Source organism: Aulonocara sp. 'chitande type north' Nkhata Bay, linkage group LG20 (genome assembly GCF_057382095.1).
Source record: "Aulonocara sp. 'chitande type north' Nkhata Bay isolate Kocher_YH1m ecotype deep benthic linkage group LG20, A_spYH_male_GT1.1, whole genome shotgun sequence".
Classification (NCBI taxonomy): Eukaryota; Metazoa; Chordata; class Actinopteri; order Cichliformes; family Cichlidae; genus Aulonocara; species Aulonocara sp. 'chitande type north' Nkhata Bay.
The window spans coordinates 34,260,667-34,515,026 of NC_141363.1; the positions used below are offsets into that span (position 1 = coordinate 34,260,667).

The window sequence follows — 254,360 nt, forward strand, 5'->3', positions numbered from 1 at the left end:
ACACCATCCATTAGTTGCTAGCACACTCCATATAATATTGCAGATTACAGTCATGGTGTGCTTTATTAGATGTCGAATATGCTGATTGTGAAATTTATACCTCAACCTTTTTTCTTCAGTGTAGTATAAGAGAATTTCTGTCTTGAAGGAAGCCATGTGCAGCCTTATTTTGTGCTTAGATTGTTTCACTTTTAATTTTAAGGTCACTTAGTTATGTGCATTCTCCCTCTGACAACATGTAGCAATAAATGTATTGTGAGGTGCAATTTAGGTATGCAGAAGTGCGATTTAGTTTTCAGGGGGAAGCCATAAGCTGTAAACATTAATGACATGTTTCGTCCAGCCCTATAAAAAGTGCAGGATCTACTGTGTGTCGACTTTAATCTGTGACAGTTAGTTAATCTTCTCTCTTGAGATGTGTACTTCTTCTTTTATTTTGTCTTCCGTATAAATAACAGCTTTGATATAGAATCATGGCACTGTGATCATGTAAAGCTGCTCACCTTTGAACTGCATAAAATTAATGCAGATTTTCTAAACACAGAGGTTACTTGTACAGCAGTATTGGATGTTATGTTGGTTTGTAATGCTTTAGATTTCGTCACGGGGAAAAACAAATCAGGGCCTTTGTAGTTCTACCTTTACTGTCCATATGGAACGACAAGATTGAAAAAGGGTCATTTAGGAAAGTACCTTTATTTACAGGAATATAGGCTTTGACCCAGGTAATCAAAGATATGATATGCAAAATTGTTTCCTTGAATGGAAGGAAATGGAATTGACGACACATTTGAATGTCTTAAAATGAACTTGTAGCTAATGTAGCTGCACACATTTTACCACAGTTACACTGTTTTTACACAGACTGTCATTTGTATTTAAGACTGACTTGGAAATAAAGTCTTTATTCCAGTAAAGAAATCTGTGCAATCTCAGTGGGAGTAACCTTCCTGTTTGCTAAACTCCAGAGACATGCATCAACAGAGTTGAATGAGGGAGCAATCTAAGGACAAATCTAAATCTGGGAATGAGATACATTTAGATTGAAATGTAACAGTTGGATGATACAAATCTGATATGTTGCTTTTGTGACACAGCTTTTCACTGCGTGGTCTGTTCTGCTTCTACTGTAATGATAATGTTTTCTAATATGTAAATCCAGCAGTTTTGTTTCAGAGTTCTAAAGAAAAAGGAGCTCTGTGCAGCACATTCAGCTCTGAATTGTGAATTGTTTTTGTTCTTATTTTAAATAAATAAATCCCAACTTATTTGATTCATGATTTAAGATACTGATTTGTATTTTTTGTGATTACTACCAGGAAATCAGGGAAATGCATGAAGAAAAAAGAAAGTAAAAGCAGCACTGCTGAGAAATGACCCTCACATTGCTTTGACGCCTAAATAAGGCCTTGAATGACTGGAATGAGATAAAAAAGCCCTGGAAAACTCAACAACTGATTACAGAACAAAATATTCCAACGGGTATTTGAAAACTAGGAATGTACACCAACTTTTGTTTTCTTGGTAAAAAGATTTTAAGTGGTTTTTGCATGGTGGGTCACTGTTGCATCTCTCTCATGACTTCAGTCGTACATGACGATGATTTGAACCCAGAATTCATCACTCCATCAGGCCCGTTGCCACAGATTTTCAGTGCAGTTCTTAGCTCTTGTAATTTGGCCTACCTCAACCTTTTCTCACCGCCTCTCTTCCATCCCTGACGAGGCTTCGACAAAGAAGACTGATCAACTGAAGGGCCAAAAGCATCTCTCAGGTCCTGTGTAAAATCATAGCTAGATTTTTCTCCTCATTTCTTAAGGACGTGGGTTTCAGTTACTGTTCTTATTTTCATTTTTAAGGTCTGTTATTTCTCATTTTGTCTTTCACTTGTCCTGTTTCCCTGATTTTTTTTTTATGACATACTGAGATATGCTAAGTATCTGGCTAATAGCTCTAATAGTCCTAATAGCTCTTCTGGGAATCACATTTTTGGTGTAAATTTAAAAAAAAACAAACCCCCAAAACATTACAAACATATATTATGCATGGTAACGTGGTTGCAAATCAGTGATAGCATTAGCATTAGCAAATACACTGTGGGACGCAACTTGTAGTGCACAATGACTCAGACCCAGGGCTGGACTGGGACAAAAAATCGGCCCGGGCATTTTGACTAGAGACCGGCCCACCAAAAATGTGACGTCATTCAGGGGTAAAACCGCAAAGGATTCTGGGAACTTGTGGCAAGAGGTACTAGCGCATGCAGGCTTTCAATTGAGTTACACAGCGATAAAAAGAAACACAAAAAATGGCAAGAAGCTGTTGTATTATTAACTGCAATAGCCGGTGTTGTGCCAAAAAGTCTGCCAAAAACTGATTGCTGGTATTTAAATTGCTATGAGTAACTTGTTGGGCTATAATATGTGAAACATATGTCAAATGCATCCCTCATGGATGACATGAAGTCATCTCTCCATCTCTCTCTGCTGCTCTTCTGTCTCCTCTGTCACAGACTTCTCCACTTTAGATGATAAATCAGCCTGGTGCAACATGTAAGGATTGGCACAATTTGTTAAGATTTTGAGGAGTTTGAGAAACTAACCTGAAGCATAAAATAAAATTTACTATCAGTAACTTCATAGCACCCGCCCAGCAGTATATAAACTCCATCATGCTAGCTAGTACGCAGTACCAGTTATTCTAAGCGCCTGTAAAAAGTCAGCACAACGAAAACAAACTACAACTAAACTTGGTTTATATCTGACACAGATAGACAGCAGGTCATAACTTCTTGCCTGAAGTTCAGTTCCTCTGCCACTATGACCAGCGGCCACCTCGGTCTCTCCTCCTCTTGCCTCCCCTTTCCCTTATCCACCTGCTGGCCTCCACCACTTGCTGATGTTGCTAAATCTGTGGAAGCTATGCCATAGCTACCGCCAAACAATTCAGTTATTTTTACACATTTGGCAGCGTCTGCCTGAAGGGCTCGTTTCTTTTTGGTCCTAATTTTTTCTGCACCTTCTTTCCTTTTTTTGTTCTCCATTTTCTTTAGTTCGTCTATAAGATTGCTAAACAAGGGGGAGGGTGCATCCGACCTCCTCGGCTGTAATTGGTCCAGCCCAGAGTCAATCATGACCAACTGGCCAATCCAACACCTTTCATTATTTATACCCTTCCAAAAAAAAAAAAAATCGATCGGCCCATAAAAACAAAAAATCGCCAGCGGCCCATGCCCGATGGCCAGTCCAGCTATGCTCAGACCTCTAACTCTACCACCACCAGCAGCATGTCCTGAGTTTCATAACCATTATTAGAGTTGCTGAAATTTTTAATTTTGGTTCCCTATGCAGGAGGGAATAATTAAAACATGTTCCAAACTAGCAGATTTTCAAATATAAATTTTACTCTCCTTCTATAAATTTAGCCATTGTATACAGTTCTCTGAGAAAACATTTTCCCCTTTTTTGTATATTGTCACACTTACATGTTTCAAATCATCGCACAAAGTCTTTTCATTTCAGATGAGACTAGATAAATTAAGTAAATAAAAATGCAGTTTTTAAATGGCAATTGATTTTATTAACTGTTATTATTAACAATTGCATTTATTAATTCATCAATGACTCATCCAGGAGCTAAAAAACAAACAAAACAAAAACAAAAAAACTAGGGAATGAAAATGTCACTTGTCTCAGTTAAGGTCAGAGTTCATAATGGGGTGCTAACAAAGAGACTGGGCAAAAATGGTAAGGTTCCAAGGTGAAAGCCACAGCTGACCACAAACAAACAAACAAACAAAAAACACAAGTGTTCATCTCACATTTTCCAAAAAAAGAAAAAAACATCAATCATCATGATGATCTCCAGGACATTTAGGAAAACTGTTGTTGACACATTATACGATCATTTTGTAAAGGTGGTGTTTTGGTTGGTGTTGAACTGCTTTGGATTATGAGGACAACCTCTGCTGCACCTGGAAAGGGAGAGGCTGCTTGTGGCTTTCAGAGGAATCTGTTGTTGCTGCTACAATAATGACTTTGCCGGATTTTCCTTCGCTCACCCACACTCTTCTTACACACGTTACGTCATGGCTCCCCTGTTATTATGGGTGTCTGTGCTTACATAAAAATACTTTGTTACGTCTTTTATCACGTCTGTGAACTGCCATTTGCTGGAAGTCTTAAATCACGACTGGATCACCTCGGCATTGAAATGGATTACACAGAATAAAAGAAGGTCAAGTCTGTAACACGACAAACAGCTGAAACACAATGTCAGCTTCATCTGCAGGATTAAAATGGTCATACAGTTAAATTCAATTCCAAAAAAATAGCGTCTGTATATTAATATTGTAAAGGCAGGATATGGTGCAGGTCATATTAGAGGACCAAATTAACTAAACCAGTTTAAATAGCATTCTTATACTGGAATAATCCTTTTTTGCTATGAAAGCCCATTATAAATGTATTCTGTTTCTAAAGCCTCGTAGAACCTTCATCTCTTTTTAATCTTACACGGTGAATAAGCAAATAACCACCTACTCACTGAAAATAAACCTGTGCTCCTGCTTAAAATGTATAGATATTACTGTTACGCGTGAGCTGTATTTGGGCTGTTCAGGGATTAAATCATAGATACTAAAATGAAGATTATAGGACTTTTTTTTTTTTATAGTACAGCTTTATGTTTTCATGCCCATTCCCTGATGGGCTGTCCCAGTCTTCCTCTATAAATTGCTTCACTTGATCCTCCTGTTGGCATCTGCCTCTAAGGACAGCCTACAAGCAAGACAACATGAGGACTGTCGGTTGGAGTATTTTGGTTTTCATGTTAGCCTCACCGGCTTCAGGTAAATAGTGATTTGTTCATTTATTATTTTCGTATATCATGTAAATGATGTATTTATTTATAAAACTGATGGTATGATTTCCCAAAAATACAGGTCAAGTATCACAGGATTGTTCAGCACCAGATAAATACCCGAACACCAAACTGGAGACGAAATATGCCAGGAGACAGAAATTCAGCCACAGCGAGAAAGTTTACTACAGCTGTGACGACGACTTCACTGCTTTCAGAGGCAGCAGGGTTGTGCAGTGTGTTGATGGACAATGGACCAAACTGACTTTAAAATGCGAAAGTAAGAATTTGACCATTTATTTGTTTTCAAGGGCGGAAAAAAAAAAAAGAGTCGCTTGCGTGTTGTTTCACTCAGCAGCCTGTTTACTGAGATATTCTTAGACCTGTAATTTACTTAGATGGATTTAAAGCAGCGCAGAAGCCCGCTAACACCCCCTACTGGGGAAGGTGTTTAATAGATATACAAGTAAAAAAAATTTATCAAGAAAAAAGTCGTTCATAAAAAGAAGTCAGAATACACACAGGTTCAGTTCAGTTCATTTTTATTTCAAACATTTCAAACATGTGCCTTCACAATCATTACAAAATATCATTCCATTATTTGTTTGAAAAGGAGTAGGCTGAAGTATTTACTTATTTGTCCCTACCCCCTCAAGTTTTACCTCTCATTCATTTAATTTTTTTTTTGTCTTAAATTAAACAAACAACATATGAAACATATGAAGTAAAACAAAACATAACATACATAAATCAAAAACAAGAAATTAGCAAGCCCCACCACAGTATAGTTTCTTGCATATGAAAAATACAGAATGTGTATATTTGCAGATACACAAGTTATGGAAAAACAACAAACCAAAACAAAACAAAAAAACAAAAAAGAACCGCAACACCATTACCAGCAACATTACCGTCCTGGGTTAACCCCGTTTTCTTCATTCTTATACTTATTTAAAATTAGGTTTTTATATTTTACTTTAAACTGTTTTATGTTTTGACTGTCTTTTATTTCTTCTGTTAGACTGTTCCATAATTTAACTCCTGCAATTGAGATTGACATAGTTCTTAAAGTTGTTCTAGCACTTTGTATTTTTAAATTCCATTTCCCTCTTAAGTTATACCCACCTTCTCTTTCTATGAACAATTTACAGATTTCTTTGGGAAGCAATTTATTTCTTACTTTATACATTATTTGCGCTGTTTTAAGCTTCACCAAGTCTTGGAATTTAATAGCTTGCATTTTGACAAAGAGTGCATTTGTATGGTCCCTGTACCCCACATTATTTATTAATCTAATGGCCCTTATCTGTATTATAGTTATTGTTTGTGTGTTACTTTTGTATGTGTTTCCCCAGACCTCTACACAGTAGCTCATATATGGCAGTAGTAAAGCACAGTATAAAATGTGCAGTGCTTTCTGATCCAACATATGCTTTGCTTTCCCCAGGACGGCAATGCCCCGTGCCAATTTCCCCCGAACATAAGTAATGTGTGGCTTCCAACAGAGCTTGTGGTCAATGATCACCCCAAGAAATTTTATTTCATTTACTCTTTCTAAATATACATTGTCCACACATATTTCTACTGCGATGTTTTTCTTTTGGTTTCCAAACAACATAAATTTGGTTTGGGAAATTTACTGACAACAACATTTCTTACAGCCTTAAAGGTCGATTCACATTTTTCAAGTCTAAATCAGTTGAATAGAGTCATTTAATTTACTTTGAATAACTTTTTTCCCTTACTAAATAATTAAGAAAAATAAATGTCTAGATGCATGCTAAGTTACCCAGTTAAGGAAACAAAAACTTTGTGAATTAGAAAAAATGTGGGGCATGATCTCTTTGGCTTTCTTTGGTTTGAGAGTCACGTGCCGGTCTAAATAACCATACTGCAAACTAATTTTTAACTAGATTATAAGAGATAGTGTACTAGTAATGTAATTGCCTCTGTTTTACAACCAAACTGATTAATGCAGTTCTGTCTTCATAATCAATGGCCTTTTTAAAAATGGAACTGATTTTAATCATTGCCAAACTACAAGATGCAAGATGGTGCTAACAGAGCAAAAGGAAACTAAAGAAATACGTTTTGTCAGATTATCAACTGAGGGTGAAAATTCTTTGAAGAAAAATGAATGTAACTTACATGATTCATCACTCTGCTCTTTTTGAGTCATTTTCCCCATAAATAGGCTTGTAGTTCACCACATATTTTGGCTTGAAGGATAAACTGTGTTTTACAGTTGATCTCTGCAGCCTCTTTAACCATAAATGATCATTTCATGATTTAAAATTCTTTTATATTGCTGGTATCAAGACCAGTTCTGGGCTTCTTAACCTCAGACAAGCATCAAATGACAAGTCCTCTACAGTATCAGTTTCTTCACATGTTCCAGTTTTTTTTCTAGACCTCCATAAAACATTCCAGCGAAATCAGCCTTGGTTGTGGGCTTTTATATTTCCATCTAGAAATTAAACTGTAATGTGTCATTTACACGCTTACTATCTTGCATTTAACAGAGATATCATGTGGCAATGCTGGTGATCTACCCAATGGAGAGTTCCAGTATGAAGGGAATTCATACATCGGGGAGAAGGTTTTTGCTGTGTGCAATGAGGGGTAAGTTTTACTTTGAAGAACTCCTAAAACATCAGAATAAGACTTTCAAGTGGTGTTTGACTGCATCTCTTATCTACAGATACACTCTGAAAGGGCTGAACTACATGATATGCAAAAGGTCTGGATGGGCTGGTGAATTCCCATCATGTGAAGGTACAGTGATGTGGTACATTGAAGTACTCGAACTAGCTTGTAAATGGAAACCCAATAGTTGTGAAACTGTAAGGGGTGGCTTTAAGTGGTAGTGTTAATGCGTAACTAATCCCTGAATGTTATGTAAGTTGGGAGTTTAATCTCTTAACTCAGTTGAAGCAAATTTCCCATGTTTGTTTTGGACAAATTGTTATTTGCACAGAAGTCCACTCAGGTTCAGATCAGGCAGGCTGTTCCTCCCAATCATGCTCCTCCAGGTCTCACTGTCATTCCGTGTGTGAGCATTAAAGACTCCCAGAAGGATAATTGAAGAGCACACTCCAGCCCTCCACCCAGTAAATTCAAGAAGGCTGGGTAGTCTGAACTGTCAATGGGAGCATAAGAACAAACAACAGTCAGAACCCGTTCCCCGACCCGAAGGTCCAAGAAAACAACCCTGTCATCCACCGGCAAAACCCCCAATGTACAGTCCCACTGCCTCAGGGCAAGTCCAGGCACAGTCCTGGAACAATCCAGCTCCTTTCCACGAAACTGTTTCCAGAGCCTGACGTATGTGACGTATGAACCCAAATATATCTAACCGATATCTCTCAACTTCATACAACGCACTTTCCCTGCCAGAGAGGTGACAATCTATGTCCCAATAGCCAGACTCGATAGCAAGGTTCCCCCTGTAGGTGGTGGGTGTACAGGAGCAGGCTAAGTGGAAAGCAGCTCAGGCAGTAGCTAAAGCAAAAATCTCAGGTGTGGGAGGAGTTCAGTGAAACAATTGCTGTTGGTGTCGAAGCAACTCTGGAAAACCTATCATGTGATTCAGCAGGGGAAAGCATTGGAGCTCCCCACTCCCTCTACTCACATGGTGTATAGAGTGAGTGGGGTGTTTTTGACTTCAACTGAGGGCATAGTCGGGCAGTAGAAGGAATACTTAAGATAAGATAATAAGATAAGATAGGACTTTATTAATCCCTCGGGTGGGTTCCTCTGGGAAATTCGACTTCCAAAAAAAGCACAGCAACGACCGAAGTTACAGTTACAGAATTGTTATATATATATATATACACACACACACACACACACACACACACACACACACACACACACACATATAAATACAGAGACATATATAAATAAAATATACAAAGGGGATAAATAGAATAAATAGGAATAAAAAATAAAAATACAAGTGAATTGCACATTTCAAGTATTGAGTCTATTGCACTATTGACTATTTACAAAAAGTATTGCACAAGGTATTGTACAGTGAGGTGAAGAGGCACTACAGCTTAGTTGTTCCCCCCTCCTTTGTCCTCCTGTTTCCCCTCCCTCTCCCCTCCAGAGAGGAGTTAAACAGTCTGATGGCGTGTGGGACAAAGGAGTTTTTAAGTCTGTTAGTTCTTGTCTTGGGGAGAAGCAACCTGTCACTGAACAGACTCTTCTGATTTACTTAGAGGACCTCCTCCCATTGGCATGTCTTCTGTAGAGGAAACAGATTCTGGGTATGATGGGGACAACTTGCCTATCACCAGAGGTGAGGTGACTGAGGCAGTTAAACAACTCCTTGGTGTCCAGGCCCCTGCATTAGATGAGGTTCACCGGAGTTTCTAAATAATCTGGATGTTGTAGGGCTGTCTTGTTTGACATGCCTCAGCATCAACATGTGGAAATCTTAGACGGTGGCCCTGGACTGACCTTGGAGTGGTGGTTCCAATCTTTATGAAACAGGACCGGAGACTGTGTTCCAACTACAGGGGGATCACACCGCTCAGCCTCCCCAGGAATATCAATGCCAGGGAGCTGGAGAGGAGAGTTCATCCATTAGTCAAACCTCAAATGCAGGAGGAAAGAATGTGGTTTTTGTCCTGGTTGTGGAACAGTGGATCTTTATCCTCTCAACAGTATTTAAGGGTGCATGGGAGTTTGTCTAACCAGTGTACTTTTGTGGACTTGGAGAAGCTATTTATTCGCATACCTCACAGTATCCTGTGGGGGATGCTTCAGGAGTATCGGGTGCTGGCCTGCTGCTGAGTTATTCAGTCTGTGTACAACTGTGTACAATTTCTAGGTGGAGCCAGTTGGTGGAAGGCTTTCACTTTGGTGGCCACAGGATCTCCTCTGCTTTTTGCAGATGATGAGGTTCCAGCTAATCTGGATCAGGGAAGAGTTGCTCCCCCAACTGGAGGAGTTTAAGTATCTTGGGTCCTTGTTCACAAGTGAGGGGGAAAAGGAGCAAGAGATTGACAGACTGATTAGGGCGGATAGCAGGGTCAGAATTTTGGTGTAAACTACATCAAAGCACGGATCCAACCTGCCTTGTGACAGCAGTTCAGACTGTAGTTAATGTAATGGTGTGGGAGATATGTTGTTGACACACTTTGGGCCTCTTAGTACTATTTGGGCATTGTTTAAACACCACAGCCTATTGTAGTATTGTTTCTGACCATGTCTATCCCTTTATGACGACAGTGGTCCATATTCTGTTGGCTTTGGCAATGAGTTCACTGTGATTAAATGGCCTTCATGGTCACCAGATCTCAAACAGAGCTCCTGTGGGATTTTATGGAACAAGAGATTCACATCATGGTTATGTAACTATGGGACACTTATCATGTCAGCATGGACCAAAATCTAAGAAAATTTTTTTTCATTTAACTTATTTAATCTATGAAAAAGAGAATTAGAGCAGTTCTGAAGGCTAATGGTTTCAGCGCAGTACTAGTAAGGTATATCTACTGAAGTGGCCAGTGAGTGTATAGCCAGTTTTTCTAAAATAAGTATTTAGATTTATTAAATTCTAACCTTTGTTCACTTGTACTTAAGACATGAAATAAATGTTTCTTATTTTTACTATCAGAGGGAGGCATCACCTGCCCAACCCCAGAAGTAGCCAACTCTGTGCAGAGAACTGGAGGTGTTTCTGCATACCAGGTGGGAGAGAACCTGACCTTCATCTGCAGTGAGGGTTTCCAGCTGAATGGAGCTCAGCAGACCACATGTGACTCCAGTGGCCAGTGGAAGCCTCAACCTCCTCAATGTGTTCCCATACCTGATGATAAAATTCAACCATCACCTGGTAAAGGGTTCATATTTTTACCTGATACGCCACTTACGCTGCATTAGCACTATGAAAAATGGCCTTCATCTGAGTTTGCTAAAACTAAAGTGATATCTTCCCCTGTGGAAAATGTTTTCAGCAGGTAGCTGTGGTGTGCCACCAGCTGTCAGCAACTCCAATGTCCACCTTGCTGACAGGTTCATTACAAAGACATCTTTCTTTTCTGGGCAAAAGGTCTATTACAACTGTGATGTTGGATACATTGCAGCAGGCGGCAGAAAGTCTCGCCTCTGTATTAATGGGAAATGGACACCACTGAAGCTTAAGTGTGAGCGTAAGTATATTTGATATTTCTTTTTGATCAAGTCTTTTTATAAAACCTAGTTTTTCCACATTTTATCCCATGACCAGGATAGGATTATTGTTGACATAAAAAAATATATTTTAGAATAGCATTTATTAATGTAACACTCTTCAATTAAATTGTAAGTTGCACCCTTGTCCATCAGAGGATTTTAGTGGCCCTTCAGAAATCAGAAATAATTCACTCCATATCTGTTTTCAAATATCCTCCCGGAAACACTAAACAGTGAGTCCTGGACAAACCTCTACCACCTGGAGTTGACTTTTCTTACAGTGGAATGATTTAGATCATATAATATGGATTTTTAAGCCTCTTTGCTTTACTTTTTTTTTCCACGCATTTACATTTTACCATGGTATCACCCCTGCGGGGAGTGCTTAAAACATTGCATTTCTATTGCATACTTAAAAAAAAAAAAACCCTGTAGTCTAGGCTGGGTTACCACTGAGAGTAACCTTGAATTGGACAGGATTACTGCATTATCTCATTTGACTAAGTCTTGAGGCTCAATTGAACTTATCCATGGTGAGATGAATGAATGTGTTATCCAAAACGACAGCACCACATGATGATGATAGTTTGTCTTGCCTCCTCATTACAATAAAAATTCTTGAAATGCAGTACTGTCATGTTAAATTATTTCTGTTCTTTGGCTGTAAAGGAAAGCTTTGTGGCTCAGCTGGAGATATTCAGAGTGGACAGTTTGTATATACTGGAGTAGAATTTGGAGATACCGCTACAGCCGTCTGTGATGAGGGGTAAGAATTTTTAAACCTCCTGCATTCTCAGTGAATGCAACTTTGAAACAAAAGGGGTTTCAGCCTTTTGGAGTTATCAGAACTTCTGCATTTATTACTCGCAAAATGTTTTCTGTACTCGAGTCACAATTGTTATTCTACAATTGTGTAACATAACATACAATCGAGTTACTCACTGTGTCCAATGTAGAAGTGGAATTTTAGAAATCATTTCGAAGATGTGGTCTTTAAATGAACTCTGCGACCCATTTCCTGACATTTAGGTTCATGCTTGTGGGACGTGCAACCAGACACTGCATGAATAACGGCTGGAGCGGACGCAACCCTGTTTGTGAAGGTTAGGTTGCCTATCGCACAAGCACACCACAGCTTTTAGATGTCAGTTGGTTTTCCTGAATCTCAGCATCCTAAAATTATTGTATTTCTTGCAGCTGCGGTGTGTGAGGACCCTCCTGAAGTGAGCAACGCAGAAATAACCGGCCTTCAACGTGAACCTTACACATACAAGAGTGTTATTCGCTATTCGTGTCGTGCAGGAACTCTTGTTGGAGAAAGGGAGATTTGGTGTACTAAACATGGGACATGGAGTGCACCTGCACCAGAATGCAAAGGTCATATTCTGACAGAGCAGATTGTAGTTTTTATTGTGTTTATGAATAATCATTAAAGTTGAATTCTTTTCTTTTTTTTCCCCCACAGAAATAACATGTCCTTCACCAAATGTGCCTAATGCTTACTGGACAGGAAACCACAATCAGAAGTTTCAGTACAGGGCCACTATATATATTGAGTGTAACATGGGTTATGTCATGAGTGGGCCAGGTACAGTGTACTGTGAACGTGATGGCCGATGGTTACCTGAGCTTCCCAAATGTCAACGCAGACGTAAGTAATCAGTACTTTTTCCTGGTATGAGTAACCTGAAGTACTGTTCCCACACTAAAACTATGATTGCCTTTTTTTTCCCTCCCCAGGTTTTGTCAACCAGTGGGGCTAATTCCCCAGCTCTCAAACCTCAGCGCTATCTGTCAAAACTATTTAACAGCATTCAATGGATGAAAACAGTTAAGCTAACATTGCATTCTTACCAAAATGCAACTTATTTAAAATCAACCTAAGCCATTTGGGATACCTAATAACCTAAAAATGTATTATACATTACTATACAGACATTAAAACATGTTTTAAATGAAGCTGAAGTACAGTTTGTTTATTTTGATACGCGTTTGGGCAAGAACAGGTACAAACTTTTCATTCACATCTGTACATAGGTTGGGTTTTTTTCTTTTTATTCCTTACAGTTGATAATGTTATGTGTATCATCTCTAGACTAAACGGTGAGTGAGCATTTCATGAACAAACAAGCTACAAGAAAACAAGAACACCAATTCCATTCATTTTAAAAAGACAATACAAAATCCAGACATTTCTTTACATGAGCAATAACAATTCAAGTGCAAATATCATTATCAACTCCGATACATCATAGCAAACTCTTATTTTAAAAGGCAACAATTAAAAGGGGGGGAGTAAATCAGGTTGCAAAAAGGGAAAAAAGAAACAAGCTGATTTAGGTGGGATGGGTCAGTTTTTGGCAACGTGGGCCAAGTGAGCGCATGGAGAAGTTGCATATTGGATTTTAAGCTATAAATCAATGACTGAAGCTGATAATAAAGTGAGGATTTTATAGCTGACGAGTTGTGTTACTTGGCCCAACATCGCATTTGAGTCCAATATGTTCAATTTCTTTGTCCTCCTAAAGTCTGAGTCTTAAAATACATGGGGTGACAGTGCCAACCACTTCACCAAGATGCCACCCCTTTGTTACATTTCACCACACATAATGCATTTTTCTAAAAGTAGTTACATTTTAGAAGTTAAATATCTTCACAATGACTTACATTTAATACAAGGAGTCGCAACAAGAAAACAACCCAAAACACATTTCACAAGTTTTTGTGTCACACTTGGCTTTAACCAAGAATTCATTTTCAATCATTGCACTCTGTATTAAAATAAAGGGAAATGACTGACTGCAAATCTAGAGCCCAAGACAACTACACATGCCTTCTCTTGGGAGGTCTTTGGAAGATCTGTCTTCTTTAGGACAGAATAAAATTTGAGCAGTCTTGGGTGTCTTTGGACTTTGGCGGGTCGGACATGAGGGGCAAAAATTTATTTTGGGGGCCCTGTGTAAGAAAATTGTAATTACAGAATTCAACCCTCGTCTAATTTATTTTCATTATTTACAAGACTAAAAAAAATAATAAAAATAATAAAAACAAATTATAAAACTGGTGGAATATCAATTTCCTGGGTGTAGAAACTATAGTGTATCAGATTCGGAGCTTCCCTTTGTTTTTAAACCTATAGATTATAAATGTGTAGCGTACATCAGAAAGACAATGAGACTGAAGAATTAAAGTGACCTTTTAAAAGAAGCAGCAAACATAATGTCCCTCAAAGACATTTCTTTCTCTCTGAGACATGTTCCACTAAGCATCACATTATCTCATTTCTGTGGCTCCCAACAACTTTTTTCATAATATCCACCACGTTCCTAAAATAGCTAACCACCCTTTTTTTTGTATTTGCTTTAAGTTGGCTTGGAAAAGAGCAACAGAAATAATCTGAAGGTTGGAAAATGCTGGTACAGTCTAAACAGACAGAGAATAACTGTTTTAACAGTAAAACCCTTGGAAACTGCTCTAAGAGCTCAAATATAGTCGGGCTTTGAATGAGCTGGACCGCAGCTGCGACATGAATTTTACAACTGCTCCTCCTCGAGGACAGCACACAGACACTGAAGATGGAACCAGAGTTACACAACACTTGCACAACACTTACAGTCATACTTATTGGTAGGAGTTGAGCTCATTTAAGCAAATACAATAACAAGCTCAGACAGCACGCACAAAACATCACTCCTACTGTCTGAAATAGGCGTTTCTATTGTTTGTTTTCTTTTTTTGTGTGTGTGTGTGGTTTCATTGCACAACACAATAGAAACCAAACCCACTCACAATACTCTATATCCCCACTAAATGTTTGAGCTCAGGAATGCAGACCTGTGCTGAATGGTAACTGACCAAAAAAGAAAAAACAAAACAAAAATGGTGTTGGAAAATTTCTCAGGTCTGCATAGTGTTTATTGTCAAAGCCTACAAAAAAATAAGAGGGTAAACGTAAGAGTATGTCTCGTGTTTTTAAGTCCTGTGAGAGTTGCGCGATGTGGCCTATAAGATGGAGGGGGATATCGGGGGGGAGGGTCGCGATCCGGCGTGTCGGCAGCTGTGTGGCTTTTACTTGTATGGTCGCAGAAAAGCAGAGACTTTGCTGCTTATGAGACGGATGAAGGAGCGGGGAAGCAACTCGTTGGACTCCCGAGTGGTGTACTTAAAGTAGTTGTGTGGGTGAGCCAGCACATCAAAGAGAGTCTTTATCAGTTTTTTATCCTGTGAGGAAAAATCAACAGGTATAAAGTCTTTAATGAAACACACTTTAGTTCTCAGTTACTGCCTTAATCACATTTGAAGGTGTTGCTAAATACTGGGAAAAAAATTGCAGCTGTAAGAGAACATTAATCTCGTCAATATTAACGCACCGCCTGACTCACAACAACAGCTTTGTTTATTCTTACGACACCTTTCCTCTTCAATGAATCACCTTCGCAACAATGAATGATGCCAATGATGCATACAGTTAGCAGGAAAAGGAAAAAGAAAAGGGGGCTGGGCTAACCTTGAGGATTTCTTGATGGTTTTCAGAGGCGTAGAGCCTTCCGTCTCGCACTATGTCCTCTACGAGCTGTTCGTAGTCCTCTGAATTCATAAAAACAACAACGCATAATATAATCACTGCTTGCTTTCTCATAGCATGCTGAAAACAGGTCATGCAAAACAAGTTAGGTGGTGAAAAAATAAACACAAACATGGCAAAAAAACTCATTCATATACTGGAAAACTCCCTTTGACTCAACTTAATGTCACCTTTTTGTAAAGGGAAACTACAGTGTAACATTAAAGGTGATTCATAGGCAGGTGTGTGTTTGGTACACACCTAAGCCATCAGGGTGGCAGAGAAACTGATTAATCTGTCAGACAGTCACGTTTTCCAGCCTCTCTGTAACATTCCTTTCCTTTGTACTTTGGACTGTTAGCCATAAAAAATTATATTTTCCTCTATTTTACAACTTTTGGTTTTTCTGAATAATCGATCATTTAAAAGCAGATGACAAATATATAATAGTAACAGTTAATTGCATGTCCACCACAGTTGCACTCTGTTTTTGGTGCAAAATATGTAACATTTTAGTCATGACGGCAGATATGTTTTTTGTGCTGCAAGCGTTATTCTCATTAAAATGACATTAACGCCATAACCGCGTTAAACCGGCAAATCTCCAGTTACGCCGCAAATCTCCGTTGTGCAGCCCCACGCACGGGGCGACCCGCGCTAAATAGCTAACGGAGATTTGCCGCATTAATGCGGTTATGGCGTTAATGTCATTTTAACGAGAATAACGCTGACAGCACTAGTTTCCATGTACAATAATTAGCCAATCATTCAAATTAAATGTTGTCCATCTTTTTGCAAAAAAAAAAAAAAAAAAGCTAATATGTGTTGTTTTTACACAGCTACACTGACAAAAATAAAAAGACTGTCACCTGCCACGTTTATTAAAAATAATACTATATAAGATTTATTTTATAAAACAACCCTTTAAGGTCAGAAAAATTTTAGACACATAACAGTTCACAATCTAAGCCATCTGGTGAGAAAAGTGATAATGTTTCATACCATCATAAGTAACATAGGGGATCTGAAAGCCTCTGGCGCTGTTAGCCTCATTAGACTTGAAGTTAATCCAGAGACGTCTGGACCGAGCTGTGAAGGCGATGGGCCGCTCATATGTCTGACATGTCTCGTAGGTGGTGATGGACGTAGCTGACCCTTGTATTAAAGAAGAAAAATGACCAGGTTTATAGTGTGATTAAATTACTACATTTCAATGAAAGCTAATGAAAGAGGGCCACTTACAGTTCTTCCTCATAACCAGCACATCTCCACATTCATCCTCTGAAGGCAAGAAAATCTCCGGCACAACAATTAGGATCTTGCGCTTGCTGGGTGGGTTGATGTTCCAAATGCACTCCACATTTGCAGGGTAATTACCAGGATAGTTAGGTGACTCAATATAACCCATAAACTCGCCCATCTCCCCGCCACATTGCCTGTCTAGACGCACACAAACATATCAAATTAAATTCAAGCCCATGTCTGAGAAAAATGAACAACACAAAACAATCATTTTCATACTCACTCTTGCACTGCGAGACACTTGTGGCACCATCAAAATCAGTGGTGGTATTTCCAGGACAGGAGATGCAGTAGTTTTGTTTAAACTCTGTCTGATAGGTCCCCACAGGGCAGCGGATACAGCGGTGTACTGTGGTGTTGTAGTAATGACCTGGAGAACAATCAACTGCAGGGAAAAAGTAAAAATATTAAGCGAAGAAGTTTGGATTTCTTCCCCCCAGCAAAGATAAAAAGTTGACCTTTGACTTCACAGTCGTGGAAGGAGCTGGCCCCTTCCCGCTTGGTGCTGAGACCTCCCCCACAGGGAAAGCACAGGGTCCGTCCCAAATCTGGTTGGTAATTGCCCTGAGGACATGGCAGGCAAGGTTTGAATCCACTGCTGGAGTAGTACCCTGTTGGACACTGGCCTGGATTTGATGTGAACAACACAGGGATCAGGCTTTTTAATGAGTCAGAAATGGATGTTTAACATAGTCCGTGAGACTTTAAACAAGGCTACCTGCACAGGAGGAGATGTTCCGTGCGCCCACAGGCCCATGGCCATCGCTTCCAGGACAGAGGTCACAGGCCAGCTGCCCCTCTTTCTCCTGGAAAGTGCCGGGTGGACACTGGACACAGCGTTCCTGCTCACCGTGGTAGTAAGAGCCTGGCAAACATCTGACTGAGAGAACATCCACAATGGCTTCAGTTAGAGATTAGGACACACTTAGCTATAACTCCTCATTAACTAAATGTGTAACGTGGATGGATAAAATATGCATTTGTTATTTGTATCTGGGATCATTTCTATTAATTCTGGTGGTTAATCTTTGTAACACATGAGGAGAGCAAACCAGAGCAGATGAACACAGTTGTTTTTTTTTTTGTTTTATTGTTATTGGCACCCCAGGTGATAGTGGGTTCCAAAGTAGCTTGCAGGGGCAGAAGCAATTGGCTAAAACAGCTTAACTTGCATGTCCTTTATTACATTTGCTAATTGGATGCAGAGCTGGATTATAGTAGAGCCATCACATGATACTGGATGACACTTAAATCAGCTGATCTCCTAGGGTTGTGGCTGGGTCTGATTGGGTGATGACTGATTAGTTTTATTGTGTAGAGACCTCACCTGAAGACTAGCTAAAGACACACCTTCTATGAAACAATGATGCACAATGTGACATTTCATAAGGTTATATTCTGACATTTAGGGTGTACTAACACTGGGCACAATTGCTCTGTAATATAACCAACAGTCCAACCAATCTCCGCCTGGGCCCACCTGTTCAAGCAGCCCAGGACAGAGTTAACCAGACTTGACGCTCAGGTATGACCCAGTGCTCCCGTTAGTCAAATTAACTGAACTTTGGAGCTCAGACGTGCTCATGTGTGGTATTTATTGGCTGCTGTGAGTACATCCTAAGTTTCTAAATACATCCTTGCAGCAAAATTAACTTATCCAAGACTACCATTTCTGCTCTCTGGTCTTACCACATCGGCCACTGTCCCTCTCCCAGCCTGGACCACAGTTTTCCTGAATAGGAGCAGCCTGGGGAAGTTTTTGGGCCACCTCATATTCCAAACCAGCAACTCTGATGAGGAAGCGCTCCTGGTTGATGGACTTCTTCAGAGCCTTGATATAGGTTTTAACCTGCTTCTCCATCCGTTGTCTCAGGCAGCTGAGATTACAACTCCCTGGATTGGAGTCCATAAAAAATGTAAATAAAATTTTAAATAATTATGTCTTAAGCACCAACTAAGTTGATCAAGGTTTTCCTTTGGGATGGAAAAAGAAAAGTCCAACCTGTAGCATCTGTAGGTTTGACCTCAGCTTCCAGCTCTAATGTAATGCGTGTTACTTCTTTGTTGGAGGGGTTGCGAGCACGTCGCCCTTTAGCTTTCTTGGAGGAGTCACATTTAAGGTTGACAAATGTTACAAGGCAGTTGCTGCAGGGCTGCCCTCCTCCTGTGGACACACAATATCATATAATATCTTTAAGGCAGCACCGGCATACATTGCTTGGATCTGTTATAGAGCAGTCAACCTTTAAATATTAAAATAAATAAATAAACAACACATCTGTAAAGGAACATATCCAGTTAAGGACTGACCTTGTCCCAGTGTCCGTCCTCTGTCCTCAGTTCGGCCAGGCAGCTTAGGATGCAGGTGACATTTGGCGTTTTTGATCTTGAAAGAAGCCGTCTGCTTTACTGGAGGGGCCAGAGCCTCTACAGACAAACACAGCCCAGTGGGTAGGAGGACACTGAAACATCACACTGCCATCCCTGCAAAGACAGCTGTCTGTGCTGTTGTGATTGACATGTTGGGTCCTCGAAAACTCTGCGACCATATGAATATTGAGAGTGACAAACCTATGCAGCTCTGACTGCTGTTGGAGTTCAGCCTAGTGGGGGACTTCCCTCTGAGGATGGGGATACCACAACTGACAGAGTAGCTGTTATCAGATTCTGTAAAGGTTCACACAAAAATAAGTCCATAAACTAATCTTTTGGATCTGAGATAATTTGTGACTCGACTCTGAATTGCGGTGACATACCTGCCAGATAGTGAGCCTTAGAAGCACATGTAAGAGAGCAGCTCTCTTTCTTGCCAGTCTTGCTGCAGGTCAGTGTAGCCTTTGGTGCTACAAGCCCAGGAGGACATTTCACAGGCTCTGAGAGAAAACACAATCTACAATGTATCACATAATGTTAACACCAATAAGCTGGCGTAGAGAGAAAGACTGCACAAGCAGTATGTGGAAAAGGCCCGCTTCGAGTGTATGTCAGTGAATCAACCACTTGGGGGCAGTGCTGCTACATACCAATACAGTCTTTCTTATTCCAGTGCAGCTTGTACCCCGGTGGACAGGTACACTCATAACTCCCCAGTGTGTTGACGCAACCGTATTTACAACCTCCACGATTTATACTGCACTCGTCGATATCTGTGAAGAGAGGTGTTAACATAAGTACAAATGTCCTGCGGACATCTGAACATGCCTGGAGAAGATCAAAAAATATCAAAGGGAAAAGGATTTTTATTGACAAATACGGCAACAGAAATATAAAAACAAAACAAAACAATGTGATTAGTCCAAAACAATCTGGAGTCAATTCTGCTGATTTACATGAAAGACAAGCAGGCCTCTTATAAAACAGCACAGCTATGAATGACGAGTTCCTGTAAGCTCAGTTCCATTCATCCTCACGCTCTGGAAAGATTAATGCGTTTGCGTGTAAACAGAAGTGATTTCTCGTTTTGATGTCACCCACATTCAATTTCATGGTCAAAATTTCTCTGCTCTTCAAGGAGAAAGACTTGTGGCAAGCAGTAAATTATAATCAACTTTTCAAACACATGCTGAGCTAAAACCACTAACAGCATCCGGGATCCAGATGCAGTCTGGCTGCCGTCGATGCCAGACAGAAAATTAGTTTAGTGAGTGGAGCTGAGGATTCGGCAGGCTACGGACAAGTGGCACTGGGAAAGAAACGGAGATAATGGCAGTGATTGATGATCTTGCTTGCTGATATGAAATGCTCTTTCTTGTCTCATTCAATTATTCACTCTGAATACAAACAGTCTGCGTGCCACTGCACTCCCCGAAGAAGATGATGACTTCATCAGTAGCGCTCTGCTGTTCTGAAGCCAGAACTGCTTGAAAATGTTGTGAGGGATGTGCTGCTTATCCTCTGCATCAAAGCACTTCATTTAAAGGACAAAGAGCTCTAATGAAAATCTGATGGAAGCAGAGCTCATCTGCCAGCAACTGTTGTTTTGACTTCTTTGTTCTTCCCAAATTTGAAATGTGACCAAATAGACTTATTCTAACATTTCTCCAGATCGCTTTAATCTTTTTTTTTTTGCTTTGCATGCTCTAACAGAGCCGATGTAGAGACGAGCCAAGAAAGGAAAGGGCAGAACAAAAAGACGATCTGACATTTAGACTCTGCAACTGCTTTGTATCATGTAGCAGAAATTTAGGGTTCATAAAAATGTCAAAATCTTTTAACTGTAATCAGTTTTGTGAGCTTAATTGCCAACTGGCCCATGTTGCTTTTAAGAAGAATTTTTCCCCAAGCGCAATCTGGGCAGTGTTTTCTGCATTGGACAAATATTTATAAATCACCAACCCCCTCCTTTTATTTTCTTTAAAACAAAAAAAGAAGAAGAAGAAAGTTCCACTTTAATTTGTCCTTTTTTTGTGGTTTGGCGAGCAGCCATGCAACGGATAAATCCAAATACTGGAGTCGAGGGGTGATCATATGTCAACTCAGAGCAATTTTTAGATTTACTTTTACATTAAAATTGATTTTAGTTTAGGTTACAGTTAGTTTTGGACATTAAGAGTTTTGTTTCATAGTATTTTTTTTTTTTCATCATTTGTAACAAAGGAAAAACAGCAAAACCCCCACATTTTTTAAGATTGTAAGCACTACAAATATTTCAGCTACATCCTATAAACATGACACCAAAGTGAAAATATGCAATTTCAAAAATAACAAAAAATAGGACTAATTGTTTAAAAAAAAAAAATGTAAATGTTAAAATTGAAGACATATTTATTGTGCAGTACATACCTCTCACTTTGCAGCTGCATGAATATAATATGAGTAATTTGCACGATTTTTTAATGACCATTTGGTGATTCCAGAGTTGTCCTTGGAATAAAAAGGCACTTACGGTGCATGATCCTACATTACATCAGCAACACTGTTTGTATTGTGTGATAAAATTTGTTCCTTTCTTTATAGCTTAAAAAAAAAAAACATTCTGTAGCTTAGATGAGTATCTTATTGTAAGCAACAGAAACTACGAGAGGCATTTTATTCTGCATTATGCAACAATCAACCCTCAAAGCTACAATAAAGGAATTTGTATTCATGTAGCACATTCAGGATGAGTAATGATTTATTTTTTAAAGAGCAAATTTCACCGCTTCGAAAGTGTGACTACCTTTTGAGCTTTAACCTGTTCAATCAATCATTTTTCCTGACACAGCAACATTCGGCCATAATCGAATGAATTTAAGTGGAATTTAACTGGAATCCAGCCTTCAACAGGCAGGTTATTGTAACCAACAAGATTACAGTTTGCAAGGAATTTGTGAATTGAATGATCGTTTTTTTCTGTTCGCATTATTTATATACTAGGATTGCATTCATTACATGTATTGATGTCAACCCTTTGTATTATGTGTCCCACATTTTCTTTCCAAGATTGAAAGCATTTGGAATTTTACATTTACTCCCTCAAATGTTTTTTCAGGTCAGATTAAACCACCCAAAGAGTACATGGAAGTTTATAAAACTTCAACAAAAACAAATATTTGCAGGGTATTTAGTGTCCAAGTAATATATTTCATATATTTCAAATACAATTCATAAGGTTAACATACGTACAGAGCACCATAAATGCTTAGTTTATGACTCTTTTGCCTAATATTGATCTGCATATGGTAAACAACCTGCTTTTTGGAGGTTTGCAAAAGAAAAACTGGTTTAGAGAGAAGCTGACTAGTAAAAGAGGGTAAACTGGCTTGGTTTAGAGGGGTGGATGAACTAAGGGGCTAACTTCTAATTATTGAAAGCTGCTCTATTACAGCCCAGGAATACAATTAAGGAGCTAGAAATAAGCCTAATAAGCCCCCTTTAAGTATTTAGGTATCAACTGGAACCCTTTTTGATGTTTAGAGATCTTTTTCATAGATCTATGTACAAACATGTTTTTCGTAGGATAAAAATGCCTTTCTGCCACGGTAAATGCTGACTGGATCAAATTAGGTAAATTCAAAAATACTTTAAAAGTATTTAGTCACGAGCAGTTTGAGTCTATTTTTTAAAGCAGATAAGCAAAATGAGCAGATTGTTTTGCTAGCCGAGAGGGAGAATGGCTGGATATACTCTCACTTGGGAGGAATGTTGACATGCCTCGGCACAATGCTTAACAGCAGGTCACTGACCTAATTGGGTTTGTTTAGGGTGAGTCTATTGTTTAACACCAGATTTCTGAATTGTTTGGCAGCCATAATGTCCGCTGATAAACCACAGAGGGGATAACATAACCTCATACTGTTGTGGCTGGGGACGAAGAAAGTACAGCAGCGATCACCATAAATCTCTGGGGTTATCTAACAGTTCCGACAGCGGTGGTGGTAAAAAGAGGGGGGGGGGGGAAGAAAGAGGGGAAATCATTCATCACTTGCGCTCTATACAATGGTATAGAGAGTCATTTACGCCTGACCATCTTCTTTCCTTTTAGCAGCTCAGTGCAGCCTGATCACAGTCCATCATGTGAGTAAAAGCCTTACAAATCCAATCCTGGCACATTTATTCCCTGAGCTGACAGCTAATACAGCTACCCATGTGTGGAATGGATCCCGTGAACCTATTAAACTCTTCTGAAATACAGCAGACTATGTAATTCCAGAATTACATACAGTGGGTGGATAAAAATAAAAGTAACCCCTTACAATGTATTGCAACCCAGCAGCACTGCCACCACATCTCTGACTCCATTGAAAGTAAGCATTAAAAAAAAACAAAGAAAGAGTAGGTGGTTCACAAAAAATGTAAAACTGTTACTCCTATGCAGTTTTTGACTAACTGCACCTCCTGATTACAAACATCTACAAGTTACCACTCTCTAGTCTCAGTATAGTCAATTCTGTTGCAACATTCCCGATCAGTCGACCTGTCAAACTACAGACAAAAACACATAACGAGTCACTTCAAAGCTATGTATTTCAAGTGCATATGCCGTCTCTCTATGTCTCTCCCAAAACTACTGTGAGGCCCCGAGGTGCAGGAGACAGCAGCAGATTCTAACTGGTGATACACGCTCCATCAAAGGATCGCGGCAACACCCTGATGTGCTCTGGCGGGCCTCTTGGCAGATCTGACGTGCCCTCACACACCTCCTTCTGACACCAAAGGCTGTTTCTCCTATCTGTTCTACACCAGAGTACAGTAACTACCTGCCCATTTTTGATGGACATACTCCACCTTGAAGGACCATAACCTCCATGATATTATTTCATGTTTTAGTACATTAAGTACAGCACAAATTGTCTGCACTTTATATGACTGCCAAGTGTAGCGTAAGTTCTTAGATTGAGTTCTTGCCTTCCAGGCAGCCACCTGTTTCAGCTCATTTCAGTCCATTTGAAAATCGACTTGTAGAGGTCTAAACCTGGCTTGTGAAAGGTAATCCATCAGAGTGAGCATTTAAATACACTTCAGTTTTACCCAAGAATGCAGCTGCATGTAGGGACGTTTTTTTGTTTTTCTATTTTTTAAGGATGTTGTCTCCAGATTAATGAGCTTAGCTTGTGTAAACACCAACAGTAACTATACATTGACACTTAAAAAAAAGTTTAGTTTGTGCCTTAAAAGAAAAGAAAAGAAAAGAAAAGAAAAGAAAAGATGTCCCACAGCAGTCTAAGCCTATAGCAGCATAGCTAAGGGATGGTTCAGGGTCACCTGATGTAGCCCAAACTACAAACTTTATCTAAAAGGAAAGTTATGAGTCTAAACTTAAAACTGGAGGGACTGTCTGTCGAATCCAAACTGGAGCTGTTTCTACAGTAGAGAGGCCTAATATCTGAAGGCTCTACCACCCATTCTACTTTCAAACACTCTAGAAACCACAAATAAGCCTTCAGTCTTTGAACAAAGACATCTGAGGTCTTCAAGATATGAGAGGGCATGATCATTCAAGACTTTGTATGCGAGGAGATGAATTTTAAATTCAATTCTGTTTTTACCAAGGAGATGATCTCTTTCCAGTCCTGATGATCTGACAACCTGATAATAATAAATCATAAGAGTCCAGCCTAGAAAGTGGTCAGAATACAATATGGTTTAAAGGCATTTGTTCAAGTAATGGACAAACGTAGCTGATGGTAGCATGAGAGGAAAAGCAAAATGAAATCCAAAGTCATTATAATTCATCCTAAGGGGGATATAAATATAATGCACAAAACGATTTTGAAACATTTCATTCAGACCCACAAACTGTGACATTACTTGGAAAGTCAGAGGATCACAAAGGTTGTTAGGATGCATCATTAGGAGACAATGGGTGTCTGTAAAAATGTCTTGCCAGCTCTTCTAAAAGCTGCGCAGACATTTCAGTCACTGTAATGCCTATGGCTAAACTTCCTGCAAGTCTTATAACAGTTACTGCAGAAATAAAACACTTTGTAAATTAGTCATGTAAAATCTATAAAATCTCTCAGCAGTGCTTTATTAAAGCTGTCAGTAGGCATGTTAAAATTAATAACATTTTTAGTATTTCTAGTGTTTTTTTTCCCTGCCAAACATAAGAGCAGTAAATGAAAGGTTAGCACAGAAGTGCTGGCTCTAGAGGAAGAGTGACAGACAGGAGATTTACACCCGGAGACAAGGCAAAGAAGAAACAGACATGCTGGCTCACCTCCACAGTGTGCCAGTCCGTAAAGGACGTAGCCCTTATGACAATGACATTGGAAACTTCCGGCAGAGTTGACACAAAAGTGGTCACAGGCACGGTCAAAAGAGCATTCGTCAATATCTGTGTAGATAGAAAGACATGCTGTTATAAACTTTTCAAACAGTTCAACAAATTACACACAAAAAGCCTCCAATAATAATGGGATCTGTCCTCGTTTCATCTTCTGTATTGTATTTCTTGGTTGTCAAGAATTGCAATGGGTCAGAAAATATGTCACAAAAAAAAAGTATTTTCCAAGAAAGGCGTCTTCTGTTTGGTGCATGGTATAGCGCTTGACCTCCTGCAGTCATGCAGTTTTCCATTTCGATGCACTGAAATGAAATTGTCCAAGTTGTTTTGAAATAACAAGTGGCCACAGCAGGAGACAAAAGAAAGCCCACTCTTTACCTGATAATAGGAGCCTTTGGGTTGGTTTTTCCACGCTAACGTTGGACCTTGGGAACACTTTCCTTCTCTTTCATCTTAAGCATGCTAAATGAGCCAGAGTCGGTACAAGTCCTAGAATTTGACTTGTCAGTCTGTTACTTGGACAACACGTAAATGTGCGTTTAAACATCCACATTTTTTGCTATAGCACGTAGATATACATGTCACAGTACGAGTGCAGATAAGAAGACGTGGATTTTCAGTTTCTCTGGTTTTCTCACCTTGTCAGCTTCACTTGCAAATCTACATCAAATCAGCTCCTTCCTGCCTGTCTCTGTCTCTCTTACACATGGATCCTGATAAGTTGCTTAAATGTCATGGGCTCAAAGACCATAAGGACAGACACATGAAGCTACAGGAGACTGATGACATTTGGTTTTATTGTGATCAAGGCTCCCCTTAATGTCAGTAATGATCTCTGTCAAGCCCAGACAGCAAATGCTGGTGGAAAATGGGGATGTGCTACAACTTTGCTGGATCAACTTGGCAAATAAAACAAAGGTTTCTCAGGACTTTCCCAGGAATATCATGCTTTCATCAGCTACATCTGAACCTCCTCTGGGTTATGAGGAAGCACACGCTGCCATTAAACGGAGGTCACAGGTATTTCACAGCAATTAAGTATGTTTGGTTAAATGATATGCTGGCTTAAAGAACGCAGGAAGACAGACTGATAAATATCTGCTCAAATCTTGCATGGTTTTTGAAAAAATAAAAATAAAACATTGACATTTGCGCACTGGGCATAATCCAAACTAGACAGATAAACCATATGAGGATCACTGAGGTTAATATTTGGCAGGCATGTTGTAAGAGCAACCAAAAGATAAAAATGTTCTGAGATTAATAGCTTATTAAGATATCAGTTTACAAAGCTGTACACAAGCTTTGAAGGAAACGTACAAGCTGATGTTTTAAAGCTGGAAAAAAACCAAAATGTATAATTGGTGCAGCTTATCTTTTACAAAATAAATCTTCTAGAACATAATTTTTTTTACCACAAACCAAGTATTAAAAAAAAAAAATGACAACAAGCTCATACAGTTCTTGCCATTTGTCTCCTGCGGAGGCCTCTGGAGATTCATAAAAGCAATGATAGATGAGTGAAGCGTGGGTTGGCACACGCTGGAAGAGGCATTGCAAAAGTGATTGTTTTTGGAGTGTTAAGGATAAACTCGACTCAAGCGCACTTTTAAATAAAAAGTCTAAAACCCTCTAGGAGTTAGGCGTGGTGACTGAGTTTATCCTTAAAATATGCTGCAACCAGTGACGCCAGAAGTCAATCTGCAACTTATCATTACACCGTTTTGTGTGATATCATGCTACAGAGCATAAGTGTTAAGACATCTGGGACTCCCACAACCCTTATTTACAAGACAGTTAAGGTGAAGTATGCAGTGGGAGTGCAAAGACGACATCATGAGGTGATGTACGTGCAGGGGGATAGCAGTCACACTGAATGCAGATGAGAATCGCAACTCAGAGCTCCTGTCACTAACTTCCTTTATGCAGTCTCACATCACTTTAACCTTGAACCTTACTCAAAATAAAACGGCAAATGAGATCGACTGCAATGAAAACACTGGCAACTATTGTTTATCCAGGACAGATAAGGCCTCCATCACTGATGTTCCCTCTGGAGAAAACACAAGGTCTGATGAACATCTGAGTGCCCTCATGTGGATCACGAGTGAGAAGAGGAGGAGGAGGAGGAGGAGATTCTGGAGGGTGTTGTGGGTGGTGGAATGCTGACAGGGGCTCAGCAGACATGCCCCATCCTGACTTAGGGACCATGGTCCACTGAAAGCAGGGAAACACCACGACTGTTTAAACCAAGATAAACCAAGAGTTCAGTTTACACATCTCAACACCTCACGGTGACTGCAAATGTGTAAGAGTAACTGATACCAGAGAACACAGTGACACGCAACGAAGCACCAGCAACTATTAGCAAAACCAGGAGAAGGATGGCTGTAAATTTACTGCAGGTGCACCTAATCTTCTTAGTCTTTCACTTCAGGATTTATACTCTATATGCACTTTAGTGAGCTCGATGATAGGATTACTCCTGGCTGTTTAGTCAAAGTAATACCTGTTAGACCCCAAGCTATGTCCAAAAAATTTAGAGACCTACTCCACATCTCGCACACAAAGGTGATGAAAACAGCACAACGTCTTCTACAGAGCTAGAGAAGTCATATTAACCTTTACAACTGACAATATGAACCTTATGACCCTTGTAAATGCATTACTGCATTATGGGAAATGTAGGATGGATTTTTTTTTGCTTTTGGAGCACACCCCACATGAAAGACTAAAATTACAGATCTGTGGACCTCAGCTGTTTTGATTTTAATCACTCTTTTTTTCCCAAATAGGTCTCTTGCGAGACAAACAAGAGTCTGGAAGTAATACTAAATAAGCAGTATGCCCCTTTAACCACACATCTACATTCCAACATGAAGGGTAAAAAAAAAAAAAAAACTAAGACAAGCACAAAGGAGCTACATGAACAAAAGGGCAAATAAAGAAGATCAACTTTAACCTTTACTAAGAGGCACTCAGCTTTTATTTTGCCCCGATCCCCTTCCAAAAATGAGAAAACACGATAGGAAGGACAAGACGAGTAGCAGGCAAGTGACTCAATAGTGTGGAGTATGCAAGCATGGCAATACCTCACTCAACAGCAGGCGAGCTTTATCACAGCCCTTCTCACCAGACAAAACACACAGCGCTAAACAAGAACAACCCTGTTCCAAAGTTGACTCCCTGGCCCAAAACAGCACACGGCTGAGTAGGTTAAGGCATGGTGCCACATAAAACAAGCTGTGATTTACATTCCGACATGCACAGACCGCATTTTCTCAGTTATCTGTGTTATTCTGGCAAAATAAACTTTGCATTGTTTGGCGACAAATAATGAAAGAAAGGCATCCACCGAAAATAGATTTAAAGAGAGAAGAGAGTGGCTGCAAAGAACGGCGACAGAGAGTACGTTTTCATCAAACGCACACGATGCTTGTGTACCGTGTTAGAGTGGTGTGATTCAGTGCAGCAATTCTGAACCAATTGCATGACGTTGATGTGTACCAGGCTGAATATTGATTGACCACATCAATAAATACAAAGAAAGGAAAAATAGCATGTCATCTGTTTTTCACTTGGAGAGAGGCTGGATTTGGCTCCATTGTTGCAAGCTGTCTGTCTTTTTTCAGCGTATTTTTCTGTGGTGGCTTTATTCATCCAAGAACCAGAGATTTAAGAGTTGGAGCCCCTAATTTCCTACACCTGTGTTCAGCCATTGCAAATTCTTATTTGTTCTGTACTAGTTCTCCCAGGTCCTGCTGAGCAGCAGCTACCACTAAATATAAGGGACAAACATGCCAGAGAGGCCTGGTTTGGCTTCTCTGAAGGACAGAAATCTCCGAGCGCATATTTTTGTGGCATCGGGAGGCAACTGCTCTTTTGTCGTAGTTGTCATTTAATGCAAAAAATCTCAGTCTATGAGACAAAGAGTGTTTAGCAGAAGCTTTGGAGTAGGAGTAAGTAGAGACAGTTTGTTTATTTAAGTGGCAAATGGCAACGAAACGGGCTACGTACCTTGGCAAGTTCTCTCATTGGTTAGCAGCTTGTAGCCTTTCTTGCAGCTGCACTCAAAGCTACCCACTGTGTTTCGACACACATGATCACACCCCCCATTGTTCAGACGGCACTCGTCAATGTCTGTGAACAGAAAACCATAACGAGGAGCGGATACATCAAATCACTCATCGCAGCTGCAAATGAGAGAGCGCTGAACTTAAACCTACAGCATGCAATTTTTTTGTCACTTGGAAGTAGGAAAAACCTGACGATGCGTTAGCACAGAGTGGCCTATTTACACACTCAGCAGACAAATAGAAACATCATCATTTATCAGTTTTCTGGGCTTATAAGAAAATACACACACACACGAACGGCTTTAAAAAAGTTCTTAAATCTGAATAGTATGTGGGAGATGTATGTAAATGAGGCAGCTTGGACTAACAGTGCAAAACAGGACAGTCATTTCTGTGGAAATAAGCTTCAGGGGTTTCCTTGCTGGTCCTCGGATAGGCTAAAAATCAGCTTGCGTGTGACTTTAATGGAGTGCAGCTCTCACACAGTAAAGCCCCGAAGCAGTAAGGCCTCTAAATCATCATTGTCCATCTCCTTCCGATTATTCTGCTCTTTATTTCTGTAGCCAATACTGAATCGATATGTCATGTGCTGATCCCTGCTTTTCATGTTGCTCTGCCTTGGCAAGTTTGGCACCAGCTCTGATTAATTCTGAATCATCATCACAAATGAGGCATCTGTCTCTTGAGGGAGTCTTCATCATCTGGTTAAAATAAATGCATGAGAGATGGAATTAAATAATCCCATCCTTGCTTCATCTTTGTCTCAACTCCTCAGAAGTGCCTGGCCCGAAGCGAGCGTCTGTCTTCTTGTGCCAGTGCTGCCTGTGTTCATTTTCCTCTTGTTTCCTCTCAAACTAAACGAATACAAGCCAATGTATTTTTATTAGAGTTGTTAGTCTAACACTGTAAGCACACTGACACACTGCTATCCTGCTTTTGTTCACCTACATCCAATGTTTGTTTTCCCCAAGTCTCGATAATTCCACATAACATTCGGAGAGGATTAGAGATTGCACGAAGAAAAAACCACACACACACACAAAAAAACAAAACAAAAAAAACCCAGCAAAATTATGCAGGTTGCTTGAGTTGAGGATGCTCTGCCAACACTCACAAAGATGGCAGTGCAGAAGAAAACTGTCGGGAAAGCTGGTGCCATGACAAAATATTTCTTAAAATATGTTGTTGAAAAGCAGAAGGTAGTGATAGATCTGTGACACCTGTATGGATACAGACAAAATAACTTGTAGTTGCAAAAAAAAATGTGGTTTCTGCAGAAAATCTAACTGGCAAGTTACAAGGGGTTCTAACTTGGGTAGGAGTGAATAACTATTTAATCATTCCTGTTGGCTGCATGTGGAGAGAGAAGCTGGAAAAATGACAAGCAGGAGAATAATTTAGTGAGAGCTGGACAGGTGCAGCTTGAATGCTGCCTGCATCCATGGGCGATGGGTGGGAATACCTTTGCAAGTCTTGCGGTCTGGCTGCAGAGTGAAGCCAACAGGACAGCTGCAGCGGACTCCTGTCACTGAATCATGACATGTGCTATCACAGCCGCCATTGTTCACTGCACAGGTCTCTGCAGGGAAACACGCATTCAGTTAGATAAACCCCACAGAAAATACAAAGTAGATTCAGTTGTGACCTACTTATTTCTTCCAATTGAAACAGCAGACATGCATACTGGTGCAACTGCAAAAACTACAAGAAACACCATTATATACACCATTACTTTTGTGAACAGGCCAAGAGCAGCATGCTGATCAAGTGTTGAGTGGTAGAGAGGAAAAAAAGAGAGTAAAGATAGAAACAGTAATGAATGCAGCCAATGAAAGAGATTACCAGTCAGAGAAACAAAGAGTTTGTCAATAATGAAAGGAGACAAGTCATTAGGAAATATAGCTAACACAGCCAAACATGGGAACTTCACTTGTTGTGTCTGTCTGTGCATGTGTGAGGTATGTGAGAAGGTTTGTTTCTCTTTGGTAAAAGCAAATTATGACCTCCAAAAATCCTTTTGTACTGTAGGAAATGTCTCCCCTCCATTATAAAGGGAGAATTTTCATTTGCAGACACATGTGGACGAAACCACCAGTTCCTTCCTGGCTTTGACAAAACCTTCCAGGCATTTTGGGGATAAAAAAGCAATTTCAGCTCCCCGGTCCCTATGTTGGCTAGGCTGATTTGAAAAAGGCAGGTAGTCAGTAAGGACAGGATAGCTGAGGTCTTTTCTCTAGACAGTGACAAATTTCACACAGACTTTAATTTTAAGTAACCGTACAAGACAGAGTCGCTCTAACATCCAAGATCAGTGGATGCCTACTACTTTTGGCATCCTTATAGATGGGCTCACACACTTCAGAACAACAGCAAAAAAATAATAAAACAACAGCTATCACTTTAACTTTCTGTAAAGAAACCAGTCATGTACACATCTCATCACTTCTTTTTAATGGGCAGTGGGATGTTGGCTGGCAGCCCAGCACAGCTGGAATAGTCTAGGACTTCACGCTGGTAAGACGATGGCAGCTAACACACGCCACTAAAAAGGGAATGTAGCTGTTATTTCTTATTTTGTTAAATGAAGAACAAGCAACCCTTTGGGAAACACTTACCCTTGTCAGTTCTAAAATTAAAAAACTCCCTCAATATAAACTGCAACAGCCATAATCAAACTTCTCTCAAATTAAAATCTCAGTTAGAGACTAGAATGATGCATCAAAGCAAAACAGGTGCTAAAAGTGATGTAATTTAGTGTTTTACAGCCGTTTCTTGGAAAAAACACACAACACACAAGTGAATGCCATCGCTCAAGGCTAGACACGCTGTATCAATATACTAGGACAAGCTTGGAATAAATGTCAGTTCAGATGAAGCCATAAAAACAAGGTTTAAAAAAAAATAAGAATTTTGACATTGAAATGACTAGGTCTAAATGCTAAACACCATTATAAAGGATGGTTGACATTTAGCTATACTTGTGACTCATTATATAAACCTGACTATATATAGTCTATTCTTCAGCCTGCTTGCTGGCTTCAACATCTGCCTGTTGCTGTACTGTATGCTGACATGAAGTCTGCTACAGGGTTTCTTGGATGACAAATAATTTTGCTATAATCCTTGTCAAGTAAGCCCTCTACCCAATACAAAACCCTACATGTGTTTTTGTCATAGTTTTTGGAGCGGAGTCGTGTAAAAGATGAAAATGTAACCAATAAAACTCACCACTGCTCACTTCAGTACATTCTGCAACATAATAACGTCTGCTAAAAATACCAAACTTTGATTAGTATTTGCTTTTCCTATGTAAATGACATTACTGAATCACATTTAAGATTTAATTTAATTCAATTTATAGAGCACCAAATCCTAACATTAGTCATCTCAGATCACTTTACAAGAAATCTTTCAATATTTTACACATTAACCATTCAGCAAGCACTTGGTGAGACCAGGAAAAAGAAGCCAACTGCCAAGGTAAATAAATGTTTATACAGTAGTACTGAGGTCTAATAGGGTTAGACTTTTATAAAAAATTAGCCCTTTGGCAGATTTTGACTTATTGACATACCATTTTGTCCATTATTACATCGTCCTATGGGTTTCCTTCTTTAGTCAGTTTTTCCAGTGGAATGCATTTCTTCTACTGTTTCCAGCCACTGATCTGTCCTCGGAGCATCACATTTTTGCCAGTTTCCTGTTACGGCCCTTTTACATGCAACAGTCAAAACTTTGAGGAGAGGTATACCCTTCCTTCGATCATAGCAAGTATCGGTCAGAAACAAAAACATTACTCTGGGATTATTAAGAATATACAAATACATGCTCAAAAATGAGAAGAATGTTATCCCAGAACAGCTGTAGTTTTATGCATGACCAAAAAATAAAAAATAAAAATCCCTTTGCCTGCATCGTCTCCAACATTGTGGTGTAATTGTTTACTTTCACGTGAGCGGTAATAAAAAAAACCGATTAGGCTTTTTCATCCAAATTCTCTCCATCATTTAGAAGGACTTGAAGATTGCTTTGCCAATCACTCTCTGGCAAGTCAGAGATTTTAAAGAAGACCAAGCATGTGCCTGGATCCCCTGTTCGCTTAGAAGCCATATAGAGGAATAGAAGATGCCACGGTAAACCTGTTGAACTTAACTGCTAAAACATTTAGAGGGAAAGGTACTTCTGTCGACAAGATTCAGCCTCATATTTTAATCAAAAGGCTTATAAAACAGTTTTCAGTCTCATGGGTTGGATTTTTGACTTCTTGACTATTCCACTTGTCTCAATAGTTTATCCTGGAAGAGCAGAGCCGAGCGTAGCCAATCAGGTCTGCTCCTCGACTGGCTCCCCGCTGGGATGTGCGCTTTCACCTTTATCATTTATCTTGTCTGAAAACAGAACCATTTTAAAGTATGCAGATGGCTCTGTTATCTTTAGTCCGCCCCAGGATAATGAGAGCAGCCATGATGAGTTTGTTAAAGGGTCAGACAAATCCTACCTTCAATTAGACGTATTTAAATCAAAAGAAATGATCACTGATTTAAGAAAATGTACGTACAAAAGAGATCAGGTCCATTTAGAAACAGACTGGAGAATGCATTCAGTCTTATAAAGACTGAACTTTGAAGCAAACTGTGGAGTTATGTGTTAAAACGGGCACCAGCATCCGTCATGTTTGAAGAAACTTCGATAAACTTTTGACAAAACAACAACCATTTCATGTTATCATGCTTTCACTGAGACCAAACCATCTTTTCTTGGTCTCGTGGTTTGGATATTTATCTTTAAAGAACAGAAACTCACTCAGTAAAACTGTTAAATGGTCTAACAGGCTTATTGGTGAGCCACAGCTGAACCCAGCAACCCTGGTATGGATAGATTACAGCAGCTGGCTGGTTTGATTTTACTTGATGACTTGCACCATTTATATAGAGTTTCAGTTTCTAATTAGCCATCATCCAGAGAAGAAGAAAAAAAAAAAAAAATGGTTTTGCCATCTACCTGATGCTGTGTAAATTCTCCATTATCATTTCTTCATCTCTCTCTCTTTATGTTGAGTTACGCTTATCTGTTGCCCATCATCTTAGTTTATTTATTTTTATATATATATATATATATATATATATATATATATATATATATATATATATATATATATATATATATATATATATTTTTTTTTTTTTTTTTTTTTTAAATTTATTCATTCGAGGATGGATGACTCACTTACTGCAGGCCAGATCTACTTAGGACTACAAGTGAGGCAACGTGAACCTGAACCTAAGAACGAAATGAAAGAATTCTTATAAATCTTTATAACAATTTATTTTTCTTAAATAAGACTGAGGTGGAATTTCTTTTTGAATGCGTTTCCATTACCATGTCTTCTCTTTGTAGTCAGTAAATCAGAGCGATGCTGCCTCTGATCCTCTGCAGGAGAATGATGGCTCACGATACGATACCCCAGTCACAACCCAGACTTGCGCGTGTAACACTGTGGGTTCGCATAATTGCAAAGTGCGAGCAGAGACGGTTGGCAGACGAGACGACAAGACGCTGTCAGGACATGCCTCCAAAACGCTTAGTCAGGCGGCCATTTCACCAAACTGTAATGATCATGTGTTAAGAGAGCAAAGAAATATTTTTGACATTATGGTTTTTGTGAAGAGAGGGGAGAGACGCGCACTCTGGTATGTTTGTCGGTTTGTGTGATTTGGATGCACACCAGCCACATCTACAGTGCGCTGGGCTGGGAGAGGCAATTACAGTAACAGTGGGCTGACTTTTCTAAATATCCTTCATTATAATCTGCAGGGTGTTTGCTCTGATGCTGGGCCTCTGTATTATATCTCATACAGAGAGCTTCAGCCAGTGTACACAAGCTTTTAACAGAAGCCACATGATTTTAGCTGTAGCACGTCTTCAGTTACAGCTTGTCATCAGACATTTATGACGACTGCAAACAAAAGACATCAAAGGATGAGGGGATAGAATTTAGCAAAACGCACAAGGCGAAGCCCGCTTTGGTGTTGATCGCTGATTATCAGGTGGACGAACAAGCAGAAAACCATGCAGCCAGAGGAAAGTTACTCACATGGTACAGGGTTTCTCACATTAGGGGAGCGCTCTCTCAGTAAAATAAAGCCCACAATAAGAAAATAAAACCAAGGCTGTAAAAGTTCTGGCGTCTCGAGAAAGTTCTGGATTTGCAACCACAAAGTGGTACAGTAACAGAGAAAATTAGGAGACAAACCTTTTAAGCAGCATGCAAAAATATGTTTCTGGCTGCGTATGTCTCCATTTCAAGAAAAGAAAGAACCCTGAAACTGGGACACAAATATCTTAATATAGGTCAGACTGTTATACTGGAGAGTGTGAGGAACTCTGTGTTCGTGTACATACAACAGCAACAACTAGTAACTTAAAACACTCCCGGTTTGCTTCTTACCTTGAACGGGCTCCTACTCCTCTGAGAACAAGCCTTCTCCCTCAGTTTCTTACATGGTGTAATTAAATCGTAAATCTCTTTGATGTATCAAGGTTTGATATGTCTTCACAGATTTATGAGTTTATTTTTCCTGGCATCCTTGCCTGCATTTGTATTAAAACACAGCTCGTCCCGGAAATTGGGATGAATTGCATTAGTGATATTATCAAGGTACAATACCGATTGCCTGCTTTCCCCTCGACACGTGTTCCATTGTTCATTTTACAGCAAATGTAGTGGAACAAATTACTTTTGGCCACAACGTAGAAAAAGAAACACTGCAATTGATCATTTTCAGCAATTTTAGACACAAGTTTACATGTGTATGAAAAATCAAGTTGGGGAGTGTTCTGTGTTTTATCTTTTGTATGAAGCAGTGCTGAATCACGGACACGTTATTGGCTCCCTAATAGGCCGTGGTCATGGAGTTCGGGAACACCAAAGCTGAGTGTTTGGAAAAATTGCAAGCTTAATTTCACTCACATTAAAATACAAATAAAGACAAAGTCTTTGGTCTGTGCTCTTGATGTTTTGGAGTTTTAAAAAAAGACTACTTGCATTTGTGCTGGTACAGTACTGTGAACGAATAAATAGTTCACTCTTTCTGAAGGCCTTTCAAAGTTTGCCTTTGGAGATTGACTGCTTTTGAACTCATACTCACTCCAGTTCTTGTACCTAACCATTTTCAGAGGAATTTTTACTTTTATTTTTGGCTGTTTGTTAGGCCACTTAAACACCGACCTATGAATTATTCAAGAATAAAAAGGCAAGCGATCAAAGGAATAAACCAGTGTTGTGTCTACACATCACAGAAAAATTAGCGAAGACACAATTTTACATTGTATTTTCATTTATTATTAGGCTGCTATTGCTTATTATTCCTAGCAGCCTGTCACAAAAACATACAATTTGCTATTTTTTTTTTAAAATGCCACAGATAACTTAGTTTGACAGGTGTAAAATAGTATTTTTGCACCAACGGGGGGATTATCAAACACCTATACCCAAGATGCAGTTGGCACTTCAGCTGATCCTTCTACTGTTCACTGACGCCTCATCAAAAATGGTTTCAGTGGAAGGCTAACTGTCAAGAAGCCATTCGTAAGGAAGGCAAAAAGGGAGAAAGGCTGACTGTATGTCCAATTAGGTACACAAATAGTATTTTTGCCACCCCCCCAGAAAGAGATACAACAGCGCGTTGCAGCCATCTTTAAAACAGGGTGGTTGCAGCTGTGTTACCTTGCAACATTGTCATCTGTCTTAATTTTTCAGCCTGTCATTGATCCCAAACACACTGCCAGTGCAGTAAAAGCATACTGGGAGAGGGGGGGGGGAACCCACAGGTGAATACAATCAGTTATGGATTGGCCTCTCTAGAGGCCGGACCTCAACATTATGGGATCATCTTCACAGAAAACTGAGCAAAAGGCAGCCAACATCCATAGAAACGCTTTGAACATCTTTAACGAAGCCTGGAAAATTATCCTTAAAGACTACTTAAAGAAATTAAAGATGGCTTGCTTCAGAGAATAAATGTGATCATACCAAATATTGCCTTTCAGGCTTGTTAGAATTCCCCAAACTCTGTACTCTAGACTTTAAGTTACTGATTATATGGAAAAAAATTGTCCCCATGTGTGATTTATCATCATCATATACTATATAATTAGGTTAGATATAATTAGATGGTTAACATTTCATCGAGAATGCTGCTTCATGGAGAATGTTTTGCTTCACCCAAAAGCAGCATTATATGGGTTTTCATTTTGGCATAAAAAGGAAATAGAAAATCTGCCGGTTATTAACTTCTTAATGAAACCATTTGAGAATTACCGAGGGGAAATTTCCCGATTGTAGCGCCTCATAATTTATAAGCATATCAGTTGTTGGAAGCATCAGATAAATATAGCAGAGCAAAAGCTACAATACTGGAAGGTGGCAAATATTAACCACCTTTCTGTATCTCTATAATTTTGTATCTTGCTCGTACTGCTGGTCAGTGGCTCCCTGTTTGCAGCTGTGTTTTGAAAAGGAGTGGTTTGACACAGGCAGTGGGTGTTATTGAGAGGGCATTCACAGAAAGGAGAGGAAGGTGATTAGGTCAAGGGTCAAAGGGACGATGTGGTAAGGGGAAGGGCCTGATCAGTGTCTTCTAGGTTAGCCTCCACTATTCACCACACCTACATACCCCCAGAGAGAGAGGAGTCAGAGGAGCACATATTTACCATTAGGGAACAGCTGTGGGGCTGCCTGGGACTGGACACTCCTCTCCCCTGCATGCACGTACACACACGCATGCACACACACACACAGTTAAAACACCACTTTAGTTCTATGTACATTTAAACCACAAAGGATTTGTGTCTTACACCAAGCAGTTCTCACTCCTGACTCGTCACATACTGACACTTTGTTAAGACCCATTAATGTCACATTTTAATGCACCGAGTGTCATTCTGTCATTTTTTAATACAGAGGGTAATCTGAAAGATTTCGATAGGTTCCTCACCTTCTTATGTCTGGTTTAGGCTACATCGTATCAACTGTATTATGGCCCAAACTGTACAGAAGATCATTTTATCCTGAAAAATGTGTCTTAAATCTCTATGACTGTTGAGTTATTTCTGTAATATGAGCACAAATCTACACCAGTCATTGAAAAACTAAATATAATGAAGCAAAAGAGGAATTAGGTTGGTGGTGTAGCAAAGTGGAACTGCCAAATGGTGTAACACCATAGACAAGCCAGTGTCATTAACGTCACTTTTTATTTTTTTACATTCCTTCCCCCAAAATAGCAAGCATATGCCCTGCTCCCTAATGACATCACAAATGTTGTGGAAAAACTGCAAGCATGACTGATCACGGAACAGTACCTAGTCTGTTGTGTCTCTCAGTCACACAAAAAAATATATATTTTATGACTATAATTGCAAAATCTGATGAGTGGCCAGACAAAAACACTGTCTTGTCTGAAACTGGTCTGAAGTAGACGCCATTAAACTGTAGGCAAATGTGCTCTGTTGGCATTGTTACTGTCGCAGAATGAAAAACTGATGTAACCAAGAAGCAGAGATGCTTTTTGCAGACAGGAAAAGTTTGCCTTTGAACTTTTGGCAATTTTGCAAAACACTGTATTTTAACCTTTAATCACCAACCATCATCTTTTCCTAACCTTGGTTAGTTAACCCTAACCCATAAGCCAAGTTTATTGCCCTATCATTGCCAAGAAGCTACAGGGGGAAAATAAATCAAATCAAATTATAACAAATTTATTTTAAAAAAAAACAAAATGGCCCATAGACTGTACATAAATGATGGATGTATCCAGACTGAAGTATCCGTTCTGCTTTGGAAGACTCCGCTTGGGCATTTCAGTCTCCATCACCATAAACTCATCAGGAAAAACTCTACTCAGGTCATAAATGAATTTTGACAAGGATGATGTTTATTTATTTGGACATTTCTGCAATCAAATGAGTCGCCCCCTGCTGGTGATTAGAAACAGTAGACTTATGGCACTTTGTCACTGGCTTCAATTTATGCCCTTTAAAATGTGACCAAAATGGGTCCTGAAAAATCATCATTATTTGACGAGTTGCCAGCAGCAGTGAGCTGGCTATGCAAAATGAGAACTAATTTGATGCTCTGCACCTTATTCCCAGCATCATGGTAACTCTGTTTCCCAATCCATTCTTACTGGAAAATAAATACTGTGTGAAGACAGCCTAACACCTTTAATGGGAAATGTGTTTGTTTCTTTCTTTATTTCTTCTTTTACAGAGGGATGGGGGAGGGGAACACCCTGAAGACATGGCCTTTACCACCATTCTCCTGCTGCACAGTTAATGGAGGGGATTGTTTTTACCTTGATAAAGATGGGCATATTTTATTAATGGCATGGAACACAATCTTGTGTATTTGAAAGCAGACACAGTGGAAAAGTCAACTGAGAGCTGGATGTTTTGGTATTTATTTTTTTATTTTTTTTATTTTTTATTTTTATTTTTTTTAAACGTAGGTCATGAAAACCGTTACTGAATAAATGCTTTTCATTTTTCAGGTTTGACACACTGTTGCCTCAGCACACATTGAGCTTAGCCTGATAGTTGGCACAGCCACAAACGGCACAACTTGTTTCTGATCTCCGCAGCATGTCAGAAAAATGCTACAAGGCCACTTTTTCAGGTCATCCAACTATCGCTGGGTAGTAGGAGGCTGAGGTATGTTCACATTATCCCATTTACCGAGTGACAGGTTGTGCTCACACGTTATATATTTCCAGAAGGCTTCAGAACACTCACCAACTCATACAGAAACCAGTTCAGTGAAATGAATAACGAGAATTAATGAAAAGCATCATGGAGTAGGGAATAAGGTGGATTGCATGGATGATAAGGGACTGCCTCTCTTGCATTAAACAAATCATTAATGTTCATTTATGCTGGAAGGTGATAATGACATTAGAGAATGACATTATGCTGTTGCAAAAGAAAACAGGCGCTCGCTGGTAACAAATGAACAAACAGATTAATCATTTCCAAATCCTGTCAACAAACTGATAATGAAAGTTCTTGCTCTAAATTAAAGGGTGACATTTCAAGGCAAAAGTGTTACCTTGCAACATGCACTCATGCAAATACATATTCCACATAGCGCAAAGAAAAGGCAGCAGGATCGTTTGTGTGTGAGATGAGGCTTTTGCTAGTTAGTATGAGCACTGTGAGCCTTGACAGACAGACAGCGAGTGGTGGTTAGTGCCGCAAGCTGAAAGTCAGGGACAGCCAGATTCATTTCTGCACTTTATAGGGTCTTTTATGGTCAGATCATTTCAGAATTAATGTTGTTAGGCTGTTAAGTCAAGTCTCTAAACACTGTCAGTGGCCTAGCCATTTAATTTATGTGGTGCCAATAAAAATAATTTCAGAAAGCATTACTGTCCTTTTGTTTTCATCTCCTCTGTAATTTATGTCAAATTATGACTTTTAATTGACTGGCTTTTACTTCAACAAACTGCTCCAGCAAAACTTGCTCAGCGAATGCCATTTCTACAGTCGTCTGAGTGTATATTTAGCTTCAACTTCACACTCAACTACAGGCACACATTTTAGTATGCAGTCCATGCACACTCACCCATGATATAGCTAGGGTGGAGGACTGGGTGCACATTGCCGAATAGAAAATGGCTGTCTGAGACTAAAATTGCAGGAAGATTTTTGACTCTTATCCCTGCATGAATTATTTTAAATCACTCATGCACACCCCTGTAATTAAAGCAGGTATTCTCTGAATTGGTCACTCTAGAGTCCACAGCCCTTTTAAGGTGCCAGATGAAGAAGTAGATGTTAGATGCACAAGTCAAACTGTAACACTGTAAAGCATGCAGACTTCACACCTAGAGCCATGGTTCCACCAATGTGTCCCAATCCCAACATGCAGCATCCAGAAACAGTAATTCTCAGCGCACAGAGGACAGGGCACAGCGAGACACGTCTGAATACACCGCAGACCACCCGAAATGAGAGCAATGTGTTTATGTTATGGGCATGTGCCTGAATACTGCATGTGTTTACATGCATGTGATGCATGCATGCAGGATATGTACTGTATGTTTGTGTGGTTGTTTGTATAGCTTTCACTTTGTATTATAAAATGCATCTCTCAACTCTCTTTGTGTGCGTGCGTGTGTCTTACGTAGTGTGGACAACTCTTCAGATGATTGAACTCCTGAGCATGTCTGCATCTGACTGCGATTTGTGGATGTTTATGATTTGCTGTGCTAACATCATGAATGCTTCCACATGATGGCCGCTCCTTTCCGATACCTGGACTTCACTTGATACAAAGACCGTGAAGAAAACGGGTTTTCTAGAACTGTTGTGAAAAATCTGACTTTAAGGAGCGTGTGTTAGTGTATGTGTGAGTGAGAGGGGATGTGTGCCACCCGTCAGCCTTCCTGATACAAACATTTTCAGCTAGAGCATCATCAGAGGTGAGAACAGAGGGATAAAGAACAAACACTTCCAAAATAGAAAGGCATATGGTGCATTATTACAAAATGCATCACTAAGCACAGGGAGGGAGATTCATCACAAAAATGAATGAAAATGTGCAGAACTCGTATGAAACACCTGGGAAAATAGACTAAAGAGTGAAGGTAAAGCATACTGAAAGAGCCCACCTGCCTAACAACAAAGCCACTGACAAGGCAAAAGCTGCTTTGCAATAATTTACTTTGCTGTTGCTTTTGGATGAAGTATGAGGAGACTAAATCAATCAATAGTGAGGCTAAACAGGCGTGTATTTTCACGTTGTGCTGTTTCTATGGATACCCTCTACTGTCTATAAATCATTTACTATTGCTGAATGCGTTGGCTGAAAGGGTATTATCGCTGCATGTCATGCAGACATGGAAAAACACAATAAACCCAGTGCGCCCTTTTTTCTGACTTTAAGAACAACGATGTTAAAAACAATGCAATATTGTAATATTAATTTAGAATTTAAATTGATCCACTGGCTCAAAGGCAGATTTTTTGCTTTTATACACTGAAAAATTTTTTTTTTTGAAAATTCTGTTTAAAAGCAGAGCTGTATTTATTGTGTTTTGTTTTCACTGGAGGGATAAAGTTATTGTATTATTCAATTTATTTATGAATCTTTCATTGTCTTAGAAACCCCCACAGAGTTACTTATAGTGCATAGCAGCAGTGCCTCATTGAATAGCTTCCAACCTTCTTGTCAATCACTCTCTCGCCTGTGGTTCACGATGCAGAGTGTTTGTTTTATTGAGGTTTTATTCTCTATTATGGAGTTTGTCAAAAGAAGCGCCCCTGTGCCCTCTCTCCACCACTGTAACTCCAGAGTCTGTGGGGGGAAATCAGAGATTTTAACTGGCTGACTGCTTCCTAATCTGGCAAACCAAATGTAAATTTCTTTCTGCCTTGAATAAGACTGGTAAAGACGTATAATTTTGTTGCGGACGACTTTGTGGCATCCTCTTGGCCTAGGACAGTACAGCAATAATGACAGGTTGGCTGACCAGACCTTGACACAGGTCTGGCTCTCATCAGGGCTGCGGTATTAAAGGAGATCCAGAAACACTGAAATGATCAGCCACTACCCAAACCAGGCTCTCAGACTTAGCAGCCACCGAAACCGAGCAATCGCCTCACCAGTCTGCTCTGCAGGCGAACCTAAACATGCTTTTCTTCATAGGAATACGCCTCATCCAAATTACTTAGGCTCCAATTACAAAAATTTGTCCTAAATGGGTTTGTAGTGTAAACAGAAACTATTAATGACACTCTGGTTAAATAGGTGGATAAAATAAAAGGTCTCTCTGCAGCAGCAGTCAGTCTCAGATTTACACCTGAACAAGTTTTTAATGTTCCATGGTTGCTGATGAAAAATCTGTGCATTTCTGCATGGCTAGGCTAGATACATGTTTACATAGACCTGCGCTTCGACTCTTCTGCAACTCACAGCTCCCATCTGATTTAAAACTGCCCTTCACAACAGCTCAATATGCCTGAGTAGCTGAATGATTTTTACTCAACATAAGTCAACTGAGGCAAACACTGATAAATGCCAGTGGAAGGTTAGGTCAGGCGTTTGAGTTAATCCCCAATGGGAAGCAGTGGAGGAAATGACCCAAGGGCTAATAGAAGGTGTGTGTCTGACATGGCTGAGAAAAACAGAGGAAAAGGCACAGTGTCCAGTAAAAAGGAAGAGGAGAAGCCAAGGCAGATGCAGGGGCTGAGAGGTTACTGGAGCAGCAGTAGGAGAGGGAAAAGCACAGTGGGTGGTAGCCTTTTGTCCTTGCATGTCACAGATCAAGAGAAAGGCTCAGGGATACAGTTATTTTAACGAGGCCTGTTTCTCAACTTGCATTTTATCACATAAAACTCATTTCAAACGTTAATTAAATTTGCTGTGGGAAATTGGGTGCCAAGCTAATCATTTGTAATTTCACATTTTCTCATTCAAAAACTATTATTTCTTCCCCTTGGTAGCTGCATTGGGGTGAGATGACTCACCTACACAAGTCTTTCCATCGCTGTGCAGGACAAACTTCATGTGGCAAGAACACTTGGGGCCCTGGTCAGTCTCCTCACAGATGTGCTGGCAACCCCCATTACCGTAGTTGCACGTCACTGGGAAAGGACACGTAGTTAACACAAATGGTACTTTGAGGATTACGCACAGTCTAAGTTATTCATTTGAAAGTCAGTGTGGAGAGGAGAGAGGAAACAGAGGGGGAGAGATGGCATGACACGAAAACAAAATATGCACATTTAGATGGGACAATCTAACACACACTCTTTCTCTGGGCCATATGCTCTGTGACGTAAACACTGCAGGCTCAGTTTAGCCCTCTTTAAAATGTGCACAGAGTAATGTTTCCGATGGAGTTTCTCGAGGTGAGCTGAAAACTGAAATGATTACAGAGGCAAGAATGGCGCTTGGAGCTACCATGATTATCGTTTAACCTCAGAAATTGTACAATAAGACGCTAACAGCGCAATAAGAGCTCTGAAAACTAATGCAACCTCTAGACATCCAACAGCATCGTCTTTGTTTATTCAGTGCTATTTACACCTGGACTTAGATTAAGGTCAAAATCTGTGCAGCATAATACTAGGTAGAGCGTGTATGGATTTCCATATTCCCCACCTCAGGTTCTGAATCCATGTTAATTAAATAAACTCCTCTTGGTTAATTAATTTATATCTCCCACTTAATCTTTTTATCCTCCTGACTACACTGAAGGTTGGAGTTGGAGAGGTCACGTTTTTAAACTCACCAACACTCAACGAGCAAGCAGCTGAGCTTTAATCCTTTTCATTCATTCTACAAAATATGCAAAAGCTTTAAAGTCATTAAAACACTATACACGTAATGACATTTCATAAGTACTAAGTAAAATTTCCGGTCGAAGTTTCTGCGTTCAGGCGAGGGGAGCGTTAAGTTTGGCACTTTTAACACACCTGTGATGACAGAGTGAAAAAGAGCACGAGCGAGCCTAGGCTTCTACCGCCATCCTGTCTGCACCCTACCATCCCTGCGCCTTTTGCCCTTTTCCTGGGCTGTCACAGAAAAACTATAGAATAACACTTCTCCAATCCTTATCCAAACACAGACAAATCCCCCATCAGCCCTGGCCCCAGCTCTGACAGGATGATCTCGGTTGCACAGCAACAGGAAGTGTGCACTGTCCGTCAGAGCAGTCCCCTTCGAGTAACCTCCACATGCTTGCCCCGGTTGTGTAAATGATTGCTACTCATCTGATAAACATGTTTTTCTTTACAAGGACTATTCCGAAGATTAGTCACGGCTTGGTAATGCAACATAAATGTCAGTTGCCAACTTCAAATGTGATGGAAGGCATTTGTGGAATGAGTGCAATTATCCATAATCGGCTAGTTTCCAACCCAATCACCTTTTCATGAGGAACCTATAAACCATCCTTCTGACGTGTTTCCCTGTGTGTGTGTGTGTGTGTGTGTGTGTGTGTGTGTGTGTGTGTGTGTGTGTGTGTGTGTTTAATAGAGGGAGTAACTAAAAATGCTTCAGGTTGAGACGACTTACGCTTGCAGTCCTTCATGTTACGTGTGAGCTGGAATCCCGGTCGACACTCGCAGGAGATGCCACCCTTCTGCGTTTCCCTGCAGATGTGTGCACACCCATGATTCTTGTCCATACAGGTGGGTCCCTCGTTTTTTGTGCCATCTGGTTGCACTACGAAGGAAGTTTTAGACAGAATTTTAATCGCAACTGCCCAACAGACAATTTTTCTAAAGCCAGAGATCACTGACTAAACTAAGAATTTGACTTTTAATTAGAAAACACAGAAGACATAAGTGGGGTGGAAAAGCCTTGCTCAGATGCCTTGCACACATTCTACCCTTCAGTGCCTCATGTGCCTACTGGTGGTTACTGATATGCCCAGTTACCCCTTTACAAAGACTCAGGCCCTTGTTGGAACATGCAGGCTATAAAAAGGAGGCTGCCTGCAGAAAGGATAAAACTCCCAGCAGGAGCTGATCCCGTAGACCTGTAATTTTAATTGAGGTAATCCCCCATAAAGAAAAGAACACAATGAAAAACCCTTCTTGGTTAAATTCTCCCTGTTGAGACTGAGATCAAAAGGGATTGCGCTAAAGGAGGGGTGTCAGTGCACATTTTCATGAGTCATCAAGGTTGAAGCACTTCAGTAAGAGCACGACAAAACCCCACATACAACACAAAATAAAAGACACTGAAAAAAGTGCCTTTCATCATTTAAAGCTTTACTTAACATGACACACAATGATGCGTCATTTCAGTGTGATGTATAAATGGTTGATGAACGGGCACAACAGACACCCAGCATACATTTCCATCCCTCGTGTCATAAATTATAACACAAATGGTGCAGTGCTCTCTGCATAAAGCTGACATCTTTGCAGAATACGACTGATATTCGACTTATTCGTTGTGAAACCTTTCCTCCACTACAGATGCAGTGACAAACCTCAGCTCTCAGGCTCATTAAAAACCAAACAGATCTCCATCCTTTCCTTTCCCTTTCCTTTCCTGGGGTACAGGGAGGCAGTGAGCAAAAGACATCTCCATTAATGTCTCATTAAATCTGCTGTCACGCTGAAGGGTGTTTGGAGGTCTAACTTTTTTAATTAGCCAACTTTTTGCTATATATTGATGCATTTGCATATGTGCATGTAAGTGTCAACAGCTAGTAAAGAACATATAACCTTGTGCACTCTTCCTGAACACTGGAAATGTAGAGGCTCAGTTTTGTAGAGTGTATGTAGAGTCTTGCCAGCTATATGCTGTCATATAGTAAACTCCTTGTTCCTGCCTCAGGGGTTATAAAGAGAAGGCAATCTCAGTTTGACAGAACAAGTTTTTACATTATTCTGTCCCTAACTACCCATTTGTCTGCCACAATAACCTCCCCTGATTATGCCCTTTTGTTTTCCAGATGTTTTGCCAAAAAGAAGTACCCTCTTATTTTATACATTTCCACTCATGGCTGTTGTCAGGAATCCATTCCGAGTCTCTCTTTGCTTCAAGGAGCTGACAACGTGAATGTGATAGACAATTCTGACCCCCTTGTTAAATACTGTCCATCACTTTAAGTCTGTCAACAAGTGTCACAAGGTCATGCAATCCTCTCAGACTTTCCTGTCTGAGCTGTTGATGTTCTGGCAGACAGGGTGAACTATTAGACACCAACTGCAACAACAGCTTTCCCGGGAGCACAAAGACTCGGCGCTAAACAAACACTGAGCCAAAAGGAAAAAGGGCACGGCTGAGCGAAGTGAACATGAATGAGCATCAATAGAGCAGCTGCTTTAAAGCACTGCAAATTTCCCCGTGAGTCATGTGGATATTTAAGTAGGATATGGAATTCAATGGTCCCCTTTCTTGACTGCGTCTATCTGAGGCCAGAGCAAGAAACATACCGCTCTGAACTTAACAAAGGATTGAATTTCCAGCTACTCCCAAATGGACCAAAGATTATTTACTAAGGTTGTATTATGAATCCCAAACCTCACTTCACTCTCCCTTCATTTTTATGCAGCCCCTCTACCCCAATGCTACAGACCCATCCATCAATAACATATCAGGTTGGGGCCAGAACCTAGGCCTTCGACTCTCTGAGGACCAATAAAAGGCAAAGTGTTGACACAATGGCCCTTTTCTCCAGGCTAGTCTCACCTATCATCCACCATGTGCACTTTCTTCTAACTTGCTGCCAAAAGCCTCCAGTTTTTATCATTACTAAATGATGGGAAGCAGAAAGAAAAACATGCTTTTATATGGAGTTGGACAGGAAAGCAAAGAAGAGAAATAATACGACTTAAAAAAAAAGAAACACACATGCCATCATCCACTAACACAATGTGCTGAGCCATAAAACATTACTCTATATGTAGAAAGTAATAAAAACTATCACAGGACACTTTATAGGCAGAAAACTGGACAGGAAATAGAGTCTAAAGTCTTGGAACAGAGCAGGAGACACTCAAGATGTGATGGTTTTTCACCCAAGCTCAAACAGGATAGGCATTTTCAAAAAGGAAATATTTCAGGATAGGTATTTTCTTCCCTTTGTGCAAGAAAAGAAAACACAGAAATTAAAGAAAATGAAATAACCCTAGTTTTTTCTATTACAACAATTTGTGACCTCAATACCAAACGTTTAGTTCAGCGGTCCCCAACCTTTTTTGCGCCACGGACCGGTTTATGCCCGACAATATTTTCATGGATCGGCCTTTAAGGTGTCGCGGATAAATACAACAAAATAAAACTAGTACCGGTACCGAAAAAAAGAAAATTTATTCATAACACACGTGAAAAGACCAAGGAAAACCGAGTAAACGATAAAAACGATAACTAAATAACGCTGAAAACCGATAAAAACCCTGAAAACTATACATTTCACACCTGAGCATCAACTCTCGCGGCCCAGTACCAAACGACTCACGGACCGGTACCAGTCCGAGGCCCGGGGGTTGGGGACCACTGGTTTAGTTCATTACTAGAAATAACGCATTAGGAGCAACAGCAGATGTTGAAGGGATAGCGAGGGATTTAGAGGAAATATACTCTCTATAAAAAGAAGGCATATCCAACATCTAATTATTAATTCATTTCTTTGGACGGTGGGAGGAAGCCGGAGTACCAGGAGGGAACCCACGCAAACACACGGAGAACATGCAAACTCCACACAGAAAGACCCCGGCCTGATGGTGGAATTGAACTCAGGACCTTCTTGCTGTGCGGCAACAGTGCTAACCACCGTGCCACCGTTGCCACAAGGTTGCTTGTGTACAAAGAGAGCCTTTTTTCCCCTGTGACATCCCCTTTTTTTCTGAACATGTGAACTTATTCTGATCTATGATTAGCAGAATATAATAATAATAATAATAATAATAATAATAATAATAATAATAATAATAATGGCATTATGTCGGATCATATTCAGGGGTGGGATAGCTCTAAAACAATCACTGAATGCACATTTGTAAATATAGCTTTAGAAGATATATATGGTATTATAATCTACCTGGAGTAGTCAGTTGTTCATGTCTGGTGAAAGCTGCCATGCTTAAAAATTGTTTAACTGGAATTCAATCAAACTTCTGAGGTTTATTTTATTCATATGAGTGAGCTACAATCAAAGTTAAGAAAATACATAAATATATATATAAATTAAGGCTCTAACCATGGCCATAAAAAAAGTATATATTGGGGGTAACTGTGACCGAGGACCTGTCCTGGGGCAACCATATCACCTCAGTTGCACGGAAAGCCCAACAGCGCCTCTACTACCTGAGGAGACTGCGGAGCGCACACATTCCCAGATCTCTGATGTTGAACTTCTACAACTGTGCCATCAGCAGCGTTCTGACGTATGGATTTCTAGTGTGGTTCCCCAGCTGCACCAAGGCCGATCAGCAAGCACTCCAGCGGGTGGTGAAAGAAGCTGGCAGAATTATTGGAATAAGTCTGCCAGAGATCAGTAATATCTTCCCCACTCGCTGTCTGAGGAGGGTGCACAGTATCCTGCGGGACCAACATCACCCTGCGCGCCACCTTTTCCACCTGCTTCCCTCAGGGAGAAGGTACAGGTCTATACAGGCCAGAACATCCAGACTGGCCAACAGCCTGTATCCACAGGCTGTGAGGCTCCTGAACTCTCTGCCCCCCTCTCACGGACAATAACCATATCCAACTTCTTAATAGCACTGAACTTACTTGTCAGGTTCTCATGTTTACTTGTCATGTTCTCATGTTGTTGCTAAGGATTGTCTTATTGCACTGGAGTCACACTGGGTTAAATATTTACACTTGGGTTTTAAGGGGTATTTATTATTTTCTTCATTATTTTATTTACGGGTTGTACGGAAGCCCCAAATGCAATTTCATTGTTCTCTGACAATGACAATAAATAAATAAATACTAAATACTAAATATTGACTATAACACAGTTTTATAGAACCATTACAGCTCTAATCCCAGTCCTAATCTCATCACTCATTCCAGGAAGCCGATAAAGAAAAAGTAAAAAAAATGTTTTTACATTCATCAGGTCCCATCGTTCCAAATATCAAAGAGAAATTAAAAATGAATCCCATGGAAGAGTTCAGGTCTTAGGAGGTTAATTGCCAGTATTCTTACACTAAAGTAAATGAACAGAAACCGCATGATCCTCCAGGATAAAGTCTCACTCGTTTTGTGTGTTTGTCAATAAGAGGAACTTCAGCTTAATATGTGAGATCAGCCACAGTGCCTGCAGGACACAGCTTTAGGTGCAGGTCACATCCAAAAGATACCTTTCTGAAAACCATCAGTTCAGGACAATGAGTAGTGAAGGTACCTAAGGATTTACTGATGATAGAAACTCCACTGGACAGGTCAGTCTAAATGGATAGCTGTGTGGAGAGACTGACTGGCACTCAAATCATTTTCTAAGCCTGGGGCTTGCTGGCTTAGACAGTGCAGTTAACTCCACATCTTGCGAGCTACAAATGAACAAGCTATTTCTGCTGCCCTCTTATAACCCAGACTGGCTCTTTAATAAATTGCAAAACTTGACTTATGTACCATTTTTTTAAAACATCTCTATCTTGCCAGAAACAATTTTACTGGACTGTATGTTACACAACGGAGCTAGGGACTCTGTAGGAGCCTGCAGCTCCTTTGAGATAAAACCAGCCTATGAAGAAAATAACCATAAACTATTGACAGCAGGATATGAGTTTTAACACAACATGAGAAACTAAGCCAAAAAAAGAAGAAGAAAAAAATAACACTTAACAAATCCAACTAAAGTGCCAACTTCTATGAACTTCAAACAAAAGATTGAAGGAGGCCGCAAGTTCTTCACCACAGCGCTGCAAACCCTCTTAAACCTGAGAACCATGTAGTGGGGAGACTGAAACAATGGAGATGAAGTAGTGGAAAGCATGCCAAGGGTTTATGGTCTGCTCTTAGTGCCCCAGGGCAGTGAAAATAGGGCTCGTGGTCCGTGCTGAGCTGCTGTCATACATATCAGAGGGGAGTCGGTCCCCCTCTTTTGGGGAGAACGTTAAGCAACAAGCTAGCGTTGGGTGGATACAAACTGAAAAGAAGGGGCCTAGCGATGGAGCCACCACACTATTAAAGCAACATTCCTTCCTCTTAGATAATGGGCCCTTAAAAGTTTTAATAGGAGGATAAAAATGTCAGCGCATGGAAAGGAGAATGGGAAAAGAGTCGGACTGGGTTGGGCTGAGCCGCAACGCAGAATGGTCAGACAGAGCAACAGGCTAGTGAGCCGGTCAAGGAAGTAACTCTTCCCCACTGACTCTAAGAGCAGCGAGTCCATCCAAGTGCTACTGTTTGGGTTTTCTGATTTTCTGCAGCTCTCAGAGGCCTTGTTGAGGCTTCTTATTTCACTCCCTTTTTTCCAGAGAGGAGCCACTAAAGTCATAAACAAGCAGAAAATGGAAAAAGATAGCAGACATCTGGACTGATATACCTCACTGCTTGAGCGCTTGTTGTACATCTTAATATATTGTGTTTCTAGAGTAAAACAAAGCGTGGAGAGCTACCATGATGAAAAACAAAAAAATAAGAGGAGAAACATAACCTAAAACAGTTACATTTATAGACTTTAGAAGACTAAAATAGACAAGAATGTGCTAGATATGATTAAAGCTCTTGAGAATCTCGATTTCTACTGTAGAAAAAACATATTGAGGAAACCGCGTGTGCGTGCGAGCCTGTAAGCGTACGTCTATTAAGGTATGTGGATGCATTGACACACAGGTGTATTTGCATAATGTATGCATGTGGCACACACATTTGAGAGTGTCGGCCCATCTGTGTCACACACAGTTGTGCAGCACCTGCTGTGGATGTGCCACTCTCCCCTTCACTCCTCCCCCATTCTATCAAGGTCACCTCACTGTGCAGTCCCAAAGGAGCCAGGCGCCCTCCCAGCAGAACAGACAACACAGCAGAGCACATCCAGGCTGCAGGTTTTCTTCGATACGGAGATACAAAAGGCATGAGATACAGTATGTTATTACAAAGCCCAATTCTCTCCAAAATCAAACCAAGAGGCAACTGCAGAAGGCATCTGTCTCTGCAGAGCCTAGTCTGGCCCTCTGGTTAAGCCCATGATAGCCAAATGTTAGTGGAAAAACCCCACTGGCACTCTGGCAGTCCGCACCAGCGAGCTGGGCTGGCCAGCTTAGAGATGGCCTTCAACAAACCCACGAGGAAAAAGGATGCCCGTCTCAAATGAGGTTCAAAGAATTCGGTGGCAAGGCAGCCAACATTTGCTGAAGCTCAAGCCACTGATGTATATTTGTTAAAGGGTGGGGATGGAAGGGAGGAAGGGCATGGGTCCTGTGAAAGTCTGGACAAATAGCTAAGATGTGGGAAGATAATATAGGAAAGAGGCAGAGGAAGAGAAAGGAACGAACAGGGAAGGAACAGAAAGAAAGACACACACACACACAAGTGTCCGTATGTCTTCATCTGTGCAGCTCGAAGTCTCTGCTCTACTTCCCTAGAATAGGAAAAGAGCCTGGTTATACGGTTGGGCTGCAGAGCAATGAAGCAGCGACTTTTGCACTTGTAAAAACAGTTCTGCGGCCAATGCACAGACAGGCGGGCAGACCCACTGAGATCCACGAGAGCAATGATGAAAGAACCGTGTCGGCTTCTGCACAATGGGACAACCACTGTTACATAAACATATATTAAAAGCATACAAACTTTCCTTTTACAAAAACAAATGGATGCATAAAGAATTTCTCTTTGCAATCTTAAATAAGAAGCATCGCATCACAGGAACAATGGAAACTGGCCCTTTATCAGCGCATTACTTCATGAAATTAAAATGTGAAACAGCCTGATAAATGGATATTACAGTCCAGGAACTTGGGTTATTTTATCCATTTATGTAAACACAAAAGCAATAAAACAGGGTTCAAGGACTCTGTGCCTCGTTTCAAACTGGAGGAACACTAACTGAGAATATAATATAAATATTACGAACGTGAGCTAATTTATCAGAAAACTCCTTATTGTGTTGCAGTTTTAGCCTGCACATAAGTGCTTCTAAAGTCAACATGCCACAATCTGCATCTAAATGTTAAAAAAGGACATGCCAGGATGTGCCTCTATCGGAATAAAACTGGAAATTATTAACCTGCCTTCCTGTGCATGCAAGTCTGTATGTGTGTGTGACGATTATTGTGTAACTATTTGAATCTGAGAAAGAAAACGTGAGAGAGAGAGAGATTAGCTGCGCAAAGGGAAAAAGCCAAACCGGGAAGCTAATGGAAGCTGTAAACATAGGAAGAGGTTTCCACTGGCAAAGTAAACATTTCATGGACAGAAAAGCTCTACTGTAGACAAAAAAACATCACCAATCAGGTGACTGTGAGATACATTTTTAGAAAAAATTGCTCAGTTATTCTTTCTAATAGGATATAGGAAAATGCCGATTTGATAATCATGTTGGAACATGAAATGGAATGTGTAAACGTGGCCCATATTTCTTTTTTCTTTTTTTTAAATGATCGCTTTTCCATTACAAGATAATTTTTGGATGATACATTTTCTTCTTGAGTGCAAACTCTGCTTGGAGGTAATGCATGTTCATCTGTTTCTGATTTAACACTTTGAAGACTTAAGTGCAACAGTCTATTACAGTCTCCTTCAGCAGTGAAAGGTGACAGTAAAGCCTCGGGGCTCATGTAATCAAATTTTTCGGCGCAATGAGCTTTAGACACTCTGGAACCTAATCATCAGACTACTGAGAACTTTCAAACTCCATGTTGCCGCTCTGCAGCTTTCATGGCATAGTCAACCACATTTATGTCATCACACTGATTGGCAGTGACAAGACGTTGGATTCAGAAGGCTCATTTTCTCTTTCAAAGTTACATCACCCTGCTAACTTGTGTCGGTTCAACTTGCTTCTTGAGCTGCACCGTTTCTAAATCATTTCCTACCAGTGGATGAGTCAACTTTCACATCCCGTGTATCCTGTTTTTTGTATTCAGAACTAAAGATAAATATACTGAATACTCAAAGCACTATACATGACTTGCATAACCAACCATCAGTGTGCACTTAAGGTAATTGCCATACCGGATATTCAGAAATGTATGAGGCTGAAATTATGGATGTGTGGGTTGACTGAGACTGAGATTCCTGAATTCCAATGTGCTGGATCCCATCTCACGCACATACGTCCCTGTCATCCTCCTATATAAAAGAGATAATAAATCAAACGCAGAGCAGTGGAGCCCTCTTGACCTAAATGGCATTCCTATCAACCACTAAGCACCTTGGCTGGCCTTTGAAAAGCTTTATTTCTTGACTGGAAGAAATGTTTGGAGAGAATAAATGAACTGTTACAGCTAGACGATGGAGCCTTCACTTGGTCATAGTTATTCCTGCTGAGGGGGCAGGGGCAGGTCTAATAAGAGACAGACCAGCAGCAGCCTTGTCATTAGCTGAGAGGCTGGCAGACCCCTGCTGCCTAATTGGCACAGGCTCACTGCTAACAAGGGCTCGCTACCAGCAGGGGAAACAGACCGGTAGCAAAAGGCACTGCAGTGTCCAGGTCTGTGCTGTCCTTGGAAAAACTGGTAGAAGTTACCCAGGGAACACCTGACCCATTAATGGAAGAAATGGAAAGCTGATGTCTTTTTAATGAGAACAATAAAGCTCATGAGCAAACTGCACCCCAGGCTTTGCTCTTTAAGAGAAGGGCTGGCTGAATGGATGGAGGGTTGCATTTAAACTGGCTTGGCTGGGTGATTAAATCAGCTTTCATTTTCTCAATCATTTTTTTCCCCCCTGAGCAACGTGTGTAATTTTTCTGTAAACGAGCACGGTGAAATTTGCTGAAATTCTGTGGGGTTCTTGTTCTGTAACAAGGCAAAGTCACTTCCTCACCAATTGCATTTTCATACAGACACATACTGTTGTAATAAGAGCAGTAATAATAAGCAGATGAGTAGCTGCTCTGTCTCTTTGTCTTCCAAAAGCAATGAAACAATGACTAGGCGTCTATCTGATCACTATCGGAAGTTTGTAGATTTATGGCAGCTTTAATCTCTAGATCCAAACGGGTCTCATCTGTAAGCAATAAAGACTATATTAATATTAACAGGGGAGATCGACAGAAACGAGGTGCATTTACAAAAGAAAGAAAGAATAAGCACAAAAGAAAAGAGAGCTGGGCAAGAACGGACTTGCTCACACGTCTGTTTCTGCATCTATATAGTAGTAGGCCTTTGAAACACATGATCCGGCTTTTCACCTCACTCAAAAAACACTACGTTTATGAAATGTAAACACTGACAGTTCACTAGGCCAGACTAAGCTCATAAACCAGACTTCCAAGATCCTCATTTCACCATCCGGGGAAATTAGGAACAGCACAATCTAATGACTCCCAGCAAAGGCAGGCGTCTCACAAGAGACAGAAGAGGGACGAGGAGGTCACCGACCCTGCTGGACGTGTTGTCTGCACCTTCTGGATAAAAGGTGCTGTTGCAAACCATAGGAAACGAGAGAAAAGATCCAACACAGACCCAGCCCAGTTTGGCAGAACTAAGGAATCTCTCAGACAGCTGGATAAATACCCCTGGAATACAGGTATGCGTTTTGTGTAACTACATGCAGCCGAATTGTGCGTCACCCTTTACAGGGGCAGGGTGCTCAACACAGATTATATTCAAGTTGAGTTAGTTCTCTACTTTGGTAGCAGACCCAAGCCGACAGTATCCAAACCAGCTGTTGGGCTGACAGCTAAATCAATGTGTGAGCACTCCCTGTGTTAATCTATCCAAAGATAAAGTCTGGAGGTCAAAAAAACACTCACTGCTGTGAGTTTTACTATAACTGCACGAAGTCTGTTAGCATTTGGATTATTTTGTTTGATACAGAGCTATGGTGTTATAAATGTATGTATGTCCGCAGTGCCCCTGAGTTTGGTAACTAAGCCTCAGAGCTGGTTGGCTCATCTTCTTCTGTCATGTCTCCATCCCACAGGAATGAACACTCTATAAACAAGAGGTGTGTCAGCCCCAGGCTATACCTTTAATTGTTTTCTGTGCTCACAGTCCCCCCCGTAAGCCACTCATGCCACAGATACCTTAAAAAGCTGCGAAGCACTAGATTGGCTCAATTTGAAAGGGTGTGTAAAAAGCAAAAAGTGATTTATCCCTTCTTCTTCTTCCCCCTTCAGACTTTGACTTACCCTTTTTCACTGAGACCTGTCAGGACTGATTCCTTTCTCATGATTAAAAATGCCTCAAATTCACCATCATCGCGTGTCACAAAGAGGCTTAACAACATCCAAAAATAACTTTAAATTTGCATTTAACATGAGGTGTCACCACATATGGTAATATACAACGTTTCACTATTGAACAACATGTTTGTGCATGCGCGCATGCGTGTGTGTGTAACCTTTTGGCCTTTGGATACAGGTATGCTGGTTGTCACTCAGGAGAAAGCCCTCTCTGCAGCGGCACTCATAGCTGCCCATCATGTTGACGCATATCTGCTGACATCCGCCGTTGCCTTCAGAGCACTCATCCACATCTGCCCGGAGACACAAAGCAAAATTAACAAGAGTGCTTTGAGACAGACCAAAAATTACAATGATTAACAACTGTCTCAAGTCATCTGGGAAAATCATTACCCATTTAATAAACAAACTCGAACATGGATGATATGTATGTGAACAACTATTATCTATTTAAGAGTGCAAATGAAAGGTTTCTAAACACATTTTACAGAAATTTCAGATTTTAACTGTATTTTTTTACTGATGAAGAGTCTACAGCCATGCGCCTCATCTGTCCCACATTTTCATTTATCTCCAGGGATTGAAGTAATACTGTCACCCTGTAACTAGCTCTGGCTTATCATAATAGTCATTCAGTGGAAAACGGTTCACAAATATAGCTTTAGTAATTATCCAACTAGTGTCTCTTGCCATACTTGAAGCTCTCTTTCTGTGGCTGTAACTGAACCACAGAAATGCTTTTAGTAAATTGTCAAGAGTAACAATGTAAGAATGGTGATAGTTAGCATTTTATATCTACCATGTTCCCTGCCTTTGTTTACTGTGTTAGAATAAAAGTTTGTAGGTACGTGGTAATCAAAGTATTAGACAAATCTCAATTTTCACCAGATGATAAGGGCGAGGAGGACAAAAACACAAGCACAACATTTAATTCGCCTCAAAAGTCATATGTAGAGAAAGAAAAAAGTTAAGCAATACATTGAGATATACTGGGATTGTGAAGATTGTACCAGTTTTAATGATCTCTACAGATGCAGCACTAGCAGGGCTTAAACAATATATCATATTTTATCTAAGAATTAATTTAAAAATATATAATTTTTAATTAAAACATCTTCATCCTCTCAAAAAACCTGAGGTTATCATTTAAGTGCAAATGTCATACAAGAGTTTGTCTTAAGCTGAGGAGTTTGAATCTGTCATAATGGTTATCTGACATTGGAACCACAGCAGACTTGCACTAAAAACCTCCAACTGTGCGGCACTAAGCCGTAAAAATGCACATGCAGCACAATCCCTTGGCAACTGGGAAACCTGATCCACCTGGGCCAGAGTACCTGCTGATGACGAGTGTCTGTCAGCCCCGTGACGGGAGGAATGCAGAGAAAGGGAGGAATGAGGTGGGGGGAGGATGGTGAGGAAAAGAAGAGATGGAAAGAGTAGAGAGCAGGGGGGTTTTTGCATTGGGGGAGGTGAGGAGGAGCTGCACCACAAGGGTATATGAAAGCAAAGCATTTACAAAGGTGTCAGTTTCCCTTTCTTTTCACAAAAAGAAAGGGAAACTGACCACAAGCAGGAGTTACTGACTTTATTTTCATTGGTAATAAATTGTGCTCTTCCAGCTGTTCTTTCTGAATATACAACTCCCATCCAGGCTCATTGTTCTTCTTGACAAAAGAAACAAATGAAAAGTAACACAAATGAAATGACGGTGCTTGTGTGTCATGTTTTGCTGCTTATTTTTGCCTGGAGTGCAGCAGAGCTTTGCTCCTGTCGCCCTCTGTGTGTCTGAGGTGTAGTTGTAGAGATGACACTCCATATTCTTCCTTTCCCTCAGATATGGGGTCCTGGTCCCTTTTTACTGACCACGCTGGAACCTTATCCAGTCCTCTGCTCAATCCATTAAAAATCTGCTGTATATACAAGCCTTTTTTTTAATAAACCGTCATGCGAAACTAATTTACTGTCTATTTGTCCAGTCTGAGAAGGCCTCTGGATTAAGTTTCCTTTCTGGGGAATTCTCAGTACGGGAAGAGCTAGAAATTAAACGTACTTTTCTTTTTTCCTTTATTTCCACTCACAGACTTGGATTCACTGGTGTACAAAAACACAAAGTGGCACCTGACTAGATGGAAACTTCTGGGGTTTATAAGTAGGTCAGTGGCAGGTAGCACTTATAAACCTTGTCAGCTTGCCAAGTGTGCTGTCCTGTCCTCACATTCCATGAGCAAACATGTCTCTTTTCGCTAAAACAAAAAAACAAAAAAACAAAAAAACCAAATGTGTCACATCAGTTAAGACTGATGGTAAAAACATTACTCTGCAACCAGGTGAAGCATCGTTATCTGAAAAACAAACTTTACAAGAAAGTTCACATTTAGGCTTAAACTCAAGAGTAAAAGACGGAGAATTTATGAAAAGCTTGGCGAGGCTTTCATTCAACTGTGTGGCTGCTTGGTGTTGACCTCGTGGTCTCATCTCTTCATCATGAAAGTGGCAGCGACAGAGGGAAGACCTTTGAGCTGACGAAAGCAGCCGGCAACCTACAGCTGCGCCTTTGCAGATAAACTGTTAGCACGTAGCAAAAAAAACTTTCACAACTCACAGAGAAATTTGTCCAAACATATGCAAAAGTCTCTTTTTCTGTTTCTTTCCCTTTCCTCTCTTCCTTCAACACACACACACACACACACACACCTACCAAAACTTCGGAAATATAAAGGCTACATAAACACAACAGTCCTGGATGCATGAGCAAAATGCCCATGAGATATGCAACCAGTCTCCGAGGACCTGTGGGAATTCTCCTTCCATACCATCAGCGCATCAATGAAGGTTTAATTTCCTGATTCCTTCATCCTTCCAAATGAGGCGTCGTCTGTAGGTAGATCTCTCCTGTTTAAATAGCTCCCATAATTGCCTGTGTTGTGTGCTGGGCAAGGCTGGCGTCCAAAGCAAATATTTCCAAGCGGAAAGGGGTTCTGGCATGGCCAGGCGAAGTGCTCATGTTATTTGGACTTAAAACATTTTTTAAAAATTCTCTAGAGAGGGCAGGAAAAAAAAAGTCTTAATCAAGTTAAAAGGGCTGCCTTCCTTCTGAAAAATGAGACATGTCTCCGCTCCATCCCTCCTTCACTTTAGGAGACGAAGGAGAAAGGAGGGCTCAAACTGAGAGAGATTAAGAGATTGGTTGTGTTTGCGGAGGCCATGTCCGTTGGTTTCTCAGATAGCTCTGCCTGTATATATAACATTTGGCCTTGCACAGAGCTTTAAAGTCGTGTAAACATGTTGGCTAGTGATGGGATTTCCGGCTCTTTTTAGAGATCCGGCTCTTTAGGTTCGGCTCACTAAAAAGAGCCGGCTCTTTCGGCTCCGAACCGGCTCTTCAGGTTGTTTTGTTGCTTTAATTAATTTATTATTAACAATAATATAAAATTATGCACAAAAGGAATTACTAACGTAAAAACAAGTGGTTTTATTTATATATGTTTATATATAAATATATGCGGTGGCCCCTAGAGACAAAACACGTACAAACTCCAAAACACATTTCTAGCATGAACTGAACTTCCAAAGCAGAGCTACTAGATCACTTAAATTACACAATTGAAAGCATGTGTGTATTGTTTGTGTATTTATACACAGGCACTCATATATATATTCAAATAATTTAAAAAAAAAGTTCATTTACCTGTTATTACCACACACCAAATCCGGTCGTTGGTACTTGCTGGCTTGTGTAGCCACAAGATAACAAAGGCTCAACACTGCGCCCAGCATCCTGGAGCACTTCTGTTGTCTTTTGTACGTGTTTTGAGTTTTTATGTGCTTCTGAGTTTTTAAATGCTTCTGAGTTTTTACGTGCTTCGGAGTTTGTACGTGTTTTTACGTGTTTTGGAGTTTTTACGTGTTTTGGAGTTTGTACGTGTTTTTACGTGTTTTGGAGTTTGTACATGCTTCAGAGTTCGTACGTGATTTGAAGTTTGTATGTGCTTTGTCTCTAGGGGCCACCGTAAATATACTTTTATTTATTCACTCCACATAAAATGTAATAAATAAATCATATAATACAAAAATCAACTATTCACATTTCAAGTTTTAACTATTTAAATTTTCAGCTTTTTCCTTTCACAAATTTAAAGTGAAAAGAACACAAAACACTGCAAACCACAACACAATTAAATATAAATTATAATATGAAAACTAAAAGAACATGCATATTCTCTGTCATATGGACCTGCATGAATAAACTTTCTCAATCCTTTATCATCTGCAACCGAAAATAGTTGTGGATGATTACTATACCTTTCTAATGTTGCTGTCCCTGCCTCTCTTTCTCTCTCTCTGGCTCTGTTCCTGTGCTACTGAGTGTAACTACCGCCCCTCCCCCCTCTGCCCAGCGTAAAGCACAAGGCTCGCGTGCAGAGTGAAGCGGAAAAAAAGTGCGAGAGAGAGAGAGAGAGAGGCTGAGAGAAAAAAAAAAAAAAAACCCCACGTGACGGCTCGCGATAAGGAGCCGGCTCGCGTCGTTCACGTCAAAGAGCCGGCTCTAAGAGCCATTTCGTTCGCGAACGACCCATCACTAATGTTGGCTGCTTTACAGAAACCCCTGAACCCCCTTTTTTGAAGAAATACGCTTTTCCTTCTCCGTTTTCTAAAGGTTCAGTGTCTTTTGGAACATTATTGCTGACAAAGACTTTTTTTTTTTTTATTCTAGCGAGGAGTGTGGAAAAAAAAATGCTATCTGTGAGGCTGTCCATGTATCCATCCCAGTCCTTGGCCTCTATCTGAATCAAACAGAGCTGGCTCTGTAGTCTAGGAAGACCAGAGACAAGGAGATGAATGGACAGACATTGGCCTCTTTGCACAATTCATTCACAGGAGTCGAGTTGGCTTGCGCTCTTTTAAAAAGGCAGCAAAACAGGGCCATGTGCAGCGATGGGCAGCAACAGCTGGTGGGCTACAGGAGCAGACTTTGCTGCTCTCATAGATGAGCAGAAATCAGCTTGGCTTGACTGAGCATCAGTGGGGAAGGAGTGGCACATCCACAGCCAGCTTCAATTAAAACAAGATCCCTTCTCATTTCAAACAGGATTACAGGATTTCCTATTTTTCTATGTTGCTTCTGGACTTCAGTGCCACAGCGCATTCATAAACCCACTTGACTTAGCAGTGACCATGACGCCAGTATTGAACATAGTCTGAGAGGACAAACTGAAGGCGCAGATGCTGAAGCTGCACACATTCAGCAGTACTCCAGCACCTGTCAGCTGAGTTTTTCTAAATTGATATAATGCAGGAAGTCCTGATCTTTCATCTGCAGAGCACACAATCTCTTAAATCACCAGAAATGTGTTTGACCATGACAGGGTGGAAGCCTTAAACGCTTATAGCGCAGAGCAATTTATTAGTTCCAGCTCTTCCTGTCCTCCCGACGCACTGTTTCAATACAGCTAACTGATTCACATCTGCTAAGCAAACATGAATTAATTCCGTTAACTATAGCATTTCATTCTTAAATCAGCAGCAAGGTTTGATTTTTTTATGCCATTACATAAACAACGCTAATAAAGCAATGATTAAATTCAGAAACGTTTTGACTTCACCCGTCTCCCAGGTAACCATTGTTGCAAACAAAGCACAGACTTAGATTTCAGATCCAATCACCCGCCGAGCTATTTCCTAAATGAAAATCTATGAGCTAAGCTCATGCTTAACAGTGTTCGTCTGCTCCTCCAAAACAAGTCTGGAAGTATTTTAAAAAGAAAACCTCAGGATAAATGTTTGGATGGACACTGCTATGTCAAGGAGACAAGAGGCCCTGCCATGATGGCTCCCAGTCTGCTGCATGCTTACATCCCTAAGACCAATCACAGGCTTGAGTTTCCCCCCAGAGCCCTGCCAGTGGGCTCAGCTGGAATTGTTCATTTCATGGTGGATGGGACTGAACAATCCTGAGAATGGAGAGAGAGAGAGAGAGAGAGAGAGAGTGGGCGATAGCTAATTCACCAATCTCACATCTATCCTTTAGCTCATCACTCCAGCTCCTCTGAGCTATGGAGAGACTCTCTCGTCCCAGCCCTTATCTGTCTGTTTCACAACAAAAGCAAAGTGACTTCTCGCTGGGGAGAAAGCTGGATATTTGCATCTGCAGCAAGAAGTCAAGAAGGGTTAGTGCTAAGCACAAGAAGTATCCGTATGGTCCTGAACGCCCCCTGGGTTTCATGACTGAGGGGTTAAACGGATAATCATTGCCCTGACTCATTTCTACACATTCAGGAGTTAAAAGTGGTAGTAAACCCAAGCTAGTGTCGAGTATTTTATGTCAGTGTCAGGGGTTTGGAGGTTATCCTCACTGCACTGGAAGAGTGGTCAATGCACTTAAGGAAAGCATTTAATAGGCTGCAATGCAAATCTGCGTGAAGGTCTTTGATGACCACCTTTTTCCATCAGAACCTGGTCAATAATACATCAGTCTGAAACCTCCCGTTTCATTAGCTTTCCTTGCAGCATGATCCCAAAGGATTACATAGATGGGGATGTGGTTCAGCCAGGAGACGACTCAGACACTTTTGTTTGATGGAAATGCTTCCTGTCATCTATGAAAGCAGGAGAAAACAACATCGCTACACAATTACAGCCTTTAGCAAAACACTAAACAGTGTTAAATGACATGACCTTTCCTCAGTTGCTACTTCAAAAGGGTCCTTCAAAAGCTCTTTTCAAGGCTGTAATGACATTGCTTTTGTGTTACAGTTCAAGCTACGTCTTTGGGGAAGGTTAAAGTAAAAGGGAATTCATTTCCCTACAGATTGCCCGAGGAATTGAGCTCTGCCAAATCAATACAAATCAAATCAGTGTTGGTCAATAAAAATCAAAGGAACATAGCATGCTAAGCTGTGTGTGGGGAGTATGTGGAGCTGGACAAAAAAAAAAAAAATCAATTCTACAGAAAGAAGGATGGACATGTTCTGGACTGACGGAACAGGATGATGAGTAAAAGCAAATAACACGATGACAAACACTTATCCTTTGCAGTTTGATGGTGCTCTGTCAAACATTTGTAATGTCTATTTCAAGCCTGCCTTTGTTTCTCCCAGTGAGTCACACTCGGGATGCATGTGACTGTGGCATGCCTACTCTTGGGAGCAATAGAAATATCATTATTTGGGTGTATTAGCTCCGGAGAGAAGTGAAACGTTATCATTTGTGGTTTTAAGGAAGGGGTATTTATGCTGATACACATGGCATTATGCTTCTCGAGAGAGTTTAATGAACTAGCAAAGATAAGAGTGCATTTTGGTTTCTGTAGGACCTTAACCAAAACACATAAGTCATAAATGTGGGGACGCTGGTGCTACAGTGGGGAACTAATAGCGGTCCTCCATCTGGTTTTCATTGTAAAGAGGATGTGTGTTTTGGATTAAATTGACACCGATTCCTCTGTTTTTCCTCAGACTCAAGAAATCCTTTACAGCCTTGCCATGAAAGAGGTGCAGTGATTAAAAAGCACCCCTCCCTCACCTCTGCGAGATAATAGCCGTGACAGTTATAAAAGATGTAATCGAGTTCTTATATGCTTCACTTACTCTCCCTGTGATTTTTGAGAAGGTACAATAGCTCCCTCTGAGGTAAATTATACAAGAGTGGCATCTCACTCAGGACGCTGTGATATCGCATCGCTTCCACCTTGCTGACTTTCTGACATCTTTGTGGGGTTAGGGCAGACGAGGGAGACCTCAGAAACCAGAGCGTCCCCAGTGAGGCACACAAGGCAGTGTTCTGCTTCATGCTCCGCTGCCTTCTGCCACCGCCCAATGTCATTATGCTGCCAACACATCCAATTACAAGGAGCTCTGTGGCATGTGCGCCAGAGAGCAAACAAAGAAGACGCTGACAGGGATGCATGTGCGCTTGCCTAACCGGTGTCCCTGAGGTGACACTCGCACAAACACTCACACACACACACACCATTGCCTACTGACTGCAGAAGAACCTTAGAGACCTGAAATCTCCTGTGGGAGTTTAAAGTGCACTGTAACCATGGGAAGAAAAACAAAAACATCAAATCAAATCGCTGGAGCTTTGTGGAGGAATAGCATGAGGTGAATCCAAAGGGAGCACCTTAAAGATCTCAGACTCTAAACTCACGGTGAACTTTTGAGGATCAGGTGAGTGTCTCCTCCACTGTGGCCTCGGGCACATCTGGTCTATAAGGGCTCTGAGGCTCTGACCTCGTCTGGGAACCAGCTGCTTAGGCTCTCCATTCCAGGGCCAAGGGGACTAATCTTTTCTCAGGGGCCAAAAAGGAGCTTAAACCTGGAAGAGGAAGCTGGGGGCCTTAAGATGAAACCTCCGCTATTCCTCTTCCTCTCCTCTCTCTGTTTGTGCTGAGGATTATTCCCTTAGCAGAGCAGAGCACGGGTATTAGAATGAATTAAATTCTCCAGAAAAAGCAGTCTCTAGAGCACTTTAAGGTCTCAAGACAAGAGCCGAGATTTGCAATTGACAGCTGCATATACACAATTCAGTCCGTCTTCAAACCCTCTTGGCTATGTTGAGATCAAAAAAATATATTTATTCATTTAATAATTGATAGATCGTTCAAAGAAATGCAAGAGAATTTCTGATACAAATCTCAAGCTTTTCAAAGAAGTCTTTGCCCACTTTCAAACGGGTCTCTTGCGAGAAAAAACAAAAATAAAACATGGCAGCAGAATAAAGCAACAGAATAATAAAAAAAAGGAAACTTGAAAGCTCTCTCTGTGTTTGATCGTGTGTGTTTCACTATGACAAATTATATCAAAGGGATCGATGGACGCAATTCCGTTTGATGCGCCAGCAGCAGCCACACAAACAATGTATCGCAATTACACACCTGCACGCAAGGCACACCAAATGATCCACGCACAACTGAATGCCATTACTAAATGGTTTGGAAAATAACCCGGCTTTACATGATAAATACAAGCGCACGGGTGATAAAGAGGCAGAGAGCGAGAGAGAAAGAGAGACGGTAAGACTGAAGGAAAGAGGAGGGCATCGTCAAGTCAGGACAGGTTAATTATCGATCTAAAGATGGGAGTATTTTCCATTCCATTGTAGCTTAATCCCAGCATTACATGCAGTTCATCAAGTAAATGCGGGGCTGATTCGAGCATGATGCCTTTCGTGCCCGCATGCAGAGTCTCTTTCACAGCAAATCGTTAGGTGCTGATAAGTTTTTCTGCCATCGCTTCATCTGAATGTGAATTCTGCTGTGATAGTCACATCTAACTTTACTCCACAACAAAATCACAGCAGCTCACAGGACTAGCTGGCTTTCAGCATCAAGTGAAATGCATCGTGCTGAGGCTGTAACCAAGATGGAGATGATTTCTTAGGAGCAGCGAGGTCTCACTTTGGGATTTCAAATCAAAACAAAAGGAGCGAAGGATGAGTGGATGGGGTAAAAGGAGCGAGAGGAAAGGAGGGAATGGAGGTGGATGTGTGATGTCTATGTTTAGCAGCTCCAGCTGCAGAAAGAAAACTATGTTTTGCTTTATTTCATAACCTTTTAAATGTAATACATTCTCAGTGAGGCCAACATGACTGGCACTTTGGTGAAATATGAAACCATGGGAAAACATGTCGGCTGACGGCTCACTCAGAGCTCGCAGCTCACGGTCGAACTCTTCATAAATTCTCTCCTTTTCATCAGAGATATTATAAATAAGGGCTGCATTTTCCTTTTGTGAAAGCACATGTGGAACTACCTGCTATGTGAACAAGGGAATGGCAAAAATATCTGAAGCAGCTGTCTAATAAGAGCCAAGTTTGGCCTTGAGACAGACATAATACCATCCATACTGGGACATTAAACATTCAGAGTGAAGGATCTTTGCAACTACACGGGTTAAATTATGGTTAGCTTGAAATTTGACACATGTAGCTAATTATATACAAGTTCTTCTGACAAAAGCCCGTTATGGAAACAGTGTTTGACCACATGATTGTGTGACACGTAGGAGAAAAAGCAACACACAAGATCACTTCAAATACTCACACATATACACTCACCGAGACAATTGTGCCCATCATGCGCCAAGCGAAAGCCGTCGTAGCACGTGCACCTGTAATTTCCCGGGATGTTGATGCACTCGTGGACGCAGCCGCCATTGTATTCAGTTGCACACTCGTCGACATCTGCAGAAAGATGACAACATGAATGTGCTTCAGAAATGTAGCTATAACAAACCAGTTGATTTTCAAAGTATGACCACGATTAAAGAAACGTTTCAACATTTCAGAAGTACGAAAATGTCTTCTTTTGCTGAGGGTTACTTTAGCAGAGTGACATGACTTTAATATTTGCGCATTCACTGTGAACATACAGCCAGGCAGTGGTGAGCTAAGCGTACAGCCTGGAAAATTGGAAACTTTTGGTCAAACTAGATCCAAATTAATAAAATCCACACCATTTTTCTAAACCTGTAACCTCCCTGTAATGGTTTACAGACAATAATATCCACACCTGCTGCTGGATCAAGGACTTCCTAGTAGCAACCTCACTCGTTACAATAAAGCTCTAATAAGCCTAATACATAAAGTCAAGCCAAAACCAATCATGTGTATAACCTTTATGTTTTTATCATTCTTGGCACAGATTAGACAAAGCTTGTTCAAAAATGATTAATTATTCCCTTAAAATAAACACATACACAATTAAGCAATCAGGTCAACTTTTAGAGGGCCCAAATCATCTGGTTTTGTTCCACCTCTGCTTTCACAAGTGCACTTTCAAGCTAAACATGGAAGAGACATCAGCTGTGGTAATTGGATGATTCACCTGCTACTGACATAACCTGGGAATCTGCCACAGACTGCTAATATTTTTCCTTTTATTAAAACCCAACAGCCTAAGCTTTTATGACAAAGTATCCTAAAATTTGCCAGTTTCCAGTTGCCAAGACATTGATTCTTACTCATGGAATGTTATTTCTGGCAACATGTTAAAGCATCAGAAACCATTTTTGTTCAGTCCAAGACACTAAAAACCTTTCTACCATGACCTAAAGTATAAAGTCAGCAGCAAAATATGTAGCTATTTATACAAAACACATACCTAACTATTAAGTTATCAGAGCAAGTTAAACTGCTTTGTCACCAGGAAGATATCTTCATGAAATCAGACAAGGCATTGATTTTAGTGACCCACTGCTAGTCGATACTGGGAAAGAAAAATGCTAATATTGATCTTATGACTAATAAAACCAACCTAACTTCAGCTCAAGTAGCTAAAAACTAAAGAAATGTGACACAGAAATGAGACGGAGGCAGAAAGATAAAGAGACTGCAGACTGCTATGACAGTTTAAGTGGAGTTGTCTTTTATGGTTATGATGATGGCTGAGGGGCCCATACTGAGGAGACCCAGACAAGGTGGATGAGAACACAGAGTACTTCCATTTCGCACTTACTGTCCCATTTAGGGCCAATGATTCTGGTTATTCAGCTCCTGCTTCAGACTGCCTCTCTCAGGGCTTAATTGGACTTGACAGCAGAGGGATGGAACTAAAACATAGAGACTCTCCTGCACTCTGCTTAGTCGCTTTCCACACGTCTGCGTCGTTCTCCGATCGTAGCACACGATCACCCATCACTTTTTCACTCTGTTCTAGAAACACCCACCACATGTTGATGAAACACTGACTCTCCTCGACTAACTAGCTTTTATTCAGAGCTGGGCACATCTGACCATGTCAGCGCCAAAGTTGTCTTCATTCATATCTAAAAGACCTGAAAGTTTACACAGTGCTGTGTAGGCCTTTATCATGCAAGAGTAATAGGTAAATATCAGATTATTGGCATGAGATATCGACACCCAAAAGAACCATGTTCAGTGACAAGAAGAACATGGAGTCCTGCGACAGATGGTATGATTCCCACATAGCCGTTATCTCAGCATCACGGAGTCAGTCTGGGATTACATCGAGAAGAGAGAGACTCAGACAGCTTAAATCCACAGAGGAACTGTGGCGGTTTCTCCACAAAGCTTAGGGAAAAAAGTCCCCGTAACAAGAACAACTTAACGATCTCTGACTCCAAACTACAGAAGCTCCCGGCTGTGCTAAATAAATAGATTTTTCCATTAAAAGGGAGGGCAGGAAATATTGTTAACTTCCACTGACATCTAAAGTCTAACTAAAAAGATAATAATAAAAACAAATCTATTTTTGTAAAGGAGCTAAAGTGAAATGTGAACAACTGCCCAACATATGAAAACTACACCTACAACACAGAGTGTGAAGCAACAAGCAACACTACAACCGCAGTAAAAATAAAGCGTGTTTAAGTCAAGCTGATGGTGATTTAAATTAGGTCTGCAAGTCAACACTGGAAAATAGTATTGGAATTTATGGAATTTAGCTGCAAAGTCATTTGTAAAGTCCAAAATGTTAGATCAGAAGGAAGCACATGTTTTCAGAGCTTTTGTTGAGTTCAGCTTCTTTAAGATAAAATGCTAGGAGTACTCGACCAATCAGCCAAACACCTAAAATTCGCCCAATATGAAGTTTTCTTTAGACTTTCTTTCTTTTTTAATTGAAAGGTAGCTGATAGCATTTTAAACCACCCGACAACCATTAGGGTATACTACAAGCCAAGTTCACCACAGTCAGGGTCTCTTTGTGTTAGAGGCCTTAAAAAACAAACAAAAAACATCTTCAGTCAGAGATAACAGGTATCATGTTGGTTATCAACTTTCTTCATTAACTCAGGCATTTTGCCTCAGGCATTCACATAAAAGGATTTGACTCTTTTATGCACAAACTGGATCAATTGAGCACCGCCTATTCCAATCAGAGACATTATTAGAGGAACTGATGTTGGAGCTCTGTAATTACATAACTTAGTTAAGCACCTTTCTACTGCAAGTCTCAGTCACACAATCACACACATACAGTCATGCAAAATTTTTAATGTATGCCTTTCTAAGATTTGCTCACACACTTACAGTCTGGTCAATGCAATGAGAGCAACTCAGAGGCTCAGTATCTTGCCCAAGGATACTTTGGCATGCACACTAGAGGAGTCAGTGTCATCAATGCACCAACCTTCCAATAAGGAGACAACTCGCTCTACCACCTGAGCCACAGTCGCCGAGGAAAAAGTAATTTGTTATACTGGTCGTTACTTTGCTTTCAGGTAACTCTGTAAAATAGCTGATTCTACAACCCCCCGCACACCAACACAAATCCCTAATTAGGACACACATTTCTAAAATCTTTTTCTTAGTAGAATACAAAGCTGACCACACAAAGTACAGATGAAAACCAGCACAAAAACGTGACTGCCACATTGATTCTGCTGTAGAAAGGTGAACTGGTAGCAAGGGAGGGTGCCTGATATGTTGTTACCTGTTGAAGTTAAGGGTCTGGCTGCTGGCGCCACCACTCACTCTGGGATCTTGGCTAGCTTAGCGTTAGCATGCTGTCTTGGCAGATGCTTGGAAAGAAGTGAAGTTGTTTCTGTCCTGGGTGCAGTTTTCCACTTTACCATTTATCTCGTCCTTTTGTGTGAGGCAGGCAGACTAACAATTCCAAGGAACTGTACTACTGACTGCTTAGGGAAACAATTGTGCATGTAATAAGTGTCCTTGTGGATTTGTATTGCAGTGTATTTATTGGTTGGGGAATTGCTAAAATAAAAAATTAAATTAAAAATAAAATACAGTGTAAGTGTCATGCTGGTGACAGCAAGTTATCAGGTGATTGTTACAGTGCTGGCAAGTTGCCAGGGTGGGGGGGGGGGGGGGGGGGGTTATAATTAGTGGCCTTTTATTGTGATAGACTAATTTAATTAATTTTCAATTTAAGGAAAAAAATAATAAACCTGTATACATTTTTGGCTGATATTATCCTCTTGTTCCGTTTATTCTGGACTCGTCCCTGCATGATCTTTTGACTGCAAGATTTTATATGAGTAGGATTGAGGCCTCTGCACTCACCATGTGCACGTGTGATCACCACATAAACATCAAAAATACTTCACTTTTCTTGTCTTTATGCTTTCTGGTGCCCTTTTTCAACACAAGTAGGTGTTAACTTGGTGCAGCACTCAAAAATTACTATGACATTCAACAGGCAGCAAAGAAGTATTGAAGAGGCGGCAATACAAGTCACTGTACTCCTGCTTTTGAATTTTGTTTTACAAGTATTATCAACCTTGAGTTCAATGGAAACCCAACCTTGCACATATTTTACAATAAATTCAATAAAAGCAAACTTTTATGACCTACAGACAGAAAGCCATGAAAAGCACTTGGTCAAGTAAATGAAAGAATAATAACAGTAAGAGAAAAAAAATGGCACTTTGAAATACGGTTTTGTAATAATAGTAATAAAAATTGTGGGATATAATGATCCGGAGGCTTTGGGCCCATTGAAAAGGGCTAGAAAAACAGACTTGTGTCTGACAGTCTACAAGGCCTGCCTCCGGCTGTGGAAATATCCCTTACGGCTTGGCAGAGCCTTCGACTGCCGTTTCAGCCGCTATCTTAATTTTCTCCTCTAACATGTGTAGGAAATTTACTGCTTCATTTCATCTTGTCACAAAGGAGCACTCTGCACCTGGCTTTCACCTTCCCTCCATTTGCAGCCCTCTCTCTTGTCTTGCCTCCATTTTCAGGAAGTCTTTAAACTAATGAGTTATATTAACTGAGACATACGCTCTCATCACACCCGTCACTGGCTCAGGGACTTGCATTCAGAGATGTAAAGCAAATTAACATTCGAAACATTGCATTTACTTCAGTGTATTGTACAAATCCTCCCCAAGCACCAAGTCACAGTTGAAAATAAGCATATTAATGCAATGACACTTTTACCTTCACAATGTTTGCCATCCCCTTTATAGCCTGACTTGCAGATACATTTGTATGACTTCAGGGTGTTCTGGCAGATGGCGTCAATGCTGCAGTTATCAAGTGCCTCTGCACATTCGTCCACATCTAGAAAAAAAAAAAAAAATAAGAGACACCAATTATATGGTGAATTTAAAACATTCTTGGTGATAGCATTGCATTTATACCACACAAAAACATCCCCAATTTCTGAATGTAATGGGCCGCGCTCAGACACAAACAATTAAAATGAATACAAACCAAGCTTTAGTAAAAAGGCGGGGACACTTTTGTGGTAGGGCAATAACCATTATTTGTGCTTCAAGCAACCTCTAAATGAACACTTCATCTCAGAGCCTGAAAACAACTGGGATGCACTGGCCACTGAACCACAAATATCCCCAGACAGCCAACAAAGCAGCTCTGTGAGGCTGCATGTAAGCACATCAGCATGCTAAGACAGTGCAAATATACAGATTAGGAGCAGGTATGCTAATGTATAAGCATGTAAACATTTGTGAATTAGTACTAAAGGGAAGTGGAACTGAGGCTTTTGAGCATCACATTGCTTTTAGAAAGATATAGTACAGTAGTGCTGCTGACTTACATCTCAAAATAACTCTTATTCATCTTATGCTGGGCATAAGTGCATGTTCATTCACTGTCTGAAGCAAGCCAAGCTAGCTCCTCTCCCTCTAAGCAAACTTTCTTCTGATTGGTTGCCACTTCCAAACACTTCTGCATTCACAGGCAGAGCTGACATGATTGTAGAATATCTGCTCTTGCTGGCATCATTCAGATCCAAGAGTAGAAAAAAACATTGTAAGAAACTGAGCATTCAGAGCAGACTGAAGATTATTCTGGTCTCCTTGGGATTATATACATATAATGCTGACCTCATTATTTATTTTGAGCATTTACTGTTTTGACAGTAGAAGAAAAACCACAATAGTTCCCATTAAAACATTTAATGTCATTGACAGAATTATGCTAAGAAGAAATCAGGGATCATTAAGCCAGTAGACAACACAAACACCTAGCTTTGACCCGCAGCCTTTACTAAGCTAAAAAGCAAGTTTTCAGATGTACTTAAACAAGTCTTTCAAAGCCCAGTTTAACCAAACCCAGTTACACTTATTTGTTGCTCAGGAATGAATAACTGATTTTTGGCATTGATAATAGTTTTGTACAGAGCAATTTTAACTGTTGTGCAACCAAACAGAGTTTGGATTACAAAGAAGAAAAAGCAAAAGATAAGAATGGAAATGGATTTAACCAGAAGGAAGATCAGTTTGGCCTTCACGGAGCCCCTAATCCAGCCAAATCCCAGTTAACTAGCCCAGGTGTTTAGGATTACCCCCCTTCACACAGGGGGAGGGCAGCTTAACAAGGTTTACATAGCTTCCAATATCCACTCTTATCACAAGCCCTCTGCAGGAGCTGGCTAATCCCACTGGGAAATGACCAGGAACCCAAACCCCTGAGCTTAGCATTTTAGCTATATCTGCCTATTACTAGAGGATGTGAAGTCTGCACTGGAAAGGAGGACAGTGACACTGCAGAATTCCCAGAAATGGAAGATGAATGGAAAATGTGGAGAAGAAAACAGAATGCAATATGGTCACCGTGCAAACATCACTAACAGCAATAATACCACCACTAACAAAAGTCTCATATGCACATACTATAAGCAAGCATATAGTTTCTGAAGTTTAGCTTTAATAAGACTGTACACACAAACTGCGCAGAGCATACACAAGGCAAAAAACTCACAAACACAAATTAACTAGAAATTTAGGGATGTTGTGGCTCAGGAGATAGGGCGGGTCATCTACCAATTGCAAGGCAAATGGTTTGATTCCTGGCTGCTCCACTTTGCATGTCAAAGTGTCCACGGGCAAGATACCGAACCCCAAATTGTCCTTGATGCATCCATCAACTGTGTGCATATAGCATTAAAAGGCTGTGCGATTGTGGTTTGTAGTCTGAGTGTTCACAGAGAGTAGAAAAGCACTGTTTAAATTACCAGTCCGTTTGCCAGTCTCCAGACAAGTACCTGCTCTCATGGGCTCATTCAGACTTTATAGATTCTGTGATGATGAACCGAATCAGACATGCCTTGAGCTAAATACCCACAATGACAGCATTCAGTAAACTTTAGAAAAAACACATAATAATTTAGTAGTTTAAACAAGGTTTGCTCAGTATTTTAGTCGTGGTCGTCATTACTTAAACATCGCAGAACAGCATGAAAAGTAATTTAATGAGCATCCTGAGGATACACAATTCAATAACTGTAGGACAGAGATGACTAAAACAAGAGGCAATTATGTGAATGTATTCACAGATTCAGAGATTCTGTTCTCACTTAAATTGAAAGAGTTGTGATTCAAAGGTTCAGGCTATGCTTTTGTTGCACATTTGCTTGCTGATCCCAAGAGAAAATGTTGTTTAGTCCACAGACTTGGATTATGCTGTCTGAGCGACATGTCGGATCATCATACATCATTAGCAACTCCTACCCTCAACAATCTGTTTCAACCATCTGTAGCTTCCCAAAACCAACTATCCAGTATTCCAATATTTTCCTCTAGTTACAGGTATAGTCTGTATATAAAAAGTTAATCTAGCCACCATGAAGTCACCCACTGGTTTGTGAAGATCTGTTTTTTGGTGTTTTTCCAGTTGATAAGTTTAAAAAGTCATTTGTTAGTCTCTAAATCATGAATCATTTTATCATCTTTCTGGAAACCATAATGTATAAGGTGAACATCATTCTGTATTCAACTAGATTTTGAGGCCATGATAAAAATTAATTAATTAATTAATTTAAAAAAAAAAAAAGGGCCATTTTCCCATAGACTTTCTACAATTGGACTTCTAAATGCATCCAGATCGATCGGCCTTCCCGGCCATCACAAAGTTTGTTTTGAGATACCATAATCCGACAAACTGCTTTGGTGTTCTGAAAAAACAATTAACAATCAATCGTTCAGATATAATGTTTGGATCTATGAGATCGATCGATCGATCGATAGATAGATAGTAGCTCTGTAGTGCCAAAGTTATGTGCCATTGCTATATCTACAAAAATAAATAAATAACACATTACAATGTTTTGCTTTGCATTTTTAAATAGGACTTAAAAGTGATTTATTTAATTTAGAGAAGTTGTGCAGAAAAAGACAAAATCATGATTTTGGCTATCCAGCAGTTTAGGTCTCACCATATTTGTGTGTTAGCGTAACATTTGGCAATTGTTTGGTCATTTAAAAAGTTATAGCTATAAAACAGAGTGGAAATTTTTCAAATTGTCAAAACAGACTGACCATCTGCTCAGTAACCTTATAAAAGCTGAGCATCAACACAACGATGAAAATTTAAAAAAAAAAAAAAATACCAGCGTTTTCCAGCAGCAGCATTATTCTTGTAATGATATGCCATGTTTCACAGGTCTGTTGGGGAGTTTAGCATCTGTGCAGCATTCAGCAGGGGAATACAGAAACCTGGGACAGTTGTGGCTTATTTTGCCAAGTTTCCACAAACACATTTAGAGTTGCAGGAGGTCCTCAAGACCCTCCAGTGATTTATATTTGGTGAGAACAATATAAATTCTTCCCAGGAGCCTGGCTTCTTTCTCCTTACAGATTGTGTTCCAGGGTAAGAGCAAGAGAGGCTGTTTGAAGAAGTGTTTTTCAATAGACGAGGTATTAATCACAACAAATTATCCGTCCTATTGTCAGGTTTCTTGGTGCCAAATCTTTGTGGTAATTAATATTCATTATGACAGAAACTCAAAGAATCCCTTATTTCATCATCCTATTAATGTTCCCATCTGGAGAATCAGTTCACTTTATCTTTCCGGTCCGCAATGCTGCCGACTCTTACGCTTATACTTTGGGACACACATGCGTACAGGTTTGCACACTCACACTTTCGTCTCAAGTCAAATTTGCATTCAAATTGATGCAGTTATTTCTCCAGGCTACACTTGGGTGCGAGAGAGCAGAAGCAGATATTAGGCTAAAAGTGTCTCAAATGTTACATAACTGCCATGTTGTGATATATAATGTCTTTACCGACACTGACAGGCAGCAGCTTGCTGTGTGTTTAGGGTTTTAATACAACAGCCTTAACTTCTGAAACTGTAAAACTAACTATACAACACATGCACAGTACTCGAAATCCTCCAGGCAATTTATGAGTTGAAAAATAAAATGAAATGGATATTTTTGCCAAAATTACTTACAAATTTAGTCATCTTTAGACATGACAGAGTTGTGATACCAGTAACATTTGAGAAACAATGACAATGAACAACAGATAACTAACTTAACAGCTAGCAAACTGTTGGAATTCAGCTGAAAAGCAGGAAAATAGTCAACACAAATGTGTTTTAATTAAATTACTCTCTCACAGTCCCATTGTCTCTTTGTTGTGAGCTAAAGAAAATGAAATAAACATCAAAATTAAGAAATCCTGGCCCACAAACTACAATAGCCCATGTCTGTCAAAGCAATGTTTAAAAACCCACCCATAAAAGTCACTGGGAGCCTTCCAGTAGACACATAGACAACAAAAGCTAAATGCGATGGTCTCTCTGGAAACCCCACTGCCTTTGCCATGGAAATAAACATGTCAGAATCAATACACTCTTTGGTTCAGTCCAGGGGATGATCCTCTGAAGGCTTGAGAAAAATGTACAGGGCGTTCAGTAATGCCGCCCTGGTAATTGACTCATGCCTAAGATGAAAAAGATTGTGTTTTTCATTGAGAGGTTCTTTCATTCTTTTGTGTTGAGGAATCACATTTGTTGGGAACAAGTTAAGGCAGCATAGAATGAAGCCGGCGCTTCGAGACAAGGATGAATAAACAAAGTCAAAACAACAAAACCAAAGACGAGAGATATGTTGGGCAATGCTCAGATGTTTAAACAGTTTCCTCTGGGGAATGTGTCAGTTGGAATATTGCTGTCTTGTAGCTCTCCTCTGGTTTAAGCACTTGAGCATATTAAAGCCACAAATAGCTCAAGTCTGTGTTCAAACACACTGACATTTGTGGAATATTGAATCCAGTGACTACTCTGGATGAAACCAAGTCATACAATAATAAAGCATGTTTTCTCTCCCTGATTCCACTTCATTTCTTGCTTACATGGCATGCTCAATAAAACTCTAACCCCCACCATGCGTCAGACTTCTAAATCCCTGCATGGATTGTGACATGCCCTTACTCAGAAAGGCACAATTTGGAATTTTTTATTTTGGCATGATGGAACGTTGCGGGGTAAATTAAATGGGATTTTCTGTAATTGTATTCAATTCGCTGGATAAAACACGCTCCTGTCCTCAGAAGCGGTGATTAAGAAAGTTACTCCAAAAGCAGGCTCCATATTTAAGTCAAAGCAGCCAGCTTAATGCTGCTGGCTGTGGAGGTGAGACTTTGTCAGAGGTGCTTTTCCTCCCTGATTTATTAGAAAGCCCTGGGATAAGCAGTGTATTTAGCTGGGCCAGCTCAAGGGGGGTGTTAGCAGGAATAAGACTCAGAGGGGAGAGAGCGCGAGTGTGTGGGAGAATTGTAGGGCCGAAGGTGTGTAGTTCAAACATAGGGTAATGTTGACTTTGAGTATTGAGACCCTAGCTGTTTGCTTTGCCCCAAACCTGCCCGCCCCCTCAAACCCATCAACTTTCCTTCAAATACAGAAATAGACTGATTGGAGCTGGGACACCCAGAGGTGTAGCTTTACTTGTGCCGCCTGCAGTCAACTGTGAAATAATCGTCACAAATACGGAGCGAGAGATGCATTCAATAAGCGAAAGTAATAAAATATTCGGCCGTGTTTTCCTGACAGAATGATTTCGGTGCAATATTTGAACATTTGTGGTGAAGGATTAGAAACAAAACATTCCTCCTGACAAAGCCATTTTCCGATGAACTCCTTGATTTTCATGAGCCTTTTGCGACAGAAGAGGAAGGGTGCTGGGTTCAATGCCATAAAAATGTGTTCTTGGGATCACAGTGTTTGTCATACTGTGTATAATTACAAAGAAAAGTATTGTAATTATCCATCTTAGAACCACACTTACACTATAGTTTGGGTTGCGGTTGAGCAGGATGGGGTTAAGGTCAGGATAATTACTTTAGGTACAGAGCAGCTGTCAGAATGGCTGTAGCGCCTCTTTTATCTTCACCGTTGTAAATGATCCATATGATGTTTAACTCACAAGCCAACTATTTGTTGTGAAGCAAAGCAACTGGTGTGGAAAAACCAGCAATCATTTCTTCTCCATTGATTTGTGCTTGTAAAACACAAATGTGCATTTTCTGTATTAATAAAAGGATCCGGGCATGTTTTAAAATATTTTTAAAAAGTACTCCGATTTGAATAATGTGTGTTTTATACGCTTTTCCCCTAGAACCGTGTATTTACTTCCTTATTTGGGTGAAAAATGATTAGAATTATATCAACACCCTTGACCTCAGAGAAAAATACAAAATCTCTAATTATGTAAATAATAATCATTTTAGAAGTTGGAAACATTTTACAGTCCACTCTCACTGTCTGTGCAACAGATGCGCTTTGTTTGCAAAAAAAAAAAAAGAATCACACTGTTACACACAGAACCACAACCTTTCAAATTACTTCCAAAATGTCCAAAGAATAAACAAAAATGTTAGTCACTACGACATATACTGGAGGATGTCAAAATGCTCAGGAAAATCTCGACAAAGAGCCCAAGGTGTTAATCCAGCCTCTAGAGTCTTTAGCTCATTATCCGACCAAACACCAAAGGAAAACGTGCACATTTAATGTTGTATACAGCACATTTCCCACACTAATGTAAGGCTTTGTGATTCTTTCCTGTAACCTGGGAGTCACCAACGCAGCACTCTGGAAAAGCTGTAGCTACTGAAGTTGTGCTGGGGCAGCAAAAAAGTAGACCTCGAAAAAAAAGAAATCGTTTTGATGAAATGCAGACGTCAACATTAACACAAAATTTAGCATCTCGCCACCCTTCTTGCCCAGATCTCCTTTCAGCTAATGAAGGGACACAGTGTTGGCTGTCCAGCAAACCTCTAAAAAGTTGTGAATAAAAATATCCACTGCTTCCATTCGGGATATTTACACTCATCCTTCACACACTCTTAATGTTTAGGAATCATGACCACTGACTGATCCTGTGCTTTCAGAAACTGTGATCACAACTTCAAAACCCTGCGGGTCCCTCGCTGCTTATGTCCACCAATCATGAAGCCTCAGATTAATGTGAGGGTAAAAACGTACAAGAACCTACAAGATAAGTTTCAGCACCCAAGTCATGTTAACATGAAAGACATGAACTGTGTCCAACACCCTTAATTTATTTAGACATCTAGACACTTCATTTCTTATTGCTCAGGGCCACTCACCATCTGTTATGTCTATTAGGAGCACATAATAACACAACAAGGGTAGACTGACTGACCCTTATAGTGCTGCTGTATCCCGTAATGGTGTGCTACACCATTTTTTACACTGCCTAATGTTAGAGGTTGTTATATATATTAAAGGTGTTAATTTTTTAAAGTCTGGTTCTTTGCAAAAGAACAAATCTTTTCTTGCATTTCTTTTTTTTTATAACAACAGCACAAAAAAATAACACATCTGCATTTTGTACAACAGTGTAAAGAGCGAGTAATCCTCTGATTATTTAAGATATCTAATCTAATGTGTGCCTGTATTATGTGAATTATTCTAATTCCTTTTCTAAGTCTTTAACAATCTCTTTTCACCCTCTTAATCCAAATTAATGTGCTCTTTACTTGTTATTACCATAGGTAAGAAAAAATGATCCTCTGATACTAGTTGATATTAAAAATTCATATTGGGATAGGCATGTATTTGCATTTCTTTATTGATACCAACTTCACTTGGTCATACGGACAAAAACTTCAAACAGCACAGCCCCTCCCCTTCACTAGCAGCTGAACAGGTGAACAGCAGCACAACAAACAAGGCAAAGGATCTTAAAGACACACCATGGCCTTCATGACCAATTTTCTGACTTCAGTAAAGCTCTCAACATCAACAACACTGACGTATTAAACACTAATCATAAATGTTAACCTGGCGAGCGCACATGTTGACATTAGCCTTTTAACTATTAGCAATTATCCAAATTACCCACCCCCAACTGTTAAATTATCATTAAGGCAGCGGCTGGCGGCTATGGCTAATAATAAAACGATAATGTTAATGAGAGAGCTGGGGGGGGGGGGGGGGGGGGGGGGGGGGGGGGGAACTATATTAGTCCCATTTTAGTTTAACCAGATAATTATTTGTGACTAACAAGTGTTATTTTTTTTCCTTTAGTCACATGTTGAAGTAAAGAACAGTCTACCGGAAATTAGACAGCAAGAGTGGCAGTCTACCAACTTTTTGATCAGCAACGAAAATATGGTGCCAAGTCACCAGAAGCACAGGAAGTACACAGGGCTGTAGCTGAATACATTTGGACAAACCAGCATTGTTCTAATCTAATCTGATATTTTTCTGGGCAATCGGTACAGAGTTTGAAATTTTAGTATCGTGACAACCCTCCTACACGGTGAGCTTCTTCTTCAGCTGAAACGATGTATAATGGATACGTATTTGGGGTTCATTACAACATTTCAACTACTCAAGCCAACTCGTACACAATCTTTCTGTGTAATTCTTCCATCTGTTCGCTCCTTCATGAGCGTTTCAGAGTGTCTGCGCCTCATAGCATACATAAAGACAACCGCAGCGATGAGCCTGGAGACTGCAGAGTAAAGAGCAAGTGGATTCACCTCGTGTCATTTATAAAACATATCTCAAGGTAGCTCAAGCGCAGGCTTTGTGAATAAATAATGTCTTTTCTCTGTGATTTTGTTCATAGGCCAAGCATCTGGTGTCTTTACTTTAGCATGTGTGGCCTTAATAGACTATGACTCACAGACCTCCGGACCACCTCCAGAAGGAAAACACTTATTACAGTAATTAAGTGAATCATAGAGTAATACTAAGAGAGAACAGAGAAAGAGAGAGACTGACATGACACTCTGTTAAGTGTCAGAGGTCTAATACATACATACACCTCTGAATAAATGAGCAGAGCTTGTAACAGATCTCATTAGGAGCCCACTGACAAGAAATTAATCTGTTCTCTTCAAGTGATTTTTCAACCGTCTTGGAATGTGTCCTCAACTGTTAATGACTTCTTGGCCTCATGCAGGATATTTTATATGCGGGAAGGGTGGCACTTAGTCCAGCTGTATACCTTATATTTATGCAGCCAGAGCTAACTGACATGACACTCTCCACTCGGCACACAGCAATTGGTGGTTCATGCCAGATACAGTACCAACTTTAAAGATGGTAACATAGCAATTACAGCACAAGTGTGATATTTTTAGTTGTTTCCTGTCAAACTGAGGGATAAAGTGAATGGTTCTCTGTGTAAGCCATGAAGCGGGCATTAACTGCTAAAAGTTCAGAAATGTGGACTTTAGTGGGCTGGAACTCACTGGACATATATACCTCATTTCAATCCTGACCATGCGCTCCTATCAAGCGTTTAAGGGGCCACCGAGTCACAGCACCTACTGTATCTCAAATCAGATGGCAGATTTTACAGTCACATAATTACAAAAAAGACCAAGTTTTCCACAGAAAGAAAATGAGTAACCAGGGTAATGACTATACTTTCAAAGTGCTAAAGGAGATGGGAAAAGAAAGTCTTTAACATTTCAATGAATAATTGATTGGCAAAGTAACTGACAATTAACTTTTTGAATCAAATTATTAGAAAATAAACAAGGCGACCCGTGTTCAGCCCAAAACCGATTAAGATAAAGCGACTCTCGGCGGCTCCCTTGTCGCATGTTTGATTTGGCTGAGAGACATGCTGGATGACCTTCCTGATGCAACCCCAGAGGGGGTCTAAGTCAAGCTTTTACTTGCCAAGTGAAAGTCTCACCCACTACAGCAAGGAGCCAGTTTCAAAGCCTATTAAGATATTTTCTTAATAACTGTTCCGTTCCAGGTGGGTCTGCATCTTATTACTTAGATACATTGTTATTTTCTCTTTTTCTCATTGTTCTGGTCATGAAAGGTCAGACAAAGTTTTTAAAATCAAATACACCCACAGTTTTTAAATCAGGCCAATAGTCCAAACACAAATGTGAGATTAACACGATAAGCTCTAAATGCTCACGTGTAAAAAGATGGTATTTCTGCTTTGTGAGACAAAATTTAAAAACAGAAAAAACAACTGAAATGTAATCATTAAAACCCACCAACTATTTATTAAAGCCACCACATATTTACTCAACTGCAGCCTTGCAAAATGATAGATGAGAGCATACCTGTTTTTTTTAAGCATATTCACTTTATTTTCTTTTTTTTGGTTTAGATTAAATCATAATCATAACAGTTACTGATCAGTGAAGCACTGCACTTTGTGTGGCAACTCCTGCAATATCACTTTAGAAAAACATAATATAAATCAACATTTCTACCATCTAACACTCAGTCGCTACAAAATTACAGCAAAATCCCATCAAAAACCTGCCCATGTCATTATTATACATGTGATTATTCAGCTATGGCCTCATTTAATTGGAAATACAAATCAAGATTCTTGGGGCTATAATAATGGTTTGTTGTGGCACCAGCAAGAACACTACACTAAAAGGACTGAAGCACTATAAAGCTCCAATGATTAGTTGAGTAATTGCAAGTTAATCAACAACAAACTAAAGTAATGAAACAACTTATTTTAACTTTTAAATGTAAAGAATTTACAGTTCCTGCTTTCTTCCTCTTCTATGTCTTTGGAGTTTGTACTACTGGTTACACAAATTAAGCTCCTCTGCATTTTTTGCAATTTGTTGACATTTTATAGACCGAATGATAAATAGAAGAGATAACTGATAGATTAACTGACAGTGAAAATCTTAGATGCCTCTTTGATTGATAGTGCAGTGATTAAGCCACAAAGAACAGTATACACTATCAGGGTCTGCAATAAATTTATATCTAGAGTTCACCGGAGGTGACTAAATACTTCAGTGGGTCATATGGTTTTTCCCATGCCTCTGTTCATTTAGGAAGTCTCACATTCATCAGTGAAGTCATCCCCCTTTCTACCCAGAATGCACTGGCCAGAAATAAATAACCTTTTTTCATTTGGATTCCTTGATGTATTGGGTTGGATTTTTCCATTACTAAGCAGAATAAGAGCATTTCCTTTAACTTCCAGCAGTCTCTAAAGCTGGCGCTCACCATCAGGAATGTAAACACACACAGTCTGTAAACAAGGCTCTCTCTAACCCCCAACCCCCCTCGACAACGCTGACCACCGCAGACCAGCCTAATGACGTCCCTCCCTGACCCCGCCAAACTTTCAAAGACAGACGCAGCCCCATTATTGAGCTCAGGGGTCGCAGGAGGGAACCCAGAAGAGGGTGAAAGCTGAGAAAGGACAGTGTAGCGTTACAGACACAGAGATGACAGGCCCTCTGATATCTTCTCCTGAATCCTCGAGTCCCCAATCAGTGAGTAATGGAACAGAAAAACAAATGTGGGCTCTGGGAGGTTAGTGGATTAATGATATAAGAGTCGCTGCAGCTGGCTCAGGGACGATACTGAGGTTCCTCAGTGAGCCATCAGCACTTGTGAAGGGGGCTCTAGAGGTGAGTCAAAGACTCGGGGGGTCAGAATACCGTCAGCGCTGACTCAATCCTCCCCCGAAACCAACGGGGATGTTGTCAGCACAGAGAACAAAGGCCAGCGACAGGGTGAGAGGGAGCAAGGGGAAGAGATAGGGAGCAGGAGAGGGAGCTTTCTAATTTTAACCACAATGCCACAGTTGAGAGAAGCATCACAGGGCTCATTTGGAACATATTGTTCAAATTAAAGCCTTGATAAATAAACAAGCCTCAAACAAGCACAGCGCTCTGTACTCCTGAGTGTGAGGGTTAGAATGTTTCTTTTATACCAGCGGACACTGGTGTGGCATACAAAGCCATTACCCTCAAAAGTTTGGGAGATTTCAACCACATTTTTCCCCATCCTCTATTGTACCTGAAATCTATAGCTTTGTCAGCCCTGCAACCATTTGAAATTAGGGGACAAATGGTGCTCACAAGGGCCTCACCAGCTGCTGATAAAGTGATTTTCTGCTCGAGGAAGGCAGAAAAGGTGCTTTGACAGAGGGGCTTCAGTAGCTGATGGGTTCCCCTGGGCAGCAACAGAGAATCTGCAGTGTCTACAGGTTATGGTTTTGTGGTTCTGTGACCTGACATTCATACTGCCTATAACATCCACAAAAAGAGTAACCATTCATAATATACATGTAAATTCAATGATGATAGAAGGCAGTTTAACAAACATAAGTGGGTACAAACTTGATTAAAAGCAAAAATTATGAGCATACTTTTGCCATGATCTTAATCTGTGCAGCCATTTTTGTCAGAGTCTTTACGCGCTCCTACATTTGGAAGTATATAATGATTTTTTTATTCATTTTCACACATCTTATTTCACCAAATATCAACTTCACTTGACCACACATCGCACCACATCTGGTTTGTGCTGCAGTCAGTCCTCACATTACAGTATAAAGTTAGATCCACTGGATAAACTGTTGATGCAAACGTCTGTTTCTTCATTGTGTTCTGTTACATTTTTCTTATAATGGCAAATCAGTCAGTGCCAAATTTTTTTACCAGAGCAGATAAGGAATGAGAGCGAGACTATATGATGAAACATATAGTCTCATCATATAGTCCAAATACACAGGGCAATGGCAGCAGTGGCTGAAAATAGGTTTTGGTGCAGCTATGCTTTTCAAAACTCGACCGAGACATTGGCAATGCTCTCTGCAACACTCACTTTGCAAAATGCAAAGCTGGCCATGTCAGCATATCAATTCTGAGGAAACTCCTGGTCAGATATTAAAAAAATATATACATCTACAAGCTGAAGAGTATATCCTATAGCCTGAAAGGACCCAGAGCTAACATTATGAAATATTATGAAACAGTAAATCCAAGGACGATGATGATGATGATGATGAAACTTTTAGTACATCATCGGCAGCTTCATCGACATCATCTTCAGATAATTAGGTAGTTGGGCAGGTTTTGTCAAAGTAACTGAGCTCGTTTTCATTGTGTTGGCATTTTTGCACTGCATTTCTTATCATGCATGCTATTTACAGGAAACAAATACATCATGTGAGATTGACAGCCCACCACTACCAATAAGACCGTAACATTGCATACTATAATATTAAACAGTACTGCAACAGTGATGTCAACAGACGCTGTCACACAGAGACCAGGGCACCTGATATGGTTTGTAAAATATTTTTCATTTAAGAAGTATGGACTTATTTTCTAGGAGAAGACAGGACAAAGAAAAATGCACCACTGCGTGAACGATGCCCAACCCCACTTATATGTCTCTGAGAAAGGTCAATCAGTGTATGTATAGGAGTGGTCACTACCAACATTTGTTTTTCTCTTAGGTTTTTTTTATTTTTATTATTATTATTATTATTATTATTGCCTTTTGTTTGCTTTGGTCTCATATAAATTGGTGAAAGTGTTAAGGTTTAGAATATTCTGTGAAGAAAAAATATATTATAAAAAGGTAGATGGAATATAATTTTTCATTGATGTCACTTATTTTTATGGACATTTTGGTTGTTGAAAAACTATAAATAATGACTGAAATAAAAGTCATTATCATCATCATCTGACAGCTGAGCTACAACGTTGTGCTAAGCAAAGGCAACAAGTATTCAGATGTAGCCTTATATTTAACATATAGGTATGAAAATGGGATCCAACTATCCAAAAGGAATTAAGGGTGCTTTCCAGTATACCCCACCTTTTAATTGTGAATTAGAATCCTACATGTGAAGCAGCTAACTTCTTATTTTTTCTGAACAGAAACACAGCTAACAGGGAAATATTCTTCACCATTTTAACAAAGAAGCACACCCTGGCAAATATGCAGTTCATTATAAAAAATAATTACCAAGGGAAACAGACTGATTAAAAGCACATAAAAAGTCTCCTTGAGAGGGAAAGTCCGATTTCTTAAGGTGAGAATCTTTGACACTCTGTTGCAGACTGAAAAATGTCTTGCTTTTATATTCCATCAGCCAGGATGAAAGTGAGCAACTGTCCAGAACGAAGCCCCGCTGAATCACCTCGGGTTGCAGCTTGGGCCAGACAGCTTTGACTTTATGTGTGTCTGTAAATATGGCACTCACTCTGCAGCCAACTTGCCCCCAAAATGTTTGTATCAAGCGACATCTTGGCCACAAAGAAACCAGGGAATTAGAAAAACTAGACACAATAAAAGGCTGATCTGTTCCCAGTTTAAGCGATTCCCCGGCTATAATGGATTCTCATTTTTGTAAGTGAAAGCACTTTTGCCTTTTAAGTGCAATCATTAATATCCAGTCTAAAAATCACTCATCGCAGTCATAGACATTCACCCACAGATCAAAGTCAATTTTGTTATTCATACTGCATTGCTCTTGGACAGAATTGTTATCAGGAGTTTTCACCACTCAAGTAATGCCAAGATAATAATCTCTCTGCTCTCTCGGCTGCTCTGTAACAACATGTATAGTGGTATTGGAGCACCACTTGTCAGGCAGATGCATTGCGAGTGTGTCTGCTGAGTGGTACAGTGAAGCCGGATTGGTCCCCTCCACCCACTCATCAGCGAATGACCGAGGGCTACCCCGAGGCTCAACGTGCCTCAGAGTCTCTGATCATAATAAGAACACAACTATCTGACACTGCATGCCTGTTGCAGAGAGTGAGGAGACAGACTGAGACAAGCTCGGCTCTTATCAGCACCAGAGTATTTTTGCTTAGGAAAAGGAAGATGTTTAAAGCTTAGAAGCTCGTCTGCTTTCACTGGGCTTGCTAATAAGCAGGTAGGATAAATTAGCGATTGATAAATTAGTCAGCAAGTGACTCATATTCCAATGTCCTTTATTCATTTAAAAAAAAAAAAAAAAAAAAAAAAAACCCCACAAAGAACCTCAGTCAGAACAGAAAAAAAAAAGTATTTTCTTCGTAGTTGACCTGAATACATAGTCTAGTCGCAGGCTGTTAAAAATTACTTTGCCAAAAATTGTGCTCAGCACCTTGGCACACAAATAGGGACTTTTGTGCATACTTGTTTTAAGGCACATCCAGTCTCTGAGGGGCTAAGCGTAACCACCCAACAAATACCACTGCAGGAGCTCGTAAGGACTCTGGGGCAATACAGAAACCATGCAGCCTAAGAAATAAGAGTGAAGATGATGAAAGAGAAATGCCACCGTGGTGTCAAAACGCTGAAGCCAAATGACTGGCCACGTTCATAGGAGACAGCGCCACAGTCTCTGTCCGCTTGTCTTTTTCTCCCCCTTTTTCCTTTCTGCTAAACAGCAAACTCTAAGAGAAGTTCAAGGCCAAAGGGGTAGGCAGAAATAAAAGCTCCATTTAAATGGTTCTTTCATGTGGCTTCACATACAGTTTCAAAGACTTGTACAAATTACCATGCACTGACACAGCCCATATACTGTCTCCATCCCAGTTGCGCATATACATGCACTGACATTTGCAAGCTTACCCAGACCTGCAGCACATTCAACCTTCCATCAAGTAACAAAAGTGGGCTGGACAGGATGGGAGGAAGGGGCGAAGGGGGCAGAGGGTAGCTGTGCACATCTTTTTTTTTTTGTTGTTTCAAAAATATAATTAGCACACTGGCTGACAGGGAGCTTTCTGATATGGTCAGTGTAATGCAGTCGTTGCTTCTGGGTGACAGAGAAAAAGCACAGCCACTTCATTAAGTGCAAAGGAAAGGAAGCGAGGACAAAGCAAACAAAGCAAGAGTTGTGTGAAAAAGGAAAGGGGCAAGCGAGCGAGCTGGGGGATTTCTGCTACCCTTCCATCTTGCTCATCGTGTAGACTCAGGCAGCACCTCTAGGTAAGCCACCCCATGACTTGGGCCTCATATTGCCAAGGCTGCTCGGTTCCCACAGTGTGTCAGGGCCTGCATGTGGCCTTCCTCCCTGCTTGGGCAGCCCTGCGTCTTTAGACCCCCAGGCACCGGAGCAGAGGTTACACCAACACAGCCAGCAACAGCAGCATGTCAGCCCCACACCAACCGTTGCCTTGGTGCCGCTGCATTAGCAAAGAGCTCCTGACTCTGTTCAAGGGAAAGTGATTTGCCATGACGTCTACGGCTCCCCACTTTTCGTTCTCTTTTTCTCGCTTGTTGCTGCTCGCTCACTAAGAAACCTCCTCTCTCCCAGTCTTCTCTCTGCACATTTAATCTCTCCCGTTTCCCCTGGTCTCATTTTTCCCCCTTCGTTGTCATTCTCTCCACCACATCCTCAAATCTTCCCTTTCACTTTTTTTCCCCCCAGAGTAATGACTGATGCCTAAAACACAGTGCCATGATTAGACTGACACTGATGAAAGACAACATCTGTCTTGAATAAATATTGAGCTGACAAATGATGCTCTTCCCCCCAATCATTGTTCATCTCAGTTTCTTCATTTTTCAAAATTGTTCCCAGCTTGCAGACTGAACAGTGCCACAGAGTTGCCACCAACACCAAACACAATATTTATTTTCACTTCAGCACAAAAAATGATCACAAATAGCGACAGAGCTAAACGCAAATAATATGTCACTGCAGAGCTGCACTGATAAACAGGAACTGGAGGAGAAACCCATCAAGTGGTCACTGCGTTTCACTCGATGACCAACAAACAGGTGCATGCCATTACAGACCAGCTCTCATACAGCAGCATTCCACAGCACAAGGAAGTGTGTAATCGATGTTGTGGAAAATAAAGTGAGAAAAAAGTAGTTCTAATTGCAAAATGTAAATATTGAGTTTTCCCACAAGTGGGGGCAGACCACCCAGGATGCAAAATAGTCACCCACCCCCTTTCTCTTTTTGCCTTGTCGACCGCCCGAGAGATGTCTTTTTGTGAGTGCAAAACATCTCCGACCACAATCAACACTCACACAGAAACCATGATGTGTCTTTGCATGCAAATACTTCTGGCAGCTCTGGCTTGGCATTTGCATTGTGGGAAAATTAGGTGATGAAAACCTTGAGGAGAAGGCTGAGTGGATCAGAAATTTAGTGTATAACACCATGTCTGCCTTGTTCCTGCAAGGTGCCAGACTTTTTGATTCAGACTGTTCCTGTCTGCTGTGAATAAATTCTCACAAGAAAAGAGAGCAAGAGGGCAGCCGGCTGGGCAGGACAACACTGTAGCTGCAGTGTCTGACAGAGACTCCTCCATGTGTATGTGTGTGTGTTACAGGCCAGTGTCAAATACTTGTCTGGACTGTGACAAATACCTCCCAGTAGCCTCACCACAACTACCTGCAAGATTAGAAATGAAACATAACTGTTGGCACTGCTAATGCTGTTTGAAGATCAAAAGCAACTGTTTTTCTGACAACAGCGAGCGTTCAGCGAAACTTAATTTAAGCCTTATTATGTTTCCACTATTTGTCTTGGCAGGTCTACGCAAATATATGCAACTGAGCACACTGACACAAGAGAAAAGCAGTCAAATGATTGCAAAATAAGCCGCTGAATCAACAGACGGCATCTGCTTGAATCAAACAGAGAATAATAGATGGATCAAAGTCTGGAGAAAAAAAAGAAAAACTTCACTTCTGCTCATTAAATTTCAAAGTATTCTACTTTAAACTTTGTTTTAACACGCATTTATTTAGGCACACGTTTGGATCTTTCCAAAGGCATGCAATAAATCTATTAATTAGGCACTCCGACATTCAACCAATTCACTCAAAATAGGAGGTATTTCGAGGTGAAAAGAAGGCACAAAAAACTTACCTTGAGTGGTTTTACTTCCTGAAGCTGACTGTTGGACAAAGGCGACCAGGCAGAAACCTACAAATCCAAGGCTCGCGCGTATCAAAGCGTGCATATACATGTTAACTTTCACTGTAGTTTAACACAAGCACTTTCTAAGATCTACGATGCGCAAGAACACATACGAGGGTGTGTGTGCGTGTGCTGTTGTTATTCCCTGTGAGCACCCCCTGACAGGACACTATGCGATCCTTTTTTCCCCTTTTAACGCCTGCTCATTTGAGTTTCAAGTGATCGGGGTTGAGGACAGCCCGACAACGCGGAGCGGAGGAAGGCTTTTCTGTTATCATGTTTCGAGCCAGACCGATGTCAATTTAAGAAAGGGTGAGAGAGAGAGAGAGAGAGAGAGAGAGAGAGAGCGGGGGAGAGAGAGGGGGAATGAAGGAGAAATGGAGAGATGGAGTGCAGTGGCGGGGTCTGAAGGGGGAGGAGAGAATAAGGAGCGTCCGTGCTGCGCTCCGGACTCCTCTTGCTGCTCCTTCTCTTTCCTGACTGGCTCTCAGTGCTTCGTTCCTTTTTTCTTTTTTTTTGTTGTGCAGGAATTTACACACAGGTGTTGGCTGAGCTCAAGGTGGACAAGTTTTGCCGTGTGCACTGAGAGTGGGGCTCACAGGTCACCTGGCTGCTGCCACCTGCGCGAAAAAAGGGGGGGGAAGAAAGAAAGTTGCCGTCACGGCAGCGTGGTAAAATCATCGCCTTAAAGGGGGACAAGAGGGCGGATGGATTTATAAAAGACTCAGATGGAAAAAGTAATAGACCGGAGATTGCATTTTTGTTCTTATCCAGCAGACTGTACAGCCCATCTAGTCTCTCAAACAAACCAATAAACGCTTATTTACGGATCATGTGTGCAGCATCGACGTGATCTCGTCTGCTGTGCTGATAAAAGATTATAGTTGTCGTTTAACGATTTTACCGAGAGCACTTGTTGGCATTTAGAAATAGTCCAATCGAGACTAAAACACTGAATATTCTACAGCACTCTTAACAAAATTATTTGATATTCTTTATCCCATCTCGGCACTGAATTGAGTTCAAGGTCTACATCACAGACAAAATTGCAAAACTTCTTTGAAAATTGGAAACTGAATATTGTTTTTTTTTTTTTTCCAAGTTTCAATTGACTTTCTTGAGTAACATCCTTATTCCAAGGTCAATTGAGGGCCTTAAGCAATTTCATGTCCTTTTTTAAGCTGGAGCTGGACCTGTTTGAAGAACTTCCGAGTGAACCTGTGAATCTCATAAAATATTACTTTAATAAAACCGCGTAGATGATTATGTTGAACGATTAAGCTACACCAGCTGTTAAAAATACAGTTCGAGATGAAACAGTTCCTCAGGTATGATAGCTTACAATTGGTATTTGTTTACAGGAAAATTGGTGAAAGCTTTATGAAAATCATCTGGTATATTGGGGAAAAACAGGATAGAAATTATATCTCGAGTCATCTGGTTCCAAAACCTTAACCAACACCACATTACCAGTTTGTCTTTTCCTGCAGGAGATTAGCTCAACTGCCACATTTCTCTCAGAGATTTTTCCCCCTCCCGGCTTTGAATAAGCAAGCCCTGTCTAGTGACAGTAATCAGTAATACTGAGATTCACTGAGGTATTTGTGAAGCATGTGTTAGAGGGAAAAACATTAGAAGGCAGCATTTCCTTGAACCAAATAAAGATGAGACAGCTTCAGCATGTTAAAACTTTTGAAGTTAAATTCGGGGGTTGAAGATGAACAGCCATCAGGCATTTCTGCAGATCATGAGTCACTCTGTCCACACCATTACCCCCAAGACCTGAAGAGAAATGAGGCTTGAGGAGTTACATGAATCAGAACAGGCCTTTTTCATATCATCGCTATCACAACCCACTGAGCTACTGTGCCACATTTCACCAGCAATGACATATGAAGCATTTGTTTCCAGGAAGTGTGCAGCGAAGGAAACACATCTGTATCCCCACACCTGCTACCTCCTTCTGCATTATCACTTAAATTAACCAGCTGTGTCGATGCATTTATGTTTGCATTTCGCTGTGCGAGCAGATCCAACACTGTAATCATCACGCCTGCTCCCATGTGTAATTTTTTTTTCTCAATCAAATATAATTAGGGCATCACAATGAGGCTGATTGCAGATAACAACTCTGCTTTCTTCAGATGATGCAGACACACACATTATGATGGGGTTGAGGGCAGAAAGGAGGAGAGAGGATTATTACTCATTATACTGTGCATTATCTCTGTCTATCTCTATTTTAAAAATTACCAGTGAAATATTCATTATTTTGGATTCAGAGACAAGAAATTTCATAAACAATGTCTTTTAGTGTGGATTCCCATGCTACCCCACATTTCACCAGAGACTAGGGGACTCAATAACTAAGAGATTCAGTGCAACAGAATAACCTTCCGAGGATCCCTCTTTGCATCCACAGAAGAAGAAAAAACATGTAAATCCACAGCTCAAAGTCAAGCAGTTCAGTGTAATTAAAATAACATCCGTCAGGGATATGGAAATATCCCATGTCCCCGTGTCCAAATCTCTGGGTAATTGTGAGCACTTGTATAACCAAATGAGCTCAGAGTCACATAGGGAGTTTGAGAAAGTCAGCACATGGTTGCCACAGAGCCCATGCACAAGTCACACTGGTGGATCAGTACACTTTTCATGGCAACACTTCATTAAAGGCAGAGGTTTGTGCACAGGCACTACACTCAGCACCAGACCGAGCTATTTTTACAACAACAGACACACAAGGGAAACCCAGGCCATGTTTAATTTATGATTCTTGTCACAAAAAGGACTTTGGCTTCATACTGGGTAAAGAAAAGTGGGAGAGTGGAGAAGGTGAAGAAGAAGAAGAAGAAGAAGAAGAAGGTGTCAAGAGATCTGTAAGGATCTTTCATAGATAATGAGACCAATTGAGCTGTGTTTCACCAAGACTGAGACGGTCTTTATGCAACATGTTCAAGAGATTTGCTGCAGAGCGGCTGACCACAACTTGCTCCGACTTGTTCTGCAGTGAATGAGCAGCACCATTTTCCCCCCTGAATCTTTCTTTTTTTTAATCTGAAGGCAATATCTTTTTGTAATGTCCTTTGAAAGATCTGAGGCAAGTTGCTGTTTGGCACTATATGAAAAATGCATGATTGTCAGAGACACAACACATCAACACAATTTAACAACAGCTGTTCAAGCTGTTCTCACCTTGCAACTCCAAAATATCCACTTCTCAGAAATTAGAGGGCAAAAAATATGCAGAAACCAGTTGTTTTAAGACAGTGTTGGTAAAACCTACATTTTGGCTCCAAAATATCAAAGTCAGACAATATTCCAACAGCTGTTTCTGTAAGATAAATGCGACATGGATGCATGTTGGGAGGCAACTGTGGGCCACCCCTTTACTATACTGCATGCTAATGAACTGTGGAGTTAGAGGCCCTGCAGAGAGCCTAATGTGTTCTTCCAGATGGTCATACACAGGGGCACATCACCTCATTTACTTTCTTCCAGTTCGACATTTATGCTCCCAATTGTCTTAAAGAATTACGTGTGAATATGTCACAGCTTGGAGTGCAGAACTTTTTCCGCTTTGTTCATATTTTTTTTTACCTCCTTCTTATGCTAGGTTACCAACACTACCACAGGCCCAGCAGGATGCCTTGGTACTCACCATGCCAGCACCACAGGGGACCCGAGTGGCTTGCTGAGTTCCACACTTTAGTACAGGCATCCCAGCGAATGCTGTGGGCTTGCCCCAGGAATGCCTCCTGACCACAGCCTCAGTCACTGGCAAAAACAGGGAGCAAGAGAGGGAGAGTGAAGAAGGAAATACACTAATCGAGTCAGAACAAACACAGATTTCACATAGTCACCCTGACCAGCTGAAAGACTTATTCGTCCCTATCGAATACCACGTCTCCTCGAAGAAGAGTAATCGGCGAAGCTATGTTGCATTTGTAACAACACACCACAGAAAATGAGCTACTAATGAGAGTTATCATCACCTTGCTGTCAGGCCCCGAGTCATGAAGGCTTGGTTACCTTTCAAGTGAGAGTCCTAGTGATATTGCCCGAGTCTTATTGTTGTTGCAGCAGGGAGGTAAGCAAGATACAAACAGCTTGTTAGCTGCATGAGCATAGTGCGGGTACTAGGGGAGATACAAGAGGGTGCTCGTTCTGTATCTCCTGCGTCTGAGTGTCTGTGAATACCTATAATCAAGTGGACTCATCATGATCAAATGAGACAGAGTGGAAGATTTGGTCCTGTTATGGTCCTAAATGTAATCCTTTCTATGCCTGCATCTTTCAAAGTATCAGCCATCATTATACAACTGAATTGTATCACTGTGCTTAGTGGCTATCTGAAAGCACACACACCCAAACAGAGGAGCCATAATAACCATGAATTTTAAGTAAACTCTTTTGATGACACAGAACTGGGCTGGGCATGCTTAAACCCAAGCACACTCAGCAGTGGCTCTTTGCCACTTTGTCTTCACTAATCCTCAATAGTTTGCTCATATACTGAGAAAGGGATGAGGATTTTGGCCACAACTTTCAGACACTATGAAAGAAGGTAAGTACAGAACAGGTCCAGGGTGGTGGGGAAGTCCCATGAGCTCACTGTCTAGCCAGATAGTGCAACAGCTACGCCTACCTGCTCCAACCACTTACACCAGGGAGTGTCTACAAGGAGCTTTGTGGAGATTTAGCTCATCTATGCATCATAAAATAAAAAATATAACTAAACCTTTGAGATTTTACTCCATGTATAACTGGTAAAATATCAAACTTCAATTCTCCTTTAAACTGTTTCAGGCTGAAATGTTGATGAGTAAAAACTTCCCGCAAATCAGCTCCATTCATTTCTCCCACTATTTGCTAATACTCTGACATGAATCATTTCGAATGAATCATTTTGTCTAGAAGAAAAAAGAAAATATAACGGGATGTTGTTGCAAAGATAAAACCCATGGTTACAGCTGCCACCAAAAGTGTTTTTGTTCCCCTTAAAGAAAAAAGGGTTTATCCATATTTATGGCCAAATAATCAGTTAAAGCAATCAAATGAGGCACAGAGGGAACAGGCAGCTCTACACAAGAAGACCTCAGGCGCCTAAGCAATCTAAACCGAGAAGCAATGGTAGAGACAGTGCTAACCACCGCACCGCCATGTTACCCCGAAGAAAGACAAAACATCTAAGATGCAACAGGTCCAATTTTCCACAGAAAAGCATTGTTAGTGAGATTGAATAGCTCAGTTAATTGGTAAACTGAATCCTCCTCCCACATACGTACACAAACACACACGCACACTTTTAATAACTAAGCTTGAAACTAAAACTTGAACTTTCTGGTTCACATTTTTGGTAGTGAAACCCCCTTTGATGCAGACTTACTTTGTCCTGGTCTAGGCCTACAGCAAATGCATTTTAATCCTCACTGATGTGCCATAATGTCAGATTATCTGGTGGGATAGTCTAATCTCATCCATAAATGCAGTTAGAGGGCTTTTCAAGGATACATATAAAAAGCAAATAAACAAAAGACAACCGTTATTACAAAAGTGAATGGTACACAGAGAAACTGATCCGTTTTCACTTTACTCCATATTTTTTTAAATCGAAATATTTAATTAAGCACTTTTTCTGTGTGCAGTTTATTTGAGAAATAAAAGGAGAGAAAAAAATCAATCGCATCTGTGCACAAATTCAAATGTGCAACAGCAACATATGGCCCTCTGCCATTATGGATACAGCGTAAGCGGTTGCGGTTCTACCCACATATGAATCTAGACTGCACTCTAGTGGCTGCAGGTTTCAAAGTGAGAAAGTAATACAAACGTGAGGTTTTGACTCGTCAGAGCAGAAGGAATAAATATGATTAATGAAGAGTCAGTTTTATTAAATGTCCTAGTATGCGTACACACATGTACACACACTAGTAGATCCTCTCTTTAGTGGATCCAACAATCACTACCAAACTTGTGCTCCTCCTGCTATGACAGCTAAAACGTCCTCCAGGATTTCAGAAAACAAAGATTGTCTCAGTGTTACAGTGATATAAACACACTCTAAAATTATATATTGAAAATTTTGGATAATTATCATTCTTTTTTTTATTTTTTGCATCCAAATTTTAGAACTATGCTTTGCATAATTTGATATAAACTGAAAGAATACATTATCCCTGACTGCAGTGCACCCATGAATGTTCAGAAAAATATCACAGGATTGTTTTTACACTGAAGAAAACACAAAAATGTACAATACTCAAGCCAGTTGTTATGTGGGTATTTTTTTAAGAGCACACATGGACATCGTGATAGGTAACTGAAGTCTTGTACATTCTGAAGTTTGGTACTTCAGCATAGAGCTGTGTGTCACATGCAAGTGCTAAACGTATCGCTGCCCCCTTCGACTCTCCTGTGCCCCACAGTTTGAACATTACTGCTGTAGTATGATGGACAGGTGTTCGCTCTGTAGACTCTTGTTCACCTCTGTCACATTTCATACCAATCACTAAAAGTTTTCATTTTCTCTGTAGGGAAAATTTTATGGTATGTTTCTCATAGTGGCTGTTTCAGGATCCTAGGAGAAGAACTGTGAAAGCTGACAGTTGCTGTCATTGAGTCCTTGTCAGTCAGGTCTGCTGCACTCAGGTGGAAAGGAAAAATAGCTCACATACCAACACGCCACAGTGCAGCACAAAGCTGCCTGTGTCAGTCTGACGGCACCTACTGTAGCTGCTTTCTCTTCTCTTGGGTTTATAGGGAATGAGGATGTTCACTTTGAGCTAAACAAAAATAAACCACTGATACTTTACATACTAGCTTCTTGGTGTCTGGAACAAAACAGTGAGTACTATTCAACTCCGAATTAAACAAATGTGCTTCATCTCTTGATGTAAAATATTAAAAACAATATTCAAATTTCCACTCGGCTCGTATAAAAAAAATTGCGACTGGGAGATCGACATCAAGGATTTACTTTCTTATAAAAATATTTTTAGACTTTAAACAAAAAAGCATGGAAATATTCTGAGTGTAGAAAATGCAAACTAGAGGCTGGACTTTTTAAAAAAAATGCTGCAAAGCTGTCCTAGGCGTTATCAGGGTCAGAACAAAACGATTTGTGAGTTAAGGGCTGGTATCAAGGGCAGGGCTCAAAGAATTACAACAATGACACAGTACCATTGGCACTGATCCAGCCATGCAGAGACAGCGCACCTTCACCTTGCTAATTTCTAATTGGACAATTAAAGAGGAGTCATTGTTATCCGCCTGGACACGCCAAGAAAATTTTAATTTTGCTCATTTTTTCCATCAGTACTGTCTGGAAAGTTTAGTTCCAAAAATAGCCAAATGTGTTGATCCAGTCCCTGCTTTGTTCTTTATTAGCTCTGTAGTTCTGCACCCTGCTGTAAACAGCTGCTCAGATAAAACACTTTTTCAAATTGAGCTTGCGTTCACAGAAGTAGGTGACCTCACCGGCAAATTACAGGAAAGAGCAATTCTATTTGTCTAAAAAGCCTGCAGCAGCAATAAAATGTTTTTCAGACAAACCGTCGGCTCGTAAATGAGCCATCATGAGCAGCAAAGATGTTCCATGAAGGCTGAACCGCGAGGTGAAAAACAGGTTGTACTAGTTCACTCATCATCACATCAGATAAAGTTGCTGAGGCTGAGCCACAAAACTGGTGCCTCAAGTTTCGATTCGATACTTGAGGTCATTTTTTTTTTTTAAAAATGACCAAAAGGAGTCAAAACAATGACATTCAGAAAGCAGTCAGTTTATGGTTTAAATAAAAGATGCAATAAATGCCTGCACCTTGTCGACCCATTAACTCCAGACATGTAGCTGCTATGTAACAAGCTTATGCATCATTATTCAGCCATGCAAAAAACCTTTTAGATCCTTCTCACCCAGTGCTCACCGACTATGTGCTTTGAGTTACGGTAAGGTATGTTCCCGAACATCCCTACCCCATATCCACTGATTTAAAAAGAAAAACAACATCTTCTAGTTATGATACAAACTCTACAAAGCAAATAGGTTCAGTGCAGTTCACAGTAAATGCACAAATCTGAGTACTAGCCAGCGGTTGGTAAAAGGAAACAAAACCAGACAAAAAGTCTAACAGACTGTAGGAAGTGAAAATCAAATTACATAACACAACAGCAACACATGGAAGTACCTAAAAGGAGAAGTACAAAGAGACCCTTTGAAAGCACACAGCGAGGGACATTAAGAAGGTTACTTCACAAAATAAACTGAAATGACTAAATAACTCGCTATTGTCTCATAAAAGCAACATCATTTACTTTACAAAAGTACATATATCACAGTGACAGTTAATGAATATTAAAAATATCCTTGACTGCTAGTGCTGTGGGGAAAAAACATTGGAAATAAGGTTGTACAATATAGGTAAAAAGTACATTCAATAATGTCCTTGACAGTCATTTAATTCCAAGTTTTGTCAATGCAGTAAAATAAAAATGCATAAATATGTGGTTAAGCTGCTTCCTGAAAGCTTTTTTTTTTTTTTTTAAACTGTCCATATTAATCACGTAGAAAACTCTGGTATGTCTCTTAACATACATCATCTTAAAGTAGTCTGACAGACAAATGAGGTGCATATTCAATCTCTTAGCAGTCCGAGCTTCTTCAGGGCCCCACGGCGGTCCTCTTCATTTTCTGAACGAGGGCAGATCAGCACGCTGATACCTTGTGATCGAGGCAGTTTCTGAGTGTCTCTGGAGTGATGCAAGGCAGTGTGGGCAGGCAAGGCCTTCTGTGAGGCTGGCTCTTTAGTAATGGAAGGCTCTGCCTCCAAATCCTCTCCTTGAGCACTTGAGAACTCCTTCCTACTCCCAAGAGAGGCGGGGCGCGGTCGATGGTTACGCAGCTGGTTGAGGTTCTGATTAATGCTGGTGCCCTGACTGGCCTCACCGTAGTCTTGACCTGCTGTATATCTGCTTATACCCACCTCAGTGCGCCCGAGGCTGGCTGATTTGACCTTTGGCGGTGTCAGCTGCTTGACCAGGCCAGAATAGGTAAGAGAAGTGGCATCTTTGACAGCAGATGGTTGATTTTCTGAAGGAGAAAGCTCAGTGGGGTCACTGAAATCAGCAGGTGCTGGGAGAATATCAGGATCCAGAACTGTAAGAGCAGTAGAAGTGTTTGATGGTAATATAGCACCAGGGTTCAAAGGCTGGACAGTAACAGAGGCAGGGGGAAGGTTATAAGACTGTGATGATGGTGGTTCATTTGGAGCTGCAGGGCTGATTGGAGGAGAAGAAGAAGAAGATGAAGCTGCCCAAGACACTCTGGTTTTGAGAGGAAGTTTAGAGCTCTGGTTTGAGATCGATTCTTCCTCCTCACTGCTTTTAAGCAGGCCGAGCTTTCTGAGAGCCTCCATGCGAACTTTGTGAGGATCCAAGAATGGCCGCTGTTCACTGCTGTTGAGCACTGGATGCGCTGAGTTTCCATCAGAGTTAGTCATCTTGTGAGATTTCAGAATAATGTTGGGGGGCAGCTTTTTAGGCTTTGGGGCCACAACAGGTGGACTTTTGGGCTCTGCACTTTCAGGAGACGCTGGAGCAACAATTTGTGAACTTGTGAGCAGACTGAGAGACTCAGGCTGAGGTTTGATTTGAGGCACCTTGGTCACAGGGCTTGTCAAATCTTTCTTGACAGAGGCCCTCTGACGAATCTGCTCCAAATCAAAGGTTATTCCCGGCTTTTTCCTGGAAATTCCCACAGCTGGAGTAAGGTCTTTTACGTTCACAGGCTGTGAAGGAGAGTCAGGTTCATCCCTAAAGTTTAAGGGAGGTGGAATTACACTCAGATCAATCTCAGAGGTGTCAGTAGATGGTCCTGGACAAACAATTGTACTTTTGACACTCTCAGGATCAGCATCTTCATTTGTGGCTGAGCGTGACATCTCAGTCTGTATAGCTGATGAGTGGATTCTGGTATCAGTAGAAGATTCAGGGATTAGAGGACTGACTTGTGGTTCAGAGATTTGATTTAGCTGAGTTTTTCCTTCTGTGGCTAATGCTGTGGATGCAGGTGGTGCTGTGGGCACTTCATCACTTAGAAATGATTTCTGGTCGCGTTTGGAGCCATTAGGCATCAAAGTGGAAATGTCTAATTAAGAAAAACACAATTACAACAGTTAGTGTTGCAGCACAAACCGTGCATCTGCGATGCAAATAAAGGTACACAAGAAAATATACACAACAGCACATCACATACCATTTACTCTCATCTGATCTGCTTTTTCTGTTAGACTCTCATGATGTGATTCATCATTCGATACGCCGCTGTCCTCCTGCGTCTCCAGCGCTTCGATTGTTTCTTCCAGATACGTGAGACACGCCCTCTCCTCTGCAGATAAGTGGTCCATGCTGTCTTCACTCTGCACAAAAAATGAAATTAGATATTTTTTCCTATCATGTGTATTTTTCATGACTTTCTCAATTTGGTTCTCATATTTTCACACAACTGTTTCGCATTTCTTAACGCTTTTTTAAAAATACCCAATTGTCCCCATACAGTTTTAATAATATAACATCTTATTCAGTTTGTCATAGGCTCTAATTTAAATTACCACACAGTGCTGGTGTGTGGGGCGGGAGGAGTCTGCCAGTCATGTTAGAAGAAGAAAGACTCCACTACTGCATTTATTAGCAGGATAGGGAACCTCCCAGACTGGACGTTATCAGAAATGAGAGTGTCACGAGATCTACCTGAAACAGCTGAGTTGTGCTCTGATCACGCCACAAATAAAAAGCTATATTGCAAGCTCCAGTCTCAGCAGCAATGACCCTTCTCATAGCGTGAAAAACTCCACCTGCTGATGTCCAGCATTCAGCTGGAAAATCCCGAAACAAAGACAGGCGGGCAGAAACTCCTCCAGTCACATACCAGCATGCCCGGAGCATAGCATGAGGCAAACTAGGTGTGATAATTGCCTGTATTATGTGTTTAGCTTCATTAGTTTGACTTGTTTCTAGTGACAGCTTAATTTGCATTGGCAGCAAAAAGTCAGACTTGTTCCTGATGGGTGCTGGACTCCATCAGGGCTGTCCTTTGTCAATGATTTCTAAGGACAGTCAAGGGGTAGAGGGTGTTGAATTCTGTAGTCTCAAGTTCTCATTTCTGCTTTTTGCAGACGATGTGGTTCTCTTGGCTACATCAGCCAGCGGCCTCCAGCTCGTACTGGAGTGGTTTACAACTGAGTGTGAAGCATGAAGAATGAGAATCAGGACCTACGAGTCTAAGGCCGTGGTTCTCAGCCAGAAAAGGGGGAAATTCTGTGTAGTGACTCACTAGTCTCCTCCAAAGGGTGTCTATGCTCACCTGTAGAGATAGAGTTGGGAGCTTATCTGGGAGGGGCATTGAGTACAACTACTCCTTTTCCTCAAAAGAAGCCAGTTGAGGTGGTTTGGCCTTTGACCAGGATACCTCCTAGACAAGGTGTTTCAGGCATCTCCTAGAGGGAGGAGGCTTTAGGGCAGACCCAGAGCAAACTGGACGGATTACATTTCAGGGATACCAACTGATTTTTGCGTGTTTATTTCAGTTATTTTATATTGAAGTCAAAATGAAACTGAATTGGTTTCATCATATAAATTCACCACAAATAATGATTAAACTTACTGGCACCAGAACCAAAGGATGATAAATAAGCTTTTAAGAAATAATGTAGATTAAATCTGTAAGATTAGGCACAAAGTATGCAAATTAATTGCAACTTTGCCATTTTTTACCATATCTAACAATACTCCAAGAAGAAATAACGTTTACTATTGTGATTTCTTCTTACAGTAAATAATTCTTGGGAACCCAGCTGGTAGTCTGTGTGTTAAATATGCAGTAGTTCAAACAGATCCAAAGGAACAACTCCCATCCATCTCCTAGTTTTCTCTTATTCTATATTAGCCTGTTGGAAAAAAATTATTTCAGGTGGCTGCTGGTGTCTGAGGGCTTCAGATTGTTTATACTTCATTTATGAAAACATGTGCTGAAACCCTTTGAAAGCTCCTCACTGACTAAACATGAGAACCTTTCACCAATTATAAATTCAGTTCCTCTCATCTCTCAGACTTCACAAATCTCAATTATTTCTTTATTCTCTTCCAGTCGAGGAGAGAAGCGTTTGTGTTTGTTCTGTACAAGAGAGTCAGTAATACAGACGACTGAGATAAAGCGCTACAGCGGCACTCACATAGCCAGAGTTCGTGCTGATTACGCTGTCCGAGCTTCCTGCGCTGTCCATGTTGCTACGGGAACACCACCTGGCCACGTGTCACTCTTTGGCTTTGCACATGAAGGAAGATGAGGGCATCACATGCTCTTCGCGGCCCTGTTTCGTTTGTGTAAATCTCACTGAAAGTCTGTCTCAGGAAAAATCTGAAATGTCAAGGACAAAAGCATGAAACTACAATCAGATGAAATTTGTGAGTCACTACTATCTCCACAGTGGAAAATGTTCATTTCTTTGACCACTGACTGATGAAGCCTTAGTTTGAGGCTAAATATAGCTAGAGAATTAGTTGGTAAACAAAACAGCATCTTTACAATTATTGTGATAAATTAAGGTCATAAATTACAGCTGATAGTTTAATGATCCTCATAATGTAATGGCCGTCTTATTTTTGTAACATGATTCAAATGTGCTGTCATGGTCACTATGATATATTAAGCAAATCTAGTTATGCTAATTGAGTCATTAAATAAAATAATGGTTGAGCTAAAACTTTTCGCCTTTTTTTTTTTTAAAAACAACGTGGATCGAGGCACGCATTAAAGGAGAGTAGCTGTGAAATGGAGAATATTTTCAGTTATGCATATCTGTCATGCATAGTGATGTCTTTCACAGGAAACAGATTAAATGTTTCATTTATTAATAATTAAACTCACCTGTATGCCAACAGAAAAGACCTCTTATGGAGACCTCTCGCATATTTTTAAAAAAAATTAAATTTTTGAGTCAGTTTCTAGCAAAAATGCCAAATATCTCAGAAATTTGGCATCTTCAGACTTATTAATTTTGCTTGTGCTTAATTGTGCTTTCCTTCTTTTTGCCACCTGTAACAGTGTATTTATGTATTTATAATTCATTACTGGTTTGGTCTTTAAGATATTTCTACAAATCAGGAAAATGAACTCGTCATCGCAAGCAGACAGTGCTGTCAGCATCCCTTAATAATCAGTATTTCAGCCATTATGATATAACAATCAAACGCTCTTACTTGCAAATACACACGGTATACCTCACATCATGGCAAATTTGTGCTAAGAATCCAGATATGTTGTGTTACAGCATGCTTGTGCCTCCGCTCCCTATCTTTTGCGTATCACTACTGGCAAGTCAAGGCATGAGGAAAGTATGCTAGTCGCAAAAAAATAAAAAATAAAATAAAAAAATCAACCAAACCAACAGGTTGATTCTTAATGAGAGCGTAAAGAAAAGGCAACTTCAAGTAGGTGTTTTTTAGGGCTAGAGGAAAAATTGTCGACAATGGTCGTCAAAAGTTTTTTAGCTAATTAACTATAAAGCTAAATGGGTCAGACAAATTGATAATTTTACTTAAAAAAGCTATTTTACGACCTGGTATAGAACTTCTTTACCACATAGTGCTGCAGCCAGTTCAGGTATGTTTGTGAAAGCACAAGCAACACCATTATGTTGATTAAAAATACAAGAGTAACAGAATTAAAGTTTCTTTTCATACCCTGCTGCGCCTGCATGCAAATTATCCCCCAAAATAACATGCTGTGTGTCACAGCTTTAGTTTATTTGTGCAATAGTAAATTAATGTGGTTCGAGAAGTGAGAGAAACTCAGACACTCAGAGGCTCATTCAGCAAAAAAACAATACATAACTCTGTCAGAATAAGAATTACAATGTACATCGAACATTCTCATAAAAACAACACTTAAAAAAAGCTTCCTGTGGGCCCATAAAGAGCATAATTTTATTGCTGCAAGTGAAAAATATTAGAAATATTACTGAACAGTAAGATTGGGTAACAAGTGGGGGATTTTCTATGACTTTTGTTTTGAAATCTTGCATCTAATTAAAAAGCATGTTTTTTAAAAGTAGCATTAAACACTACATTGAAGAAAATGAAATACATTTTTAGAGGACATGTAACTATTTTTCAATTTTACCGTCAGCTTTTTCACCTCATTACTTTTAAGATTTGAGTCATGCAAAGACAGTGACAGACTTTTCCTTTGTTCACTGAACTTATCAGCTCCATCTTCTGTACATGGCACTTTTGACCTGATGACATGAAAACTTAGCAAAGGCAGCTGATGAAAAACCTGATCATCAACCCCCACATTCCCACATGTTTTCTGGAAACAAAAGCTAGTTGACAAAGCACACACCGGCCTCCCACAGTAAGCAGCTAATTATTGTCCCTCCCTTTGTCCAAACCTGAGCAGGCAACACCTCTCAAACTGGAGCACTGGCAAAGCACACTGCACCCACAGCTGAGTCAGGATTTAATAGTGACAGGAATGTCACTTTGCCTGCTTCCATGTCTTCGACACAACTCTTAAATGAAGCCAAACACATGAGCGGATGAAACCTTTAAAATATTAAAAGGGAGGATCAGCTCCAGGCCTTAAATGTGAGAACAGCTGCACAGTTTGTGAGCTAGACTTATTAAAAACCCAGGATAATGATTGATAGCTTTTGATAACAAATCACAGTGCCTTATTGAAAAACTCAAAAATGTTAAGTATGTATTCAAGGTTAGCCAGCCAGAGCTGGTTTAATGATTAACAATAAACAAAGATTCATGGTTAACATTGGGTTGTGCAACTCACAGCCTGTTTGAGAGAACAAACATGTCTTTAATGTTCACACTTGTTCCATTAAAATGACTGTTAGTGACATTTATGAGCAAATATTTGCATTAATCCTGACTCAGATAACCAGGGTCTAAACACTATGGTCAGTTGTGTTATCTCTAAAAACAAATTTAGAGCATAAAAACTGATAAGTAATGCATATCGGAGCATTTCTGATACTGATGTTAGTCTTTTGCTGAATATCTTACCCGTCTCTCTATTCCTGCTGCACTCTCCTCCACCCGAACAGACACAAAATGACACTCCAGGGTCAAAACTTACAAACTAAGTAAAAAAACAAACAAACACAAAAACATTATGTTACACCTGATGGTAAAATCTGCTCTGAACAAATCGAGCGCACACACTTACACACACGCACCACTCTAAATGATCACTGTATTTTCATAAAGTAGACTTACGAGCTTTCACACAACTTTATTTCGTCGTTGCCTCCATTGTAACCCATGATTTCACCCTAAACGAGCACATTACGCTTTTAAGAGGACAGTTTCCTGATAACTTACCAGATATGCGCGAGAAAGGTCGGTGAAACTGCGCTGCTGTCAGTCCATAGCTGCGGTGCACCTCACTCCCCCGACAGTGCTGTTCCTGGAAGTAAAACTATGCGACTGGTAGTGACAGACGGGAGAAGTGTGAGAGGCTTACGGCCAGGTGAGGCAATTAACTTCCGCACAGGTTGGTTTGTGGCCAATCAGAGAACTGGGCGACTGAGACTTTTCCAAGGAAGAGCCAATAGGAGAACAGCAGTAAAACGAGCGAAACCTCAAATGATTTTTCACCTTTTACTTTTCTGTGTGGAATACTGTCACTTATATTAAGTTATTATAACACTATATATCACTATATATACGCATGTTAATAACATATTTAAACCAATGTACTGTAATTCAATTGGATTTGCATAGCGCCACATCACAACAGTCGTCTCAAAGCCCTTTACTTGTAAAGTAAAAGCGCTACAATAATACAATATAATATAAAAAACATGAATAATACAATATAATTTACAATAATAGCAAAACCCCAACAATCAGATGAGGCTCTATAAGCAAGCACCTGGCAAAAGTGGGAAGGAAAAACTCCCTTTTAAAACCTTTTAACAGAATCAGGCTCAGGGAGGGGCGGCCATTGTCGCCACCTGTTGTGGATGAGGAGAGGGAGGCAGGGCTAGAGACAAGCTGTGGAAAAGAGCCACGGTTTAATAATAAGTGATGATAAGTGCAGAGCGGTGTATAAACACATAGTGAGTGAAAAATACTCAGTACATCCAAACCTTCCAGTTTGGATTTGTGAGACAGACACCATCTCTACTTTTAAGATTAGGCTTCAAACTTTCCTTTTTGTTAAAGCATATAGTTAGGGCTGGATCAGTTATGCTGCAATAGGTGTAGGCTGCTGGGGGTTTCCCATGATGCATTGAGTGTTTCTTCTTCAGCCACCTTTCTCACTCATTATGTGTTAATAGACCTCTCTGCACTGAATCATACTTGTTATTCATCTCTGGCTCTCTTCCACAGCATGTCTTTATCCTGTCTTCCTTCTCTCTCCCCAACCGGTCATGGCCGATGGCTGCCCCACCCTGAGTCTGGTTCTGCTGGAGGTTTCGTCCTGTTAAAAGAGTGTTTTTCCTTCCCACTGTCACCAAAGTGCTTGCTCATAGGGGGGTCTTATGAGTGTTGGGTTTTTCTCACAATGTATTATTGTAGGGTCTACCTTACAATATAAAGCACCTTGAGGCAACTGTTGTTGTGATTTGTCGCTGTATAAATAAAATTGAATTGAATCGTGGGAAGCCCCTGGAAGATTTGGCCTATTGAAGCATAACTAAGGGAGGATTCGGGCTCACCTGATCCAGCCCTAACTATAAGCTTCATCAAATAGAGATTTATCTTTAAATTTGAAAGGGTGTTTGTCTCCCGAATCCAAACTGGGAGCTGCTTTCACAGACAAGAGGCCTGAAAGCTGAACATTCTGCCCCTCATTCTACTTTTAAATACTCTAGGAACCGCGAGTCTGAGAGCGAAGTGCTCTGTTGGGGTGGTACAGTTCTATGAGGTGTTTAAGATAAGATGGAGCCTCATTATTCAAAACCTTGTATGCGAGGAGCAGGATATCTGGATTTAACAGGCAGCCAATGAAGAGAAGCCAGTATGGGAGAAATGTGCTCCGTTAGTTATCTTGCTGGAGCATTTCGGCTCAACTGAAGGCTTTTCAGGGAGTTTTGAAAATAATGAATTGTAATATTGCCGTCTACAAGTAATAACATATGAACTAATTTTTCAGCAACACTCTGAGACGGCACGTTTCTAATTTTGAGATATTGCACAATTGCAACAATGCTGTCCTAGATATTTGTGTAATATGAACACTGAAAGATCTATCCTGGTCAGAAATGACTCCAAGGTTCCTCTCAGTGTTACTGGAAGCCAATGTAATGCCATCCAGAGTAAGTATCTGGCTTGACACCACGTTTCTAAGATTTTTATCACTGAGTAGCAGAAGAAGCAGGAAATTACAGCACAAAAAGAAAGTTTGATCTGTTGCCAAATCAAAATTGAACTATCTTGAGGGGAACAGGAACATCTGCATCAATTTTCACTGCAATTAATACTAAAACATGAGTGTGTCAACCTCAGAAAATTAAGCGGTTAATCAGAGCCATTAAAGACTGTTGCTTTAGGACATTTGTATCTGTGGGAAATGCAAGGGAAACCCATCCAGTAGATGTGGAGCTATTTCAGCTTGCCTGACCAACATGACTACAACACAACTTCTGTGAGAATACAAGGTAACCTAGATTCTCAGCATCTGATTGTAAAATTACTACCACCAAACATTTATTTCAGTAATAATATTTTCCATTTTTACAGGCCAGATACCACACACAGTCTGTGTGATTTCTGTGAGCAAAGCAGAACATCTGTGGATCAGATCTCACAGTCAGCATCTGTTTTCCAGGAACAGCAGCATGTCTGTGACAGATGTGTAAACATCTCCATCATCTCATCTGTCATTGGGCCGCTGCTAGTACTTTTTTTTTTTTTTCCATGCAAGCAGTCACATCAAAGATGCAGCCATAGTTTGACATTTTTTAAAGACGTACTCATTACTTAGATTACAGAACAAACTGAATTCACTCTTGCCAGTTGAATTTGCAGCTAAAAACAATGAACAACTTAAGTTTAATTGGAAATACTTTGTAATACACGGAAAACATCAGGTATTTCAATCACTTGCTTAAATATTTTGTTAAATAAACTGAGTGAGATTTGCCTTTTCTCCCCCAAAACCAACATTAGAACTTCTATTCAGTCAACATTAAAAGTCTATTTCATTTTATACTTACAAATGTAATAATTATTTTGAGTAAACACATCAACGTCTTGTTGTTGACATTTCACCGCAGCTGGCATTCGAATTATAGCTGCAGCAATTTTCTTCTGACTCATTTCCCTCATAACAAAGATAAAAAATAATTGTCAAAGCACAACCAGAAGTTGGGGCAATTTCAAACCTTTGCAATATTTAAATTAACTTGAGCAGATAAAGCTAAACATGAACACAAAGTCAAAAGCACAATATGGGTCATGTAAGGTTTAAAAGGTGACAGCAGTAATAAAACTGAAGGGACCGAGGTCAAAGGGGCAAAGAAAAGCAAAAGTGTTGTGTTTATAATCCTGTGCTGAAAAGTGAACTTCAGTTCAAATAAAAAGTTTCTCTTTGTTCTGATTTAATGAACTTTTTTTTTTTTAATAGACTGACAGAAGAAGCAGCTGTAATACAGATTTCCTTTGTAAATCCACTGAGCTGTTGCAGAGAAGTTTATGATGTGGAGATGGGGTGGAGGGCAAACATTTCATTGGAAGACGTCCACTAACCTCAGCTGCCCTGAGCCAAATCGAGATACTCTGAATGCATCGACACTCATGCATCACTTACCCTTAAAGACTGCAACAGAACTGTAAATCCATCAGAAATTTACCCAAATTTGGAGGAAGAGCCGTTAAAACAAGAACAAAGAATGTCCTAATAAACATCCAGAGACAACGATTCTAACTGTACCATTTATTAGTTGTACAATTATGAAAAATAATCATAAAAAAGACTGGAAGCCCAAGATTATTTACAATCTTTTTCTCTGAAGTGAGGTCCCTCTTCTGAGTCATGTTCTCAGCCTTCTTTTTTTTAATGTTTTTTTTTTTTTTTAAATCACAGGGTATTTATTCACGATATGTTTAACTTTATAAGACATAGTCCTTTTCTCTTTTTTGACAAGTGTCAAAAATTACATACGTACATACATACATACATATACATACATATATATATATATATATATAGATATCTATAAAAACAAAAATCATTCAAGTATCAAAATACAGACCGCTAGATTCATGTACAATATCATTCTCATCATTGTTGTCATCAGATTAGTCCCAAAATATCTTTCCTGATCCTCAGCAATGTGCAAAAGCAGAGCAGGACCAGGCTGATGGCTAAAGGTGCTGACACCAGCGCGCTGAAGACAGTGTACCATAGAGTTATCGTACTGGCCGGATAAAAATGTACCACATATACAAGAGTTAAATCAAAATGAGCCGACTATGCACCCATATACAGATTGGTGGACCAAACAGTACCATTAACAGTCAACATATTAGGAGTTAGCTAGAGAAACATGCCGTGCCCTATTGTTCTTGTCTGCAGCTATAAATCTAGAGTCGTACCAGCCTGCATGGCAGGTTTGGTGAATAATCTTGTCGAGATTAACTGAACAAAGGGGCAGGGAAGGAGAGAAAGAACCACACCTGATCCAGTTCCAGCATTAGGACAAATCATAGTCCTATAAAAAAAGTAAACGCCCACACACCCACACACACCCACACACACGCGCGCGCATACACACGCAAAAAGTAAAATAAACGCCATCCCCCGTTATTTCAATATAAAACAGTCTTTTAGTGTCAGTTTCTTTGCCCCTTGAGTTTGGTAAGAGAGCTCCTCCCATGCAAGATTACATTGTTTTATCACAGTTACACATGTATGTAAGCTGACGATGATGAAAGCAGCTAAAATGTTTGGATACAGGACAAACAACCCAGGAAGAAGTGTGTACCTACAGTGTGAGGTCTCTCGTCTGACAGTTTGTTTCATAATAAAAAGTGAATGTTCCTCATCTCTGCAGCAACTTCCCCTTTAACTACAAGTTCTGCTTTGAAAACGGCAGGTACATTTCCTGAAACTATAAACACCAACTCTCAGTGAGGGACGTGATGGTTCATTTCGGAGGAAATGCACGCAACACAACAAACACATCCGTCTCTAATGTCGCACGGAACAACCATCACTTTTCTAAGCATCGAGAAGTTAAATGGAGGCGGGTGCGTGCGTGCGTGCGTGCAGGGTGATGAAGTTGGAGAAGTCTGATGAACCGGGGGAGCGTGTTGCGTTGGCGAAAGGTTTACATCCGTCTTATTCTCCAGGCCTGTGTGTAACTGTGGGCACAATCCGACTGCTGATGTGATCTGCTCGGTGAGAAGTGGGGCAATGATCCAGCAAAACATCCTACCCACCACTCAACAGGGCTCATTCCTGTCCTTTTCTCACTGTCTGGGATTGGCCACAGTGTCAGCTACAGGGAAGGGACACAGACACACGCACACAAAGCAGTGGAGTTAAAATAAAGTAAAACCGATGGACACAAACAGCACTATAGTGATGGATTAAGTCCTTCGTAATGATTTACTCTTTTCACCAAGCAACTGTGAAACATTAACCTGGTATGACTGGGGGGGAAAGGCAATGCTGACAGGATGAACACTGAAGGCATTTGTTGTGAAAGGAAAAAAGAGAGGAAAATGCACTTATTCTTTCAAACTTGAGGATTTTATGTAAGTGCTTAGGTGTAGTTAGTTCACTCTAGACGAAGCATTGAGTTTAAATCCTGACTGATAGTTGACGGCATGCCAGTTTTGAATTATTTTGAGCTGTTTTTTTGGAGCAAGGACCACTAACATGCAGATCCATGTCTGCCTCTGTGCCCTATTCTGTCCCTCTGATGCTCTCTAGAAACCCCACCCCAAAATGCTTACTTCATTAGCATCAAAAGGATCATATCACAGTGCTAGGATCTTGGCCTCTTTTGGCTTTAAGCAGGCAGCTGACCGTAAGAAGAAGAAGAAGAAGAAGAAGAAAAAAAGCCTTGCCCTTAATTGATCTTATTTAACCTCAATAACACCTGCATCCCTGCGAACATAAACATGCTACAGTCCGACTGATGCATAGAATTACAGGATCAGTTTCACAGTTTCCTCAGGAAACGTGTCCATCCAGGTACAGGATGTGTGCAGTGGGTCACTCTTGGCTGTGGTAAAAATCAGTTTTCTCAGCACTCGGTGAAGTCAGGAGTTGGAACGTCAGAGTGAAAAGCCTCAGAGCGGCCGTCGCCTAACAGAGCAAGAAAAGCATTAAGAAAAGAGAGAGCTTATCACCAAGAGTAAAGAGTGGGATGTTGACAGTTGGGAAGAAAAAAAAAAAAAGAAAAAAAAAAAAAAAGAAAAAGGGGGAAGCATTGTTGGAGGAAGCATATAAAGTAAACAGAAAGGAGGAATAAAAGGGAAAGTGAGTGGCAGGCTCACAGTAGAAGAGATACCAACTAGACAGCTAGAAGACGGTGGGCGAGGTGGAGGGGTTGCATTAATAATTGAGAAAAAGTGTAAAGGTGCTGGGAGTTAAACATAAGAAGGGGCAACAGCTGGTCAGTTGCCACAGACTGTGGTGTTGTCGGAGGAGGAAACAAGTGATGGCGGTGGGGAGGAGCAGAGGTCCAGCGCGGAGAAAGAGGCAGCGTCACAGTGAAAGGCACACAGAAGGAGGGGAAGGAAGGAGGGTGAGGCTGAGCCCAGGAGGAAGAGAGGTCCACTCAGAAAATGGTGGTCTCGTACTTAGTGCTGATAGTGCGCTTGGATTCCTTGGGGTCCATGAGCCACGTGGCACTACCCTGGGACTGAGAATCGCCTTCCTGGTCCACGATGTCCCCCTGTGAGTACAAACAGACAGCAATGAAATATCTGAATCTTCACATACGAGGCTGATTACACTTTTTGTAATGCTTAGATTCAAAATGCAGCAATGAAGTATTATTGTGCCAACAAACTGTAATTGTTTGTGGTGAAATTTAACCACATTTACCCATGAAAGTGTTGATGTTTGTGTTTAAACAGATTCCATAAACGATGCAGCATCACACCTATCCATCAATTATCATAAAATTACAACCCCGATCCCAAAAAAAGTTGGAATGCTGCGTAAAATGTAAAGAAAACAGGATGCAATGATTTGCAGATCTCATAAACCCATATTTTATTTATTATATTAGACAAAAAGGTTTTTAACTTTTCACTATTTCATGAAAAACATTAAGTCATTTTGAATTTGATGGCAGCAACATTTCTCAGAATAGTTGGGGCTCAAAAGATCAGAAGTACTATGCGATGCACTGCCATCTTCTCTGAGCCAAAGCTCTGAGGCAACTTGGAAAACTGTCATGTGGTCAGACAAATCCAAATTTAAAATTCTTTTTAGAAAACACAGATGAAAAGTCCTCTGGAGGAGAGGGACCGTCAGTGCTCAGTTTAAAAGCCTCCATCTCTCATGGTATGTGGGTGGATCGTTCCCATGAAATAGGCAGCTTGCACACATGGCAAAACATTATTGCCGAAAGGTATCTACAGGTTTTAGAGCAACACGTGCTTCCATCCAGATGACGTCTTTTTCAGGGAAGGCCTTGCATAGTTCGACTAAACTAAACTAAACTAAACTAAACCACATACTTCATCTGTTACAGCCGCATAGCTTCGGTGCTGAACTGCAGTTCAGACCTTTCACAATTAAAAACAGTTGACACACCATGAAATACAACAAAGAAGACAGAGAACTACTGAGCAGCTAAAAACAATACAATAAACAAGAATGGGACACATTTCTCTGCTGAAAGTCCGGCAACTGGTTTCCTCATCTCCCAGAAATCGATCTTATGTTTTTCTCAGTGTAAACAGTTAAAATGTTTTGCGTGTTCAGATGTCAATAAAAATATGGGTCTATGAGATTTGCAATTTTTGCAATTTTAACTTTTCCTGGTTCTCATTTTGCTGAGCACTTTTGGGAGCAATTAGTAAGCAGACAATTTTGCTGGCTTTTTATTGATAAAATATAATAACAACATTTTCTCTATGTATATCATAAAGTTTAAGTAAAAACACCCAAAAAGAATTCTGTGTACAGTATATAAACTTTGTCTGTCTTACTACAAGCGTGTCACTAGAGGGCGTTGGAGTTAACAGTTTACATCATGATTTGTAGTTTTCAACATATAGCAGAGAAAAGATAGTGAAATAAAAATAACAACAACGAGTGGGTGAGAAGGGATGGGGATGGGATAGGAGGCAGCACCTGAGCAGCATGGCTGGCAGAGTGCAGCGGTAGGAAGGAGGGATGGTGGTTGGTGCAGGTGGAACAGTAACAGCAACGACTGTCGAGAGGAAGAGGAGAGTCCTGGGAGGAATAAACACCACCAGGAGGAAGAGAAGCGAGCCAGACGGAGACGAAGATTAGAAGAGAAAAGGGAAAGTGCACAAAGAACCAGGACGAAGCAGCGACAGAGTCAAAGAACTTAAAGGGCAGGAAAAGGGACACAGATTTTAACAGGCATGACACATGAGGAGTCTGACAGGTCGCACACAACACAGAAGACACTGCAGGTGCATTTTGAAGCTTATGTGTGCTTATCGGTGTGGATGTGTGTAACTGAGTATGAAGTGCATGTGTGCTCAGGTGCTGATTAAACACATTTAAAAATGTACATGTGAAAAAAAAAAAAGCCACACAGATGAAAACACTGAACAGAATTACATTGTTAAATCATTGTGATCATTAAGCTGCAGCTAGAAATGTGTGACTTGTCCCTGAGGTGGACTTGGCTCATTTATATTCACACAAGCTTCCCTCTTAATGGTTTAATGCTAATGCCCAGATGGACATCAGCATAGCATAACCACAGTGATGTCGAGAGGTGTAGACTGACGCAAGCAATCTAACATCGTTTTTGCTTCCAAAAAATTAGGCGTGTGCTGCAAATGTAATCACAAAACACAAAAAGTTTTTTTCTGGCACAGAGAAGTAAAAGGATTTAAAATTCCAAATTTGCTCGAGAACACGTTGAACAATATTTCAGCTTTATTTGGTGTTTTTACTACAATACTTTTTAACAACCAACTCACCGCTGTTTTGCGTATGCTGCCTCGTGGTTTGGGCACAGGTTTGCTGGACTTGGTCTCAATGACCTCTGATCCAGATCCAGCTGGGACGCTCTGGTGCGGTTTGGTCCTCTGGGCCTGCAGAGCCAGCTGATATGCTACCTCAAACGCCTGGCCCAGTGTCAGTATAATCTCATAGGTCAGGTTCTATACAGAAAGGGAGAAAGAGGAGGATCACGGAGTCATTACAAGCCTTTAGCCAAAGGACCACCACCATCACAGTGTGCAGCGAGACAGCAAAACGTAACAGAAGAAAGATTTTTTCCTCCAAAACTTCTTCAAAACAAAATTGCATAACCTGAAGAAGTGGCAGTAATCTCAGGAGTATTGTGCAGCAACCCCCTGTTCCTAAACTAGATCCATCCTCTGTAGCTCAGTAATAAAGCTGCTGGATTATTCTGTTTTACCCTGACAGCTCCCAGGTACGAACAAGCTCTGCAGACTAAAGACAGATGATTCATGCTTTATACGTTATCTGAAAAAGCAATCCTATGGTGGGAACAACAATCATCATTTGAAGAGACACAACACAGAGCTGTGAAATCCTCTTTATATCCTTTGATGTAGTAACCTGCCCTGAGATAAAGCACTCCATGTACACCAATACGCAGAAACATCTCTTGTGTAGTGACGATTGTGCCAGGCGGACCCTGAAAGCAGCCATATAGTCAGTGCAGTTTAAAATAACCAAATAAAGGAGATTCATATGGACACTTTCGGTAGCAGAAGGGACACGGCAAAGCTGTGGTAACTATTTGACTCATAGCGTTTCAGTGTTTAATGACTACCAACAGCCCGCAATCAAATACAAAAGCATTACTGTCTGCAGCTGAAAACCCTTGTCAAGCTACTACTAGCATAACGGACAGGTTTCTGACGGGGCTGCCACACAAACGCAAAGCAGGAGATGAAGCATCGCCAAATAGGTTTTCAAACCAACATCCTTCCAAGTCAAAGACTAGAAAATATGATGAAGCATATCTTCCCTTTGGCTTCACCTGCACAAGTGCCAGGTAGGTCGCCACTGCAGAATTGGTTTTTCCTGCGTCGGGAGCAGCGCTGGGCTCTCCAAATCACAGACACAGTATCCCACATTCTTGATTTTTAGCTCACAAACACTTCTTGTAATGACTAACTACTCCTGACATTTTGGAGATGTTAGCTCTTTATACAGTAAAGTTACAGTGGGATACAAATAATATCAGACACAGACAAACAGGATCCCACAGTTGTTTATGTTTTTGAACCCATTTTGCACAGAGAGGCATTTTTTGAAAAATGTATTGATAGCAATGTTGAATATTATTACACAGGAAAAAAAAAAACAACTACACGTAAAATACACACTGAGCTACTACTACTGTTCAAGGCCCACTGGTTCCCTGAATAAGCAGACAAACTGCAAGCTGACATAACTAGAAGATAAATCTGTACTTTGTTTTGAACACGGGGGAGAAACTCCAGAAGTACAAAAACTGCAGTTCCTCTGTGCAAAGCTTGAAGCTGGCTCCAAAAATGACAGACTTCCATGTTAAAATGTCACATTTTACAGTATGGTACAAAAAATATTTTGGCTTCTGTGGATTGTTTCCCCCTTCATAACAATTTAATAACAACATAATAATTGAGGACTCATTCTGAAGTACTAAACTGGAGCTCTTCACCGTGTGCTTACTACTACTGGTGACTTTTAGAACATTTCTAATTGATTACATGACTAATACTGTTCATTTCTGTGTGGTGCTGACCATCCAAGAAGTTTGTGCTCTAATGTCCATCTGTTTCTTACATTAATTAGCCTGTATGTGTGTCTCTATATTGCATGCCTGCTTGCATGCCATGAGCTGCTGTTTATGAATGAAACTTGCTAAGCGCTAGCTGCTAAGTAAACCCTCCACCCTCCCATCTTTGTAAGATGACGTCTGGCTCTAAAACGCCAGCATATAAAAGCTTCAAGAGCGATGGGTGACAGCACAATCACACAATCATCTTTTTTACCATCTATAGCACAATAGAGCCCAGTACAAGTGTCCTTACCACATCTACTGTGCTGAAGACATGGCAGTAATGGTGGCTGGTCTGCAGGTCCTTAGTGATGTAGGCAAATGTGCACAAGTCCTCTGGGTCCTGGGCTGCACAAGAAATGTTACGGATCTCGTGCTCTGCAATGATGTTCTGGACCGAGAAGGGCAACATGAGTGAGGTTTAGTAACGAGAGTACACAGTGCATTCTTTCATTTTTTAAAATTTTTATTTCATTCCATCAACATTGAGACAATAATGCTGTTAGAAAATGTTACAAAATAAAAAAAACTAAACGGTTAAAGGAGAGACACTGACTGCCAGCCATCACAAGTGCAACTACAACAAGACCATGTTGAGCTTCAACATTTCAAAGCCTTTTTTTATTAATGTCAACTAAATGTCAATCAGATTTGCTTCCTATAAGGAAATATAAGCACAAACTAATCTGACACAAACTTGCAAGCATGATATTTACAATCACAGAAAGAGAGGAAGCTTGATGTCTGACTGCGTCACTTTCATGCACACATTAAAAAAGGAAACATGCTGTCATTTGCCCCGGCCTCAATTTGATGTATCACACGCCTCAAAGAACACGTCTGGTTAAGAAGACGCAAAGAGAAAATGTGTATGCACGTGTGTGTGTGTGCATGTGTGTAGTCGCTAACCTTGTTGGCTGCGTCGATAAACTTCACACCCTTGTATGTGATTGAGAGGACGATAGTCGGGACTTTTCTCATTTGCTCTGTTGACCTCTGGAGGGAAGATTAAAAGGACAGGTCAATTGCCACTCACACAAACAATATCTATGAGTTTATCCTCAGGGATTGGAGAAACTTGTCATACCCGCATTTTGGCACAAGCATCCTGCGTGGACTCAGTGCCCCTTAGTTCCTTAATAAGCATGGAACCAAGATACTGTAATGAAATGGAGGGGAAAAAGACATTACTGCTGATGTGTTTAATCAACGAAGCGGAATCATGTAGGAAGGAGAATGGTGCAGACGTACACTAGCTTCATAAGCGCAGGATTCAAAGATGAGTTTCTCTGGTTGGTGATGCCAGTTCTGAACCGGGGCGTACGGTGCTGCTAGACTAGGTGGCCGCAAGGTCAGGCGGGGCTCTCGTTGCCAGTCTTCATGTCGCTCCTATAAAAATAACCATAACTATCAAAGAAGCCTGGCAGAGGCCCTCAATAACCATTAACACACTCGTAGATATACCACATACAGGAGGCCTGTGTCGTTCGCTGCGATATCTTTGGGTAACGTCATAGTCGTTTTCTTGTGCTTTTTTCCTCCCTGGCTCGCCTGCAGGCAGCAGAGGGTCCATTGAGCGTCCTGTGTAGGGCTCCATCTGACTCATGGGAGATGAAGTCTGGGATCCAGGCAGGTCTTGGCACTGCAGAGATGTAATATGACACAGTTGGGTATCTCATGTCAGATGCACTCTCTATCATTAGCCATCAGGCATTCATCTTTGTCAATATACTTTGCAACATTTACAGGCTAAAAATAAAGAATTTGAAACGTAAGCCTAAGTTTGTCGGACAGTATTCAAACATCAGATCTGGTTCCGAAGTGAGTGAAGAGTAAACAAGAAACATTTTGTGAAGCACTTTTAGACAGGAAAGTAGTTTGTAGGTCCTCACCCTGATCTGAGACAAACGAGGAGGTTTGACAGGAGGCTCTTCATAAGGCCTCTCCGCTAAGGAAGCGATGATGCGTTTCCTGTGACCAAGTAGGCTAATTTTTAGCACCTGTAAAAAAGAAAATTATGAAGTGATCATACTGAGCAGCACAAAAGGAAATGCCAGAAAACAACACATCAGGCACTATTTCATTTGTGAGGTTCCCTTAATAGTTCTCCATGTGAAGCTGTTTCCCCTCCGAGTCTCTTCTCTTCTGTTAATCTTGAATCTACATACGGGATTGCACAAGTTCACACGTTCATGCAGCGATACAGTGTCTGACATTACTTCACTGATCTACAGGTGATGGTATTGCACACAGAAATGGAGGAATGCAGCACTGATCTTGGAGTGAACAAGAAAACATGTTTCTTTCAGAGACCCTTCCCAGTAGTAGCAAAAGTCAGCACATTTCCTCACAGACCAGTGAAGTCTGACGTGCCATCTTCTAACCAAGTAATTTCAGTTCTTGTTTTCAAACGTGAAAATCTCAATTAATTTTTTTTGAGTGAGACTTTAGAATCCATTTCCCAATATTCAACACAAATACACATTCACCTTCAGTTTTAGCCTCCTGCTTCAGTTTGGGGGGGGAACCTGAAGTAAACCGTCAAACTCGTTTCCCTATCCTGATTTTTTTTTTTCCCCAAGACACCTGAAGACTAATTTCACCCTCTGATACTCCCCACTGTCCTTGTACATCACTGTGACTCACATTGACAATCTCCAGCTCCCACAGGTTTCTGACGCAGTCCAGAGTGCGGTAGCCGCTGGACAGGAAGTTTTGCAAGTACTCATGCAGGCCCAGATTCTCCAGCCAGGAGGACAGGGAGTTGCTGCCGTCACAGCCGAGCGCTTTCACCTGCAGCAGAAAACGTAATCATTCACAGACACTTTGAGGAATTCAGGGCGTTGGCTGAACCAATATGCTGCAAATTTAGCCAATTTTCCTTGGCAGGAAATTGAAGGGTTCTGGTTTCAATAACCCCCACAGATGTATATTTGTATACAAGCAGAATGAGCTAAAGCAATACAAATTAAAGTGAGAATACTGCAGAGGTGTTTTTGTTTAATTTTATTTTTATAACAAAAGTAAAGCTCCCAATACAATAAGATAAAGCAAGCCCACCGCCAAACCGCATTCGACTTCATTATTAAGCACTATTGCTCCTGCTCAGCCGTATGCCTAACCCACAAATTAACTTGTTAATTTTCATAAATGCAATAGATACTTGGGTCTAAGGTGAGAATATTACTTAATCATCTAACATTAAAGCAAATGCAAAACACTGAATTGGGTCTGAGAAGTACTAAAGTAGGAATCAATGATTTATCACCTTTGGAAAGGAACGTGCTGCGTGCAGGATCTTCTTTCTGTGGCTCGGATCTGCGATTCCAATCTCTCTCAAGTCCTGGTCCTCCATTACATTGCTCCCCTTTAAAGCAACATACAAAACAAGCATTTTTGTTACTGGCATTTCTAGTCTAAGACCCATGAAAGTCATTAGAAAGCAAGGTACATTAAACTGTGTCAGAATAAAGTAATTTAAGTTACCATTTAGTAAAAGACAGTTTTTGTTATTTTACGTAGTTTATTCAAGTCATCTATGAAAATCCCAAAACACAGACTGCTTTGATGTAAGATAAAGATAGATAGATATCTATCTAAGACGAACCCTCCAAGCTAAAAGCCTTCAGTGCAACGTGAGAATTGATCACAAATATGCTACCATTGCATAAAAAGGTGAATTACTCCTGACTGAGAGCCTCCCTAGAACTCAACTTAGTGACTATCACCAGAGGAGCCACATCGATAACCCCTTAAATGAGACTTGTGTGTGTGTGTGTGTGTGTGTGTGTGTGTGTGTGTGTGTGTGTGTGTGTGTGTGGGGGTTGGTACTGACAGGAATGTGGTGATTGATGTTCAAACCAGTCTTTGGTTACACACGATATCACCTTTGGAGACTGAGTGGCAACAAACAGATAATGGAGAAGGGAGGGATGAATCAATGTCTGAGTTGCAGAGTGGGCAGCGTTATGAGATGGAGGCGCATCGATAGCTGACGACAGCCGCGGGGGAAATCAAAACACCTTGACACGTAAAAGGAAAGCCTTTATATGAACACCGAACATCATTTATTCATTTATTTTAGTTCCATATTAAACAATTTTATGGTACAACAGACCAAATAAGACAGTCACAAGACAGTAAACAGTGTTTCCCACAGATTTCGATTAAAACGATAACAGATTCATAATAAAGCTTCTGGGGTTTTCACACTTAATGTTGCAGCTTTACTGAGCAACATAATCAGCTGCCTCTGAGGTGAATGAAAGAACTCCAAGATTACAGCTGATTGTGGGTCTTGTTTATTAACAATTTCCCTACCCACTGTTAGACCCTGGTTACAGTAGTCTTTTCAGGTCTCAGCATTTGCAGAGGAGAAAGACTACTGTCTTCAACTGCAGGAGGGTGGAATAGAACGTGAATATCTCCAAGAAGCAGCTGAATAACTGATAGGACCAAAACAACAACCACCCAGCAATTGAACTGGTAGTCAAAACCACAGGATGGCAAGGGCTGGGACTAGCCAGTTAGCAGAGGTTGAAGGAATTGCCGTCTGTTAAACTGAATTAAACTGACTTTTAACCATGCTCAGATTGACCAATAAGAAGTGGGTAAGGGTCACAAGTCCTGCCTGTTGGATATAAACCATGAATGCTAGCTGTAGTGCTTCTGCAGGGGAGTCAGCAGCCAACTCTCATCTGCCAGTATCACTACGGTCCAGAGAAGGCGTCGCCTCAGGGCTGACTCTTCAATATGAACCTAAAGTTAATCCTGTGGTGCTCACCGCTGTGCACATGCACACATACACACACATACACACACACACACACACACACACACACACACACACACACACACACACACACACACACACACACCACTAATGGCATAGCAGAGATGCTGTCTGTAGGTCAAACTTGACAGCCTGTTTTTCATGCAGATGCCGTTGATGCAAACAAGGGGCGGAGAGCATGATGAGCGGGGAGGAGTGCGTCTGTTAGAGTAAATGCTGCAGAGCAATCTTTGTAATGCTGCCTGTGGAATCACAATGCTAATCACAATTCAGCTAAGACACTGACATAAACTTTTACACTGCCATCCTGTTCATGCTGAAATTTCTAATAGGCTGCGATCCAGCCTGTCGATGGAAATCCGGAGAAGGAAGACGGAAAGCAGAAATATGAGTACCTGAATGCTCCGAGTGAGTTTATTGATCAGAACTCACTATGATCTTGGCTTCAGCCCACACTGAGCACAGGACATTATGTATCATCTCTTTTGCCTTCACACTGCCTCACACGAAACTGACAACTGAAAGCCCATTATCTCTGAGCAGCAACATGCTGATTGCTGCCTCTCTAGCTGAGGACTGATATGGTTTGTGGGGCTGAATGGATGATAATGCTTCAAAGCGCATGGATCATTGCATTACTGTCCCACTGGAGATTAACTGATAAATGTCTCTATGCGGGGGAATACAGCTGTAACAGACTGGGTTTACACTCTTTGCCCATTTCCTGATTTATTCATTTTCCTACCACTCTGATTTTCTCATGTGTCTTCTGCCAATTCTGGCAGATGTGCAGAAATGTTATCTCATCACTTCGAAATCATCCCGTTTATTGGGCTTTACAGACTTTAATATTTGTTTTATGACATCTATCACTGAGGCAAGCCAAGGAAACATCAGCATTGTGTGGGTGCTGGAGTCCATCCCAGCCATCATACGGCGAGACCCTGGGTACACCCTGGACAAGTCGCCAAGCTGACACAGGGCTCTTTTGTTCATTTCTTTCAATCTTTTTTGTCCTTGGATAATTTGATTTCATGTTGAAGTTAACCTGGGTAAGCTTAGACATAAATAAATGACTCCCAGTTCAGTCCCATGATTAATGGCTTGATGGTTGAATGACAACCTGACTGATAAAGCAAATAACTTTGAACACTAATCAACATTTTGCTTCTGGACACACCTCACTAAACCAAACCAAACTGGAGTGAACTGAACACCTGTTAGGTGAAGAATGTTTGTTCACACCTGGTTTAATAAAAATTCTCATTTCCTTTCATGTAAAGTGTTACATTCACCTCTGCTATATCTGGATAAGCCATTTATCCTCATTCAAAGAGTCTGAAAACACAAACAGCATGATGTGGTGGTGACAACTCTGTGGGGAAATTTCTGGCTAATGTGCTTCCACAGGGTTGGCAGGTTTCAAGGAGTACATTAGTAGAGAGAACGCTAATATCAGCACAACATTGGCAAACAGAATACATTTACAGCAGTGTAAGCTGGGCCTGTTTTGTGCCTGTGCAGCTTGTCCAGCTCTGCTTTACTCCGTCCTCTCATTAAAATGCTGCTCTGTTCCTCCTCGGCCTATCCAGAGAACAGCCACAGTGGCCTCCCTGGTTTAAAAGCACTCTGAATTCAGGCTGGGTGCTCAGGGGCACGGATCACTCATTCTGACCCTCTAAAGGACAGCTACCTAACAGCACTAAGACTCAGTTTGTCCTCCTAAACTGGCTGCCATGAGACCACTCAGACCTCAAAAGAAAAGTGCAAATGAAACGATGACAGAACATTAAAAAAAATGTTTCTTTCAAATTAACAAACAAATCTAAGCCCAAAAAGAAAAAAAAAAAAAAAAAAAAAAAAAAAAAAAAAGAAATCAATCAATCCATTCCCAGTCCTTTAGCTTCGGATGCAGGAAGCCATTACTGGATTTTTCCGCAGGGTTTGGTCCCTCGCTGCAGCATGAGCCCTTTGCATTTATTAAAAGGCAGAAAAAGGGGGGTTGGGGGTCACGAAAACATCATGAATTTAGATTACATGAATGCAGCTCAGAAGTAGAAAAGGTTTGCCTAACCTTGGTGCAACTTTTAGATCTGACCAACTCTTTCTAAAAAAAAAACAAAAAAACAAACCAAACAAACAAAAAAGTCTTTCTCCTTATAAATCCTCAGCCACCTCCACTGATTTGAAACTCAAAGTAAATTTGTTCTCCCTCAGCTGACCGCATAAAAGTCAGATCCAGACGCCCTCGCCAGAAGACCGTCAGTCTCAGTCGCTTTGAATACAAACGAACTTGCCGACTGTGTCACAGCGTAGAAGTCTAACACAGAGAAAAAGAGACATTTCATTTCAACAGGCTTTACTTGTCAGCACCAACGAGCGGTGGAGAACAGCATGATTGCGCAGCGCTTGTTTCATCGGGACATTTGCTCCACGAGTCGATAAAAAGCATCTAATTGGTTTCAGAAAAAGGCTCGTCTCTGCAACGCTGCTTGAACACAATACATTCACTGCTGTTATTGATCTGCTTCTAGAGCGTGCCTGCAGGGGAGACACACATCACAGTTGGCCGAGTGGCAGAGTTAACACTGTTTAATTAGTGATCTCGCTGCTACATAAGCATACTTGGAAAAATAAATAGTATGTCTAACAACCTAACTCAGAGAAGGACCATTTTCTTACCATTGTTTAAAATTTGATGATGAAGTGTGAACATTTCAATTAAAATACTGGCATCTTGCCCGTCTTTTAGCAGCTCATAGGAAATGCATAAGAGTAACATCATGACTCTGCATCTATTTCTGAGTCTGAAGTGTTTTTAGATTGTTGTTTTGAAAGTCGAACACAGAAGGTGATCCGTCTCTTGAAGATAAAAGTGGATTGGCTGACAGGCATATCTGTACACAGTACTGGCAACTCAGCCAAGAACGAAATATGGCTCGTTTCTGCTCTATTCACTAATGCATAGATTAAACGCAATTATAAAAGTTTAGCAAAGCAAAGGTGACTCAGAGGGTAATTCTAATTTCCAATTGAGACTAAATTGTGATTCATAAAAAAAAAAAAAAAAAAAAAAAAAAAAAGGTCAACATTTGCTGTGGGAGGGACAGGTTGTTTTGTTCAGAGGTAACAGCTTTTTCTCTAAACCCTGCAGCGACTTTAGGAAGCCAGGTGGTTAGTAAGCCATGTTTAAAGATAGAAATGTTGCCAGCTTGCCGCTTTGGAATAAAAAGACGACTCAAGCCTGAGAAAAAGGAGTGTGAAAGCCTAAAAGACAGTAGGAAGATTAAACCCCGAGAGAAACTTCAGAGGCTTCAACACGTACTTAAACATGGGTGTGGATCACGCTTTCTCCAAGCGGAGAGGCTGATAAGTGGATGAATTCTCTATTCTCGGGTTATGTAAAGTAGAGTAAAAGGTTGTTTATGGGAGAATCAGAGTGCACTGAAATTAGACAGATATAGTTTGATAGCAACCACACATTTTATTTATTAAACAACTGAAGCTTAATAAACCAAAGAAACATTATATTTATAATATTTAAGTCTAATTAACAAGCCTTACATGCAGAGGTAAAGAAATAAATATACAGATACTGACAATCAGTGATGACCTTTATCTGGCGTCAGACCAGACAGTGATCTTCTAGTTTTCTATTGTCTAATTCTGGTCAGGTTGTGTTAATCATTGCTTCAGTTTGCGGTCTTTAGCTGACAGTAGTGGCACCTTGTGTGGTCTTCTGCAGTTCAGAGATGCTCTTCTGCATACATTGGTTGTAACAAGTGGTTACTGGAGTTACTTCCAAGTTGCCTTCCAGTGAGCTCGAGGCATGAACAAGACATTTTCACCCAGAGATGTGGATATTTTCACATTATCAGATCATTCTTTGTAAAACCCTAGAAATCATTTTGTAGGAAAATCCTCAGTCCAGGCTGTCTGACACCAACAGCCATTTAAATCACTGTTCTTTTCCATCCTGACGCTCCATTCAAACTTCAGAAGGTCATCCTGACAGTGTCTGCATGCCTAAATGCATCGCGTTACTACAAACCCAATTAGATTGAACACCAGATTAGTATACATCATTAGCATACCAAATGAAGTTGCCTATATATCGTCTTTATTATATCCAGTTTTGCAAAGCTCAAGGTTAATGATTTAGAATTTAAAGTTCAAGTTTATTTATAAAAATTGTTTAAAAGGTTTGATAATCTCAAAGAAAAAAAAAGTGTGAAAAGAAAGAAATATATTCATTAATTTTTGTCCCATCACTTCATGGTTTTTGTTTTTTTTTTTTTTTTTTTTTTTTAAATTGTAGTAAATGTTTCCCTCAGAGAGATCGATGTTTTGTTTTGTAGTTTTTGAACTTTAAATGTCTGTACTGGTTTTAATATTGCTGCTATATCACATAATCTCAGGGGCTTATAAGTTGAAACGTGTACGTCTGTTTACATCTGCTGTCATGTGTTGTGGAGCTTACAAACAGAGGTGTATATCTTCTGATTCGCACAAGGAAACAGCTGTTATGCTTACGTACAATACGCTGAGTGTCTAAGAGACCATATTCTTTGGAGTCTTTGTCAGCTTCTCATAGTCGCACTCATCTGAGGCACAGTTCATTCAAATTCAAATTAAAAGTGCCCGAGACCCTTTCTTTCAGCCGAAATGAAAAGTTTAATTTGCACCCAACACAGTGATTTATGAATTATTTTTGTAGTCGCTAAGAGAACTTGTTCTGTTTTGTTGTTGCTGCTGTGTTCCTGTTTATACGCAGCACTCTGGATCTGGCTTCATTTACTTTGTGGTAAGTAGTAAGTCCACATGGAGGGAATCTTGAGTACATTTATAACTCATGTGTGAATCTACAGTAGTGTTTGAAAAACATAAAAACCTTCACTGTAACAAATAAAACACACTGTGGACAACAGATTTTCATAAGTCTGATAGAAATGTGAGTTCTTATCTTGACAAATAGGATGCTTATCTCTCAACTTTCCCACCGGTTCAGACTGCCAGCTGTGCCCCTTCATCAGACTTCAGGACTGAGAAAAGCAACTGAGCCAACTCAGAGAGGCATCGCACACTTTGGGCTCTATAAACTTGTCAGATTGGCAATAGCACCCCATTACTCATCAAGATTCTTCTCCCTTCTGGTCGGGCATCAGCTGCTTTGTTGGCAGCCGGCTCTCTGACTGTTAACGAGAAGCCACGACAATCGCCTCCCAGGCCAGAGACAAACCGTCTGAGAGTGTGAGGATCCAGGACAGCCTTGATTCAACACTAAACCAGAGGTAACAGTATCAAACAAACTATCTGACAGGAGCTGAGCTCAGACTGCATCGGCTAAGTTGAAAGGTGGAGTCACCAGAACAGATGGAAAAGTTGAAACACTGAGTTAAGCCAAGCACTAAATAATGCAAATACCTATGATGCAAATATGATACTTTAGAGTACAGGGAAAAGGTAAAAAAAAGTCTTCAAAGACTTAAAAACTGAAAATAAACGGCTAAACAGGCGAGAGAATTAAATATGAACCAAAGACAGTAATGAAAATGAAGTAAGTGAGGCACTCACCATGTAGTGAAGGTCGTCGAATCCATTCAGGAGTAGTTTGCTCTCGTACTGCGGCAGACCCACATGCTCCAGCCAGTCTCCCACGGGCTGGTCCAGCAGTCGGCCTGCAGCACCTGCTGACAGGGGAAAGCGCTTCAGGAGTGAGAAACCTTTCAGCCGGTAGCAGCGGCACTCCGAGGACGAGACGTGGCATTGCCACATCATTCTCGGCCAGCAGAGCCGAGCGCACCAGCAGCAGGAACGTGAGGGAGACAGTGTCCTCTGTGAACAAGGCGTCAGCTCCCGCAGGACAGCGGGGGCTGAACAACAGTCACTCGAAATAGATTAAACTACCCCCGAGTCGGGGGTGAAGGTAAGATAAAAGGGATAAATCCACAAAAAAATGGATAATATCTAAAAAATAAAGAATATATTTTTGCTATGATAGTGAGCCAGGAGAATGCTGAAATACATTTCTGTTTAGCACACAGTGCGGTGCCTCACCTAACTCACAAATATGACTAAATATTTCATATCTGATTATGAAAAAAAGTCAGAGTGTCCCATTTCAGGAGGTACCTTTTTCTGCCCAAAAAGAAAAAAAAAAAAAAGAATTAGGGCTGTTTTAATTACACTTTAACTTTACAATAACACTCAGGTTGGAGCGTATAACTTTAGTTTAAGTTCTTCCAGGGTAGTACATTTGTTGCAGCCAAGTGTAAGTGATCCAGACTTGTAGCCAAGACAGGTATTTGGTAAATAATTGGATCCCAGACTCACATATCCCACCTGTTTAACATATAATCCCCCACGGACAATCCAAACAGGAATCTACCTGTGATGTGCCACTGTCCACATCGGAAGCAGCAGGACAAGAAAAAAACGCAGAGGGACTAAAGGAAACCTGTGACATGACTGCAATGAACGGAGATTGATAACAGAGCAACACTATAGTGACAGCTGTCAGCAGTCTAACCTATACAAAGACAGATTGGTGCCTCTCCTCCAGTGAACATGTTACTGGAATTCTTTAACTCTCTTTCAAAGCAAATACACACTCCACACTAGAAACCAATCACTGCACAGGTAGTTACCTCCCAATATATTAACTACCCCTCAAACACAGAGGCTAACAGAGTCAATCGTTTTCTACCTTGTGAAATCTGGCAGCTTAGAAAAGTAAACAGCGTTAAATTCGAAAACATAACATTTCTTTATAAAACACAGATTTGAAAGTTTCCCTTTCTGCTTGTCGGCTGTCTTATCATTTAAACCTGCTGCATAAACAGTCACGTTCCAGATGAGGGTCCCATGTCAAAAGTTCCGTTCAGACATCTCATAAGCTTGAAAATTTGTCAAGGAGAAAAGAAAAAAAAAAAAAAAAAAATCCAGTCAAGAATCCGATCAGCTCCTTCAAAAAGCACTTTCAGTGATAGCTCACTCCCAGGATTAACTCCTCTGCAGACAAGAGAGCGCTAAGATTATCTGAGAGATGCGGTCCGGCAACAGACGAGGTCTAAAAGAAACATTTTTTTAGCTGCTCCTAGCTAAAGAGCAGATAACCTAGTCCTGCAGAAGTTACATCCTCCTATTGTCCTGACTGATCACAATTCTGCTGCCTGCAATTCCTCTCTCCTCCCTTCCTCTCTCTCTCTCTACCCCCCCTTCAATGCATACACTTCCCCACTCCCTCTCTCTCCCTCTGTAACACTGCAGGTGGCTGCTCTTTATCAGAGCTAGCTACCATTTCAGCTACAACCCCCCTCCCACCCACCCCTAATTTGCTCTCAAGTTCCTGCAGCATCTATACCTCAGTCCATTGTTTTTACACATTCTCTTTCCAAAGGTAAATCAGTGAAGATACAGACTGGAGGCACAGAGCCAATCAACTCGGCACGTCACCGCCGAGCACCGGACCAAATGAAGGAGTAGAGGGAGGGAAAAAAGTGATGCGGTTTATCACATCAAACAGAGAGCCTCCTCTTGACCGAGTCCCCCGATGGTCTGCTCCACTGAGCTGGAGCTGTGAGCGTGGTAGCTACAAGGTTAAGGCTCACACACGCATGGAAGTGGAATCAGACTCATGGAAACTTCACACCAAGTGCCTGTGATGGGATGCTAACTACTTTACTGCAGCAGTGTCAGCTTTCTACAAAGTCTGCTTCCTCCAAAGCACAATGAGCTCACCCCCTGACATACGTACAGAAGTGGTTAATATTTAAACAGCTCAATCCAGCGCAGGGCACAGCAAACCACAGGGCTAGAATAAGACGATGGAGTTTGGCGAAGGAAAAGAGGATGTGCTGCTTTGTTTAAATATATTAAAAAGATTGCTCAGGCACGGCGGTGACTGACAGTGGATGTTGAAGAATGTCAACAGGGAGAGCTGAAGGGAAAGATTTGATTGCTCGGGTTGCTGCTACAATCCTTGGACGCCATCCATCAAACCTTAATGACAGGCTTTGAAAAGCAGAATAACAGCAGAGCAGGTTACAGTCCTTACACTGCTTGTAATACAGGTTCTCTCTCAGGCACTTTGGTTTTAAAAATAAAGATCCTGGTACGTTATGATGCAGATTTAGTACTTGGCTCATGTCAGACACCACAGCTTGAATTACTGCCTCAGAAAAACAGAGACGCAAAACAAACCAAGGGGTCAAATCTCAGTGGAGGATGACACACGCCTTCTAAAAGAAACGTTTTAGACTCTTTTCTTTGTCATTTGTTCTATAAAAAACAAACCTGTAATTTCTAAAATAGTATTTTTGTACCCAAACCTCCATTTGTAACTAAAATGGCCTGTATTTGTATAGCGTCCCTAAGGACCCCAAAGCGCTTTACATATCCAGTCATCCACCCATTCACGCACACATTGGGACTAATAAAGGTTATCTTATTCACACACTGGTGATGGCAAGCTACATTGTAGCCACAGCCACCCTGGGGCGCACTGACAGAGGCGAGGCTGCCGGACACTGGCGCCACCGGACCTCTGACCACCACCAGTAGGCATTGGGTGAAGTGTCTTGCCCAAGGACACAATGACCAAGACTGTCCAAGCCAGGGCTCGAACCAGCAACCTTCCACTTACAAGGCGACCTCCCAACTCTTGAGCCACGATCGCCCGCTAATCTGTATTTAGAGCTCTCCTCTCTACTATCACTGCCATGCACTTGTTTAATATATTTTTAAGGTTCAGGGTGAGGATCTAATAAATATAACTATAGTATAAATCAAATTCCAAGCACTCAAAGCCCACTATTTGGCAATAAAGGCAGCCGTTTCATTAACATCCACACCCACAAAAAGATAAATAATGAATTAATACAAGGTGCTTTTGCTCACATTTATTAAACAGATGAGTAGCTAACGGAAAACTACTCATTTCTTCCTGTTTTCCTTCAGGTTTCCTTGACAAGTGTCAAATTCACAAATAAATTAAGTCATTTTAACTTGCTTGAAAAAGCAACAATATTAGTATTCATACTCTACCTGGTGTAGCGTATTGCTGATCTCTGGAAAAATCAATGCCTGCACCAATCATAGTCATCATCTTCTCGATCTGAAGACAGGAACAGAGGGGGGAGAAAACAAAAATGTAAGGGCTTGGAAGAGTGATCAGAGTTTGGCCACCACCTTTCACCAGCAAAAATACAGAGAAAAGCCCCTAAAGCAATAATACACTGTCCCTGTGAGAGCAAATGATGAGTACGTCAGCAAGAAGAAAATTAGGTTGCAGTGATTTTGCAAAGACATGTTAAAGGACAGCTTGAGGACCGAGACGGTTGAGTGCCTTTATATCCTATTTATGGTCACATTAAAACAATCATTGCTATTGTCCCACATTAAATGAGTAACCAGGGCTTGACTGCACGTAGGGGACAACAGGCACAAAAATGCTGCTTTATACTGGCATGCCGGTCTTACCGTCTGACTCTAATAAGGTCAAAAACAAAAGGATAATTGTAATAAACAAGTTAAAAGAGAACGTGCACAAGTCTGGAAAAATAATACAGAACAAAGTCTGGTAGTTTAAGCTTCCCATGTACTTATAAAGCTCTCAGTGAAGAGAGTTTTGGAGCAGGTTTAACTGTGTCTTGATGCTTAAACCAATGCTTGTAACAAATGTTTCAAGACGACTGAAGCGTCGTAGACAAAACACAAAAAGGGTTCGAAACCCAGCAAGACTGAGAGTGAGAAGCTACAGCTGAAACGATGCCCAGAAACCTGACGTTTCTTGCAGTAATTTCATGCATCATGACATAATGCATGTGAACATCACCAGCAGTTGGTTTCCAATCACAGTAAGTCACGCACATACACACATCACATGCACATGCCGCTCATGGACTTGTAAAAACACAATACTGTCATTTCATAGAAATGTATTCATAAGCGAAGCAGCAGTGGGACATGAAACTGCAATATTACATCTGCCACAGCACAGAATCGTGGTTCCCTTTAAAGTGGCCCACAGCTGAATATGCATGGACACTGGGAGTGAATTCAATGCAAACGGAGAGACTGACTGTGCTGCTGTCACACCTGTCAGGTACTCTGACTACTTTGAGTATGAGGCCATGTTGTATAAACTAGAGTGAACAGATAAAACTACAGCTGGAGAAGTTTTATCCGAATTTGAATGTCCTCGCTCCTTAAAAAGCCCCCAGACATATTTGATGACCCCATTAGCATAATTATATATGAGATAATAAAGCGACACTGGAAAACCAAAGTAGCAGTTTTTTTTCCATCATCGATCAGCAGGTGGATGTTCAGCAGTGAAATAGTGCATAATTAGAAGATTAATGTCAGAAGGGCAGAGAAAGATATTAACGTTGAACAATGATGCATCTATTTTAGTATGCTGCTGCCAGACTGGTAACCCAGTCACAAACTGAAGCTTCTGGACTTAGAAAAAGAAATGAATAATCTGAGTTAAGGTTATTCCAAAAGGGTTCCTAAAGCCTCAAAGGATCCCATCTACCTCTACAAAGAATGCCCCAGTAGAGGACAGAGCCAAAACCCAAAAGGACCAGAAGATTGACATCTTACGCTGTCGGAGGAATTAGATCTTCTTTGTTTTGGGGAGTCAGAAGTCGCCGGTGTCTGCTGAGAGAGAATTCATCGTTTTGTTTCGCCTTCTTCCCATTCAAAGTGTGTATCCACACTGTGCCAACTATCCTCTGGCAGTGTTATTATAATCATCCTGTTTCACACAAAAAACACTCTTGACAGGAGATTTTAAAAATTCTAAATTGAAAGAAACACCATTCCAGATGGAAAAGCGTACACGTTTAGTGCATAACAAATGTATCTGTTATGACTGGATCTATGAATAATCAGTGTAGTCATAGGAAGTGAAGAAATATAAACACAAAAGCTCAGGATCACACACTCAGCCTCAGTGTAAAGTACAATTCCTTCCTCATGTCCACATTCTCAACATTCATGTTCACCATCAGTCCTCAATACGGCAGAGGGAAAATGCCAAAGTTTTGGCAAGAAGAGGTGTGAGACAACGGACGGTTAGAGAATGGCATTATTTTTGATATCCATCTGCCCAGTGTGAAGTCACCATACTCTTGATTAGAGTCCTGCATATTGGGCAGATGGTAGATTAGTCACACGAGCTCAACAAATAACTGCCGTCCACATGTTCATTCTATGTCGTTAAACAGGAAAGCTGACGGTGGAGTGGGAACACAACTTCTAGCTGAGCAAAGAGCAAACATGAGTGATCAAAAGTAGTTGCCTCCTCTTTACACGAGAGTCTCTGGATGCATGTCACACATACTGAAAGCATGTGAGACATTGTGTGCTCAGACTTTTCTACGGTGATGGTTCAGTTAGTATGAAGCATTTTAGGAAAGAAGGATGATGCTGGGGAGAGATGCCCCCCCCCCCCAAAAAAAAATAAGAATAGCTCTAACATGAACAGCATGTAGTTGCTGTTGCTTCTTGGATTCCTTAGATTTTCTTCTAGTGGTGAAATAAAAGAGAAAAACACAAACCAACTACATCTTCATTAGAGTTTCTGTTCACCTAGGGATGGCTGCTTATTTTCCTTAAGTTATGATATCAAACTGATCTTGACAGGTTTATGTTGCTCTCATAATAAACTAAATTATTAGGCCTCGGCAGGACAAAAGCAATTAGAAAGCCCCTGATGAGCGCTGGCCTCAACTGGGGGTCTAATCTGTAAAATCACACACATGCATAAGCAGTAGCAGCACCTGAGTTAATGAAGACAAGGCAGTGCTCTTTGCCTCATTAAAGTGGCCAAGGTCTGTACTCGAGGGAGGATAATGCTCCCATCAATCGCATCTTTGACACACAGTTCAGCTGCCCAAGTTTTTTACGCCACCATTCAGGAGATAAGACAGGCCATTGTACTTTTAAACACTGAAGGAGAATTTAAAATATACTCACTACTGTGGATAAACAAAATAAACTGGATGCATTTAAAATGTCACTTAAGATAAAGCACAGACGTTTTTTTCCTATTTAAAGAAATGTACACACATGAACGTACACACAAATCACAACAAAAAAAGCACATCGATGTTCAGTCCTGCTGTATTGGCCTCACTTATCCAGCATAATGGAAAAGGGAATGTTAGCTGGTCCAATGAGAGTTCAAGGCAGCTATCCAGAAAGGTAGGTGTGTTGGAGCTGGGTAAATATATCCTTATCAGAGGATGCCAGCCAGTGATTTCCTCAAAGTAAATCACATTCACAGCAAGAAGAGGCTTCTGAATTTCATGGTCAGGAACTAGGATGCTCAGTGTCATGAGAATTAATAGAGGAGAGGAGAGATGGGTGTGTTTTTGTGCTGCAGGATTCAATCAATGCAGAGAACTGAAATGGAGAGGCATCCATTGTTAGAGAGCCTCACTGTGAGCACAGGGGTACAATGAGAGGGGTCAGAAGTCACCCAGGAGGTGGAGGTCAACAGCTGAAGAGCCAGCAGTGTTGCGAAATGGTCAGGGTGAGATTAAAGGTGCATGAAGCCATTTATCATGCTCCTCACAGTAGGCCTGCTGCCCTGAGGTGACTTAGCAGAATAACGGGTCCGCTGTCCTACCGGGATGTGAAAACACAAACTGTCTTTTCATTAACAGCCTTGAACAATGCCCAACTAAAGCCGAGAGAAAGGGTGGCGGCAGAGCTAAAGGACGCCTGGCAGTGTGTAGAGGGTGAAACAAAAGGCTGCAGCAGAGATCGTGTGCCCAGACCACCAGCCTCAAATTGGCAAGCTGGCACCAAAACAAGGGTTGGACGAAAACTACGGACTAGTGAAAAGCATCAAGGGGAACACAAACACAACCCTGTTTGTAGCAGGTGCCAAGACCTCAATGCCACAGTGGGACAAAACACTGTCAGCAGCCCCATGAACATCCTCCTGAAATAGCCCAATGTCATGCTTATGTTTTTATGAACAACGTCCCCTCTGGGAAACCTTGACCACTCATTCCGCATTACACATAAGTATTCCCAGTTAAACTTAAAACAGGAAGGGCATTCCTTTGCAAATAATTATAAGAGTTATACCAAGCAGTGGCTGCATGCGTCAGCCCCCCGTGGCTCTCCTGTGTTCTCCCCCTGGTGGGGATCAGAGAATAGATTTACCTCGCTGGCTGCACTGGAGCTCTGACACACACCCACAGTTTGGTTTGATCTCAGCCAGTCAAACACATGAAACTGCTTAGCAAACAATGAGGACACAAAACCAACGCATAGCCAAACCCTTAATGATCCCATGAACATGGATTAAAAAGAAAAAGAGAGCAAAGAAAATGATGCATGGCTTAAAAACATCAGAGAGGACAAGGTTTTTGAAGAAAGGGCAGGATAATCTGGGTGTGCGCCTCACTTTGTCTCCCTTTTATTTCTTTATCAATAAAGCAACCAGCTTCAATCAGTGAATACCAATCGGAAAGGCTTTAAAAGAAATATAATATCCACAGAAATGCTAAAAAGCATTCATTATTTTCTCATTCTGTTCAGTCATAGCATATAGACAAGATTAATGAGCCTCTAGCAGAGCTGCTGCCTGTAAGGGAATCAATACTCACAAAAGCTGGTTTCATAGTGGCTATTGGATCTGTGAGGTGCGAATCGAAAACGAAGTTAAAAAGTGAAGTGTGGAAGTGGATAGCGGCCCTCTCCTGTCTCTGTCTAAAGCTCGCCGTCTCCTTATCTCTCCTTCCATCTGTGGAGCTCAGAGTGCTGGCTCACACAATGTGCCCCCCTGGATTGTCATCTTCAGTCTGATTGCAAGGACCAACACCAACCCACATTAGCATGCGCTTTACACACATGCACACACACTGAGAGCGCCTTAAAAGGAGAGATGCATAGGCCAAGACCTCATGCAAGTCAAATCTCCTTGTCTTGAAACCCGAGGCAGTGCATCCAAGGGTTTGTCTTGTTGAGAAAGAGGGGTGATGACTAGGAACGATACTGAAAGGAAGGGGAAGAGGGTGTGAGAACCAGAATATTTTACAAACCAGATTAAAAAGGAAGAAAAAAAAAAAGAAGATGTTTTTAGAAGAGGTGTGTCCATGCACTTGGGGGTGGGTTTGGTAATGTCCAGGGACCCCAAATGCTGTCACGCAGCTCTGTAGAGTGCTCCAGAGCAGCCAGTCGTGACCGGCAAGATGGCTGCCACAGCACATCAGAGAAAGCAAGAGTAAGCAAACACTGCCGATGGAGAGACAAGGGCTGAAGAGAATGCAGCGAGAGAGAGAAAGTGAAAAGAAAAGGGAGTTTTCAATTTTCAGGGGGCACTCCCAACATCAGTAAGAAAGTGTAGGCAAGGATACGCCCAATGAAACTTTTACTGCATTTCCCACACACTCCTCTCATTTGCTATGCACTTTAAATCGCTGGTGTGAATATTTCTATTTCAAGCAGACGCAGGCTTATTCCCTGAAAGGAAAAAGAGAGAGAGAGGGAAAAAAATGAGCTCTTGCGCTTTGGTTTGAGCAGAGAACTCACCGCCATCTAAATCACTATTCATGTGAAAAGAAAAAAAGCGTTCCGGGTTCATTAACTTTAAGTAAGGCTCAAAAATTGGAATTTTTCAAAGGCTTTTAGAAGCTTACCAGCCAACCAAGGCCTCTAATAAACATCTAGTCATGATCAACCGAATTGAAAATTCCTATGCGATTCAGCATGCTTTCAAAAAGTACTAAAACATGGTGTTATTGTTATGGAAAACTGTGCAAGCAGGGTAGTGGTTAACTCTACAAAGCATCATTTGTTTTCATTTTTTTTTGGTTTTTGGGGCTTGTATTTTAAATTTTAACTTTCTACATCGAAGTACATGTGCTGACAAGGAACCTGTGCATGTGTGAGCTCCATCAGAGGCTGATATTAGCAATATTAGGGAGTACGAACACATTTTATTCCGTAGCACCACTGATAGCAAAAGAGAAAGAAAAATATATATCTATATTTTTAAGGTCCACCGTCTAGGTAGTAGAGCCCTAAAGCAATTTTATTACGTGTCTGGCTGTATGACTGGAGAGTAAATAAAATTTATTCCCAAGAGAAGAATGAAATTAACAGAGGGCAGCTCTCTGCCAGCAGCCAACTAAATGATTTTTTAAAAAGCTTCCAGACATTCAGATGAACTCAAAGCTGCCCAGTTCCCTTGGTAAAATACACTTACATGGCGCATACAGGAAATGGGGGCACTGCTTCAAGTTCATCTCCTTTTAGCAGACCAGAGCTATTTTTTCAGTTTGGAACCAATATCACCATCTATTCTCCTGCCAAAGAAATGCAGTTTGTTTTGGCTCCTCCTCTTAGGCCACGTTTAGTCTGTTTACTTCATCTTTCTCTAAGCACCGGGGAGAATACAACAGGACTCGGGAGCTCCAGGATTATTGTGAGCTGCTGAGGATATCTAGGAAGAGCAGAAAGCTCCAATAGCCAAGTAATGTCACAGCTGGCTTAATCCTGTCACTCTCTCACGGGCCACATCCCTCAGGTGCAGTCTGAGGTGGTGAGGTGTTCATTAAACTAGATAATTAGAATGAACAGTGCCCTGCCAGTGACCAGACTTTAAAGGGAAATAAAAGATCCAAGCACATACTTGATTGAGCTCATTACCCACTACGCCACATTCTGGAAAAGGAAGACAATGTGCAAAACCTCTGGATGTCTGACTTTTAAATAGTCATCATTACACTTTTGGCTATGGCACATTTCCATTAGTATTTGTCATAGTTTGTGACTGAATTACAAAAATACCACTAGATCCAAATGGTAATGCTACGTTACGACAGGTATAAATTGGTGGTGCATATATGTCGGCCAATCAGCAACCAGAAATTGCAAGAACTGGGCAGCCAGGCAGGTATGATACAATCAGAGACAATAATGCACAGTTTGCCCACCAGAGGGCATTGACATGTTGATTTTAAAACTAAAACAGTTAGTACATTTGATAAGGGACCCTTTTGGTGAATGTTTATGGAATCATCTTATGTAAAAACAAACAAAGAAACAAACCAGTCCCTATAGGCCCCTATATATTGCTAACCAGTCTTTTTTAAATAAATCATAATCCTTTTAAATTGAACTTTAGTGGTTAGTTACCATTTAACTGGTTTAAACTATTAAAAGTTAGTGATGCTGGGACTGGTGTGACCCAATTACAAGATATTATGTAGCAGATGTGGTTTCTGAGGTTTTGGAACCACACCAATTTTAGAAAACACCCACATTTAGTGAGTTGACAAGCTGAGGCTGGCACAAAAATCTAACTCAGCTGCAATCAGCTGACCATAATGCTCACAGAAATCACCTGATGGCTCAGCTGAAGGCCTTGCATCTGATTAAGATACATAAATAGCAGCCCTCTAATGTAGTCCATTAGTCGCTATACATTTGCAAGCCACTTTGCAACCCACCCCAACACCTTTTCTTCATGCCATGTCTGGCTGCGGCTGGTAAACATCTTGCTTGAATTTATGAAAGATTTTAACTGCCACATATATACACACTACCCAGATGAAACTCATATGAATTGTGTTTAATACACAAACCTGAATGCAATACTGAGTTAAAGTCACATAGTAATACACTAACAATACTTGATCAAATCAGTGCATTACCATAGTGTGGTGGTTAACACATTTGCCTAACACACGAAGGATCACCAGTTTAAGAGTAGCAGGAGGCACAAATCCTTGAGGATTGCGTCAATAATTTAAAGTCTGTGGATCCATCCACTGTGGTGACCCCTTGTGAATAAGAGAGCAGTTAAGTGTTCACTTAGTGTTCAGGATATTACAGAACAGTTCCTACTGGCTAAAGCTGAGAAAACATGGTCTAGTACACTTGAATCGAGGCGAGGCATTCACTCGGCTGCACACAGACGAATACCAAAGGTCAGTCATTTTCCACGAGTGTTTCCTTGGCAGCCTTTGACAAAACTATAAACTAAAGTAATGCCTGCAAATGCTGAAATAGCTCAAGAACAAACCCTCTTTGGAGTGCTCCCATACATAAAAGCTCAACAGCAAGGTTATCCCAGAATGAGTCATATTACCATAGTGGAAGGCAGCTGTGATCGTTCTCATGATAGAAAAGCCTGTTGAACTTGGATAAAGCACATGTACAAGGCCTCGAGCCGCTATCCTTCCCAAAGCAGCTAAAGATGAAAGTGTTGACAGCAGTATTTCCATATAGAGCCAATATTGTGTCTGTTCCTTCCATAAATGCACATCAAAGATGTTTTGAACTACAGTATCCCCTCTGTGGGCTGGTGCCATATTTTTTATCATGATCTAATCGTGAGCAATAAACTGCAGCAACATCAACACAACATCTGGCACTTTATGGTAGCACAACACTGCCAAATAAGTATGTATGACTTTGTCAGACAACAGTCACATACCAGCATCTAATGACGAGGACATAAATTGCACTGGTTGCAACAATGACGCATAATCCAGATTGCTTGTGTGCAGTCTCACACATGAACAGAAAAAAAAGAAAAAAAAAAAAAAGAGAGATTCTTAAAAACTTCAGAATCGCAGCACACCAAGGTGTAATTACTGTATCGGTGGCATAAGTTGGCAGCGTCTAAAAACTGACCACCTGCATGCAAACCATGGCCCGCAGTAGCCAAGACATCGACCTCAAATCTGCAATTAGCTCACTGTGGTTGTTCTGAGAGGGTCATGTAAAGGAACACTAGGCAGCAACATGAGCTCCTCACTGTGGGAAGAGAAAGCATTAGTGCTATCCGAGCCTGCGATTTGCTCAGGATGGACAGGCATCACAAATGAAACCTACAAGTCACTTCTGGACTGTGTGTAGCAGTGCAGTTATCAGTAACAGAAATGGAGCAGAACACAAACAGAACAAGGGAAAATTACTGAGAGGCTAGTGGACAGCTTATGCAAAACTTAACTGAGAAGCTTACAGAGGATTTCTTTAATTCTGCCAACAATAAGATGATTGTTTTAGGATAACGGTAAAAGAGCCAATGAGGAAACCATGCCAGCTGTATCTTGTGTGGCTGTTTAATGACTGCAATACTAAAAACCAAGGTTTATAAAACTTACACCTTCTTGGTAACTTGTGTTTCTTAAAAGAGTAAAATCTAACAAACTCTGAAAAGGAAGGGTTCTATACTGTATTTGTTTAGCTGTGTGTTTTTTCTGTGTTCTGACGGGTTGTCAGTCTCTATAGAGATTCAGGTCGGAGTTTCACGTCTTTACAACAGGAGGAGGCAAGAGCCGAAGAAACGGATCTACGGCTTCCACGTCTTCTCTGAATCTCAATTTCCAAATCTCTGTCTCTTGTCTTATTTTTTCCAGTCTCTCAGTTGTTTTATCCCCATCTTCTTGTCTTCTCTAATCTCTTCCCGCTGTGTCTCTACTCAGCTCTTTATCTACATCCCAGACAAAACATTAAAGCGCTGCATGCACGGGGAATATATTTAGATGTGAATATGCTCTGTGATACTAACACATAGTGGGATTGAGACAAATTTGGGGGGAAAAAAAAAGTTTTAAACACAGAATTCTGAAAATATTTTTATACACTGCAGTTTTTTAACAAAAGAAATGTACTAATGCAAATATGTGCAAAGATATATTCCATCATTTACTGTTTTGCCAAAAAGTTTGTTCCAGACAAGTTTTGACCTAAATTGCATGATGAGGCATCAGGCGGGCCTTGTTAAACAAAACAAGTCAACTTTTGTACTTTTGTATTTTTGAACTATATTAACCTTATGCACACAATATTAATCTTTTCCATCCAATGGGATTCATGACAAATGTTTTATAAACAAAGATCTCCAGATTAGGTTTGTTTTTACACGTTACAATTGGGACGAGTGGAATTCTTCTAATAATGAATGAGTCTGTTACCTAGCACATACACGTGTCTGTGCCTTTTACCTGTGCAGGTTATGGCAATAACATCGCAACAGCCTAAACACTAACACCGAGGCTTCAAAATGCAGAGTCCAGAAACCGGTGACTGATGTCACGGTGGCTACATCCATCTTTAATATACAGTCTGTGGTTTCACCTGCTGTCACTCTGCTACCTTGCAGTTACATTAGTGTGAAAAAGGTCACCTTTATTCATGTTAAACATCTGTGAAACATGTAATTATTATTTACTGGCCTGCATTATACAATATTTGGTTGTACATGCATAAACACTAAACAGTACAGACACTAAAGCCTCCCCCCCCCCCCCGTGTGTGTCTTAAATATTTCAAGCGGAAACACTTACCTCATCCCATTCTGAGGTGAAAGAGGGAGATTTCTCAAGTCTCTTCTTAGCCGTGCTACAGTTAGAAACAGACTCGCTACGGTTTCCCAATCCTCCTTCCTCTTCATTAGGAGGCGACACGAGCAAGTCTGAGTCAGACTTGGACAGGCTGCGTGCCAGCTTCAGGTCCCCAGGAGGGCGCATCTTGACAGCAGATACAGCACCAGCCACAGAGTCCCTGGGTTCCTTGTTCACAGTAGCATAAATTGCTTTTGGATCACAGTCTGTCAGGATGGCGGCCATGCTAGGACGGCTAGGTGGCGGCGCAGCTGCCGTTACTCCCTCTTTAGCTTTGGCCCTCTTTTTTGTTTCTGGCTGGTCTTGATTGGGTGGCAGAACACCTGGAAGCCGGAAGGACTCCTCACGGCTCTCAAAGACAGGAGAAGATCCGTGTAGGAGGCCTGTGAACTGCTCTGGTACACCTGCTTCCTGGTCCTGGCTGAGCTGTGAGTTATCTAGACAAAGAGACAGGGAATAGACAAAGTCAGTGAAGAAGGAAAGCAGTCTGTGAGGGCTGGAAAGTAGACTTCCAACTGAGGGGCTGATCCTTACAGTGTGGCTAATAAGAAACCACCCACACAAGCCCTGAAACAGATCTGTAATTGTTTCCTACCAGGAGTGACGAAGAGAAAAAGGGGGAGAGAGAAGAGATGGAGCAAAGAAAAGGCGTATGTTGGCTGGAGAAATGACTCCTGAATTCCAAACTCAGCTTGTAGCCGTCTGACAGCTATCTGCTGGTGCCTGAATGCCTGTATTTTGCAACAGGGAGTTGAAGCAAGTCATCTCTGTGAACAGCCCTCATCACAGAGGCCTACTTGTCTGTTAGGCCCGTTTTCCTAAAATGACATAACACTGAGAATGTCCCAGAGTTTCCGACTAAACTAAACTTTCAAACAAACCTACACATAAATTCCAAGAGTGTATGCCAGAGAAAAATGAATACAACACAACAAATATCACAAAGAGGAGTGAAACTTACTGTTTGCCGTCTTCTCCAACAAAAAAACGACTCCTTAATGAGACTCAATGGCAAGTGCAACAAAGAACAATGAGATTTTTTCCTCCTCCCCTCTCCCAAGGACTTACTGCCACCTAAGCCTATTTTCCGCAATCAAATCAGCCACAGCTTGATAGTACCTGTTGTAAACGATATGTTGCTTTGAGGGAAAAAGAAAAAAAACTAACTCGTGCCGAGCCTGTCTTCTTCAACTGCAGTGACGTGTTTTGTTGTTTAAAGTGTGCGCCCTCTGTGTTTTCTAGCTTCTAATTCTAGCGCCTAACGGAGGGCGAGGAATGGAAATTTGAATCACCCTGTCCTCCAGCAGCCAGACTGATAATTAGTCCTGTGACACATGGTGCGGGAGTGTGTGGGCTTGTGTGGTCTCTGCCAGGGTGACAAGGGTCAGGAGTGTTTGGTGACAGGGAATCTGGGGCAGAGACACCACAAGAAAAGTAGTGACCTGTTGCAGCACTTTGTGTGTCCTTCACAAAACAGCTTCCTGCCAAAAATGTGCCCAGTGCAGTCATTTTATCAGTATAGGAAAAGAATTATCTACACCAAACTACCTCAGTACTATTTCAGGGATCATTTCCAGGGAGGGAGTGTGCCAAACAACACCCTAAACTCCCTTTTCACAAGCTTGGGAAAAGTGTGTGTGCGTTGGGGGGTGTTTTGTGTGTGGGTGAGTGAGTGTACTGCACACATATGTCAAGATCACAGCCAAACACCCACCCTCTCCTTGGCAGCTAGGGAGCGTGAACGCCCTATGATCACATCCATGTGCTTCCAACAAACTCACGTGGTGTTAACCCTTGCAAAGACCACCGGAGCCCCTTTCTATACAGTTCTAGGATGGAAAACCCGCACACATGCAATCTGATGTTTTTGCAACTCTTTTATATTGGGTGAAGTCACCACAGACGTGGGGTGTTTATTTCATTTGGCAGCGACAGCTCCATATCGCCCTGATGATGTCATGTTTGGATTGCAGATGCTGTGGAATCAGTGCTGGTTGTTACTTCACTAGCTACACAATCCAAAGTCAATCCATATGTCCCTGGAAAACCTGCACTGTTTCTGTTTGAGTTTCAAAGACATTTTAAACTCTTGGTAGTGCACTGCAGCACAACTACAAGGTACTAAGGCTATGACATGGGGACATTTGTATTAAAGTACATAATTTGATCATATTTAACTCACTGCAGCGCATTGAGCCTCCCCCATAAAAGATCATTTTATACACTGCAAAGTGCCCAGCCCTGGACAAACTATACAACATCAACACCTATTACATGGTTCAAGGCTGTTTCTTACATCCCTTCTTTAGTTCTTTTAAATTATTGTTTATCAGTCAATATAATCGGCCCCACTGATCGGTTGGGCTCCACATAGCATCATATATAATGATGCAGAAGAAGTGTGACAAACACACAGGTGCTTAACTTCCTTACATCTATCCTTTGATGTGCTACAGTTCATAAAAGCAGCACAAACAACTTTAGCTAAGTATCAAAACTACAGAAACGACACTGCACTCTGGTTGTGAACTAATGGAACAGCATGTATACTTTGAGGTTTATTTCCTCACCAACGTTGCTCATAACAGCGTAATATTTAAGTTAAATGGGTGTTTTTAAAATGTATTATTATTATTATTATTATTCTTTTATTATTATTATTATCTGTGGAGAAACTTCTGATCTTACAGGTACTGCTTTGGAAACGCTATAATACATCAGCAGCAGTAGGTCTGTTGCGAAAATGTGGATTGCTGCTGAGAGCAGGAGGAATGTGTTTGAAGACAGACATTAAACACCATATATCGTTGACTTGGCATCTGTCCTCCACCTGCCACAGAGATTGCTGAGGTTTGGTCACTGACCGTCCATAGACCACATAAGTTACAAGAAAGATCACATCAACATGAACAAAGCTAAATATTTAGCCTCCGCCGACTGCCTGGGTTTATGTAATACATAAAATAGGAACCAGGTTTGAGTGGCTGATCTGCAAAACCTCAAAAAGTAAAGAGGAAACAGGTCAGAGACAGGGTTATTTAAGTAGAAACCAAATTTGTGGTTTTGACAAATGAAATGAAGAGAATAACTTTAGAGTTCCCAAATATAAAAAGGAACCAAAAAAATGAAATGAACAACATTTTGCCGTGTGTTTTAAACTTTAAAGTTGCTAATCCTTGAGCTTTGTTAAAAAAGAATTACTGCTCTTGTAGAAAATTAATAACATTTTAATGTTTAAACTCATTACGGTAACCATCTGAGGGGCCAGCTGTTCAGTGGTTTTTTACATCAACTCAAAGAGGAACAGTGACACGACAGAAACACTGAATATGCGAATAAAGATGCTAAAAATGTATTTCCAATTCATATAAGCAATTATAACAAATAAGATCACACTCTTATTTTCCGTTTTTCAATTTGTGTTTATTTTAAGTCAGAGAAGTCTCAAACAGACAGACTAATGTTACTGCAGCTGGCCAATAATTTTTTACGTGGTGAAATTACATAAAAACAACTCGAGAAGCCTAACTGGCTTCTTTTTGCAGGTTGTTTCCAAACACGTGCCAAAACTCAATTTATTCAATGAAGACATCTGTATATGTATCAGCAAAAACCCAGCAGCTATACTCCTCATCTCTGCTCCGTGCCTGACTGGATGAAGTGGCATATCCAGCTTTAGGTGGGGATGTGGATCTAAGATAGGAATGTCACGATCTGATCAAGAATTCAGTTTCACATTGGCAATGAAACGAGTCTAACCCACTCGCCAACGAATGTCAGTCAACCTGCCCCTGACGAGCCAAATCCCCTCTGCTGCCCGAGAATACCAATCGTGCACTTCCCCGGCTGCGCTAATCCAAGCCAGCCTATCTCAAATGCATCAAACTGAGATGCATTTCTCCTATTTCATTGACATGCTTGGCTTGTAATTTTCCAAGTCTGATGTGTCAGGTCCATCTTTCCTTACCCTCACGCAGCTTTACCAGCAGCAGTTGTTGTACCTTATTAGGTATCTAAAACCTGAGGACAGTGACCGTACTCACCTCCCGGCACCCTTGGGCCCACTCTTCCTGGAGGGTGCAAGGTGTCTTTCGTCTTACTTGGGGCTCTAAGGTCGTTTGGGGCAGAAGGTTTATGCTAAAGTAGGACAGCAAGAAAGAACAGATGATAAAAACATTTTCTGTGATTCTAAACAATCATAGTAGCTCGTCTGAAGCCCAGTTAGCAAATAACTAAAAGCCAGACTAATTATCCTGCTTATTATCCTGAAGACATACCCTCCCTGATCAACTGCATTACTACTAAAAGATTATTATCATCATCATCATCATCATCATCATCAGGCAGGTCAGAAGCACAGCCAACTTAATAGGAGCTTGCAAATTAAGACACAAGTATATACTGTGTGCAGCAGAGGGGCTGTAGAGGTGGTTGACAGCAATAATAAAATGCTGCTAACTGGATGATAGATATCAAAGTGCAATAAAAAAAAAAGACAATGGCAATAAATAAAGTAGGTAGATTTACAACATTAAGACGCACTATTATCAGGGGCCGTTTAAGATGACTTCTGCCTTCTGCTAACATATGACTCAGTTTCTGACTCTGAAGAGACCGTCACCTTAATTTTAAAACCTGCTATCATCACTTGGGTTGGGTCAAAAATTATCCACTCATTCACTCTTCAAACCAGTATATAGGAAGCTTGTTGTCAAACCAAAAAAAACAAAAAAAAAAAAAACAAAACCCTCCAGATACTACTTAATATACAAATTAGACAGCTGTAATCATGCATTTTTATACAGTATAATTTCTCAAACATTCTGTCAGGACCACTTTAGTCAAAGTAGGATTGTTATTTCCTCTGCAGTTGCATATATATGGCAAGTTTCGTGCCTTTCCACATGTATACATGTTAAGCCCTCGTACAGATCAGACGGGCATCAATGGATGGACCAGACTGGTCATATTTTACTACTACATTCATGTAGATTTTAATTCCATGTATGCTTTGTCCACCTCACATCTATCACCAACTGAAAACCACCAGTTAACTCTGTCTGTGCATGTGGGACTCGGACTGTCACACAGGGCTGCTGGCTCAGCTTGAATCTTCGGCCTACCAGAAGTAACGTCAGGGCTGATATGATGCTTTGCAGCAGTTCTGTCATTTTTACTTCCACAAGCGCATGATGGTCTACAATGCTTGGGCTAGTGACCGAATTACTTTTCACAACTCATAGTAGGATACTTCCACATACAGTGCAGCAACTAGGGTACAATCCTATAATTTTAGTATTCAAATAGCAACCTATTTTTGAAGCAGTTATAGTACATGAACAAAAGAGTTTACCTGAGGTAGGACACTGTTGGAAGACTGTATAGTGGTATTGTCATCTAAGGAGACAAGAAAACAAACGTTGGTTAACTAAGAGTTACAGAAAATCCATTGTTGGTTCTGACTTTCAGAAGAGACATTACGCTGAGAATGTCAAAGTGATGGATAATAAAATCATGTATTATGCATGCCGCCATTATCGGTCTAAGCGTCAGACAGACTTCAGATTAATCTTCCTGCCTTTTAAACAGCACCGAGTACAGAGACATGATAGAGCAGTTTTAAAACGGATGAAAAACTAATCATTTAACATTTCTGTCCAATTCAACAACCCCCCCCAAAAAAACACAGTAAGTTATTCTTTTTTTTATAACACCATCATTTCCATCTGGAAGGCCCGATGACATCCACGATTAGACTCCAACACTTCAGCCCAGTTTTCTTTGGATGATAGTCAAGCTGACTAAGCTGAAAGGTCCCAAGGGTACGGTTTTAAAACATCTACATCAACAACTAGGGATCAAAATTGCCTCCTAATTTAATCCCATTTAATCCAATTACATGCAGTGCCATTCAGCAGCCACAACTGAGGAGGGTCTGCTGAGGCTCTGTTGCGATCAAACAGCAGCAAAAGAGCCTGAGAGACAGAGCTCTCCCGTATTCACGTCAGGAACGAAGGACCTCCTGATTTATATGCAGATATAACAAGGTAGAGTGACTGCATTTTACCAAGAAATATCTTCGTAAAGCACAAACAAAAAGAATTGCTGGAAAAATATGCCTTTTCGAAATGTTACCTGTTGTTTTTTGTACTGAATAAACACAATTACCTTTATATGAGTGGGGCTCATGGCTAGGTGGTGGTGGGATTTTTGTCTCTGCAGTCAGCAACAACTCATATGTGTGATCCTCCTCCTCCGCTGGCTCCCTTTTCTCATCAGCACTGCTGCTAGTATACAGGGCCTGCAGAAAAGTCAAAGGATTAAAGGTGAAAAAGAAGTAGCGGGTTAGAAATTACGAGGCAGTTGTGTGAAAATATTTGTTTACAATAGGAAACCCTTCATGAAACATCCACAATATGCCCACTATGATCAGCAACGGTTTAGACCAGAACGGTTCTCGGATGCTGCCTTTTCCAATTCCGCTTTCCTATTACATGTGCTCCACTCTGCACTCAGCTGAGTATTTCTTAAGAAGCCATTTGAACTGAGTAGCAGCGCTGAAGGAAATGAAAAGGGTGGTAGCTAAGATGAAACCGGCATCCTCAGTGACAGATTGTTATTTTCCCAGCAGCCCCTGTGTCATAGTGTTAGAAAACATGTCTAACTTTTCAGTGGCATTAACTTTTAAAAGTAGTCTGTCACGACCATTTGCAAACAGCTACATGTGCGCGTGTGAGCATCTGTGGCGTTAAATGGCAACAGTTTCTGCTGGCTGTATGACCTCTGACCTATTCGCATAGGATTTGTATTACCAGGGGGACTTGATGTGATTTACTCGTGTCTGTGTAATCATGCTACTATTAATATCCTGCCAGATAATTGTGAGCCTAATGAAAGACAGCAAAATGCTTCTTACCAATTCGTACAATGCAAGCTAACAATTTCATCTCTTGAATGGTTATCCATGTAGTGTATTTATCCAAATTCTCCTTAAAAACTATCCAAATTTGCATACGTACATTTTTTTCTTTAAAAAGCAGATTCAGTGGTTGATTTGCATGGGATTAAGATCATAGATGATGTCCACAGCTATCACTAGACCACTATCACCATGTGAATACAGCTTTACTTCCTTACCTCTGAGCTCACCTCCTCTTCATTACCAGGTCCAGGATGTGACGAGAGAACCAGGCGATCTTTCTGTACGTCAGCAATACAAGATGTAATAAAAAGTAATCAATTCATTATCAGTATTAAAAGATACATGCAAACCTACACTGAAACACAAGAAAAGTAACACTGGTGGATTTTTGTAGCACTGTCATAAGAAGAGAGGATCACCATCTCCCTCTAGTGGGAGTTCAGCATTTCAGTGCCTCACTCTATGTCTTGGTATGTACAAGTTTTATAAGTTTATGTATTGGTTTTTTCAACTAAAAACATCTTTAAAAAAAAAAATTAAAAAAAAAAAAATCAGAAACTGCTGACCTTTCCAGCTTCACTATCAGGCCTTCCCGAGTCTCTGTCAGAGGACTTCCCACTGGTGAGGCTGTCTAAAGAGTGGCAAGAAGTGGCCTCAAACAGAGCTTCATAAGGGCTCTCCTCCTCGGGCCCCAGGGCCAGCCCCGAGATTAGCTCACAGACTTTCTCCAGGTCACCTGCAAGTCAAAATGGATAAAGATTGAAGCAAAAACAAGTTCTCAAGTCAAAGTAATAGGTAAACTATCGTCATACTTTCCTGCACAGTGGTTTTTTTCTTCTGCTTAAAGATTTGCTGCTGCGAAGGCAAAAATCACCCACTATCTCTCACAGGAGACTCCCGATAAATCTTACCCTTTTTCCGTGGGCTTGGGCTCTCCTGAGGTGGAGGCACTGGTGGAGGGGGAAGGTCAATATCAGGGGGTTTTCCAGTCATATGACCTGGAACAAACGAGAGATTGTATCGCAGCTGTTTCATGTGATATAAATAAGAGAATAATTCCCACTGGAGCTCTGTATGTGCTCATTTGGTCTTTACCAAGGATCAGGGCAGCTATCTGTTTGCTTTTCTTAGAGGGCATGTCCTTGACAATGTCCAGCGCTGTCAGGCCCTTCTGGTCGACAATGTTCACGTCGATCCCTGGGAAACGACAACAGTAACAGTCATGTGCTAAGTACGTGTCTTTCCTAAATACATGGAAGTTATGTAGATTTAGGGCTCTACGGTCTGACCTGCACAGAGAAGCTTCTGCACCACATCAGTCTTCCCAAACAGAGCGGCTTCGTGGAGTGCACTGCCTTTCTCTGTCTGAGCAGGAAAGAAAATGAAAAAGCATACGAATTTATGAGAAACATAATAGACAGAAGTTCTTAATATTTCCTATGTTATTACCAAAAAATTAGACTACAGAATATAGCAGTTCTGTTCCAGCACCAACACTTTAGTAAAATACGTAGCGCATGTTGTGTGGATTCATGCCCACTACTTGGTCCACTTCTTGAACTGACAATTATGTGGTTGAGAAATCAAAGCAGATCATTTTCCAGCTCACAGGGCCATGCTAATTAAAGTCCTGCCGGATGCAGAGCCTAAAGGAAGCTGAATAGTCTCCACATCTTTTATTCAGAGGAAAAAAGGACAGAGAAAGGATCTCCAGACAGACGGGTGGCACAGTTTGATACAGAGCCAGAGCTCTAGGGCCCACCAGGGGGAGCAAGGCCGGCTCTGCTTTGCGCTGGCCTTACTACAACAGTTCCTTTGCAAACTGAGAGCTTAAGAATTTTACATTTAATCTCATAGCTTTAGTAGGAAGTAGCAAGAGGAAGTGCTGCAAGGACAGATTAAGTTGCCTAACATGATTTGGGCCATGAAAGTATGTTAAGAAACACTTGCAAACAGAAGTTTTTCAGTAAAAAGAAATATATAAGTAACTATACATCAGAAAAAACAAAAACAACACATGCACATACCTCATAGTTAATGTCCATTCCAGCATCTAGTAACACCTCCACTACGGGTAGGTGTCCGTTGCGAGAGGCCAGGTGTAGTGGTGTGTGTTTCTTGGTGTTGCAGCTGAGCAGATTAGGATGGGCACTGAGCAGCAGTTTGACAACCTCCAGGCGGCCGTACAGTGCTGCCAGGTCCAGCGGAGTCTCAAACTTGTTATTCCTCATGGTGGGATCAGTGAGTTCCTCCAGCAGCAGCCGCACCACCCGAGAGTGGCCGTACTGGGCGGCACAGTGCAGCGGTGTCTCGTTGTCATTGTTCTGTTGGCGGTGGTGGTGGGGGGGATAAATAAGTAAGAAGCAGCTTGGGAAAAAATGGCAGCACAGTTAAGTTGAGGTAAAGTGAAAATGTGTAATTAAGGAGATAAGAATAGAACAGAGATGCTTGAATCGTGTCTGCAAGAAGTCAGAATTTGTGACTCGACTGAGTCATTGTGAGAGTAAACCAGTCAGATGGGTACAGGCAAATCATGAAAGGTCATGAAAAACCACCAACCCTGAAAAAAAAAAAAAAAAAAAAAAGCACACAGTGAGGCTTGATTGGGGTGAGGGGGCAGGGACTGGCAGGCATGCATGGACTAATGAGGACAGGTGTCTGTGTGGCACTGAGTGCCAGGGGCAGCAGGGTGCTAACAGAGGGGCAGGGATACATAGGCGGGTGGGGAGACATGGAGACATGGGCCGGTTTGACAAGAGGTCAGAATGCACCGACACTGAAGAGCTACAAAGGGTCAGGCATGTATAAAGCTTCTTTGTTGTTGCTTCTCACCAAAGCACAAAACAGCAACAACCCACATTGCATAGTGAAAAGTAAAAATACACTCAAAGGATCACTGTGATATTAACAATAACATTTGGTCTGCCCTGCCGATCAGATTCTTTTTCTCCCCACAAGTCCAGGTCGGCTTGACAAAAACCCCAAAATGGGGCCCAGAAAACTCAACTATACTTCTATTGCACAGAAAATATACATATAAGCAGCAAATCCTCAACAGAGAAGAAAATAAAACCCCAAAATTGCATTTTTTTGATGACTTTCCTTTTGATCAGCTGATCAATGTATCGACAAACTGTTCTGGCGCTAAAAAAAAAATAAAAAAAAATGCAGTGATGATATTTTAATGTTGGAAGGACTCCTTAAGTTTAGCCAGTATTAGAATGATGTCCTTTATATTGACATGCACAAAAACACGACTGAGCTTGTACTGCAGGAAACATGCTAACAAATAAGTAGATAAAACACAGAAGAAACAGGAGTATTGACCAGATAAACTCAGTAACTAGTGCTAATTGATTCTAACCAGTCAAAAGCAGGAATGCAATCAATAGACATGAGAGCTTCCAGCATGTTATCTCTACCACGAGCAACCACCAGGGGGCAATCCCTGAAATCCTGCATGATCAAGTCAAAACACACAATGACAACATGCATATAGTAAATCAGAGCAGACCCTGCTGTGCTTTCTTTCACAATAGGGTGTTAGCAGAATTCCAATTTTGTGATTTTCTGCAAACATGGAAAGACAATTTATCTGCAGCTCTGTGGCTCTCTTAAATATTAGATACAGATGGGGTGTGGTAGAAAATGCCAGCTATTGCAGAACCGCATATTCAGAGAGTCAGTCATTCCAGACTAACAGAGCCACCTACAAAAGGGCTGACAGCTGGCATGAGAAGTCCCCACATGGACATGCATGATGCCAGTTTGGGTGACTCCCAGAGGAAGACGCCAGCTGTGCCACCGAAGACAGGCCGTCACACAGGGCAACAGGGCAGTTTTAGACGGGTGTGACTTGCCTATTTACTGCTTTCTCTAAAACCTGACGCCAGATGGGATCAGCAGGTATCTCCTTCTTTGTTGGGAGAGCGAGTATTGTACTACACTGGCAAAGCAGGTCACGGTTTGAGCAGGGAGAGAGTCGGTGGAGTCTAGAGGAACAAAACGACACCTGCCTATCAAGAGAAGGGACACAAATGCAGGCTAACAACAACAACAAAAAAAAGGCTTTTCTTGGATGAACTGAGCTGAACAAAACAAATGTAAAAGAGGCTTAAGAAAAAACAAAACCTTTCTCTGGCAGCTAAATTAAACCGACCCCAGTTTTCTCTGCCTGGGTGGTTTCATCATTTTCAGTTTGTACAGTTGTGCGCTCGTCTTTGGCTCCAAACAAATGCACGTGTACCGACACAAGCACACTGACACAGAAACGGTCCGAACGTCTTTCATCTGTGACGCACCATCGAGCATTTGTCACAGCTTTTTAAACAGATTTACTCTCAGCATTTCGATGACTTCAGCGGACACACACACACACACACACACACACACACACACACACACACACACACACACACACACACACACACAATATCAGCATGATTCACTTCCTCAAACATGCAGGTCTGCTGCCTCCATAGTAATCCAAGTAAATCTGGCATACAAGGACTTTTTTTTATATTTTTTTGGCAATGTGGCTTTTCCTTCCTGGAAGAGGCAGAGGTGTGACATGCAATAAAGGTGCCTTAACTTTTAAGGAAGCCCCTTAGGTACAATTCTAAACTCAAACCATGCAAAAGCTGCCTGTAAAATCAGGCAAAGGAACCTTTTAGATAATACCGAAACACCCTTTTTACTCTTCTCTCATGATATTTAATAATAGTGCTGAAAAATGACTCGCACAGTGGACACATACCATGACTTCAGTGCTTATGAGCATGTTAACACCAAATGTCTCCCTTGCCAAAGTGGTGGTCAGGGCACTGTAGCAATGTTTCACCCAGCATCTGATCGCATTAAACATGGCTGACCAGCCGTCTGACTCACTGTTAGGAAACACACAGCAATAGGACAGTGACCCTTGGCTCCTTCAGTGGCAGCACTGGTGCATGTTATCCACACAGAGGCCTTCCACTAAAACATCCACTTACTCCCAAACACCTCGACCGCTTTGCTTTGTATTGCAGTTTTAGCTTATAACGGAAGCACTTATAGTTTATCCCACTAGTTGTATAGTAGGAGTATACAATTTATTTATATGGCTATTTTTAAGCATTTTAAATCAGCAAAATGAGCCAGCCAATCGGGAATTGAACCTGTGTCTTGTTGCTCGCCCCATTTGCACAAATGCAATATGCACACAAATCTTACAGACTCCATTTCTCATTAACATTATGATTTATGTGGAGTGCATTTACAGGGCAGACACTGCAGGGTCTTGTGTAATATTTTGTTACATTGTTCAGCCGAACTCGTTTATTCATAGGCCGTCAGAGGAACACGCATATATACAAAGCATAACTAGAAAAAACTATTTGAAAGTCGGTCTACTTTGCTTTTGCATTAAAATCTGCATGTGAGACAAAAGAAATTGAAAGAGTGAAGGCATGACAGTTGGAGAGCTGAAATATGGAGCCCAGTTTGAAACTAATTTCAGCAGACTGCTTGCCCTGTAGCAAACAAATCCCATTCAAAAATGCTATTGTACAGAGTTAATTTGCAATTTCTGATGAAACACTTTTATATTGTTATATAAGAAGGACTTTCAGCATTGAATTCAGCTTTATAAAGATTGGGATCAGCATTATCTCCTCTGCACTACCACAGGCCACATGAGCGGTCAGACAATCACGCACTAACAAGATAGATCTCAGAAGGCTATTACCCAAAATGACACCAAAGGCTTGCAGCCGCGCTGGGAAAGATTAGAATTCATAAAGCAAAGCTAAGACTTCCTGGGCAGTCTTCTGTCTTTACGGTGTGTGGAGCTGCATCCTGAGTTTGACCACAGAGCACGTCAAAGAAGAGATTACGCTGCTGATTGACAAATCGTGGTTTAACCAAAAACATCTGGAGATTACACCCCATTGTGTTATCACGCTGCTGAATGTTCTGAGACGAGGGAGAAAGACCCCAAGTGACAGAGAGAAGGGCAGGATGTTATGGTTCTCACAACCTGCAGCTGGGAGACGGTAACACGGTTTGACTAGCCACCGCAGTCACGTGACACGCTCACTGGCAGCAGGGCGAAGCAGAGGTTACGTCAGCCTGGCCTCTGGAAGTGGTAGTAGTAGTAGTGGTGGGTGATGGTGGTGGAGGGGTGGGCTGAGCAGCTGTTGCAGCTAGTGCGCCAAAGGGCTGCCCATCCTCAGTGCATGCCAGTGTCACCGATTGAATTCCTGCTAGCTTCTGTGCATTCAGACAGCTCACAGATCTCACACACGTGAACTAAAGCGTCGTTTTCTGGGTGCTTCTGATAAAATTATTTAAACAATATTTCTGCTGTTATACTGAAAAAAGAAGTTATTAAAAAAATGAAGCAGTCATTTGCAGCTGGACTCAATTTTAATGTTTTTAGGTTTATTATGAGTTATGGAACAATTTAAATTAAGTATAATTGTAGCCAAGGATAATTAAAGAACACTGGTGACTTGTTTGGGAGTTTGAGGAAGAAGGAGAGTTTTGATGAGAAATGCTGATTTCTGTTCTATATTTTGCTCAAATAAATAAATAAAACAGTTAATCACAAAAAAGTAGCCATTTGTTTCAGCTTTGGTATTTTTCTTTATTAGTCAAAAGCCCTTTGTTTTTGCATATAACACAGAGCACCAATAATATGAAGGCAGGCTACAGTAATGGATTACAGGCTTTGGAGTCTTGTAATGAGATGGATGCCTAAATGGCTTCTAGCCATGGAATGTAATTCTTTGCACAGGGTGTTTTCTACCTTTTTCATTTTCGTATTGCACTTGTTAAAATACACCACCTTTCAAATACAGCTACAGAATATTAAAAAAAATATTTAAAAAAAATTTAAAAAATTTAAAAAAAAAAAAAAAAAAAAAAAAAAAAAAAGGGAAACTATCAAAATAAGACACCCCGGCTCTGTCCCCAATCCCTCCTCCTCAAATTTCTCAAAACTGACATGGGAGACACACCCTTACACTTATGACAATGTTGAAACCCTGATTGCTCTTTTTAAAATAAGGAATAAAAAAAAAAACATTGTTCCCTCAGGGGCATGTCAAGCATACTTCATGCACTTAGCATGAATGAGTTGAGAACAGGTCTTGGAGGACAAGCCGAGAGCAGAAGGGAGGGCAAAGTGTTGACGAGGCATGAGCTGGACACTAGAGTGGCAGACGGAGGGGATAAATGAGCGTGCTGTCACACTGCAAACATTATGCCTAGAGGAAGGAAGGGAAACTCTGTTCGGCTTGATAATGAGGTGCCCAAGTCAGAAATATTGCATCTACTGCTTCCATCAGCAACTTCCACTGCGCACGAAGAGAGCAAGGCATAAGATCGGCTTCATTTCTGCATATAGTCTCACATGAGCTTGGCTTAAATCTGCACCAAACTAAAGCATTTCCATTTATCGTCATTAAATATTGTTCCATTCTTGGATACTTATTTTAGATGGCTCTGAAGTGGCTTGTGTGTGGGGACATGTAAAGCACATAAGATAAGATAAGATAAGATAAGATAAGATAGAACTTTATTAATCCCTCGGGTGGGTTCCTCTGGGAAATTCGATTTCCAAAAAAGCACAGCACCGACAGAAGTTACAGAGTTATACACACACACACATATATATAAATACAGAGACAATATAAATAAAATATACGAAGGGGATAAATAGAATAAATAGGAATAAAAATAAAAAAATAAAAATACAAGTGAATTGCACATTTCAAGTATTGAGTCTATTGCACCGTTGACTATTTACAAAAAGTATTGCACAAGGTATTGTACAGTGAGGTGAAGAGGCACTACAGCTTAGTTGTTCCCTCCTTTGTCCTCCTGTTTCCCCTCCCTCTCCCCTCCAGAGAGGAGTTAAACAGTCTGATGGCGTGTGGGACAAAGGAGTTTTTAAGTCTGTTAGTTCTTGTCTTTGGGAGAAGCAACCTGTCACTGAACAGACTCTTCTGGTTGTTAATGGCCGTGTGCAGAGGATGCCCAGCATTGTCCATAATGTCCATCAGTTTCTTTAATGTCCTTTTCTCTGCCACTGTCACCAGAGTGTCCAGCTTCATGCCGACCACAGAGCTAGCCCTCCTGATCAGTTTCTCCAGCCTGGATGAGTCCTTCTTTGCTGTGCTGCTCCCCCAGCACACCACAGCATAGAAAAGTACCCCAGCAACCACTGACTGGTAAAACATCCTCAGGAGCTTCCTGCAGATGTTAAAAGACCTCAGCCTCCTGAGGAAGTACAGTCGGCTTTGGGCTTTTTTATACAGGTGCTCTGTGTTGCATGACCAGTCCAGTTTATTGTCCACCCACAGCCCGAGGTACTTGTACTTGTTGACCACCTCCACCTCCTCTCCCTCTATCTGAACCGGCAGTGGACCTGCTCTAGACCTCCCGAAGTCCACAACCAGTTCCTTAGTCTTTGAGGTGTTGAGTTGCAGGTGGTTTGTGTGACTCCATGCGACAAAGTTCCTCACCAGACTTCTGTACTCCTCTTCCTGATCATCCCAGATACACCCCATGATGGCTGTGTCGTCTGCAAACTTCTGAATATGGCATAATTCAGAGTTGTAGCAGAAGTCAGAGGTGTACAGGGTGAAGAGAAGAGGGGACAGCACAGTTCCCTGTGGTGCTCCTGTGCTGCTGACCACTGTGTCAGACGTGATGTCCTTCAGCCTGACGTACTGTGGTCTGTCGGTGAGGTAGTCGGAGATCCAAGCCATCCTGTTCAGTTTTTCTTGAAGCATACAGGGCCGGATGGTATTAAAGGCACTGGAAAAGTCAAGAAACAGGATCCTGACCGTGCCTTTTCCCCCATCCAGGTGTGAGTGGGCTCTGTGTAGGAGGTACAGGATGGCATCCTCCACTCCGACACCCGCCTTGTATGCAAACTGTAGTGGGTCCTGGGCATGTTGTACCTGTGGTCGGAGGAGGTTGAGGAAGAGCCGCTCTAGAGTCTTCATAAGATGTGACGTCAGTGCCACCGGTCGGAAGTCATTCAGCTCATTGGGCCGGTTCTTTTTGGGGACCGGGACGATGCAGGATGTCTTCCATAGGGCGGGCACTCTCCCCAGTCGCAGACTGAGGTTGAAGACTCGTTGTAGCGGCTCCCCAAGTTCAGCAGCACACGCCTTTAGCATCCTAGGACACACCTTGTCTGGGCCTGCTGCCTTTCTGGGGCGAAGCTTCCTCAGTTGTCTCCTGACCTGATCCACTGTGACACTGGGAGATGTTTGGGAAGAGGGGAGGGGGGGAGATGTCTTGCTGCTGAGAGAGGGATTGGAGGAGGGGGGTGTCATGGTGTCAGGAAGGGGGGGAAGCGAGGGAGGTAGGAGAGTGGGGATTGGACTCTGAGGCTGGGTCAGAATTCACCAGCCTATTGTATATCGTATTAGACAAGTGACCTATATAAGAAAGCCTGGATGAGAGGTAGCATGACAAGTCTGGGCAAACTAAGATTTATAATGGTCAAATATGGTAATTTATTAAAAGGGGGGGAAAAGGAGGTCAGTGATAAAAATGATCTAATGAGCACCACATGCAGAGTTTCTGGAACACCTGAGTGAAGGTCCGTTACATAGAAATGAACCAGCTCTTGCCAAATCAGTGAACACAACGCTCATTAGCAGCATCGCTGTGGCATAGTGCATTAGTAGGTGCTACTTAGCAAACACACATCTACATGTTTTAGCCGCCTATTACCCAGTAATGTAGGCTGCTCTTGTTGGTTATGTATCTTAGAATAAACAAGTGATAACAGACAAAAAGCAACTAACAGATCACACTCCACTGGAGGCACTGTTTGTACTTCAGATCAGTGCTCGTTGTGGTTACTGGGTTTTTTCCCCAGCTTCCTGGAAATACCAAGTAAGTGTTTGTAGCCTGTACATTGGCTGAATTCTCTCTGCTTAGCGGCACAAATAGACACAAATGCAGGACTATGAATCCAGCTTAAGCTGATGAGTACCAGATAAATCCCCTTTATATTTTGCAGTATACCTGTGTTTTGATTCTCATCTCTGTGGTGACAGTCCTACCAGCAGGGCTGCATTTTACATTCACCAGCAGTGATTGGTTTACCAGAACTGAAGAGGAAGCAACAGCTGTAACAGAGACGACTAAGCTTTGCACTGCAGGTTAAAATTTTCAACATATTTTAAAAGGCTGATTAATGCTGAACATCCGGACTGGGTGTTGGATGAGATATGGTCATAACAATAAGGCCGACATTCCAACTATGACACGATCCTGCCTGCATGGGAAACGTCGACTGATTCATTTTTCGGTAAGAGGAGATTATCATTATTATTTGCTTTCTTTCCGCTGTTTCATCATTTTCTTCTCACTAATTGCAAATTTGTTTTCCTTTATCATGAAATAAACACGTCTACAAGTACCCACCCAGGTTCCAGTTCTTGTAGATCAAATTAACATTTACAGTCACTGCATAGACTGCAAATATCACTCTTGGACATCTGTACATCAATGACACGTCACGTCTGCAAGTGTACAATATACTGGTGTATTACTATTTAACCACAAAGTTCCATGATTTCTTTTTCCCCAACCAGTTTTTAGCAGTTCAAAAGTACAAGACAAAACTAAAACTAATAAACATGTTTAAGAAAATAATCACGAAAACAATGATTAGTTTTTAGATTCAGTCTGAAAATAGCTACTTGTTAACTTTTTGTTGAACTCCAGAATCTTCAGCTAAATTTCAAGAACAGAATATACTCTACATCCCTAACCAAACTGGTGTGGGGGGCACATCCTGTGGCTAGTGGCCAATACTCCCCTGCTGAGGCTTTTGAAACATCATCAAAGTGGCCTTCCCACAAAGGTTAGTATCAGCAGGAGACAGGATGGTGGTATGATGAATAAACATTAGTTTGGCTAACTTCTTGGACCAGGATGACAGCAAACTGGACTCAATCCAGAATGATTTCTTGAGTGAGTTACTTCTGAAGCTGTAGTCCCTAAGACATTTTGTACAGCATCACTGCACACCTTACTCAACCACACCAGCTTACACAAAGCCAGCATCTCTCCACTGGGTCTCTCACTGCCACCGCAGGACCAATAAACCGTGACACTGTTACTATGACAATGTCTCACCTCTTCCCCTCTTCAGCAGAGCAAGCACAAACTGGGATGTGGGAGCAGGAGGACACACACACACACACACACACACACACACACACACACACAAAGAGACTTTTACATTGAAAACCTCCCATCTTTCCCATTCTCTTGCGACTGAGCTCTCGATGTAGATTGTTATGAATCTGGATTCAGAGCACAGACCGTCTACTGAGTCACATGATGCCATCAACCATGACCACAACCAGGGTCGCACCACCCACACTGCATCCTGATTTCTGGTTTATTAATAACAAGGCATCAATTATTCAGTTTCATGACCAGGAGTGGAGCACAAACTATCTCAGAAGTGTTTACACTGAGACATTTTTGACATCTCAGCAGAACAAAAACACTCTATTTAGTATTAATTTTTTTTTTTTTTAATCCTTGAATTAGAATAAACGGAAAAGCATTAGAACTAATGCACAGAATACATGCTCTGATGTACTGTATATCAGCACTAAAGAAAGCCAGCCTTCCCATCCAAATGCTAAGAAGATTAGTCCAGGGGAAACGTGACAATGTACTAAAATAGTGTGCAGCTTTATCTACTGCCTGCCTGCAGAAAATCAAATCATGGAGCGACCAGCATGTTCACCCTGTACACTGCACTAACTGTGAGGATGACACTGCCAGCTGAGCACTCTGCACACACATAGAAAGGCTGTGACTGGGGCTTCTCTGGGTAGCTGAATGCTATAGGGTTGCGCCTGGTGGAATATAGCAGGTACTACAGCAAGTAGTTACTTCACATGAATCTCTGTTACCTATGATCTGTACATAAAAGACTAGTATGTGTCTATCCTTCGTGAAATGTATTAACAGCAGATTAAAATATACTGTAGTTTTGACATGTCAAGTGATTAGATTCAATCTTCCCAGGTGAATTCATTTCAGTAACAGTCAATTTATACATCAACACGGATGGATTATATTCATTCTTATATAGTCAATGTACTTTTTCCACATCTGTCATGTAAAAGCATTTAATTCAGCATGCTATAATGCTAATTCCGGCTGATTAGCATTACACACAAAATACTGCAGTTTGTTTTTCCGTTATCTGATCATAAAATGAAACAGAAAATTATTGCTTCACGGCGGCAATGGATTAAAAAACAAAAACGCAAACAAAAAACACACAGGGATCAAAGTTTCTGTTCCTCTTCAAGGAGATAAAAATCCCTGTAACCAGTGTTGCTATCTTCCATCTGTTAAGACATTTATCTCTGACAACAAAAATCTCAATCTCATGTTGGCCCCTTAGGAAAAAAAGTCATCGTACTTTATTGTCTGGGAACCATGAAAACCGTAATTTGTGCTAATCCATCGAAAGCCAGTGGAAGATTTCACAGAAGACCTTCTTTATCTCATACAACTTTCAGCGTTTGAAAGATTGGAGTAATACCGTAATGATTATAATAGCTTAATTGATGGTGTGGTGTGCGTATCCTTCCAGTATAATCCTCTACAGCTGACTCTGTGTTGCCAACAACTTTACGGTACTTAAATCAGGTTTTTCTTACCCACTGGAAAAAGACTCAAATGACCTACAGCGTCCCCTGGAAGACAGTCATTTACTAAACTTTCAAGGGCATTTTAATACAACACCTTATGTATTCACAATCATGATCAAGAGGCTAGTACAACAGAATCCCCCGTGGTAAACATAACATCTCAATATAACTGGAGAGCACAACATGTGGAGAAAGCATGAGAGCAGAGATTGACTGATAGCAGCGAAATTAAAAGCCTCCCCATATCTCTACAGCAGAGTGACCCCACAAGCAACGGCGACAAACACACCCAAGCACAGAAAGCCAACACAGCATTAAAGCAAAGAAGGAGGTTTAAAGGAAAAGTTTTGGCAGCACTGTGTACACACCTTGGCATTAATATAGGGGTCAAAGGGCCCACAGCGTTTGAACTCTTTATGGTCTACAGAGCTCTGGGAGGGAGGAACAGAAGATAGGTCGATGGTTTTGGTTCAGACAAGCAATGAACAAATGAGTGATGGTCACAAATGAGCCAAACTAAATAAAAAGGAGAAGAAAAACATTTAGATGTCATGAACAGGCAGGGAGAAATGACACACAATGAAACCAAGATATTTCTGAGTGACTTTGTGGTTACAGACGAATGTTTGTTTGACCGAATGTTTCTGACTAGGTTTGCAAAGCTCATTATGGGTCATTTCTCCTCATCTCAAATAGGATAGGCCAGGGATGGTTTCAGTCTGGAAGCTATCTGTGCAGTAAGCAACCAAATAAAATATCAAATGTAGGAGTTAAAACAGTTAAAATGGTTAGAGGAAACAAGCACTTTTCACTCTAGCAAGCTGTCAAAGCACTTCAAGTATCACATTATCAAAGGAGAAGTTGAGGCTCAAGATGCACTGGAGTTCATGTACTCTCATCAGTCTTTTTAACGTTCATCTTATTCAAATACATGCCATGCTGCACTAGACTTTTACTATCTCTATATGACTCTTATTGCAAAAATGTCCACTTTAGTCTATTTAGAAAAGGATAAACGTCGTATAGTTGATGTTTAAACCATCAGAAAGGTCATCTTGACACTACCAGAGACCAAATGTGCTGAAAAGGAAAGAATCATTAGCGTAAAAGAGAGCTAGCAAGCTTCCATTAGGCCTTTATGGGTCTGCTGCAGACACACATATTGAAAAGTGACATCATTTCAATACGGTTTTCCCTTACATGTACTGCATGGGGAACGTACAAGCAAAACCAGAAGTGTAAGAGTGACCAACGTTGACACATGCACATTAACATAGATGACTAAGTGCACGGGCAGACCTGCTCGTTGAGTTTGGGGTGTGAAGGTCCTTGGTGAATGAGAAGCTTTACGATATGCTCGTCTCCCTTCCACGCAGCCAGATGGAGAGGATAGCAGCCCTTGTTGTCTGCGATGTTAGTCAGAGCCTCGTTTCTTAGCAGCACCTCCACCACCTCGCTGTAGACGAATAAAGAGATAGGTCAGAAAAAGCCAACAATAAAAACGACATTAATAAATACTCAGAGCCTTAGTAAACAGTCAATCAATAGATTCAGCTTCCCCATTGTACAATGGTCTGCCAGGCCAGACTGCATTAAATTTCAGAGCATAAACAGACGTATTCCCGAATTCCAAACGGTGATCGCTAATCTACCTGTGTCCATTAAGGGCTGCGTGGTGAAGAGGGGTGTATCCAGTGCTGTCCACGCAATTCACATTGGGGCCTCTCCAGATACTGAAAAGCAGAAAGGATTGTCAGTTTTCCATAACAGGCAATACACAACAGGAATACCATACCCTACACCAAACAAACATTGCCCATCCCTCTGTAAAGTCTATCCACAGGTGTGACTGTTGCTGTTCTGATTGCTATCTCACGGCTCCAGTCTCTCACGGCTACATCTACTTTAAGGTGGTGGCAAACCTTCATGTTCTCTCCTATTCTTTATAAAGATAGGAGATGTCAGGAATGAGGAAGCACTGGGCCAAAAGCCCCATCAAACTAGGAATACAGAAAAAGAGAAAAAAAATTAATAAATAAAAAGTACTGCCAGCAGTAGGAAGCCACTGAGATGAGCTCATCTACAATAAGTCTGTGCAACCAAAGCCTGATTATTCTGGCCGAGGTCCTGATGTAGAATAGGCTTTTGTTATGTAATCTAACTAACAATAAACAAAGCTTTGGGATGGAGCCAAAAGGCACCGATGGGGTAAAGTGTAAGACAGAGAGCTAAACTACTGCTGGCCTTTCATTTATTTGAGCTGAACTCAGCTGTCAGCTTAGATTGGTTTGTTTCTTTTAATTTGCAAAGAGCACTGTGGGGAGGAGGGAGGAGAATGATGACAGGAGCGGTGGTAAAGACTGAGTAGTGGGAGTAATTTCAAGAGCTAAAAGAGAGATAGAGTGCCAGGACGGGATAGTGAGGCTCTCTGAAAGACCTTAAAACATCCTAAATAAATCATGTGACTAGGAAATCCCAGCACTAGTGAACCAAATATGTGAGACCAGAGTCATCTGGCATACTGAAAGAGAATTGGAGCAAAACAGCTGGGCCTCACAGAGAATCATAAATTTAAGAAGATTTGTTTAAAAAGAGATGAGAATTTTTCAAAATTTATTTGGTTTTTCAGATATTCTGGGAAAGATGTCTGAAATGCAAAATACTGCCTTGACAGCTGGATAGCTTCATAAATTATTACTGGTAGGAATTTTGATGCTAGCAAGCAAGTAACTTCTATGAATGAAGCCTGGAGAGAACCGGGCAAAAGAATAGCAGCAGCACAGTGCATTTCCAACTCTTTACAATGTAAAAACTAATTTAAACACACGGTCTGGGAGTCAAACACATTTAAAGATGCACTGAAGATTGATCTGTAACATAATCAGTGTGTAGACAGCGTGGCAGTGGATGCTCACCCTTATATCAACGCCACTGACAGAGTGTGACTTTGCTCCACATTCACGGCTCGTTTTTGCCGCAGTAATGGCTGTTTTGCCCCCTTAAAATACATCTCCCATAATAGCTCTGAGAACAGCCTGCAATTACACAGTCAGAGCCGTCTCATTAAATAAGTGTCTTGGAAGGCTCTGTAGCCTGCAGAACAATGGGCCTGACAGAGCATGGACGCGCAGAGACGCGCCACTCTACAACTCATAACAGCCTAAGCCGTTTATTTCTTGCAGCAGGTTTTCTGGGTGTCATCCCAACTAGTCAGGCAGCACGCGTGAAGTGGGATATCAAAAGCAGTGCCAGGAGGAAAGACTAGTGGGAACATGTGGCAAGAAATGTTAGGGACAGATAAAATTCTGTTAGAGAGTGGAAAATATGTGAGCTATGATTATGTCAACTTTTCAGGCACACACACACACACACACACACACTCACTTCCTGTCTTTTAAAAGTAACCAAATGTGCAGTAGAGAGAACAGCAACACTGTCCTTTGCTTGTCCACTGAACACATCAAAAGGGAGACTGAAACAGACCGCTAGTTGCTGTCCTAGATAAAGAGTTATATAACTGCTTAAAGCAGAAATCCCATATACAAATGAACATAAACATGAACGGAGCAGTGACTACAACTGGAGAATTAAACAAAATGTGCCACAGTGCAGAAAAAAAAAAAAAAAAAAAAAAGTAGGAGAGATGCAAGATCATGCACCTTTGATTTTGGTGCAGCCATTGTCTTACACAAGTAAAGGCAACAGTTTACTGTGCACTTTTATGTATCCTGTAGTATATCCACATCCAGAATTTTGACAATCTTCCAGAAAGAAACATTGTGCAAGACAGAAGTCAGCTGTATCATAAGACATACTGCAAGATTTCCCTTTCACATTTTAAGTCATAACCTTTAAGTCTGTATTTTTAGGTTGTGTTTACATATTGGTCTTCCTCATCTGTCATGAATCTCTGTTGTGTTATTGCCACTAGAAAAAGAGGGGAAATCTAAAAATACCACACAGAAACAAACAGTGTTTCACATCATCCTCATGACCCCAAACATAAAAAAACAAAACAAAAACAAACAAACAGGAGCACGTATTATTCTACTGCCGCAATATTTCACTTTTAATCAGGGATATAGCATTAATCCTATCAAAATCACCTCCACGCAGAGGGAATGAAGATGTCAGCTCATTACATTTTCTCACTGTCACAGTATTTCAGTTTGCTATTAACAGAGGTGCCTGCAGCAGCAGCTTTAAGCGCAGTACAAGTGTTACGTCCTCTGAGCATTTTGGCAGCGTGGTACTCAAGGGCATGAGTCAGAGTGGTGCTCGACAATCCACTTCATCCTCTTACTACGGCTCACAACCAACCTAACTGAGGGATGGGGCTTAGGCCCATAGCTGGGCAATGGTCAAAACGGAGCTGATTTGGTTTGGGAGGGGGCATATTCATGGGAACTGACTGAGGAATTCCTGTTTGAAAGGCTGAGCTAATCCTTAATTTGCCTGAGGGAATATCAGCAGGATGAGGCCTAAGTTTGAAAGAGATTCTGGAGGACTGTAATTCTGTTTTGTACAAAGCCTGGCTACGAAGAGATGAGGATGGATAAGAGCATTTTCCATCTTTTATTTTTACCGTCTTTATTTTATTGGTTTAACAATATTATATTAGTCATATATACTGAATATTTAGGCTTAATAATAAACTTTTCTTTCCCTCAAGTCCAAAAGTCACTGATGTATTATTTATTTAGACCAATTTATCTCACTGAAGTATGATTTTCAGTCTTGAAATTAAATCATGTTGAATACACGGAAAATAAATCAAGTCTGTATTGCAGTTTTATCCATATTCAATAAACCCAGTAATAGAAGCAAGTAAAATCCCATTTTAGTCCCACTGTTTACAATATTTCTTGCTTAAAATGTTTAAACAGCAGGCAGTATACAAATTAAAACGGAGACTAGAGCATCAAACATCTCAAAATGTTCAAACAATATTAAAATCAAGGTATCTGAATATAATTGTTTTAGCCACTGATAGATGGGCTGGGAAACCCTATGACTAAATTTGCTACCTAATGGTGGGTGTCGGGTACAAAGGCCGTATGGGTTGCTGACTCATCTAAAGCTAGTCAGCAATGAATAGCAGACTGATCACACCCCTTTCTCATTTCTTAGTTCTTCTGCATATTTGTCACACTTTATATAAACAAATTCTAATATTCAACAAAGAGAACCCAAGTAAATACAAAATTCAGCTTTTAAATGGTAATTCCATATATTAAAAGGAAAAAAGCTATTCAACCCTACCTGGCCCTGTGTGGAAAACTATTTTGCTCCTCCTGGTTAAATCATGAATTAAGTGTGATCAACTACATTTTTTTGGAAAGCTGAGTTCAAGTTTATTAGCCACACCCAGACCTGATTACTGCCAGACCCATTAAAGGAGGAAGTCACTTAAATAGAGCCTGTGAAGTCAAGTAGACTAAAGGCAACACATCATGCCACGAGAAAAAGAAACTTGGGAACAAATGAGAAACAAAGTGACTGATATCAGTCTGGAAAAGGTTTGGGACTCCAAGGAAACACGTTGAGAGCCATTACGCACAAATGGAGAAAATATGAATACTGGTAAACCTTCCCAGGAGTGGTCAGCCTACCAAGAGTGCATCAACAACTCATCCAGGAAGCTGGAATAAAATCTAAAATCAGGCCTTACTCACCTCACTTAAGGTTAGAGGTCATGATTCAACAATAAGAAAGAGACAAATGGCATCTAGGGTGAAATTAACTGCTGACCAAAAAAAACAAAAAAATCCCCCTAAAAAACCCACAAAGGCTTGTATTACATTTGCCAAAACACATTTTGATGATGCCCGTGACTTTTGGGAAAATATTCTGTGGACTGATGAAAAAGTCTGACTGTTACATATCAGGAAAAATACAGTATTTCATTAAGAGAACGTCATACCAACAGTCAAACGTGGAGGTGGTAGTGTGATGGTCTGGAACTGCTTTGCTGCTTCAGAATTGGGACAACTTGCTGTAATTGATGGAACCATGAATTCTGCTCTCTGCCAGAAAATCCAGAAGGAAAATGTCTGGCTGTAAGTTTGTGCAACAGTTGGTACAACAAGCAATACGTTTAGGGGGCAATTAGTTGACTATGAGGAAAAAGTAAGTTCCTTTAATGAATAAAATCGTAATATCTTTGTCTAAGTATCAGAAATATGCAAAATGCAAAATCATGGCACTGCAGGTATAATAAAAACCTCAGCACTTTATCATTATTTGATCAACATTCCCATAAGCTTACATCATCTTGGGCCAGTGAACTCATGTCATTTACAGTAAAGCTGCATTCGTTTGCACACATCTACATTAGCTAACATTACGTGTAGCTCTTTTATTATTAACAAACAGTGTGATGTAAATGACAGTTTTAGCACATTATTTCATCTGTGAACATGATTTCTGCCAGAGTCATGTCAGATACTCTAAGGATTTTTATTAGTTTGGAGTTAAACATAACAAACACGATAATCCAGCAAAATATAATCAAATATCTAATTTTTAAACTGAGAGTGCATCGGTGGTAAAAATAACATACAGTGCATGTAAATGTTTATTCATTGAGCCCCGGGAAAGAGCAAGGCAAAATGCAGTAGTAGGTTTAAGCAAATAAGAACCCAGGTGTGTGTGAACCCAGTGTCAAATAAACAGATTTGCCCTCCAGCCTATTAGCAGTGTAACCACACTGCCAGGGATTAGTCTAGGCCAGGGCAGTGAGCCCAGCAGTGACTGGCACATGTCGCCCACAGTCAGGGAAATTGGGCTTAATTATGCATACTGCTGCCAGGTGCTACAACCAGATGCCCTGCTGCCAAATAGTCTACTCGAACATCTTCTCCTCAGCAGAGGCTGAAGCACTGGCCAGAGTTCCCTATGCCTGCTGAGTACTACACTCACTGACTTGATAAACAAAGAAGAAAAAAAGACTGTTAAGATGAAAACATCTAATTGATGTTAGGACCGAAGAGCTATGACTGTAATTAAGCAGTACGTGCTCATCATACACATTGTTACAGGTGAAATTACAGGAGAGCGTGTTTATAGCTACAAAGCAGTATAACGAGTTAGTTGGCACAGGGAAACGTATTAGGCAACTAAATTTCAAATGCATGACACAAGTATGGCACGGCTTCAACAAGTCTGTGACTAACAAGTCTTAAAGCTACTGATAAAGAGAACTTCTTGGTCATGTGGTTTATCGTTTTGACCATTTATGGAGAAGCTTTTCTAGAACTCATAGTGAGCTCATGTTGTATTAGGTATCAAATAGAATTTTATTCATGCCCAACAGCTGTGTGACACTGTGTTTAGGTACATTATTGTTAGCTAAATGACTATGGCAAAATTCATCAGTGAAGATACACAATGCTCCCTGCTTTGGTGATTAGGGCGTAGACATTATACATCTCAAGCTAGCAGAAATATCCCAGTGAGAACAGTGTTATGCGACAGGTTAAGAGATCACCTGAGTTATTACAGGGAATCCTGAGGGGGACTCAAATGTCTCTACGAGATATCATAACAATCGCTACAATAGTTGTCAGCAGACATTACTCTGAACCACAAATGAAAGCCTTGTGGTTCCAATTGTGGTTGTATCCTCTGGGGACTAGGGTTGACCATAATTTCAAGGCAAGCCACATAGTTGCTGCTGAGATATTTTAGCTTGGATCAAAGTGGAGGACCCACTGATCGCCCACTTTGATTAAAGTGCTTCAAAAAGAATTCTTGAGGCAAGAGGTCTTTGAAATTAGTTAAATAAATGAACAGTCTCATTCATTTCAGAAATCCTAACTGTGACGTAAACATTTCAACGAGGCTCGCGAACAGTATTGATCTTGTTTTAGTGCTACCAGAGTCTGAAACGCTTCAAACTGTGTGACAGACATGCAGCAGCTCACCAGGCGACACAGTCTTGATGAAGCCTGATTAAGACTTCATGCCTCATAAATACACCACACTGAGCACTTCACAGTGCAACTGTGTTACAGCAGGAGGTGTGAATATATGTCATATGCCCACTATGATCAGAGCAGTCCAGTGCGAGGCAGCATAATCAAGATGACTTGCATGGAAAGTGCTGGAGGTGAGGTAGGTAGACGTAAAAAAAATGAGATGGAACAAGAATACTTTTAATCGCAGATTCACAGCTGATGCTCCTGCACATGAAACACATCTGAATGTTTGCCCTGGCATCCGCTGAGCCTTTTGCTTGAAAGAACAAGCTCATGTTCAGTTTCAGCTCAAATCTTGTTGGATTGATAGGCAGTTATTTTCTGTTATGCACACAAGCCAATTCTTGAAATTGATTTTCTGTAGAATCCAGTTAGAGTTATTTAAGATTCTCAGTTTTGCTGAGAAGAAATTCGCCAGCACGGTCATTCTTTAAATTTGACACAATGACTTTTAAAATGACTCTGACACTAATCTCCCCTTCTTTGTGGTGATCTGTGGGTGTGAATATGAAAGTAGATGCATTTCTGCGTTTCACAGGTACAGTCTGGTGTGAATCTGCCTAGTCACAGTTTAAATCATTCCAGAGAACTTTGTTCAGTTTCTTTCTTACATTTTGCAGGAAGACCAAAGCAAAGGGGAATTTAAAAAAAGAAAAGAAAGAAAGACTGAGGCAAATTTGTTTCCTGTGTCAACACACTGGGGGCACTGTCATTAATCTGGCTACAAGTACAACATGTTTTAAGTTTGAGGTGGAGTAGAGGTTGGTGTGGGCCCAGCAGGTGGGCCGCTGAGTCTGCTGAGAGCAGCAGAGTGTGAGATAAAAGAGGACGCCGCCTAGAAGGCAAGGCAAATGAAAAGGTCTGGGCGGGGGGCTGCAAGTAGCCAGTGAACACATGTGGGCCTGCACACAACAAGAAAGTTTCTTCTTATAAATTTGGTCAAAATGGGCACACACAAACACAAACGCACACACACACAGAAATAGCAAGCTCATCAACGTTAGTTTATATTTGTCCATTTGCTACTAAACGTTTTTTAGTAGCTGGTGTTAAATACGGTTCACATAAACACATGACCATAAGAGTCAGTGTAGGTGTCTGTGTGTAGCTGTCATATCAACTTCTGTTTCTTTAATGCAGGAAGAGCAGATAGAAAGTGTAAATGACAGCATTTTATCTCAGAAACCAGACGAGTTTCAGGACCACATGTTTTTCCATTACTCCACTGGGCTGTACATAAATCTCTGTAATGTCAGCTGAACCATAGCCCCAAATTGGGGCTATTGATTTGATATTCAAAGTAAAATAAATCTTTTGGAAGTCTCTGAACATCTAGATGTTTGGCCCCCTTAATTATATTTTAATTTCAGACTGGTTCAAAGCAGCCTTTTCCCCACAAAGCTAATGAAGAACCCCTTGACCCACTTGGATGAAATCTATTTTTAGCCAACCAGCACTAGTTTAAAATATGGAGGGCTACATACTGCATGGGAAGGATGCTGTATTTGTCGGCTTCTGCTCCCGCCTCTCACACATATGTGGAATTCATCACTACTGAGTGCCTTTCAGCCTGCTTTCTCAGGCTACACAAACACGAGCCGGAAACATAATGCATAGAGCAGAGCATCCCAAACTCAGATGCTCTTGGAATGCTAACATGGTGGTGTTAGATTTCCCAGCTACCACTGCTCCCTCCTGGGTTGAAGCAGCTACAAATTCTTTCAGTTCAGAGGTCAACACAGGATGAAATGTAACTGCCATGCCTGCTGCTGGCCCAGATTTCTACCGGGAAATGATTTGAGGCTCTTTGTGGTTGTGAAAAAGTAGACGCTACCTTCTTAACACAGACTTTCATGCAAAATGTCTCAAAATGACATTTTGTGAAGAAAGTCCAGCTTTTCTGAAGCACAGCTAAGGACAGTGGGTGTCCAAACCCCGCTGTGAGCCCGTCATTTTGTACACACGTCATCCCTGCAACCCATCTTCACACATACTTGCACACTGGTCGCAATACAAAGAGAAGCTAGAGGAAATAGTGTTTTCAAAAGGACAGTAGGTGCAAGTTCTCCTGCAGCATATATTCTCTCGGCTGACAGCAGCCTGACAGCATGGGTCTGCTTGGGATGAGCCAGAAATTGTGGATGTAATGGGATGGAAAGATCTGGAGTTTTGCCCAAGCCTCTTAAAATGCTAACCAAGTATCAAAGCTGATGATCCTAGCGAGCATTCAGAAAGCAGAAAAACATCCCTTAGGAAAACTATATTTCAAGAGACCTTCGTGAATATCTTAAGCCGATGTTTATCTCCAAACACTGAAAAAGCCCCACTTCTTTCAGTCAACATCTTTCAGACGCATACGGCTAAATAAGAACTCTTAATAGGTGGTCCAGTTCAGTCCAAATGACAGCTCAATTTTCTTTGTAAAACTAAAAAAAAAAGTATAGAAAAGCCCCAGAATGGTCTTTTTTGGGCTGAAATGAATATGAAAAGCACCATTTGACGCTTTGTCAGTGGGACAAAGGACACGGCTGTGGAACTGGGAGACCAACCCTCATCTGGCTAAGCTCTCAGAACGTCTGTCCAGGACTCCATGCATTCCTCCGTTAATTTCCCCTCAGTGGGCAAGCACTTTCCCTGCCAGGGACTTGTCTTACCTCCGGTGTAACCGCTGCAGCTGCTTGTGTTTGGATGACCTGGGCCAGGAAATACTAGTGTTGGTCTCTTCCTGTATACCTCTGGGTTCAAAAAGGGTCATAGGGCTTCTAGTAAAAACTACAGTATGGAGGAAAAACAAGTAAATATATGCCCTAAAATTAGATTAATGTAACTTAAATAGAGTAGCCGCCGCTGTGCTGTAGTACTAAAAAGGTTACACTGTGATCTTACTACTTGAGGAAGCCCTTCCCAGCTCGTTTCGGTGTTAATGGAGCACCATGAAACAAATGTTTGGGGCGGCAGGGGTGTTAAACACGCCGGGGGTCAGTGTCTGTACCATGGCAACGGCTGGGATGCCGCCTCCTGGGAAAGCAGACATTCAGCCGAGCAGAGCTGTACAACAGCCTGCGCACAAAAACACTGCAAGTCGTAACATGCGTTCCATTCCAGAGTACACACACACCCACACACACGCGCACACAAACACCAAGGAATGGGACAAAAGTTGATTAGCTCACTCATCTGCATCGCCTGTGGTTTCTTTCTGCGATAAACGAGTAGGTTTTTCCACTATATTGAATGTACAAGGTCAAATACAAACAGCAACTGACAACAGCAATAACTGTCATTATATGTCATCTCATATAACTGAGCCTGAAAAGCAACTTGAAGTGAGGAAAAGTGTTATTACACAAGTAGAAGTGAACATGGAATCAAGCGGAGGTACAAGCTGACACAACCAGAACAGGCGAAAATTCGCCAAAGAAAGCTGTCTTAGCCAGAGATCAAATCTCCTCTGACGGGATTAAAGGCCTGCACTTTCTAACAATGGATGATGAATGGGTTGCAAAGAGATTTTGATAAAAGGGGGTTGGAAAAAAACATGCACATACAAACCCACAGCCTGTGCCACTGTACCAATCCACTGTAATACCCTTAGATGTATTGACATTTTCATTGTGGAAACTAAATCAAATGTCATGCAGAACAGAAACAGCCCTCCAAAGCAGCCAGTCATAGTCAACACTCATGCAAATTCTTATAAGAGCCTGTCCAGTATTCTCAAGTGTCGCCAGCCAGAAGCTTTTTAGATCCACACACCACCTATTCATTTATTCATTTCCTCCCGAGCCTAGCCAATAATTTCCCAGAGATCCCATTGCCAAACACCGATTGCTCAAGACAAATGAGATGACACAATGGACTCGCCAGTCCGCCCACGGAGCAGTGAGGATGAGACGAGTCAGCCTTCACCGCATGACATTTCTGAATTGGATTTCCAATTAGGAGAATTTAATGTAATAATCTCAAGCAAATCTTGCAGTCTCCACGAAGTAACACAGTGGCGCATCACCCCGAGCTTTGCCTTAACACTTCTCCCTCAGAGGAAGGCGGCTGTTACCGGGAAACCCAAGGGAGCAATTTTATATGATTGACATACACTTAACCACAGACAGGCAACCTGCAGGTTGTATGAGAGGCAGCATTTAGAAAAGCTATAAGCCTTATATTTTTAAAGAGTCGACTCTTTTTCAACAAAAGGACTTTTAAATTCTTTCTTTGCAGGTTTTCATATTGTGTGTAACACACTGTGTAAACCACAGAAACTTCATGATTAAAACAAACAAACATGATCTGTCACCAGAGAGAAAAACAAGAATCAAACTGTGGCGAGCCAATAATGCAGATAACATACAACACAAAATGAAAAATACCTTATCTGATTTTTTTTTTTAATGTTCTCAACATCTGCACAACCTTACAGGGATCGTATACTTCTACTAAGGGCTTGTCCCTTTAGTACATCTTTTAGCTTTACCCAGTGTGTGATTTTGGGTAATTGAATCTGATTATGTCCACAGTCACTATCAATTGCAGACAATACAATGTGGACAAGTATGATAGCTACTTTATATAACTCTGGGCTGTTTTTTCAGTTTTTAATAGTGACCTCATAAATACTGAAGGCTGACAGAGAGAGCAGGAGGAAGGAGAGCTAACTCTTTCTAACCATACAGAGCAGGTCTTTAATAGATGTGACAAACCACATCAAATGTTTACCTCACTGAGGACTTCCTCCAGTGACTACTAAAAAGAGAAAGTCATATTCCTGGTTCACACAAGTCTGAGGATAGTCAATAAGGTTTCATACGACAAAGATTTCCTTATAATAAGATAATTTTGCTAAACAATGAGAATCCAATTGTGAGAAGACTTTCCATCTCCAGACCTGTGACTGTGTTCACGTCCAGACTCTATGTAAGCATTATAATTACTGACACATCTGCAATTCGTTTCTTTAAACGTAATCGTGGGCCGATTCGTTACAGATTTCTTTAGTTAAATTGCATAATTTCCTCTCAGGCTGTTTGTGCACATTACAGTAGAAATGGCAGTAACACAGGAGGTGTAGGCTAACAAAGAAGCATGCCACTGCTTGGGCGCTGCACTGGTTTGGCTTGCGATTGTTTGACAATGCAGGGAAGCATGCAAACATGAAACATCGTTTCTTGCAGTAACAATAAAGGATTGGGTAATATTCGCCAGGGGCAAAGCTGCTGTCTGTCTCCCATGTAGTCAGAGCCACCTCGCCTCGGCTTTCCCCAAGATTACCTGAGCAGACTGGAGAGCGGATGAGAGGAGGCGCCGTGGCCACCGCTGTTGCCGCTTCCACCGGTCCCAGACGATCCGCCAGCGGACTGTCGCTTCCCGGATAAAAGCTTCTCCACGGCAGCCAGGTTTCCCGTGCGCGCCGCTTCAAGAAGCTCCTGCTCCTTTCCCATCGCGGATCCCAGAAAGAAATCAAAGGAGGCGCGGGGAAAAGAAGGAAAAAGGGGAGGGGGGTCGGTTATGGGAGTGAAATTCCTGTGCGAGCCCCTCTTTCTCCCGACCTCAAGTTATTTCTCAGTGCTGCTAAGTGTGAAGGGGAAACAAAAGCTCCCTCCGCCGCCGGATCCGTCCGACCCGATCCACGGGTGCTTCTGGCGCTCACTGGAGTGAAAAGTTTCTTTCAACAGCACGGCGCATCGAACAAACTTCCTCTGACCAGACCACTGAGCGTCGTCCGTCACTTCCTCGAAACTGCCCTTTCTTTATGCATCTCCAGTCCGAAACCCTTCAGACGCACACGCATTCGCACACACACACATTTATACCCCCTATCACCGCCGCCCTTACTGCTTCAATCAGAAGGTGGATGGATATAAGCAAGATGGCGCATTGAATAGAGACAGGCAGGATTTACCCATTCAGTGCTTTTAAGATCTGTTCGCCTCTGACCTCTTGTATCCACAGTAAACGTCCATATATAGTCCCTTAATTACTTACTAAACGCTTTATAAATTACTGATTGGTAGCTGTAAGTATAAATAATACTACTAGTAATAATATCAATAATAATAACAAGAAGAAGAAGAACACAAATTAAGAATAAATATTTATGAATAACTATAACTGTGAATTACTCTTACTATCAATGGAACTACCTGACATTAGCAGCTAGGCAACTCTAATCGTATTAATTCCGGTCAAATTAATAAATGTTTTACAGCATTTTGTCCAGTGAAAGTAGATAATCTGGGAAATAACAAGAGAAAATCAAGGAATATATAATGCTTTATTTATTTCAGACAGAAGCCACTTGCAGCCTGAATATTCACTGAATATTGCGCTGTAATTAAGGGGCAAAAAGACAAAGCAAAATGAAACGAACAAACAAATGAACGAACATGACCTGTTTATTCCTAACATCTGAACGTTACTTCCATAGTCCTTCGCTGGTTGCTTCACAGAAGGCGGTGTTAATAAAGTTCGTACAAAACGGAAACGGAAATGCGTATGCTGTGTTAGCAACATTACCAGGGAAATTAGCCATTTGATGCATCGTACCTCTTACTGTAGGTGGTTACGTATTTATATAATCCGTAGCTACTGCGTTCATTAGAATATACTTTTGTGTACTGGGGTATATTATATCAATCAGGCATGTGTTAGCCCCCGCTAGCTTCTAATTATCGTTAGCTTAAATTGACGGCCAGACTGTTGCCGCTGCTTTGTTGACGCCTAGCTGCGTACAGGGTATGTGCATACTGGTTTGTTTGTTTTTTGTAAAGTTTTTATCCACACACTGCTATTAATACTAATGTACCTAATTTCTGGGCTAGCTAGCTAAAACAATTAAGTAATTTAGCCAATTGTAGCTAGCTTTTTAGAGTTGGGGTAAGTATCTCATCAACTTCTTTGATATTTGCAGAATCTAAAGTGAAATTAGTAAAATGGCAGACCCTGCACGTATCAAGAGTGATGATGCACTTAAGAGGACATCTCCTACCGACGAGGAACACATGAAGTCAGAGGAGAGTGAAAATCCTTCAGCCACAGAAAAACCTGCAAATGAAAACCTAGAGACATCGTCGCAAGATCAGCCTAAAGAAAATAAACATGTGAGTTTCGGAGCGTCATTTGCATAAGTTATTCAAGAAAGAGGTTAGAAAAGAAAAAGTGGGATAAGTAGGGCGATGAAGAAAGTAAACAGGAGTACTGGAAGGCTAGACGCACTGCATAGGCTTGTAGTGAGATGTATGTGAGGAAGGAGAAAAAGAACTTGAATCGACTGGTAGATGGAGAAATCAAGATGGAAAGTATTTGAAGAAGGTTAGGGCGATTAAGGATAGAGATGGAAATATGGTAACAAATGACCCGTGGATCTAGAGAGAGGAAATGATTGGGTGCCAAGGGAGGATTGCTGTTACAGCATGATAAAGCAGGAGTGGCAGAGAAGTAGGGAGCAGATAGAAGAGAGGTGGTTGGAGAGAAGAGGAATCAAAGTCAGTAGAAGCAAACAGAATATATGTACTTGAATGAAAGGGGGATAGGCTTAAAAGTGAAGATGTAAGGAGCTGAGGTACTGAGTGTGTCTATAAATATATGGGCTCAGCCATCCAAAGCAATGAACCGTGCAAAACGGAAGTGAACAAGGGAATGCAGCCATGGTGGAGCGAGTGAAGACGCTTGTCAGGGGTCATTTATGCCAGAATGATAGCAGCAAGGGTGGAAGGGTTACACGATGGTAATGAGACCTGCAATGATGTGTTGTTTGGAGACAGTGGGGGTAACAAAAAGACAGGGGGTGGAGTTTAAGGATGCTAAGATTTTCTTTGGGAGTGACCAGTATGGACAGGGCTAGACATAAGTATATCAGAGGGTCACCTCAGGTTGAGTATTTTGGAGACAAAGTTGGAGAATCAAGGCTGAGATGGTTCTAATACCTACAGAGGAGGGATGGTGGATTTACTGGACAAAGGATGTTAAAGATGAAGCTGACAGATAGAAGGTAAAGAAGAAGACCACAGAGAGGTTTATGAATGTAGTGAAGGAGGACATATACGAGTTTGGTGTATAATAAAACAGGATGAGATGCAGGCAGATGATCCACTGAAGAAACCCCTAAAGAGAGCAGCCAAAACAAGAATACCCTAGACAGTTGGTTGACAAACTTAAATGTACTGTTTCAGTTCCATTTTAAATAAATATTGTATTACAGTAAAATTAATGTTACATTAAAAATCATTTAACTGACCATATGTATACTAAAAAGTTTAAACCAACAAAAATCCTAAAACCTGAATGATCAGATTTGAATTTTTAGGTTGTCATTTGTGTTTTTGTTATGTGGTTTCACAGTGGTGTCTCTGTCTTTGTAGTATTTCTGAATAATTTTGTCTTCCACTGGATAGGAAACACCAGGGGGAGAAGATGAGGAAGAGGGAACCTCTGGCCAGCCTCCTTTGAAAAGGTTAAAAGTGGAACCTGAGAAGAAAAAGGAGAAGCGGCACAAGGTTGATGAAGATGAAATACAGAAGATGCAGTAAGATGACCTTTTTAATCTCACAGATCATCATTCTTATTCTTGAAATCATGTAATTTGCGAAAATTCGCCATAACTCCATAACATTTTCAGAGTTTTGGTGTCATCATTTTCTGAAGAGCAGCTGAATCGCTATGAAATGTACAGACGTTCTGCATTCCCGAAGGCTGCCATTAAAAGGGTAAGGTTTTTTTTTTTTGTTTTGTTTTTTTTAATAATAATAATAGAGGAAGTATTAAAAAACCCTGAAAATGTTGTATTGATTTGATGTCTCTTATTTTAATATTCTAGCTCATCCAGTCAATAACAGGATCATCGGTGTCCCAGAATGTTGTTATTGCCATGTCTGGTATTGCAAAGGTCTTTGCTGGGGAAATTGTCGAGGAAGGTTAGTTGGAGGATTTAAGAAAACCGAAGTCACCCAGACTATGAGGTTGTATGAATTATAGTTTCATGAGGTGTCTTTGCCTTTACAGCTCTGGATGTTTGTGAGAAGTGGGGAGACACACCACCACTTCAGCCCAAGCACATGAGGGAAGCAGTGAGGAGGCTGAAGAGTAGAGATCAGATTCCCAACACAAAGTACAAGAACATTCTCTTTCACTGACACACCTGAGCTGCAGATTGTATGAGGATGACGGATAAATGCCAGTAATTTAATAAGTGGTGCAGAGCATACGGAAAACTCACCATGAAGCCACTTAACACATCTTGCAGCCAAGTAGGCAGTGACTGCAGTCCTGAAGAGCAGTCAAGGCAGCTGCTAAATAAAGCTGAGTTGTCATTCACCCCTCAAAGTCGGGGTAAACGTTTTTCTCATCATTAAATTGGTTGCAACTAAACAGTGAGAAATGATGGTTTTATTTAAAACATGTTTTATATTTTAATAGTCAATGTTTTTTTCTTTTTGACTGAAACATTTTAATGTGATTAGGACCAAGCTGAAAATGCAAACATCATTTTTAGTTTGATTCCATATTTAAAAGCCTTCGAATCATTTAAGACCCTTCTTCTCTGTAGCCAATAGTATTAGTTGTTTGACCATGAACTGGAATTGGAAATAGTTTGAACTCAAGACAGACTTGATGGAAAACTGGGTGCTTGACATTTGTTACTTCAGTTTATATTTTTGTGCAGGTTGTAAACAAGAAGATAAATTCTGTTTAAACTGTATTTGTAAATATTGTACTTTGAGATTAAAGTCAAGTTTGCATTATACTAGTAAAATGAGCAGAATGATACTTTGAGTTTTTTGCTCAGACAGCGCCATAAATTCTCTGATACATTGTAACATACAAACATGCATTCAGCTGAAAAAGATAAAGACAAAATGTGTTTAGCAATTAATCATTTATTTATTTTTTTACTTAAATTAATCTCTACATACTACGTTTGGTTCACAGAACCAGTTTAAAATTAGTCTTAATTAAGTGATGAAGACAATATAAAATTCTATTTAATCCTACACAACTCACAAAAAAAGTGTCCAAACATTTGCATCACTTAGAAAGATTTCACAATTACTCCTCCAGTCATTTGAAGTGATTTACATGAAAACAAGTGCAATCTCCACTATACCACACAGGTGCAAGTAATCCACAAGGTATAATCAACAGAACATCACTTCAGCACATGCATCTAGAGAGAGAGCACACCACACTCTGGAGTGAATCTTACACCACTCTTTGTCCACTTCCTTTCTGCATGGCACACTGGGAAAAAGTTAGATTTACATAGAAACCCTGGCCTGCTCTGGAGTGCAAATAAACTCTGGTGTAACAGGTAATGAGCAGATTTAACTTAAAGCACCAGTTGGTTTTTTTTTGTGGAACAAAAATGCTACTAAACATGGAAGCCTGACTGAGGAGAAAGAAACTGGGTAAACCTCAGAGCTACATGATGCATCCAGCATGGCACGTTCAATTCCGTACCAATATATCCGTCTACTACAGGCATGCAAAAGCAAACACCAACAGCTGAGAAATATCACATCTCTAAGTGATAATGAGGTTAAAAGGCAGTCTATGTTCTATTACATGTATAGATAGAGGATATTTTGAGTTATACAGGTAATTGATCACCCCGTGAACTAAAGAACTCCACATCAAAAAAGTGTAGTGTTACGGTTCTTTGTCATGTTTGTGGATAAACTTGAGTGTCTATTGCTTTGACATCTAACATTCCTCTTTAATAACATAAAATGTCGGTCACAGGCTGTAAATTTGCTAAAGTGCAAATTGAAATTGTAAATTTGCACTTTCTAAAAAAATTAAAATGATAAATAACATTTTAAATGGAGTGTATGCTGGCAAGTCAACACCACCAGAGGTCTCAGAAGGACCGTTATGAGTTTAAGTGAGTGGAAGATTTCTGTGACAGCTGTGCAACCATTAAACCCCTGCCAAAAGGCAAAATAACAAAACGCTAATTTAACATTAAGACACTTTTAGATAAAATATAACTGACAGCTTCATGAAAAGTTTACCCAACCAGTCTTGGATAAACAAGTCAATCGCTTCAAATCCATGTAACAGATTTGTGGATAATGGGAAGGGACAGAAATTTAAACTTGCAACTGGCCTGAAAAGATCATATCTGCAGATTAGGATTAAATACAGTTAAATATGAGTGTTGTAGTAAATCTGACAAATATACATTACATTATCAGTACCATAGTTCTTATAAATGTCACCTTCTTTGATTGATATGGCTTGAATACAATGTAATAAGTCAAAGCTTAAAAACAAAACACAGGCAGTAAAACAACACACAAAATGAAGTCAGGTCTATGATGTCAAATCACTACACACAATACAAGTGTACAGAAGTAATAACACTATCAGTCTGAGTTGTTTCCTGGTAAGCTACAAAACACAAAGAGCACAGGTATTATACCATTGCTAGCTGGTATATTCTCAGATGTCTTTATGCCAGAGAACTGGACTGACAAATCCAATCAGGTCAATAAATTGAACCTTGTGTGCAACCTCTCTACCGTCAAGGGAAAGGCACATTGCCTTCATTGGACATTCAGCCACAGAGCACATCGTTTCACAGTACCAAAGAAGCATAATCAACATTTTGCAACTAAAAAAAAAAATATATACATATAACACTGGGGAATGATTCAGCCTCTATGCGTAACCATGCCCCCCTGTTGATCAAATAACCAGGTGGAATTTGAAATGAATCAGGCTCGCCATGAAAGCAGTGGAGGTATGCTTTTTTCCCCCCTGCTTTTAAAGTGCTTTTTTCCCTACTTGTCAAAACACATTTTCCACCAAGTGGGAAAAAAAACCCACAAGTTTACTTTACAATTAACAAAAGTAATCTTCGTTACTAAGTCTAGCTCTCTTACTGTCAGTATGTATATGAGCTACATGTAAATTAGCACTGTTCAGGCAGCATGCATTTGTGACGTATTGAGATGAACTAGCAGCTGTCTGGCAGTGTCAGTGCATGTGAAAAGAGGTTTTGGCATGTTTTATGTGTGTAATACTGTTGTAACGCAAACACTCACTATGTACCTTTGCATGCTGCATGACAAAACACTAAAACCACACAACAAGTTTACCGTCCACACTTATTTGGATGAGAAATAACCAGAAGAAGAAGATCTGTTTACAGCAGTGAGGATTATCTAGACCGTTAATGTACCTATGTTAGTTCACCAACTTCCCCATCCAGTAATTGTTATAAGTGGCTTTTTTTTTTTGTAATTTCATAAATAAAACAAAGGAAGTAATCCAAACACTCATCTTGGATTCCTCTTCTTTTGAGACATGTCTGATGTCCAGACATGAGTGAGTCATGCTGGTTCCCAACATTCAGCCTGACCAATCCCATCAGCATTCTTCAGCAGCGACAGATTCAGAAGTCAAGTACAATGAAGTTCAGAGGGTAAATTTGGGGTCATACTTCCTGACTTCCAGCAGGAGGCGCTCTTTCTCTCTGAGAGCCTGAGTAAGTGCAGCCTGTACCTCACAGAGCTGCGACTCCAGTGGTTGTATCTGCAACAACAGGATTAATGGATTAGTTAGCTACAGACCATGCGGGCTGATACGTGATTCTGAAAGCACTACCATTTCATAACTCTGTGCATTTAAGACATCGCTGTAAGTAAGAGGGCACTAGTTTTACACCTGTATTTAAAAATTAATAGTTAATCTAACTGAGCTGAGTTTTAAATATCTTGACCCCACTAAAAATGAATAAAAGTCAAAGATACACACACACACACACACACACACACACACACAAATTTGAGCCCCAGAAAGCAGTACATTACAGAGCAACACATCATTATATACACATTACCTCACTCTGCTGTTGAACAGCGAAAGAGTTGTTAGGGTTATCCCCACCAGTTTCTGGAAAATCTCCTAATGCTTTAGAGCCTCCAGCTGCAGCCAGAAAGGAAAATAGTGATGATCAGTTTCTGTTCATCTTTCTTTCGAACTGTGACAGCTGATACTCTATAGCTGGGTCTTTGTGGTTTCAAGGTTCATGATCAAGAATCTAAAATTCATCATGGTGAACAAAATTCACGTTGAAAAGCGTGCTTTTCTTGCTCACCTCTGACTCTCATGATGCCATCATCACTACGCTCGAGAACCAGCTCATCTACAATGAATGTGGCTGGAACAGGTTGGGGGGCTGTGGGGTATATTCTGGGGCCATCATCCTTGAAACAAAAAATAATTAATGAATTAATTTGAAAAAAAAGTTCTTTTGAAAGGTTAACGTTGAAAATATTTTAGTGGAGTTTTTGTGACTCAACAGATACCGACATCCAAAGCAAACACTTCACATGCCACGAGGACAGAAAGACACTTACCTTCATCGTGATGGTGACGTTGCTCATGTGCAACTGCATTGGCTGACCGTCAACGCTGAATTCGTCTTCAAGGAAAGGACCAATGTTAGTAACTGTTGAGGCTAACAACTCAGCCTGACAGTCTTGCACTCTCACATCCAGAAAGCCCAGTGATTCAGCCAGAGCAGAGCGCCGAGCTGCAGCTGGACCCATTTCCGCCCGCATGCACAATGCTGGAGAGGCACTGCTACCCTCCCTACTCTGCTTCTGGACTGGCAAAACTGGTGCTGCATAACAAAAGAAAAAAAAAAGGTACATTTGTAAACCATTCTGAGAACGCACACAGAACTCAGGTTCCAGCATGCTCTCCCAACATTAACTAATCTAGTTCAATATTTTAGGCTGAGCTAATATGTGCATACAGTGCTGTGAAACCCTCCTTACTAACTTCTAGGTTTCTGGATATTTGTCATACACGTTTCAGAATAAATAACCTTTAATGTTAGAGAAAACCTGAGAAACTACAAAATGCAGTTTTTAAAAGAGGATTTCCTGTATTAAGTGAAAAAGTATCTAAATCCACCTGGCCCTATGAGAAAAATTTACTGTCTCCTTGTGCCACAAAACTGGTTGTGCCACCCTTGACAATGGGAAATGTAATCAAACATTTGCAATAACTCACAATGAGTCTTTCACAGCCACAGTGGAATATTTATGAGCATGAATGGAGATTTAAGGTCATATCAAAGCACTAGGCCACTCCAAAACCTTTTTTTTTTTTTAATTCATGTTTCCATCAATTATGGCAAGTCATCCAGATCCAGTCTGTAACATCAATGCACAGAGTATTTGGTTTTGGGCATCATCAAGATGTTTTTTGCTAAAGGTGAGACAAGCCATTGTGTTTTTTTGTTGTTGTTGTTCAGTAGTGACTTTGACCTTGGAAATCTTCCACAGATCCCATTTTGGGCCAGTTTTTTTCTTATTGATCTTAAGCTGTTCTGGGTTCTTTTGTGACTTCCTGGATGAAAATTGAGTATTCTTGGAGTAATTAATAAATTTAAATTAAAAATGTAATTTTACTTTTTAAAAAATCAAATACAAAACAACATTTTGTATTTACTTGGATTATCTTTGTTTAATATATTGTTTGATGTGGTTAATATTAAAAAAAAAATCCGGAAGGGGACAAACACTTTTTCACAGCACTGTATACAGTCCCTGTATAAAGTATGTTTTTATGAGTTCATTATGAAGGATTGTTTATGAGCCAAAAAGCTATTAAAGAAACAGAACCTATTCATTTTTGATTTTTCTTAAGCCCAATCACACTAAGAATCAAACATAATTTTGTTTTTTTTCTGAATATAATTATCAACCCACAAACAAGTGAACAGGAAAAGAAGCATGTCATGAGTAAACATTAAATGAGGCCATGGCATAGATGAACAGGGGACTAAAATTATTTTTCAGCATGACAGATAATCGCTTACTTTGAATGACACCAGCAAGCACGTCTGACTGTCTGACATTACCCATGTGTACAGGGGTAAGAGTTTGTGCTTCAACAGCCACAACTTGGTCTTCTCCCTTTACCTCAATGGTACAAGATGTTCCACTCAGGATCAGCAACAACACTGAGGACTGTACAACAGCACATCACAAGTTAAATTTGAACTAAATTAAATTCAAATTTAATCTACTTCTGAAATTTGTTATATGATCACAATAACCCACCGTGTCCTGAGAGACATCCTCTGTACTTTGGGACAGGGAACTGCTAAGATCAGCTGATGAGCCTCCCTCTGTCCCTGGGGCTGGGCTGCCTCGACTGCCAACAGGTGTGCTGTTAGGGCGCATGGACTCCATTCCTGATTCTGGAACAAGAAACAAAGTAATGGTAGATGCCACTTGTGCATGTCAGAGAAATGTATGTAGAATCTTGGTAATATTTAAACACCTGAGTCCAAGAGGACAACAAAAGTGTCACTGATATCGCTATCCACAGAAAGATTTTCATCAGGCAGGCTGCCATCCAAGATAGCACTGTCAAAGGAATGCTGGGAAGGAGACGGCTTCATGGATTGTTGACGAGACTCTTCTGAACGTTGAACCTGTTCCCTATGAACATACAGACACAATCTGTGATTAAGGGAAATCCAATGAAAAACATGAGGTGCACAGACATAAAAAACAGCATTAAGCAGGAGAGTACTAGCGCTTACTTTGCCTGTGGACTGAACAATTTGCTCATCCCCGAGCCACGACTCAACATGCTAAAGGCATCTTTTGTTATTGAAAATGCCCCTTTAGTCAGGTCCAGCGAGGCACTAATGGCATCTTTGGTCACATCCTTGGTGACATTAATGGCGCTTGACAGCTCTCCCTCAAGGCTGAAGGTAGACGGTTCTCTGGAGAGTACTACAGACTGTCCGGGTGAGAGGGGAGGAGAGGGAACAGGAGCCTCCGGACCCTCCTCCACAGCCTCACAAGCCTCCTCCACCCCTCCATCTTGTTCATCCTGGTCAAATCCAACTGTATTGATGGAGGAGATACCATTTTCTAATCCACTGTCCTCAAGAACAACATCAGAGTGATGAGATGGGGAGATGTCAGAGTCACTTATGGGGCTGTCTGTTTCAGGAGTGTGGGGGACGACTTCTTCAGGCTCTGTGCAGGCTGGTGGTAAAAGCAGACCCAATTCCACTGAGTCCACCACAAGGGCAAGGCAAACTGTAGCCATTTTTGTCTTCTGGTCATGAGCCTGCTTAACATCTCGTATATCCCGGCCCAACTCTGCTCCCAAGCGAGCCATTGCATCTTTCATCCTGAGCAGTGCAACGTACTGATAGTGGTTGAGCCACATCTTCACTGGTGTGATTGTGTGGGCCAGGAAATGGACCGAAGCAAGCGTAGCCTCTTGCTGATGAGGCTCCTGCTCTGAAGAAAGCTGATGGGTTTTGCTGGGACTGGAGGAGGAAGACAATGAACTGCTTTTAAAGGCACATGGCTGACACATCCACACAGACATGGCAAAGGGCTCAACAAAAGGCTGAGTTTTGCCTTTGGGGAATCGCCGTGCTCCATCAAAGCCTATTGTAACATGGGACAGACTGAGAGACCACATGTCCTGGGATCGCAGCTGCTTTCTGTCCAGAGGCTGGGGCTCCATCTCTTGAGCATGCTGAAGGAAGATGGAAGGAATGGGGTGGAAGGCACTCAGGTCTCTGGGGTAAGGGCAAGGTGGTGTGGACTGGAAGAAGGTGCAGCTGGCAAACTTTTCACATGTAGTATCGAGGTCCACATTAGACCCATGAGGGCAGTGGCGGGTGTTGCTGAGAATGATCTGGGGTATAGTGACAGAAAGAGACTGAGGACGTTCTGGATGGTCCAGTATGGATGAATCCAAGGGTATTATCAGCTATAAAAATATAAATAAACAGAAAATTACTGGCTCAAAATTCTATACAAAATACAACGAAGATTGGTAACAAAAAAGACCAAAACCAGAAAATATTAGTACACTATAATCAGTTGAGTATTCACCTTAAGTTGAGCTGCATCCATGCGGATGTCTACGTGTTCATCAGACTTGTTACTGTCTTGTAAATGGTAGAAGGCTTTGACCTGGTCCAGGGTGTGTAGGAGACCCCTGGTGAACAAATTAATCCATAACACACTAGCTGGGTCAACACAAAGCTGGAGGCTGTTTAACTGGGCATACAGGTTTGAGGTGGGCACTGCAAGAAGGAAAATATGGGAAGTCCAGACACATCCAGAATTAGACAGAAATTAAACCAGCATTATTGAATACAATACACATAAAATGAAGTAATCCTTCTGTGATATTAATGAAAAATAAATAAATAAATACCTGGTAGATTGGGATTGTCAGGAAAGTAGTATTCAGTAAACTGCAGATGAACTGCTGGTATGTTGTCTGGTAAATGCAGCGCTTTACGGTTACAGGATAACAAAGACTGGGTCTTTTTGTTTTGTCGGCCTCTTGTAGACACCTAAATGTTAAGAAAAAAAAGTATTATTGGAAGTATTGATGGATTTATATTTTGACTAAATTGCCTTATTTGAAATATATTAAGAAGCAAAAGATTCTGAATTACTAGCCAGATGTAGAGGGAGGTTTAAGAAAACAGAACTAAACCACCTGAGTCTGAACATCAAATGATTTCCTGTCCCAAATTTAAACTAAACACCAAACATTTACACAGTTTCCCCTGGGTGTCTCTTGCTCTAAAAATGAGGAACTACAAGTGCCTTGAACTAAAATAACCCTGGATATTTTCTTTCACGATGAAAAGTGTAGAATATCTGAAGTGAAAATGCAGAACAAGCATGACTGAGTATTTCAAAGTGGCAAGGGGTTTTCTCTGTTCCAAATGAGTGGCATTACAGCTGACAAAAGAAGTCACATGTATGTGATGGGATTTTTGTGTTGGTGCTGAGGTATTCTACCCACATTTCATTAATCGTTTTGCCTATCACACTAACGATCATATTGATGCAGTAATAGTCATCATTGCAATTATATCACTATCTTATCTATTACCAAAGTTCAAGAAAGCAACCTGACGCCCTGAGCTGACGTACCAATATTTTAGATTGACCATGTCATGTGGCTGGTGTGAAAGAGACATTTGGTTCCTCTATAAGCCCTGCCAAGCACGTGACTCCAAGACTACAAACTGGCCAGAACCTTTTGCGGTTTGAACCAACTGCAAGGCCCGACTGCTTCTACTTAGGATTAGGGAATTAGTAAGAAGAGTAAGGCTTCTGTTAGAGCAAGTAAATCAAATGAGACAATGATAAAAACTTGCCTGGTGAATGTCAACATCATCCATCCTGATCACCACGCAGCTAGATCGCAGCCTCTTCAGTGATGATCCCGAAGCAGCTGAAGTCTTGCTGGCTGCCTGCTCTTTTTCAGACGAGTTTAACTTGGGACTTGGCTGTCCATCTGAAATATATGACTAAATGCTCAGTTGCAAGCTAAAATAGAGTTCTCCATAAGAATTTGTGACCTAAAATGTGTTATTTTTTTGGTGAATGGTCACCATAATATCTTTTAATAATAATTTATAGTAGGCCGTTGTGATGAAGGAGGTAAACAAGTAATTAATCTACCGGTGTGCATGAATAATGTTACGCAGTCATATATATATCTATTAAAAGCTATTAAGTGAACCTTGACATGAAGTTGTTTTATAAGATGACTGTTGCTAATATCATCAGCACTGACTTTTCACTCCATCTATAAAGTTTTTATCTTTATTTAGAGCTCAATCTAAACTAAAGTTAAAGAACTTTACCAAGATAAGCAGTACCTCAAGTATAACTCATACCTTGTGCTGTTTTTGCAGGGGAATCCTTGGCTGACTGGGGAATTTCAGTATGTGGTCCAGGGATCCCTGAAGCTTCAACTCTTCTCTGATACTCTTGCAGTAGTTTCCCGGCCCACTGTGCGTGGGCCTCCATGGCTCCACTGTGACGTTCCCAGTGTCGACACCCATCAGCTGTGCAAGAATAGCAACAAGAGGCAGTTGTGATTCAGCAGTCATGCTACAGTTAAACTAGTTTTAGAGATTAAAATTTGTTTTACTATGTAAATAGCTACACAAAACAATGATGCATATCAGAAAAAATATAGATCAACAACAACAAAAAAGACAAGGTCATTATTTTCAATAGTAGAGTGTAGAAAACAATACAGCATGCCATAAAGGTCTTTTTTTTTAAACAAACAAACAAACAAACAAGCAAAGAAAATCCAGAGAAACCATTAAAGCTGAAATCTAAGAATCTAAAATAAGTAACGTATTTATATACATTTTAACCTTTAATGTACGTTTTCATGATATTATTTATACTACATAAAGATTTCAATGATATATTTTGCATGTAAACTGTTCCTGCTCTGTGAGGCTGTAAAGTGATGAAATGGTAACGTCAGAAATGACACAACGTGAATACAAACATCATGATGTTAAACAGGTATAATGGCCATCACCCTGGCGTATCAGCATTCCAACAGTGATAAAAAACCCTAGACATATGATACGTTCAGCAGTAGCTGGTGGGAATGTCACATGTTTTATACTGTAAGTACATAATGACAAAAGAATGTATTAGACAAATAAGATACAATCAATGTATTTTATTTATTTATTTTTAGTTTGATCTTCTGGTTGCATTACATGGAAAGTCAGAAGACTCTCAATCGAAATCAAAGAGGTCCAAGGCTCTTATTTTTTATATAAAATTTAAAATGCCTTTATTTTCATGGCATGGCCATGTTTAACCTATAAAAACTCTGCTGTGTTTCTGCATACAAGCCTTCATCGAGGCGTTAAACATTCAAGAACACACTGGATCTTTTCTAGAAGTCAAGTACTAAATGACTTGACTTCAATAACAGTAGTCCAGCTACATTACAAACCTTTGGGATTGACCACATGACAGATAAAAGACTTCTAAACAAAGGGAAGGTTTTTGGATTTTTTGATTATAGGCCACCAAATACCCCAACTTAAACGAGGATTTAATTTTACTGCTTTTTAATAAACTTTGTTTGTCTTCATCATCATCATCATCATCATCGTTTATTTGTATAGCACTTTAAGAACACACCAGGCAGACCAAAGTGCTGAACAACACAGATCAAAACAACTACCAAATTAAAAATACCATAAAATCATTACATACAATAAAATAAATAAGAAGGAGTCAGTTTCCTACAGAGTTAAAAGCCAGGGAATAAAAATAGGTTTTCAATCTGGACTTAAAGACCTGCACTGATGACGCTTGTCTAATTTGGAGGGGAAGGTTATTCCAGAGTAGGGATGGGTACCGGTGTCCGGTGCCATGATGGCACCGGTTCTGACATAAACTGTAGTAACCAGACCGAAAAGCAGCGCACATTTCGGTGCTTTATTTCGGTGCTTTATTTCGGTGCTTTTTTTTTCCTGAGCTGTGATACACTTTAGATTCTAGCCAATCATTTTACGTTTCCGAGGATAGTAGGCGGGCCCAGGTACGTACGTTCTTTTAGAGCAGAGCTACAGATTAAAAATGTCCAAGGCGAAGCGGTCAAAGTCTGGCTGTACTTCACAGCAAAATATGCAAACTCAGCAGCCTGCAACAAGTGCTTTAAGCTGATACTGTGATACTGTCAAAGGAGGTAACACCTCAAATCCGATGAAACACCTGGCGACGCATAGCGTTTTTTTTAAAAGCCCAGAAATGCGCCGTATTTGATAGCTTGCTGCGAGACCTCACACCGAGCACATCTACTGCGGGTGGGTTGCCTGTTATGCAACATCCCCCAAAAACACGAAGAGGAGAGTCCTGGCCCCTAGCCCTGCCAGTGTAGCAGAAATGATGACGGATGATGGTGGCAGCAGCCGTTCTTCTCTGCGTGAGTAGCTAATTTACGTTGAGTAGGCTAACCACGTTATTACATTAATGCATGTAAGGTGAACTAGCAAACATCATCATAGCTACATGCGGCTGTCTTCTTGTTTGATGGCAGATGCTCCCTTCACCCTGGCTAAAAAGGCTAAAATGACCAAAGAAAAAGTGGAAAACAGTTAAACATGAGAGGTTTAGGACAAAGTTTGTGTTTTTTCCATTGTTTAAGCACTGCTTCCAGCCAAGAGTGATACCATATATGCCCCATAGCTGCAGAAAAGGCTAACATTGTTATATTTTTACAAAAAACAGCTGAACATGAGAGGTTTTTGGACCAATTTTGTGTTCTCCATTCTTTAAGCACCGGTTTGAGCACCGTTTGAGCACCGGCACCGTTTCAAAAGTACCGATTTGGCACCGGTATCGGATAAAACCTAAACGATACCCATCCCTATTCCAGAGCATCGGAGCCGCAATTGAAAAGGCACGGTCTCCTCTGCATTTCAGCCGCGACTTAGGGACCGACAGCAGCAGCTGCTCAGCTGAACGGAGCGAGCGAGGAGGAACATGTGGCTTCAGCAAATCAGATAAAATGATGTCTTATAAGATGCATTCATTTTGGCTGTGGTTGGTGCTGCTGTGCCAGTGTTTCTTTGTGACAGCTGGAGTGACACAACATAAAACTCCAGTCAAAGATATTTGTTATCACGGCAGTGGTTACAACACCGAGCTGTGAAACCCAGTTTTGAGTGCTGCCTTCTTTAGTAAGAGATGCTATCAAGTGATGATGATGATAAAAACTTAGCAGCAGACTAGAACCAAGGACATAAACATTTATATATTTTCTGCATCACCAAGCTTGTAAGTGCCAAGCTAACACTGGTGTAATTTTACAGCTGGGCTTCATTCTATGTTTTTTGTAGCCCAAAACTCATTATGGTTCATTCAGTCACTGCACTTTCTTGCAGTGATAATCAAACAGCTTTGGAGAGTACACACAACCAAAGCCACAAATGTAAAACTAATTGTGGTTCCAGTGGAAAAGTCATTATAAGACCTTCTAACCTATGCTAAAATAAATGGCCTGCATTTGTATAGTGCTTTTCTAGTCCCTAAGGACCCCAAAGCGCTTCACACTACATTCAGTCATTCACACACACATTCACACACTGGCGATGGTAAGCTACATTGTAGCCACAGCTGCCCTGGGGCGCACTGACAGAGGCGAGGCTGCCGGACACTGGTGCCACCGGGCCCTCTGACCACCACCAGTAGGCAAACAATAACACTGCTCAGTGTACTTTCAGTATATATTAAACTGGTGGGCTGAATTATCGTCAGCCAGAGCTACACAGTTAGTGGGGCTAAAAAGTGTGAAGGAAATTTGAAATTTATGCATTTATGACTTAAACACAACTTTTTAAGAGACTGCAATTTTTCCATAATGTATCAGTTTAAATGAATCCTAACACAACAGAGATGTTTACTTGGTTTAAATCTACAATTCAAAAAGTAAAGGAGTCAATACTTTTCAAAGTCAGTGTTCACACGCTGTACAGTATAAATACACACTATGTGCACACATCTGCTCATCTTTCATAATCATGCACTGTGTTAATGTTGATATCTTCTTATATTTACTTCAAACAGGTATAATTCTTAATGACACAGATTTTCTTTTTTAAGATCCTTTTTAAGAGGTTTATTTACTATAATGAGCTCCAAGGGTGACTGCTGTTCTACATTCAACATTTCAGTAATTCCACAGAGGAACAGCACTGAGAACAGTCTCCCATGCCATTAGTCTGCTTGAACAGTAATCCTCCTAAGAGCTAGTCCCAAATGAATGCTGTGGCTTTAGTGGGAGGAGCACAGAGCCTCAGGGTAAACTGCAGCTAAATGAGTCAAAGAATCAGTCACACTCACCAGGTCTGTGGACGGGATAGTAGTCAAAACCTAGCTTCCTGAAGGTCAGCTGCATGGCACCCTGCAAGCCTGGTGGGGGAGGCTCATCTATGTAATATCACATGACAAGAGTTTTAAAACCAGCCTGACAGCAATTACTCTTCAAATGCTGAACAATTTCATATATTTAAGTGATTACCATGTGCAGACAACACAGAAAAACTTAGTTACAAGACAGCAGCACATGGTAAGACACTTCCTTCTAACCTTCATCCATTGAAGAACTGTCATTGCATATGTGTAAGTCCAAGCGTGAGATGAAGGTGTGGTAAGAAGACTCTTTGACATCAAAGAGATCAAAGTATTGGCTGATGTTGCTGGGGGTGCCTGTGGGAGCCGGTTGGGGTTCTGTCCACAGACTCTGGAGGCTGGGAGATGGTGGGGCAGTCTAAACCACAGAAGAGGCAACACATTTAAAATGACCAACATGATGATTTAACAAAACTGGGAAAAAATGTCTTACAAAAGTAAGTTTTATCAAATATCAGTGAATGTTTCTTTTCTGTTGTTGTTGTAACATAACTTGCTGAATTACTATATCCACAGATTTAAAAATTGGAATTATTTTTTCATGATTTACACTATACGCAGAAAAAAAGTAAGGAAAGACCTGCAAGGATTCGGCAGCCATGCTTTTCCTCTGCTGTGTAGATTTCTCCATTGCTTCACTGAGAGATTTGGCATAATGGATGATGGCTTTGAGCTGAGTGTCTGTCAGCACCCACAACAGGTCGTCCAGAATGAAAAGCAGCTTTGACGCCAGCACATTACAGTCCTTTATCTGGGCAGAACAATGACGACATAAGGACATTTTATTTTTTTATTATTTTTTTTAATTGATGGTTTAATGTTTCTGATCTGAAACCAGTTCTCTGTGAGAAAAGCAGATGAAGGCTCAACTACAATCTTACCCTGCGTTTAAGAGCAATGCGAATGCGCCCCTGGTTGGTGATGAGCCTTAAAGGGGTGCTACTTAGGTCTTGGTCATCGCTCTCAATGGCATCTGCCTCAATACGTAGAGTTTGCCAGTTAATTTCTTTGAATGTCAGCACCTGAATGGGAAAATATACATATAAACCCATCAAACTATAACCAAATAAAATAAACAATGCGAGACTTGTTGTGATGGTTATTTTGAATGATTGTTACCAAAGAGAAAAGGGAACAGACATTTGCTTTTAACTGGATTACAAACTCATTCTAAAAGGCTGTTTATCCCAAAATAGTCTGCAGCTACCAAAGACCAGACCATGTGACTTGATTACACACCACAGAAGTCATTTACAGCAGGCTTAATGAGCAAACACGATTTCTGTGGGGGATCATTATTTTCAGTAATACATTACACGACTAAAATGGATCGTGCTGAAGCTGTGTCGGGAGGAAAATGAAAGCGTTTGTGTGTATAAAGTACCTCTCCTCTCTTTGGATCAGTGATCCGGGTGTAGCGAAGATCACTACGTTGCCATTTGGGGTTCAGGCTGTTGCCTTGTAGCTGCCAGAGCTCAAAGGACGCGTGGAAGGCCTTAGCCTGGACCTTGATGGTAATTGAGTTGATCCTAACAGACATGCCCTCTACTACTTTTTCAGCAAAGCCATACTCGCTGTAAATACACACGACATGGGATGCAGTACAGTATTACAAAACAAAAATGTTTCTTTAGCACAGAATTTGTGAAAGCTTACCTCTGGCCTGCTGTTATAGCTATGGGAGAAGGGCCATTGGGTGGTCGAGGTTCTTCACATGTCCTCATCTCTACCTCGACCTTGTCTAAGAACTAAACATAAGAGGAGACACAAACAGTCAGAATACAATTCAGCAAGCAAATTAGAGATGCAGCCAAAATTGAGCATATAAATATAATAATCTTTATATGCTTATCAGTCAAATAAACAGTACAATAGCAAAACAGGATATTGCTAGTGTCTTCCTAGAGTAAGGTTATTTTGGATTAAAGATGAGAAGGAAGCTAAATGTTGCAGAAATGTGCATGAGCTCTGAATAAGGACCAAAATAACACAATTCTTACCAGGCAGATGGGGCTTGTTTTCAACTTTGTCCATTGTATCTGAAAAGACAGGACAGCAGGGTCAACAGTGTCAGTCACAAGCACTTGCCGCAGCATTCTGTGTTTTTGTCATTCGCAAGCACATAGTGAGAAGCAAGCTCACACATTATGACACAGCAGCTGTGACCAAAACTGACACGCTGTAATATTTCTGCACAACAAATTAACTGGGAAACAGTAGTACTAGAAATAGTTCTAAGCATCATCTCTGTCTAGCATGGTAACTGAAGTGCTACATGTCACAGGCAACAGATAGCAGACAAGCATATGGTGTGTTAGGCTGCTGCTGACATTTGGTAAGTAGCACTCAAAATAAAGAAGGCCAATATTTATAGGAATGTCAATAGATGTGGTCATATACTGACATACTGAACAAAGCAACATGCTGACCTGTTAGTGATCCTAACAGTGACCCTACAGAAGAACTGAGGAAATCACCACACGCAACAAGGTCCATCCTTTGGGGACCATGAATGTCTGTACAACAATTTATGGCATCTAACAAATGCAGTTAGTAACTAACAGAGGTGACTAACAGATCAATCATCCGTTATTCCAGAGAGTCATACCAAAAGCAAAGCTGATTAAAAACAGTAACCTGATAATAATTCTTTGCTCAATGGTGCAGACATTCTTCATATTTGTGTGGGCTGCAAGGTTGGGTCTGGTGCATTTTTGAAAACAGTAAGACAATTTGATAAAACTAAATAAGTAAATGTCAGCAAATAGCTGAGGAAAAGAGATGTTATCACCCAGAGTCAGCTGGGTGAGCTCATTGTAAATATTTATTTGCAAAGGCATTCAATAAGTAATTTTTTAAAATATGTGTTAAGATATTTCAGATAAGATAAGATTTTTCAAGAGAAACTGCCATTCCACTTGAAGGTTGTTTGGATTTTTTGGAAATACAAATCCGACATCCTGAGAGCTAAATATACACTAGCTACTGTATCTCAGGATCACTCTAGCCTGCAGGCTTTGGTGTCCCTGTGAATCATGGCTTGCCTGTCTATTATCAACAAACAGTAATGGTTTGAAGGGTCACAACATTCACAGCAGTGCCTCTAGTAGTGCTCATCTTTGTGGTTCTGCCACTGCTCATTTCCTCTAAGATTCAGTGGACTATGAATGGTAAAATCTATTTCTGAGACACTAATAAACACCATATACTTTTGTTGAATTTAAAAAAAAAAAAGAACTATGAGACAAACACATGATGTACGTATCCGATGTGTGACAGGTTTGTTCTTCTATAGTCTTCTTTGAAAAGCACATCAACTGTTAGACCATTTACAGGGATCAATATTAACATACCCTGATGGCAGCCTTGTTGCAGTAGACCCGGGTTACAGCCAGCCATGTAGGCAGGTCAAGCATGTTCTGCAGAACCTCTTCATCAAGCTCGAGGTTGGACAACTGCCCCTCCCCCTTTAGAGTACTCAGATTGATTTTGTCCGGGGACAGATTCTTCGTAAACCTAAACAAACCAGTTCAAATATAATGTTTCAGAGTGAATACATACAGAATAAAACTGGAAAAAGTTTAAATACGATACATCTAGGAAACACCAGCATATGCCACTGATGATCTGTGAGACAGAAATACCTCAAATTGAATAATGCAAATATGGAGGCAAGATGCTTTTGAAGTAGTGCAACTGGATGACTCATCCTGAGAGGCACCAGCATTCTTAATAAAGTCCTCCAGCTGCACTCCCATCTAGAGCACCCTCTTCAAAGGGTCTAAGGTAGCAAGCTCCAAAAGCCAGGAATAAAAATTCAACCAACTCAGGGTAAATGTAGCAGAAATAGCAGAAAACTGGAATATTGATTTGTTTTTGGGTTTTTTCCACCTACATTACATGGCTGAAACACCACTCTGAAAAATGTGTGTGACGTTTCAATTATCAGCTGTGAGACATTGCTTAAAATGAGGATTAAGTGTCATTTGATTAGAGCTACAGATTGTAGCTCACAGTTCAGGATGTTCTTTAAACTATAAAACTTAGCATCATCTGATAACATGCTTTTCCTGATAAACGTGAGAAGCCAGTGAGCTCCAGCTTCTTTTTTATATGAAGCAACAAAATAATGGCTCATTATCTATTGCAGAAAAAACCCGCTCTGCTGCTTTTCACATTAACCCCAACAGACATCAGTGAGTCAAGCCTGGGGCGTACACCTACTTCATATGGCTGAAAATACAATACAACTTTGAAATGACAGTCCAAAGTTCTTCAGGGTTGTTCATACTTATCCAAAAGCCCAACTGCTTAGCTGTACAGTTACAGAATACTAAATTGGTTAAACAATAAACAATGTAGTTCACAGTTAACTAAATGGTTAACTTCAATCTGGCTGAGGAAGTCAAGTTTAATCAATTATATGCTTGTTATGCATGTTTAACTTCTTGTCATTACCTTGAATGCAAAGTAAGCAGAATATGATTTGACCATTTATGAAATGACCACGATGTTACAGGATAAGTGCTTTACTGAGTCAGATACTCACAAGGAAAAATTAAAAATCTTAGTGAACTACAGAAAAAAACATTGAAAATGCTTTACAACATGGGTTTTCAAAGTGTTGACAACTGTTAGTTAAGAGATGCACAAAGCAAACACATTTAGCAAATAGTGGTTTGTGTTAGTAATTGCCTTTTCCCATTTATGGCTTTTTAATTATTAGTTAAGTGGCTTTTACACTTCTTGACACCAGCTGTATTTGTTAATATTCAGATGGTTTAGTCTGCTTTCATGGCTACAACAAAATAGTCTGAAACTGATGACTATGGATGAAATGTACAGAAGTGCCTTATTTTCGTGATTGCAGGGAGCATATAACGTTCCCATGGGCCACCACTGTCCAGCAGACTGCACTTTGAGGTTTTAAGTGATTTATATCAACAGCAGGATGAAAAGATGAAATTGAAGAGATGATTGGATCATTTGCTATCATAGAACAAGCTATGGCAAGCTGAGAATGTGCTTGCATGTCAACCTTTGATGTCCACTCTTCTTTCTTCTGCAAATTTTGCTTTAATTGTTTAGTGACAGAGACAACAACAAGGAGAATAGCTGTTAGTCAAATGCAAAGCCTCTAACTGAGCAGACATCCACTGTCCAGGCTCATCAACTTTACTCTTTATCCCATTTAGCTTTTGAGACCTTTTATACACATTTCTTCATTGCTCTCCCACCCAAATTCATTTCTTAACAACTGTAAGCAGTTGTTAAGCAATAGCTGAGAACACATTCTCCAACACCACCACCTAAAAAAAGTTGACTGTGCATCACAAAATCGGAGGCTGTCTCCTGAGGAAGTATAATCAGGTCAGATGTAAAGAATACATTGTTATTAAGTCTGAAAATAAGGTGACGTCTGAGACAGGGATATTCCTGACAACTCTAATAGCAAACATGGACTGATAACAACAATTCATTCATTTATTACGGCTTAGGACAGACATGCTTTTTATCATCCTGATAAATATGTCTGCAGGACAAAGATAGATAAAATGACGTGTACTTCCACCATAACATTGCCGATTTAGAGCTTTGCTTTCCCTTTCCCATGCTTTTTATGCCGTGAAGATGAGATTTATTCATGCACTGACAATAAACCCATTCAATATGAATTTTTTTCTTTTAAATAACTGTCAAAACCTCATTCCTGACCCCTGTATGAAGAAAATACAGACATTCATTAACTGTAGATCGAGTGAATTTTGTCAAATCTGTGTTACCATTATATTTTCACCCCAGTGAACGCTATAGCATGGACATAACCGTTTAAAAAGCAAGGCAGTATGTAGTCTATAACCCTGTAAATAACATACACATGATTGAGAAAGTAGATTGGCATCCTGTGTCGTTCACTGCCTCTTTACACTTTCTAACCGTTATTTGCAAGTCGCTGCTTCAATGTGGAGCACTAAACCAACGTGGACATCAAATTACTCTGACTACATGCAGATGATAAATCGCAGCCAACTAACCTTTGCTGTGGTTGTGAGCAGTAACGTTGCAACAATACAGCTGGGCTAACTGGCTAACACTAACCCGAACCTGACACTTACCTTGACAAATGTTTCAGGATTTGCTTTTTAATAATCCCAGCCATTTCTGCGAGCGTTAGTGTCGAAAGGTGTCGGCAGTTTTCCTACATATTTAAACATATGTTAGCTCGCAGGCACCTCTATATTGTACACAGCACTAGCTGTGTGCATCTTCTTAGCCGCTGCTGGCACAGCACGACACAGCACAGGCTAGCCGCTAAACACCGCACAGAAGCTAACCTCCTTTTCTCTCACACGCACGCGCACTAAAAACAACTTTAACGAGAAATCGCAACCTGCGCCAAAGACACAATGCTGCCCTCTGCTGGATATTCAAGGGAAGTGGGAAGACAAGTGGCTTTGAACTGAGGCTGAACGATCCCACAAAATATTGAATTAAACTAGAAATAAATATCACAGTGAGCGACTGGTATTGCTTTGACGTTATGTGTTACTTGTTAACACATAAGCTTACATTTTATATGTATTCATATATATTTAAAACCTTTAAACACAGATTTTGAAGTTTAAAAAAATCATTTAAAAATATGGCATTATAGTAACTGCATATATATTTTAAAACAAAACTTCAACTAGGCAGAATGTTAATACTGAAGGATATGACCTCGTACAACTATTACAGTGGATATTGCATTTTTATCTTGTACCTAAACAATGGCTCTCTTTCCTTTCAACAAGACCACTGTGATAACAGTGCTTTTCTACTGGGAAATGTCATAATGTTTTTCCTGACAGCTTACTGATATGCACAAATAAGGCAAAGTAATACAAGGCACATTGGGTGTTAGGTAATATGAGGACTGGTCCCCGACTTCCTCATTTCACTGTCAAATTTAATTTAGTCATTTCTTTGTCCTCTTGTCTTCTAAAACAGTTGTAAGGCACCACCCACGGCACCATCAGATATGTATCCATCCCCTTGCGTTCAACAGTAGCCCCAGTGGAACTTTGGGAAACACTCATTTAAAATTGTGTTATATTTGTAAAAGACTATTTACATGGAAATTGGAGCTGGGTTATATTTCAATATTGACATTGTTCCTTTGTACAAAATACGATCTACAGTGTGCTGTTTGCTTGCGGGGCGGGGGGGTGTTTTGGTTTTTTTGTTTTTGTCTACAGGTGTTTATTTTACAGTCTAACTGCATAGTCCCACTGCTAGTACTTCAAGTATCACCAAGAATATCGTTTTGCTTAAAACTATGACCTTTTCTAGGATAAATAAACGATACATTGTTATATATACTTTAAGTGATATTCCTTGGGTTGTTCTTTTCTTCTTCTTCTTATCATTATTATTAGTGAATAATTTATTATTTATTTGTGAATTATTATTATTATTGGTATTTTAATTAATCTGCCAGTTAATTACTGTTGTATACGCGTAGAAGATGTTTTAATTAGCGTCCACATTTTTCAGTCACGGAGGCTCAGGATGCAATCAGGTGACATGCGCACTCGACCCTGTTACCGAGTTTGTTATGATAAGTCGAGGCCTCGGACTAAATTAGGAGCCAACCCCCCGTGTTTATCCGGGCGAATCCCGTAATGGAGGGCATGGACCTGGACCAGGAGCTCATGCAGAAATTCAGCTGCATGGGTACAACAGACAAAGATATCCTCATATCAGAATTTCAGAGACTTCTTGGGTTTCAGCTAAACCCCGCAGGATGCGCCTTCTTTCTGGACATGACCAACTGGTGAGCTCGGGGACTCGTATGGCCTGCTGTTTGGTTAATGTTAGATAATATATAATGTGTACCAGCTAGCTTTCTGTGTAGCAGCATTTTTTGTACAAAGATAGTCTGCCTGAAAAACAAACAAACAGAAAATATCTCTGAAAGTTTTGTCCTCGCAGAACAAAAGCGTTTACGTTGGCCATAGAAGCGTCGGCTCAGTGACGGCTAACGACGTTGAAGAAGCGTAACTAGCTGAGTCAGTGTGACTCCGACTTTTGATTGCCTGTAACAGACACAGTGAAGGGTCGCAAGATTTGCATACCGGTGGAAAATTCCGTTGAAACAAATACTTTTTCGTTTAGGCACAACATAGCACCGAAGCGGATGCTGTATTTGACAAAAAACATGTTCACGTGTGTTAGCCTGTTGTTAGTCACCACTTTTATTCTGAAAAGCTAGGACGTACAGGATAGCTAGCTAACTTAAACTGAACTAAACGGATAGTTAGGATTTATTTCAGTCTTTTAACTTGTTATTCAGTGAGTTACATGAGTACCCTTTAAGATACCCGTTACCTTTATTGTCGATACAACTACAGTACATTGTGTCTATACTTTATTACGTAACCCATCTACATTGAAGTTGCAGAGACGGAGCTCAAAGATCACTGAAGCTCAGATATCTGGTTGCGCAAACCAGATCAATCTTAGCCGGACAGAATGTATTTCAGTTTTTTCACGTACGGAGGGTACTTGACAAGTCTTGTTTTTTAGGAAAAATGTGACTTCCGGTGGCATGTTTTAACCGTGAAACAATTCGCGGTGCCATTGCAGTGTACGGAAGCGAAAATGAATGTGCTGCTGAGGGGAAAGGCCATTTTGAAGTCATCCCAAAAATAGATTTCTCTGCGCATATGCGGCGCTGAGCCAGCTAATGCGGGTCTGTGGAAGATCAACTGTTCCAGCAGTGCGTTCACTGGGAGTGGGGCTGTTGTAGTATCACGTGATCTCGCTGCTCTGCAACGGGGTTTCTAAAAATAAAAACTGCTGGTTTATGGATGACCTGGTGTCACGGGAAGAACCCATCCTCAATGTGTCATACAGAAGCGTGATCTGTCTCCTTGTGATGCCTGATGATGGGGATGATTTTTGTCAGTGTACAATTACTAACTTTAAATGAAGCATGGAAAAAAAAGCAAAAAAACAAACAAACCAAATGGCTGAATTTAACCTTCACATGTGTGGAACGGCTATAGCCTGTAGAATCATTTATCAACCAGCTGTAAAAACTGAGGCGTTACTTCTGCAACTGTATTATAAGTGAATATTTAGATTTACTCAAATTTCTGTTTTTTCATTCTTAGGAATTTACAGGCAGCCATTGGAGCCTATTATGACTTCGAAAGTCCCAACATCAGTGCACCCTGCATGTCCTTTGTAAAGGATGTGACGATTGGTGAGGGTGAATCCGTTCCACCTGACACACCTTTCACAAAGACCTGGAGGATACAGAACACCGGTAAGTCAGCTAGAATAAGAATATCACTTGTGTTGGAAAATAAAATAGTAACAGTATTTCCCAATGGTTGACTGCTTTGATGGGATGGGTTGTCTGCAGTGGAGACTAATGTTGGTCTGTCCAGTTTTGGCTTTAGATGAGTAGCACTTGTTGGGAGCTATTATTTTACCTTTAGTTGGCTAGAGAGTTGTTGTCAAGTGGAGTATAACTGTGTTTTCATCAGCATCACTCAGACATGCACATAAACACAGTGACAGCCATAGACTGAAGTCTGTTGACCGCAGATATACTAAAGTGTCATTATAAGTGACTGCAAAATGCATGCACCGCTGTGCTCTCAAACCCATTGATTTCATTGGCAAAACAATTTGTCACTGGACAAACCGCAGCACTCAACCTGGGAGTGCTTAAAGACACTGTGGTCATATTTTAACAGATATGAACTTGGGCTAAAACACTGTAATGACTGCCTGAAATTCTTTCTTCTTGTTGGCTGACCTGTGTGTAAGGCCAGTTTACATTTCTTATATCATCCTCCTAATAGCTTTACAGCTGTATTAAACCTGTGGAGGTACATAGGAAAAGACATGCAGATATTGCACAAGAAGTTTTGAAAAGTCCCTATTTTGCTCTGTCCTTCAGCGCTCCCAACAAACAGCATATTGAATCCAACTGCAAGCACCGTGCACGTGGCATCCTGTGCAAAGGCCCTATTGTGTATTCAACAAATCTCATTTTATTTAAATAAGGTGGCATTACGTGTTACATAACTGAACTGTGGCTCTTTTGATTCGCTTTTCTTGTGTCAAAAATGTTAGGAAAAAAAATGTAACTTTTCAAGCAACAGCAAATCACTTGTTTATTTAAATGCTGCAGCTCTGCCTCTAGCCAACCAAGGCACATTATATAAAAATATTCCAAAAGAATGAGGTAGTTGGTTGAGCAGCCTGCCATTCAATACTGATCTAAAATAGAAGCTGATCATTGGTTAGTAATCACTATATCGTACATGAGTACAGTTCGTAACAAGAAAAATTGTCTGTTTGTCTTCCAGGTGCAGAGTCATGGCCTCCAGGAGTTTCTCTGAAGTATGTTGGAGGAGATCAGTTCGGCCACATAAACATGGTGATGGTGCGTTCTCTAGACCCGCAGGAAATGACTGATGTCAGTGTGCAGATGCATAGTCCTGTATCTCCGGGTATGTACCAGGGCCAGTGGAGAATGTGCACAGCTACCGGACTTTTCTATGGAGGTGAGAACTACAACTTTACTTAAAAAAATGTTAAATGGAGTTACTTATCGTGATGATAAGTAACTCAATTTTTATGATAAGTAACTCCATTTATTTATTTATTTATTTATTTATTTACTTCTTTTTTGTTTTGTTTTTTTAAATGTTTTTGCTATAAGACAGCCAAAATGTGTTTCCTGGTTGATTCTGATGGCATAGGATTATGGGGATTTCCTTCAGAGCTAAACAAGGGGTTGGAGCCATAAGTAATATATCAGCTGCTAGGGCTGTTCGATATAACGATATATATCGGATGACGATATAAAAACATTTATCGTTTCATTTTACGCTATCGTTTGTTTCGTGGTGTCGCAAAATAAACTGTTTACGGCAATATTTTTTCATCTTTTTGATGGTCACTGTAGTGGTTATATTAATTTCTTAAAGTTCTCTCTTTCTCATAACCACACTATGGATGGACAAGCGCCTGTTTTTATGCGTTGTCATTACCAACAACGATCGCGTGTCCGCTTGTTTATTTTCCACATAAACCTTTCACAATAAAGCTCAAGATCCTGTTGAGACTTTTCAAAATAAACTGAATCACGTGAAAGAGTATGCAGAGTATTTACGGATGAGAAGCAAAAAAGAGCCGTCAGGTGCTAAAAAATAAACCTTAGACTCAAACGTTAGAACAGGCTTTTCCCTGCAGCACGCTGTGTAATAAATACTCACGAAGAAAACGGCGGCCGTTACAACTTATGTCAAAAAATGTATTGTTTCATGCATCGGTTAAAACACTCGACTCCAGGTACATGACGCCCAGCTGGAAACACTTCACGCAAGACGAGCTGCCCGAGATTCACAGAATTTACAGAAAATGTTAAATTTTTGTGATTTATATCGTTATCAGGACGATAGATGTCTTATATTGGGATATGAGATTTTGGTCATATTGCACAGCCCTATCAGCTGGTACAAAAAAGAGAGAAAACTAGAAATATTGTGTAGGAAGACATTAATAGACCTACAGCTGGGGGATAACTTACCTAAGGTGCAAGTAAGTTATCTTCAATAAATGGAATTTCTTGAATAAAAAGACAAAGTGACTCTAATGAAGTAATGTCATCTTTTTGTCATGCTAACTTACTGTTCAAGGTTTAAATTCTATTGTGGAAGCACTGTGGTTGAAGCACTGCTACGCAGATGGTTATTCTTCAGAGCTTTGTTGGAATCTTATTTGGTCTTGGACTTTTAGACAGATAAGTCAAGCTATTTGTAGAGTGCCTTTGTTTGGGGTTTTTGGGCTTTGTTATGTATACACAGAAAAAAATGTTCAAATCAAGTAAATCTTATTTATATACCTTGATATCACATTACAGTTTTGCCTCAAGGGGCTTTACACGGCACACAACAACCCTGTCATTAGACAGTTAATTAAATTAGTCACATTTTGTTTGTGATTCATGGCTTACGTAAGCTGCTGACGCTGAATTATACATGTCGTCCAGGCTTACTTTGTGTTGACTCTACAAAACCTAAAACCATAGTCAGAGATAATGGTGTTTCGACAGTGGTTATCAGCTTTCTTTGTTATCTCAGGCCTTTTGCTGATGGAAACGCTGTATATAACCTACTCCAGACAAGACTAGACTATGCATTTACCATTAGTTACCATGGTGATCTAGGCAGGTAAAGCGAGACCCACTGTTGGGATGCTAACAGCTCGGACATTAGGATCACCATACATTGCTAACCCATTAATTTTGCTACACTGTACAATGTGCCGTGCCGCAGTAACAGGGAATTATTAGCACTTCATCTTCATTAATGAAGATGAAGTGCTAGATCATTTTGTATGGATGTGCTGCAATAAAACTATTAATTATTTATCATTAAATTAATTGATTTATGTCCTATCAGGATGTCTCTAAAGACTTCTCTACTTACAAATTAAGCTGGAGAGGGATGTTGAATTTAAACACTGGGCTTTAATATTTCATCCACTTGTTCATCACAATTATTTCCCACCTAAAATAGTTTCATGCTGACTTAAGGAGTAAGAAGAGGGCTGCAGATCAGAATCACATTAAGTCTTTGAGGATACAAGGTGTGAAGTGTAGTCCAGCCTAATTATTATACAGTAAATATTTTGTAACCGTTTGATTTATGGGTATTGGGTAATATCCTGCATATAGACACAGGTTTAGTTACATGTTATCAACTCTATGATTATGTTTAAGCACACCATTGTCTATTTACAGATGTAATTTGGGTGATCCTGAGTGTGGAGGTTGGAGGCCTCCTTGGTGTCACACAGCAGCTTTCCTCTTTTCAAGCTGAGTTCAACACCCAGCCTCATCGTAACCTGGAAGGAGATTATAACCCCTTCGCCTCACCAGAGAAAAACAAGTGCCCTAACAGCAACAACAACAGCCTTCACGATGACAGCAACCATAGAGTTGCAGAGGAACATTGGGAGGGAAGCCCAAACCAGCTGCAGCAAGACCAGAATGGACTTTCACAAAACTCTGTGGATATATTAGCAAACAGTCTACAAAGCAATCTATCAGTAGTCTCTTGCAACCAGGTGAGACATATCACAGAGCCACAACATTGTCTGTGCATGTTAATGAGGGTTGAATCACACTGAATCTTCTGTGGACAAAATTAAAAAGTCAACATTTGCCTTTAATAGATTATCCCGAGTGGTGGTGTGCTCAGAGCACGTATTAGAACTAAATGCAAAGTTTACCAGATGTAATTTTGCAGTGTTGGCCAGGACAGCTCCATGCTGTTGTTGGTATGGCACAGACTAATGTAGCTATACTGAAAAATATAGACTTTAGACACCGAAAATCTGTAAAGCTGCTGTTTAGCAAGTTCAATAGTTTGGACTTTTTCTGCTCATGTCAGCACCTTTTAAAATCTACTTTTAATGTTTGCAGTTGCTAAACAGGAAATACCCTACGCCCCTAGTCACACAGGCGTAGAGATTAGTTGGTGATGCCCTTGCTGAGTGGGTGCTGGAAGTTGCTAACAATCACTGAATTAGTTGCAGTGACTGTAAACTGTGAAGCTATGTTTTCTGTCTGTTGTTGGTCTACTACTACTACTTTTTTTTTTTTTTTTTTAATCCTTTCTCTTTGTTGCAGGGTATACAGGAGCCCTATCCATTTGGGCACTCTTAAATCATGGGACTTGTGAAGGAGTGAAGCAGCACTAAAATCATACCTCTGGAGTCTGTCACACCAACAAAAGAAAGAAGAGGTTCGTCAGTAGAGAGTGGAGAGTGTGGAGATTCAAAAACACTTTATGCAAAGTCCAGTTAGACTGAATATCCGGAGGCCAACGCTCCTGACATGCAGCTCAACCAACATCCTGCACCCACTGTATGCACGTGTGAATGCTAAGTTAAAAATGAGTGCTATGAGTCTTTTGAGTGATAACTTTTTTTCTTTTATTTTTCAAAAAAAAATAATTTTTTTAGCAGTCAGAGTACCCATTAAACAGATGACAGGAGTGTGTGAATGTTTGTGTATTTGTGTGTGGATTGTGCAACATGAAAAAAGAGAATTTGGAGGAAAAGCCATTCACTTTGCCAACTGATTCTCCGGTTTCTACTCTGATTTATTGGTATGTTGATTAGGTTTGTGGACTCTTTGTTGTCTAGACTACTAAATTCCTGAAACATAATTTATGCATTTTTAAAGAAACAATATTTTCCAAAAGCTTATTTGAAGGTTAGATAAGTCTAAACTGTGTTTTTCATGCCACATACAGTATGACCAGTATTTTATAAGCCGTTAGCTGGAAGTTTAGAAACAGTGCAGCTTATTTAAACAAGAGGGAATCGGCCAAATTGAAGCTAAGATCAGAGAAACAGAAGTCTCGTACATTAATTACAAATATTTTCTGACATAAATTATTTTGTATTATTGGTAAATGTTCCTGACTTCATAGTTGGGTCATTAATTCATACATTAATTCATAAAAAGTTTTAAAAAACTAGATTCCTGCAAAGTATAAGATGCGTAATTCAAGTCATATAAACAGAAGTAAAGACATAATTTCTCATTATGAATCCGTTTGGTTGTTTGTTTACTGCTTCAAATTCAACTTAAAGCTGTCTTGGAAATGTTTTTAACATATTAAGTTGAATGTAAATGATGAATGTAGAAGGGGAAAATTCTTTTGGAAACATATAAATTTACCCAAAGATTCTTAATGGGATATTTTCATTCAACTGTCAGTTTTATTCATGTTATTGTTGGTTTTCATCTCGTTAAATTTATGTTTGAGAAGTTCCATTTAAAAGACTACAAACGGTCTCATTGATATTTCTCATTTAATCACACGCTTGATTTTTTTTTTGATTTTTTTATCACCAATCAAATAACTGATTCATATCTTTTTTTTTTTTAAGTAATGTTATTCAGCATTTACTTACTTGCTAATCTATGCACTGAGTAATGAACCCCAATGGCAAGGCCTCAGTGTACCTTTTCTCCTTGGTAAGAAGGTGTGTTGTTTTTTTTTATGCTGTGTGTTAGATCCCTGTCATATCCTTTTATGTTGAGGCCTGTAACCTGATGAGAGTTGACGTGAGAACACCGTTCAGCTGACACTTGAGGATCCATGAGATCTAAATGTTGCTTAGAACAATGTGCATTTCCTGTTAATAAAGAGAGAGATTAATGTTTATCTTGCTATCAGAGGTAGTTATTGTCAATTTAATGTAATATTGCAAAGTTTCCACTGGCCAAAATGAATTGCAGAATGAATCAGTTGGCATTAGACTCAAACAGCAGCACATTTAGGTGAGTGAGAAGCAAACAGATGAAAGCTTATTTCTGGTATGTTTGATGAATGTTTGTATGATTAAATTATCAGTGAAAATGAAAGCCTGTGTGGTCATGCTTTTCATGGTTTTATGAAGCGACTCACTAGCAGATTCCAAGAAAGAAAATTAAACCTTTAAATAATGGCTGTTATGATGGTGGCTGTATGTTTTACTATGAGAAAGTGTAAAGATTAAAAAAAAAACAACCCTCAGGAATATTTCCAGCACCTTGTTGAATCTATGACATGACAAATTAAGGCAGCTCTGAAGGCAAAAGTTTGTCCAACCCAGTGCTAGCAAGGTGTAACTAGTGAACGTATGTACAAGGAACGAAAATGTGTCTAATACTTGGTGATTTCATCATTAATCTTAAAAGGGCTTTTCCACCTGTGACAGATTTTTAAATGCTGCTTATTAACTGAAAAAAAAGAAAACGGCAGCAAATTCTTCAGCCTATATAACAGTCTATATTTATATATAACGCATATATAAATATAACTTTCTTTAAAGTCTTGGTGTTTCGTGAACACATGTGACATAGGTTGGATGATACTACTGATGACATTCAGAAATTCTCTGAATTGCTCGGAGAGCTGAAATGTATTTATCAGACACATTTGTCACTTTTAAAGTTAAAATAGTCGCTGCAGTGAGTTTATTTATAAAGGACCAATGAGAAGAAAAGGAGAAAAGTTTAAAATGCTTGTTTGGAGTCCAAGAATTAAAAAGATGTGCTTGAAAATCAGCATAACACATCCACAAAAGATCCACCTGAGTGTTGGACAGTCAGATCCCGGAGCGGCATTACTGCTCAGCTTCAGTGTAGCAGTATCAGGTCTCCTTTTCATGTATAGCATAACCAGGGCATGGCACACCTGTCTCAGGTAGATCCGGTGATCTCTCTAACGTTCCCCTAACTTCCATTCCGGGAAGTTCCCCATTAAGGTGATGAATGCAGCAATGAAGTCATTTGTCTTTAAAACATAACACTAATCTCCTTTATAATGTATCATTCTTTAATTTAAGACCTTTAGAAAAGATGAACTAAATAAATAGTTCAGTTTATTAAAAGTGGAACTTAGTGATCTTTGAAGGTAGATGCTTTCTGTTTTTCCAAGGTTCGATGTAAAAAGTGCCTAGTGGACTAAAAAAAGAACCAGTCAGTGGCTCTTTCTTTGGCCTTGGCTCTTCAAGTGCCCCTCTAGTTTTAGAATTGCATTTTCTAATATTCCCATCCAGGTATATTTAATTCAAAGTTAGGAAATGTTTTATTATTAAACCAGTCTTGATAAATAGCACTTTTTATGTGTCAGTGATATGGCATGGTTTATTCCCATGCTCTACAATAAAAATAAATAAATTGGTAGCACGTTATAATAATGTTGCACTATTAAGCATTAGTAAGGTATTAGCAAGTGCTTCATTCATCATCATATAGCATTACTCCTCCTTAGTATGCCATTTATAAAGACAGATATAATATTATGACTACGACGATGATTCTGATTATTACTACCAGTGATGTCGTAGCAGTGGTAGCTGTAAATGATGTAACAGTAACAGATGGATAAACATATATGTATTTATAGATAGCATAATAAAGCGGAGTAATGATAAATGATGAATTAAGAACTTGCTAATACCTTGCTAATTTCTTGTAGCGTGACATTATTATAAAGTGCCACTAAATTAAATTAATGGTTTAATAACGAATAACTCCAAATCATGCTGTCTATAGACAAAAAAAACACACAGAGGCTACTTTTTTGTCAACAAACTTGTTTCCCTTTCAAACCAATATCGCAATATTGACACCATCACAACAAATTTGATTTGGGTTTTTCATCACTATCGTCATTATCTGTGATCATAATCATCTTTATGCATATTTAAATGAACTTGTTACATCAAGATGAACAGGCACTACACCAGTTAGGAGATAAAAGTACATCACTAACTATGAACATACATCTTCTAGACCGCTAATAAAGGGTTTCCACAACATGAGCTGCTGTCCCCTGTGTGCATAAGGAAGAGATCAACATAAAAAAGCATTTTACATGTACACCTTTTTACTGCCTCAACATGGTTAGGTCTCATTTTCAACTCAACACAGTTGTACAGTTACAATAGAATATAATCTTTAAATTACATCATCATATACAAATCTGACAGCGTGGGGTAACGTCACGCTTTTATTATACACTGACAATTCCATTGCAATAAAATTCATACAATATGGTACCTATTACTTAATATGTTTTCCATTGCTGTTATTTAATGAAACACATTTACATGTATAACACTACATTTTGTCTTAATAGTCAATCACTTGCATTTTTTTTGTGGTTTTTTTGTTACATTTACACAACTCATACACACTGGGTGATGGAGATGTTTTCCCTCAGAATATTAACCTGATAATGTTGATTATGCATTTGAACCTGTGTGTATTGTGTATGTATATCCTGCTTAATGCATGTGTGTTTGCACGTGTGTGGAAGTGTGTGCGCATGTGCATCGAGGATGTATGACATTTTTATGACAGGAGTCCTTTTTGCTATGCTGGACAGCTTTACTCTAAGACACAACTTGTGAGCTGGTGATGTGTTTCTCCTCATGTGTGAGACCCAAAACCTGTCAAATCCTGTTCCAGACACAAAGCTAAACACATCTGACTGCTGTTAGTCTGGTGACATTTAAACTAAGTTATAAATAGCAATCTCCAATCTAATCAGATTTAGGTGCAACTGGTAGCAAGATAACTCACTAATCCACCTTTGATAAATGCAATTCCTGCTATGATTTTAATTTAAATGGTGCAAGATTTCAAAAATAACCATGTAATGCACCCTGTAAGTCATCCTGCATGCAGTGCAGTACTTGTCATATGTATCCCCAGTATTTTGTAACATGTTTGGGTTTTTTGACAACTGAATTTTGATGGACTGTGAAGCAACTATAAGTTGATCTTCAGTGAAGCTGCTTCACACTGATATGGTAAATTATTGCACGGAGTGAAAACAGATAGTTGATGGTATTGGGTCGTTCTTTGGCTCAGCATTAAAACGGGCCACATAACTAGTGCTTTTTGCTAGGCAAGGCTTTAAATGACAGTGGAGAACAATGCTTATATGACACGCCCTCTTTCAAGCCCAAACACTAGTACATTCATGTCCTGTTGGAGAGGCTTCAATCTTCAGACAACAGTCTGTAGCACAGTAACACACTGAGATGCCTCCACTGGCCCTTCACTCTGGAAGAAAAGTCCCCAGCATATGCACTGTTCAAAACCCTCCTCTCAAACTGCAGTGGAAACCTCATGATGACTTGATCCACCTTCACTCTGAGGGAATGCATCGCAGGTCTTTCTCGTTATCAGTAGCGGGATATAGTAAGGAATTACTGAACCAAGGATGAGAGCTTCTGTGAAAAACTGTAAATCCTTTCCATGATTTGCATGAAGATGGTTTTCTCAAAGGATTTGTGACGCTAAGAAAAACAGATGTTGAAAGCAAAACAAACCAACATAAAATCAGTTCATCAACAAGCTTTCTCTTGTGAAATTAGAAGCATGTGCATGTCCAGAAGCTTGTGATGCTAAGAAGTAATCTCTGCATTTGTAGTTGAAGTGTTGCATCAGGTTGGAGCCTAAACAAGGCTGCAGGATTCAGGGAATGCACGTCGTTGCATAGCACATGCTGCTATGCAAGTTCAGAAACAGTTAACACACGTAGCACTGCACACACTGGAAAAGAGGTTGGACCAAATCACAAAGAAAAAACAAACAAACAAACAAAAAAACCAAAAAGAGGATACTGTCAGTGGTACTTTTAAAACTACACAGCATTCCTGATGTGAGAATGATGGCTGACCGTACACAGCATTAAAAATGCTACACAAAATGGCATCACACTGTATATACACAATGCAGGTTAGAGAAGCTCATCTTTGTCAAATGGGTACAACTGATTATATTATCTTCCCATTTTCACAAGTGAACTCACTGCAGTTTAAATAAGCTGCATTATATTGTTAAATACAGCTACACAGACAAGCAATGTGTTCCTGCACTGTCTTGATGTTATAGTTGAGTGTGTATATACTGGAATAACTGCTGCTCCTGTTTTTAAATGTGTAAGTTCGCCCACCCCAAATGCTGGATAAAATATATTATACTGATATATTGTCTTTTAGGTTACTAAGTTTTATTTAGGCAAAACTGCTTGGCGCATCTGTTGGGCAAGGGATGTGTTGCTCTTAAGTCTCTGGCTATGTGCGGTGCAATTGGACGGGACAGTTCAAGCTGCCTCCAATGGCATATCCTTGTCCAGTAATGTGACTAGATTGGCTCGACATAATTGGCTGGGTACAGTCCCTCTCTGCCGTTGTCCAAACGACCTCTACACCAGCCTTGCTCGTCTTCATCCTCAGTCTTAGTCAGTTCATCGCCTGCAAAAGACAAATGATTCCTTAATCAGCACACTCGTACGTTTCACTTAAATCTAAAGCAGAGCTATTCATCAGAATATTTCCACATTTTCTCTTTTATTATGTATTTTGATAATAAATCACCGGAAAGAAAGAAAAAATCCTCACTCTAGTAAACATACAGTTGCAAGGTAGAACCACCCAAAAGCTCCTTTATTCTAGTTTTTTTTTTTTTTTTGCAGTTACAGTAAGCATAGTTTGTAAAATAACATTATGTTGTATAAATGAGACTTTTGAACTTTCCACCAAAACTATAAAATAGATTAAACTAAATAGGCCAGCAGCAGGTTAACTTAGCGTAGCACAACCACCAGAAACATGAATAAACAGCTAGAGTGACATCAAATGTGTGCTGTGTTGGTAACACTGGTTAGTTGTGTATTTGTGCTTTAAGGTTGTTAGGGGAAAAAAGCAAAACTGTCCGATAGATAATATGTCAAAAACCCACAACTTGTCTGTTTTTCACTTTCTTGTACAAGAATAACTTACACAGAATTTACAGCATTTATAGCATCATTTTATTTGTATATCCTCAGAGAATAAAGTACTCCTTTAGATCAAGGATGTCAAACTCATTTGACATTGTGGGCCACATGCTGCTCACCCTGATTTTAAGTCGGCTGGATCAGTGAAGCTTCCCTTTCTCTCAGTGTAACAAAGTTTAACAACACATTTAATCACTAAGATCTCTCAATATAAGAAAAGGAAATGCAGTTTCACTGTGTGTCTCAGGTTTTCTACATATTAAAGACATGTTGCTCTTGTAAATACAAGAAAACTGTCTCTTTAGGCTTAACTTGTAAGAAATAAATGTGTAAAATAAAGGGAAACATTCTGATTGCCCACCCTGTCCTGTCACAATAAAAGAGAAATGTTTTGTTTATTCAGTCACTGTAAAAACAAGCAAACTAAACTAAACTAAAACGAAATCAAGGCATAAATTACTATAGTAGTTCCCTATGGTGATTTGTTTGTCTGTTACTTAATTTCATTGGTGTAGTATGAGTAACCATAGGGACGGTCTTTATCAGTAGGAAAAGCTGTTAAAGTAATAAAAAAGGAGTTAAGATTCCGATATTTATGCCTACATTTTCCAAAACCAACCAGTGGGCCTGACTGGAGTCAGAAAAAGGTTTCAAAGATGAGTGGTTGATGTCATGTTGTTCAACTTCTGTGAACAACATGACATCAACCACTCATCTCTGAAACCTTTTTCAGGCCTAAAGAGTGTTCAACTTCTGTGAACACTCTTTGGGCCGCACAATCCAGTTTGATCCCCAAACAAATGTCAAACATCTTAAAATTATCCAGGGCAGTTTTTCTTTCTGGCAGTAAAGTGCAAAGAAAAGCAGTAACATACCATTAAAATGTAAGGAATTTCACTGATGTCAGGTAAACAAATACTAGCAAAGAAGAAGTGTGATTCATTTTGTTTGCCTCTAAGGAAGCGACAGCAGGTGCTTTCAATGGTTTTTAAACAGAATACATACAACAGCTTGCAGGTGAACAACACAAAGAAAGTTTCTGTGCCTGAAGAGTTTGGGCAGGGGGTGGGGTGTCGCTTTGTTTGTTTCATGTCTTTATCAGGCGACAACTTGATGAACAAAGACCTTCACTCACAGTGTGGTTAAAATATGGATGCAGAGGGAGGAACAAGACAAAGATACACAGCTGTTGCTTCTTCAGTAGCTATTCTTCTGTTTATGGTTTGCCTTTAAATTGTTAGTCATGTCACTGTGAGGGCTCTAGAGCACTGTTTTGGACTAGCTTTGGAGCTTCTGTTAAGTGTTAGCAAGTCCCTGTAATTTGTTGTCCATGTGGCTATTATTGACTCATCATTGCTATTTTCTACAGAGGAAGGAACTTGAAAATACATATTAAGTCAAGCTGCTTTTGAACACCTGCATCAAGCTACAGCTTGTCATCTTATCTGAAATCTACAGCCTCAATAACATAAAATAAAAATTTAACTGCATTTTTGTTGTAGTTATTGGTACGCTTGAGCTGAATGGCATGATTATTGACAAAATCCCCAAACTATGTCACCCGGTCATGCACATGTACCTGCTTTAAAGGAGAGCTCATCCTGCTCCTGGCCTTCGTAGTCATAGAGAGCACGCACCCTTACCCCTCTCCCAGTGCTGGAATCATCTTCAAATGAATTGCCGTTCCCACCGTTCTCATTGCCTGAGTATGCAGCGGGCTGCTCATCATCAGACCACTCAGTCGAATAAGCTTGGTTCTTCTCATAGCTGCTCACACTGGAAGAGAGAGAAAAGGGAGGCTGACATTAGGATGCTTCCAAAACAAAAGACTGAAATTTAAAGGTTTTGAACAGGTCAAAACCATTAACAAACTAATTCTGCTAGCCAGTGTCAGAAATGAGCTGCTTGCCACAGACCTTCGTGACTGTCTAAAAACTATTCTGGTGTTAAGGAAAGGTGTTATGAAAAGAGTTATTGTGCATTCACAGAAAACACTGGGAACATGCATCAGGGGAGTCTAGAGAAGCTAAAACATGACACCTGACACTTGTAGCTCCATGATGGCATGCGCTATGAAAGAGTTTTGCTGGCTTTACTTTGTAGTAACGCTGTGACAATATATTGTGTATAATTAAATTTGGACTTCAGTATAAACAGTTTAAACACAGTCTTCTTCCTGAAAGGCTCAGGTGGGACGATTTAAAGTGACAGACTCTTAAACCACAGGTACACAAAACATCTTTGTGGTACTTTAGGCTGAAAACTGAAACACATACTTTATCAACATGTGAGATTAAAATTAATATGTGTTATAGTGGAAGATTATGAAGTCTAAAAATGTAAAAATCTTGAAACAGGCTGGTTTTAGCTTCCCCAATGAGATTTGTTCACAAAACATAAACATTTAAAATAAAATTAAACTGAATAAAAATAATTATTAGTCATCTTGTAATTTTATTGCTAGATTTGACTCAAAAATATGTGACCGTAAAATACACTAGCAGATCTCTTGAACTAACCTGCTACGGTCACCAGGTGGAGCCACATGGTCAGTGCTAGGAGTGGGTGGGGCTCCGTCTGGTTTCTTTTTCTTTGGAGGAGCTGAAGCCTGGTCTGGGTTGTACTCCTGGTGAGGAGAGAGAAGAGAAGCACATAAAGTAATGTAGAAAATAAAGGGGAGAGGTGTCGTACACGTTTTTTTGGTGATGGCTTGGCATTGCACCTCAAATATGGGCCAGTTCATGTGCATTCCTGGGCCGTGGTTGTTGCTGAACCACTTGAGATCCTCCTGCGTGTTTGCAGCCAAGATCGTGCGCTCCAGTTCTCTGTATATTGTGGCATAGCTGAAGAGAGGAAAATGAAACAAATAGTGACAATAAAAGTGCCAGAAGGGACCTGTGGGTTCTGCCAATTTGGCAACAGAATCACCAGTGTAGTTCAAATTCTAGGTTGAAAGAGATCTAGTGTTGGGTGACGACAGGACTAAAGTGTCTCCCTGAATTTTCTGGTAAAGCTGGGGTTCTCAACAGTGGACATATTTACTCTGAATGGCCCTGTTTTGTACCACGATGTTGGTATTTATGTTGCCACTGTTTACCCAAACCATGGGAATGTGTAATGGATTAAAAAGAGAACAACGATCCTGCAGTTTTCTTCCTCTAATTACAGGCTAAACCAGTATGTCTGGGGTCCTATTTTAACACCTGTGGATAACAAAACTACTGTGAAGACATGCATAGTTTATAATATTATTACTATCTTTTTGGGCATTTTTGTCTTTAATGCATAGTAAAGTAGTGAAGAAACACAGGGAAGCAGGGGGAGAGAGAGGGAGAAGGCATGCAGGAAAAGGCCTCGAACCAGGGCTACTGCACTCCAGCCATGTGGCACGTGGTCACCTGCTTTCCCGCTCAGCTAAAATGACACCCTATAGATTATGATAGGTTATTAACATCAGCAATTTAAACCTACTGTTAAAAAAATTGTAGATGTCTTAATTTTAAAATAAATCTTTTCACTTGTAGGCTACCGTTGTGTTTATGTCAGAATTCACTAATAAAGGCTATATTATCTTATCTTATGACATGACCGGTCTTGGACCCTAACATAACCTAACACAAAGAGGACAATGTACCAAACATACAGCGCACCTGCAGAGAAACTAATGCTTCCCATTGTCCTTAAAGTGACTTTAACTTGCTATTTGAAAGTGTTTGGAGAAACTCATGGGCTCATATTGAATTTGAGTTGTCACTTTTGACCTCTTCTAGTCGATTAAACGCATTTAGAGAGAAGCACTGAGAACACAACCACAAGTCTCTTGGAAGCTGTCTTCATCCACAAGCATTTCCTGGCTCCTTTCTCCTCTTCTTATTGTTAACTGTCAAGACTGATAACACTTTCTGTGTTGTTCTTACTGGAAATTGCAAGTGAAAACAGTGCAGTGTGGCATTTTTTCATAAGAACAAGTGGAATTGAATGAATGACTTCATTGCAAAGTAATGGTCATAATATCTATTACATGGCAATATTTTTTTTTAAGTAAAAAAGTTCCTAATAGCTTGCTTTAGTTGGAGAGGGATTTTGTTTTTAGCATTATAGCACTGAAATAGTTGGGTTTATTTTAATTAAATAGACACTGCTCAGTGATAGACTGTAGGGCGTACTCTGTCTCTCACCCAACGACAGCTGGAGTCGGCTTTACAGCTGGGAAAGGAGTGAAAATGTTAGAATAAATCAAATCAAAGGTGAACGATTAAACCTGAAAATCACTTTTCCGTGGCTCGTGGCTTTGTTTGCTAAATGCAGAACAACAAAAAAGAAAATCTAGAATATGACAAGCATTCACTCTGGACTAAATTCAGTTTGTCAGAAATGCCACTGACTGAATCATCGGTTAATTAGCACCGAGAGTCTCAAAACTAATGAGAAACACATGCCTGGTTTGGGTGTCTGTTGAAATTAATCAGACTGCAGTGAACTGTGTCAAATGTGACACAAGACGAATCAGACTAATCGAATTTTCATTTGTATTCAGTGTGACTACTTTTGATTAAAAGTACAATTAAGTAACTATATTCTAAGCCTACTTCACATGTGCCCACACAGAATGATAGTCTATACAATGGTATACATTTCCTGCCAAACTGCACAGGTGCTTAATGTGCAACCCAACCTTCATTCTGACTAACCTTTGGTTCTCAGTGAGGTTAAGATGGCGTTTGATATCCAGCAAGGCTTCCTTAAGGAAGGTCAGCCTTTTGACTTCATGCTGCTGGCATTGGTCAAACACCTGCTCCATGCACTCCATGTACTGAGGAGTGCACTTGCTTAGCTCCTCCAGAGACTTCTCATACTTTTCTTTAGCCTGGAACAGAAACAAGAAAACACGGTGAGTCATCTACAGACAATAAACAGTGGAGAATAATCTCATATTGGGCCTTGGAGCAGCCCTGTCTGTAACTTCCTTCTGATAGACTGCCCCTTGCAAAGAGAACATTTGAACAGCAGTAGCATGGGGCTGCTCACATAGCCAGAACTCCCCTCTTTTTGACATCAGACAGATCCAAGAATAGAAGCGAACTGTCTAAAACAGCAGTTTGAAGCCTGGCTCATAGGGATTACTTGCACACTCGTTGACCTAATTACTGGAAACCTTTGGTCAGAAAAATCAGGAAAAGCACAACAGGCCCACTTTAAGGTTATTACCTTCTGCGTATCCTGTTTGCATTTGTCCACTTTCTCGTGGAGTTTCTTCTGCTGGTCTGGTGTGACAGAAGCTTCAGTCTTGCCATTGGCCTCTCGGGCTGCAGCCAGCTTCTCCTCCTTGCAGGCCATGTGGTATGTTTTCTTAGCTGCCTCCATCTGTAGATTCAAACACGGACATTGCTAGTATCACAGATACAGAACATGATCTGATGGTTTGATTAAAGGAACACAAGAATAGAAACTATACAGTATAAAATAAAATAGGTAACTAATTTAATGTATTTGGTTAATTCTTCTATTTAGGACACTTCAAATCAGTAGTGAATGATATGTGCAATTTTCTCCAGCATGAACGCACGACCACTATTTGCTCTTCTTCATTGATTAGGAGCTCGCCTTAGGTTGTTGGTCTGGTACTTGTGCCAGGAACTGATATCAGTATACAAAGTTTCTCCCTAAGCAGGAAATCAAGACTTCATCCAGTGACGCATAGTTAATTAACTCACATAATGTTTATCCTCCTGAGACCCAGCCTATTCATTTATGTCCTCTGTAGTAGACACACAAATCATAGAAAGGTTAAACCAAAAGATACGTTTTTTCCCTCAGTTCCAGGAGGTTACTTGAAATGCTGCATGGGAATGAAAGTCATGCACAGTAGTTGAAGATTTAAAGAAAGAAATGTGCTAATATAACTACCATATATATGTCGTGTGCCACCATTTAATAAAGCAACTCTAGGACATGGTCTTCACAGATATCGTTTGGTTACCGTGACCACAACAACACATTAACACCTTTCAACCAGCGTCTGGCTAACCAGTGGATAAAAGTCCAGCATTCACTCTCTTTGATCATTTTAGCCTCCACCTATTTCTGAAGGTAATATCTGGCCCTTAACTCGCTAATGCTCTACTGCGTTCAGCATTTATTAACTTGCTCTATCTGCTATTTGAGCCTTTTCACTGATTTAAAAAAAAACTTTATTCAAACTACTAGAATAATAATGTTCCAACATCAGCTGCTGAAACTAATAGCTAAGGCTATTTTAGATTAAAGTGATCTCTTTCACTCATCTTTTATCATCGTCATGTATATTTTGTGAATATATTTATTACTTTCTGTAATCCTGTTCCATTTTATAGAAAAGGGGTTAAATAATAACTTAGTCAATAGCAAATGGTCATAAAATCCTGCTTCAATGGCTAGCAATGTCTTGCTTCCGTATTGCTATCCCCATTATGATTACCATTTAAAGTTTAATAAAAGTGTGATGGATGGGCAGACGGTCCTGTAACCTTACAGAAAAATAATTTGCCCTCATCTTCCTCACCTCCTTGAGCTTTTTGGCCCATGGTTTCTGAGCCTTCTTGAACCCTTCCTCTGCCTCCTTGGCCTCTTTGAAGCCTCCAATCATTTGCTTATGATACGCTTCTTTCTGCCAGTTCTTCACTTTTTCAACATCTTCGTTAACGAGGTTGTTCTTCACCTCTTGGTGCAGCTCACTCACTCTCTCCGCCTCTGTCATCACAGCCAGCCATGCCCTTTCCACAGAGCCATACTGTGGACCTGCGAGTTGGATTTTTTTGTGATTCCAAGTAAAATTTCAGGGTAATATTACTCAGTGGAATAGTGAAAAACACATTGATCGCGGTACATTTGCACCTTCTTATCTTGTTGACACTTTAACAAAAGCTGACCTTTCTCAATGAGCTGTCTCCATCTCTTGGACCAGGCAGTTAGCTGATCACCATAGGCTTTCTCTATCTTGGCACGTTCCTGCAAGCAACCCATAAGGTCATTGCAGAGCCGATGGCCGTCATCGAATCTCTTGACAGCACGTTTGTAGTTCCCCACCTGAGGACAGAGAGCAACAAATGAAAGGACTTGTAACCAATATGCAGTACATATATAACAACCATAGAAATATACAGAGCTCGGACATTTTTCCCCCTGAGAATAACTGAAGTGAAGACAGTTTGATATCTCTCTTGTAAATTTACTGAAAAATACAAAGAGTTTGAGAGACTGCAGTATGACTGAATACCCAAACCAAGCAGCAGCATTCGGGGTGCAAAGGAGTTGCAAATGCAGTCCCTCAAATGGCCACTGTAAGCTAGCTCCAAAAAGTATGTAAATCCTAATGGACTCAAAGGTAAAGTGCCCAACTTTACAGCAGAAATAAATGCTATTACATTGTCTTTATGTCAACTGTGCATAATTTTGTAATATTTTGTAATATTTGCCAGGTTAAATTGTATTAAAGCTTATTATGTTTGTATAATTTCACAACTGGCAGCTAGTATAAATAGCACTAATTCACATTGTTGAACCTGACCACTGTAACACCCTGTTATCCATAGATGATCGCTTCTAGCTTGTACAACCAATCAGTGTTGACATAGTAGCTACATCCATCTTTTATGTACTGTTTACACATTCAACACAACATACATCAAAATGTGTCAGCAGCATTACAGAAACTACAGCAAATCCAAACAGCATTTAGGGATGCCCTTTAATCTGGAGAGTTGATAAAAAGTCTTCAAAAGAAAACATGCTTTAATACACAGTTTCACTAATAAACTGACAATTGAGTGTATGTTTCATTTATTGCATTATACAATATGCTACTCCATCCAAGCAGAAAGCTCCGGCCAACTTCATTATTTAATTAAAAATATCAAAGCTGTTATGCTACCTCGATGTTTATTTTATTGCATTTTCTTTTACATCCCACCCCCTTAACTTGGACTACCTTAAAAAAGCAGTGCCAGGCTGAGCGGCTCCGCCTCTTTTGTGCCTGCAGGGGGGTGTGCTCATGGTGCATGATGAAGGGAGAGGGGTTTACCAGTGCCTGTGCATGTGTAGTTATGCAATGACACGGGCTTGAGTTTGTGTGTGTGGATGAATGTGTTTTAGTGAGTGTATGTGTGTGGGTAGCTGCTTTAATCCTCTTGAGAGGTGTAATGCAGTCAGATACTCAGGGATAGATGACAAAGTAAAGACAGAAATATGACAGACTGTGTGTGGAATAGGTATAAATACATAGTCATATACAGCATAATACAAACACAGATCATGGAGTGCGTCTCTGATATGCTCGCTGGCTGTAAAGCTGCACTCTGATTGGTCCTGACGTGAGCACGCATGTTTGGTTACTGTTTGAGATGGTAGCTGCAGGGAGGCCATGAGACAGGTGTTTAATGGTATGAGTTTTGTCCTATGTGACAGTTTGCCAAGTCACACCAACAACAACACGTTGGTGTACTGGTTGTACACATGAAAACACACCTGAGCCCCTCTGTTTGAGCCGCAAAACCATTCTGTGTGGATAAAACACAAGCCTTCCTGATGACAAAACATGAGGATACAGCATTTTTTATAGCATTGATAAACCATAAACTGACTCTAGCTGTGCTGCTAGTATTGAGACGATATAGGCAGGTGCATGTGGTGAAAGGCTGCCTCAGAGAGGCTGATGACTGAGGCTCTTTGTCTGAGTCTCTGTGGCTAAGAGCCACAACACAAAGAAGACTCTGTACTGAGGGAATTCATTATCACTAAGTTGGGGGGGTTAAAGTGCAAACACACACACACACACACACACACACACACACACACACACACACAGTTGTGTTTCCACCAGGGGACAAAATTACTACTTGGCTAACTGTAACCCTTAACACAGTTTGTATGATCTAAAGCAAATTTGATTCACTATTATAGAGAAATAACAAAACAAAAAATGCTGAGGAAGTGTCTCTACCAGATTTATATTGAACTCTTAGATTTTCAGCAAAGAAATAGTTATTATGAAACTGGCCACAAGGAAATATGCTAATGTCCTTAACATTTATCTACTGACTTTATCCTCAGTATTAAAATTTGATCTTATGATAATGCTATTTAAAAATGTTTTTCTGTTCATAAAGAGGAAACTTTTATGATGCCCTTTGGAGCAAAAGAAACACACCGTGCTAAAATGCAAATTAGCCTCCTATATTACTTTGCTCTCTGGTTTACAGCTTGTCTTAATGCATTACGTTTTGCCTTAAGCATGCCAGTTTGAATTCCCTTGCTGGTGAAAGGTTCATAAACAAACCTGCCTTACTTTTCCTCATACTTCATAATTTGTGTGTAATAAATTTGCTTATTTATTTTGAGTACTTTGAGCGCTCTGACTGCTGTACTTCCATCATATTAGACGAAGGCGTTTTGAAGCAGTCATCAAACTACTGCTCAAAATGACCCCTCTTTTGCAGGGTTTGAAGTCCATACTGAAGTCATCAGTATTTTTCCACTATACGAAGATGATGAAGCGTATATAATGGGTAGATATAAGAGAGTCTAATTTAACTTTTGGCACTAAAGCAAAAAGCATCAAACCCTTCTTTAAAATGGACATCACAAGTGGCCCTCTGGCTAGAAACTCAATGGGGATGGATATCAAACAGCCTCATTAAGATGTGTGTGACGCATTTACTTCTAAGAACAGTTTCATGATTTCACTGATAGCATTGCTTGATTTCAGAAGCCAAATCAATAGAAATGGAGGGTGAGAGGTTTTGGTACAATTTGAAAATCCATGAGAACAGATATGACGGTGGCTTTACCTCCCAGAAGCTGTCCATGGTGTCGTCACCACCTGCACATTCATCGTAGGAGCCAGACATTTTCCTGGATGAAGCGAAGCACTCTAATGACTAAACCTGTCCTCTGCAGAAGAGCTGGGTTCCTCATGCACTGAAGAAGGCAAAAGAGAACAACAATAATGAGAGACAGCGACACCACAAGAAAGCAAAAACTTTAGTTAAAAACATGGCCGAGCTGGACTTAGTGTAACAAAACTATGACAATTTATTTTCCTGGTAACTCAAAAGAATCTTTCAAGGTAGGGTGTCTATCTGAGACGTTTATAATAATGAGGTAAAAATAGTCTTCTCCGCCATGCATGCAGCACTGTGCCCTGAGGAATGAGAAGGGGGTTCTTAGATTGGTGTGTCCTAGAAAAGACATCACAGTGAGTGGAGCGTCACACACCTCGATTCTTCCACAGTGAAAACCCCCATTCCTTTGACACATTAAATCTGAGAATTAGCTGTCTCACACATACACACTACACATAGTTACACAGTTTAGCTGCCTGGAAATGCACCTTGTGTGTAAATATAGAATCATGTAATTAACGCCCTAAAATAGAATGGAAACAAGATCAACACTCCTATTTATACATCTGAATGCATTCTTTAATTAAGTTGTTTGATTGCTGATTGCATAGTAAGGTGTACATAACACAGTTCCTCAAGTATTTAAGGTGATTGATATTTATTTGTTTGACATTCACTCAATACCCTACCACAGAGGTGCAAGCAGAAGAAACTGCTGGCCATTATATTGGTATTGAACTCTGTTTGAAACCTAATCTATTTTGTCCTCATGACTAATGTCTTTCCTTTGACAGAGAGCTCTTCATAGCGCTGCAACAGCCGGTATGACAATGAAATTTATAGCCTCCCCTGCCACGGTTTCTTGGGTCTTTATAATTACAGTGGATTTAATTATTATCTAATTCTGTATGTGGCCCAACAGAGCAAAACACAACTTTTAACACTACTAACACTTTTAATTAAAATGATAAAGAGTTTTGTAAATTATTATTAAGGAAGGGTGTGATTAATTGATTCTTAGTCTGCACAGTCCAACCTGAGAGAGGCAAAGCATGAATTGGACATGGTGGTACACGTGATACACGCTTTATTGTGATATCGGGTTGGATGGTTAGGTATGCTAACTATAGGTCAGAGCAGATGAAGGATGAGTTGTGGCCATTTCAGAGAATAAACTGACTCAGCGCTCTGCAGCTGGCTGCATCACAAGGAGTATTATGTTCAAACAGTAGCCTAGCCCTTCATGCTTCATCCTTCAACCTCCATCTGCTGTCAAGAACAAATTAATTCCTGCAACAACCTTCATCCTTGGAATGAGTCATAAAAAACAGCTTTCTGTATTTGGCTCGACTTGAACTGGCCTGACCTCACTTTCTATATTAACAACATAAACAACGTAATTTTCCCTGTGAGAGGAATAATAGGCTTCAAACCACAAGATCAAGTCATACAAGGAAAGGATTGTCAGTAGTAACTTTTTTTTTCACAGAAAGTCTGGACATGAACACATTATCAGGGAGTTCAACAACACATTTGCACCCTGCGTGACTGAGTCTGCTGCCAGTTCAGTCAGTGTTTCTACAGACGATAGATAACTGATTTAGCCAAGCTGTATTCATCAAAGCCCTTGGTTACTATCACCAGGCTTACGCCAGTCTTTGAGGCTCTTCTGCAGTCAAGGCTTTCATTCATTGACTATTATCAAGAGTGCACTCTCTGCTGGTTGCAAAACAACAGAGCTATTCTAGGAGTTAGCAATTTTACTGTCACAGACTGGATTGAAGACAACTTGAGCCTTTCAGATGCAGCGAACAGTTCCAGGGGAAAAAAAGGTGCAATGTCTTCTTTCTGAGTGAGTGACACATTTCACAACTGCACATATATATACACAGGAATACTGAGCTTTTTTTTGTTGTTGTTTTATGAATTTAAATACTTACAGAACTACTGAATGTTGTTAAACCTGTGCAGTGGTTCAAGATAGACATGACATTATACTTCATGTTTTCCCATCCAAGGCCAAGAAAAAAAAAGTACTGCCTAAGCACTACCACCAATAAGTTTGTTCAGTCAGTGCCGCTTGTATTCCTTAAAATAGGGGATAAACTTTGTGAAATAAGACACACAAAGCTTTTAATGCATTGACATGCAAAGTGTGTTTGCCAAAACGTAGAAGACGAATGGTAAAAAATGCAAAGACTTGACTAACCACCCTCATAATAAAGATATTGAAGAAAGAAAAATATTACATTAGCATGATTGTCATTTTGAGTATGAATCAGCTTTATTACAGCTAATGACTTAAACTGGTTGGGAAAACAGATGCCTTAGAGCAGGGGTGTCGAACTCCAGGCATCGAGGGCCGGTGTCCTGCAGGTTTTAGATCTCACCCTGTTTTAACACACCTGAATCAAATGATTAGTTAGGCTTCTGGAGAACTTTAAGCCATGTTGAAGAGGTAATTTAGCCATTTAAATCAGCTGTGTTAGATCAAAGACACATCTAAAACCTGCAGGACACCGGCCCTCGAGGCCTGGAGTTCGACACCTGTGCCGTAGAGGAATATGAGACAGGAGTGTAAAGTTCCACCAGCGATTTTCCCATATATGCAGTATGTTATGTGATATTGTACAGCTTGCAGTACTTTCTGTGAAAAGTGTGATCAGCAGGGGAACACCCACAGTAACCCACTTCTCAAAACTGAGGACAGCTTCCATTTCTGTCAGTCCATGTGACACAGAGAAAATATGTCAGCCACGCTCACCACTTGCCCAACAAATACAAGGACTTTTAGTATTTTACAATAGATGCCAGCCACACCCAGCATAACTGAATGCTGTCCATGACAACGAAAAGACTCCAATTACCCCTCTGTCCTTGTCACAAACAAGGAACTCAATCTCTGACAAGATCCCCTTTCTTTATGTTTGGAAATTGTGAGCACTTTCGTTGACATGTGAGAATACTGATTATATTCTGATGTCCGCACATGAACCATTACCTCATGCCCTTAGCTTAACTGTCATTAGCTTATGGTAAATGGGAGGGTTGGCCTAACTGAGAACAGCTAGGTAAGAGGTAGCTTCACTGTTAGATAAGAAATTCCAGATATCAGCACATTTAATGCTCAACTAAGGCTTGACACTTTAAACTTTTTAAAAATGTGCTAAATTCCAAGTTTAGAATTGACATGTAATCATTTTAGTCCTTTTCAGCGAACCATCTTCATGCTATGCATGCATGCATACAGTGCTGTGAAAAGGCATTTGTTCACTTCCTTGTTTGTTAGTTTTTTTTCCATATTTTTCACACTTTTACGTTTTAGATCAGACAAATTTTAATATTAGACAAAGATAATCTGGATGCATAAGAACAATTTCACTGATTACGGGGAAAAAGGTATACAAACCTACCTGGACCTATGTGTACTTTTTTAGTTCCACATCTCGATCTGATTACTATTAGACTTGTTGAATCAAGAAATTACTTAAATAGAACCTGTCTGACAAAGTTAAGTAGGCTAAAAGGTCTCAAAAAGCAGCACATCAGACCAAGATCTCAAACAGCTGAGTCACTGACATCTATCAGTCTGGAAAGAGTTATAAAGACATTTTTACGTCTTTGTGAATCAAGTGAACCAGGATGAAAGCCATTATCCACAAAGAGAGAAAACTTAAAACAGAACTGAATCTTCCTAGGATTGGTCAGCCTACCAAAATTACTCCAAAAGAACATTGACGACTCATCTAGGAGGTCACAAAAGAGCCCAACACAGCATTTCATTAAAAGAGCACCATAACAACAGTCAAACATGGTGGTGGAACTGTGATGGTCTGGGGCTGCTTTGCTGCTTCGAGAGCTGACCGACTTATTGTAATTGATGGAATCAACGATTCTGTTTTCTACCTAAAAATCCAGAAGGACAATGTCCAGCTGTCACTTCATGTCGTGAAGCTCAAGCACACTCAGGTTATGCTGCAGGACAATGATCCGAAACACACCAACAATTCCACCTCTGAATGGCTCAGAGAAATAACAACATGACGGTTTTGAAGGGACCTAGTCAAATTCTAGATTTTAAACCTGATTGAGATACTATAGCATGACGTAAACAGGTCATTCATGCACAAAAACGTTTCAGCATGGCTGAATTACAACATCCTGCAAAGTGAGTCAAAATTCCTCCACACCAACGTGAAAGACTTGCAAGGTATTGCAAATGCTTGACTGCAATTCTTGTTGTCAAGGGTGAGACAGCCAGTTACTTTTTCACACAGGGTAAGTTAGGTTTGGACAGAGTTGATAAATTGAATTATTATTTAAAAACTGCATTTTGTATTTACTCAAGTTACCTCTGTCTGTTACTAACATTTTTTGATGATTTGAATCGTGTGAGAGGGAAATTCCTTTTCCATAGCACCGTATATGAACACAAGAAGAGCAAAAGGGCAGACTTCACTTTCTAAATCAACATGCAAACGTGCATTTATGTTTAATGAAGTTAAATCCATACACTGTAAACAGTCAACTTTATGATGCAAGACAACCTCATGCAGCTCAAAATTTAAGTAGCCCTAAAGTAGCAGTTCTTAATCCTAGCAGCCAAGAAAGGCCATTGGTCCAGCACCCTGTCCCACAGCCAAGTCACCCAATAAGCTTTGGCATCAGTGACTACAATACCTAGTGACATCAAAGCCAGTTAAGCTCTGGCACAATACCAGTGTCCCACCTCATAGCCAAACATGGAACACTAATTCAATATTACACAATGTTAATGATTAGAAAGTATTAGAGGTAATTCCACAAGCATGTTCACAAATTCCTTCAGACATCCAGGAGCGTCGCTGTAGTCAAAAATGTCTGAGGCATTGTTTTTAGTATTTATGACAGGCAAGAACTTTGAAGTGAGTTTAATTATTAAACAAAACACAAAAAGAAAGTAATAAAATGATATTGGTGAACATTTTATGCCCAAGAACTCAAACGTCATCAGCGTAAACTTAGAAGGTCCAGCAGCACAAAGAGAATCCATGACAGAAAATTCACAGTTTTGGTCCACTGTGAGAGTGCTCTGTGTCCCAAGAGACAGAGGGGCTTATACTCCAGTTATTGAGGTTAATCCACCTGAGTGGCTGTGAACACACCTCTCATTCCCTTGTGATTTAACTGGGAGGAATGTTACAGAAAAAAACTAAACTGTAGCATCATGGTAAGCTTGGTACAGATGGTGCTAAATGAAGGCTTGTATAATAACTTAACACCCAAAGCATAGCAACACACACAAAGAAATATGACAACAATAATAGCTGTTTTGTGCAAATCCATTTGAATGTGTCTTGCAAATTGAAAATCACAAACAACCCACACACTGAAAAAAACAACAAAAAAACCCGCTGACAAAGCAATCCGTTTTGTAATCTTAATGTTTTTGAAACCTGTTTTGATTGTGGACAAAAAAAGGACATAACTGAGTGCTACAATCCAGCCTTCTGCATATTCACGTACCATGTTTGACTCCATCACTGCAAAAGAAAAAAGAAAACCAATATCCAAATTTGAAAACACAGCGCAGCTCCTTAAAACAGCAAACTCCTTAAACTGTAGTCCAAATATGTCCTTTACATCAGCTCTTAAAACAATAAACGATATGTTGCAAATTTTATTTCTGCAGCTTTGACCTCTGTGGCCGAAGTAAACCCAGAGAGGACGATAAGTCTGACCAAACCAGCGTGTCTCAGAGGCTGAGGGATAATCCCGCAGTGTGCCATTTGAATAGCTTTAGAGGGGGAGGGAGTTCACGAGCAAGAAGAGCAAAGAGGCGGGTAGGACAAGTGAGACAGAAAGACGAGAAGTGTGAAGAGGAATTTATTGTTGATGAAACATATATTGTACACCAACAGGACAGCGCTATTGTGAGACTCCACATTTGTCAGTTTTGTTTTGTTTTTTCCCAAGGAGTTAACTTTTACCAGCATTACAAATGCATTGCTGACACACCATGGCTCAGCACTCCTGTTTACAGTAACATAACACACGTGAAACCAGCCTGTACCTCATGAGCAGAAACTGCTTCCAAGAGAATTAAAGAAAACTGCTGATCCAAGTGTCACAAATGTTCTTAATGCAGTCAGAAGGCCCAGTGTTGACAAGCCTTTTAAAGCACTGAATGGGAACCACAGCAAACATGTAAGCTTGTTACAGTAAGAAGATTTCAGCGAGATGAACTAACTTTACTCCAGCACATTACCAAGCCATCTCTTTCCACTCTGAATATAGACAATGGCATTTCAGAAAGGCAAAGTTGGTTAGCCGAAATGAATTCAGTAACAGTTTCGCGCTCTACAGTAATAAAAACGACTAATATCTTAAATCGAAGAAACTAATAAAAGCAGCAGCTTGTGTTTTCATATGCAGTTGGTTTTTGTTAAACTATGGTTGTTGACTGTGTTTGATTGAGCTCAGCATGCCATCCCCTTCTACTGACTGAGTAAAAGAGGACGCATGAGAAGAAAGGGAGGCCTTTCACTGAGAGAGAGAGTGACGTGGACTGAGAATGAGGAGAAGAGAAGAGGAGGAGATGGAGCTCCAGATGGAGATAGGGAGGGATGTGTTAGGAGAAATGAGGAGGGACAAAGGCTGGGAGAAAGTACAGCACGGTCAGGACAAAGTGAGGGGCTGGTCAAGCAGCTAGGCTGTTCTCAAGCGAAATAGAGAGAGAGCCACGGAGCCAGAACGGCAGCTGACGGTACAAAGATGTGATTCATCTCACGGTGCAGCACAGCATAAGCAGGCTGGTGGATGTTGCCAGGAGACAGAGCTGCCTAGTGCAGACTTCACACACGTCGTAACAGCCGAGGCTGTCGTTATAAGCCAGCCATGTGACCGATGCTTTAGACAAAAGCAAGAAGGCTGGTTCAGTGACGCTCTGTCAGCTGTCCATCCAATAGCCAAGTTGTAGGAAGTCCCTGAGTGTTAGCGCCAGTGTACACAAGAGGGTAACTCGAGGAGACCAGTGGTGCACTGAACTGAAATGGAGAGAAGAGACCTTAAAGAAACAGCACGCAAAACAAGGCAGAGCAATAGACTGAAAGACAAACAGGAAGGGAGGAAAAACCAGCGAGGATGGAAGGTGAGGAGAGTCTTATTTCGTATTCATCAGCTGAACATAAAATGCTGTGAGCCCTAGCAGCGCTCGCTGAAGCATGGAATAGGAGAGTCAAATGTAAACTGACATGTTGATCCAAATGGGGAGTGTGCAGCAGTATTTGGGGATGAAACACCCTTCATGTTCCACTGTTTTGGCTAACGGCTAACATGGCCACTGGAAAAAAAAGCAGCTGAAACTGCAAAATATTAACAGAATTTTCCTTCTGACGAAAAGGAGGAAAATTATGACAGAGATGAGCTACACAAACATTTTTTTATGTACAAATTCTTGTTCTTATGTACGTAAACATCACTCAGACTTGTGCTACTGCATTGCTGATGTCTTTGCAAAACTGGAGCTTTGTCTGAAAATGCATATCTTAAGCTTAAGTATGTAGACACTGACAAGTATGGCTTAGAAGGTACATTGGAATACGTGGGCTGTGTACTCACAGTGCTCAAAATGTTGGCAATGGCACACTATACTTATATAGTGTATCCATCCTGGGGCTATATGATAAATGGAAAGAGCACTGAAAAAGATTCAGCTATGTGTCACTGACAGTGCCAATGCTAGATAGCTAAAGTGGCAGATTTTTCCAGGAATAAAGTCAGATGTGATGTGGAATTACTGGTGTTTATTTTTTGCTAAACTGACTTTTTTACTGTAACAGAATTTAGTATTAGTAAACCTAGTGTACCGTGTGAAACTATGTACTATTTTGTCAAGCTTTTGGAAGCTGCTAATCTCTGGAACTGTGGTTGAACAGGTTATTGTGTTATTTAATGTATATAGTATAAGTGTATTTAGCATGACTTTTTAAGAACACCTTTATGTTTTATTGTAAAGCACTTTGGTTTTACATGTGCTATAGAAAGACAATTACTTATTTATTTACATTGTGGAACTTTAGAGCTAACTTTCTGTCATTTACAAGGATAACGGGCATTATTCACGAGTCGGAGATCTAACTTTATCGCACCGATTCTTCTCATTTCACACAACTAACTAAAACTGCAATCAAATCGAGTGTTTAGTAAGCCTTGTAAATATATTATTTAATTAATTATATTTATATATTGTTTAATTTAGTTCAGTCTGTTACTGTTCTTATTGTCTTGTAGCAACTCTAACCACACAATTAGTAAAGGATTCTGATTCTCATAACCAATCAAATTGAACTGACTAGACTTGAACTACAATTGAATTAACAGCTATCAGCATATTTTTCAAAATAAAATAAAGCACAAGTATCAACTTTATTATGGTACAAGATAAACTCTTTAGGAGTACTCTTCTAGAAACAACAATTTTTCAGCCTGGAAGAAACATAGTCTTAGCCAGCCAACTTAGCCAGTGTCAAATCACAATGTCATTTACCTTTCCTGTCGGGCACAACAACAACGCATGCCCCCCAATGATTATTTAATACCTAAAAAGGAGCTACTTCAACAACCTTCACCAAAAGCCAATATTTGGCAAAAAATATGCAAGAATACTGTTTCTGCTACACTTGGTACCAACAAACTTGCTTCTCTACTTCAAGCACAACTGGGCTATTAAGGAGGCAATTCTAGTGATGCACAACCCCAATGTAAACAATGACTCCACCGAGCATTGCTGGAACACTTGCTAAATGCACTACATGTGACATAAAGAAGAAACAGTGGATGAAGTTACATGGTGGTAAAGGAGTGCTTTAAGCCACCGGGTAAAGCACTCAAGCCAAGATTGAATATCCCAGGTAGAAAATATTTTTCAGGTTTTAATTTTATTAGATGACAATATTTTTCAGGATCCTGAAGAGTTACAAAGGAAACTAAACAATTCTTTTCTACTTCACATTTCAACTGAAAAACACCACCTAGGTTACTTTTGTACTTACATTTGACTTATACTGAGCCACTGTATATAATGCTTGGTCATTACTATTGCACTATAATGCTGCTGCTGGCACCTTGAGGCAATAGATTCACACTTCGAATGAGGTAGTCTGCCATCAATGAGAGTCGCTAATTGGAAAAGAAGGACAGAAATGCCCTTCATGTTGTTTGCACTAATTAATGCTGCTGCCTTTGAGCTGCAGTCAAAGATAAAACATTTCATAGTATTTCATAATATCATCATTGCAAAGGTCCTTGAATTACTCCAATAAAATTTTGAGGTTATATCGACCCTATCGTGTTCTTATTGTGGCTAAACACCAGCAATGTTTCATTCATAGTTTCATCAGAAAGTATAAAATCAGAAAGCAAAATATCTCTTGTCTATTGGGGACAAAATAACTACCAGAAAGTAATGAAGGAAGGAATCTGCTTCATCCTAACCTATTGTGATGAGGGCAGACCTGACTCTTATACCCTGAAGCAACAGAATGCTGCTTTCAATCTGTCACCAGCATCAAACTCATCAAATATTCTTCCAATTAATTTGTGTTCATAACCGCAGAGCAGTTACTTATCACCAGCTTCAGATTTCTTTATCTGATCCCAGAAGCTACATACTATGAAGTAAAATCTAAGTCCCTGCTGGCCTTTGCTTGTGCAGAGTAGCTGCACGGGTCATCAAACATGCACGGGATGACTCAGCTATCTGATGTGCTCTGTGCTATTGCACAAGAATACAGTTTCTGCATAACTTCTGGATGGATTATATGATTTTAAATCAATATCTATTGTGTGCATAATAGTGTGAATCAGCCAGATTTTTTATTGTTCAGCTACCGGAACAGAAGCTCACACAGTAGTTCCTAAGCAGTGAAATGTGACTAATGCAAAAGAATTATTACAATTTTACAGTGATTTTATATGGAATTTTTCTCTCTCTTCCCCCACCCACAGGGAGGGCAGAGGTTATTGCCATCTACAGGTCACATGGAGCTGTTAGGGACTGAGAGGGGTAGATGCTGACATACCAATGCTGCCTGTTATATGACAGCCAACTGTGTGTCAGTTTCAAACAGTTTAAAACAGGATTCGGGTTCAATCGTTTGCACGTAGTTTCAATATCACCACAGAGAGAAGGTAATGGCCTCTCTCAGTGAGACTAATTTGCAAAGCACAAAAGAAACAAAAGCTATTAACAATATTTTTAGCAAAGAAAAATATCTGTTTCAAAAAGGGAATTAATCAACCACTAACCAAGCACTTAAATACTACACAATGATTAAACACTGACAGTCAGATGTCCACAGTTGTCGTGGTGATGCAGTGGTTATTCACGGTTCTCCAAGTTGGTTGGATTTTGATCTTGGGTTTGTGCCTGGTGTCTGCATTCGAGTCCTCTCCTCTGTGTTGCGACATCACTGTCTAACTAGTTGATCCTAAAACCACCATAGATGCTCAATTGAGTTGAGGTCCAGTGATTGCTGAGGCCTTAGCAACGATTCATTCATTTTTATCCTCCGCAAGCCATTCAGTGAGTGCTAGTGGGGGGCATTGTCCTGATAGAGACTACTCCCATAGAATGGAGAAAAGCTTTATTTATTTTTAGTAACCCTTCCTGGTTAAGCAGACCCAAACCATGACCGCAAACTGCACACAGCCACTGGAGGATCTCCTCACTGTAGGGGTCAAGTATTCATTATTTTCTCTCTAATTCATCATCGTCTGCAGATCGGAAGGGACAACTGAATGAAGGTCTCCCAGAGGTCTCCAGTGTTCAAATGCTTTTTTGGCAGAAGGATTCATTTCACACTCGTCAGCCCATATAGAAATACACACAAATACAAGCACACATTTGCTACAAGCATTGTGATTTATCACAGTGTCCGGAGCACTGCTGCAGTGGTTATGTAACTATCAAGCCTCTTGCCACAAGCCTCCTGGTGACAGTGGTGAATAAGAGGGAAAACGACAAGGGGAGGGCGAAGAGAGATGGACAGGAGAAGCAGAACAGAGTCGAGGAGGGGGAGACAGACATGTTGTCATGGGGTGTGATGAAGAAATGAACTGCAGACATGCAGCAGTGCCTGAATGTTGCATTAGAGAGGATGAAGGCCTCTGGTTCCAGTCCAGTTTCTGCTAATGTCCAGGCAGTTAGAAGAAACAGAGGAAGGCAGTGAATAAATAAGCATGGCAATAATCAATCTGGGAATGTAGCTCTTTAAACCTACCAGCTTTCCGCCTTCTTATCATTTAGTTGCCAGATGCTGCTCTGAATACTGATGGGCTGCCTTTCAAACCAATGTCTGTATGTGTCTATGTGCATTTGTGAGAAGAGGGAGTGGGAGGTGCAGTTATTACAGAGAGGGTGAGTGTGCTGCAGATTATTTTAAATTCGATACTTCAAGTTTGATAAACCATATCTATCTATATATATGTATAGTGAGAGAGAGAGAGAGAGAGAGAGAAAGATACAGATGGGCATACTGTAGATGGCTAAACAATGGGGCATAGTGATGGTGCAGAAGCAGAGGAAGACAGAGGAAGATGTATACCAAATGATACCAACATTAAGAAGAAGGAACATGGGGATCCTTGAAAAATACTCAAGGCTGAGAGAGGAGCTAGAGATGGTGTGGAAGACAAGGGCAACGGCAGTTCCCGTGGTAATCGGAGCACTCGATGCAGTGACCCCTACAACTGGGTGAGCGGCTCCATGAGATCCAAGGAACAACATCAGAGACCTCTGTCCAGAAGAAGAGTACAGCACTAGGAACAGCAACAATACTGTGTGTGTGTGTGTGTGTGTGTGTGTGTGTGTGTGTGTGTGTGTTTATAGTGTGTTGACGAGGTACAACACAATGCTAAAGGAAGGAGGAGCCCGAACATCAGTGGGAGATATCCTCATGCATTTAAGGCGTTGAATGTGAAAGCAGCTAACCTCACAGAAAAGATCATGGCTAAGCTGGAAACCTGGACCCTCTGTTGATAGCTGGACCAAAAAAAAGCAATTTGAATGGCTGAGACACACTCTGAATGGCTAACTGAAGGTTGGACAGTCCTAATCCCTATAGAATCTCCAGAAGGGACTGGTCCCATCCAACTACTGGCCAATAACGTGCCCCAGAACAACATGGAAGCTTCTGTCAGACATCATACCAGCTAAGATGAACAGGCACATGGCTCAATACATGAACAGGGCCCAGAAAGGAACACCAGAACAGAATCACCAGAAGTGCAAAACCCCAGCTCCTAGTAGATAGGGCAGTCACACAAGACTGCAAGACTAGATTAACCTTTGCACTGCCTGAATTGAGTGATGTAAATTTGATGTGTATGCTATATGTTAGCAGGAGAAATTTGTTTCCTTGATATTTTGATGTTATGGTAGTAATATTGTTGGTTTTGTTTTGCTCCTAGCTCTTACGGTGTCTTCACTGAACGTTTCAATGAAAACTTTTCCAATAAAACCTCTGTGAAGCATCAGTATAAGAGACCATCATTCAGCCAGGGATGCTACACTGGGGGCTACCACACCAGGGAAAACCCCAAGTACAGACTGTGCAAATATGCCCCTGAGACAATCCAGCACATAACAGCAGGGTGTAATATACTAGCAGGCAGGGCATACATGGGACCCCAGAACCCAGTGGCTGGAATAATATGCAGGACGATGCATACTACACCAAGCTACATATGCACATAACATAGCTATACCAAGTGATAGCAAGATCAGTAAGAAGGAACATGAGAAGCTTGAGAAAAACCAAGGGCTCACAGAGGGGCTAGAGAAGGTATGGAGGGTGAAAACAACAGTTTCTGGCCCCCAAAGTGCACAGATGTGTTTCACTACGGGTAACTGAGTAAAAGGATTTGCTTCTCGAAAGACTTTGAATTTAATTTAAAGTTTTAAAATGCATCTGTAGTCAGAGACAGTGCAACTGAAACGACCTTTCCTATAATCATATCAGCAGGAAACTGACAGGAGAAAATAAGCAACACTAGTTTATCCAGAGATGTGTCACTGTCCACTGTGTAATCACTTTACATTCCTATTTATACACACTCACAAATCTCCCCATGTGTCCAGTCAGAGAGCTGGGGACTGAAGATCTGATACACAAACCAGACCTGAGTTGCAAAAATTTAGACCACGACTTGTTGGATCAGAGTCAGCTCATTTCCTGTTTGACTACTTAAAAATGTGATTTGTCAAGTGAAACAAAAATGTAATTAATCTAACTAATTGATCAGATTTCACAATTTCAGACCATGGCAAACAGCAGCTGTGGTTTGAAATATGATTGCTTAAAGTTGGCACATAGCACTGTCTTCTGTTAATGTTTATCAAAAGTATTGACAACAAGCATTGCCAGTTTGGCTCACAAAGTGCTTCATGTTTATGTCTGATTATGAGCCAAGGCAAAACTGGTGGTTGCTAAATGTGGAAGAAAGAAAAATATGAATCCTGGTGGTAGCTGCCACCAGCAGGAAACAGTGATCAAGTGTAAATTTAAATCTGAAATTAGGAGAGGTTTACAGGCATTGCTAAAGGGTGTGGCTGAGATCAGACAATACAATGAATAAAGAAGATTAGGGCTTTAATGCTAGTGGTTTACACATTCACCTAACAAGCAAAAGATCCCACCTTGATATCAGGAGGAGACACAAATCCCTTTGGGGTTGTGTCAGGAGGGGCATCTGGTGTAAAAATCTGCCAAATCAAACATGTGGAGGTACCTGCTGTGGTGACCCCTTGTGAATAAGGAAGCAGCAGGTGAGTAACATGAATCCATTTTGCCCATACAGACAGAATAATGACTGGATACAGACTGGATAGAGTTTTATAAAAGTCTTCTATGGTGTAGGTCACTTCCTGATTATGAAATACTGAACAAAATAGGGACATTTTAATTTAAGGCAGTTAATTAAATAGAAATCATATAAGAAGAATTGACACAAAGCAAAAATGTAGCTTGACGGTAGTAACACTGAAAAAGAGAGCGTGGTTTAAATGGGAAAAAGTAGAAAAGCTAACAGGTATAATGAAAGAATGAGAAAAAAATGTGTCAATGATCTTCTATGTGTGCTACATATTCCAGGATACTTTGTTTACTAATAAAAACAATCTATATAGGTTCTTCTGACCCAGCTTTGACTTAGTCCAAACTGCACAACATCCCTGGAGAAGCCTTTCTGAGCTGGGCCATCATGTTCCGATGAGCCTTCTTGCATATACAAACACCAGACTGTGCTCATCAAACAGATGCTTAACCTCCCCGGCGCAGTGAAATTCTGTCCCAATGCCCACAGAACAAAGAGATCAAACAAGGAAAATCAATAGCTCCTCCTGGGTAATCAGTCTTTCCTGTGAGACGGGGAAATCTACTCCTAGTGAGATAATAAAAATAAAATCTGAGATAATCTCTTCTAAGAAAAGAACACGAGAATATGTTGAGTCAAAACATTAATGCTACCATAGAGAGTACAAGTCAGTCAGTTTGATTGTTGGAGTAGCTAGGAAACGGAAATCCAACCCTTTAATTGCATTGTAATCCTACATCTAATCATGCAGTACACGACACAAAGTGCACCACTTACGGAATAATACAATTTAAAAGTCTCCAATAAGCAACAAAGATGACCTGACCTTCAGTTTGCCCATAAAAAGGCTGCGACAGTCTCATCAAATATTAACACCAGTGTCAAAGAGCTATTAATTAACTCAAGTGGTGCATTTAGCATTATACATAAAAAAAAACTGTTCAGATCTGTGGGTCTGTGCTCGGCATCGTCCCTTTGACATCCATCCGCATCTTCAGATTAAACTTAGCTTCCAGCACACAGGACAATTGGCACAAACACGAACAACTCACCTTCTCCACCAATGGGAGGTCAGATTTCCATAAACCTAAGAGAGAGATAGTTGTCGGTCCCCTGCAGGAAAACAAAGCATGAGTTTTTTTCTTTTTCTTTTTTAACAGGAAGCTGGTTAAAGTGCTGCTACTTCACCTAATTGGAATATAAATGAAAATCAACCCCAGGTGTGTCAAAACAGAAGTCACCTTTATGGCAGAAGGTTATTAAGAAATTATCTGGGTTTCAGTTTAAACTATCACAGTTATGGAGAGATTATAAAACTCTGCATAGAGCAATGGGGTATATTTAATAATACCAGTTTCTTTTGTACACTTTAACCACTAATGCACCACCTGCTGAATATAATTAATGCTGGGATGATTAGAATCTAGTCAAATATAGTAAACTGTGATGAAAATGGTGTGTGGAAAAATGACTAATTTTGGTGTGAAATCTGCAATATGGTTTGGATCGGTTGATGCAAATGATAATTTATATGTTCAGCTTTGTTTTTTTTACAGATTGAAGTCTTTCTGCTGTCACTGACACGTGTGACTGCCTCAGGCCCACACAGAACACAAAATTCAACAATAATGCTGAGTCTTAGAAAAAAACAATGCTGAGCACCAATTTAGCCGAGTTGGTTTCCCAGGTTACATCAGTGTCTAATTAACTCATATTATTTTGAAATTTAAGTTTCAAGCTTAAAAAAGTGCTGTTTTCCATGTATGCCTGTTTAACTTTATAGAAAAAGGTTAACAAAGTTTACTGTTACAACAATGTATAACGTAAGCGAGATTGTGTTAAAACCTTTTTTCAACTATATTTTTCACGAAGCAGGAACTCCAGCAACACTTGAGGGAAGATGAACATCTTTAATAATAGACCAACGCGTTTCGGCTTGTGGCCTTCATCAGGGTCAACCATATTTTTGACATGTTTCATTCAGTAGATCATTTTATTCCATGCACAAATTATTCCTTTGGCATTTGCCGGTATTTTTTTTTCCAGGTATAAATATAAAAAAAGCAAATTACTACCCAGTGTGAAACCTTAATAATTAAAAACAGAAGTGAAGCTTCAGCTAATGCAGGCACAGTCAATATTTCCACAGAGAGGAAATTAATGGACAACATTTGACCATTTATCAAGCAAAATATTGAAAGTCCACCGGTTCTAACTTGAAATGTGATAATTTGGTGCTTTCAATCATTTAATAAATTCTGGTGTAAGGAAATATCACAGAGTTTGAGGATGTGACTTTAGCCTTTTGAAATGTCTGAACACCATAGCTGACAGATCTAATTATTTAGTAATTAAAATAACAGTAAGCTTGGCTCCAGCATCATGCTATCGTGCTTATATCGTACAGCCACCTTGTCTTTAATACCAAAATATTCAATGCTCAATGTCAATGACGCTATAAGTAGTTCAATTCAGCTTTACTTTTCTTCAAAAATGTGATTGCTTTTGGAAATCATCTGTGCTTCACAGTGTGCTTGAATCTTTCTCTGTGTGTACCCCTCACTGTGTGCTCAGCTGAGCTGCTGCATCCCATGACCATGATAAGCAGTTTAGGTAATGGACGGGTCGACTGAATTCAGGCAGAGAAGTGATGAAGCAACCCACACATCAAATGAAACAGCCTGAGAAATGCCAGCTCTATTCGATGCCTAACAGCAAGCAGTCTGCTGGTTATGCTTCAAATTCTTATAAAATGCTGATTCATGGTCACTTCACTGTGACCACTGGTGCTTTTCAACTGAGTATTTATATTTCTCAAGTTCCAAAGTCTTCTAATTGAAAAATTATTATTATTGGCACACTTTATGCCCTATTGGTAATGTTCCTCCCTTTATGACCACAGTGTACCTGTCTTCTGATGGCAGCTTCCAGCAGGACAACACACCATGCTACAAAACTTCGACTATCTCAAACTAGTTTCTTGAACATGTTAACAGTGAGTTAACTCTACACAATTGGTCTCCACAGTCACCAGATCTCAATGGAATGTGGTGGACACTCATCATGGATTTGCAGCTGACAAATCTACAGCAACCGTGTGATGCTATCATGTCAACATGGACCAAAGTCTCTGAGGAATCTTTCCAGCACTTTGTTGAATATTTGCCTTAAAGAGTTAGAGCAGTTCTCAAGGCCAAAGGATGGGCCAGTATAAGAAAGGTGTACCTAACCAAGTGGCTAGTGAGTGTAAAACAGGCAACTGCTCTCGGAAAACATAGTATCAAGTTAAGATGACCAACAGAAAAACATGTGGCTCTCCTATTCTCTCTCTCTGTGTGATTATGTTTATGAGGAAGACACCCACTAGTGTTCAGCCCTCTCACCCGACCTTCTGCATCCATGCACTTATTAATCAAAACATCAACAGACCCACTGATCTAGAAACCATTCATACCAGAACTGATAAAACTCCAGGGATTCGTGCGCTGGAGGTGCACACCAGGACTCCATTTTGAAATGCCCAAAAGATCACGACACAAACTGGGGCCTATGCTCTGCCTCAGGGTGAGCCACGGCTTCAAGATGATGACTCAGAGGAGGCAAACGCCGACATGTTGTGATGACGCTGCATGAACAACTCCGGGTAACATTGATGTAATTCATTAGGGTCCACCACAGGATAAACAAGAATAATGTTACCTAGTGATATGTGCGTAGTGTTTCTCATCCTGTTCACATGTACACGTGTGATAAAATTGTTTCCTCCTAATTTTTCTTTAACTAAAATCAACTCCACTATGATGGCATCTCGCTTTTCTTAATATCTCTGGATTTGAGCAAAAATCATAGTCATGGAAAGAGCTTCAGAAAAACAAAATGAGAATCCTTGTGTGGTGTGAAAAGCACCGCAGATGTTTTTGATAATCTCTAATGTCATAAATCTTGTGCCAAGGACAGGAGTCTTCCCGGTGTGTGTCCTCCTCTGCACGGAGAGAAATGAGACACTCCGGCTGCCCTTCAGACTCTCTGTTCTTACATTGGCTCTTTTTTCACACCTTGTCAGACAGCACTATCTCTTCTTTTCACAGAGGAACAACAGCCCTTAACCCTTTCATCAGCAAACACATTAGAGAAGGCCCCACTATTTCACACGTTGTCCTGTTTCCCACACCTACGTTGTTCCAGAAACACCGGAGACTAACAACAACAAAAAGGTCACCAACAGCATCTCTTTGTGAGACATTTAAACAGACAGAAACAGATCCGACAGAACAGCGTTTCAGACTATTTGAATGCATCAGTGTTCGGCACCCATTCCTGCATTAGCCTACAAATTGTCATGATTTTGTAATAAAAGATCAAAAACAAACTGACTGAAATAAAAGCTCATCTGAAAACAAATTGCTTTGTTTTAAGTAAAACGAATTCCCTTTAATTGGCATGGAATGCATTCAGCAGTACTCTGTATTGATCCTCCCCTTCCATTTAGCAAAGCAAACCTCCATTGGGAGCGGTAGAGCCCATATGTCAGATATTCCACATTAAACAGAGGAACAAACAATCAAATGACAATAGCTTTAACTGCAATGCAACTAATAAATCCCACGCTCGTGTTAATCCTTTCCCAGTCATTGCAGACAAGGCCAAAAGTTGGATTAAAAACAATCTAAAAACAACTTCCTAAAACTGTTAGTTAAGCTTGCACGGGCATTCCTGATAAAATGTTCACATAACAACTATTCTGTTAATGGTTAAAGAAAACCACCCATCAAGCCACTGATTACATGATTGCAAATCATAATTAAACTCAAACACATAGTTCCTGAGCAGGAGGATGTTTGCCACAATCAAAAACAAAACAAGCCAAGCATGAAAACAGAAGGTGAACAGTAATGCAGACACACTGTAAACACTATCGGAAGTGAGCGCGGGCAAACATTTCTAGAAATTCAACATGACACGGAATAATCTCTGAATTAACAGCTCACATAAATAGAAAGAAAGCAGCTTGATTTAAAGAGTGGAATTACTCTGCTTGTAAGCTTGTCTTTTTATTTATTTTTATCATAGCTCGCAATGTGTCATCATATTTTCATCATCATATCATTTTGTCAATATTTAACTCTCAGAACTAAAATGTACAGTGTTGAATATACACAGCAAACAACAACAGAATGAGCCTGTTCAAACAAGATTGTCTACCACACATATATATGAGTATTTCAAAAATTCCTATTGGAGAGAACATCATCACACACATCACAAATTGTGGATATCATTCTAACGCAGACTTTTCCTTCTAATTAAGTTGATTTGCATTTGGTGCATGTCGTCATACCTGGGCAATATCTCGCTAAAAGTTGAATGAAAATGTTTTTTCTCCTCTCATATTCAAGCCTTAATATGTGTGAAACCATTCAAATGATTTGGACTGTTTTAAAATAATATTTTGTGCCTTATATATGACATGCTATAGATAAACTATAGGTTTCTTACCTGCAAACATATGGATTTTACAGGCCCTTAAATGGATTTAAAGCATCCATCATTCTTTGTTAACTGAGTTTGATAGATAGATAGATAGATAGATAGATAGATAGATAGATAGATAGATAGATAGATAGATAGATAGATAGATAGATAGATAGATAGATAGATAGATAGATAGATAGATAGATAGATAGATAGATAGATAGTTTGCTGAAGTACACAAGAGTTCCAAGCAATACACTTTCAACTTGTCTCGACAGTGAAAGCTTAAGAGTCTGCTAATAAATAGCAGGTACTCTTTAACTCTCCTTTCTGCAGTACAATTGCATTAACCCCCCTGAGAGTATCATCATCTCGTCTCTGCAGCCTAGTGTCGAGCTCTCTTGGGGGCACCTTGGATGCTGACAGAAATGCACTCCAGCAAACAATAAATTCAGCACCAGGGACAGCTCCAAAACAGGCAAGGGGACACAAGTGACCTGTCTGTCATCTGCTACTCCACCGTAAGAATTTAACTCTAGAGGATTTCATTTAAATGAACACCCTCACCACCACCACAAACAACAACAACAACAAAACACAAGTTAGCCGTTTAATCAATCATGCAGTCTCACAGAAAAGCTAGCTGTATGGTTTTAGGCAGGAATGGATGCTTTGGTTGAAGAGAGGGGGGAACAGGAGCTACACGATTTGGGAATGTGATGCCCCAGCTTCCATTAACCAGTCCCTGCAACATATCATCATCCTCCTCCTCCTCATCATCATCGGCACATCTCAGCACAAGATAACATGCCTTTTGCTAAACGCATAACTATGAGACGCTTTAGTCAGCTGTAAGCCTGGATGCATTTCAGCGGGAGCAGATTTGATGAATGATTAAAAGACCACATGCACCTAATCCCATGTAGAAAACAGGATGCTCCTCCTCTGTGGTGCTGTTGGTTTGTGAGAGAAAAACAATGACGCTAGAGATGGCTCCTCGCTGTGCTGTGACAACCAATTACATAACGCCAGAGCGGAGTGTTCTCATGAGCATTTGCGTCCATTTCGCCAAGAAACCATAAAATACAGAACGAGGCGATTTTTGATTACTATGCAACTTATAAGCACACATCAAAGCACCCTTCATATAGATAGAACACTTAATTATACGACTTCTTTGATCGACGCAGTTTAGATTCCTGGTCTTGTTTACCAATTTGGCGCACGGAAAATAAACATAAAATGGCAATCCTGTCTTAGTCTTGGCTACTGTCTTCATCCGCAATAGTGTACTTGGCATGGAAACCGTATTAATGTCTTGTAGAATATTTAAGCAAACCGTATTGCATTGCTGATACAATTGGCACGCTGGGGTCAATTTTGCTCAGCCCGCCAGTGGGGCAATAGGAAGAGCTGCAGAGTGGAAAAAAACAGCCTGCACCATCCTCTAATTTGAAGGGAATGGTGCACATTAGCTTGACGGTGCAAAACCATAATATACGACTCTATGATACAGTTTCGCTTGTGGGTAACGCGTGCAATAGTAATTCTAGGTGATGCAAGATGGTCATCTTCACCCTTGGTGTTCCCAAACAACGGCACATCGTGTAACATGACGCATGCATAGCTAAAAATTTGTTACTGAATCTGTAATACTTGGCAAGTGTCGCAGCAGAAGGGGGATCAGAGTTAATCCAGATGACAGGAGAGGATGCGAGACTCCTTTATCTCTGCGTCGCCCTTCGCGAAAAGGATGCTCAGCTTCTCTTTCGAGTGCAGCAATGTGGCATCAACAGAGAGCAAAACACACCAACTGACTTACCAGAGATGCTGCTCCTGCTGCTGCCGCTGAGGTGCACTACTGCCCGATAGCCTCTACTGCAAGTTATTCAGTATTTCCCCTTGCAGTGACAGAAGGTGACCCTGCGTTCTCTGCAAGACGCTGCATCCACGAGATCACGATGCACGCAGCAAGGGGGAGCTCCACAGCACAGGCATGCGTCGAGGGGGATGGCCCAGCTTTTCCTTTCAATGGACGACAGGAATAGACAGAAGGGAAACGAATGAGAAAATGTAAGATGGAAAAGACGGCTTTTAAATTCCATCTCCCAACACTGGCCACGTGGGCTTACGAGAATTTACACTAGATATACACCCTCGAATCATTTTTATTGATATATTTTTATTATTTCATTTTTAAAATCAGAATTAAACCATTACCTATGGAATTATTAGCCAGTAGTAAGTAATTCTAATACGCATAATATCACATTTATAAATTATAAGCTTTTAAGAAATGAGGAGACCCCCCCAAATGTAACTTCCATTTCCCAACCAATAGGGAAAGCACGTGGTATGACATGGCATCACCGCCTTCCATTTAAACCACGCCCACGTTGCACTACGCTGCAAGGGAGGGGGATGGAGTGTTTTTGTGCTTTGGCTTCCTGACAAGCCCACTGACTCATCCACTGTTTCAAGTACACAAGAAAAATCTATTCACCTGCTGATTTATATGAGTGCACACACACACAAAAAAATTCCCAAAACAAAACACTGTTTCCTTAATGACGTCATATGATAACAAAATGACCAAAGTCATAGTAAATATAGTAATGAAAACCAGTGACTGATCCACAGACAGGTAATATTGGACACCTTTTTTAGAGAATGTGGTGAAGTCTACTAGGAAAATACTTAAGCTGGTTCATCATTAGTGACAATCACAAATAAAAATTACAAACAAAAAGTTTCAATCAATCATTACCTGAAGAACTTCCTTGTTTTTGTTTTGTTAATTATTTGAGGTCCTGTATATATAACCATTACTCTCTCACAATCCATTACATCCTCACAGTGCAGACTCTTTCCATTACAACTGCACTCTGAGTTAATGGATTCCATGAGACACGGCACCAGCTGCCTTCAGCCTCTTATGGACAAGAGTGTAACAGATGAAACTAACTGACCAGTTTCTTACAGAAACAAATGGAAACACAACAATTAGATATCAGCAAAAATCTCTGTTGAATCAAGGATCTATTTGTTAACTTTCTTTTCTTTGCTTGTTTGTCGTACTATTCTTTTCAAGGCTGGGTGTAGCAAAATTCCCTCAAGATACCCAAAACCAAACAGGGTGAAGAGACAATCCCTTTGCTTCAATGGAGATGATGTGGCCGGAGAAGCAAACACCTTCATGCAGATTAATCGGATGCTGTTTGTTCTGACTCTAATGAGAAATGATTTCATACTGAGGATGTAATTAAATTGCAGCTAGTACAGACTGTCTATTTCATCACTCCACTCACATGCTCCTGCCCTAGTTTTAATGATCAGAGTCTGAACAGTGAAATAAAAAGGCTCAAAAGCTGCAATGTTTGATGCCAAACCTTAAATCGTAGCCTACACAACACATTAACAGTGCACCCTCCATTCGCCATTTTCTTAAATCATATTTACTTACTGACATCTAGTGGCAATTTACTGACAGTGCAAAATTTGTAACAACATGATATACATGCTTGAAGGACAGTGTGAGAGGCTGCTTCTGTCCTGTGTCACATCATCAATAAACACCAGTGTCCCAGTGCCAGTGGAAGCCATGCACACTGCCTCCACCGTGTTTTACAGATGATGTGGTATGCTTTGGATCATGAGCTGTTCCATATCTTCTCCATTATTCTGGTAGAGGTTGATTTTGTTTTTTGTCTGTTCAAAGAATGTTTTTTTCAGAACTGTGCTTGGCTTTTTATTTAGATGTTCGTTGTTGTTGTTTTGCTTTTTTGCTTTTTTTTTTTCTATTCTTGAGGCCTATGAGTGGCTTGGATCTTGCAATGAACCCTCTGTATTTACTTTCATGCAGTTTTCTTTTTATGGTAGACTTGGAAATCGATACGTGTACCTCCTGGAGAGTGTTGTTTGCTTGGCTGGGTGTTGTGAAGGGTTTCTCTTCACCACGGAAATGATTCTGTGATCATCCACCACTGTTGTCTTCCATGGACGTCCAGGTTTTTTTTGTGTTGCTGATTTCACCAGTACTATCTTTCTTTCTCAGGATGTACCAAACTGCAGATTTTGCCACTCCAAATATTGTAGCAATTTCTTGGTTGACTTTTTTCTGTTTACGGAACTTAAAGATGGTTTGTTTCACCTGCACGGAGAGCTCCTTTGACCACATGTTGTCTATCCACAGCAAAATTTACCAAATGACAGCACCACACCTCAAATCAACTCCAGGCCTTTTATCTATCTATCTATCTATCTATCTATCTATCTATCTATCTATCTATCTATCTATCTATCTATCTATCTATCTATCTATCTATCTATCTATCTATCTATCTATCTATCTATCTATCTATCTATCTATCTATCTATCTATCTATCTATCTATCTATCTATCTATCTATCTATCTATCTATCTACATATAGATATATAGAGATATAATTTATTTATTTATAAAGCTATAACACATAACGCATAACACAAAAGCTACGTAGACTCTCACTGTTTCCATGGAAATTAAGAGGTCAAAAAGCATCCAGGTCACACCAGATGCACTTGATTAACTGATCCTCGGCATGTGTGAGTATTCCTATGAAAAAAAGAAGTGTTCAGGTGTTTTCAACACAACACCAATGAGGAAAGATAACACCAATATTCTTAAAGAAACAATTGTTGATGCATTTCCGTTTGGACAGGGTCATGAGGCCATTTGGAAACATCTGAAGTCCATCATTGTACAGTGAGAAACAAGAGGAAAAAACTGAACAGTTTCAAGTCAGCACAGCTTCGTTTTGTTGTATTTGAACAAACCACAAGACTTCTGGCACAGCATCCTTTTAACAGACGAAGCCAAAGTGGAGATGTTTGGCCATAATGCATTGTGCCATAATTGGCAAAAAGCTGAATATTAACAACATATTGTACCAACTGTCAAGCACAGCAGTGGAGGGGTGATGATTTGGGCTGTTTTTGTACTCAGAAAACATGAACTCCTATGTTTACCAAAATATTCTAGAGTTAAATGTGAAGCTAACTGTCTGATAGCTAAAGTTTGGCCTCATATGGGTCATGTAAGAGGACAATGATCCCAAGCTGAAAAGGAAATCTGCTGAAAAAGAAAAAAAGAGTCAAGGTGCAATGGTCCAGTCAAAGTCCAGATCTCAACCCGACTGAAATGCTGTGGCAGAATCTCAATAGAGCTGTGCATAAACAAATGCCTGAAAACATCAATGAAATGAAGCAATGTTTCAAAGAAGAATGGGCCAAAATTCTTCCCCACACAGCTTCTGCATTTTGGCCTAAAGAATGACATGATGTAATGTGTTAAATTTATTTGTTGTTTTTCATTTTGAGGTTCTATTTAATTGTAATAATAATTGTAGAAACTGTTAAATGATAAATAATAGTTAATCTATATGATGCACATTATCTTTAAAAACACTGATAAATTTGTGGATTTTGATTTAGACCAGTCCAAAGTTTCTCCAGGTAATAAAGCAGCAAACATGGCAATGTTAAATAGAGGTACAGATGAAATTCCCAATTTAGAATTGTTGTGCTTTTGAAATCAAATGCATAATTTATTTAGGAAGTGCTCAGTGTTTACCCTTGACTGAATGAGGGTACATTTAAAGCTTTTAAGGACATTCAGGGATTCACCATATTACCGCAAAAGTACCTCCTTATTACACAGGATATATTCATCATATCGCATCATAGCACAATCTCTTTTACTTTACTGCTTTAACACAAATCAAACATTTATCCAAAGTTATTCGAAATATTACAGAATTAAATCTGATAAACAGATACCTCCGTAGATTCTGTTCTCTTTTAGAAACCAATGGAGTTCTAGTGTGAAAAGGGTATTGAGCCATAGATGAGGTACTGTCATTTTTCCCTATTAGGGAGAGAAAACAAGAGGCTGTCAAATATGTTAGCTTGCCAGAAAGCTACTTACTTACTTAGTGCTTGTTATTTTAAATGATGTCACTTGAATCCTTGTTTTTTCCTCAAAATGAAGCTGATCAAGAAAGCTCCACAGAGGCTGCTGATTGGAATGCCTGTGAAAAGCTGATGAAGGAAATGCTTTAAGAAGAGGATTATCCCAAATGAAATCCTAGCCTGTTCATTCATTACAGGGTGCCATATAAAGCCCATCAACAATTCTACAATCAAACGTGCCTGTATGAGTAACATGTTTAAGACTGCATATCAGACCTTCGTGGAATATAGGCAGACAGCAGTCAGTATTGCACTGGCTTGTGTCATGTGTCATGGTTGTCTAAATGTAAACATGAAAGTGTATATTTATCCTCTGTAAACAATGAAACTGCAGCCTCAGAGCACAGGACGAATCACAGTGCAGACACCAAGGCTTACAGCTGCTAGTGTAGGTGATGCTTTATGGGCTTCCTTCCTTCTTGTTTGTGCATCATTCTGACTCTGAGGGGAAACACTGAGTATATTTGAACAACATTATTTATAGGGCACTGCTTAATCGTATGCATCTTTAAATGCACCAAGGCTTCACAATGTGTCAGCCTGCTGAGAAGGACATGTAAAGAGGAGAAGCCACCAAACAGAGCAGTATCATTGCATAAAATAATTTACTGCGGTACTGCCACTAATCCCACAGGCGAGGGTCAAAGAAAAGGCACTTCCCGTTACGCAATATGAAATGTTACACAAAAGTACACAAAGCTAATATATAATATCCCTGCACACAAAATGTATCATATCACTCATTAGTAATCAGTGTAAGGTAACACTGATGTAGATAAATCCATTTCTTAAACCAGCTTTAGTGGTCTAGAATGAAGAATGATAAGACTTCATCTACTAAATTTGAAAGGTTTCACTCATTTTATGCAGCTATAGTTTTATAATTAGCTTACTGCCACACATATATATTATGTGTGGAGCATAATGGCTCATTAAGTAATATAGTGCTAATACTAATACTGTGTTGCAACAGACTGGCGATCTGTCCAGGGTGCACCCTGACTCTAGTCCTGTGGTAGCTTGGATATGTTCCTGCCCCCCATGACCCTGATAAGGATAAGTGGAAGAGAATGGATGGATGGATAGAAGTAATACAGCCATCTTGCCTCTCCTCTTGCTCATGAGGAGAGTCCATATGAGTGCACAGTTTTAAAACGGTTACAAGCTTTAAAGTAAAAAACAAAAATCACTTACATCCTGCAGTACTCACTGGCAAAACAATAGCAATCTTGCACAGGCAATAATTTCTTGTTGATGCCAGAGGTCAGAGGAGAACCACTCAAATAACTGCTTTTTACAGCCAGGGCATACAAAAGAGCATCTCTGACTAACTGAACAGAAGACCACAGTAGGTGCCAGTTCTGTCAGCTAAGAAAAGGAAACCAAGGCTCACAAAATTGGAAGAATAAAACAATTGTTGTTTGGTCCTGATGAGTCTCAGTATCAGCTTTGACATTCAAGTGGTTGGATCTAAATTTGGTGTAAAATGACTTAAAAGAATTAAAGCAGTCTTGTGGGTGATATACTGCATAAGTGACTACTGTTGCCTAACACGTCCATCCTTTTAAGTGGACAGCGTACCCAACTTCAGATGCCTAGTTCCAGCAGGAAAACACATGATGGCACAAGGCTAATTTTATCTTAAACTGGTTTCTTGAACATGACAGTGAGTTCAGTGCACTCAAATGGCCTCCACAGTCATCAGATCTCAATCCAATAGAGCAGCTTTGGGATGTGGTTGAACCAGAGATTCATATCATCTATGTGAACCAAACTCTATGAGGAATGTTTCCAGCAACTAGCTGACACTCTACCAAGAAGGAAAAAAAAACGAAATAAATTTTAAAAAACAAAACAAAAAACGGATTTTAAAAAAGCTGATAATGAGGAACATTTTTGAGACGTGATTTCTGACGTCATCAATACGCTTTTATTGTGAAGGATTCTGCCTGCCTGGACCTGCTGCGGCTAGCGGAAGTGAAGCTTCTGCTAAGCACAACACAGCATTAACTGAAAAGAGAGGCTATGCACAACACACAGTGAGTACGGTTTATTCGATTATGTCAGAATTTTAAAAAATATAGCTTTGGCGTGTAAGAAATCAGCCTAGTCTCGTTTGTATCGCTGTACAGCCTATAGTGTAACGGTGCAGCTAACGGTAGGTACCTTCGGCTGGGTCTCTAACAGCTCCATAGAAGCGGGAAGTTAATTAAACGAGTGTTAAATTATATTTTAGCCTGATTTACTAGAACAGGGAACACTGCCTGCCTTAGTTAATTGGCACTTTGGCAAACGCACAGAATACTGAGCAGGGGAATAGTGGCTTGCTAACAAGACATTCAGTGTTTATGTTGTGTGTAATTGGCCCACTGAGTGTTTGAAACGTCTATTTCATTTACCACAACGAGTTTACTGCATGTTTTTTTTGTTTTTCCAACCAAGTAACTCATCTGCCATTGTATGAACTCACAGTTTCTTTGGCTAACCGTGCAAATTCTTTCCTTTCCCCGTGTCCTCAGATTTGTAGCTGATTAGGGAGGTCAGTGATACCATGTGGAAGTCACATGAGCGACGAGGATGAGGCAGAAACAACAAGGGGGCAGCTTGAGGAGTGATCCGCTGCACAGTGACTGCAACAGGGAGGGTGTCTGCTGCTCGTAAAGGCCTTGCACAAGCAGCCCCCTGTGTCCCCTTATCGCTTAACATTTACAATGAACAGTACTACTCAGTCCCCTGCCACCATAGATGGGAATGTGGCTGTCAGCTATGTGCTGGTGCCATTTTTCCTCATAACCTTTGCTGGGATAATTGCCGCTGTGGTAAGTGGTTTGAACACATGGCATAGGATGATCTATGTCAAGTTGAGCCATTGTGTTATGAAGCAGTCCTACATCTTACTAACTTAAAAGTCAAGTGTGAATTGAGATCCAAGCGTACACACAGCGGATGTAACATCTTTCATTTTGTCCATTTCAGATAATGTATATTCGCAGGAAAAGGAGGTAGGATTAAAATTTATCCATCAACATCATTGAACAGTTTTTTTTTTTCTTGTTTTTTCTTTTTTTTACCTTTATACCTTCACTGAATCAATGTTTTTTTTCTTGGTCCCTCAGAGTTGACAGACTGCGTCATCAGCTATTACCAGTGTACACGTACGATCCTTCAGAGGAGATTAATGAAGCCGAACAAGAAATGTTGTGGAAAGAAGAGGACACAAGGGTAAGGCACATCAGTTTTTACAGTTTTGGATTCTTTACTTGGAAGTGCAAGTGGTAAAGCTTGTCGTTTTTATGTGACTCTTTCAGTATTGCTCCCATTGGAAGACATGGATTCTTGTGCCAAGCATGTTTAAAAGTTGCACAACCACGTTTTCTAAGAAAGGCAGAGTGAAAACATTCTCTTAATACTGTTTGGTATACTGTCTAATTATATTGGTTGTGAAATTTTCTTTAGCGTGCACCAGTTCCTCTACTGATTGGTCAGTTCCTCTATTGCATTCAGTTATAGATAGAAGTAGAGTAGAAAGGATGATAGTATTAGTAGTAGAACGAGTTTAGCCAGTTGTAATTTTATGGGAATATGGTCGTCAAATGACTCATAGTTATTAATATCTGACCTGAAATCTGCTCCATATAAATGAAACAATCTGCCTTTCTGGTTTAGTAATATCTGAAAAATCATTTTATAGTCTTTTTTTTCCCTTGACAAGTATGCATGTCTTTTCCCAACACAGAATTTTAACATCAGCTTATTTTTCAGAAAATAAAATGACAATCCTTCTCATTTTTCTCAGTCTGCCAGTAAAAAGCACTTTATTTTGAGCCGAGTCGTGCACTGAATCCTGAGGCTCACTAGATGGCGATGTTCACTTTGTCCAAAAAGTTTGTCAAAAAGTTTTACTTCTTATTTGTCAAGTCAAGGTGGGGTTGTATAGATGGGAAAGGGACAAATGTGAGCAGTGCTTGAAAAAGCCCTTAATGGGTCAGTTTGCCCAAATTACCAAAAAAAAAAGTCACATACTCCTAATGATAAGTAGCCATGGAAAAAGTTCAGGTTTTGTCTGCCTGCGTTTTAGTGATAAATGTGTCATAAATGTGTCCTTGTTGTCTTTAATCCAATACAGCGAGAGCAAATTAAATTTCAGTTAACCCTGAAAGTCCTGTTATGGAAGATATTCCACGGTTGTGCGGTTTCGGAAAGACATCGGGCTTTTACTGCATGAATCGAGCTTGGTTTACCTCTACTGTGGAAGTTTGACATGCAGGAATTTTATAATCTCGTTATATGAAACTGAGACTACTGTCAAATCATCATAGCTTGGTATAATTTGGTTTGAGTGCGAAAGTATTGTTTAGTTCGAAGCAGGTTTTCAGGTCCCCTCATGAGAAGAGATTTCACACTTGAGTAAATGTTTTTGCTCTTTCAAATAACTTTATTAAGCTGTATGCTTTTCTCTCTCTTTTTTTTATTTTTTCCTTTAGATTGTACAAAGTTGGGCGTCAAGTTATCAACAGCAACACCCTCTTCTGACCAAAGACGTCAATGCATGATGTTGGTAAACCCTGACATTGAGCACTGTGGGGTGTGACGACAAACCTGCAACCACAGAGATCAGTAATTTTTATCGTGATGTACAAACAATCGTGTACAATACTTCTTAGCTTTTATTTGCTTCCTTTTACTGTCGTCTCTGAGCACATCGGTGACGATGAGCATTTTCCTGTTCTCTTTTATGTACACTTTGACGTTGAACTTCTGATGCCGATCCTGTGTGCCTAACAGTCTCAGTACCTTAAGATTATTTATTTGAAATTATTTATTTAAACCTGTTTTTATTGAAAAATTCAGTGACATGACTCAAAGTTTCAAAGGTACAGCTACCTGTAGATTTTTAATCTGTTGTTTACATTTGCTATGTTGTTGTGGGCGACGTGTGGCAAGCTGTTATGTTCCTCTGGGTTGCAGTGAGCATTCGTACTAGCTGTGCTCTTCGTGGCATGAATGTGCTGTACCCTTTAAAAATCAGCAGTCCTGCTGCGAGAGGAATTGTGATCATTGCCTGCGCTGGTGATTTTAAACGAGTTGTGTGCAATGCATTAGAAAAACAAATCATCCTCTGATAAAATGACTAGTGTAGCGTTCAACAGTTACATTGTTGCAAAACTCTCAGAAAACCTCATATTGCTGAAAAATAAAATTAGCAGCTAAGATCAAGCTGCTAAATTTGATTTCAGTTTCATTTTCAGTGAAATGATTGAACAGCTCGCTTTAGTTTTACTTTGCTTAAAGAATCTAAGTCATGCCTGGAGCTTCACGTCTTTTTGTGGTTTAGCCAAATCCTGTGACTCTTATCAATGGCATGAAAAGCCAGATAGTGGAAGTAAATAACACCAAACTCTCATCCCTAAAATGAGCTCTGACTAGCTCTCAAAATATGTCCTGTCTACAAGGCATGGCACCAACAAATTTGCCTCCAGCTGAAGAATCTGTTCAGATGAATGCCATAAGTCTGACTGTTTTAAGCACTCAGGAAGTCTTGCTCTTTTTTTCTTTACAAGTCATAACCTCCCCCGTTCCTTTTTTGCCTTGCATTTGTGAATGTAAACTAAGAACAATTGAACTGTTTAACTGCCCTCAGATGGGGGAAGCATTACTCAGTCCAACAGCTAATGTATTGTACTGAGCATGTAATGCTCAAACATGTCATGTTATCAGTTATGACATCTAAAAGTGTGGGCGGCATGGTGGTGCATAACAAGCAAGAAAGTTCTGGGTTTAAACCTTTCTGTGTGGCATTTGTTTTCCCACTGTGCTTTATCCACAGTGTCAGAAGAAAATCCACACTCCAGGGCTGGCTCTGGGTGTGACTGCTGCTGGTTGTCTCAGCGCTAGTCCTTGCTTCCACCTGTCCAGGGAGTGCCCTACCTGTGGGTTGGGCTCCAGCCCCACCCTGACCCTCTACAGCTGTGGTTCTCAAAGTTTGGCTTACCATTTGGTGGTCTGTCATAGCGGTGCACAAAAAGATGTTAAATTGCAACACATTTAGCTGTAGTTGTCATAGATGAATGAATCTTATTAACACTGACAAATAGACACCTCAGTAATTGTTAAAGCCTAGAAAAACACACACACACACAATAAAGCAAATGCCAACATGAACCACTATTTGCTGAACAGGCACTTTAAAGTGTGGATTTTTCCTGGGTAGTCCACTTACATTGGCTCCCTAAACTTTGAGAACCCAGCTCTGCAAACTTGGGATGGCCAACTAGTTATTATACCCAGAGGTGCTTAAGTATCAGCCTAATTGTGTTTCTATTCTATGCATTATCTAGTTTTTCATCTTTTGTGAAGAATTTTATGAAATGAGCCATTCATCTTTAAAATTGTATCCACTGTTGACTTAGGAGATTTGCACAGGTGACACACCAGAGGGGTTCAACTATGAAGTTCAACATTGCAACGCTTTCTTGACAAAACCTAAACCCCCTGTCAGATAAAATGGGTAATGGTGTCTTTCAACTGTTCAGGCAGGTTTTCTGCTTCAGCTTCTGCGAGTGCTCACATAAGAGGCGTTTCATCATGTGATTGGTCCCTATGAGCCCAGCAGCTCTAGACGTTATCAAGCAGTGGTGCACTCTCAGTGCGATTGCTTATTCCTAACATGTAGTACACCCCTCTGGTAAACTTTGCATGAAAGGCTGTGCATTCAGGTGATGTTTGAGGAGATGGACTGATGCAAATGTAATTTTGGGAACATTGTTACAATCTTTCTCTTTTCAGACTGTACATCCATTGGTTCAAGAGACTTTGTAAGGTAGTTGAAACGCTGGAAATATAATTTACTTTTGTACATAGTTGCAATGCATCATTGTAGCCTGCATGAGCTGCACAGCAGAGTGCAATAATATGAACAAGTGACAAAGAAAATTCTCTTTATTGACCATTTTCTGATACAAATTGTTGTAGGGCACCATAGAAATATAGACATTGTACATTTATATACGTGTACATTAAAAAGAATGATCCATCCTATTGAGTTTACAGTATATAAATCAACGGATGACTGACGTTACTATGTAAAATGACATGATATCGAGACTAGGAAGTTGATAGAGGACATGAAATGACCGTTGTACGAGTACGGTGAGGATGGCTACGTGTGGCAGTGGTAGACACACGGTGGCCAACGGAACATGGAAAAAGCGCCCAGTCCATCACAAACATTTGTCCATGAAAATCTGAACTAACATTTCAGTGCACCAGAAGTTTTTTTCTTAAAAGGGTAAAAACACACTTGCTAATCTACCACAGTCAGCGAACACAGTCGTCAAGCTGACAGGTCTCCCTGACTTGCTTCACACATTTACAAAAAAAACAAACCAAAAACCTGTCTGCCAGCTCCGGTTATGAATGAGCCAAGAAGTGTTTGTGTTGTCACACAATCACATACTCGACCCCTTGGATCTCTCATTACAGTCAGGAGAGGAAAAATAAAATAAAATATACAAACATTGTCAACTCATGCCAGAGGTTACATTTAAAAAACCCAGTTGCAATAAATGGTAAAATAAGCCGTTTGAGTGAGGTATGAAATTCCAGGCATTGTCTTGCCTGTTTGCAGTTTTCCGGGTTTCGTAACTGAGGTTGTAGCAGCTTAGGTGTGTGGAAAAACCCAGTTAAGTGGACTGTGACTGTGGGTTCCCTGACACTTAGAAATACACAAAAGTTTTCTTTAACCATAGCAGACGGCATACAACACACATCTTCAAAGGACTAAGGAAAAAGTTTCTTTTTATTATTACCATACTAAGTGATGAGAGGAGGACCAAGCTAGGCGAAGCAGTGAGATCTAGATGGAATGAGGGAAAAAAAATAAAAATAAAATAATAATACAGCCCTGTTGGATAGTAGTGCCACCAACTATCCTGTGTTACAATCAAACTCCTTGTCCGATCAATTGCAGTTTGCCTTATAAGTGATTGAGAGTGAGGGCTTGGAAAACTGAGGACCATGTGAGGACAAAGACGCCAATGTAACAGCATTTGTAAAAGCTCCCTGAAGAAACGACACTGATGACTTTAAGCCTAGAACTCTGCCAACCTTAAAAAACACATACGAAAGAGTTTTATTATAACATGAAAAGCAGCACACGTGTTTTAAAATGTATGTAACCCAAAGGAACAAAAACAAAACAGTAAGTCAGATCGAGTCTAATGATACACTTTTACATCTCTCCACTATACGCAGTGAACTGAGAAGGAAGTCTGAGAAGCATCACTAAAATCTAAACTGTCCTACAGGAAGAGGGCAAAAGATGGTTCTCCTCTAATCGGGTGGGTGAAGTCAGTTATGCAGATTAGGAAAAGATACTTCTACCATCAGTTACCTATTCTCATCCTAAATGCTGAAGCTCAACTCCATCTAGAATACAATGCAAAGGATAGGTTAACCACTTCACACAAACACTCAAAACCAAAAAAGAAAAACTTTTGAAAAAAAAAAAAAAAAAAGAAAAAAAAGAAGTATAGGTAAAATTCACCTTTGTCCAGTACAAAACACGGAGAAAAATCTATATGCCCTACCATCTCAGATGCGGGTACAACAAATAAGTAACATTAAGCAGAGAAAACATCCTACAAACCACCTTTAGGGGAGAGGAAAAAATAAAAATAAAAAAGAGAAAAATGGAGGAAATGTCCAGGCTCCTTGGAGAACACCTTTTTGTCCAGTATAAAAGACTTGTAATAACATGACATGTAGAGAAACGGGCTGTTACCTTTCATGTAATTCTTAGATCTATGCTTGAGCAAGTCCATCGTTCTATCCAGTGCTGTTGCATGATATATGTACTGTGTTAACCCTCCTTTGGCAAAAGGGGGCTTTGTCGTGAACAGTGGTCATGTGGTGGCAC

The 254,360-nt window shown here is 40.4% G+C and overlaps 11 protein-coding genes across 29 annotated transcripts in view; 5 read left to right on the forward strand and 6 right to left on the reverse strand.

The window, feature by feature from the left end:
* Positions 1-1,287, forward strand: part of LOC147306081 (6-phosphofructo-2-kinase/fructose-2,6-bisphosphatase 2-like) — a 17,130-nt gene extending 15,843 nt beyond the window's left edge. For all 3 annotated transcript variants that reach the window (XM_086276278.1, XM_086276277.1, XM_086276279.1), the window contains one exon: positions 1-1,287. This exon is cut by the window's left edge and continues 183 nt beyond it. The gene's annotated coding sequence lies outside the window, so the exon portion shown is untranslated.
* A 3,406-nt stretch (positions 1,288-4,693) lies between these two features.
* On the forward strand, positions 4,694-13,002 carry LOC147306082 (membrane cofactor protein). 2 transcript variants are annotated; one of them, XM_086276285.1, is made up of 11 exons: positions 4,694-4,849; positions 4,943-5,140; positions 7,383-7,482; positions 7,562-7,635; positions 10,487-10,705; positions 10,827-11,021; positions 11,713-11,809; positions 12,073-12,146; positions 12,241-12,420; positions 12,509-12,694; positions 12,784-13,002. In XM_086276285.1, the coding sequence occupies exons 1-11, from the start codon at positions 4,795-4,797 to the stop codon at positions 12,804-12,806; spliced, it is 1,401 nt and encodes a 466-aa protein (XP_086132411.1). In that variant the 5' UTR covers positions 4,694-4,794; the 3' UTR covers positions 12,807-13,002. The 2 variants fall into 2 exon arrangements, with proteins under 2 accessions (XP_086132411.1, XP_086132412.1); XM_086276286.1 differs by having other exon boundaries at positions 10,830-11,021.
* scube3 (signal peptide, CUB domain, EGF-like 3) lies at positions 12,981-89,746 on the reverse strand. Of its 2 annotated transcripts, XM_086276271.1 has the most exons (23): positions 89,304-89,746; positions 71,380-71,502; positions 66,574-66,699; positions 56,673-56,807; positions 45,768-45,917; positions 44,216-44,332; positions 38,402-38,449; positions 31,152-31,268; positions 29,631-29,753; positions 25,548-25,664; positions 19,933-20,055; positions 19,666-19,782; positions 19,481-19,576; positions 19,220-19,336; positions 18,912-19,073; positions 18,599-18,802; positions 17,628-17,789; positions 17,368-17,535; positions 17,133-17,294; positions 16,850-17,047; positions 16,610-16,762; positions 15,551-15,630; positions 12,981-15,264 (listed from the first exon to the last, which is right to left on the reverse strand). In XM_086276271.1, exons 1-23 carry the CDS (start codon positions 89,401-89,403, stop codon positions 15,112-15,114), a joined length of 3,051 nt encoding a protein of 1,016 aa, XP_086132397.1. In that variant the 5' UTR covers positions 89,404-89,746; the 3' UTR covers positions 12,981-15,111. The 2 variants fall into 2 exon arrangements, with proteins under 2 accessions (XP_086132397.1, XP_086132398.1); XM_086276272.1 differs by lacking the exon at positions 38,402-38,449.
* Positions 89,747-97,114: 7,368 nt separating this feature from the next.
* LOC147306084 (specifically androgen-regulated gene protein) lies at positions 97,115-104,887 on the reverse strand. 2 transcript variants are annotated; one of them, XM_086276275.1, is made up of 5 exons: positions 104,748-104,887; positions 104,430-104,505; positions 101,582-101,766; positions 99,607-99,769; positions 97,115-99,498 (listed from the first exon to the last, which is right to left on the reverse strand). In XM_086276275.1, exons 3-5 carry the CDS (start codon positions 101,630-101,632, stop codon positions 97,988-97,990), a joined length of 1,725 nt encoding a protein of 574 aa, XP_086132401.1. In that variant the 5' UTR covers positions 101,633-101,766; positions 104,430-104,505; positions 104,748-104,887; the 3' UTR covers positions 97,115-97,987. The 2 variants fall into 2 exon arrangements, with proteins under 2 accessions (XP_086132401.1, XP_086132402.1); XM_086276276.1 differs by lacking the exon at positions 104,430-104,505 and having other exon boundaries at positions 104,748-104,880.
* A 3,519-nt stretch (positions 104,888-108,406) lies between these two features.
* anks1aa (ankyrin repeat and sterile alpha motif domain containing 1Aa) lies at positions 108,407-173,019 on the reverse strand. Of its 7 annotated transcripts, none has more exons than XM_086276265.1 (28): positions 172,378-173,019; positions 160,783-160,863; positions 160,430-160,586; positions 159,499-159,561; positions 148,466-148,762; positions 147,728-147,803; positions 147,534-147,635; positions 147,350-147,436; positions 147,005-147,174; positions 146,654-146,716; positions 145,685-145,817; positions 144,870-144,913; positions 143,560-143,653; positions 139,460-139,953; positions 130,743-130,799; positions 129,180-129,249; positions 125,709-125,824; positions 118,611-118,709; positions 117,989-118,135; positions 117,235-117,342; positions 116,814-116,984; positions 116,594-116,731; positions 116,430-116,501; positions 116,252-116,338; positions 115,596-115,733; positions 113,523-113,705; positions 112,696-112,797; positions 108,407-111,283 (listed from the first exon to the last, which is right to left on the reverse strand). In XM_086276265.1, the coding sequence occupies exons 1-28, from the start codon at positions 172,545-172,547 to the stop codon at positions 111,167-111,169; spliced, it is 3,636 nt and encodes a 1,211-aa protein (XP_086132391.1). In that variant the 5' UTR covers positions 172,548-173,019; the 3' UTR covers positions 108,407-111,166. The 7 variants fall into 7 exon arrangements, with proteins under 7 accessions (XP_086132391.1, XP_086132390.1, XP_086132388.1 ...); XM_086276264.1 differs by lacking the exon at positions 112,696-112,797 and having other exon boundaries at positions 108,407-109,876; positions 111,189-111,283; positions 172,378-173,016; XM_086276262.1 differs by lacking the exon at positions 112,696-112,797 and having other exon boundaries at positions 108,407-110,691; positions 111,189-111,283; positions 172,378-173,016.
* Positions 173,020-173,527: 508 nt separating this feature from the next.
* taf11 (TAF11 RNA polymerase II, TATA box binding protein (TBP)-associated factor) lies at positions 173,528-176,846 on the forward strand. 2 transcript variants are annotated; one of them, XM_086276298.1, is made up of 6 exons: positions 173,528-173,660; positions 174,017-174,206; positions 175,500-175,630; positions 175,724-175,811; positions 175,922-176,018; positions 176,107-176,846. In XM_086276298.1, exons 2-6 carry the CDS (start codon positions 174,039-174,041, stop codon positions 176,235-176,237), a joined length of 615 nt encoding a protein of 204 aa, XP_086132424.1. In that variant the 5' UTR covers positions 173,528-173,660; positions 174,017-174,038; the 3' UTR covers positions 176,238-176,846. The 2 variants fall into 2 exon arrangements, with proteins under 2 accessions (XP_086132424.1, XP_086132423.1); XM_086276297.1 differs by having other exon boundaries at positions 173,584-173,841.
* Positions 176,847-176,965: 119 nt separating this feature from the next.
* bltp3a (bridge-like lipid transfer protein family member 3A) lies at positions 176,966-196,204 on the reverse strand. The gene is made up of 21 exons (XM_086276258.1): positions 195,983-196,204; positions 193,220-193,382; positions 191,867-191,905; positions 191,523-191,614; positions 191,251-191,440; positions 190,748-190,888; positions 190,447-190,617; positions 190,044-190,224; positions 189,798-189,884; positions 185,807-185,977; positions 185,282-185,421; positions 184,321-184,462; positions 183,993-184,186; positions 182,672-183,867; positions 182,407-182,567; positions 182,184-182,323; positions 181,940-182,090; positions 180,468-180,733; positions 180,206-180,314; positions 179,948-180,033; positions 176,966-179,640 (listed from the first exon to the last, which is right to left on the reverse strand). Exons 1-21 carry the CDS (start codon positions 196,024-196,026, stop codon positions 179,524-179,526), a joined length of 3,981 nt encoding a protein of 1,326 aa, XP_086132384.1. The 5' UTR covers positions 196,027-196,204; the 3' UTR covers positions 176,966-179,523.
* Positions 196,205-197,434: 1,230 nt separating this feature from the next.
* LOC147306088 (protein ILRUN-like) lies at positions 197,435-205,114 on the forward strand. The gene is made up of 5 exons (XM_086276295.1): positions 197,435-197,682; positions 199,025-199,179; positions 200,234-200,431; positions 202,675-203,000; positions 203,566-205,114. The coding sequence occupies exons 1-5, from the start codon at positions 197,531-197,533 to the stop codon at positions 203,599-203,601; spliced, it is 867 nt and encodes a 288-aa protein (XP_086132421.1). The 5' UTR covers positions 197,435-197,530; the 3' UTR covers positions 203,602-205,114.
* Positions 205,115-207,540: 2,426 nt separating this feature from the next.
* Positions 207,541-241,413, reverse strand: pacsin1a (protein kinase C and casein kinase substrate in neurons 1a). 2 transcript variants are annotated; one of them, XM_086276292.1, is made up of 10 exons: positions 241,256-241,413; positions 220,054-220,183; positions 217,138-217,294; positions 216,771-217,006; positions 215,438-215,593; positions 214,921-215,096; positions 212,952-213,072; positions 212,749-212,855; positions 211,809-212,005; positions 207,541-209,705 (listed from the first exon to the last, which is right to left on the reverse strand). In XM_086276292.1, the coding sequence occupies exons 2-10, from the start codon at positions 220,111-220,113 to the stop codon at positions 209,596-209,598; spliced, it is 1,320 nt and encodes a 439-aa protein (XP_086132418.1). In that variant the 5' UTR covers positions 220,114-220,183; positions 241,256-241,413; the 3' UTR covers positions 207,541-209,595. The 2 variants fall into 2 exon arrangements, with proteins under 2 accessions (XP_086132418.1, XP_086132417.1); XM_086276291.1 differs by lacking the exon at positions 241,256-241,413 and adding an exon at positions 225,613-225,858.
* Positions 241,414-247,208: 5,795 nt separating this feature from the next.
* smim29 (small integral membrane protein 29) lies at positions 247,209-254,134 on the forward strand. 2 transcript variants are annotated; one of them, XM_086276304.1, is made up of 5 exons: positions 247,209-247,482; positions 247,963-248,262; positions 248,420-248,445; positions 248,560-248,665; positions 249,928-254,134. In XM_086276304.1, exons 2-5 carry the CDS (start codon positions 248,155-248,157, stop codon positions 249,994-249,996), a joined length of 309 nt encoding a protein of 102 aa, XP_086132430.1. In that variant the 5' UTR covers positions 247,209-247,482; positions 247,963-248,154; the 3' UTR covers positions 249,997-254,134. The 2 variants fall into 2 exon arrangements, with proteins under 2 accessions (XP_086132430.1, XP_086132432.1); XM_086276306.1 differs by lacking the exon at positions 247,209-247,482 and adding an exon at positions 247,492-247,601.
* Positions 252,365-254,360, reverse strand: part of hmga1a (high mobility group AT-hook 1a) — a 6,356-nt gene continuing 4,360 nt past the window's right edge. For all 5 annotated transcript variants that reach the window (XM_086276302.1, XM_086276301.1, XM_086276303.1 and 2 more), the window contains exon 5: positions 252,365-254,360. This exon is cut by the window's right edge and continues 133 nt beyond it. The gene's annotated coding sequence lies outside the window, so the exon portion shown is untranslated.

Excerpts from the sequence above, each read along its gene's own strand:
- LOC147306082 (XM_086276285.1), top strand. The coding sequence starts at position 4,795 with ATGAGGACTGTCGGTTGGAGTATTTTGGTTTTCATGTTAGCCTCACCG. Across the intron at positions 4,850-4,942 it reads GTTAGCCTCACCGGCTTCAG|GTCAAGTATCACAGGATTGT; the intron begins GTAAATAGTGAT and ends CCAAAAATACAG. Across the intron at positions 10,706-10,826 it reads TAAAATTCAACCATCACCTG|CAGGTAGCTGTGGTGTGCCA; the intron begins GTAAAGGGTTCA and ends AAATGTTTTCAG.
- scube3 (XM_086276271.1), bottom strand. The coding sequence starts at position 89,403 with ATGTATATGCACGCTTTGATACGCGCGAGCCTTGGATTTGTAGGTTTC. Across the intron at positions 20,056-25,547 it reads CGGACTGGCACACTGTGGAG|ATATCGACGAGTGCAGTATA; the intron begins GTGAGCCAGCAT and ends CTCTCTTCACAG. Across the intron at positions 18,803-18,911 it reads CAAACCTACAGATGCTACAG|GGAGTTGTAATCTCAGCTGC; the intron begins GTTGGACTTTTC and ends ACTCCAATCCAG.
- LOC147306084 (XM_086276275.1), bottom strand. The coding sequence starts at position 101,632 with ATGGACAGCGCAGGAAGCTCGGACAGCGTAATCAGCACGAACTCTGGC. Across the intron at positions 99,770-101,581 it reads TCAGCACGAACTCTGGCTAT|AGTGAAGACAGCATGGACCA; the intron begins GTGAGTGCCGCT and ends TTTTTTGTGCAG. Across the intron at positions 99,499-99,606 it reads AGATCAGATGAGAGTAAATG|ACATTTCCACTTTGATGCCT; the intron begins GTATGTGATGTG and ends TTTCTTAATTAG.
- anks1aa (XM_086276265.1), bottom strand. The coding sequence starts at position 172,547 with ATGGGAAAGGAGCAGGAGCTTCTTGAAGCGGCGCGCACGGGAAACCTG. Across the intron at positions 144,914-145,684 it reads TGAGCCCCACTCATATAAAG|ATGACAATACCACTATACAG; the intron begins GTAATTGTGTTT and ends TTGTCTCCTTAG. Across the intron at positions 116,502-116,593 it reads CCTGCGCTTATGAAGCTAGT|TATCTTGGTTCCATGCTTAT; the intron begins GTACGTCTGCAC and ends ATTTCATTACAG.
- taf11 (XM_086276298.1), top strand. The coding sequence starts at position 174,039 with ATGGCAGACCCTGCACGTATCAAGAGTGATGATGCACTTAAGAGGACA. Across the intron at positions 174,207-175,499 it reads AGCCTAAAGAAAATAAACAT|GAAACACCAGGGGGAGAAGA; the intron begins GTGAGTTTCGGA and ends TCCACTGGATAG. Across the intron at positions 175,812-175,921 it reads CGAAGGCTGCCATTAAAAGG|CTCATCCAGTCAATAACAGG; the intron begins GTAAGGTTTTTT and ends TTAATATTCTAG.
- bltp3a (XM_086276258.1), bottom strand. The coding sequence starts at position 196,026 with ATGGCTGGGATTATTAAAAAGCAAATCCTGAAACATTTGTCAAG. Across the intron at positions 191,906-193,219 it reads GCAACAAGGCTGCCATCAGG|ATACAATGGACAAAGTTGAA; the intron begins GTATGTTAATAT and ends CTGTCTTTTCAG. Across the intron at positions 183,868-183,992 it reads TGGATGCAGCTCAACTTAAG|CTGATAATACCCTTGGATTC; the intron begins GTGAATACTCAA and ends ATATTTTTATAG.
- LOC147306088 (XM_086276295.1), top strand. The coding sequence starts at position 197,531 with ATGGAGGGCATGGACCTGGACCAGGAGCTCATGCAGAAATTCAGCTGC. Across the intron at positions 197,683-199,024 it reads TTTCTGGACATGACCAACTG|GAATTTACAGGCAGCCATTG; the intron begins GTGAGCTCGGGG and ends TTTCATTCTTAG. Across the intron at positions 199,180-200,233 it reads CTGGAGGATACAGAACACCG|GTGCAGAGTCATGGCCTCCA; the intron begins GTAAGTCAGCTA and ends TTTGTCTTCCAG.
- pacsin1a (XM_086276292.1), bottom strand. The coding sequence starts at position 220,113 with ATGTCTGGCTCCTACGATGAATGTGCAGGTGGTGACGACACCATGGAC. Across the intron at positions 217,007-217,137 it reads GAGACAGCTCATTGAGAAAG|GTCCACAGTATGGCTCTGTG; the intron begins GTCAGCTTTTGT and ends TCCAACTCGCAG. Across the intron at positions 209,706-211,808 it reads TGAGCTCTCCTTTAAAGCAG|GCGATGAACTGACTAAGACT; the intron begins GTACATGTGCAT and ends TGTCTTTTGCAG.
- smim29 (XM_086276304.1), top strand. The coding sequence starts at position 248,155 with ATGAACAGTACTACTCAGTCCCCTGCCACCATAGATGGGAATGTGGCT. Across the intron at positions 248,263-248,419 it reads CTGGGATAATTGCCGCTGTG|ATAATGTATATTCGCAGGAA; the intron begins GTAAGTGGTTTG and ends TGTCCATTTCAG. Across the intron at positions 248,666-249,927 it reads GGAAAGAAGAGGACACAAGG|ATTGTACAAAGTTGGGCGTC; the intron begins GTAAGGCACATC and ends TTTTTCCTTTAG.